This window comes from Apostichopus japonicus, chromosome 10 (genome assembly GCF_037975245.1).
Source record: "Apostichopus japonicus isolate 1M-3 chromosome 10, ASM3797524v1, whole genome shotgun sequence".
Classification (NCBI taxonomy): domain Eukaryota; kingdom Metazoa; phylum Echinodermata; class Holothuroidea; order Aspidochirotida; family Stichopodidae; genus Apostichopus; species Apostichopus japonicus.
In genome coordinates, this window is record NC_092570.1 from 3,053,446 (window position 1) to 3,341,803 (window position 288,358).

Here is a 288,358-nt window from a genome sequence, read left to right on the forward strand (position 1 = left end):
GGGTTATCTCCAACAGTGGATTGAACTACATCTGTGGATTCAGTCAATTTCAGATTGAAACTAATTTGCCAACAGAACATTGTTACAGTGGTGTTCCTAAAATACAGTATTTGCACGATATATGTCAGAGGGCCGTAACTTTGGGACCATTCTGATTATTACATAGCTAAAGTTGTCTGTGACTTTAAGTTTGTATCACGGAACAATCTTTTGGGGGGGGGGGGGGTGTTTCAGGCAAAATCTGAATCAGTGACCTGCAGATGTTTCCAAACATTTGGTGATTTGGGCATGGAATGACCCACCCATTAGGCAAAGAAAGAGAAGCCTTGTTTTTTATTGTCTAGGTCAGAAAGTCATTGTTGTGTAGTCATAGGTAAAGTGATTTGCTTTCTGTGTGAGTGCTATAATTGTATTAGTTCAGTTGTGTTTTGTTTATGCTTTAAAGTTTATCATTATATCAGGGAGTTTGCATTAAGCTTGTCATTAAATTAAAAAAAATAGAATATGTCCATGTGTAGAAAACTTTAAAAAGAAAATTGGAGAAAAAATTTGAAGAACATCAGTCAAAATAAAATCATGATGGAAAATATGCCTCAAGAGTTTCTTTTCTTTGTAAGAAACTGTCTTTGTTTATCAAGGTACTCCCTTGAAATTCACATATCTTATAACCAGTGGATAGTGCACCTCAGATTAGCCAATAGGTAATCTTTAAAATGAACATTTTTAAACATTGTAATTCTATTTCTCAGACTTCTAGATTCTGTACAAAAACTTGATACGATTACTCTCACTCGTGTGACCTACAAATTTTTACAGAAATAAGTTGCCTCACTTCTCGAAGGAAGTGAAAATATGTAGAACAGAACGACTTGTCCAGTTTGCTCAAAAATATTCAAGAATTTCAAACAACAGTCACTGATATTCAACCTTAAATAAGCATCCAATGGAGAATTCTCAAACTAAATTTGAGATCTGTTTGATTTGGATTACCTTACAAATCACCCCTCAAAGAGTTTGGGACAAGTGGAACCTCTGTGCCTTCTGTACCACAATATTCCATCAATATTCCAGAATTAGAAGAGGTTTTTCTCTTTTTTTACAAAAAGTCACCATAATTACAAGTTTTTTAAGAAGGCACATTTGATTTACTTTTGCAACAGAAAGGGCATTTTAATTTCTATAAAACAAGTAGGAGCAAGGGTTCTTGTTTACCAAACAAGGGGTACCTTGTATTTCTGAGAAGGGGTCCACTTGAGGTCTTTCACAAAACAGGGTTGGGCGGGGGATGGGAGGGATGAAGAGTGGGTGTTCACCCTAGCTGTGCCAGCCATGGGTTTCCATTTTGAAAGGGACCTGTGATACTTCAACTGATGTAACACATGTCAATGTTACAGTCTCAATGTAACAGGGTTAAGCATGGACAAAGTTATCAGGTTTTTGTACCCAAGCTCTACCTTGGGTAGAACTTTTTGTCTAGAGTTCATTACACAGTGAATATTGAATTGCTTTAAGGACAGTGATATTGTATAAATATTATGGACACTGCATAAAAAAGGATGACTTGTAAACCTCAGAGAAATAACATTGAAGACTACAAATGACGATCTGAGAGGTATGTTTTTTTTCTTTTTGTCTACCATTTATTAGGGGGTACATGATTCACCCCTTCCATCCTGCTGATTAAAACACTCGATGTTTTTATATTAATGACGAAACACCCCACACAAGTTTCGGTATTTAACCATACCATATCTTGTCTAGCTGTTTTCAAATGCAAAACGTATATACAGACCAAAGAAAGTTAAACCTTGATAGTTTTTAATTTACACGTCACAAACTTTGGAGACCACGACGATGAAGACACACACACGCGTGGGAGCAAGATGGACAATTGTAAAGAATAGACTGTGCATTATGTGTGTGTGTGTCTTCTGTCATGGCCAACTAATAAACATGATTCAATATTAATATGCATGCATGCAAAGTTATTAAGCTGATAAAAAGTCAAAAAATTAAATAGCATTTACATGACAAAAGAACGGCTTCAGAGATACCACTCTTTAACGTTTATTGCAAACAATTGACGGGAAAGACGACGAAACACGGAGTGGCCGGCTCATTCTGTCCATGAGACCTCTGCTAATCCTCTACCTCATAGATCTCACTGAAAACGTCAAACTCGGGGAGTGTCTCCCCGGGCCCCACCCTCCCCCCCAACGCTTCTCCCCTCTGCCTTTTTTTTTTATAAATGGATACAATTTGAAATCTTGTTGTATTTGTAGCTTTGAACATAACTGATGCTAAAGCATGTTTGCACTTTGAACTGTAATTACACGACATTATTTCCAAAACAACAGTTGATTTTTTTTTTTGCAAGTATGTTTTTCTTTTTGTAACAACTGTACATAAAAAAAAAGAGCACACCAATGTTTGTTTAAGATGAAGAAAAAGAGAGGAGGGTAAAAATACTGATAATAGTAAATACTAAAATGCCCTTTTTTTGTAGTCACAGAGAGTTTACCCAAGAATCAAAAAGTTTTGGAATGGATTTTACAGAAGTCAATTTTTCAACCTATCAAATTGCTAACCAAATTTTTTATGTGGTGAAAGCTTGCATGATAGTGCAAATAGTGGCCTATTTTATTGACAAAATTAGCCTGTCAAAGATTTGAGTGGAGCTGGGGTGAGGGCATCTGGGGGGGTGGGGGGATGAGGGAAGCAGACTGGTCAAATTACCCTCAGCTGGCAGACTTAATTTGCAATCAACATAAATGCAGACAGTTTACCTCTGTAACAGTCCATGTCCTGCTCTAGCCAGTGTAGGAAATTTATCGAGTTACTCAAACCAACATTTACAGATTACCAGTATTGCCCCCCAACCTAATATGCCAGAATGTCTATTAATGGTCACCCAAATGCTCAAATTATTTTACAGTAGTCACCCACACTGAGACATTCAATTGTCTTTCTTCTTCTTTTCTTTGGAGCATCACAACAGCTGGTAAAGTACTTTTTAGCAATTTCTAGCATTTTTTTAAGCATTTCCTAGCTAATTTAGCATTTTCTAGATTCCTAAATTTTGGGTCCAATACTGAATGCCCTTTTATCCTTCCTTTAATCAATACTGCATTGTAGTAGCTTGAAATGCCCCTGCCTTCCCCCCCCCCCAAAAAAAAAAGAAAAAAAAAAAGGATAAGAATAACAAAGGCTCATGAAAATACCACTCCAATTTACAACTGTACAGATGAAACTGCAAATTTCTAATTTACAGCCATGCTTCAATGGCATACTTATGGGGGAGGGGGAGGGGGTGGGGAAGACAAAAGATTCAAACTTTTTCATTTTAGTCTGTAATAAAATGGGAAAATTAGAGGGTTAAAATTTTGCATATGATATCAGTATGCATAATAATACTCTAACAATATTGACTCAAAATATTGGCAATAATAAAACTTTACAAATATAAACAAATATGAAAAGAAAGAAACTTGTGAAAAAGGATCCCTTTAAATCACCTTCCTATATGTACCATGTATGACAAGCTTGAAGCACAATGAAATGGATTCATAACTGAGCTCGTCATTTCGACAGCCTCTATATACCACTCAGGGGAACCCTTCACCTCGAGGTCACCTTCAACGAGAAGTTACCAGTCATGAATATGCATATTACATAATAGAGCTGAAACATGATGAACACCCCCCCTACTGAGAGACTGTAGCCAGAAAGGAATATTTCAACTGCTAGTGGCACTTGGTAATCCAGAACAAGATTAGTTGGGAAGGGTGGGTGAGGGAAGGGGTTGGTGGGGGTAGAAGTGGAGGTGAAGTTTATCATAATCATCTCTTTGATGCCGCCTTTAAATGAGTAGTGGTTCAACCAAATATCAAAATGTTATTGCATCCACCCTTTCACCCACCCCCTCCTTTACCCCTTTTGAAAACTTCTCATTATGGTGTCTTTGCTTTAATAATGACATGATTTCCATCACCATTACAAACAAGGTATTCTATGATAATAGGTCAACCACTTGAGACTTTTAATGTCTGTATTTTAGACTTGATCCTTAACGTTTGATCTTTGTATGGTCGTGGTATCTGAGGCTACAATAATATTCTAATTTGAGCGTTACCTAATTTGAAATCTGCTACTAAGTGGTGTCTACACAAACTATATGTCCTTGGGCTCTAAGTGTAAACGTTAATATGTTACTTGAGCATTTTTACATTCATCCAAAAAACTCTGAAAATTAACATCAGATAATTCATCAGAACCACACAACGAATGAACTGTAGACCACCTACCAGAATTTTATTAATTCCGTTTATCTTTTTGCTTTTAATACGTAGTAAATGGTTCTCAATGAGCACTCATCTTCGCCCACTTTGGTTTTTATAGGTTGGTTATATAATGATATATAGCTAAACATTCATGTTACCTCATAAATATTCATAGAATCACAAAACTCTCACACGATGTCACAGAAACTCTACACTGTCGCTGGTGCGCACGACAGAACAGATGAGTACGACCTCCTTTATATATTATCAGCCGTTCATATTCGAGCGTAGTCAACCTGGGACACTGTGTGGAAGCTCGCATTTTTATAGACACCTAAAAGTTAGGTGCGCAGTAAATATTTAACTTTGTACAACCTAAGAAACCAAAAAAACATAAAAAAAAGGTTAACATCTGATTTGGCATAAGTTTTCATCCGTACATCCTTATATCGTCCATACTGCACTGTGATTGGTCAAGGCTCTGTATGACCTTTGAACCCTGTTGGAAGGTGGTAGTCTCTGCTGAGCCTCTACCAGTTTCCAAGGCCAGCCTTCAAGGTTAAGAAGTACACCTGAGAGTTAGATGGTCTGATCGAAGCAAAGAAGACCTGTTTGATGAAAGACAAATGCAAAAACGAAAACATGGTTATGGCAAATCATGACAGAATAATTCCGCTGTACAATATGCACCTATGAACCTATACATATATTTGAATGTCCTACAATTTTTTTTCCTGGATTAGAGGGGAGGGGGAAGGAGGGGAGAATGAGGGAGCACAGAAAGTTTAAATTGTCAATAGCCAGTCTGTTCAGCCATTCTAATCTCTTGCTGAGATTGAACTGTGTAACATTATGTCTGGTATCATTTTCATTTAAATACAATTTAATAGTACTTTTTTCCCATAAATGGGATGGGTGGCAGTTTTTTTGTTTTCGTTTAAAGTTATCAAGGTAATTCTCTCTGTAGTGTCTCTCTAGGGGATAAGTCAGATGGGTGGGTGGCTGGGTCTCTATGGGATAAGTCAGATGGGCAGGTCTCTAGGGGATAAGTCAGATGGGTGGGTGCATTTCTAGGGGATAAGTCAGATGGGTGGGTGGGTCTCTTTAGATCTGAAAAATACACACCTTGTCATTTCTTTCACAGAGGAATCGCAGCTGCTGACTGTGTTTGTGCATAAACACACCGTCCAGATGTCCCGTCTCTGCTGACCTGATTTCGATGGCCTTGTTTCCCCATCCCATGATTTGTCCGGTACTGATGTAGGCTGTTAGAGAGAGGAGATGTCATTAACAAAAAATGTAAAGAAATTGGTGTCATCTATCACAATCTAAGTGAATTAATTAGGCATTAGATCAGCGAGTGAACAGCTGAGAGCGAAGGATAGCTGACTAGCAAGACCTAGGACACTTTTGAAATGGATGGTTTGGTAATTTTACCATCAAGTTATTGGCACAAAACTTACTTGATATACTAAGAAAGTGTCAAAACCAAGTTTATGAAAATCTCTTTTGTTCACAAGTTAGTACATATACAGGGGACTGTTTCTTTACTGTGGAGTTGACCAAAGACTTTTACAGAGATATCGCAATACACCAAAGCAAGAAAGAGGCCCACAATCTGTCATTTCCATTTACAAGCATCTTTCACCTCAGGGATTGGGGTTGTGGGGTAGGGGGCGGGGGGAGACACTGTTACACTTACCAACAGAAGTTGGAAGTTCACCCCACTGCAAGATAACATCTTTGAATGTGTCACCATCTGTATTAATGAAGACACCTTCATCTATATCGGGAAGAAAAACATAATATAAAATAAAAAGTCCTTTTACAGCAGTTGGCCCACATTTTGCTACAGAAGGAAAACCTTTGTAAACTCAGTGATGTTGCCATTTTGATTTTTACCATACTCACTACAATGACTGATATATGCCATCTCACCCAATTGGCCAATATACAGTCTTGTAGATCAAGGTCAAATACTGACAATGGGTTTGAAATATCTCAGAACTTTCAAAATGTTAAATAAAACATTCCCGTCCTTAATAATGTTCACACTGCTACATTTGCTTTATCGTTCTATCAATAATCATAACCCTCTTGCTTTCACAGGTTATTTTAGGTACAATAAAGATATACATAATCTTACCACTAGGCAGGCTGGTAGCATGCACAAATCCTCAAGCTAAATTCATACCTTGTCATTTCCTTCACAGTTTATGCAGAGCTTACCTTATCGAGCTAATACTTATTAGAATTCTTTGCCTAATAAAATGAAACTTCATGCTTCACCATATTCATTAAAAAAGAATATTAGTACTTATTATGCAAATAGCTATTGAATATTCACTTATACATAATACTGTGTTACCTCGAGTTTGCTATATATTTCACACCATTTGATCTTGTGTTTTAATCCATTGATGTTAAATGTTCTTTCTTTTTGTCCCTTTGGTGAGTGGATCTACTTGCTAAGCCTATTAACATTTTTTTAGACCACATCCTTTCTCTTTGCACATTTAAAATTATATTTATTGTATAAAAAGCATACATATCCAACCTGCATTGTATGTATATTGAGAAAAAACAAAACCAATGATATGAAATAACCATCTCATCTGACATTGATACAACAATTTTAATAAAAACTTTGTAATTGTTCATGTTTTTTTTTGAGGGGGGGGAGTGGGGGGGGTGAGAGATGTATGCCTATGTCTATGAAACATGTACCAGTTTTAATACTTTCTGTAGTGTCCGTGGAGGTAATATTTCTACTGGTTCATTTGTGTTATATATGTATGTAGAATTGTAAATTCTCTTCATCTTTCATAAAAGGCATTTTTATGATCCATATTCAAAGTCTACTTACTGTTATAACATAAAAGAAGATGCTTCCCACTCAGGTCTGGTAAGATGACAATGCAATGAGGCTGGAAGGACCCAATCACCTCCTGTGGAAGGAGAGAGAATAGAAAAATATTAGGCAACACCGTGTTAAAATCCAAGGACACGTCCTGTTTCTTCCTACATTTTTTGAGTTGCAATTAACATATATTCATCACCACTTTGTCACAACAGAGGGAGAATAGATTAGAAGGGACTGTGTTGGTTTAGGAAATCAAAGGGAGGAGTATATGCAAGGAGAGAGAATACATTAGGAGGCATTTGGGTGTGGGAAAGGGGAAGGGGAGAGGGGGGGGAGTGAGGGTTGACGATAGAAGTTTACAACTCTGGAAATGGGCGATGACAGATGATGGAGGTCGTGATTATTTAGCTTATAATGCTCAGTAACGTAAGACTTACGGGAGAAGGCCTATAGATATCTTTGACGGTGGCAGAGTCCAGATCGATAACGTGGAATCCTCCCGCGGATCCGTAGATCACCTTCAGTTTCTGCTTGTCTTCGATGGTTAGATCGACGATCAAGGGTCGGTGGTTCAGGCTGGTGAACGACTGTGTGCGGTAAACGTGAAACGAGACGACGCTCACAATAAAGGGCAGTACGCTTATCACAAAATCCTTGTTGTCAAGGTGACGTAATATAAAATACAAAGCTGCATGCTGGGTTGCAGTAATACTGGAATGATGAGCATGGATGGAGCATTATTTAACAAATCTTCACCACCCTCTCATTTATGATAAAGGTATGAGCTTAAATATACCACTTATACAATGACTCAAAAACCAGTATAGCTCCAACACAAGGTAACTTCTTTTATGGCTTTAGCAACTTTTAGCACCGCATATTTCGACACCAATACATTTGTAGCGAAAACGAGGTAATACCTATTTCACCTACCCCTCCCTTTCCTTTCCTTCCAGTTAAAACCACTCTTCAGTACAAAAGCAATAAATCCTCCTCCTGTCCCTCTTCTTCATCCTATCACCCCACCCCCAATACACCCCACATATCTCACCACCTGTTCCTTCAATCTCCCTTTCTTTATTTTTAAGTCCCATCACTCACCTTGAAAGCCATAAACTTGTGGTAAGGCTTGGGAGCCCACGCGTAGATTTCGATGCTGTCCTTCAGCGCAATCACCAAGAACTTGATTTTATCGTATTTTACAATCTTGTAGTGGATGCAGCCCTCTAGATCACCGACCGACACGAACCCCGCCTTCCCCTTGGCTAGCAGGGTCTACCGAAACGACATTAGGATATGAAAGGTAAATTGCAAAACTATACAGGGAATACAGAAAAAAAAATTAAGTCTGAGGAATTAAAAAGAAATTTCAGAAGTAGATGTGAGAAATTATACCTACCGACCATTCCGTAGTGTTCGTCAATCTCACAACACTATGAATATACATGCCACTGAAGAGGCCTGTTGCATATCATTACCATAATTGTATAAATGAAACATAGATATGCAATGAATTGATGTAGATTCAACCTAGCCGAAAGTTTCGCTTGAGAAGCTTGTGCAAAGTCCAGTAAAAACATTCTTGAAGTACTTTTACTTCAACTAACATATGCTGATAAAAAAGTTTTACCAGTAAATTTAAAGTATAACGTCTTAAAATTTAATCGATTAATATCTTTGAAAACTGAGAAAGTCATTTACTCACCCCATTGTCTTCATTTTTGACAAATTTCTGTTTCAGCCAAGACAAATAGTATGTCCTTAGTTTGTTCTTCTTTCCTGAGGGTAAAGAATAAAAATTAAAGAGTTATTTATTGAAATTACAATTTTATTCATCACGGTGACCCCATATAATTCCACAGTTTAAACTAGAATGCAAAATGCATTGAGGTTTCGATGACTTCAATGCACTAGACTTCTGCTTGTTAGAATAACCAGAACTAGCTGTTACAATAACACTATGGCATGATAAACACAGGTCAGTCTACTGTACATGGCTATACACACCTCCATCAAAAACAATAGGGGTCCTGTACTTAATGTTATGAATCCACACACCAAGTATTACAAAACAAACCAAACCTTGATCTCTAATAACTTCGCACATTAAGGTTGCAGAGGAGTCAACTTATGGACAATTTAGATTGGAATATGCCCACGAAACTTCAAAGAATCAACTTGAAAGAAGCTAATACAGGTCACTGGAGGTCAACCTGAGGTCAAAGGTCACCCAAATGCAGGTCGACTATTGGATTACAATAGCGTAACTCCCAACCTTGATGGACATTTGGTTCTCAACTTATTGCAAAAATACTAGTTTTTGACCCCTAATTGACCTAAAAAATCATAATAATATGGTGTCATACCTGCTATGCACACAAGTATGTTCTGGCTCTCCTGAACATCCATTTGTTGGAATCTCTTCCTCGAGATAAGGGGGTACACCTTGCCCTCACCGGACCTGTCTAGGAGCACCATACCGTTATCAGTCCCGATCAATAAATTGACACCTGAAACAAACAATGAAGAGAGAGGTCATCATTTATCCATGAGAGAAAGAGGGGCAGTGGGGGGGGGGGGGGAGAAGAGGGAACGGAGTGAAATGAATGCCAAGGACATAAATTCTATATCAACTCCACTACATTAAACTTAAAAACTAATATCTTAGGTTTGGTAAATTTTTGACAGCACTGTCATTGACCAAATCATTTTGAAGAGTAACTCAACTAAAGCCGGTGTCAGATAACGATACAAACCTATTAGTTATTTTAATAAATTATATCCACTGAGATATGAAAAGAAACTAATATACACAACAAATAAAAGGAAAATTAACATTAAAATACTTCATGTAGTCCTGGCAACGACATATATGCAGTTAAGACTTGCTCGAGTCTTCAAGTTTATTTTTGCCACAAGAAATGTTAAAGCCCAGATAATCCTTTAGAATGGAGGGACAATAACAACACCTTTTCGGGAGTTTATGATCAATTGCAAAATAAACCTCCACAAAAGTATATTACAGTTTTAAAGTGACGTGAATATTGCCAAGAAGAGAGAGTGAGAGAGAGAGAGAGGTGAACACAAAGCTTCTGCAACTTCTAATTTTGTTTACCACCGTACATTCATAATGGATTCATCCTGTAGTCAAAAATAAACCAACCAATGAGATGACAGATTAATCGCTACATCGACTTAGACACAAATTATTTCGACAAGTTGATGGTTGGTTTTGGCACACACTAACTCTTAGGTTGGAGAAGTGCTTTATAAATGAGTAACAGACAACTCAGCAACAGACAACTCAACAAGTTCAGCCTTAGGCAGAGAAATTCATCTTTCCTATTTATATAACAGGATACACATGAGATGGATATGGAACGTCAAATAGACGGTTTATCTTCCATCATTTATAAATTTCTTAAAAGAGATGGTGCATTTGACACAGATAACGTTTTACTTTTTTAAATTTTGGCACAGCCAGGGTGAAATAAAGATTTTAGTGGACCATGGACCACCTTCTATGAAAGACAGCCCTGGATCACATGCTCTCTGGTGGAACAAGAGGCCCCTTTAATGTTATCCATCTGATATTTTCTTATCCATCAAGTTCCCATCTGTTGTACCATACAGCAACAAGGGTGCTTGTCTGATTTTGCTTGTTGTGTGGTTAATTTGCTGATTGCTATTAAGCATACTTTCTGAGGGATTCAGGTAGGGGTGGGGGGGGGGCGGGAGGGGGTTATTTGGAAGTTACCCGAGTCCTACATATCGGCACCCTTGGTCACAGTGTAATCAAATGTTTTAGAAATAACTAAATTGTCGCATTTACATTAACAATAAAATTAATCATAATAATACCAACTGACAACAAATGACATTGTGTGTAAAAATATGTGAAAGGGTACTTTTGGGAAATAAACTTCCAATGGACTGAAAATAACCCTTATTGTCCGGCAAATGACCACACGAAACATCGGGGATTGACCAAGGAGAGAGGAAGCTATCACGACCAGCAAGAAACAAATAACTCACCCCACAGGGAAGCACAAAGTATTTCCGAGTTGAATTTCTTCCTGTACTTTCGAATCTCTGGCAAGTCTGTGATGCTGTCCGGCGTCCTAGGCTTGACGTTGACTGAGATGTTGGAACCCCTTCTGACCTGGGCCAACGGGTCGTTACTGGCAGGCTGGTTGGCCCCGAATCCGTAGACGGAGAACGAGGCCTGTTTACGCATCTGAATCTTCTGCTGGTTGGTGATGGCCAGTTGATACTCCTCGGACAGGGCTTTATCCTGGACCCCGGACCGGCCGCTGGAGCTCTGCTGTTGCGGTAACAAGTCCGGCAGCACGTCACGGGAACCGGAACTGCCGCTACCTCTACGGTCCACATCCTTGGACTGAAATCAGGAAACGAGTAAAAATTAACTCCAGGGCCTCGGAGCAAGGTTTTTGAAAAGGATCTGACATTTTAAAAATTGATTTTATTTTGAACTCTGGTAAATTGGGATGTTATGATGTGAAAAGCAGGCTTAGAATATGTGGAATTTTAATTACCCTTATGGTAGACAAATTATCTGTTGGCACCTCTTGGTTTGTGTTTTCATGGGGGGTTTTTTGTTGCTGTATTTTTGAACACCACCCTTCATAATAATTTTGCAGTCCACAACGGAAGCCTACTAATTTATTTTCAACCTGAGAATGTAAAGTTACTCCTGTTACAAGTCCCAAAGTGTGCAATTGAGAAACACCTGAAACTGTTGACACATTTGGCATGGTTGCACCGTTGGCATGATAACACCAGAAGTCTGCATATATTACACATCAAGATTGGCAAAACTCTTGACCAACCAACAGTAAAATAAATTAAATAAATAAAAATTACAGCTGAATATTGTTAGCACATGTTCCCTAGTTGAAGCTACATAACATTACATGCCAACATGGAAGGGATCTTTAAATTTAGCTAACTGCAATCATGTCACCAAAAATTGACAAAGGTTTTCTGTCAAAATATTGAACTCTCTCAGCCATCCCCTAATATGTTGCTTTGAAGTTTGTGCTGTTACTCTCCACCCCTCGACTACAGAGCTGTTTGTTTTCGGACCTGTCTCTCACCGTCAAGAAACATTTTTTGACGTTGAAGGTTATTCAAAGTCAAATCAATCCACCTACCCTTCTATCAGGCACGGGACTCCTCCTCAGCTCGTCCATCGACGAGGACAGATTCGGCCTTCTGGCTGGGACTGGCGACTGTCTGGGTGAGTTACGTGGCGACTGGCGGACTTGAGGTGGTGTTCTGGAGGAGGGAGGTCGATGGTACGGTGGGGGTGGGCCATCTCTTCCTGATCCTCGCGATGGGGCAACATCAACCTGTTGGGGATGGAATTATCTTTTATCGTTTGCTTCCGACAAGACAATATATGACTCTCTCAACTATGTAATCAGAATGTAAATCTTTTTTACCGGCATCGATCTCTTTTACTTCAAATCCTATACCTTTTTTTCTTTTTCCCTTTGGGGGGAAGGGGGATGGGGATGGGGTGACCAGTTTAGCGATCTTCTAAAAATGAAAAAACAAAGAGTTAGGAGGAGGAACCTTAGCTTGATCCATCATTGAAGTTTTACTTTATCGCCAGTAATCAGTTTATTTTGGTAAAAATTGTGGCATACAGGAAATAGCAATACACCTACTTGCTATCAAAAGACAAATAAAAAAAGAAAGAAAAAAGGGCACATATAGAAGAACAGCTCAGATGACAAAATGAAACTGTTTGCTTTCAGACTTTAACAAACTCTAGTCTAATTTGCATATAGGATTAGGAATGCTCTTTGTTATAATCAGCTATTAGCTACTGAAGCTGCTAATAGCCTGACCATTGTTTGGGGAAAACAGTGCTTAATAAGAGTTTCTGTTGAACAATGGAACCCTGTTTTATTCTTGAGTGGGTCATTTGGGGGAGGTAACCAGTTCCTTGAGAAAGAAGCTATCTGCTTACCTGGTTCTTAGCCTGGCTGCTGGATGGCTTACTCACAAAGCTGGTTGACCCTTCACTATTCAACTTGTCTTGACTGCCTCTAGAATCTGATGAACGAAGAAAAGATGATACCCTCAAAGAATGGTTCCTTCGAGTAACTTATGAACAGCAAAGTGGGTGCTAAAAGGAAGCTATGTGATTGATTTTGATATATCAATTGATACATATATGTTTGTTGTGCTATATACACATGTAACCCTATCTTTTGTCCTTTTAGTAACTCTTACAATTAACAAACATTAATCTGTAAAGGATACCATCCCCCTTGTCCCCCTTATCTTTGTCAACTACAGACCAACCCCCCTTTCCTCCTAACAAATAAATATTTCAATGACAAGTTTTCTTACTTTCCCTACACAAAGAACTTACCACAGTATTAAATCCTTAACGATGGCATTTTAATAATTCGAACATTGTCTGTTTCATAATTCATTTATTCAGTATTAACACTGTAATCACCAATTCTTTTTTTTAGTTTCAATCTATAAAATCTTGGTCCAAACTTACCTTCATGAACAATAAATGTTTCTAAGGTGTCAAACGCTGACGGCGGAGTGGGCCTGTAAATAAAAAAAGGAAAGCAAAACAAAAACAATCAATTTCTCTCAGTTTCATTTTAACGAAGATGAACGAACCAAAGCTCGTCTGACGTCTACATCATCTTTTGATGGACTGCGTCGAGGATCGTCACGTCCCCTCGCAGCGAAAGAGTCTACTATTTTCATTAATCTGTGTTTTGATTTGAACTTAATCTGTATACGAGACAAGTTTCCTCGTACAATGTCATCAATCACGAGAAGGAGGAGTATATACTGAAATTAAATCCAAGGATGGTGTGATTTCCCTTCACTGGAAAACCATTCACCATCAACTTACGGAACATATTTGGGCTGCTGGATCATGGGACAATGTCAAACGATGCATGCCACATGAATGTTCCATAAAGAAGGAATTTTCTGAAAGCAGAGTACAGCCTACCAGCCTAAGCTAAGACAAGACTGAATTAGTATAGCTTGTTGCTATTTTTCTATTTTACTAAACATTAAACAATTGCTTTCTACCAATGCATTTCCCTTCAAAGGGTCATATCCAATGCGGTCTGTTACCTGTGTACATGCTTTCCAATAGGTAGTCCTAACAACACTGTGTACATACGTAAAATCACAAAGTGTCTTGGTGTATTAGCACTCTGTTAATTGGTCAATAAATGCCAACCAACCAAATTCAAAAATTCATCTTCGAAATCAAAATACAGTTCTTCTTTAGCTCAGACCCAAATACAATACATGCAGTCACCTTTTACTGATCTACTAAAATGCTTAATTTAACCTTATAACTGTAGAAACAACAATAATAAGCAAATACAAATAATTAAGTTTGAAAGGAAGGTATTTTTTAATGAGAAGTTCCTTCAAATTTTGAGGAGAAACTGGCTTTACCTGATTCTCAGGATTGTATTGTAATGTAATATCCTATAGTGGTTTTCCATTTAGAATTTTTGGCGAATGCTTAACTGTCAATATGTCTTCCTCTAACCGTTTTGGCTGCTTCAACATTTATCCGCAACAAACATTTCAGAGCAAAACCACAAATTCTCCCGATAACGAAAACTCCTAATAGAAAGGGACAAGATCAACTTTCAAAAGTCAATGGATGCCAAAATTTTGGCCCAAACAAAAAGACTTCGGGGAAATGAAGCGGTGGTTGTAATTTGTCACCCGAAAACGAGTCCCACTGAGAGCGACTTCTCTAGAAATCCTGTCGACACAAATCGTTTCCATCGCAGCGACGGTTTGGAAACTTTGTTTACAGATTTCTGAGGCGGCATTTATTCCTGATATGCATATAAGCATATATAAAACTTAATGAGGGCACAGCTGTTGCCAAACTGCCATTTCAGGTACAAACAAGAGATACCAGCAACTAATATTCCAGCTGTCATAAAAACCCCTGAATTTGGCATAAATGACTAACACTGTAGTAAGGTTTATACATGCAGCCTACTGCTGTTTGGGGGTGATGCCAACATGTTTTTTAAGGCTTGCAAAAAAATTCAGAGGATATTGTAAAGAAGTTTTGTCTTTGAAAAAATATATTACATAAGGAGAAAATATCAGGACAATGCATACTAGAATATTTTATCAATAATCTAAATAAATTAAGCAATTCAGAAGAAATTACTTAATTAAGTATGTTTAGAAGTAATTACTTCTGAATTCAGAGTTTAAATAATTATCATCCATCGCAATATATTCCAACTTTGTCTGATACTGACATTACACTCCATGTGTGTATGTTATTTTGTATGCTATATATATGTATTGTTCCTGTTACACTCCATGTGTGTATGTTATTTTGTATGCTATATATATATGTATTGTTCCTGTTACACTCCATGTGTGTATGTTATTTTGTATGCTTATATATATTGATACTGTTACAGTCCATGTGTGTATGTTATTTTGTATGCTATATATATCTATACTGTTACACTCCATATTGTGTATGTTATTTTGTATGCTGTATATTGATACTGTTACACTCCATATTGTGTATGTTATTTTGTATGCTATATCAATACTGTTACACTCCATGTGTATATGTTATTTTGTATGTAATATATATTGATAGTTTTTTTTTAAGTTGAAAGTCTATTGTTGATGTTGATGATGTTGGTAACATGTTGATAATAATATATAAGATATTGTGTTTTGTGTTTGTGGCATTGCTGAAGCCAGAACGGTGCCATCTGCACCCTGCTCCCAAATCCCCTTGTCCCTCCCTCCCTCCCTTGAAAGATGCAACTTACAATGGTTGTGGCATTGCTGAAGCCAGAACGGTGCCCTCTGCACCCTGCTCCCAAACCCCCTTGTCCCTCCCTCCCTCCCTTGAAAGATGCAACTTACAATGGTTGTGGCATTGCTGATGCCAGAACAGTGCCATCTGCACCCTGCTCCCCATCCTCATCACTGTCGTCCTCATCACGGCTGGCTTGGCTGTTTCGTCCTCCTATTGCATTAAGTTGAGCTGCTAGTGCAACCAGATCCTTGATTTGGTTGGGTAAAAATAAAAATAAGGAAGAGTAAGTCATACCAGTCCAGGTACAATAATATGGAGGGAGATAAAAAAGAACGCCAATTACATATATGAAAACAGATTCACTGCGGTACTGTACATCAAAAACTATTCAAATCAGGTATTTGGATAAACTGTGCCAGCAATTCTTGAATAAATCCATGGGGAAGTTTGGGGGAGGGGAACAGGGGGGGTCTCAAGATGAAGGTAAAAGAAATTCATGTGCTCTTCATGGATCTACTCTCATCTACAACCCGGTAATATAAGCAAATAAGATACACAGGGCGATCTTCTAGAGAAAGGTAAATAAAAAAATCATGCATTCTTTTCCTTGCAATGCCTATCCTTACCGCGTCATCTTTTAAAATAAGTTTTTTTTTCTTACAAACGCTTCACAAAGTAAACAACAGACAGTGACTGACTCAGCAAAGTTTATGTATTTTAATTGTTTGTTCTTTACCATAGGATCTTTAGCTGGTCCCTGGAAGCTCGCTGGCCTGGTCCCCCTGTTGGCCCTGTGTTGGGCTGAAGGGCTGTGGCTCAACTGTGCGACCTGTGGTCTTGATGCTAGAAATCAAACAAACAGAGGGAAACATGAATGAATCTAGCTTACGTGATTACAGTTAAATTCTGCGTAATTAATAATGAAATCAAATTTTTCAAACAAAAGCGCTTTGACACAAATGAACCTATACAGTAGTTCAGTTTATCAAATTCAGGTTTGTAAAGTACAAAATATGTAAAAAAAAATTGAAATACAATTGTCAACATGTTTTTGAGAGCGAAATTTTCTCACCACCAGCTGAAAATGTTCTGCACTGATGTGGAGATTAGTCAGAATAATATATTATATATTGAAACATATTGACATCATATTGTAAAATATGTAATACTGTATTAAATCTAATGTGTCATTTTCAAGGTGTTTCATCCCATTTCATGGACTTGATATATTTTGCAAATATTCGCTAAGGCAAAATATGCAAAACCAATCAATATAAACTGGAAACTTCTGCTATTAATATAATCGGCATAAATTTGTCAATATTTTATGCAAAATATTGAGGGTCATTGTGCCAAAATCGGTATCGATTATTAATGGAAAGCTCTTCTGCTGGTTTGCCTGCTGAAGTACTCTGAGATGTCAAATTAGACTTCCAGGCATAAAAAGAAGAAGCATAAAATTGTGTTTATCGTGAAATATCTTTAATAATAGGACATGATCATGTACTTTTAAAACTTTGACTTCTTCAATCCACATCATTTGAGTTATGTCAGCACAAGAAAAATATGACAGTTGTGTCTTTTTGATTCCTTTTTAAAACTACCTTTTACAAAAGCATTCTTGTTTGATGTTAATGACAATGTAACTTGACCATTAAAAGTTATCTTTGTTAAAAGTGTCCAGAACCTATTGGTAGTATTCAATGTGTTTTGTTTTATTTACATTAGCAGGATATATCACCAGATTAAATGGTTATTAAGTAACATTGTCATCATTAATGTGGATATACTCATTAATTTGTTATAATTTAAGGCTTTTGATATATACAGTATAAAATTATAACATACATTTGTACATAATTAAATAAAAATATTAAAACCTGACATTTCCCGTATAACAAAAATTTGAACTGGGAAGCTGCAGATGTCCTTAGATGAATTGCACCATATGATCACTTTATGACTATTGTTTGCTTAACACCAACCCAACTGCATCCTTGCCAACTCCCACCCTATACCCCCCGCCATTTTTTTTTTAAATGTCCATGGGAATCCTAGATGATGCTTTGTTCAACTAAGGCACCTCTTCATTAGAACTCTTTCACTGTGAAATAATCACCAAGATCTTTATTCTTCCATTCTCCTCCTCCTTACCACTCTACCCTACCCATCTGGAGAAATTCTGGATACCTTCAAATTCTAGCAGTGACTTCAAAGTTTGTTACAAAGTTTCAAAAAACAACTATTTCCACTGGACACAACTTAACTGCAACTAGTAGGTACCATCTTTCATTCAGACAAAATACTATTCCCACACTTCCCCCTCTCCCCCCCTCCCAACCCTCCAAGAGCACAGTCCGTAAATGGCCCAAAAAATATAGCTCCATGGAGGTAGAAATACAATTTGAAGAAAAATTGATCTGCAGTTGTATACCAGAATTCTACCCAAGTTTGCTGAACTTCTACACGATTCATAGAATGCATACAAAATAGGTCATAAAGTACACAATATCTCCATGGAAACAAAGATCCTTTATGGGCCTGACAGTTGCTCAAATATTATGAAAATAACATTTTTTTTCACCTAAAGTTTGTAACTGCTAACCAAAGACATACTGTACGTGTGCACAAGTTTAGAGTCATATCTAAGTTCACTTTTTGAACCGAGCTGAAAACATCCAATATATATTTCTCCCCTTTCTTTGGAAAATGGGTGAATCCATCATATTAATATTCAGTCATGCAGGAACTGTAAAACTGATTCCATTAACACGGTAAGTAAAGCACACAATAACAGCCGATATATAAAATGACTCAATTGAACTGTTGCCATGGTGACATAATTTCAGTGCAAATTTCGTTTTTATTAGTTTCAAAAGACAAATATAATTAGTAATTTGAATATTCAGACAGAGGCAAAATCAGTATATATGCATATTGGTCTTTTCTTCTGCCAAGTACCTCTGAACATCTGCAAGCAGTGTGCAATCTACAGGTTTCTCTTCTGTTGGAATATACTAACAAGTAAGTTTGAAAAGCTCTGTGGCAACAAATTGCCACCTACATCTGGCAAAACAGGTTTCCGTAATTCTGTTTCGGAATTCCAAATTTGACATCATTCCCGATACAGTTTATGAGAGAAGCTGGCACCAAGTTTATAGATATATTCAATGGGTGAAGCGATTATGTGATCTCTGACTGTGTGCTGTAGATAGCCATGCTTGATTTACATATCATACATGCATAAGAGTCATAATTCGAAACGTATGTAACCGTGGAGAAATTCCTCGCCAACACCTGTGTAATTTTCCTTTTTAGGTACCCATGTAACATTTGTGACAACTCTACTTTTCATAGCAAACTTTTTAAATCTTATCTACAGAGGAAGTAAACTTATCTTCATAGGGTAAGGTTAGGTCAAGAAAAAAAAATTGGGCTGTTACTCTCTGATATTCTTGGTCTAAGAATGCTCTGTTCCAAACTGTCGGCCATTTTGTTTTTGCATTACACTATCCTTTGCACTACAGTTAGATAAGTTTGATCTAGAATGCTACTAACTTCCCCCCTTCTTCCTTCAAAACATCCTCCCCTTCCCCATCTCCCTATAAATTATCACAGGGTAACAATTTGTAGTCAAAGAACGTCAACATGCTTCCCACTAATTCGTGCCAAAAAAAAACCTAAAATATCCACACAACCCCTGAAAGTTTGGAAATAACCAAAAACCATTATGAAAATAATTAAAAGATTTAAATACAAGTAAAGCAACCAGATATTGTTGTCCCAAAACAAAAACAGATGAAGGATACATGGTGAAGTATTCAAAGAATAAAAAAACCAATGCTCTGATTGATAGAATAATTGGTAAAAAATAGGGGTCTTATGATAAAAAAATATACCATAAAAGTGTGTACTTTGCTACACCCCCAAAGAGAAAACACCCCCCTCCAAAGAAGGGGGGAGAAAAGAGGCTAATGTATTTCTATGAAATACCTGACATGAGTTATAGTTTACTGATCTCAAAATGCTATTCTGATCATATGTAAAATATCAATCACCATTTTATTTCTGAGATATTAAAGCACAATTCTTTAAATTTGTATGGTTCAATTTGTATAATATGCTTTTATTACTCCATCACTGCATATGCATCTCGTCAAAAAATTAAGTCTCATTCTTGCTTTAAGAATGAAGAGGAGACTGGCTTCAGCGAGAAATTCAACGTTTTTTGGCCCTAAATCCCTTAGACCTAGAGGTAACGAGACATATATTTAGATCTAGCCCATACATAATTAAAAAAAATTCCTGCCGAGAAAAAATATATGATGTAAAGTATTATAATTAGTCGAATGAGAGGCGATGTTAACCACAGCAACAAAAAAAGAAGATTGAGATAAAAAAAGAAGAAGTTATTTCATAGTCGCATGTTTTGATTCGACGTCAGTTTTCATGCAATGGTTACTGAGTGAGAGAGAGGGAGCTGTCCAGGTCATGCACGGTACCTTTAAGACTTACCCATATTTTGCCTTAGTAAAGGCATCGGTTTTGGTGCCTCCATTGACACCACTAATAAAGGTGTTGCTGGTGGTGTGTGATCCTCTGTGAGGTAACAAACGTTAAACAATAGATACCTCCTTCAATTACATTAATTGTTCAGGTAGATTTTTTTTTCATTCAAAATGGCTACATATGTCAAGCGTTCCTTCTATCCTCTTCTAACTAAACACGATTGTACACTGCATGGTGGTTTATCCATTATTTTTGTCGCCAAAATGAACGTAGATGAATAGTGATAAAAGCAGGACAAATGTTTTGCAGTCCCCCGATTATCCGAGACGGCCAGATTTCTGTTTAGACGACGTAAATAAGCTTTTCAGGGTCGTCCAGTGGACGACTATCTGTTTATATCACAATAACGTTACTTTGTAACTCAATACCCTCCAATGGATAAAATGATAAATTGGTAACTTTGGAGATACAGAAACAAATTTAAAAAAACAAAAAGGAAAGAATGAAAGCAAGAGGTATGCCTATTATTCACCCAAAAGTGAGTTTTACTGGCCAAAAGCTGGTGTCCTATTCACAACACTGAACATCTCCTACAGTGTGCATGTTGATCATTCTTTGTTAATTCATCTCACCTTTTGGGCATAACCAAATTTGCTGTTCGGACAACCAGAAAACATCCTTAAAAATTTGCCTTTGTAAAAGCATAGTTGGTTTAGACTTAGGAAGAAAAAAACTAACAGCACAGAGATTTTTAAACTACAAGGTCAGTAGTAAAATATTTCATCAAAATTAAAATGGACATTAGCATATCAAAAGAAAAATACACACAAGAAAAGACAAAGAAAAACTATTTTCACAATCATGAGAAGAAAAAAAAACTAGCACTAGACAGGACAGCCAATATTTGCTGGAAACAAGTTTAAAAGCAATATGCAAACAATTGAAAAGATTTGAACTTTTATTCGAGTTTATATTTTGAAGCATATTTTCAGGTCAATAACAAAAGACAAGCAAATAACTGTACACCATCAGTACTCATGCAGCGATAACACAAAGCCTTGTGTTTGTTACCAAATATCAATAAATTGTTTTGGGAGGCTTTTGCTTCAGTAGTGTCACATCTTAAATTAACTTGCAAGTGTGAGTTTAAGCTGCAGAAACTGACATTATTAAAAGTTCATTCTCATCACATCTTTTACAACATTTCAACTGTAAATACAGCCCACATTTAATATACTCAATCAAAATAACAAAATATTTGACAATCCCATGATTAAACTTCTATTCAGTTGGTGTTTTTGTGCTTCACTTGTTGTTGTTAAATGCAATCCTCACAGTGCTCATAAAAACCTAAAATACTGTTTGTTTTTTCTCTTTGTTTAGCAGCAACACTGCCTCCCCTTTTGCCATTGAACCTCTATGACCCTCACTCCAGGACCCTCTCTAACCTCACAGAAATAGCAAACAAATTCAAGACAGAAAACCATAGCAAACATAACCTTTGGGGATAGCAACTCAAAATTCTTCAAATTGGTAGATTCATGAGGGATTGAAAGTGAGATGTATCCCAAAAGCTAGAGTTGCAAGTGTTCAGCAATTGAGGGGAGACAGGTAAGTGAGGAAAAAAACAGGTAAGTGCAGAAAAACATCTTGTCCACTGGCAGAAAAATGCAGCACAGAAGACTATTCCACCCTTCTACATACAGTATTCAGCCTCTCACAGTTTGCAAGCAACTCTTGGGTGACGTGTGATGAAAACAGGGCAAAACAATGGCAAATAACGACATTTTTTCCATCTACAGTATTGATTGAGGTTTCCAAACCATGTTCAACATATTTTGATAAGCAATCAATGAACTAAAGGGGTTTCGTTATATTACATCGACAAATTCCAATTTCAACTTTTGTAAGTAATTCACTTTAATTTGGACACTTTAATGTTGTTTACCTCGAAATAGATTACTTGATTCAAAATGCACATTTCAAATTGACCAGAAATTAATTGGTATCAAAAAAGCTCAGTATGACAACTGTCCAACCTAGGTAAAAACACACATAAAAACTTAAAAATATTCCATAAAGAGCAAAAACCTTTCCTCTCATGCAGTTACATATTTAAATCATGGACAGAAAACAGACAGTTTGGAAAGTTTTAAAATCAATTTTGGAGAAAAAAAAGTTAGTGGCTAGAACAGGTTTTGAGCCACCGTCCTCAGGAATAACACCCCTTTTGTACTCTATCAAAACGGATATCCAATCTTTCTATGATTGGTGGAATTATTTCATTAAATTCCCATTTCTAGGGGTGTCACACGGTCGGAAGCCACACTTATCTTACATACAATTAAATGTTAACTTTATTGAAAAAAAATCACACCTCAGTTATGACACATCCAGCTGATATTAAAATTCCCCATTTTGGAAAGAGAATAATTTTTGTATATGAATTATTTAATGACATTTTAATAAATGCCAAAACAGTCATTTGATCCAAAATACAGGATATTACCAAACTTTAACTTTTCAGTTTCATAACAACTATTTGTCACAGATTTACTTTCAACCAAAATTTGAGAGGGAGCCATTTCTGAAGTGAAAACTTCCAAAATATTACAAGGAAATAATATGTTAGTGGAATCGGATATAACAGGAAAACTGATAACACTACAATGCAGCTATTAGCCTGTGAAACCCCCAAAAAAAACATTTCCTGTTTGTATATTAACTAAACATTGTGGGGTCAAATTTTGGGGGTTACAGGGTTTATGTAATCCTTGAATGAAATATTCATGCATAACAAATATTGCTAACCAGTCTCAAAGTTTTCAGTTGGTTAAACACTACTAAAATGGTTCCAACTTCTTAGTTTTTTTTTTCAATCTTAAATGCTCTCACTCTCTCCTACATTTCACAACTTTCTCCCCTTGCCCTTCCCCTCCCCAACCCCCCTCCCCAAACATTTTAGTTTTTGCTAAAAATTCCTTCCTCCTGTTGAGGATTTCAAACTTATATACCCTATATCTGCTTAATGTGTGGTGATTGAATTCACTTAATAATGCTTGGTTATTGCATGGAAATTGGAAATGTGAGTAAATTTTCTTGCATCGCTAAAAGAACTAAATAAAAAGAAGGCTAAAATAAGAAAACTAAACAGGTTATAAAAAACAGAAAGTGAACTACAGAGATTTAGCTCCTAATCTATCGTGCAAATTGCATCCATATTTACGTTCCATATCTCATTCCATATTAGTGAATATGCTGAAAATTCCATGCAAGACTAAAATTGTCTAAGTGGCTCTCCAGATGAGACCATCTATCTATTAGTGATCCTATTTCAGTAATGTCTCATGTACTCTCTTTAAGAACGACTCCTACATAGGAGGGACGTAGAGGGGGGGAGGGGAATGGGAGACTAGTTGGGGGGAGGGGAATGGGAGACTAGGGTGACAAACAGGCAAGCCAGGTGCAAAATGGGAAGTTATAGTCAGTTTTAACTAACTTTTCAGAATATGAATATGAATGAATTATAAATTATAAATGGGTTTCTCCCCTCCCCCCCCCCCCCGGATAACAGAGGCTAAGTGGGATGATTTTAAAATGAATCTATTGAAAGGTAAGAGGAGTGTTATTGAGGAATGCGACTGAAATGGACCGGGGTGGGGCAGGGGTGTGGGCATAGAAGTTCATTCTGATATATATCCATTCATGTTTATTATACAAACTTTTATTTAGTATAGTGGATGCTTACTGAATGAGGGATGGGGATAGATTTAAAACAAAATATAGAGGTGGAAGAAGGGGGAGGGGAATAAGGAGGGTGAATGGGCATATTGGATGGGGACTAAATTACTGCAAAAAACCGGTGTGGTATTTTAATTATTTGAAACTGGTTAGCTGCTTGTCATTACAATTCACTCATCATGCTGACGTAAACATTTACCTCAAGACATGCACAACTGAAAAGTGAAGGAGGATGATCGCTTACAGTATTATGCGAACTCCAGATAAATACTAGACAATAATTTAGAATTCATTTCTCTTTTTTGCAAACATTAACCTAAAGCTGAAACAGTGGACTTAGCATAAAGTTCCATAAAGTGAAGCTTACCTATCGCTTGACTGAGCCTTCCTTGGTTCTTCTGTTGTTCAGCAGCAGAACGTCTTGATTCTCTCGGAATTGGACTTATCTCGGCCTGCTCTGGCCTCGGGTCATCCAGCCCTCTTCTCCGCCCCTCCTCCGCCTGTAGCCTCTGGAAATTCTTACGTAGAGTAGACTCGGTTGGCCCGGGGAGTATTGAGCTGAAATGTGAAAGAAAGAAACATTAGATCGAAACTTTGAAAATCACAGGAAAACAGGAAACATCATACCTGGAAAAATTACATCTATTTTGAACAAGGAATCAAAACGTAGAGAAGACAACCCACCTGTGGATGAAAATATCCAGACCAAATTTTGACCACTGGAAAGAGGGTTCAGTTAAATTACTGATATGTAAGACAAAGGAACCCATTGTACTCTGGTTCAAAGTTTACAATATTCATCTTTTAGAAATATGGCTTAGAAATACCAGACGAGAGACTGTCTTTGTTTTCCTCTCTGTTTTTTTTCCACCTCATGGTATCAGATAATAACAGCTTTTCTTGATAGCCTTGATGAGAGGCGAGGGAGAGTATCTTACCTTGGTTCTCCCTCATCTTCCACCGCTTCATCCTCATCACTTTCATTGCTGTGATACTCATAGTCTGTGGTAGAGTCATCGACTGCAAAAGAAAAGAGAAACAAAATTGATAACAATAAATCAAAAAAAATATTAAAATAAAATTGTAATAAATGGCCGAGATTATCTACCTATCATTTAAGAGCCATTGCTAGCTTATTAATGAAATGACCTTAATTCTAATGTCTCATTTTCCATCCAGAGACCCCAATGGATAGTGACAGAATGTGGCAGATGACCCATCATGGTTGAGACAGAGATCAAGAAAATTTGGGTTTCCTTGCCAGGGAAGGCACTCTTAGTCTTGTACAGATTGTCTTGATAGCTTATGTAATTCACAGAAATGTTCATGGGTCCCTGTTCGGCCTTTACAGGCCACTGTTACACTGGTGGACACCCATAGACCCGTTTAGCCCTCACAGACACCCAGAGTTAAACGCAGACCCTGAAAAGGTCCATGGGGCCTGTTCGAGAAAGATGGACATATCTGAATGGCCTCAATGAATGAAATGACCCAGCACGTAAACTATGCGTGCCTCGAATGTGGCATTCACTTATTATCCTGGCAGAACGATGACATGATACGCTGCGTTCACTTAGTATGGGACTGGTCTTTCGGGTCACATCACAATGGGTTTAACATTTTTGATATATTTCTATGTACATGACAGGTGATAGTTTTCCATGTAGCTGACTGTATTATGCAAACATTCTAACCCAGTAGTCCCTAAACTTGTAGGTCCACGATCCACAGACCTTCTAGGAGGACTGTGTCATGGCCCACCAACCCCCCCCCCCTTCCTGTCCTCAGAATCGAGGCTTAGAATGCATGACACCTAGCAACAACAAAATTGCAGGTGTCAAATTTTCAGATATCTGGAAAATTCTTGCGACCCACCGAACAAATTTCGCGACCCACTTTTGAGGTTGCGTCCTATGGTTTGTGGATTGTCGCTCTAAACAGAAGCAATAAAACCATTTTCCTTTTGAGACTGCATAATAATTTGTCTCATCTGCCTGTGGGATGATCTGGCATAGGTAAGAAAGAACGCACAAATAAACAAAACTCACCTCTTTTCTTCTTGGTTCTGTCTATATGGTCCTTGAGTTGGATTCGTACCTGCCTCTCGTTCGGGATATCTTTGATGTAAGGGTGCTTCAAGAGTTGCTGTGTGTTTGACCTACTATAGTAGTCCTTTACCAGGCACTTGTCTATAAAATTTGTGAATTTTTTGTTCCTTTAAGAAGAAAGGAAAGAAGAAAGGGTAACATGAATATCAACTCTCTCATCCATTCTCAGGTGGTTCGATATTGAACGTAAAAATATTATTGAAGATCAATATAAAAAATTACATTGCAGAGATTTGGCATTACACAACACAGGTTCTTGGAATTTCATCCCGTTTCTTTCTGATTTTAATGCAGATATCATCTCTCATATATTCCATTTCCTTTGCCAGATATATATTCTAAATAACAGCTCCCTCACTTTTAAATGAATAAAATTCCAGACTTTCTCAAGATAAAATAATAGTTATACCATTTACTGTGAAGCTTACACACTTAAATGAGGGACCTAATGTTAAGAAATTCTAGCTACCTTCAACAGGCAATAGCAAATAGTCTTGCAAAATGTATGCTAACTGCAAACGCTAATCTGTGGTGAGCTTTGATCGACAAATATACATCACAGGTGAATATCTGTCCAAAACTGACACTCAGGACATAAGATGTTCCTTTTACCGAATAAGAACTTTTTATAGGCGAGAAAATATATCTATCAGAAGTGCTCCAATGAAGATTTTTTCAGACTTTTCCAGACTTAATTATCAAATTGCAAAGACTTTCAAGACCCAGTAGAGAGTCTTTTTTGTTCAATTTACTCTACTTTTTGCAGACTTTTCCAGTATCAATTATTTTCCAATTTTCCATATCTTGTGGGAACCATGTCTCTTCAAAGCATAGTGGTGTCTGAGCTGCTAAAATTTATATTCCCAATAAAACACACAAAGAAAGAATTGTCCTTACTAATGTCTTATATTTCAAACAAATGATATAATATTCATCCATAGCCAAGAATTTCAACCTTTATGAAAGATTTCTTTGATAATTTTTCTGTCAGTTGACTGTTATGATCTGCCTATATAAGGTACAAAAGTCATTTAACATTCGACAAATCCCTCACGGATGTTTTTTCATCAAGAATTACTTTTTTGTGAATTGTAGAACCATTGCTTTATAGCTAGCTCATTATTAGTACTGTTTGATTGCCCAAGACGATTGAATCTCTCTCCAGGAAGGCCCAAAAGAATCCTTTGAAAATTAGATATCTTTTCTACATAGATACATGTGGACAAAATCTACACAACATTTTGATCTTATAAACATTTGTTCATTAAACCATCCTGGAAGTACTCTTGTTGAATTTCCTTTCCAATAACAATCGAGAGACATTCAGCTCGTATTTGTTTGGAATTTGTTTGATTGTCCGAGACGACTGAATATCTCGCCATGAAACCGAAAGTGCGGTTTGCCTGCACGAATTGCCTTTCCTATGACAATCAAGAGAAATTCAAGTTGTAATTAGTTAGTTAATTAACAAGTTTAAATCATTCCTCTTGACGGCGGGGTAGTATCCACACGGTTTCCATAGATCGCAGAAGTACTTACATGTACATATAGTTTGAAAATGATAACACAGGCACAACCATTAATAAACTTTGCATATCATCAAGCTAAACGTACTTATTTCCTTCTCAGCCGAGGGGGGGAGGGGGGTTCCAGTGATATTCATATTATGAAAAGTTAGTTTAAGCTGTCAATGAGAAATTATCTCACAAAAGGAGTCACAAATTAATGGGTGTTTGACGGTTTCAACCACTTGCAAACTGTTCCCACTGCTTTTATCCAAATCGAACCAACTTTTCAAGTAATAATTGTTGCATGCGTCTTACCACTTCTTGGACTTCAGCCTTGGGGGTGGGTTCCTTGGAATTAAGAACAGTGCCCTCATTGGATGCATATCACACAAAGCTGAGGGGTAAGAAAATATTTCAATCAAAGATATTTTCATTCTGATTTCATTTATCTGTATGAGTGATGATAACCAGAAATGCAAATTAAAAGTAAAGGTCAAAACAATGAACCTTTTGTTTTTGTGTGTGTGTGTGTCTGCATTTGTTTTGTATTCTGACCGAGGACTTGAACAAAAGAATTCCAGGTCCTCGGTTGTGATTTCTAAAGAATCACCACGTCCTCGGAAGAATTCTATTGTATGGGGTATTGTTAAGGTTAGGGTACGTGGATTTGAACAATGGAAAATACAATGGGGTCCACTGTTGGAATGTAATACAAACATGTGTGCGTGTGTCTGTGTGTGTATATGTTGTTGCAACTTCTCACTTGCCAATACCAGCCATTGTAAACCTGTATGCAATTTGTCCAAATACTTTTTAAAGATCAAGTTTATTACCACCACAGTTGTAGCAAGCTATAAACTTACTCATCTTTCAAAAATCCGAAACTTACTGGTTTAGATATAAATTTACAAGTGACAAGCTTACCTGTCTCCCCACAACCTTAGCACTCTCAATCTACCGTGGTTATCACTAACTGGTAACCTTTTTAATGCTGTGCGCTCTCTATGTCCGGACCTCTTCGGTCAATGCCCTTCCATCTTAAATATATATTTCTTGGAGATTGTTGTAAACCCTCAAATTATTTCATAATCATCAAGGTTAATTTTAATCTTCTTTTGGATTTATCTTTGAAATATTGGAACATTTGCTCAGCTGTCAATATTTAGAATTTCATCAAACGCAATTTTTTTTTCCGGTAGACGTATTCCCTCTCTGTCTCCCTTCAATATGTCAAGCCTTATTGGGCTGTGCCAGCCGAGAATAATCTGTTCGCTGAGGGTGATTTCTTTGAAAAACAAAATTGCTGGAATCTTTAGGTCACATCCACATCCTTATAATATTATGTATCCATGCAAACATATCAGATTTCAATATCTGGTGATATTTTGTATCTGGGGACAGCAGAATGAACAATTTCATCATGGCAATTGAGCTGTAAAAGGAATACTGTTGTAAAATCTGGCAATCTTACCAAAAAGAGCCAAATTAATGGAATGGTACATCTTAGAGACAACAGTCATATGACGTGTAATACTAACGTGGTTGACCCTCGGCCATTTCGAGAGCTGTGATCCCTAGAGACCAGAGATCGCTGCGGTTATCGTAAGTGGCGTCGGGATTCTCGTCGCAGGCTATAACCTCCGGAGCCATCCAATATGGCGTCCCGATGAATGTGTTCCTACGACCGACAGTCTTGTCTAGTTGTGCACTGACTCCAAAATCAACTGTTTCGTGAGAAAATAAGCAGGAATATTCATGATAACCCTCTCCGTTAAAGGCATTGAAGACTGGCCCCAAACCACGTGCGGCCATCTGAAAAAGTTAACTTTCTGTTGCTTGCAAGTGACGTTTTGTTCGTGTCGCTACAAAATGCAGACAGTAATGTAACATGATACCTTGTTATCTTTAGCTGGACCTGAGATGTCCACCCCTGTATCGTTTGTATACTGTGCTGTGGGTATTGACCGCAGCTGTATGTACTGACTGTACACTAGTGTCTAATTACCGATGTTAGCAAGCTGTGTGTGTATTTTCTGGGATCGATGGTAGTGTTTAACACTTCCGTAACACCTCATTCGAAACTAGGTAAAATTACCGGCATTAGACGTTTCTTTTTGCGAGAGTCTTCACACCCTTTAAATAGTGTCTAGCCTTCCGGTTTCCAATCATATATGGATATATAAGGTCCCCCAACTGTCGTTACCAAATTGATTGAGTTAAAAATGTTTCTGGTGAGTGATAATCCCCAACATCTCAAAAATTTTTGTCAACACCATGCATATCACACAAAGCTGAGGGGCAAAGCAAATATTTCGAACAAAGATATTTCTAATCTGATTTCATAAACACTATAAACGTTTTTAATCTTACTTCAAATTACGACATATAATTTTTTTTTTTTTATGGAAAATGGTACTAAAATCCTGTAACAACCGATCGATTGCAATATCCGAATATTTACCGACAAGATCACCTGATATATCAGATCAATTGTTATATCTGGATATTGCAATATTATCAATATCCGGATATCATTCAGATAGTAACAGTATGATCACTTAGACACCAACAGTGTATTTTAAAATATTCAATTGAGACTTTTGAACCCACTGAGAAACAATCTGAATTAATCTGTTGTTACCAAAACTTCTACTACGATCAGCTGAGATCGGTTAGATCTTTAACTATTAGTATTGATGCAAATACCTCAACTTTATCAATCTGTGTGACAACAATCACTTACCTAGTTTCACTTCTGCATCTTCGGTCATTAAAACATTCTGCCCTTTTATGTCTCGATGGATAACATGGTTGGCATGCAAATGACTTAAGCCCTGCAGATAGGTCAAAGAAAAACAAAAACAAAAAAAAAAAAACAATTTACATTGTCCAGGTGCAACAAATTTTTGGCTTCTTGTTTGCATCACATTAATGTAGCATGGTAGAATACTCCATTTTTGTGTGTTCCCTAACTCCAGTAGCAGAGTTCAAAAACAAATTTTTGTTGTACAATCGCTTCACAAATTTGGTAAGGAAATTAATTCGCCAAGATGTACATCAACAACTTTCTGCTCGAGGCATGGAAGTTGATAAAATCTCTCCCCTACCTTTCTTTTTCGTTCTCTTTATACTTGCCTCGAAGAGAGAGAAATTCCTTCGTCGAGGAAATTGCTCATAACCTCACCGCCCAACGGTTAATCGATGAACACCTAGAGAGGTAGTGGTAGTTATTTTACTCTCTTTACCGTTGTAGAGAGAATAAAAGAGGGAGGGACTAATAGTGTAGCCATCAGGGGTTTCAAGGACCAAGTTAGTAAACAAATTTAGGCACACTATGCTGTAAAGCTCCCAGGTCCTTCCTTTTAGTCATTATAAGTACTGTTACTCAATGTATTTTCTTTCTTTCAGAGAAACTGCTTTTGTCTAACATAAACCATTGCTGCTATGAACAAGCTTACTGTTTTACTTTCCCTTTTATTTACATTTTATCTTTGGCTATGAAGATCTTGCAAACAGAACAAGACACACAGAGTTATGGTTGACATAGTTTCGGTTGGGGCAAAAAAGATTGTTCTCTGCAGACTGATGTTAGCATTTGCTATTCAATTTTTGACAGGAAATTTGAAATGTTCAGTTTGAATATTTTGATGACTTGGTAAGCATGATTTTTTTAACCATTTTAAAATGGTTAAAAAAAATAAATAACAATAATATTTATATTATTAATTGGAGTATGTGCAGTGCCTCTTTCATCTTTCAAAATTACAGTTGCCTCTGGACCATCTTCTTGAAACTTGAAAATGAAACGTAGGAGGAACGTAACAACTGACTTCCTAAAGGTAACAAACTTATACTCAACTCCTGAGGATTAAACTTGACAGGGGGTGGGGAGGGTCAAGTATTGTTCCAACGCTATCGGTGTAAAAGCAATTTTATTGCCATTTGAACGCCAATTGTCAAACTTTTCCAGTTTCCAGTATCTCCAGAGAGAATCAGCTTAATATCTACAATTTAGCAAATTCTATCACCTGCTTTTGTTTGTTTGTTTATGGTGTGTTTGTTCCTACAAAATCCTACCTACAGTTAATAAAGAGGAGATACATGAGTGAAATGTTTAAAAAATTTTAATCGATAAATTCCCCCTCCACTTGAATAATAATAATAACCTTCTAATAAACTATCTAGAGTAAATATTTTTTGCTTCTGCTTTTTTTTCTTTTCCCTCCAAAGGCCACTGGGGTTGTCTCCCATCCTAGCCAAAATTTAATTTCTTTTTGTTCATTTCAAAATTTGCTGATAGTTTCCCAGTCAACTGCTTTCTCTTCCAAATTTATTTATATCCTTACAGGCCAATCTTTAAATGAGCTTCAAGAAAAAGCATTTGGAATGTCCCTCCCCAACCCACAAATTTAATTCTGACCTTTGACCTTAGCCTGTGACACATAACAATGGCTGTGTATGTTTCTCACTACTACATTGCACCTTAAGATTGGCAGGAAATTACTGTCTCGCTCATTTTGCATAGTCGACGAAAAATGGAAAAATATTCTCAGAGTGCAAAGTACAATCTTAATGAAACTTTGTCCTCTAGTTAGAGGAGAATTGCAAAGTACTGCAAGGCCACCAACAACCCACTCACAATAACCTTTGACCTTAGCCTGTGCCACATAGCAACTGGCTGTGTATTGCTTCTCACTACTTTATTGCACTTTAAAGATTGGCAGGATATGACCGTCTCGCTGGCATTGCATAGTCTACGAAAAAGTGGTCAAGTTATTTGCAGAGTGCACAGAATAATCTTGATGAAACTATATGTCTATTTTCTAGAGAAAAATTGCAAAGTAATGCAAGGCCACCAATCACTGAGTTGTCACGCCATCCAAAATAACCGATTTCTTTTAATCCAGAGGACTATTTGAATCATAATAATGATTTGATGTGCAATTCCTGTTTACATCCTTTGCAGCCTGGAGTTTGTTGATAGGGGAAGCTCTGAATACCTGGCATAAACAACTCAGAAAATTACAACAAAAGCCCCCCCCCCCTACCTCTCCCAAAATATTGCCTGAAAGAGAGAAATGATTTCAGTTTGTAAGCTCAGGTTGTACATCATCAACTTTCTAGGACAGTGAAATGTGGACGGTATTTTATGAGCGAATTTATCGTTCTTGAATGAGGAGTTTGCGTAGATGATAAATAACGATGATAAATAAGAATGAACGGGTTGAAGCAATTAACAGGCTACCTGCCCTTGATACCGTTCCCGGTATCACCCCGTACCCCATCGCTCGAAATGTGCAGGGTTAACCTAAACGACGATGCATAAATTTTGCCTCTCTCTTACCCTTAGTATCTCTCGGCAGATGTATGCAATCCATTCTTCCTTCAGGCTGTTTCCTTTGGTAGCTTTCACCAGATCCGTAACCGACCCCGCTCCGCAGAACTCCATAACGAGCTATAATCATAATAAACCCAAATAGAAACGTTGCGTATTTTGAGACTATAGATATCTTTCTGTTGAGCTTTCTATGGAAACTGATCACTCTTTTTTCCTTTTTTTTCATAAATTCCAGACTTTATTGTTTTACCTTCCTCTTTACATTTTAGTTATCAATAATATACAGCTGTGTTTGTAATATTCCATTATCTTTTGGGAAAAGGTAACCACCATCAATATAAACAGATCGCTTTCACATAATTTACCAACAAAAGAATTAAATGAACAGACTTCGCATCTTGATTCTTCCAGAATAATTTTCAAAAGTCATGGATTAGATCAAAACTAATTATCGTTAATAATTTTACACAGATGCTTCTCTCTTCTCCTTTTTATATTTTGGTACGTGTGAGTCTGGTGATTTGACAGAAATTATTCTTTACTTGAATTAAAAAAGAACAGAATCATTACCCATAACTGGTCATCGTGTCCTTTTAATGCCTTCTTGATAAATGCCCCGTAGTAGGTGGCAATATTTCTGTGATGTGAATACTGAAAGAAAATCAAGTAACCAGAACAATTTACTTTCACATATCAATATATGTAAAGACTCAATACATATAAATTATATTAAACACGATTCCACCCCCCTCCAACCCCCCTCCCCCCCTCCCTGAAAGCTATGCCATCTGTCTTTTTTTATGAGTATCATTCCAAAGCTAGTAGTAAAGAGGAAATTTATGAAGTGAATTGTCCGAAATTAACAATTTAAACATTTCTATCAATACTCTACAGCTAAACACTAATTTTGAACTGACACAGTTTTTGAGACAATTCTGTTTGGTTTCCATGGTAATGTGTTCCTGTGATGACCCAAGATATTACCAGCAGCAGCAGTCCACAAAAACCATAAATAACAAATCAACATTCAATGTAAATCAAGGTTTTTGACATTGTACAAATATATGCATGTACTACTGTAGTTGGCATGATGCCAATTTGCAACACCCTCCTTATTAAGTCTCTCTCTTGCTCAACAATTTTTGCCTCCACTTAGAAGAGGTCTTCATGTCAATATTAGGCCCAGGGAGAATTAATCCTCTCTGTCGAGCTCGAGCATAAACAGGGAAAAAAATGTGTATGATGAAAAATAAAATAAAAAAAAGCTAAAAAAAAAAAAATTGCTAAAAACAAGGACAGTTAGGATTACGAAGGAAGATGACAGGATATGGAAACAATTTCTTCTGAAAGGGCAAAGATGAGGATTGTCAAACAGCTTTGGTGTTGATTTAGGTCATTATTTCTAGAATATCTGACCACAAATATCTCTGTTTTAATAATGAATGCAATACCACTAGCTTGACTAGGGAGATTTTTGATCAAGAAATAATGACAATATTAATTGATAATTTTGGGAAAAAATTCCTACTGGCATATTTCTATGTGATTATCATAAACCTACAATACAAAACTCAGTGACTGGAAGACGATATTTCGAGAATTGAAGAAAAATTCCTAATTGCTATCAATTTAATATCAATTTAACATCAATTTTGATATAAAAAAAATGATATTAAAGATAAACGGTCAAAATTTTGAATTTTGTCACGTAAATTTGGAGAAAAAAAAGACCGGGACAGAAATATACTGTACTGTACTTCTGCCCGTCTCCCTACAGTCTCCACCTGTTCCTCCCCACCCCCTCCCCGTCTGTACAACTGTGGACGCACCTTACCCTTCCCTTTGCTGTGGAAAGTGCAGGGTACCACGATATTTTAAAGCAAAACACAAATCCAACGCATAATACTCTTAGAACTGCTTTAAGAATACCATCATTACATCATGTAACTTTAATAGCACATGTTGCAATTACTGTACTCGGTTGGATTAATGTCAATCTGAACATCGGGAACACAGACTTTGAGCTTTCATATTTACCAACCACACCTATGTTTTTAATTTAAGGGAAACTCTCTTTCCTGCTTAAGTTTTGGTTTCCAGGAAATTTTAGGGTCAAGAACCTGGCTATGTAATGAAGTTACCAGCAACAAAAGCAAATCTGATTCGGGTGTAGAGAGTTGTAATAAAAAAAATATAAAAAACTTAGACAAAGACAGCTGCCAAACGACACTGATTTATGAAAATACTGGCCTGCTAGTGGCAAGACAAGATTATCTCAAAGTTAATGAATTACAAAACCTTGACTCTCATTTAATCTGGTTCAAACTACTTTTACATACAGGCAGATGAATAAGGGATAAGGGGGAGGGGGGGGGGGGGGAGAGGAAGACAAATTTATTTAGTTACAACACACTGCATGTACAAGATGTACAGTAGTAATTCTTACTCCTTAATTATTTTTTTTTTAAACATATTTTCTTTGGTGGGGGGAGGGGAGGATTTAGAAGGAGGGATCATTTTCTTAGTGTGATTAAGCATTGCATTATGAAGATAAAGATTTTTGATGAATGGCTAATGTTCACTAAACATTATGTTCTTCCATCAGTTTAGTAACATGTACAACACATAAAGAGTAATTATTATTCCTTTCATGTTTTTTATTTCGTCTTTTGGGGGGGTAGGGGGGATTTTTTTCAGCCATTACATCAGAGCACAGCTACAGTACTATCACTAAAAATAGGTTGTTTCTCCTTCATCAATTTAATGTTGTTCTTTAATTAACAGAAGAGAAATTATGGTATGAAGATTTTTTATCATAGTAATTTAAAGATGTTTTAAGGTTTCCACAAAAGACAGAAAGAGGAGGGGATGGGTGGAGGATATTGAAGAAAAATTAATACAGTTTATCCCATCAGGGTAAACATTATTGCCAGTTCAAATTTTGATCTATCTTGCAAATAAGAGCTTATAGGCGGGAATCCTCCCATCCCTCATCCAACCCCACCCCCCCTCGCCCCCTTATCCCAACCATCCAAATCAACAGGAAGTAATTTCAAAATCCAAAAATTGTAATCTTGAGCACGTCATCATACAATTTTTGCTTCTAGCTAGAAAAACACAATGTGCCCAAAATACCATATATCAGTTAGAAAATATTAGAGCTGATGATATCCTTAAGCTAATATGGATTTATGGATATCTCAATATGTCAACTTTTTACATTCCTCATAGCTTTCTTAGCGGTGTACGGTTCCTGTTCGACTCTGCCAAAGATCAATTAATCTAGCGAAAACAGCCTGGCTTATTGCTAACCTTTCCCACTGCTATCCCTAATAAAGAGAGAACCACGTAACATTCTATCACATCATAGAACAACCGAACGTGCGGGAGAATATGTCACGCTTTTATAGAAATATCAAGTCTTCTTCGTCGTGACGTCAGACTCTTTAGATTCTGTGTTGTCTGATAATCAGTTCAACCTTTGAGGCATGCTACTTTGATTTCCAAACGAAATGTTTTTGAGATTACAATACCATATTGAGTTATTTATTTCAATCAATCTTTTCCACAGGTAAAATGTATAAAAGTGTGTCAAAAAGGATGAAAATCACCACAGGAAAAAAAATGACAATAATAATAAATGTACTGTAGGCTTAGAAGAGCTTTTGTTAACGGCCCAAAGTGACAATGTATACGTGTAGGAAAGGTCAATTTAAATGACAAATATGCTAGATATTCAAATATGGTCACCTTTGGTCAAAACTCTCAAACAGGTTTTATTACAACCTTCGATGAAATTTTCTTCACTGGGACCTTTCAGTCATCTTGTGTGTTCCTTAAAAATGTCTGAGAACAATTTGGAGAGTAAAGACCTCCAGGAAAGTGTTTTTTGAACACTTCTAGCAATTATATTGTGCTATAATTTGGGGCCTATACTGACTACCTTTAAACGACTTGCACTTTACGCTAATATAGTTGGAGGACAATGTTTGACCCAGGTTGGAATTTCTCTTTCTCTATTGGCCATGTCTGTGATCTCTTACAAGTCCACAGATCATAAAAATATATAATAATTTGGATCATAAATGTGCAACTATATTTTAAACATCTGTATATAATATTAATCAACTTATGCACATCCGTCTTACCTAAGGAAAAATATCCTTAACTTTCCACAACCATTGCTGCAAGTACAATATTAAAGTTTATTCTGTGACAATGATTTATCCGGACAGTGATTCTGGGAAAACAGATTGATAAGAATCAGCTCCTTAAAAAAACAAAGCCTTCTATCTGTCTGTGAATATTTTTCTTCTTTGTTTTTGTACTCAAAACAGCCGCCTCGAGTACCACGGTTACAGGCAAGCATGTAAGTCTTTGATTTGTAAGATTGTACAGGTGTATTATTGTCTCAATTAACTCAAACAAAAACATTGCACTACACACCCGTCATTAAATAAACAACTTTCTTGCCCTACGAGCAATTTGCGAATGATGATAATACAGTATGTCTTCACAGTTAGTAGAATGATAATGCTTCAATTTAGCAATAATTTGGAAAACTTGCACAATCCCTTTGTTATCTAAATGATATCACTGTGTGTATAATACTGGCAGTAATTTGACACATGTAGTAATAACATTTGGCTTGCTGTACCTGGGAAAGTCAGAGAATAAATTATTTTGCAGGTGACTAGATTGAACATGAAAAGGGCACCCACATTTTTCCTGTTATTTTTGTTATGTTTTGGTTTCACTACGGTCAATGTCTTACCGCAAACAATTAGTCATGTACGTAGATCCTGTTGAACTGATAAAACGTTTGTGTTGCTAAATCTTTGATACACTCAATACAAAAGTTACTCAGGGAACCGTAAAGAAGTACTAGGAACCATTCAATATTGAATGTGGGTTGAAACAAAAGTATGGGTAACAGAATCGGATGGAAATGGGTACAATACGTTTGTAGACTTTCTACGACAGCTAGGATACCATTTTAGGGGGTCATGTGGGAGGGGGGAGGGTGGGACTGTGGGGGAACATATTCAGAAAAAGCATCAAATATGCTTAAATTTCTATGAACTTCCTAGACTTTGAGGAGCCTAACAGAGCCTAGTCTTTAGGCTTTCTTTATCCCTTCACCCAATTCTGACCAACAATTGATCTTGCCATGTAGACAGGTCTTTTGTTTCTTTCTACTTCTATGGTTAAAACAACTCTTCTGGGGGGTGTGGGGGGAGTGGTGTACCTGACGGGATGATGATCTAATAATGACAAGTTTAAGGGTTCCGTAACTTGTCTGTTTTATAATAAACAGGATATAAACATGAAAACTATTGTCACACAAAGGTACAATAGAAATCCACCCATCCCCTACCATACCTCCCAATCAATACACATCTCCACACCTAGACCATTTCCTTCCCTTCCGATTATCTTTATGCCCTCTTCATTTATTTGAAACAGGTGTCAGACTTTCAGTGCTGTCTAGTTTCAAATTTGACACAAAGAGTTATTATGTAGTTGAGTCCCACATGCCCCCACAATACACATGAACTGTGAATAAAAAACTAGAACCAGAAAAAAAAACACTGGTATTCTACACGCTGCCTTTGGGAATTACAAAGACTTAGGGGACAGAATTATGTCACTTCAGTATTTCATTTCCTTGAATAAAAAAGCTAGTCTGAGTTAGGCCAACTCCCTGCATATATATATATCACAAGAATCTACACCACCATCAGTACCAGCCAGTTACAATGAACTCTGCACTACTGATTCATGTGGTTTTAACCTTTTGAAATTGCAGGTTCTTTTACAGCCACTTCTACCTGCCAGCAGGTTACAGCTTTTATCTGAGTCATGTGTTAAGGGTAAATACTACCTAAAGTAAAACAATCCTTGGGTGTGCCTGACAGGAAGATATAAAGTCAGTATTGAGAGGTTAAGTAGTTCAGTTTGTTTGTCTAACAATAAGAGACATATAAACACATGAGAAAAGAATGTTGTTTATTTATTTTTTATTCCACCACCCCTTACTGTTTGAAGTCATAAATTGTTTTATATTCACAAAACAAATCAACAAACCCTTGGAAGATTTTCTTCAAATAACAATAAAATATTCACTACAACGTCTACAAAGATTATAAATCTGATCCATAATTAATGTTATGTTGCTAAACCATCTAAGATATCTTGCATGATGCCACATACTGTATGCAACCTCCTACGTACTGTATGATTCAATTTCAAGTTTCCCGAAAGCATGCTGGCCAGAGGGACATGGCCTTCCCCCCTCTCTGTATCCAACGGTAGTTTTTACAAGGCATTCTGCATCTCCACAGATGCAATTTCAACACCACTGAACATTGGTCTGATTCCTGGCATCCCCCTTCTTCTCCTTCTCCCCCCCCCCCACTTATCTCAATCTTATGTCAAAATTTCTAAGTTTGAGAAGTTTGATCAAGTTATAGTTGACTATCATCCCTGCTAATTATGCCTGGCTTGAATTTAGCTCTGTTTGGGTCAGCAGTCTCAATACAATGCGACCATGGCACCACAATCATACCGCAATAAAACCCTCCAAGACTCAAAATAAAAGTACAGCAACCTATTGAAAAGGGGGCATGTAAACATCCAGGCTGAAAAACCAACTCCCAAACTCTTTCATTTATGGTCTGACTCAAAGCCACCTACTGGATTCCATGAAAATTGGTACCTCAAATGTCGTCAAGATGATTCAAGAATCGACAAGATATTGGCACCCAACTTTGTCGAAAACACGATCTCTCGATGTTGCCAAACCCTTTTCAGAGGCAGCTTCTCTATAATTAAAGGTTGCTAGAAATACTAGTCGAATTGTTTCCAGACACAGACAGTGAGGCTCAGATTACAGTAGACGATTCCTCTGTCATGACAAAAACATGGACTGAATGCTCGCTCTGTGATGGCAGAGTGCGAACCCATCTGTGAGAGTACGGAGGACAACACCACTCACACCCCATTCCAGAGAATGTGACCCTCATGGGGGAATGGGGGATGGGGGGAGGTCTAAAGGGCTGTTTCTTGAACTAAAGCTTAACAATGAATATATGTCCATGACCACAATGACTTTTTATTTGGGAGAAAGTGAGAGAGTGGGGGGGGAGGGTAATATATTTCTACTTTTTCCTTATGTTCTGATTTTTTTAAATTTGAAAACAGCCTTCAAAGGAGAACATATATACTAAGATCATCATTCTCACATATTACTTACAGTTTATTTTAAAAATCTCACCTTTTTCAAGACATTAATTTCTAGTTTTATTTCTTCTTCTTCTTCCTGGAAAGAAAAATGTTGTGACAAGAATGAGAAAAAATAGCAATAATCTCATAATTACATACACAAATGCATACAGACACACAACTGATGAAGACAACTTACATTACAAACAATGCATCAAGTGTACTCAGTTGGCATCTCCTTAACCTGCCTGCATAATTCAGTACAATGATACCATCACATGGATATACTGGAAATTCACATTTTTGTAGCAGATTTGTTTATTAAATTGTAAATTTTTTATTTTTCTTCTGACTCTTATAAAATACTAGCCTTCCTTAACTTCCTTTGTACAACATCTGCTATATATACATATATCTTTGCACTTTGTGTAGCATTTTGTCAATTTTTGCAAAGCATTTTGCATATGGATACTGGCTGAAGTACTTCACGACGTGCCTGGTGTCCCAATTGAAAAGTCATTAATGATGCAATCCAAGAAATGACAAAATTAACTTTAATCCTTTTGTTTTGGAATCAAAGATTGAATATGAATCTTTCTAAATAACTTTAATTTACATACTGAAAATACCACACCATTGATAAATTGCACCATTTCCTTCTTCCTTAAGCCGACAGTAACTACCGACGATGGAATGATCGGCCTTCGAGTCATCACTACCAAACCTGCATTTTTATCATTTTTAAACAGCTGTGAATTTTAACCCCTCTCCGACTAAGAATAATTACACCAATTAGAACATATTGAGAAACTGTTGCATGTAACGGAATGTTCAAAAATGAGTCATGGAAGCCAGGTTTTTGGCTACCGCCTATCACTCACTACCTTTGGAATGGCTAATTTGCCCGAGGCCTTACACGATTTCTTTCGGTGTATGTGAACCGATCCCTGGACAAAATGGGGAGGCTATTTTTACAGGCCGGCTTAAAACATGGACCTGCTGTCCGGATTAGAGTTGAGGCAGGGTTGTAGAATCATTGTTGTGATTTTGAAAACTGGAATTTAAAAGGGATCGAATATCTGGATCCTGTAAAGATTGTTTGCCTCAGGTTGTTTGCATTGCAATATATGTCTTTACAAAGGGGGGGGGGGGGGAGGGCTTTATGTGTGGTAAAAATACTAGTACTATATCTTACTATATATTACATTATTCCCTCTGTGAGATGTGTGTACTATGGAGCTTAAAAAAATTTACATTTTAAGGAAGTATTTATTAATTTTATTAAAATTGCAAAATACGGAACAGTTAAATACAATAAAACTCAGGGAATCTATTTTACCGACAATAATGGTCAAAAGATTTCACAAAAATGATTTCCAAGAAGGGGGATCTAATCTACATCCTCAATAGAATATAAGAAAACAACTCTGTGAAGGATTCCTTAGCACTTTTTCAACAGAAAGAGATCAAATATTTCAGCAAAAATGTCTCATTTATTATTTAAGCTACTTTGGATTTATATCGCTAGGTGATACAGACTATCCCAAAACTTGGTGAAAGCTGGTCTACATGGAGAAGATATCTCCACTCACCCACTGCCCCCCCCCCCCCCTCCTCCCATCCACTTTGAATATTTGTTCGTGCTTAGAACTTAGTAAAATGTAGTTATATTTTGCAATTTTTATGTTCAAAAATTTTTTTGGGCCACAAATATCTGCAATATCTTTTTTTCTCCAAATTTTTCTGGCAACCTTCAAACAGTTCTTGGTGATCCTGTAAAGGTCGCTACCCCCCCCCCCTGTATGTATACATGTTGCAATTTGCAAGAATGCGTTCATGAAATGGATGCTGTTATGACACTCTACACTTTATTCCAGTTGCTCTGATGTTTACCGGTTTACACTCTTTTTGTGCTTTTTTGCACATTAAAAAAATTGCAGTTAAACTTTTGAAAGTTCTCAAAAGTCATTTCATACATGTCTTGGTGCCAAACAATGCACAAGATTCGGGAGGAAGAGGGCAGTGGAGGGTCATAGAGGGCGCAGTTTATACGCAACGGGTACAGTAGATAGGAGTGTGTATGGGAGACAGGTAAGGGAGGAATAAAGTAAATACTACTGATGCTATTAAAAGTTAAATTACCTCTGTAACATCCATGACTTTGATGGCAGCGAGTTGACCTGTCTTGACATGGCGACCCTGCAAGAATATGGAGAAAAATGCACTTTTACCACATCAATCAACTGTTCCATATACAATGATCATATGCAGAAGACAAGGGAGAAAAAAATACACTACTGAAAAAATGCTATTTTGCAAGATATATATGTCTTTCTTATACTTATAGTCTGCTGAATCAGCAGCTATATACTGTGATAATTACAGCATAATTACCACATTAAATTGTTTAATCCATGTATGTATTCATATGACGACGAGAGGTGTGTATACAAACTTATAGGAAACACTTCTTTCACATGTTTGTTGGCAATACAAATTCCTTTCTGTATACACACATATCTACAGGTGTAGTACTGAATTTATCATGAAAGCACTCAGCAAACCTTCAGTCAAATACACCTGCCTACCTTCCCCCCCCCCCCACCCTCCCCTCTGATGCCCTCCCCTTCATTAATCTGTTCATTATCTTAAGTCAAATTTGGTTGCTAAGAAATGGAAAACTAACAATGAAAGTTAACAGATTCCATCAGTACCAGCCTAACAGAAAACTAACATTGAAAGTTAACACATGTCATCAGTACCAAGCCTAACACAAAACTAACATTGAAAGTTAACACATTCCATCAGTACCAGCCTAACACAAAACTAACATTGGAAGTTAACACATTCCATCAGTACCAAGCCTAACAAAAAACTAACATCGGAAGTTAACACATTCCATCAATACCAGCCTAACAGAAAACTAACATTGGAAGTTAACACATTCCATCAGTACCAGCCTAACACAAAACTAACATTGGAAGTTAACACATTCCATCAATACCAGCCTAACAGAAAACTAACCATGAAAGTTAACACATTCCATCAGTACCAGCCTAACACAAAACTAACCATGAAAGTTAACACATTCCATCAATACCAGCCTAACACAAAACTAACATTGGAAGTTAACACATTCCATCAGTACCAGCCTAACAGAAAACTAACCATATATATTCATAATGTACACAGATGGTATAAATGTGTTCTAAAACATTTCATGTGTGTTTCAAATTGCCATGTAATTTAACTTTCTTTAATGCTGTTAGTTCCCACACTGCAATCCATGAATGCTGTATATAAATATATTCACGGCTAACTCGCAGTCAAATTTGAACTGACGACCAGCCATACAAATAGCAGCAAAATAAGGCCATGCAATATAATCAGTAATTTCCCTAGTTTCATATATGATTCAGTGTCCAGACTTGAGGATTAACTTATTTCCCTAGGGAAGTCAGAGAACTGATTTCACATAGAAGAATCACATCCATTCATTATTGCTTCTATTTTTTACTGTTTTATTATTTACACACAAGGCTAGGAGCTGGTCGCAAGAACAAAGGACTTCATAAGTCAGCATAAATTAGCCACTTGGTGATAGCTAATATTTATTACACATGAACAGTGTATGTAGAGAAAGAGAATCAAACTCAAACTTGTGAAATGCGCTTTTTGAGTTGGCCAGCTGACCTGAAAGCTCTTGAGTTTCAGCTGATTTTTTGCAGCTTTTCTGCTGATTACATTCACAAATTTTGTGAAAGGCATTATTACCGTCATCCCACGGTGTTGTTAAAAGTATGGATCCCAATCCCATGAAAACTAATTTAGCGTTTCACTACGAGGCTGAATCGTAAAACATAAATAAACATTTATGCTACTTCAGGAAATTTAGGTTTCCAAGAAACTTGTAAATCAAGCAGGTCTCTCATAATTTGACATCTTATTAAACTGAGAATTTTATACATTTGTGGTTTTTTCAATTTGCTTGTTGACCCGTGATTTACCTTTTTATTGCAAAATTGCGATATTTTTTATTTTTTTTATTATAACAGCATACAGCAGCAATGCAACATAGGAATACTTGTGTATTCTGAGTTGTGTATGATTTAATAAAAAAAATCAATAAAAAGATCGTACATCTTACTGAATTAAAGAAAATAGTAATAATTTGATATTGATTTTTCTTTAAATTATAGTCAATTAATGAAATTTTAGCTAAGAAAATTCATGATTTAAGATATTTACAGTATGCACCGCACTAATAACGTCAACAGTGTCTACAGGTATCAATTCTGAAATGTATATTTTAAACTTCTTGTCAAACAAAAAAGGTGAATAGAACTTAGATGAACTTGAATAAGAAACCTTCTGTAATAGAATCATGTGTAAAAGTAAGTTGGCCTGACGTTTCGATCCTAGCAGGATCTTCTTCAAAGGCTAAATGACAAGTAACAGTAACAGAAGGGACAAAAACACGCACTAAATACAGACAGGTTAATGAGCATGGTGAACACAAAGAGATAGATGTAAGGGGATTAGTAGACAAGGGATGGAGAGAAGAAAGAAAGAAACCAACAGGGGAAGAGGAGAGGTAGGAGATAAACAGTGGAGGGACAATAGAATCATGATAGAAGACCTATCTAAATTAAATGACAAGGTAGATGTAGGTGTGTGTACGCACAGTAAAGAAGACAGGTGAGTGAGGAGAGAAGTAAATGTTGCCATGTCCTTATTTTCCAGCTACACTGAACTCTACAGAGTATCACTTAGTGGCCTCAGTTAGCATTAATTAGCTGGTATTTACTGTACACAGCACTGTATGTATATGATACACTGGGTAAAAGTACTTTTGCTTACAAATGAGTAACATACTGTATATACAGGCCTATACAAAACTTACAGTACCTTAGTATGTTGTACCAGATATTTTCTGCCTCAAACAAATTCAGCCCCCTCCCCCATCTCCTCCCATGGGGGAACCAATAGTATTGACAGTGGTGAATTTTTATTTTTCGACAGGAGCTGGTGACATCACAGGCAGCAATTTCATCGTAATTAACTGAAGGTTAATTTGATCTGACTCTTTCAAACCACCCCCCCCCCCTTCCCCCGATCCACCGGCTCCAAATCTCAAACCTGTGTCACCTAGGGTCCCTGAATCAAAAAGGTCTAAAATATGTTACAATTTATATTTAAAAGATACATACATGTACATTATCAACACAATCTGCAGGTTTCAATGTAACTACAGTATTAACGTACACTACCACACTATAGTATGTAATTTACGTATAAATACCAATAGGAAGTACTACTACATCACTGACACACAACCACATATACAGTGTATATATGTATCCTTTTCAGAATAGTACATTATGTATCCTTGACAGAATAATACAACCTGTTCTTTAACCATTTGCAACTTTCAGCAACTCTTACTGGCTTTATAACAAACTGAAAACAAGCATTCCTTCACATCCCAAAGCAAAGTGGAAGAAGTTCCCTAAGTTGTATGCTACAGTATATCTTGCCACCCTCTCAGGAGAGAGGTTAACCACCTCTATTTCCCTTGTGTTTCTAATTTGAAAAATAAATATGTTAACCTTAGCCCTGTTATAGTTTAAAGTTTCAAGCTCTAGTATACTACTGTGTTGTCTGAAATCATGTACTGCTTCAAGGTCAAGTATGTGTGTACAGCATAATTTTGCAAGACAGCTGGTTTTGTATATATTTTTTACTCAATTCGGTACAAGTAGCAATTTCCGTCGGTCCCATTTAATGTTAGAAAACACACTCTATCTACCCAACCAGCACCAGTTCCAAATGATATTATCCCTCCAATCTCCCTCCCTCCTCCAATCTCCCTCTCCCCTCCAATCCCCCTCACCCCTCCAATCCCCCTCACCCCTCCAATCTCCCTCACCCCTCCAATCCCCCTCCCCCTCCTACCCCTCACCAATCTTCATCATTGCCTGATTCACTACCACGAGTCTAAAACTATAGCTGGTTTGGAAAACTATATCCCAGACTTCCTTGTACAGGATATCCGTATAGTAGACTATTATTACAGTATACATGTTTGATGCTTGCTAATTATCACAGAGAATTTTACAGTGCTTTTATTCTCAAGTGCTGCATTCATGTCACAACTACATCATAATCATCACGGTGAGCTGCACATTATTGAAAGTAAGTGTGTCATGTCAACAATCTTTGTGTACTTTTACTTGTGACTTGAAAGTAATACTCAACGACATCAACGTCCATGCTTGTATTTTTTCCATACATGTTGTCTTAAAGCAGCCTTTTCAAGTTGACTTTTGAAAACTTAAATCTCTTTAATATTTGTTCATGGATACTAAAATCACAATTAAAAGTGAAGTTTGAACAGCAGCTTTAAAAATAGTCAAGGGTCTTTTGTTTTGTTTTGAAAGAAGAGGTAAAATTTACACATTTCCCAGATTTTTTTTTTACATACACGTTACTCACACTTACATGAAATTGTGAGGACTGAATCTAATCCTTCAATCACTCACTCATTAATATTCTTGTTACTCAAAACTTGATTTAGGGTGTCTTAGCTTGATCAAAAATGGGATAATTTTTGCACAGTAAGACTCTGCACGTTTGGTAACACTATCTTTGAAATGCAAAAAGGGGCATTACTTAATTAAGTATTGTATTTTTCTCTATACAAATTTATGCACTGTTTAGATGTAATGTAAATTTTACAGTATCTGAATGAACAGTATATAGAACTAGCTGTGTACGGTAAGATGTATCACCCTGTCAGGGCACTCCTTCCATGGTAAGAGCATAAAGTTGCTCGCCCAATATAATACTTTCATAAACTTATTCAGTTCACTCTTGATTTCCGTATCAATTCCATCCTTCCTCAATCTTCTTTCCAATATGCTACATCCCGCCCACTGGTCTCAGAGCTAATGGGTTTCTCTCATCCATTTTGTCAATAATTGCTAATGCTACCAACCAAAGATATATGTATGTATGTGTGTGTATATATATATATATATATATATATATATATATATATACATATATATATATATACTGTATATATATATATATATATATATATATATATATGCACTAACAGAAATATATTCCAATACCTAACTCATGTGTTATGAAACTACAGAGTTCTGTGTATGGTAAGATGTAACACCTTGTCACTGCACACTTACATGGTAAGAGCATAACATTGCTCACTGACTTCATAGACATGAACTACCAAGTCCACTCATAATATCCACATCAATTTACATCCATCCAGGGTCTGTTCTCCTTTCTAATGCGCTATACCACCCACTGGTCTTCCTGCTAAAGAGTTTCTCATCTATTTCGTCCAGACATACGAGTCAAGACTTGCCACTACATAACAATACTGGATATGTTTTTACACATCACCATGTATGTACAGACAGAGCACTGCAATACTAACTTGCCTACAGTCATACAGTCTGAATAAGATAGATCTGTGTAATTGAACAATGGTTGTAACTCTACCTGTCTGGGTACGACATACTGACTGTAAATATTAGCAGATAATCCTGACATCCCTGTCTGTTGTAGATGACTCATAACACTAGAGAGGGGTCAACGATAATTACCGACAACCTCAACTGCAGCACTGACAGGCTGCTTGATTAAATATTAACTAAAAGGTATCAAACCCTTACCACGATGATTTAGTGACAGAATATTTAGCTATTAATCTCCTAATCGACTCTGATACGACTTCTTAATTAACTTCCAATTCGTACCAAACTACTGCCTCCAAAACCCCATTGTCGTTGCTTCCTTTGTTCTCGACTTGTTGTATTAATTATTCAAATCCTGTCTCTACAGGGTCAGGTAAATCATGTTATTGTAACTCATTATTGACTCATTAAGGTGCATTTAGCTTTTAAGAAGTGCTAAGCCTGATTTTTAATGTGAATCTCCTCAATTAACCGTCAAACCTACAAACTTGTCTCAAACAATAAAATAACACTCTAAGAGAGATATTACCTTTTGTTCAGCCGATCAGTCCTCGTGAAGGATATTGCTTTCTTTTTCTTTGGCTCCTCTTTGTTCTCAACTTCAGGTATCATTAAATTCTGTCGCAAGGACAGCGAGGTCTTTCTAAACTTTACTGTATGTTTTTGTAAAGCCCTTGACTCACAGTATACAGTATTAGATACAGTTTTTAACAAATTAATTACTCGTAAAGCGTGAGACTCGTGGTAAAAAAAGCTGAGTAATTTGACAAACCTTGTTGAGCCTAACGACCTAACCGAACCTAACGGCCTAACCTAACACCAAGTATGGCAATTAAATTCTTCTCAAATTCCAGCTGTATGATAAAATAACATTATACTCTCTAATGTCATGAAACCATTACACAGTAACATATGCCTCATGACACCCAGCATGGTTTTGTATATACACAGAAACATAACATTACTCCAGTACATTTAACCAGCCGATTCAATTCACATGCTAGTATACCATTCTATTACAAGTACTTACATATTAAAAAAAAAAAAGCAACAATACAATTATCATCATTATATATCATTGTATCATGTTATGATTGTAATCCTATACATGAAACAATATCATTGTAGATGTTTTATCTTATATTATTATGATATAATATTACTATATGACACCATGTGAAAATGGTAATACTATATGCAACAACATTTTTGTGGATGTTGTATATCATATTATTACGACACAATATTATTGAATGACACCATGTGAAATGGTAATACTATGCAACAATATAATTGAGGATGTTTTATATTACATTACATTGATACTTGAATCAGGTAATTTAACACAGATCATGTGTATCTGGTTAGTATGTACAGTAGACGGCTTTGAAAATCATTCCATCTGTACTGGCATCTATACAAGTACACACAAGCAATAACTCTCTTTGGGCTATCTAGTGAATGAGTAACAATGGGTGTAATAATGTATACCTTAGGACAATATCTACATACACAAATCAGTGAAAAAGTCGTGAATTTAAAGGCTTTCAGAAACCCACACTTCCTCTCCCTTTCCTCCCAGACACATCCCATTCCCATCTCATACCCAAACCACCCCCCTACCCACCCACGGAATCATGGGACCAAAAACAATTGGTCAGCTATGATCCAACCTTGACATTTTTTTAATAGTTTCTTCAAAGGCATGGAAGTATTTCTAGTTGACTGAGTGCTTCCATGTTCAAAATATCTTACAGTACCTCAGTACTGTAGTTATATCTACATTTTACCTTTTTCTCAACATCTGGGAATAATCTGAAAGGACAGAATCTCCAGGCCTGAGAAAAGAGTTTTGGAATTTATATTTTACCCTTTCTGCTTGAATTCATGGGGCAAAGCACAAAGCTGTTAACCATTTTAATGATTTTATTATACTGTACAGTCTTGTTCAGCACAAAAACATCGTTTTTACACTGTATATTAAATGCTGCATGCACAGGTATGTATACTACACTGTGTGTGAGTGTGAGAATATATGGCAAACTGTACATACTGTAGATTTATGTATACCAATAAAGGAAAAGGTTTGCACTGTACATATAAAAAAATGTATAAAAAAACCAATGACAATTTATCCAAGATTACAAAAATTCTACATATTTTCAACAATTTTCATACATGTTAGGTTAGAGAGAAGAAGAAAAAGACCTGCACCACACCTTTATGTTAATACTGAAGTTGGGGCAGAAATATTCACTTCATAACTCGGGTAATTAAGAACCATAACTCAAAGAGACAAAATTGATTTGAATACCAAAGTTTAACCAATGGAAACAATTAAAATCAAATGCTACAGTAGTTCCTAATGTAGGCAAAGCTCAAGATTTGAGATAAGTTCGACCAAAAGCTATTTTTTTTTTTTTTTTTTTTTTTTTATGGAAGATGAAAACCAAAGTTTGAAAATACTCTTTTTTATAATCAGCATCCAGGGCTAAATTTCCTATCCTTTACCAACATCTCTTTTCTGTCTCTTCCCCATTTTGTACAAATTTCAAGATACCTCATCATCTAAAACAGGGGAGGGGGAACAAAGCCATTAAAATGGTCCTATGCAGTTTTGCCTCCGTATTTCTGTCACTGGCAATGTGTGCACGTGCCTACAAAATAATACAGTATAAGAGCTGTGATTGTTCTCCATAGTACCACACGCAGTGACGGCTTCAAACTTCTAAGCAGTGAAAAATTTCCCACAGTTGAGTACTAGTACCGGTAGTTTATCACTTGTTATGTGAATGAAAAACAAAATTTATAGTAAATTATCCTTCTCAAATGAAGCATCAAATCCTCTGATGGCTCACAATCAATCTCGAAACTTCAAAAAGAAATAAATGACACAATGGTGGCTAGACCGCATCAAAGAAAAGAGCAAAAATCACAGGAACCTGTTGTGTGATATTTATTCTGTATTAAAGTTGGTAAACATATTATTCATAAGTCTCATAATAAGCTCTTGCTGGACATTGCATGACAAAAGTTATCGGGTTAAGTGCACTACGATAAATTTGGATCTGACTGTGTAAAACGGAATATTGCCTCTCTCACTAAGAGACCAAATTTTGAAAGACTGTTTGACCATGAGCAAGATCATTTTCTGAGCAAGTTTTATTTTGAAATCAAATTCTTAGGTAAAAAATGTAGACAATTTATATGCACGTATTTACACATGTGTATGCATGTACTATACATGAACATAATAAAGTACACGTACTGTTTTATGTACATGTATAGTACATGCATGGGTTGTGTACTGCAGGTGAGTTACCCTTTCAAACTAGGCCGTTGAACTTCTGCTACGTACTTCTCAAATTTACATCATAGCCAGGATTTGTATTAATACAGTAAAAAATGTAGACAATTTATATGCACGTATTTACACATGTGTATGCATGTACTATACATGAACATAATAAAGTACACGTACTGTTTTATGTACATGTATAGTACATGCATGGGTTGTGTACTGCACGTGAGTTACCCTTTCAAACTAGGCCGTTGAACTTCTGCTACGTACTTCTCAAATTTACATCATAGCCAGGATTTGTATTAATACAGTAAATTACAACTCAGAAGACATTAAAATCTTATATGCTGGTATGTTCGACGATCACACATACCATCCCCTGCTTCACTTACACCATTCTTTCTGAAACTGAATCAGGATGTGATGACATTAATTTATGAAGATTTATCAAAACTGCAGAGAAGGTATGATTCACATATAGTTTTAAAAATATGACTCAATGTAAGTAAATATTCTTTCTTGTACAACTGTATGTGTGGTAGCCATTATTCATCACTATCATAGGTCAAACATGTAACAAAGTTACGATATTTTTCAAAATCTGGCCGGAATCCCAGTCGGACTTTTTGTGGCCAAATCATGCAGATTTGGTGTCCCGTGGAATTTGTAGTACTTTCTTACAAATTTGGGTGCATCCCAGGTTCCCTACAATAGCTACAGTAACATGTATGATGTACAGTAATTGACATGCCAGGTTTTTTTTTTCACGTGTCTTAGCCAATAAACATCAGACACAGTATCGTATGTACATCAGTGCTATACAGCTGTTTGCACTGCAAACTGAAAATCTTGTTTCTACTAAATCTTGCCTTGATTCAAATCTTGCCTCGATGTCTTAAGAGTTCTACACAGCCAGTAAGAATATATACACCACTGTATGCGCCGACTGGTAAACTAGCTAAACTAAGTGTACTGTAATTAGCTAAGCTCGACCTACAGTTCAAACTCATTGAAGGTACAATCTTATTAGTGCTTGTAGTGGCTCAGAGAGAAAAGGTAGAGACTTGCATTAAATGAGGTGTCACAAGAACGAGGAAATAAGTCGAGATGGACTAATTGGCCACACAGGAAGGATGTTCTGCCAGGGCAGCCTAAAAACATTGACAATGACAGAGTTCAGAACTTAATATTCAACAAAAGACCTGGGTTTTTTTCTCTCACGTGTACAATGTAGTTACAGTAGTTACATATATACTTGGAGGGTAGAAGTAGGAACTTTTCTAGAACTGTGCAAAGTTTCAGGGAGCTCCATGGTCATGTGGTTTCACCATCTCTTTTGGTTTCTATTCCCTTCGATGGCACTGCCGATAGAAAGGAGCTTAACCAATCCGAAAAACACACTAGACTATATATGATGATAAATAATAGTTTAAATACTCCACAGTTGTTCAAAATGATCGTTGAATTTCGATGAAAGCTTTTATTCCCTGGTGACAAGCCTCAAATCCTTCAACAATGGGGAAAGTCTTTGCTAAATGATAAATACTGTCTCCTCAACCACACTCTTCAACCTTCACCCCTCGTTTCCCTCTCTTCCCTGTCCCTTCCCTGTTCCTCCTCTTCCCTGTTCCTCCCCTCCCCTTTATAGTCAGAGCAGTTTTTACAACAAACCATTTGGATTTTGGAAGGATAGCTTTACTTGCAGCCAAATACAATTTGAATACAGGCAAAAAAAGACATGAAAGGGAAATTCTTACCCCCTTCCACACCATCAAAATTCCAAATTATCTGATGTAAAACAAAAAGGTTTGATCATGGACCTAGAGTTACAAAGCCATCGACCCACAGCTGCCTTTGCCCATGCTAATGGTTAACTTATGAAGGTTTCTACTCAAACCCATATCCAGGGATTAACTGTACATAACAAACACATCACCATGTTAGAATTATTGTTGACCACTGGAAAGCTTAGAGCGCAGAGATGAACAGGCGGGGAAACCTCCTAACTCTCCAAACCTGTGATATTTGACACTGTAACTCACTGTATATAATACCAGTACTACTACCCCTTACCACACGGTGCAGCTTTTATTCATTTTAATACCTCACTCAGCCATGACAAGTACGGTTCCCAACACGTTTGGACACAAATGGTAAAAAAAAACAACAGATCCCAAACAAAAGCGAATTTAAGGATCTAAAGTCATTGGTCTGTTGTCACAGATGACTCACACTATTCACTATAATAACTATGCAGGTATACAGTATATATGCAAGGTTGTGTACACGATACAAGTGAGTAATAAACGTTAAAAACACCAAAAAAAATGAATGGATGAAAACAGTTCTTCACTTACTCCAGACCCCTTGGGGCCATTATTGACATTTTCTCGGAACAGATCTATTGATGTACAATACCACTACCTAGATTCCGGTGTTTTACTCCTTTTGTTATGGACCAAACAGGTCACACAACTACCTTGTAAGAAGGAACACTTATTTCCTGTGGCAACAAAATTCCAGTTTTATAATTATATGGTATTTACGGGATTGTTCTCTTCTTGTGATGCGGCAAATTTCATCCGGTTTTATGAAATAGATCCTATTCTAGAGCTTTTACTCAAAATTAATAACGAAGCTTCAGGAAATTTCCCCCTCTTATATCTGTCGCAAGAATGGAATTTGGGTGTCCATTACATATCCACCCTGACTGACTATTACTGTTCCTACAAGCATGCTCTGAAACTGTTGGAATATATTGACAAATAGTGGAGACCAACTTTGCAACCAAAATATCCAACTTTTTATTTAATCTTCAATGAAATCTTAATCATAAATATCATGAATTTAAAACCAGACTTCTGATTTTATTGGCAATTTTTCCAACCCTTTTTGGTTAATTTAAAATTATCACAGCAATTATTTATCAAACCAAGACATCCTCGCTAGATTTGCTCACCAGATATATGAAAGTGCATGATCAAGTGATACATGAATTTAGTTCTATTCTCAATATTTAACCCCCACCCCGCCCCCCCCCAAGACAATTCTTCTTTCAGTATTCATCAAAACAGCAAATTCAACATTTCAAAATCATAGACATTTAATTTGTTAATAATCAAATGATATAGATATAAAGATCTCAAGTTGGTTCGGATTTCAACATTTTTACAAAGTATTATTAATCATTAAATCTGAGAGAAAAATTGGAACACTTTCATAACTTGACAAAGTTGACATAAGTTGTAGAGGGGCTTGACTTCAGTATGGAAAGGCATCCACAAATGACCTATTAAAAGTTAATATCAGCTTTGTGACAAATTTAACTTTACTCTAGAATTTGAAAATTGAAAGCAAAATTCATTGCAAAAAAAAGGTTGTTGGGTGTCTATTTATGATTTTTTTTCACAGTATATGTATACCTCTAATATTGGAAAGGCACAAGATTTCATGATTCCATTAAAACGTACCAAGGTCAATGTTGAACAGTGTTCAACGATACATAGTCTGAGCTGATAATACGCTCATCTTAGTCCCCAACTGAAACCATCGGTGAACAAATCTGATTACACCAATTTAAATACAAGTCAGACTTCGAGTCCTGACACACCTCTTTGCCTTCCACACAATTTTTTTCAAAAATTTCCGCGTCGTGAGTTGAAAAGTATTACTCTGGCTCAACTGCGATTATATGAAATCTGGATGCATGTGGAAATGCACGTATGTGTGTGTGATTGGGTTTGGGAGGAGGTGCACCTGTTTTCACATGTCTTAGGTCTTACAGACTTAACAAATTTTCCATTCATCTAAATTCAATGCATCCCTTCTGTACTGAGTTGCTGAACAAGCAAACCTACATCCATCACTGTATAGTACATGCACACACCAACAGTACAAAAATGCTCCTGTGTACTATCACAAAACTATTTCAAGTTCCAACATGTTTTACTTGAGTGACAGAGTACCAGTGAAATATGATGGTATGGTTCCATTAACCAGTCAAGTTAAGATTGTAGAATGACAAAAATCAAAGTCTGTAGTTAATATTTAACTTTCTTAATTGTTTCCGTTGGTGTTTTCAAAAAGTAATCTTCACTCTAAGTTACCAACTTTTGGGAATCTACACATCTTTTTTCAAATAATAAATAGGCTCTCGATAGAATGTTAGGCTGGGTGAATAATACCAGCCTACATGTTGGTTACATTGTGTGAAACTATGTGTTACAATTAACACGATCCATTACTGCGTGACACGTGACAAGCCTCATCCCGTCCGGCTATGAATTTACTAAAATGTGCAATACTTAGCAGCGTTCATGAATATTCACCTTGATGCTAAAAATAGAGTGAAGGAGTAAACAGACCAGAGTCACTGGCCAATTATTGTCACATACCTTGTAGACTTGACCGTAGGTGCCATTGCCAACGACCTCCATGAGGTCAAATATACCTGCTGGATCCTGTTCGTGAAGAGAGGAGAAAAACAGACAGAAAAACTGTTAACAACATTGAACTGTTTGTCTACTTCAATTACAAAACAAAAAAGAAAATTAGCCTTTGTAGGTGAATGTAATTTATAAGCAGATAGAGCGTCTGATGTTTTGATTCAAGATGGTGAGAACACCATCGGCTCGAGCAGACCGAAACAATACCCTGTTTTTTGTTTTAATCTGCCTCTGAAGAAAATCCTGCTAGGATCTGAACATTGTTTGAAACTTCTGAACTTTGATACAGAAGTTCTATAGATCATGTGTTACCAAATCATTTCAATGTAAACAGTATCCTGTGTACATACTGTACATTAATAGCCAGTTCAACTTGTAAATTGCTGAAAATCCTAAGGAGTTTCAGCATTTTCCAATTTGATACTTGGCATTTACCAGACTAGTTACCAGCAACACAGAGAGGCAGGGGGGCACGAATGGAGGGGTCATTTGGGTGTTTGTACTTTAGCAGAGGCACAGCAATTGTGTATATATATTGCTTTAAAGCTGAGAAATCAAAACTCTGGTCATTTCAATACTTCTAACATGTATCAAAATCTGCAAGGCTAGTAGTTGTTACTAGACAACAGGAAATTTGCCTACTGTGCTTTACAGGAAGACATAATTCTCTTTCAGCAGGCGATCTGTAATGCAATGTAGTGGTGGATCCATTTCACTAATATTTGAAATGGAGACATCTAGCATGACCCACCATATAATGTTGAATATATGTTGGAAAAAAATCATCATAAATTGGAAATATTTCAAGGTTTTTATGTTAACTTAACAGCCTCAGTGACAATTCAAGACTATGACATTTGAGATGTGGGGGAGGGGTGGGGGGGGGAAGGGGGAAATAAGAATCATTAGGTTTGTATGATTCGAAATTTTTATACTTGAAGCAGGTTGGTTATTCTGCCAAAGTTTGTGCATGGATGTACAGTAGGTTTCAGACATTTGTATGTCATAATGCAGCCATTTTATACTCCCCAATATACAGTACGAGTATACACGTACTGTATATTATACACATATCATACATGTGTAACCTCTTTATTATTTCATATAGAGAGACCATGCACAACAGCAAACAACCGTGTCAGGAAACCTCCAGGATCTTTCTGTTTTTGTCCTAATCCGGATGTACTGTTTGCAAAGTACACAGGACTACTTACAGAAGAACTGTACTGAAACAGTCGTTGTAAAAACTACTGGAACTTTCATGGAATTCTGGACTCATACGTGCTTGTCATGATAAACCACCTAAAGCTGATAAGCTGAGCAAACTGAAACCAGTTGCCCATGTGCAGGACTTATTAAATATAATACATCGTGTCATGCAGGTGAATGCCAAAGAACCTGCACGGTTCTACTGCTTAGCAGCCTTCAGATCAGTAGGTGGAATTTCAATCATTTTAATTCTGATGAGTTGTTTCCCAAACAAAAACAAATGTCAGGTCAAGGACCTTGAACTACAAGAGGCCTTACAGACTTTACTAGATCTATGGTTTTAATTATTTCAACCTACTAAATTTACAGAGCTGATGTGTATTGATATTTGACACTCTTACTGTGTTATGTATACACACATACAGACATGTGCAAACACTGTAAATTCCATGAATCAGGAATAACCTGTGTTTATCTACAGGTGCCGCCAAGTTCTCGCCAACATTGTCCACAAATATGATTTTAACACTGCTTGAAGTTTTCAAAGTATTCTCCTCTAGCTTTTTGAACAGGGTGAGAAATTAGACTAATGAGGAACTCAAAAGAAGCTCAAGTGAGCTTATTAGCAAGAGCCCTCCCTTAGCTAAGTGGGAGCAACAAACAAAGAAGATAAAATCAATAAGAATATCAAAAACAGAACAAGAGAGAAAGAAGAAAGAGAAAAGAAAACAGCCTGCAAATTATACATAGATATGTTAATTAAGGAAGATTAAAGAGTTAGGACAAGTGCTGAATATGAATAGGAAGAGAGTTGTGATTTTTGGCCCAGCATATAGGATACTGTTAAGGGAAGTGCTAAGAGGAGGCATCGCATACAGCAGGTTGTGCATACTGTACATACAGGGTTGTGCTAAGATGAGTCATATAGCATACTGTACAGGGATCCATGTGTTAAAGGGTGTGAAGACTCGCGCACAAAAAGAAACGTCTAATGCCGGTAATCTGACCTAGTTTCGAATGAGGTGTAACAGAAGTGTTAAACACCACCATGGATCCCAGAAAATACACACACAGCTTGCTACCGTTGGTAATTAGACACTAGTGTACAGTCAATACATGCAGCAACGGTCAATACCCACAACACAGTGTACATAGCAGCGATGGACATCTCAGCAGGGAGTTGTTATGGAACTCCCTGACCTCAGTTCCAGATAAAAGATAACAAGGTATCACATTTCATTACTGTCTGCATTTTGTATAGACAAGAAGAAAACTTCACTTGCAAGCAACAGAAAGTTAACTTTTTTCAGAGTCTTCAATGCCTTTAAAAGGAGGCATATATACTGTAGGTTGTGCTAAGAGGAGTCATATAGCATACTGTACAGGGATGTGCTCACACCGAGCAGTGGTAAACGGCTACATCCGGCAGTTGTGAATGTCGCCAAGCACAAATTGCATTTTAAACATTTCCGCCCCAGCACTTTTTGATGATTAATTTAACCTATTTCACCATTGCCAAAATATGAGTGAATACTTGGCACAGAAGTTAGCATCAGAATGCGTAAAAGATAGCAACATTTGCCATCAAAGCATACTTGGTTTGTTAACAAATTTCAAAATGGGAGGGGCCACCACCTCTGAGACCCTCCCCCAGGAGGTGGATCACACTACTGCACAAATCCGCCCAGCACTCAAATATTCCTGAGCACATCTCTGACTGTATGTTGCGCTAAGAGGAGGTATGCATTCCTATAGGAGTGTATCTAGCAATTAACTGTTGGGGGAACTAGTACAATAAAAGTGTGTCTTTTGTCAAACTGAAAAACATGATTTGAAGGTTTAGCATGAACAACCACTTACTGATTTCTTGCATATTTGTTGAGTAATACTGATATTGACAAGTAATAATGACAGTTAGGACTTTTTCACATTAATGATCCATTAACAATAAAAACCTTGTTGCAAATTTATGAAATATAAGGCTGCATTTCAACTTTCAATAAAGTATGAAAACTAAGTTAGAATTATCTCTACAAATGCATTAAAAAAAAAAAAAAAAATTCTACTCAGTTTAGAAAAGCTTTTGGGTTTAGATCTTTCAAACATAACATTATCATATAAAATTTCTTATTTCTTTGTTTTTCCTATTAACACGGAACAACCATGACAACAACTGAAGCTACAGTACAGTACTCCTTTGTGGACTATGGACATGTGCAGTATACTTAAAACCTATATACCTGTCTAGTCATACTGTATATCTATAATGATCATCATAGTGTACACAGACACCATAGCAGTACTGTATAGTCAAGGCTTCATAATTGACGCACCCCCGTTATTGACGCACCTTCAGTTATTACTTGCTACGATACAGCAGGCCACCTAAACTTTTTGCAGTCAAGCAGAATTACATATTTCATGAGTTTGAATCCATTTTAGCTATTTGCTGACTAAAGTTTGGTATTTTTTAAGCTTTTAACACCATCTCCCCAGTTTTGCACGTTTTTTGGGCATTTGGAAATCTTACATCCTAAAAATAACCAACATTACCTCAATATGATAACACTACTCTCTAGGACCTAACCTGTCTGAGCTTAGAGGCTCAGAGCATAGCAAACAGCATCTAAAGTCCATGGATGTATACTAAGGCCTAAACTACAGTTAGCCTATCGACGAATGTGTTAATTTAGGGGTATGAAAGAACTTGACACGGCAGACATTTTGTCGTCAAATTCTGCTCAATTGTACGGTGCATAAGCACAGAACCTTAAATATTTTGATTTCATAACATTTCTGAGGAACTACACATATGAAAAACACATACGGTTGAGTGATTTGGATTTTTCCTTGATAGACATCGTTGATCAAATCCTTAAGTGCGTCGATTATGAGCCCACCATGCTACTGTAACATCCACACACAGTAAAAGTCATACAGCACAATACTGTACATTGTAAACTGAAATAACCTCAAGTATTGTAATGTCACATAGGCACATTGTCCAACTCTCCAGTAAGTGAGAACTTTATTCTCTTCTTTTATCCTGCCACAGATTTTTGTTTTGGATATTGCTTTTACATGTGTGTGTATATTTTGCTGGGAATGGGGGGGGGGGCAGGGATTGGGATGTTTACTTTGCTCAGGATTATTATTCAAAGCCTGATATACAAAGAGAGGTTACATTTAATCAACCATATCACTTTAAGGACAAGATTTAATTAAGATCTGGGGTTTTCTATTAAGGGTGCAAAATAAATGAGTGACTAAGTCTCACATTACCTAAGACCAAAGTATTATTTTAAGTTTACAAAAATTTCATGCAAACATCCCCTGATACAACATCCCAGAAGTAGTGATACTGTATTGCATTTAGTTGACCAAATTTAATTACTTTATGGACTTAGAAATGCATAGAGTAATAAACATATATTTTGTGAAATAATAACACATTCGCTAACCATGCCAGTCTAAAAGCTGGGCTAGCTATGTTAACCTAATTTGGTGATGTGCAAGTCTAGTTTGGCAATGAATTGCTACTTTACAGTATGGTAGGCCTATATACTACTACTAGTCTAAACAATATCAATAATAAACGTTATCCGTACTTTTGAGTTGCTGTACTCAAATTGATACGTATAAATGAGTGGCCGAACTGCATTAAGTCACAAGTGATAACAATGGTCATGGTGGAATTCTGTTCTATACAGTACAGCGACCTACCAATGTTTAACACTAACAATAGTACAGTACTAGTCTAGTAGTATGGTATGCCTAGCCTAGGCACTGCCTGTTAATGTTATTTGTTAGTGTCAAGTTAGGCGAGGGAACGTCCGAGCCTAACTCGGCTAATATTTGTTAATAAAACAATTGTGATCTAGAATATATACAAGTTGCGTAAAGGAAAGTGACACGACGAGATATTTCACAGATTTCTTGAAATATATTACCCGCAAAGTGGACAGGTCAATATCATCTAAACTACGCATCGAGGCCATTGTGGTACTTTCTTTTGATCGCCTGCAGGCTGTAGTGAGCGAAAGCGATCCACCCAAAAAAAATTGGACAACTGCTAATCTGTTCCACTAGGATCTTTGCATCAATGTAGCATCGAATGGATATTCCTACAAATACACTCGGCAGATTAACCGAGTGTGGTGACTAACTGCTTGATTTCCAACGAATTTTGCGGCTTCTCAATGATTCATCTTTACCCTTCCAGGTTTACCGTGTATACTCCACAGTACCAATTGCCTTGTACGCAAACTATGTACAGTACAGTATGTGTGGATTGCACGGTATTCATGTTCAGTACTCACTTCCTGCTTTGGGGGAAATTTGATGGCGCTGTTTAATAAAAATCATCACGACCATACATGAACTAGGAAGGACTATGAGAGTTTTTGAACAACTTCAATTGCTTTGTCTTTCAATGTGTTACCCTGCTGTCAAATTTCCAAGAAAAAACGCATAAAAATTTGGCTCATTTTTTGGGGTGGATCTAGTAAATGGTAGGTTTTCATTTGAGACCACGAACACTTGACTCCTCTCCCACAAAGAAATGTTTTGGAAGAGCCTACAATACATGAAATAACAAGTTCTTTCCTTTAAGAGATTCTCATAGCACAAGGAAGAAACTGGTAATTCAGCAATAAAATAGAAGATTTAACCCAATATCATCCAAACTAGAAAGAATTGGGGAGTTATTTGTCCCAGCTTAGTGTCAGCACTGTGGCTTTGAGACAAGCAAAGGAAACTAGCATCTTTTGCACTTATAAATATCAAGACAGAGAAATTAAGTATAACAATGAGATGTTGGATAAATAGTTCAATGTATTTCCACATACCTGTACAAAATATTTACAAATTCACAAAACAATATCATTTCATTTTCTGTGACAAAAAATAAAATTAAGTCACATTTGTAACTGAATGATTCAGAATAATTCACAAAATGGAAATTAAAGATGTATATTCACAGACACATCATAAGAGAATGGGTTAGAGAAATTATCCATTTCAAATAAGGAAGCAGTGGGGTAGGGGGGTGTGGGGGAGGGGGGGGAGAAAAACCCTTTCAACAAAATGATCTAATGAAATTTGGAAGGGAGAACATGGGGGAAGTAGGACCAGAATTGTTAGCAAAACAATGAAATTGTATACAGATTGAGCATCTGTTGGATAACCAATAGCACATAGTGGTATACCACTGATTTTGAAGGCATTTGATTTGTCTCAAGTGTACAGTATCTAACTTAATTGTGAGAAGGGTTGGAGTGGAAAGGTGTGGGATGGGGGTGGGTATGGCCATATCATCATTTATGAATGATTGAGTAAACAAGTAACGTGTAAAAGATGCTAGACATTTCAGTGATGTACTGGCATGAAACCTGAAGATATTTAACATGCAGTTTATCTCTTATTAGATCACCAGCAAACTTCTTAATCAGTCTTACACTCTTCTCTAATCCAATAATAATAATCAGAATTTGCATTTTTGCTGTTCCACCACTCTAGTTTTCAAAAGTTAAATATGATGGCTGACATTGTTATGGTTAATACTATACACTTTGGTTAGATTGAAACCAAGTAAAGTTGATTTGTATAATTAATTCACTTATTTCATTGTATGGATGTTGTCTTGTTTTCCTTAGCCTCATAGGAAGCACAAGTTGAACTTCCCAGTTGTCACAATAATGCCACTAAACTTAAATGAAGAACATTTCACTCCCCTTCTGGTCATACTTCCTGCATATATTAAATGAAACATTAAATTTACAAGAAAAAAACCCATTTTAACCAAACATCCATCTGAATTTTTGGAAACTTGAATAAAAAATCTCTTGGACAAAAGACATCAGCCAAAGAGAACATACCCCTTTTTACCTCAGGTTAAATTATTTCAATTTTAACATGTGCTGTTAGAATTTGGTCATTTCAGGAAGAAAGGGCAAATAACTGGAAAAACAATATTCATCTCACTCACAGCACCGAATAATAATATGTACTACATTTTATCATCAGAAATGCAAGAAAAAGCCTAGAAATTCAAATACTGATCACTCATAACCAACATTCAAAATTAATTTTCCTGCATGCCACCTTCAGTTCCCTAATGTGAACAATTTCTCATGTCATATAGTTAGAGAGTATATAATCACTTGTTTGGCAAACTCGAGACAATTTCAGGAAGCTTAATATTTGGAGGTAATTGTGATGACATTTGAAAGCAATTTTTTTGTGTTCTGATGGGTATTTTTTTAACAAATTTATGAATATCTACTTTGCTAATTATGAATGAAATTGCTTATTCTCCTCCAAAGCAACAGAAATGTTTTATTTTGTCAAATGATAACAGAAAAACCAGCTAAGTTTTGATAAAACAATGTATCGTCAGATACTTCTAGTTAGAGTAGAGTTAACTTCTATGGTGGCATGAAATTAAATGTTTATTCAAGATACTAGCAAAACTTTTGTTTGGTTCAAACACTACATCCAATCAGTTCACAAGAATGGATGAAAGTATGGATGAAAGTATGGATGAAAGCCATGCAAAAAACCATAAATGTCTGAGTCTCATCATGTAGTGCCATTGCAGCATCTCAAAGTTCACAAAAGTAAATAATTAAGACTTAATCCCCCATAAATTGTGAAGGGTCAAATGTGCGATCTTCTATCATCTCTCAGATGGGGAAGAATTTCCACGAAGGTGGCAGTAAGAGAGGAAACAATGTTTCAACGTAGGTGACCAATTTAATTTGTTTCTAGCATAACTGGCAGTAATAGATGTAACTCTACTTCCACACCCCTCTCCTCCCCCTTGTCTCTCTCCTTCCCTTCTCCTGCACCCCCCTTGTCTCTCTCCTTCCCTTCTCCTGCACCTCAATTTAAAATGCCTTATAAACAGTCACCAAGAAATGCCTTCTTCTAGGATCATTAGCCTAAGAAATTTAATTACTATGGAAGACTTTATGAATATTCATGAGTTAATGAAAATTGTCCAGGCAGTTGGGACAATTTCCTAATGCTAATACCTCTCTTAACTGTACACCAATATCATGCCCTCAAAGCACTGGTATTGACAGTACAAACAGTTCCTAACCTTGATCTTATAGAAACATGATATTCATACTGCTCGTACTGACAATACAAGTGCTCTGAAAGGGGGACATGACACAACAGTATAGAAAAATTGTCCCAACTGGGTGAAATTGTCCTTATTTATGACAGTTTAGGCATACAGTTTGGAGGTATAGTTTGAATGAAAATTGCATTTCCATGGACAAAACTATGCATATACCTTCGCATACATCCTTCACAAACAAGAACATTCCCTCCGGAAATCAGCGAGCGAAGATGTAGATTTTCAAGTGCAAACGCTTGGACTAAATAACCTCACAGTGATTATGCAAAACATCTTTTAAGTTGCCATGATTAGTGTATGCAGCGGGGTGGAAATCAACCAAATGATTTAGAATCTGACTTAAGTAATGTCTGACAGTAGATTCTGAAGTGACTGGTGACATATTTAACTTTTAAAACCTCTTTTGTGACTAAAACCATACCATGACTACATTCCGAAGAAATTAAGTGAGTCATTCAACCACTCTCATCCTCTTCTTGACCACCCACCCACCCTTCCTCCTTCTCTTCAGCTCTTTGGAATAAATTGCTGGTGATGAGAAATATAATGTTGTATACTGGGTAAATCAATGTACTACTATGTGGTTATACAGTTAACAGTGCTTTAGGTCAGTTATAACAACATCAATCACATATTTTTCTTTCGTCAAAAATCCCTATACCATCTACCAAATCACGGTGACAACTTATAGCCGGTAGGTAGATTAAAAGTCGGTCAGTTCTTAACATGAACAAGATGAAAACCTTAACCATGGGGGGGGGGGTGTCAGGGCATCGGATGCCAAATAGTTTTACACCTCTGGAGGCTTTATGTATAGGTAGTTAATGTTAGGCACTGATAACAACCAGAAGCTAATCTTTGTACACAGGGACAAGATTAGGCAACCAGTATACCACATAGTGGATTGTAAAAACACTTAAAATATTACTCCATTGCAACATTCATTCCATGAGAGAAGATGAAAAGCTTGTGATGGGGGGGGTTACAATTTCAAATTTTCAAAACAGATTGTCGTTTCGAAACAGATCGATGTTTTGACCGTATTTCAGTCAGTTTTTTACAATCAGTTGCTCTTGCAAACCCTGCTTTTACAACAAGCACCTTCACCTGGTGTGAAGTAGTAGTGTAGGTTATGATGTCAGATACTTTTACAAAAAGCCATTAATGTGCAGTTTCCTGAACTATGAGGTATCCTGAAAAAATGTTATCATGTGATTCAAAAACCCTGATGTTTTCCTGAGAATAAGATGTGTTTTAGTTTTCCACAGGAATGTGAGAGTAAGCATGACTCAGCAATTCTCTGTACCACCCATCTGTCAGGGGACTAGATGTTCCCAAGTTCACAACTAAGTCCAATACACATTTCAATATAAGTTATGCTAATAGGCATTTGTCTGGGACTGCTTTGCTTGTAGGAGAGAGAGAGGACAGGAATTTTATCGGCCATAGATTTCGCATCTAACACAGATGACAAGTCATGTGACTATGATGAGGAGTGCTTGCCTAACTATGGTGAAGGTGGAAAAACGGTGTGGGGGGGGGGGAGAAGGGATGTTTTACTATGCCTTTATACTACTTTTACTATCCCTTATATTTGTACACTTACTGAAGCTGCAACCTTTGTGAATACAAAAATAATTTTCATTCCACCTCACCACCCTCCCCCCCACTTCCGCCTCCTTGTCCCTCCCCTCAAAGATTGCATTTGTATCTGCTTTAGATACAAGAGACCAGATTCGTCACCTGCTATTGGTTAGATTCTGGGGAGAAATGGGATGTAAAAACACCATCCGTAGAAGATTGGGAGATCATTCTCTTGTGACATCAACACCTCTGCCATTCTCTGCCAAGGCTAGTGCCTTCTACCGACACATCTCTGTAGCTACTTTCTTCAGAACTTTGTCAACACTTTGTTAAGCCAGACCACATTGCAGGTCGATCTCCACCGCTTTGAAATGTTTTACGCCATGTCTGCCAAAAGGCCAGCCGGCCATTCTATTCCGTGGCATGCACTCTTTCCTCGACAGTTGGTGCCCTCCGTGTTTAGCTAAAGGGGCCAAAACATGTACCTCCTGGAGACCCCATGGTCACCCTTCCCCCTCTTCATGGACTGGTATTCTTTTTCTTGGCATGTCTTTTGTTGGCATGCTTCTTTAAGATTGTCGATACTTTGGGCTTGTGCTCCAATAACTTCATCACGATGGTTCTCGCCTCTCCCAGATTGTCTATGACGTATTTACTTCTTTGCAAGGAACCCTGTCAGCAAAAAAATATCACAAGTAAACAGATGTTCAAAGTGAAAGAATGAGCAAAGATTAAAAGGAAACTTGAGGTCATCGCAAAGTCAGGAAATGCTGATTCCCTGTGAAAACCTCTGAACCTCTGATTAGGTTGTCACTCATTCACTGCAGGATACTCTTGTATTACCTCCTGTATGATCTCAAAAACAGGACACAATTTTGAAACCCACTGCAGAAATTTCCTGGAAAACTTGCTTACTATTAGGGCTGTGAGTTTTCGTTTAAAGACCTAAACGTTTAAACGGCCGATTTTTCGTTCGTTTAAATGTTTAAACGTTCGCGAAAATCGTGAGAAAACACCGAGCACGAGTAGCGTGCGAGCATAAAGGCGTGGGGTCCAGGGGACCGCCCTTGGGCCCTGTTGGGGCGAAGAGCCCGGAAAAGGAAAAGGAAATTTTTGCGTGTCTGGCGAAAAAAAAATCGCAGTTGAGGATGCAAAATACTGACAACTTTTTTAATTTAAATTGTCACGAAGCTGATGAAAAATTTTAAATGACAAGTTAGAGTAGCTATATTATGTTATAAAATGAAAAGAGATTTAATCTATGTTACAATCTTTAAAAAGTTTAACTTACAGAACCTCCGATATTATGAAACAAAAAAGGTTCGGCAAAGCCCCGTTTCTAGACTGCCTAACAATGAATAGCGCGCACTAAACGTACATCAGTTTACAACTGCAGTACGGTTTAACCGAACTTAAATACTACGGTAGGATACTGTACATGTGCTCAGAATTTTCCCAGATACTTTGCCAAACAACTGTGCGCTCATCCCCTGTCTAACACCTGTTTGTTAACATTTTTGGCACGTTTCCAAGAAACGTTTAATGGAGTATTCCCCATGATACACGAGGCACAGACTGCACAGTTCATACACGCAGCACAAGATATCAAGCTATGGCCATCTTTATGAAAGTAAACCTTGTAATAAAATATGTTTTAGGCCACACGGCATCATTAACTAATGCTAAACATTATTTCCATGTTCTTGTAGAAAACGTCAAGTTCGCAAAATACAATTAGTTGTGTTTTTGTAGTTACGTGAGATCCGTAACAAACGAGGTGGTTAGGCTATTTGCTATACACTTAACTATGGTAGGACATTTTTTTTCCGTATTTTGGAAATTCTAGAAAATACTTTCTTTTCCCCCCGCTTAACACCAGATGTCGTCTTACGGTTTATTCATAAATGGGTGTACTAGAGCCTTGTTTACATGACATTACTTGCATTTAGCACGATATGCCAGTTTCGCGTGAATTTTTCGAAAGTGTTTTGCTGGATCTTTCGTAAAATTTGAAAGGACCGAACTTACTTTTCGTACACAATTGGTAATTTCTCTACTGATTTTCAGAGTATTTTTTTACGATCTCCAATCGATACATTTCCTTTGATCATGTATTTGAACAACTATTACCAAGTCGAGTTTTAGACCCGGTATTGTCTGGTCGGAGAGTTCAACGTGATGGATAGGGATTGTAATCATTTCGATCGAACATGCATTGACTGGATTATCTGCGCCGCCGCTGTCGGCTCGATATAAAGTGCACTTGTGCCGCGAATCAGGAAGTTTTCACAAAAGGATAACAGCGTTCAAGTTTAAGCCATTCATATCGCCGGATACATGGGGGGGAGGGACAAAAGTAGGATTATGTTCGCGGTTTATGATTCGGCTGATCGTAAGTTGTGTTGTTATTTTGCGTAGTAGACAAAATAAACACGGGAATTGATACGCGATTTTTGCCAATAATTTAATTTTCAGTTGATATCATAGTTTCGTTTAAACGTTCATCAGGTTTTATTAAACGTTTAAACGATGTTTCGTTCGTTTACACGTTTAAACGTGTAAACGGCACAGCACTACTTACTATCGCATAAAATTTCCCGTTTACCGAAACTGTTTTCATGACATCATTTGATATTGCATTTACTTACATGACAATGTTGTTCTATCATAAAAAATTATGGACGAAATAAGTTGGCAACATTTTTTTTTTCTTTGCTATAATGTACTCAAAAAATACTCTTCAACATATTAGTGTCTGACACATATCTGCTAAAAGCCAAATTGAATCACTAACACTGGCTGCTAAGTAACAACTTTTACAGTTAAAATATCTGATATTATAACTATCATTTCTTGGATAAAAAGTAGATCGTTCAAATATAGCAGTACCTGAATAAACTGCTTTAAGTACGTGATTAGGTCTTAGTTATTGTTTCAATGCAATCACAAATTTCTTTGAGCAGATGAGTGAGAGAAGGAACCAATGACATGGCGAATTGTAATTGCCTGCTGAACACATCACGAAAGTAATCATCCAAATTTGCTTAAGAACAATCACCTTGTGAAAAACAATTTGACTGTCCACGTTCAAACTAACCCTCCCTGCTCCTCTGCCCGACTCCACCCTCTGCCCCACCCCACCAATCCCCTCCTCTGCCCCACCCCACCCTTAGTGGGTGAGCCATGCCACAAAATATCACAGGTATGTTTAACTTCCTTTGAGAGGTAAAATCTAAGCTGATTTCAGGAATTGAACTAAAGACATTGTATTTCAATGATGATAATAATTTTCACCTGCACAAGCTCATAAACTGTAGCTGTTTCAGTATCGTCCTCCATCTTCTGTAATGATCCCAGACCTCTCTTCATGTCTTCTATTTCATCGTGAATCTCTTGTTCTAGAGCCGTCTACAGAGGGAAATAGATCAGTTTAGTATGTAACTCAATGTATGGGGTGATAATGGTAACAGGTCAAAGGTCATGTAAGATAAATGTCTACACTATTAGCACATACATTGTCATTGTAGGGAAAACTATATGCGGTTGTTAATCTAACTAACTTAATGACATCAGAATGGAGTAATGTCAAATGTCATGTAAGATGAATGTCCACGCAGCCAGCACTGTAAAGCAAAGGGACTTTATTAAATAAGCTGTTTCATCAAATAAGGTGATGAGATTATAACAGTCAAAGATCAAGTAATGTGAACGTCCACACTCTATGCAGAGGGAATAACCAGTAAGCAGTTTCATTCAACTGAGGCAATGAGAAGATACTCTTATGAATTCAAATGTCATTTGAGAATAAATGTTCACATTGCAGACAATATTCAATGTTTTCTTCATTAACTCAACTCGTAATGTGATAAATGCAATTGAAGTTGATGGTCAACATTTCACAGTGGCAAGCTGAGTGAAATATAGCCAGCTGTGCGAAGTCAAAGGTCATTTGAGAAAGAGACTCCAACCAGATAGTATTGCTATTAGCTTAAGACATGGATGACTTTTTAACTCACAAGGTCCTCAAATTGTCCAGAAATATGTTTGATCTTCCAGCCTTCTGTCTTTTTGATGATTCCTCGTTGATTAGCAATCTCATGAATGGATACCTTTTTCTCGTCTGTAAACAGAAAGCAGTGGAAAATCCCAATATGAGAAGAATATAATTTAGAAGAATGATTGAAATGTAGCAACCCTGCATCATTCAAGTTTCTTAATATGAATCTTTCTTGATCAAAAACGAAAGGTCAAAAGGATGTTTAGTCAGTCGGTTAGTCCTGAAATCTAATAGCTTCATTGTTTATATAATCTACTTCCAAATAGTTTATGACCTTGAATACCAATACTTCCAAGCTACCAAATTTTTCCAATTGCTATGGAATACTTGATGAAAGTTCTTTCCAGTGACCACTGTACTTTTATAGTAGTATTACCTTTTAATATATATATATATTCCCACTAAACAGGATCAAACTATGGAACATCAAATTCTACCCTTCTCAGCAGAACTCAGAAATACAAAAAACTCTGTGTTCATTTGATATAGAAAGGGCTGCCCATGTGACTAGTTGCATGTGTGCAACTTTACGCCTTTAAAGCCTTCCAATTAATTGACGTCTTTAAAGTATATTTTGCGAACACAAAACACTTTCTTACAAGAAAGTTACAGCACTTATACGGCACCACAATATCATACTTGCATTTTAGGCCTATGCAGCCTGATCTTTCACTGCTGTGAACTAAGGCTAGCACACTAGGTGGTCCTGGCTATTTATAGATTAGTTGGAAAGTCTGTAGAAACTATATCAGTCAACCGTTATTGTTAAATGGTGTGATGTCCATTGTGTAATTATGGACCAATCACGTGTTGCTTGATTCTTTCAAGTATGAAAAAGTTCTGTTAATTTTTGATAGACCGTTCCATTAATTTTGAGTGGGTGAGAGGGTGGTCAAGTTATGAGTTAAAGAGTACAAAGGCTTTGCTGCATTTCAAGTGTGCAAGTATGCAATGCCGAGAGCATCCTTGGGCTATACAGTAGAGTGTGCATGTGTACAAGTTAATGAACGCAGTGGAACAAAACTTTCTCAGGCTGGAATAGTAACAAAGTTTACACTTGAACACATCAAGAAGAGAATATCACCAAATGATGAAATTAAGGAAGAATGCACATGAAATTTTTCCTCTCTTTCGTTAAGTCAAATAAAATTGTCACTGAAAATGGTGAGCGATGTTAGTGACTTTACAAATATCCTGATCTGGTAGTGACGGATTCGACCGGGTAGTATTTTTTTGGTCGGTCCCTCGGGTTTCCGTTCCCACCACTAATTCAGATGACGCAAACACCCATTGGGGCTTGCAACTCATTCCATTTGACAATCCATTTTTAACAGTGAAACTGAATTTGACTAAACACAGCTTTTCATCACTTACCCTTTGGTTTAACATCTGTGTATCTTTCAAAGTGGTTGAGGGCAGGCTTCCAACTACAAGTACTTTTATAGGCATCCATTAACCTGGGACATGTCCTCTTAACATAATGAACAACTTTCATATGCTCAGCTGTGAAAATGGAACGAGAGACAATGGAAATGTTGTAATTACATCATAACATAGCACAGAGGATTTAATCTCAAGCCCCTTATCTGGGCAGCACCCATCAGAGGTAGGTAGTAGCTATTGATAGGGAATACCATGAGAATACAGAATTAGCACTCAGTTTGGGTGATTGCAGAAACTGTAGTTAAGAAACAGTAAGTAATTTATGTACAGTAATAGCCACTTAAGTATAGTAACAGTACACTAACAGTCACTTAAGTACAGTAACTGTATGCTAACAGTTACTAAGGTACAGTTACACTTAACCAACACAGACTTAAGTATAGTAACAGTACACTAACAGTCATGTAAGTACAGTAACAGTCACTTAAGTACAGTTACAGTAAACCGACACTGACTTAAGTATAGTAACAGTACACTAACAGTCACTTAAGTACAGTAACAGTGCAGTAACAGTCACTTAAGTACAGTTACAGTAAACCAACACTGACTTAAGTATAGTAACAGTACACTAACAGTCACTTAAGTACAGTAACAGTGCAGTAACAGTCACTTAAGTACAGTTACACTTAACCAACACAGACTTAAGTATAGTAACAGTACACAAACAGTCACATAAGTACAGTAACAGTGCAGTAACAGTCACTTAAGTACAGTAACAGTGCAGTAACAGTCACTTAAGTACAGTTACAGTAAACCAACACTGACTTAAGTATAGTAACAGTACACTAACAGTCACTTAAGTACAGTAACAGTGCAGTAACAGTCACTTAAGTACAGTTACAGTAAACCAACACTGACTTAAGTATAGTAACAGTACACTAACAGTCACTTAAGTACAGTAACAGTACAGTAACATTCACTTAAGCACAGTTACAGTAAACCAACACTGACTTAAGTATAGTAACAGTACACTAACAGTCACTTTAGTACAGAAACAGTACAGTAACAGTCACTTAAGTATACTAACAGTACACTAACAGTCACTTAAGTACAATAAACCAACAGTGACTTAAGTACAATAACAGTAAAAGCCTACAACCACATCAACCCAATTAGCTACTCCTTTACCAACATTTCTGACCGTTTCGAAATTGCCATCGCAACTTGTGTTTTATTAAATGAATTTCTCTTAATATAACAATTAATTGTGATTGCTCCTAATACCTAAAAACAATGACAACAACGGCTGCCAGATGCCGTTTCAGGAACAAATGTCAACTTCCAGCCATGTTTCTGACTCTTTAAAAAGTGCTCCCCTTCCTTCACCCAACCCCTAGACCACCCTTGCACCTACTTTTTGACCACTCTGACGTCGCTCCGCTGGCAGCATTTAGTTGTTTTCCTGGTCTGTGCCTACCTTTCATAGCTCTCCGATATTTCTTGACACTTTTATAAGAGACTCTCGGTTTGGTTTCTACTTCTTCGTCTGTGGATGGATCTTGCATAATATCCGGGTGCTCTGTGGCTGCCCTGTAACATTACGGATACAGACTTGGAAGATGAATTTAGATATGTACCCTGGCTTACAAAAGCATCAAATACTCGAGCTATACTGACATATCAGCACACAGCGTCAAAGGCATACACTTATCAAGCATGCCTTGAAAAGACTTGATCAAGTCCAAACATGTCATCATTGTGCCATTTTGTGCATCAATTAATTGTTGTATGTTTTCCTTATTTACATATGGTTAATTCTGTGATAGAGATGGGACTTTCCTAATGCTAAATCTTAATAAAACTGAACATCTTACCATGGCTTAATGATTATACTGGTTGCAGTGTCAACACTGTAAAATTTCAACCTTGAAAATTAGAAAAGCAAAACAAAAAGAAAGTAAAAGGTTTTGGATTCTAAGGGTAGTATGACATCACATATTTACAAAACCTCAACCTACAGAACAAAACTTTTAAAGATATGACAGATCGCAAAAGATGGTATTTGTTCGTAACAAAGATCTGTCCCATAGCCCAAAGATGAGTTGGGTCTGTGCCATCTTTAAGTATAAAGCATTACAGGTACAGTCTCAGCAGATGAAACTGTTTAAAGTCATAATGGCATAAACCATAACTATTTTAAAGGCACACTTTCATCCTTTCAACAGGTCAGAGGGCTAATCATCAAAAGGAAGCCAAAAATATGATGCTTAAATGAATATTACATGAACTAAGAGCAACCTCAGAACTTCCTGATGTTAGTTTCAAGTGAAATGATTATATGTAGCATACTTTATTTAAAGTACCAGGGATAACACAAAGAACAGTAATCTTAGAGTACAGTGGTCATGGGGAGACATGTAAGCCAGAATCGACGTATCGTTACATCTTGAAGGAGAGGAGGGTGAACGTACTTGAGATCCTGTTTCCGTTGTTTCTTCCTCGGTGAGGGTGTGCCCTCTTCTACCAGCTGCGACGGTATCGGTAAAGCGTCGTTACTGTTGGAATTCTGTGTACCTTCGTTTGACGGTCCATCCGGGTCCGGTTTGATCTTGACCGACCCGACAGACGAAGGGGCCGTGTCGGTACTGGTTTCAGATGCATTACTCTCTGCTGACTGTTGGCTGTTTGGTAATGAGTCACTGCAAGAAACAACACAGAGGAAACGTAAGAGGAAAGGTAAAATGGTATCTCAAAGGGTAACTCTATGACAGAGGCAGCCAAACTTAATGCATCACCAATGGAACTTGTTTTCCTCTTCTTTTTTTTATCACTTGCCATTCTACATATTCTCTGCCTTATTTCTTTGCAGTATGTATTCATTATGTGTCAATATAGTCATCTCCACATTAAGGCATTTTGTTTTTCTTCTTTGTGACTTTTCACACTTATCCTTCTTGGCCTTATATGCCTTATACGGGCTCAAGGAACAATTGTGACTTTCTACTTTGAACGTGTCTTACCCTCATTAGCCGTACCTTAAGAACGAATAATAAGAACAAATATTTTTTTATTTTGAAAGAGATGGGGGGGGGGGTGGGGTGGGGTGATTGAATTGTTTATGGTCAACTGGTATGGGACTTTGGGGTGGGGTGATTGAAATGTTTATGGTCAACTGGTATGTGACTGGAATAGTAATTCTAGGGCAATAGTTTCAATTCAATTTTCACCCAAAAAAATCTTTGCTCTTTCCATTTGTTTCCAAGTTTCCATTTGTTTACTAAATTACTCATTCATTCCAAATATCAAAGTGGTCAAACTGTTCTCTGAGAAAAAATATAAAATAAATCACTATGACAACTGTCAGGTTAGGCACATTCTCTATGATATGTTCACAGTGATACCTCAGTGATAACATTTAATAAGTCAGTACATTTTGCCACCACAGAAAACCAGAGGATTTATAACACAATACAGAAAGGAAATTTATACCTGGGAGATGAAAAAAAAAACCTCTCAAGGTTATCCGTCGTTAAAAGTGAGAGGTAGATGGCACAGGGAAGGTTACATCAATGATTATAAGTAAATATGAAAGAATGTTTTGTTAGCACCTCACTGTGATCTATACAGGTTGTGGGATACGAGCATTAAGATAATTTTACATCGTATTGCACCTTAGCGTGCAGAAAGACAGCACTAAAATGCATCGGGGTAAATTTCCGAAGTAAACTAGAAGTGACTAGCTGCATGTTTGAGAAAAGTCAAGGAGACTAGTAGTAACAACCAGGCTGGAAGGAAGATAGCATGCTAACTCAACTTTGTGCTCAAGCCCAACCAAATGAAACAAAAGTAAGTGCCTATATGTCCAAGGAAACATTCTGACAAGTGGGAGAAATATGTGTGGGGGGAGGGAGGGGGAGGGGGGACAGGTGTAGCATGAGTGGAAGTGCATCATTCTTGCAATAAATTAACTAAATAAACATTTAAACAATTCTACTCTTTAGAATGATTTTCCACAACATTTTTTCGTTCATGGGAAACAAGTACTAATTTCTTTTCCCTTTGCAGATATTGGCAAGAGAGGCATCATTTATGAAACCATCATGACAGCTTGTCCTATTGGGACTGGTTTCTTGCAAACAATTAATTTTAAAACAATTACACACATTAGAAGTTAGTTACAAAGCTCTTTATGGTTCACGTTACAATGAAATATAACAACGGGATGAACAAAAAAAATTATGCACACAGAAACAAATTATAAAGATGGATCAGTGGTAGATGAAGGTGACATGGGGAGGGAGGTGGGGGTAAGGAGGTGGGGGGGCAAATCAATACCCAAAACTGAAAGACAGTAACAGTTAACACTTGAGTTTGCGATATACAGCTAGGGTGAGTTTATAGATGGTACTAGTGGTAAGTGGTGTTAAAATGAAAAAATTGTTGAAACCCTGACTCTCATAATCGGCTGTGGCTGAAAACACCAAAAGTAATGACAAAGATAAATACAGTGTTAAAATTGGTGGCAAAATTGAATTTTAAGGGCGTGGATGTGCCGACCCCAGTACCAACCTTTCAAGTTTGTTGAAATTAAGACCTCTTTTGAAGCTGAGGAGAAGACAGATGTAAATTAACCATGTATTTTGCAAAACACCAATTTTGTTTTTGCAAACTTCAAAGTTTTGGATTACGTCAGGATGAATCAAGTGCACTTGAAACAAACTGAACGCAGACCTCCTGTTACTTCAAAGGTATGAGGACAAAAACCCTTGTAAATTTGTCATCGCTAACAATTATTCAATGTTAAAGTAGATGGCACTTTCATGTTACACGGGAAGCTAAATTTCTCTTAGCTTTTGCATCAGATGGCTAGGCCGATCAACATTGTCTGCACTTGGGGAGTTACTTTCTCAATCGGAAAAGCAGTAGACAAGTTTTAGATTGCTACCGGGTGAAACCATATTATACTTTAGAAAGCTAGAAATCAAACCAAAGATTTAGCTAATAGGACTTATCACTTCCATTGGAACGATTACCTTCCCCTCAAAACAATAGCATATGTTGAATGATAATTCTGATGCCTGCTGTTTAAACTAGTTCCAGAAATCTGACTTCCTTTCCTTTCTATATATAATGGTACATTATATACTGTGTTATTTTTTAATAATATTGGCTAGGTAGAGAGTTTGCAGTTGTCGTGGTAACGAATGGTCACTTATTTAAATCACAGACTGTTTCTTTTTTGCACCAATTTGAGATGTTAGTGAATCACAATTATTCAGCCTCATCTTTGATCTTTGACACTCGACTCAAGTAATAATAGTGAAACAAACAGCAATCAGCTAAAAACTGCAACAGAACCAAAAAAAAACAGCAAACTTTAAAAAAGTAAGACACTAGCAATGATAACGCAGAGAATGAGGGCATGACCGTAAACGGTTTTCACGATTTTCTCGGCGGACTTACTTTGGTTTAGGAGAGGCATTTGGTGTTAGCTGTTGCCTCATAACGTCCACTTTTGAGGCCGGGCTGTCTGGTCGACCCAGATGGGAGCTATTAAGAGTAGAGATTGGATGTCTCCTGAAAGCAGAACTACAAAATGGAAGAGAGATCAAACATTAAAAAAAATGTAAAAGCAAGAAGGTTTAATGGGTTATACTGCTAGTTGCAAATACAAATGTTTAGAGAGAAGAAAATATATACAAACAGGCTATGATTAGAGTGGAGTGTTACCATATTTAAGATTCAGAAGCATTGTAACAGCACAATGATTTGTGCAAATAGCACCATACATGAAACAGAGTTCCTGCACCATAAGGAAAATAAAATTCCCAAGACTTTTCTACAACCTTTTTGTGACCATTTCAGGACCAACTTAGTACAAAACCCAAGGTCCAGTTCAACAAAGAAATTGTCGCTCCATGCAGCGCCCAAAGTAGAGACGAAACAATGAAACAAAGCAATAACATATTTCATTCTTTAATGAAGAACAGACACCAAAGTCATTGATTGTTTTACTTCTTTGACCTTGACTTAACTAAAAACTGGCACAGAAAACTAGCTGTATGAGAGTGCCAAAATTTCGATGAAAATGTTAAAATTAAGTAAAAGACAGGATCATTAACTAAAGAGAGGATCGTAGGAGTAAGCTACAGCTTCCTACATACACAGAGTTCTACCATACTACTGTAACAAAATATCCAATGACTTTTCCAGGCCACAAGAACCCTGATGAAATAACAAAAGGACATGATTTGTGTGAATTGAAGTAAGAGGGTGAACTGAGCGTTACCTTTCAGATGCACGTTTCCTGAGAATACTGGGTCTTGGTGATGCACCACTATTTGGTACAGCTGTTGGAGAGTCACTGGTAGGGTTGGGCCCCACCTGATTCAAGGATCCGGTAACATGGGTCCCATCACCTGTGTGACCTACGGATAAAAAGTTGGTTTCAAATTGATCGGTTTTACTGCAAATATCGGGTGGTGGTTTTTTTCATACATATGTCATTTGTGATGCATCCATGAATAATTCCATTTTGTGCTTTCCTCTAGAGAACAACACTTTCCCATGGAATTACTGTGCACCTCCCTTGCTGCATTCTGGCGTTTTGATTCATTTGTTTCGGTGTCATGTAGTTTAGAATCACAGATAAAACCTGCAGTTCAGAGTGGAGAATTTTATAGTGCCATTAAATGTTACATCGGTCAATCCATGCCAAATCAACAGAGGCCTCCACGTTGACCCTCTCCGAATCGCCTGAAATTTATATGGTGTCTTGCCACATGTCTCAAGGGATGGAACTGGTTAAAAACCTGGGTTGCTAGGATACAGCCATGCCTAGCAACCAAATCCAGGTTTTTTTTTTGAGTAAGGACAGTTGGACAAGGATCCTATGAAATTAAAACTCAAACATGCATTTGTTTGTGAATATAGAACACACTCAAAGTAGGGCCATAAATCTCATTTTCTGCCATTTTAATCATTGTTACGAAAAATTGAGACCGTACATTTTCCTCAAGATTAGCTAAATTAGAAGACTGTTCACATGTCTTCCACGATATCTGCAATATCAGACATAAAATACTTTACATACAATTTCAGGCAATTCTAAGAAGGTCGTCATGGAATCGACCCAAATATCTGTTGATTTGGCATGGATTGACCAACATACATATTTGGCTTACCCAGTGCTGTTTAATTGTTTTTTCTTGGCCATTGCATTGAAAATTCTACGTTGTCTTTAATTTATTAACAAATAATAGCGCTATAATATGTCAAAAAGCAACATACTCTTGCTTATATTCCTTTTGAATCGTCTTCACTGTTGTTAAAACATAAATAAACAATTTAAACAATTTTTTTTTGGAATAAAAAAAAATTTAAAAAATGAAATCTATTGGATTGGAGAATATTTTCTTTCTTAACAATGTTAATGCATGACACTCATGAAAAGAGAGAAGAAAATGACCTAATTTACCATCGGCAGCGGTCTGGACGCCAGTCGCCAAGCCCATCGTCATTGGATCAATCATCATGGCAAGAGGGTAACGAATGGACGTTGCATTAGGATGGCCGGCTACCGTTGATAACGGTGCCGATGTAGTCACGTAAGGATACCTCGGATGGCCATCTGTTTTATGTCAAAAAGAAGAAGAAAAAAAAGTGATTTATATGAAAAGTTGGAATTGTCTGCGACAGAGGTAAACTTCATGTGAGTCTACCGTTGATTTAATTCCCTGTAATAGTGAGAGAACTGTTGTGACATCATTCCTACCTAAAAGGAGAGACACTTTTGTTTTGCTCTCAAGGTTTCGGATGGATCTAAACCAGATCTTATAAGACAATACAGTTTGATAAGGCAAGTCAAGCAAAAAAAAAGAAACAAAAATTCCCCTGGCATACTGAACTTAACCCACTTGAGTACTGAAATAATTATATATATATATTATTATTTATATTTGAATGACTTTTATTTAGTAGCATACCAGACTGCACAAGATTGAAAAATTATTGAGCTAAATGAGCCAAACAAGACCATTGTTTTTGGTTTTGCACATTTTCTTAGGCAATGATTATGACTGACTAGTCTCCATGACAACACAATACTGACTGAAGATCACTGACCTTGGGCACCCCTCATCCCGGAGTTTTGAAGCGGTCCATATTGATAAGGCTGCAGCATCGGATACCCTGGCAAGTGAGAAGAAGAGAAGAAGAACTACGTAGAATTTTCACAACTGACTCGGGCCACCATAAACTTTTTCATATATAAATAATTACAACCTATGCCCTTCAGCCACTATTTAACAATTTTAAAATTATGTGGAGCTTCCATGTGGCCCAACAGTTGGAAGGAGTTATGTGGAGAGTTTTTTTCACTCTGCAAAATGTGAACACAAATTAAAGAAAGGAATAAAGAAAAGAACAACAAAATCAAAATCAAAACACATGAACACAAACAACCAACCAGCTCTAAAATGCTGGAAAAAAAGTTCAAACACATGGGAGCATACCGAAAAGTTCCTGTGCAAAGTTGTATCTGTTATGGGCATGATGAAACGGTTGCTGCGTGGAGATGACCGTGTGAGGCGGAGGTCCGTGCTGCCGGTTGTTGTGACCAGGCCCCGTGGACAAGTTTTGCAAGGTGGGTGGGAGGATGGGAGCTCTGTTGACAGACTGCTGCATCGGCTGAAAGGAATTTGTTGGGGCTGAGGTGGTGTCCGTACCGGTGGAGACTGGAAGCCGTACCCCGCTGGTGATCACTCGGGCGTTACCCCCGTGCTGCAGCTGCTGAGGTGGAGGTTGTGTCTGCTGTTGACGTGGATACACCTTGGCTGTAAAAGAATAGCCACATGGGGTATAACTGTATAATAGGGCGTAGACAGGGGGTCTGCATATGGGGGGCCACATGGGGTATAACACTATAACTGTATACACAGGGCGTAGACAGGGGGGTCTGCTTATGTTGTACGATGAAACAGGGCTTTGGACTTCCCCATTAATCAGAATTTGTGAAAGTCCATCTACAACAAACATTACAAAGTTTATTTGCTTTGAATTCTTGTAAATGTCATTTGTCAGCATAAAAGATTGTTCTCTCATACCTAATACAAGGATATAAATAGAATAAACAGAAACTGAAACAAAGGTACCACAGATATATCGTTTTTAACAGATTTGTCAGGATATGATATCAATTTGGAAATTTCCATTTTTTTTAACAGTTCCATTGTATATATAAGTGAGTCATGGCAAAAACTTGTAGCTCCATTTGTAGCTCCAAAGTTCTTGCATCCAAATAATAAGAAAACATATAAGCAACACAAGAAATATTGTCAAAAAGCTAGGTTTTTTTTTTTTTGGTCTTGAGGGTAAGGGATTTCTTCAGATTGCAGGAAGACACAACAGAGAGTTTTCCCTTTTAACCTTTAGTTGTCTAATGTCTGTTGAATCAAGGAATGCCAGACCATTTTTAAGTTCAATGAAAGTTCAGACGTTCAAATCAAGGACAGACGTATTCCTTAGACTGCTTCTTCATCAATATGTAGGAAATCAACCATACTCTGAGAATCTACTCAAGCAGTGCCAGGGAGTGATCAAACATTTTCTGATAACAAGGATGATCATTTGAATTTGCAAAATGTACACAGGGTCAGAAGGAAACCCTACAAAACCAAACTACTAAGTTGATCTACAGTGTAGGTCATGAACCTAACAAATAAGGGCAAGCCAGCCATGGGGGGGGGGGGGGGCATCAAAAGTTGAAACCCAGTTGACAGGGAGAAGACCATCCTTTTACAACTTTGTTAAATGCTATTTGACTTGATTTGCTGGCACTTATTCAATGATTTACCACACTAATCTAGCAGCTCAAGGTATGTGGGACTTCAAATCGATGCTCGGGTTCACCTCGGCCTCTGGATATTTAAAAGGTTCTGTGGATGGCCACCCTCGTACGTACTAGAACCATCGTTCTTTAAATTCCCCCCCCCCCCCCCGAAAAAATTTTAAATCCACAGAACTCACCGACTGGTATTGTGGCAGAGGATATGATGTTAGTAGTCACTGGAATAGCATTTGGTGTTTGCTGACGAACTGAGACAGGAGGTGTGTTGGCAGACACTAGGATGGCTGAAGACAAAAGATCATGAAATAGCATTATTATTATTCCATGCAGACTTACCGTATTAATACAATCAGCAGTAAGCAATCAATAGAAAGTGCAGAACCAGACTGCCCTGATGAAAGACACACAATATCCTGGAATGTTCTCTCATTATTCAGAAGGTTTTCTTCTGTAGTAACCTTGACAATAAATAAATAAATTTCATATCACTTTCTGAAGGTGGTCTAAGATGACCTGCATTCTGGGTTAAGACCATCAAGTGAGAACCAATTTATTTATGGTAAGTAACAGTAAACATTGCCGCTACGGGCTGATCTGGCTCGTTTACAAAGCTTCAGAACCTCTTCCACACGGTAGCTCTCCAAATGACAATTCACATCTACGAAAAGTACTGTAAGGAACCAACAATTACACTCCGGAATCTACAAGTAAGTAAGTTAATGCCCACCTGCTGCTGATGAAGGCACCCCAGAGGGTGCAACACTGCTGACGGTGTGTGCACGGATGTGAGGTTTGGCCGTGGGCACCACCATGCTTGGAGACACGGTCATCCTGGTCTTCTGAGGTGAAGGCTGAAGCAGAGAATGTCTCGTAGATGACAAACCTATGACTCCACCACCTCCTCCCTGCGGTTGCTGCTGCGGTTGCTGCTGCGGTTGCTGTTGTTGCCAAGAAGGCTGCTCTCCCGGTCTTAAAACTTCATGCCGGATGTCGGCTTTTAGCGACATTTTCTTTTCGGGTCTGTACACTCTTTGGACATCCCCTTCTCGATCTCCTTTGGTAGTCAACTCCACTTTCTTACTATCCTTTATTCCTCCCGACCTCTCCTTGCTTTCGATGCTCCGAACGTCTTTGGCATTCTGAGTGGGATCGGTGAGTTCCATTTTTATGGGTTCTGTCTTGGTTTTCGATCCCTGATCGCTATGTGCCGTCTTACTATCCTTGACGTCCCGTCTCGTGTCGACCCTGCCGTCCTTTTTGTCTGGTCTTCCGACCACTTGATCTACCCGGTAAGCTTCGCTCTTGACCTTGTCTTGCTGGTCGGAACAAATCACCATACGGACCTCTACTTTCAAGGGAGGGCCGCCGTCTTGCTTTTGGTTCGAACTTTGACCCTCCTTCAATTGTTGGTGATTAGCGATCATCCCTGAGGGTATCCCAGCTGGACCATCCTGCCTGAGTCCAGCTGGAGGGGGAACTCCTGGTGAATGATATGGATTCTGATGAGTCCCATCAGTCTTAACTTGTAATGTTATTGGTTGAACATGAGGTGATGCTGTCATTGGAAGCTTTGAGTCTGTCGAGATGACGGCTTGTCCGCGAGTTTTTGAAGACGAATTCCCTGATGCACCCAGAGGGGTACTCGTCTGGTAGGGTCCTCTCTTTTGGCCTTTCCTGGATCCACCCAAATTTCTGTTGGTTTTAAGAGAAAAGAAGGGTTTGTTTCTCGAAATCCCAGCAGCAGTATGAGTGTGTGTGAAGTTGGAAGAAAGTTTCGCTTACTTTGCATAATGCAATCCCAGTTCATCAAGCATGCTCTCAAAGATTAAGAAATTTACTCAAAGATGGAAAATTTACAAAAAAATAAATCCATGACAACCCCAAACAACCATGTTCCCTGACTATGCATGTTGCAAATAGCACAACATTAATCATAGCAAACAAGTTTTGTTTGCCAAGTTTACCAAATATTAAGCCAGCACTGCTTGCTAAACAAAAACCTGGAAAGCCAACAAAGGTTCACTAAAGACAATTGAGCATTCCTTTACAATTTAAATTTGTTATTATTGTATGCAATTAACAACAAGGGAGAAGAGGAAAATTTCCTCAATGTTTTAATAAAGAACCGAAGGTGGTGTATCTACCTGTTATGGTCAGTATTTGCAGAGGTTTGAGACGGGGCCGGCCCCTGGAGCCTTAATGGTCCCGTCATGACTGCTGAAGGTGCTAAAAGCTTGGCCTGAATCTGGGATGGCCCTGTTGGCTGTTGGTTGATAAAAAAGTAAAAACCATTAGTACTTTATCGCATCTTGGAAAATAGAGAAACTTGCCAAAAGTTCCAAGTAGAGTTTTCCAAGGTCATGATAGGTTAAAAAATAAGTGTATTTTCAAACCATTCCTGAAAATGTCTACTTTTTAATTTAATGGAAGATCTGTTTTTACAGAAAATCTGTATTATCAAACAAAACAAAAAAAGATATTCATACTTGTATCTATCTCTAACAATTACGCTGGCCCAAACAACATATGCAACATTAATGATTTGACTCCTTAAAGTCTTGTAGGGTTTGTGGGTGGTTTGGGGTGGGGTGGGGTAAGGGAGGTGGTGACAATGGGATGGCAGTGAAGACAAGAGGCAGAACTATAGCATTTTGCTTGCTATACTGCCAGTGAGTTTAAATCCTGCATAGATATCAGTTCTCATATGTAATTCACCAGCTAGAGAGCTGCTACTTAAGTTTGAAATCTTTTAACATTTACCAGTACTTGTTGTTGATACATGTATACTGGACTGAGGACTGTTTCCTTTCCTGGTAGTGCAGCAAGTCCAGACAGGCTTGACCTCATAATGGTAGTAGCAGCTGCAGGAAGACCAGGCTTCACTGTTGTGATATGACTCCCTAAAAAAAAAAACAGGTGCAAAAACAGCAACAAATATAAATAAGTTATTCAAAGAAATTTTTGATACTTGAGGGAGTCTGTCAGTGGTGAAGTGATTCTTATGGCTTATTTAGTTTAAATGATAGTAACATAAAAAAAATCAAGGGAGTAGGGTCTAATAATGAAAAAAGAAGTTCATTTATCTCATCGTTGCTGATAGTTGCTGGCTGTTGATGACCTTTGAACTTTAGGTACCAATACAATGAGTTTCTTACAACAAGGCAGACCCCGACAAGTAAGAAGACCACACATGCTAAGTGTATCGCTCACTTAGATTAATGCTTTTTGTCGTCTGTTCATACTGTAGTTAGGTTCTTAGAAACACCACTGCATACTTAGCATAACAAAGCATGAGCTTCATCCAATGGTACGTCATTGTGCTAATATTGGTTGTTCTCACACCCTCCCACAAATGTAAATTCATATCATGAAATGGAAATTGTAACTATAATAGCTCCAACCTAATTGTGTAGCTTTTCAACTTGCGATACACTATTTACAAACTTCACATAGCACAATCCTTGTCCATGCTACGACAAGGAAACAAACCGACCTCACACTGTCTTTGAAAAAAGATTAACAAAACAGAAGTGAATACAAGGATACAACAAGAGGAAGAAATCATTTACACATGCAGGCATTCAAGTTCTCTACAATACATGGGCTGGCATAGGACAAGGTCATTGTATAGCTAAATATCCACAGCACCAATGGCCATTAACATGGTGTGCTAGTGCAAAGACATCCTTGGTGGTATGTACGGCACTTACAGGAACTTAGGCTACTCAATCATGGTATGGTTTGAGATAATTAATATGTGGTGGTGGCTAAATGCTACTTATACTATTCCTAACCATATCTCATTCTGAATGCACGATATATTTTCGAAGCAAATCTGATCCCTTGTTAAGCACGGAAAGCAAATCATACCTCTCGTCGTCACCTGAGCAGGAGCTATACCGGCTATCTTAGTAGTACTTGGTAATAACTGCGGTTGTAAAAGACCACCTAGTCCAATATGATGGGGCATGGATGCACCAGAATTACCTGATGGGGGTGGAGGAGGAGCAGCAGCTGCTAAAGATTCTGGTGGTTGCTTAGCAGCTACTGTTGCAGGCATGGCTGAGTGCTTTGCAGTTTTAGGATTTGACATCACACTGGATGCATTCTGCAAGTTTGGCTGTACCCCAGAAGAAGCAAGAACAAAAGGAAGAGATGTTGGTTACAAATGAAATCCTCCTATGTAAAGCCTCCTCATGGTATGATTAATGTTAATTCAGTATCCTGAAACTACAATGTGAGAGAGATGACTGTGGCAAAGTGTATATACTTATCATGCACAGTTTAGAGGGCTGGGGCAGCGTCCCAGTTTAATCGGTTTCATATTTTCTTGTTTAGTTTTAATTTTTTTGCTTAATAATTTGCTGAATTTGAATAGTTTCTGAATTATTTACTTGACTACTTTTGCTCCATTTTCTAGTTTTCCCCTTTGTATTCCTGCCTTCCTGGTCAGGCTTGTTCCCCAACCCCCTGTTGCCCCACGCCCTTCTAGAGCAAGGGTTCTTCATTAATATTCATCGAGGGCCATGAGAACATTGTTTGGAGCAAAAGGCCATGCTGATGGAACCAGTACACTTGGAGTAATCATTGTCCAGGATAGGCCGTTAGGATACTCAAGCTGTTTGACTCAACAGTCTGCGAAGAGTTCAAGATTGTGGGCCAACTTTTGTTTCCTTCACAGGCCAGACAGAAGACTAAACATTTGCTTAGAAAACAATGTTATATGTACAGTAAGAACTCCAACAATACCTGAATCTTGATATCTGCAACCTTGGGAATCATCTCCACGGTGACTTTTGGGCCAACCGTTTTGGCTGTGTCTCCAGAGTCACCTGTTTGGTGGACCACAGAGGTTTCCATATGTGGTGCAGGTGCTTTCTTGTCTGAGCAAACACTGATAGTCTGGGCTGATAAGTTGATGGCTGGGGTCGAACCCTGCGGCAGTGAAGAACTGCTCATTGTTAAATTCTGCAGGAGAAGAATTTGCACGTGTACAAGTGAGTTATTTATTTGCTGGGGGGGGGGGGGAATGATGTGATGTAGCAGATTTGTTAAATGAAAGTTGAAAAGGTACAGCTGAAATAGAGCTAATGTAAGCACAGGCACAAAAACAAAAGCTCTAGTTATTTAGTTGTTTTTTTTAACCTCCTGAGCCCACTGGTATCATTTGATAAGTCAAAGTTCTTTTCATCAACAAATGCAGAATTCATGATCCATCATTCCTTGCACAAAAATCGGGAAGGCTAATTTCTCAGACTGGTATGAACAACCTAGTGTGCTACGATACTGCAAATTAACATCACTAGTGGGTGATGACAAAGACGTGCATTTTGGGAAGAAATAAATCAGTTTTATTCATCGCAACATGTCATCATTTTAACAGTTTTGCTAAGACATTAGTGGCTCCATTTGATGACAATTTGTATCGGACTTACAGCCTTAGTGTTGAAAAGTAGTTGGTCACACAGAATAATAAATCATACAACAGAAGTAACAGGAAGGATAGACAACAAAAAAATATGCTAGCACACAGTTTCATGCATATCAACTTGGTGGGGTATACGAGCGTTCATTTAGTATTTAAGAGGTTAGGACTCGTGTTATAGAATACACACATATTTTATTTACTAATTTACTGAAGGGCTTACACAAATGGGACTTATAAAGAGTGGTTACTCTTTTTGAGTTACAAGTGCAAACGATAATAACTTATGTTAGCCAATTTGAATTTGTTTTTCTCAAATGACCGTATGACCTTCACAGAACATATTCCACTTTGAGTTAATTGTCTTAACAGTACAAAGCCACGGCAACACAGAGTTTCAAACCATCACACAATTGCATAGATTCATTTTGCCTTTGGCAAAGAATCAAATCTGTGTGGCATATTATTTAAACCTTCACTTATTTTTATGTCATTGTTCCTATAAATTCTTGATACTATTCACATTCTTTTATAAGCTGTAGAGCGTATTTTGAATATTTCACCTAATCGAATCTTTGGGCCTATGTGTCATAGCCCAGCAGTTGATCTAGGTAGACTGGGCCACAACACATAAACAAAGGAAGTAGTAATACTGTAATTTCGCTTGTTCCCTCAATTCGCAAACTGTGTTATACATATGTAGCTGCATTGATAGAGTAGTTTCTGTGTTTGTTAGTAAAATTGTAACCACTTTTTCAGTCAGAATTTTGATCGACAGAGCCTTACAAAAACAGCAAAAATTCCCACTATAAACCTAAGAAACATCTATTTTGTATTTGGAGACATTTTCATGGACTATTTCACTCATTAAGTGGAATTAGACAGTACACTTCAAAGCATGCGTGTGGTTAGGGAAACTTTTCTTTGCTTCGTGCAGTTAAAATCCTGACCTATGGCAAGTATACTTCTTTCTATTTCTGGCAGAATCTGGTCAAACCATCCAGGAAATCACATGTCCAATGCATAGAACTAAACAACTGCGCAAAATCAGTGAGATAGTCATCACTCACTGCTTGCCTTAAAATTAAAAGAACATTAGTGCCCTTACTATTGTGAATTCACTACAGGCTAGATACCAACATACCTTAAGATAAATGCATATGACTTTGAATGTAGGTTTAGCTAACTGCTGTGTCTGCCTATCCAGCTGGATACCAAAATAGGGGGCTGTGTCATTCCGCCATCGGTACATTCCGCCATAGAAAATGTGCTCTTTCCGCCATGTTACCCTGATGGCAGTAAAGCACTTAGGCATGGCGGAAAGAGCACATTTATAGTGGGTGCACTGTAGGCCTATATGCACTGTATATTGCTTCGCTTCACACTACCATAGGCCCACAAAATTGGTCATTTAAATCCACCATGTAGGTTTTGAGCCTTACCACCAGCGGAAAGGATCGAAACCTATGGCGGAAGGGTATGATGGTATGAACCTATGGCGAAATGGCACTGGAACCAACGATACAAACACTTCTATCATTTCTCTTCAGAACTTGAATTTTCGGGAAATGCATACTTGTTAAGGCTAAGCAATGTAGTACTACTGGTAGTAGTAGAGTAGACCCATCAATGCTTGGAAATCCAATATTTGGCAATAGCATATATAGTATATACTGGCTAATTACAGCAATAAATCTCTCATAAAAAGATTCCAAAAAGTGGGCAATTCTTCAACAGTCCTATGTGAAATTAGGCCTTGAAGCATATGCTAAGTTCAGTTTCCTGTACTAGCCTTCATAATCTCTTACTAGTCTCTTAGTCTTAGTAACAAGCCTAGGCCTAGCCTAATTCTCCATATGATTCACTTGCAACAAATTTCCCATGATCAATGTTTAGTCGCAAAATTTGTACGTTTAACTTATTGCACATAAGGCTTAAGCAATATCATAACTAAGGTTGTTTATATTCAGCAACAAAAGGCCTTACTTAATTGCACTTTGAACACAATTTCTACAACGACAGTTTTACCTAGCCTTCGACTAGCCGACGTTGTATTGATAAGCCTAGGCTAAGTTAGGCAATGCCAATACGGCTAGTGTACTAGCCTATATTGCAAATTGCCACACTAAATTGAAGTTTAGGCAAAGCTGACTTTTTATCCAATATCTCGTAAATAAAAATCTGAAAAGCATACAAAATTACGTCAACGTTGAGCGATTTTATAAGTCTCCTTCGCTACAACTACCCGTTGAATACTGACCGAGTTTTATCGCTTTTCTTGCAAATCCTGTCCTGGTCAGTATCTAAACTGTACATCAGGCAGAAGTGAATGAAAACGTTACAGTAGATTCAATGCGTTGTATGTGTACGGTATCTAGCTTGCTGGGCACAAATCCTGGACCCGAGCCCGCTTCATCTTCGTTTCTAGTGTACTGTCTATTACTCCACAATCTGCGCGAAGCTTCCGATTTCAAAGGTGTGTGTATACATGTCATGGACGATACTAACAAAATTTCTGATTGGCTCATGCATTGCCGACGAACCCTGACGTCATGCAAACGCCAGCCCACATAGGTCATCAACATAAATTAGGAAAACTGGACCTCTAACCTCCAGGATTGTTATTTTTACTAAAGAGCCCATATTTCAATATTCATTTTAAAGGTATAAATGATTGTATATAATTCAATAAAATGCAACTACTAAAATTATTTTTGCCCATACTTCAGATAGAGGAACAAGTAGCACGATATCAAACAACGTAAATTGCACATTGGAATTTAAATTCACCCCATAAATAATTCTTCTGTACGGCCCCGGCTATTGTAGTACAGAAGTTCATCAGATCGTACCAACACTAACAGCTAAAGTACGTATAGAAGTAGCAATCAGTCAATTATGTCTTCGTCTTTGAAAGAGAGACTGAAGGAGCTCGAAACCATCGAGGGCGATATAGCCCAAGTGGTACACCAAGCAGGTAAAGATTCACGACGGAATTAATTTTGTATCCAACAAAAGTTTAACTACTCTCAGGCCATAGTTGAACTTATTTAGACCATTTACTAAATAAGCTACAGTAAGTGGTGATTATTCACACCATGTGAAGGTGTCTGGCGATTTGGTACACTGTTAGTACGTTTCGCAGAACTGCTCCGTACCACACTAAAGTTAGGGCATCATATTGTTAAATATTTTCCAAAATTGCCCTTGAAATTTTGAGTTATTTCCTTCAAACATTCAATCTGCAGCTGGAACGCACGTACTTCATCAGGAATGTACATACTATATATTATAGACACAAGAAGCAGAGGACAGAATTCATTTTTCCTTAGCAACACAAATCACCATGCAGTTTTTGCACCTGACAAACGCATAAAATGATAGGACTGACGACCATAAGCAATTTATACAGCCCTAACAGCAGTAATATGTTTGAATATTAGCCAGGTCCATACATTTCTGACACAATTATTGACCTGTTAGTGTTACTGTTAGCCTATAGTGGCATTCGTACAAACTCTTATCATTTCAAACGTACAAAGGCATAAATAATATGTTAGTAGCACCTGGGAGCATATCACATGACCCCTCTGTGGTTGGTTCATTTTCATAACGTGAAGCAAGAGTTCCAGATCATATGTAATTTAATCGTTATAGTTATGTCATGCCAGTTCGGTTAGTGTAACTCAACATTTGTGCAATGGGTCAGGCTGGTGCTTACATACCAGAAAAGTTTATCCAGCCGGGACAAAGCATAATAAACTTCTTTTCAATGTCACATGAAAGTAGGTCACCTGGAAATATTTTATAATCATGTCTCCATGATATTCTGTCTAGAAAATATCTTTGGGATAGTGCATTCACCATATGCACAGTAAGGTGCTTTTTAATTGCTACTCTCCCCCACTGTCTATGACACTTTCCCTGAGCTTGGTTTCTCCCCCTTTCAAAACTACAAGCAGACCTGTTGGCAGTGCCTCTCCCTTCCCTCCCCCTCCCACCTGAGCTGCCATCATGCTTTAAACTTTACAAGTTACAGGACAGGAATACTGTACCCTTCCTTTAATAGTGTGTGCCAGAATTCCTGGCTACAGAATGTGTTGCTACACCAATACAGTAGCTCTGAGAATAAGGAAAATTGTCATCACTATTTGTCTGTCTTCTGGCAAATATGAAAATGTGTTAATTGCCGCCGGGCAACTGGATGAATAAGCACTAACGTACAGTTAAGCTTGCACGGTTTCGTGAAAACTTACAACCGGTTTTTCTCTAGCAAAAAACCGAATCTGGCTCAAAAACCGGTTTTTTCCCCCTCCCGAATTGCATTGAAAACATCCAAATCTCGATCGCTAAGATGTGTATTTTTGAAGCTTTACCAACAGCGTGTTCAAGTATGTTCGTTCGCAGTAAATTGTTAAAAAAATAAGAAGAATAAATTCAAGAAATGTTACTGCCTTCATGACTCGCATTTTATAACCCACGTTAACTAAACTGAAGTAAATATGTCGAAAAGAAATGTGTTAGTAAAAATTTTTCTTAAAGTTTTAACATCACGTACACCGTACACGTATCGTTTGTCTTGTGTTTACTGTACTTCACGAAGTGCAAATTCGTGTTCAGAAAAAAAATATCACGTTCATGTTAAATGTTATATTATATGTTATATTTTCGGAGATGAGGGCCGAGCGTAAACCCCATTATGACCAATTGGAGATCGTAAACAAAAATGCCTTACAATATGATTGGTCCAATGAAGGTACCAAATTGCACGAGGCTCTAGCCATGTTCGCGGGTGGTATCTTGGCGGTAAAATAAATTTCTCTTCAAGGAGTGAAGAGAATTTACCGTCTACACTTTCAAGTACAAGTTGAAAAATATCCCTGGCAAAAGCGGGGATTAGGTCGGCAAAGAATATAAATTGTTAACGTTTAAGTTGGAAACATGTGTTCTTCAACGCAAACGAAAAACCAACTAAGAGACGCCTTGTCTGATAACTGATAAGAAGAAATGTTTAAAGGAAACTTACAAAGAAAATAAAATCTATTAGCGTACAAAGGAGAATTGTCCCAACAGCAACATCTGTAATTTCCAGTCATGTATGCAACAGTTTTACTCCTTTAATATTCCTTGACTCAAGCCTGACGCCAGGTGTGTCTTGTGAATAATGGACTGTGATTGTTCTAATGTTACTTGTTGCATCTTAGTTGTTAAACTCAGAGCCCCCCTGTGATTGTTCATTGTTCTAATGTTACTTGTTGCATCTCAGTTGTTAAACTCCCAGAGCCCCCCCCCCCCCGTGATTGTTCTAAAGTTACTTGTTGCATCTTAGTTGTTAAACTCAGAGACCCCCCGTGATTGTTCTAATGTTACTTGTTGCATCTTAGTTGTTAAACTCCCAGAGCCCCCACCCCCTCCTGCGACTGTACATGTCGTATGGTATTGTGGATTGCGCAATGTACCTTTCAAGTTTTAACGTTCATTTTTTGAACACGAACTGTGATCAATGTGTTTGAAAAGATTTTCTCCATATCCTCTACTATTAAATTGAAGTTGAATAATAAGAACAAAACAAAGAGGACAAACACGTCGGATATAATTTATTTTGAACTGCATCTCGTCATTTGAGTGTGTACTTCTCACAACTACTAACGTTGGCCACCAAGGTCAGTTCAATACTACAAGGTACCTAACTGATGCACGCATATAAGGGCTGCATAGCCTAATGTTAGGCCTAGCTATCCACCCTCAAGCACTGGTTATGGCGTGTGCCGATCGTAGCTGACAATGTCGTCTTTCAGAAAAGCTTTCTCTTGTTGCAATTTACTTTCATATTGCAAAAAGAACAGTAAATAGGAGAAACCAAAGTCAACAAACTTTCCAGTATTTGCAATTCACATTTCGGTTTTTTCGGTTTTTCGGTTTTCTTAAAATAAAAAATAGTACCGAAATTCGGTTGGAAAAAACCGGTTTCGGTACTAAAACCGGTTTACCGTGCAAGCCTACGTACAGTACACCTTCTCCATCTGACTGCTAGGCCAATGAAAATACTATAATGTTATTCCCCTGGCAGGCAGACAAGTAAGTGATAGTGCCCACGTTATTCGTCCAGCTGTTGGGCAGATAACATGGCAAATCATCTTGTTCACTCGGCATCTGGACAAAAAATGGAAGACTGGCATATATGCCTAGGCTTATTCTAAGTGCAGTGATTAGTTACAGAGCTTACAAAGAGTCAATACTCAAATAACTCAATGTTTGTTTGATATCATGACTTGATGGTCTTCAAGTTCCCATTATGTACAAAGTGTTTTGTTGGATAGAACATCATAAATTACATTGTGAGATTCTTCATAGAAATAGCTTATTTCATGAGGCAAGTTTAGAAAACTTGTCAGTCTGCAATCTTGTATGTTGGGTAAAATTCAGTTTAAACATGATGAAAATGACAACCAAAACGATGTATGTTACTGGAGAAAGCTTCTTTAATTTTGTTTTTCCAGCTAGCTTGTAAAACGTGGACATAGCCTTATGTCAGGGTTTTGTATGGGACTTCCTACACATATGATCAGTTAGAGGGTACAGAGTTTAACTCTTCCCCTGGTGTAAAGTGAATGTGAATGATTCAAGTAGTACATTGCTAGCTGAAGGTGTCTTTCGAGAGATGTTCATCATCATTGAATTGCTGTTTCGTTTGTCACTTTTGTTTTCTAGGTCGGGCGCTTACTGAACTTGCCAAGGAGAAACCCAATGACAGGAACATGAACTCCAGTGTTAAGTCTTTCATTAAAACTCTGGAGAGTGTGGAAAACAATTTGATGAAACAAATTAATTATTTGTCTCAGGTTGCAAGTGGCCAACCTCATGAAGGTTCTAGCTACTCTGCACAGAAAGATGCTCAGATGGCTATCCATAGGTTAGAAAATGCCAAAGTGAAACTACTGGAATTGAAAACCATCTGTGATCCATGAAGGGAAAGAAACAGACTTTCCAGCCAAAGAGGATTGCCTTTCGTCACAAGTAATGGAGCAGACGTCACCGAATTGGGCCATGATATGCTAACCAGATCTATCTGTCGGTGTATAAATAGGGTCAGGTGTGTCCGCTACCACGTAGAGGTACTGCAGGCAGTCAGAAACCAAGCCTGGTTTACCGCAGAGATCTCGGTAAATGATCCGCAAAAAAAAGGCTAATCACCATTTTATGCAGTACACAACCTGAAAAGAAGGAACGATTGCTCTAACATTGGTATTTGCAATCGCCAAAGTGCTCTTTCCATTGTAAATCCTTTCAAGACTTTGTGAAACATTGAAACAAGTACAACCCCTCACCATTCCCTCCTCTCCACCCATCCCCCAAGAAAAAGACTTGTCCTAGTTATTGGTACTGTTTCAGTTAGTTAATGGTAGTGCACTATTGCTCTTAGTGCTTCATTGGTAAATTTATGTAAAAAATGCCAATTCCTCCAGCGTAATTAGTCATTACAAGGTGTTTCTAACCAAGGAAGTGGTTGAAAGTTTCTTGTAATATTTGTATAAATTTCCAAATATTGATCAGCTGTATCTGGTTGCTGCTTTATAAATAGCAGCAGCTTGTAGACTTTCTTAAGCCCACAGCCCAAGGAGCTTCCATGAAGAGGTGACCAAGTCAAAGTACCATCTATAGTACTTTAGTTTACAGAAACAGCAAATTAATTGTCTAAGTTAAACCATATTCCAATAGTAGATTTCTGGTTGAAGTTTGAAGTTGAAAAGTATTACCAGAGACTGGATGGCATCAAGATGATTATCAAGTAAATTAAATCTTAACACATGTATTCCAATTTAGGTCAAAGCCAAGGTTTGCCTTCAGTTTACTTCAGAATATTTTTTTTGTTTGCCTAAAATTTTAACTGAATATTTCTCACTAAGTTGTCACACAAAAACAATTGTCACACAAAAAAGGCATGTTTCCACACCTTTCCATTTGTGTGCCAAGAACCTTATAACTTCTGTTATAGATCCATATCTGAGCTAAAATTGTTTTTTTTTCTTTGTCAAAGTGTGTTTTGCTTTTGGGCGAAATAGATATAACTGTAGCTTTTTTTAACAACTAGTATTTTAGCCACTTTATCTATCGACAACTGGGTTTCCCATTCAATTTTCAGGAGAGAAACATTGGTTGGAGCATTGAATACTCAGAGAGAACCAAACATTCACTTTACCTAAGTTTGATCAATGCAAATGATAGATGGTACGGTGCTCAAGTACAAGGTGTTAAGGGTCTGAATAGCCTATTAGAGCAAGATTGTGGGCCACATTTGTTGTCTTATGGGGGAGGGAGGGGCCTGGCCCAGATTCAAATATTTTGCTAGACAAAATTGGCTATAACGAAAAGCTCTGCTGTATAGGGCATTACTGTATGTGTTACATAAGTACTTCTGCATATTTTCTACTATTATCCTACTTTTTGTAAAAGTGAATAAATGAAGTGAAAATTTATCTAATATCTTCTGTCAACTTTGTGAAGAGTCCAGTTCAAGCATGCTTATAGGACAGATGCATTGATAAAAGATAAAAAGAGAGACAGAATATTAATGTTTATTCTCATATTTTGCAAGGAACCATTGTATATTTCTCACTGATTCTAAATGGTAGTATCTTCTCAGAAACTTTTTACAAGACAAAAATTAACAAAAGAAAACATGCGAAAACATAGCTTCAAACATGCCCAAGATGTGATGATAAGAAGAAGTGCTGTGTTATGTAGTACTCATTGCAAAATAAAATATAATAATAAAGTTTACAACATAGAATATCTCTGATGACAAAATTAAATTTTAATATAAAATTCCCTGTTTTCTCATTCTGTAAGCACCGGCAGTGACTTGATACATGGTCACTACAAATATTAACTGCAGAGCGTATTGTTTATTTTTAATTTTTTTTACACTCACTTCTATTTCTATATTTAACTTTCAATAAACTCAATTCATCACCATCAATCTTGTTTTAACAAAAAATCATAAGAAATTCACAAATACAACAAATTGCTTATATAAATTTGGGAAAATGTTCTAATATAATCAGTCTTGTTTCCATAGAGATTGCCAAACAAGTATTCCATAGAACAGACAAATGAAGCAGATAGATGGACAGACATTAATATCACAAGGGGGGCTTAATTGATTAAACATAATAAATGTAGGTCACAGGTGGGGGGTGGTTGCCGGTTTGGAGGGTGTAAGCTACTAGGGAAAAGGGGTGGTTACTAATATTGCCGAAGCCCATGAAAGCTCAAGTTTCAATGATCAATTTACTTATTTTGACTTATTATTCCACTATGAACTAATTCACTATATTTGTATTTCAGAGCAGAAATGGGAGTGGGAGGGGGGGGGGGGGTGAACATTGCAGTGGGTTAGATACAAGACACCAATTTCAACATTTTTCAAACAATTTCAAATATACATTTGCCATTCACTAATACTGCAAAGAGAAAAACTTACAAATGAGATTAAATTTAAAAATTATAAGTTACAAACTTGAGACTGACCAGCAGTTCTAAAGTGTATATCATAGTAATTAAACAATATTTTCTCTAAAAATGAAAATCTTCAATAGAAAAATCAGTTACACTTCTACAAAAGAAAATGGTCAAATATGAGAGAAAAATATGTGGGGAAAAAAAGTACTATACATGAGATAGTAGCAATTGTACTTGTCTTATGAACATGCAGCTGCATTTACAAATAAGAGGTATACCATAATTCTTCTTAGAGATGGAAACCCTGAAAAATTAGCACTTGGGCCTGTACAAGCTCAAACCTTTTGGTAATTTTAGGATTTTACCATCTCTATAAACTTTTGAAAGATCTCTTGATCCAATTCCTGTCATGCGAGCATTCTGCAGTGAATTCAATTATATTAAACACACTTTACACTTTCAAGGACTTGGTTAAAACTATCAAACTTAATCAAGGCCACATATTACATAAAATGTGGGAGGAAAGAGGGGAGGGGGGGATAATAAAAGTACAAAAGAGATCACAAATAAACATGATTAATAAATTTCCAACATTTACAATAGACCCATCAAATGGGATTATGTCACTTTGATATGAGAAAAATAAGTCTTGTAAGGGAAGTTTTCCGTATAGTATAAATGTTGAATTAGAAAAAGTTTTGAATTAGGAAAGTTTTTACGAAAGAATAGAAAATGTATACATGCAACAAACACAGGATCGACAATATCTATAAATGATTCACAAGGTATCTCTCAGTGGACCTAAAAATTGCTTGGACAAGAAGTTTCTTATTTTTGTCTTTGTGTCTTGTCATTCCTAATTTGGTTTACAAATATAGTACTCATTTCAGAAAGTAGTACTTCTTCTTCTTTTTTTAATTAACACTGCCCTCGATTGGTATAATTACTATCATCAAACTACGACATAATATTTTCATGGATTGTATTTCCAAAAACTTAAGACTTTCATCCAATTTTCTCAGAGATCTAACAATCATTTCCTCTCATTTCAAGATCCTGTGCAATGTACAAAGCTGCTTTTATTCAAATAAAGATATTTCTCACAGAACAAAAATTCTGAAAGTACACAAGTAACAATTTCATCAGAAAAAAATATCTTGGAATGCATGCTACAATCTTTACTGATTCTAATGGAGTTTTATAACTTTCTTTTTTTCAGTAGAAAGCTGCAATCTTCTCAACTCAAATTCTGATTATATTACTATATGCCCTGCACTGCTAACATACCTTTGAAGACAAAACCAAAATATATTATACAAGCTTGTGAAACTGTTTTCTGACCAGACCCATATCTAGGAATTCTGAGTTGGAGGGGCAGGAACAATTTAAGAAGCACAGAGCCCCACCCCTTAGCCGCCTCTGCATCAACCTGGATACTGGCCTTATTCTGCTTTCGCAAAACAGAGATGTATGTTGGAAAGAAAGCATTTCACAATCTGGTTCTTGAAGCCACAATTTAAAGTCCTTTTCTGAGCACATTCATGGGTTCCAAAAAACTTATTGCCTGCTTTCAGGTTACTATTTCACAGAAATCGACCGGAAATAAATCAAGATGAAAGCTGTCATGGTTCATGGTCCAATCAAAGTCCAATCAATGAAGGGCACCATTTCTGAGTACTGAAATATTATGAGTGAACAAACAAATGTCTTCAAATGAAACAAACCTCACCGACTTATTTAAATTTAATTCAGAAAGAAATAAGGCCTTAAATCTTTGAGACTAGTACAATGTAGAACACATTCTTCCTTTCATATTTAACTATTTAAACTATGAATTCCAGTACATCTCTAGAACTGCTTTAAAAAGAATCTGTTTAAGATCGATTTTCTTTCTTAGAAACACTTATAAAGACAAACTTAAAAAGTCAAGAATAAATGCACAATCTGTTTCCTTCCTTTCTTGCCTTTTGGGTAAGTGTGTGAAAAACTTGTATCACAAAATGGTCCAGGTCGCCATGACAACCAAGGTCACAGTCAACATCATGCCATGTGCTCCAAAAACACTGCAACGATGCTTCTGACTTTTGGCTCAGTGGTTGAAGAGGCTCAAAGACTAAAGTCACTGCTATATCTCGGATAGATGTCTGCTCTGAAAATGATATTCTAATTACCAAAAATGTCCAAAATGTAGCAACATCAAGGAATAACCAATGCAAACATTCCTGGCTATGTACAAAACTCTCCTTTCCTAACTCCCCTCCCCCCCCACCCTCCCCAGCAGCTGGTAGGAAGATTTATTCACAAAGTCACCTCTGATTTGTATTCTCAGAAAAGTAATGACTACTGTACATATTTGTGGTGGTACATATACTGGACGGTCTCCTCTTCACGGTAACATTGTCAACCACTCATGAAGAGAAGGCCTACCTTACCTATGTAGTTGCACAGGGAATCAAATTCAGTGCTCAAATTCTGTATAGTGCCTTTGATGGCTCTGGCTGTGCCCTTACAAAACACTATGATACCTAGTATAATATGTACAGATCTTTGCACTTGGATAGCAATTTGCCCCACTTTGGATAGCAATTTACCCCACTTTGCATAGCAATTTACCCCACTTTGCATAGCATTTTGATATGCCATGCTGGATAGATCATTCCCCAATTTACACAGGGCATGAAGCTCACACACTGCAGAAACAGACAGTGAATGAGATCATCTTTGGCGTCTGATGTAGAGACGAGATGCTACCGACAATCAACGGCACGGATATTGTCCACTCGAACTGGTATTTTACACGGGATGTAAAATTCCGAGCTAACGCTCCAAAGTCAGTCCGCCATGTTTCTGATACTGAGTAGAATTTTCTGTCGATGAGACGCGTTCTGTACGTTAGCTTCGCACAGATCCTTGTCGGTGATGTCGTCGATGTATGCGATGCTGTCCCAACCGTTTTCTACAAGGCCATGGATGTACTGAGGTAAACCAAGGTCCATCAGCCACTGGGAAATGGTCGATGGCTTGCGAATGGTGTCATAAATCTGCGAGAACATAAATTACACAGTTTTAAAAGTGTCGACTAAGACAACGAAATAAAGAAGGAAAAATACCGCATCTTATCGAGCTACTTGCAGCTGACACAAATTATCACCTCTGGACTTCTCCAACAAGCCAGATATTGGTGCTATTACAAGTTATCACTTCAATATGAATTATCTACTTGAAAATAACTACAATGAAGACCTCTTCAGTTTTTTAAATGTCAGCAAAACTGTCAACACTTTGTATGAAGGTACATTTACTTCCTCAATTGCTCCTTGGAATCAAAGTTTGCTGAAAAACCAAATTATAACTCAAATAGGAAATACCTGGAAATACAATGACAAAAGATAATCCATAGTTCTTCATCCTAATTTTTCATTTCCCACTTGCCAGGACTTAAAAAATCTTTTAAAACTAGTCGTCACAGCCAAAATCACTGTTGTCAAATATTTAGCAGATTAAAAACAGAGGGTAAAATTAAAAGTCGATGACTAGCACTGTTAGCAAGTTTGATACAATATACTACTTTAAACATGACAAATATTTCTTCACTGCTTTTATAAATCGATCATATCGAAGGAATATTTAGCACGATAATCTTTTACAAATAATCTGCCAAGTTTTAAAATAAACCTTTCGATAAACTTACATCGGGATCATCCTCAAAGCTGTTTGTGTTTGTGCTTGGGCTGGTGATTGTCTTTGACATCTTCTCGGGCAGAGGAGGAATTATGTCATCATCGTCATGATTTGCTTCACTTGGGGTCCAAAGCGTGGGGGATTCCCCACTACCATTTTTGTTACCCTTTGGAGGAAATTTTGAGGGGGAAGGGAAAGGGGCACGCTTGGACATTGGACTGAGTTGAACATCCTTGTCATTAACCTCGTACACTGTAGACTGGGCAGAGGGTAGTTCCAATACAGCTGGACTAGTAGCTCTGGGAGGGGGTAAGGGAGGGGGAATGTTTGGAATAGTTTTGGTAACTGGGGAAGAATCCTTGGATTGTGGAGTGGTGGCACTATTTGAATGAGCGTTGCTTGTGTGCACCGGCAGGGCTATACTAGGGGGGTCATCTGATTTCATGGATGACCTTCTTTGGGGTGGCAAAGGGGTACTAACTTCTTTACTCCACGGCAGAACTCGCGCCATACCTACAAAGAGATGTAAAAAGAAAAAGAAAAATGGATCAGAAAAATGAAAATGATGATATGATTTGGATCTCAGAGTCTTATAGTTTTTAATGTGTTCTTGACCCTTCCTAACCAGCTCTCCACCCTTCCTATCCCCCTTACTAAAAACTATTACTACCAAGGCACTAAATGCAACATGCATCAAAATATGTAAGAAAGAAAAAAGAGGGGGGTGGGGAGAGGGTGGCCTCAAGGATATCCATAGGCAACAAACTACAGGTATGAATGTAGGTAATCTTGTTGCAGAATGTACCATCAATTAGCAACCTATACAAAACAAATTGTTGGGTCAGTTACATCAACATGCAAATTACATTCATGTGAAAGACACTGATGTTAGGATCGACTGCTTTAGGCAGAAAATTGATTGGTGATTTAAAGATTGGTAAAGTGTGGATTAATTCAATACACATGTGGATTAAGAAAAATCTAACTATCAGTAATTCAGGTAAGATTACAGTTAAAAACCACATTTAATGTATCAAACATAAACCATCAGAGGTGCATCATTTAAATGGCTGGACATCATTGTCTAGTACACCAACCAGTTTACTCACTGACAAATCATCAGAAAACTAATAATAATACAAGATTTTTTGTTTTTATGTGATCTTAAAGATGATGTTTACAATTACCTTACGATAAGTCGAAAGGAAAAAAATACTGTTTCATTTAAATATTGTGTGTGCTTTTATTTCATATGACATCACAAGGAAACATCTTGGTGTAGTGAAATAAAGTTGGAAACATAAAACGATGGATTTATAATATAGAGTATTGAACTAGGGAGGTAAATGTAAGGTATCTTTGATTGCTTTCAAAGGAGTACTCCAGACATTTCAAATTTCAAACAGGTAACAGGTGAATATCTCCCAAGTAGGATAGGCTACATGAAAAAATGTCTCAGCAAAACTCAATTGTCCTTGCATTGTCTTTATGGCTACTGCTTGATTAATTAAATTTGAAATAAAAAAAAAGATACCATTCGTAGAATCAGCAGCTTCCTCTGTTTTTCCTTTTTCTTTTTCTAATTACTGAACCTGTCACCTGATTTCCAGCATAAAGACATTGAAATAAATTGATGCCCGGTTATCAAGACAACTTTGTTTGACTAGAATCCACCAGTTAAAACTACTATTTATTATCCAGTCTCTCCATCTAAAGTTAAATGTCTTGTGTAGGTTTTGAGCACATGACATGATGGTGGCCGAGATGGGGGGGGGGGGGATTGGGGAGGACTCAGCTAGTCCATATGGGTGAGGGAGAGGAGGTAGCATGTTCCCCTATACCTGACTATGGGTCTGAAGGGGAAGGGGGTGGATTATAAGGGAAGGAACTAAGAGGGAATGGGAAGTTATGAAAGCATCTTTATCAAATCCTAGTTTATGGGATGCATCAACCAATATACCAATGTTTCCAATATTTACAATAAGTTTTAAAGCTATTAAAGCTTTTTAACTAATCCCTGCAGCTAATATCATTGCCTATCCTTTCTATACCAAGATACCCAAGCAACTGTGTGAATTGCAAATCTCTCTCCTCCACAGAGAGAGATTTTTCTCTTCCTAATATCATCTTTTTGAACTTCATGTCAACTGCTCAGCATTTAATTGCTCTTCTTCAATAATGATGATAAGGTTTTAGGTGAATTTTGTGAACAAAGTTTGCCTTTTTTTCTTCTTTTCTTTTCTTTTCATTAATTTTCTATGCATGTTTTCAGTCTTTGTGGACAAGTTTAAATAAAGCAAATTTTGCAGCTCAGATTTTGTGTTTCTTTTTGTAGAACTATGGCAGTCTTTATAAAGGTATTTTACTGTTTTCCTTGCAATCAAATTGAAAAAAGGGATGCAAAGTGATGAAAATGTTAAACAGTGTATGACATTGCATCATGCCTCATGCTGTGCAAAACACATGCTTTACATACTTCAATTATGTAATTCTTACATTACAACGGTTGATTCTGTCTCTGCTCTCCCCTATACCTATACCCCCCACTCCACCCCCCACCCCCCCCCAACTCCATTCACCTCAACTACCCTGCCCTTCCGTCATACTTAAACACATTAAGCTTTTCTCTACAAAGCAACTCTATGAAGAACACTGCACAAAATCAAAGTTCAGAAACTAGAAAGGTTTAAAATGGTCAAGAGAATCTCTCCTCCATTTTGTTCTTGATTTTTTACACTCAATTTGTCATTATTCTGGATATATATTCCAGCATGAAGCGATGATATTGAACTTTCAAGACCCAATCTCAGCTACAACTTTGCCCAGTAGGTTAACAATGGCATGTGCTCTGTTTACTTCAGGAAGAGGTCGTAAGTGATGCTTGGACTACAGTTCTCCTCTGATCTGAGAGAATATTATAACTCCTCCACCATCTCCAAGCTCTGCCACAGAACATGCCATGGTAACCACTGTTACTATGGTAACTATTTTGCATAATGATCATATTAACTTCAAGTAGAACCCATAAAGCTTGGATTTCTTGATTCTCTTCTGACCTTGAGAGATCATCCTGTAATTCCCCAACAGTTTTCCAAGCTGCTAACTACTATTTTCCAACACATAAACAATCCCTCTCAACAATGTCAAAGCACTTGAAAATATTTCTAATACACTCTTATTCCAGGAGTAGTTAGCGACTGGGCAATACAGACAGGTAGAGATAGATGCATCGATACTGAATGACTGGCCACTGACAAATAAAATATCTCTAGGTAAAATAAACATATATTACTTGACTAAGTCTCACAAGTACTTTCCTGTTACCTTCAAAGATAACATTAATGTTTTCAGAGTCTCATATCTACATTTTTCAATCCTGAGCATTTTTGATAAAAAATTGCTATAAAACAATTATTTTGTGTGATCATGAAAATATAACAATGTCGAGCTAGAAAGGAAAGATTGAAAATATTTCCCTTAATTCTTCTAACAGGAAATGTAATAAGAAAAATGAATTGCAATTAAATTTTCCATCGCAAAATTATCACATTTGGGTAGGCATAGGTAATAATTTAGTATTCAAATTTTATAGGTAATAATTTAGTATTCAAAGTTTGTCCAGCAGTTTCAAATGCTCCGAATCTGGTCTCCTATAAAACACTTTGGTTCCTGACTACCAAAAGTGGTACACATGTTTGCACTATGTTACCAATTAGCCCATTTTGCACAGTAATCTGCTATGTGATACTGTGTTAAGAAGTCCCTGATTCACTCTTCTTTAAAGAATACCTGTCGACCTACAAAGGTGATAGCAAGATGCACTTCTTCAGTAGACTCATAAACATTTCCGACATGCATGCAGTAAATTATGCAAAACCACCCCGAGTTCTTGCCCAAAACTAGATTTCAGGCAAATTATTATTAAAGTCACAGAACAGATTGTGAAAGTCGCAACTGCACTGTTTGTAGATTGAATGTGGCTTTATAAAAGAAAATGTGAGGGAATAGGTCAACAATTGTTGCAGATATAAAAGTTACAATAACTAATTACCAATCAGGGTGTTGGGGGAGGGCCTGCAAGGGGGGGGGGAGTGAAGAAGACAGATTTGAAGGTAATATCGTGCAAATTTAAAAACTAACATTGCTCTCAGCACTTTTTAATCATTGTGGCAATATCAAAATAATGGCATGCTGAAACTGAAGTAATTCTCTACGAAGGGTTAAAATTAAAATAGTTGCAAAATAGTATCCCTAATTCATCTTTAATATTGGTGGGGGGGGGCGGGCGTGGGGGGTTAAGGGGTACATCTTCCCAGGGCTATATTCAATGGCAGGAACCCTTAGAGTAGTTTTGGCTGACAAGGATGACACAGTTCATATTCTGCCCCCTCTCATACGCCACAATTTTGGTGGCCCCTTCGTGGACTAATTTAGTGTTCACATACTGTGTGATAGTTTTTGGAGGCTCTAAATTTGGTCTTTTGTAAAATACTATAAGTTCCTGAGTACCAACACGGTTACACATCTTTGCACTATTTTGTATAACAATTTGCCAATGCGATACCGGATGAAAATGACTTCCCGGCCACTAATCAATTTCAATAGTCGCATGCCTGGTCAGTGCGGAAACTCAACAGTATAGAGGTTATAAAATTCCATTTCAAACCTAATGTTCACGTAAGACTTCCTTTTTTTACAACAAAACATTATATGTTCCTATGATCCCCATATTGCACTTGCACTTGATATAGAACCCACTTCATTGATTGAAAGATTGCACGACTTGTTCTAAGGATGACCAAAGTATTATAGGCCCCTACCCAACTTTTCGACCCACAAAAGGACAATAATGCTGATGGCTTGTATGTATCTAACTTGTCTGTACAAACACGACTCCCCCCAACCCCCTCCAACCCATGTTTCCTCAAATATATAGTTTAAGTTATTGCTTCCTGTTATATATTAAGAGTGAAGTGAAATGTGCAAATAAAAAAAAGTTTGTGTGCAAATTACTGAGATACACTCTGGCTGTTGACCACAAAAGACCATCTCCGGTGTACTCTCTAGCTGTCTTTCTTGGGACCTCCTAGGTCACTATACACCTTTTCCAAAATATAAAACTACCCACAAAATATCCATACATACAGTAATGTATCAACACTGAGGTACTCGGCCATATTGAATAACTTTGCTAAAACTATATTTGGAGTTAATGTCTTCCATAATTTTCCATACCATATTAAACCCATTACTACATAGCATAGCAAAAAAAAAGGTTTCTACAACCTCCAGAGTTTTCTGTTTCTGCTACTACGAAAGAAACTATCAAATGGCAAGCTTCATTTCTCACGAATTTGGGGTTGAATTTTTGGTTAAAAATTTTAACGAATATGACTCCAAGTCAAAGAACTGGTTCAGTTAATAACAACAGAGCTGCCTCTCCCTCCATGTCAACCAAATTCTTCAAATATTCCAAGGCTTAATCTTATTTGAAAACTTTGTTTGATACTTGATGATCAGCTAATCAAAGAGAACAACTTTCTTTTTCTTGTTTTGTAAGGGGTTTTTTTTAACTTTTTTTTTTCAATTTTGTAGATATTTTTGATTCTGTCACCTGATTGGTCTGAAATGACCAACTCTGGGTTGAAATAGATTTCCAGCAGGTGTCATCCCACCACAAAACTTGTTTCTACAATAAACTTACAAAGGAAAGAAAAACTAAGAGGTGTGTTAAAAGGAGGGTCATTAAAAACTAAAAGTGGTGCTTCTTGATGCAGAACATGCAGTGGGTATGATCTCTCAATATCCAAAATACTTACGTTTCATATAACGTTCATAACCTGGAATGAAATCTCAAAAGGTACATGTCATGTTATAAAAATGTTTTAAAAATTCCCTGGTTCTACAGTTTTGTTTGTATGACCATGATTGTTGTATTTTAGTTTTTATCTTCTCAATGACCAGCCTGAAGAAAGTTTTGTTGTTAATTTCATATCAAACTCAAGTTACAATAATTCCCATATGATTAAAAAAAAAAAAAAATTAATTCTATGATGAGATAAATACTTTTCAATTACACGATCGCAATATCATAATTATATTCCATAATTTTCACCATGGTGTTTATTTGTGTAAGAGTATACATATATCTTGAGAAGTCCATTTTAAGGATAAACTTTAACCAATACAGTACTGAAAAATGTCTATTTTCCTCATCCCCCCCCCCACCTTTTATTGTACAGAAAAGCAGAGGCAACCTAGAGATGCCTCCACAAAAATGTGTTCTGCATCTCTCCACTTACTTTGTTTTAGTTATTTTTAATTGCGCAATGATATACGTTATGAGGACAGAATATAAGACCTGTCATTTTTTTTTATCAAACTAAAAAAGTTCACTACAGAGACTAGAGGTATAAGAATGTATCAAACGACGAAAGCCTTCTGTTTCGGACATTTCCAATGCACTCTGCTATATGACTGAATCTTACTTCTCGATTGTTATACCTTACAGGAAATATAAATGTCCTGAAGGATTTTTAGGATACTAATATTTGGAAGGACCTTCAATTAGGACTGGAAAACAATTGGTCTATTGAGTATCTCAATTTTGATCTTTGGAAGATATTGTCAAGAGTCATGCATCAACACCAAAAACAGCAAGAAAACAAGACTCGCATATATAGTGCAAATAACAACTGCATTTTTACCAAAGTTAACGAAGTTGTTCCTCGCAATAACCATAAGTAATAATGATATATGACAATGTTATAACATTGAGGTTACGGACATGTATTGTGGTGGTTGAATCCCTCTTGAAAGCAAACTTTCAACAATATGAAAATAGTGTGATTTGTCAAAAAATAAATTCTTGAACGACATCAAGTGATTTGTGTACAAAAGTTTTGATCATAACATTATCATACACAACCAAAGGACCAAGTGCAAATTCAACATAAGAAACAAACAAAGATTTTCTCCTTTATCCTAAAAGGATGCACTATCAAGTAATGCAGCCTAGCTTTCCTATTACCAACTTATTACTACATTGATGAAATACGTTAGCCTAACTTTTATGCCCACCTTAACCTAACACAATGAACCATATCAAACCATGATTAACTAGGTCATTTTAACTTACAGATGCCAACCACTGAATGAACTAGGCCAGCATTACTTTATTTTCTACAAATCGGAATACTTTGTAATCTATCCTAAAAGTGATAAAACTAATGACAACAAAGGTCCACATGAGCTAGAACTACAAAGTAAGTTGGACTAAAATTATAATAAGTTTCTCTTCCTTTTGGCCTACTTTTCTTGGATCCTCTGATCTGCTGTTGACAACATGACAAGAGCATTCTAAATTAAGATGATTACTGCCTAGTGGGTGTGTGCTGTCAAAAGTTATTTGGATGTTGGTTGCTAGGCTCTATCATTGTGTAAAATAAAAACAAAAATGCACCCAGTAAAATCAATACATATTCTGCCAGCACATCAAAGAGTGTGTTACCTACAAGGCAAAACAGAGGTGACTAAAAAAGCACATATCAACACCGTAAAGACAAAACTTAACCATTTATGACATTTACCCTGCATGCACCAAAACAAAAAATTAAACAAATTTATGCAAAAAACACATAAATGTGAAAAATATGTTAAGATACCAATTTCCGTTTTTCAATTTGGGAACTAGAAATAAAGCCTACAATTCTATGAAAAATACTTTAAATACAATTAAGATTAAGATTAATGTTTGAACAGCACATGCAACCAGGATCTAGGTATCATCCTTAAAATTTTGAAATATGAAATTGTGTATTTAACGTTAATCATCGCCATGCACCAATCCAAGAATTAGACCAATATCTGGCAAAGGTTATAATCCCTTTCATCTTTTCTATCCACATTCCCAGGTTTTCCTTCCTAATCCCCTTTCCTACCATTCCACTGTCATTACTAACTACCTTCCATTGTTACACCCCTCAAGAGTTTATCTCTTAATCCTCTCATCACTATTTCCTTTCATCTTACCCCTCTCCTTTGTTGTGTCCATTTTGGCTCTATTCATTGCCTCATTTGTCAAATTTACCTGTCTGTTTGTCAATATGTATCTCTTAATGTTTTTTCGATCTGTTTTCATTTCAGTTAGATCCTCTTAAGAAGATCTTGCTAGGATTGAAACATCAGGCCCTCTAACTAATAGAAAAAAATATATTCATATTTTACATTTTCATGTGGGTATCAAAATAGAGTCAAATTTGGCATAATTCAGGTTACACGGGAAGACAATTCTCATTTGCATATGTAGATAAAACCCTGTATTAAACATATCCACATCATAATGTGATGGATAAGTTAAAGACTACAGCTAGAGTTTGTTTCCATCTTTGATATAAATATTTCCTACCACACGATAAACACTGCATTAGATTGAGAAGAATAGTCCAGAGGGAAGGGATGGGCATTAAATGGCAAAACAGCTACAACTTTCTTGTAGACTTAGTAATAAATGATTCACCAACCGTGATCTTTGTGGATTTGTAACGCACACCCTAATTCTAACACGCTAAGACCGATCATGAGTTTTAAAAGTCTTTGGAAGATATCTTTAATAACAGCACTGACCACAATGAGGAGACGCACATTAATTCAGACACTGTCTCTAAAGGTAAGAGCACCAAAAATGACAATAAATTGTTGATCACTGCACGAAAAAATATCCACAAATTCACTGCCTTTAACTATTAACACTAGCTGCTGTACCAGGTAAAAAAAACTTATTGTCCTAAATGTGTAGTGTTTTGTAATGCTTTTCGCTTTCTTTGCTATAAAAGCTGGAGTATAAGACAGCGAAGAGGCAATTATTTACCAAAAGTATGTAGGATGTTTTTGAATCATCGATCTACTGCTAAGTATCCTTGGTAACTGAGTATACATGATTCTAGCACTTTATGAAATGCCACTTTCTCTGTTTACTTTAGAAATAATGATAGAATTCAATTTAAGTGACACTTAAATCCATGATATATAGAGACCTTTGAAGGTGATCTGAAATATAGCGCATCGCGCAAATCCATAGTCACGCCATCGACAGAAATTGAAGTACAGATTAAAATGTAAATACATTGTAACATTACATACAGCTGATCCCCTTTATTTTATTAAATCCATAACTTGATAATCTGATTGTATTTTAAGAACCTAATCCATTTAGTCAAACACATGGTAAGGTATCATCAGTACCAGTTCACCTACTATTGACCTTAATGCAAATCCATTGCAATATAAACAGAAGTGACCGAGGCAAATATTGTGTATTGTGATCCTTATGAATTACAAAGCACACCGTGCCGAAAGACCGCGGCTGAGGGGGCTGCAGCATGACTGCAGCCAGGCTGCATAGGTCATAGGTCATAACCTCTACGCTCTGGCATTTCACACTATAGGCACTGCTGGTCTGCAGATCGGGAGATAAACTCTATCCTCTGACATTGATTCAAGTCTTGAATAACAGGGGCTACCTGCTACTACTGCAGGTTTTCATTTTGACCTTTTGACCTTTTGATGCCTCAGTGAAATCCCATGCAAGAAAATCCAGAGGCCAAGTAAACACAAAAGTCCCAAGAAGTGTTATTATTTGTTGGTTGCTGTGCTGAATGGGTTTCAAGTTACCTCATATATACTTAAACCGTAGAATGTCTGGCTGTCCTGGACCTGTAATAATCATGCAGTTAAACAACTTGACATTTCATACCAATAATTATCTCTCTCCATATTTCTTTTCAGATTCAGACAACTTTTCGTTTGCCAATTTGTAACAGCAAACGCCTGTTTACTCTGGGTGTGCGTTTTGTAGACAGACATTGTTTTGCACAAGATAAAGTTTGCAAAATATGTGGCTCTAGTGTCATCGAATGGGTTCCCGGTTTAACCGGGTGTGAGGACTTTATACAATTTGTATAAATTCCAGACATTAAAGGAATCTGATTGTTCAAAAGCATAGTACTAAGTGACACAGGGACTGTCTGTTACATGATTGGTTTACTTGGGCCATTGATTTACAGGCACAAAATTGGAAAGGAAATTCTAAACACACACACACAAATATCGATACTCTTAACAAAACTACTTTTGGCAATTTTAAGAGACATGAATATAGCAAAATCATGCTTTTTCTATCTTTCTGTTTGTTCTAATTATCAAGGAAAAACTCTACATAATAAACAACTAGTGTAATTTGGACAGTATGAAGACAAATGGTTCTACAAAGAGGGAGAAAGAGTAATAACAACAACAAAGAAACAACAACAAAACAAATCCCAAAATTAATCATGCAAACCTCTTGCAAGTGTCTTGACCCTTGTGCCAGTCGGAGAGCCAGCGGTTGCTGAGGGAGGGGACAAAACCGCAGAGGCCGAATCGGAATCATAGTACTGTATCCTGTTGGGATCGTCGAATGAAATCAGTTCTAAAAATGGGAGAGAAAAAGAGACACTCGCAGTATTAGAAGCTGTAGAGTACGAACTTACCTAATACTCCTCTAACACCTAACACCTGACACCTAACACCTGTTACATCCTCATAATACCATGGAGTAGTGTAGTAGTACGTATAATGTTGTTTAGCCTTGGCAGATTCCTGTACTATACTGACTTACTGGACTGGTCACTGGACACTTCTGAACGTACCTTAGTCCCAGTTTGTATGGTAAATACTGTGTGCTCTGCCTAGATCATTTCAGGTCAGTCAGAGGTTATATAAATTTATGTAAGTAGTAACACAAGTTAGTTGTAGAATGAACAGAGTTGCACAAGCCCTCAGTGTATTATGCACAGTTTCTCTGTCCCTCTCTCGTCAGCCCGCTCGGTTCCTACAAGGCCAATTACAACCAAGCAGCAAACTTAAATGTTTTACTTCTTTTATTCTTGCAAACATCAACTGTGTCAACTTGTTAAGCATTTTGTACTCATGTGTTTGTCACATCTACATGTGTTTTTTTTCAATTCCTTTTCTATATACAAAGAGAACCATGTTTAAAATCTGTTATTGCGTAATCTTGTCATCTCTTCCTCTTACCATAAGTTCGAATCTTCTTAGCACTGCCATATAAACTCTCATCTTTAGCCTTTATGTGCATTTGACCTCTGTCGAAGAAAAAATAAATAAAACATTCTTTATTTCTTTAAAATGTTGTGGGACAACATGATTATCTCTTTCAAGGAAAAAATATGTCTTCGGTAACTGTACATATAGTGATGAACCATTGTGGTTTGCATATTTATGGATTCAAGCCTTGGTTGGGTCTAAAGTATGAAGGGTTTCTTTTTTACCCTGGGACAATTTCTCTTCAGTTTTTTTGTTCATGTTTTTCTCAAATAGACTACCAAATTGTCAAGACATCTGATAGTAAAACAACTTATGTCGGTGACATAAACAACAAAAAAGAGGAAGAGTTGTTCTTGTTGCCATAACTACCACCAGCTTTATTTTAAAATGGAAGGATTCAGACTTAACTCTAGAAACCTACTGACTTTAGTGAATTGAAAAGTTTGATAGTTTTACCTTTTAGATTCACAACAAGAATAAGGTCTTACTGGAATCACTGGTCTAACTGGTATAATTAGCTAGACTGTACACTGTAAATCTTCCCGCAAAATTCTGGTTTGAAAATTAGTCCATTTTACATTTAAAAAATTTGTTGAAGAATATTTTCCCGCCGATGCTCACCTCAGATAACCCGTTTTGTGGCCGTGATGAGTAAGGATGGTAGAGAATCGAACGTAATGGGAAGTAAACTTGTCCTTTAATTCTACGACACATTCGCCTGCAGAAAAAAAAAAAACATTCTCAAAAGTCAAAAACCTGTTAGTTTCATCTGGTGTTGATTTCATGACTTGAATACTTTTTCTTTTTTTTAATGAGTTTTTACCTTTCATTACCAAGAATCACAATTGGGGATGATGGCAGGTGGGGGGGGGGAGAGGGCAGGGGGGTTTGAGGGATCCACAAAGCTAACTAATAAATATTTGATAACAATGGCTAGCAACTGATTGTTATACTTAAGGACACGAATAGATTAACGGAAAGTTTAATATAAAAAAATCATGTTAACAAAATTTCTGAAAATTATGTTGTTGTTCTTACATGTGTCAATAAAAGAGCTGTTACCAGAGAAAAGAAAACCATAACATTACTGAGGAACTGACATCATCATCATCAATTAAGTCTTAAAAAAGCATTCCAGCTATTTAGCATATTTTTTGGGGGGTTGGATATCTTGAAACATGACTAGCTACAGAAACATTGCAAGTATACTCATTCCTTTTTTCTTCTTTCTCCTTGGAGTTTGTGATATATCGAGACTTGAGATTCTGCCTAAAAGTCATCCTGTGAATATCAAATATTCCAAAAGAGAAAAAATATTCCAGAAAAAAGATACCATAAGATTCGTCGCTGTCTTCACTCTTCAGTGATAAGAGAAGATGCTGGTCTTCCAGGTAGCTACTGTCCGGGAAAATAGGTACCAGCTGTAAAACGAAAGAAGATATTGAAACACGACTCAGAATTTCACTTCCAATGTTTTATTAGTTTTTCATCATTTAATCTTCTCTTTGTCCCTTTACAGTTTATCTTCTCTTACCCCTGTTGATTTTTTTCTTCTCTCCATCCTTTGTCTACATTAATCTCTTTTCTGTTCACCCTGCTCATTAACCTGTCTGTATTCTGTGCTTGTATTTGTCCCTTGTAGTTTCTGATACTTGTCCTTCAGCCTCTGAAGAAGATCCTGCTAGGATCCAAACGTCAGGCCCACTTCCTTTTTATAATTTTTCATCTTCTCTAAACATTGCATAAAGCAAGATTCACAAGATCTCCAATGAAGTGGCAATTTTATGCATCTGTTGTACTAATTGGGAAAAGAGTCTCGGTAATAATTAGTCTGTATGTTAGTTTGTCGTTTTGTCTTCTCACTTGTATGTGTCACTCTCTGCACTTGCTTAGCCACCAAAATTAAGTTTACTCTCCCAACCACCATTTTTCAATCGTACATATTTTACCTCATTGCACCCCCTCGGTCACTCTCTGCATTCAATCACCTTTTAAAAGAAAAGGTTTCCTGTATCCCAATCAAGCTCTATTTCTGGTGTTTCTCGCTGTATCATGTTGAATGATCTGGCATAACTTATGGGACATTACCTCATCTTCAATCTCATCGTAGTGGTCTCAGTCGTGGGAAAACCAAATGCTTCGTTCTTTCAGGCATTACACAAAATGACAGCTAGCTACGTATGATTATGCTTTTCCTTGATTCCCCTTTTACAAACAATCATTCTGTAGTATACCAAAAAAAAAAGATCTAGTAAATATTTTACCTCTGGCAGATTCTCTGATTTCCAAACTGGTCTCACCTCCTTCATGGTAAGCTGTTCGCAAACTCCATTTGTCTTCGAGACTACTTTAGCTGCATAGCAAGAGAAATAAGAAGGCTATTAAAGATTATTCAATTCTTATATTCAAGAACTCACCTTACTTGGCGTCGGCCACTCCCCTGCCCTGCCCACCCGAAACCCGAAAGAAGGCCGATTTAGAAATGAAATAGACATCAAGAATGGTAACGGCAAAAGTTAATTTCTAGCAAATCTCTCCGCCCCCGTCTCTACCTTCCACACACCCTACAGTAAAACTAAGCCAGGACTTTCAATAAACTCTTAATAAATACTGTGGTTGACACTTGGTTTCAAAATACTGGTAGTTTGCAGAAATTTAAGTCTTCTTCATTCTCTATTACAGGCAGCGTTGATAAAGTGGAGTCCTCCAATGTATCAAATTGAAAACTAATTCAGATGCTCAGTCTTTGTAGCAGTTCCTACCTCCAGTATGTTGATTGATTCTACACCAGAGAACGTTGATTAACTTTTTCCAGAAAAGTGAGTGATTTTAAACCAGGCGAGTTTGATTAATTTTCTACATGGACCAGAGGTACACACCCATTGGAGCAAGAGGCAAGATGGAATCAAAATCTCATTACAACACGATTCACAAACGAAGCGGTTAGGCCGATCGGGTGCTTGAGTATAAGGCCTTCTGGGTCGGCATAAACAATTAGAGCACAACTATTTGCCCATTTTTTTTTGTGGGCCGAATTGACATCTTCCACAAGCTTCCAGGAGCCTGCAGTCCACCTACTGTGGACCCCTGTTCTAAATTACTGATGGGACTGCTTGCATTTCCAAACGGACGTCTTCATTATTTAGTACGGTGTAGGTTTTTTCTTGCTTCTGATGAGGTATTTCTTAAGGTGGATAGGGGTCCTTTAGTAGGATGCCATCTTACATGCTTACTTACATAATGAAATTACTATTTTATGTAGTTTATATACATACAATGTTCTCAATAGCTTCATAAGTGTGAAAAACAAAGCAGAAAAGGAAAAAATAAAACAAGTGGGTAGACAAAAGAAGAAATAAGGAAACAAATAAACCATTGGAGGTATACTCACCTTCCAAGCAAGACGAATGGAATTCTATCACAAAATTTCTGCCACACATTGAAGTCATTATTGTGGCCTCGACTTCCAAGAAAGATATTTTGATATTCTGGTTATCCTGTGATGCTGTGAGGAGTGGATGAGACAAGAATAGATTTACATCCTCAGATGTGTTGCTGGGTTTCCCCTGCCTTGGTTAGGCTTCAAGAATCATTGAAAGGATGGTAAGATGCAATTAGGCAAGTAAGGCTCATTCTTTTTTTCAATACTTATAAATCATCTATTTAAGGAAGATAAGGTAGTCTGGAGAGGGATTCTCCTTCCTTAGCAACTATCTAAAATTGGCTCAAAACTGAAAATTCAAATCATGGAATATCTACATTTACAGTGCATTGGGTTGCAATATATTGAATACATGATGTGCTTTGTCAGTGTCCTTAAAAGTGACACTGCACCCTGTTGCCTAGTGTAAGGCTTATTTTAGGTAGTTCGGGAACGGTAAGCCCGGCCTTACACTGATACCATAGAACCGAGCGTGAAACGTGAAATAATATAATAACGGAAAAGCGGGTACTGCATAATATATGTCTTCTTTTATTGATTCAGAATAAAACTGTAACTTGTAACTTTAGATAATTAAAATGTAAAGAGCCCGAAGTCTACAGACGTAAATATAAATTACGGAGCCTACTGTTCTACGTCTGTAGACTTCGGGAGATAAACTTCAACTCCTCGATATATCTTTATGAAACACTTAAACCCCTGATTCCAAAATAACAAATTAAGACGCGTTGCACAGGGCACACGCTCTGCCCTTGAACCCGATTGGTGTAAACTTTTAACTCGCCCCTTACCAAACTCTTGATTGGTTGAGTGCCAACCTGATATGCAGACGAGCATATGCAAATGGGCACTCAACCAATTTGAACCAGTTTGGCTGTCTTCCAACCCCGAATCATTTAAACAAAAGATACGCTTCTAATAGCGCGTGATTTATACCCCGCCACACCACAGCGCAAACCACCAATGCGCGAGCCATGGGTGACGTCATAATGACAATAACTAGAATACGCTTCACAATAACAATAACTAGAATACGCTTCACACAGGATTTACCCATAATAGGAAATGTCCTCATTTCCAAATTAAAACTCAAACAAGTAAGCAATATGTTAACACCAACTAGAATTCAAAACAAATATATTTAATAAGAAATAGAATAACCAACATCTAGGTCTTTTCTTTTGAAATTAAAAGAGGAAAAAAAAAAATATATATATATATATATAGGAAGACCAATATTTGGGTCCTTCCTTTAGAAGTTTTAAGAGTATAAAGGGGATATTCTATAGCCCACAACCACACAGCTAACAAACACTACATATATATAAATATACAATGCTTAAAATGCAATAATAATGTGCACCACTCTTTATGTTTTAAATATTGGTAAGTAAATAGAACACCGACATAAAACCATATCCCAATTCTTCCACCACCATGCTCAACCAACACAGATGAACCTGATGTTACCAGACAACTCTACCACAACCATTATAAGGTAAGTATATACCACACTTCAGATCAACTGTCAAATAAGATAAGATATAAACAAAAAAATAATATGATGCGCCGGTTCAATGGCGACCCAATAAACATATAAAACCACAAACAAAATCCAATGACTGGGGACAAGGCGCGTTCTAGCCTCCCTTAAACATCAAAGGACTGAGAAGAGAACAAAAGTCTAAACTAATTGCTGATGGGTGATCAAGCCATGTACAATATCTTCGTTTCTGCCGGAAATAACCATCATGCTCCTTAATTGAGGTTCATGGCTAATCGCGGTCAACAAATGTTACATCTACCTCATACATAAATTTAAAAAAATATTATCAATTTGTGGAACAACCCTAATTACTCTCCTGTCGTTGTTTTGAGATGCGACAATTGGCAGGAGCATAGTAAACCCAACTTAAAATGAATTATGAACAAAATACAATTTACAAACATGCATGCAATTTATAAGACAGCTTCTCAAAAACAAGATACACATTAATTCATAATGAACCAGGGCAAAACTAACTGTCACACCAGATACTATCTAAACATTCCAATACAAGGGATGGAAGAATGGAGAAAGGTAATACTCAATGACTTATTATCTTAAATTCAAATTCATAACTTTAAATTCAAAAGTTACCTCATAAATTCCTGTCAGAGAAAAGACAATTACCCTTTCTAATATAAAAGGCGTAAGTCTTAAAAAGAAGGAAAGAAGAAAAAAAAAACATAACTACTTATCCTTATGAAAAGAATGATAATAATTATGGCTTAAACGATCTCAGCAGACCTAACGATCCAACTCATAATCACTAAGATAGTTAGGCAGCTTTACTTCTCTACCTAAACGTGTAAGTCTTTTATTATCTAAACGTTTTCCACCTTGCAACTCAGGAGAAATTCCAGGCATATCTAGATTACTCTCAAAGTGAAATGGTAAATTTCTATAAAATTCATCCAAGGACAAATTTGGCAAATAATTCCCTTGAACCACACTAGGTGGATTTGGCTGAACAAGCTTTTCATTTACATCCTCTAAACTATAGGGAGAAACATAAGGCTTAAGTCGGTTATAATGTATGACTTTAGATGGAATGGAAGATTTACTCAAATCTTGTAATTGATAAGTTACACCATTGTTCATAACTCTAATTACTCTATGAGGACCTTTCAATCGAGTGGCTAACTTATCACGTTGCTTAGCTGGATCGTTTACCCACACTAAATCTCCAACAACATAAGGTAGAAATCGAGTCTTCAACTCTACATACTCAGCCTGTTTTTCTTGAGCTTTTACCAATTCTTGGCCAACAATCTTACTAGCTTCTTTCATACGTTTAGTGATGTCATCAACAAAATCAACATAGCTACCATGACAACTGTAACCAACTGGAGTGTCACCAAACATAACCTCGAGGGGCATACAAGCTTCTCTGCCATTCACCAGAAAGAATGGTGAGTAACCAATGCTAGAATGGACACTAGTATTATAGGAAAAAGCGATATGATTGAGCATCTTATCCCATTGGTTACCAGTTGAGAATAATCTCTTACTCAATTCACTCTTAAGTGTTCGATTGAATCTTTCTACCTGACCATCTGATTGTGGGTGATAAGGACTAGTACGAGTTTTCACTATTCCCATTAGTTTACACAATATATGCACCAACTTGGATTCAAATTGTTTACCTTGGTCAGTGTGTAATACCTCTGATATCCCATGTTCGCAGAAATACTTATCAAATAAACACTGTGCAACAGTCTCTGCTGTTTGATCTGGCAAGGCATACATATTAATGTATTTAGTGAAGTAATCAGTTACAACCAACACATATCTATTGCCATTCGTAGTTAGGGGTAACTCAGTTATATCAGCAGCAACTCTCTCAAATGGTTTGTTAACTATCATGGGCTCTAAAGGAGCACGAAAAGGTGAAAATCTTCACTGCCTGTACCCAGAAAAGGTGGGGGAAGTTCAACCCTAATGTTATCATAATGGGGTGGTGCCATCATTTCGGTAGTATCACCCAACAGTGGGGACCTTATAGTGTTACGAGAACTGGGGCCTCTACGTCTAGGCATTAAGTTTTTGGCGAAGAACAATGAAATTCAGTTTCACCAGTTTAAAATAAATACAATACCCTAAAAAAAATATATATATATAAACCAGTTGGGGGTGCCTGTAAACAGTCTATACTCAACAATATGTGTACCAGAATGGATAATCTGTGACCACACTAGGCTATTTGGCCTAAACCGCTGCCACCAAATATGTAAGGCTTATGTTAGGTAGTTCGGGAACGGTAAGCCCGGCCTTACACTGATACCGTAGAACCGAGCGTGAAACGTGAAATAATCAGGAAAAGCGGGGTACTGCATAATATATGTCTTCTTTTATTGATTCAGGATAAAACTGTAACTTGTAACTTTAGATAATTAAAATGTAAAGAGCCCGAAGTCTACAGACGTAAATATAAATTACGGAGCCTACTGTTCTACGTCTGTAGACTTCGGGAGATAAACTTCAACTCCTCGATATATCTTTATGAAACACTTAAACCCCTGATTCCAAAATAACAAATTAAGACGCGTTGCACAGGGCACACGCTCTGCCCTTGAACCCGATTGGTGTAAACTTTTAACTCGCCCCTTACCAAACTCTTGATTGGTTGAGTGCCAACCTGATATGCAGACGAGCATATGCAAATGGGCACTCAACCAATTTGAACCAGTTTGGCTGTCTTCCAACCCCGAATCATTTAAAACAAAAGATACGCTTCTAATAGCGCGTGATTTATACCCCGCCACACCAGAGCGCAAACCACCAATGCGCGAGCCATGGGTGACATCATAATAATAATAACTAGAATACGCTTCACAATAACAATAACTAGAATACGCTTCACACTAGCAACATAAGACCATATCAATACCCTCCAAAAATGCATGTGTTTCTAGGAGTTTATGCATGCTAATGAAATAGATGCTGTATCATCCTATCTTATCCAAGAACGAAAATAACAGATAGAAAGAGGTTGTAGAATATCCAATAAAAGTGATCAATACAGTAATCTCTCAGATTATTAATATAAAAAAAATGATAAACAACGGAATGCAAACTATCCCAAAAGTCAGCCAATGAACATTTGCATATTTTTTTTTCTTCATTCTCTCCTATAATGACAACAATCAGAAAAATATAATCGACAGTGGTTCGTTTTTGTTTCTTCAGAGGGAGCAAATCTTTGCTTGCAAGACATACAGGGAGACTCCCTACAGAATGTCGGTGGCAATTATGCACAGTGAATACTTTTTCCAAAAGAGACAACGTTAATATTGACCAATCGTTGAGAATCTGTACTTCTTATTCGCTGAAACTACTAAGAGAAATCTTTCTATTATATTTATTAATGTCACATTAAAGGCAAATGTCACATTACAGTATACATGTCACCTAGATCCAAAGGAGACGATTAAAAATTAAGAATAAAAACTCTCTCAAACTTACGCTCTGCAATGGTAGATGGCGGCAGAATGCCAACTAGGAATGTTGCAAACACAGGAGAATGGTCACTGGTCACAATGTCTTTAGAACAACCTTGATGGGGAAAGTATATAGATTATTAATACCAGTATCAAGCACCATCAAAGGTCACCCAGTATGAACTGTGATACAATATCAACAAAATAAATCCAAATTATAGCTGCAAAGTTTTCTGGAAATCAAATGTTATTTGACTTGATTTCTTTGTTTTGAAAACTTTCTGCATCTAGATTACCTCCAAATTCTCATCGCAATTTGTATCGTGAAGATATGAATTTTTACAATATAGTGACATCTTGTGGAAGCATCTGGCAACAACACAGTGGATAATGTCGTCATGGCAACCGTTAAATTTTTCGAACAAACCTATCTCCTTACCATATGTTATGTTTTCATTGTACGTCCCAGGATAGGATCTCCATAGAACTCTATCACACCAGGATGGTTCATTGATACGGATCTGTATAGGCAAAATAAAGTCAACTTTAGCCTGTTGTATGGATGGACAAAGGTGTTAGGTTCTCAGCGATTACTTCAGAATTGACTAAATTTGTTACGTTTCCATCTCTCCCAATAAAAAATCGATGCACCTTATCAGCCTATTAATCCACCATATTGTAGCCACGTGTAGGACAGAGGTAGCAGACTTATACCTTCTTAACAACTGGTTCTCTCTAACCAAAGCGACGAAAGGTAGCTAAGAAAGGGAACAAGATGTGATACAAACAAAGCAAGAGGGCAACCAGGGGGCAACAGAGGGCCAAGAAGGGGCAACATGATACTGAATGAATAAAAAAAACAACCTTGGTCTTCTTGATCTTCTTGTAAGCATAGACGCTCCTCAGACCGAGCTCGTATCTGTACGTTGGTGGGAAAGTGATTTCACTTTCCTCTGCAAGGAATAAAAGCAAACAAGTTCTAGCCCCAATTTAGTCTGGAAAACCTGCTGGGGTGGTCTAACAGGAGGGGGTGTTGGATTTTATAAAGCCCCTAGATGTACTATGGTGCAATATCTATAGGTTATTTTCCAGTGCTAGTTGTGTATTTGAAAAAATAATGATACTACCTGCATAAAAATGTTACCAGATTTATTATGCAACATAAAATGTAACACTAGGATTTAAACAAGAATCGTCACAATGGGTCAATCTTTTTTATAGCCTGTGTAATGACATTATGAATAAGTATAAAAGTATCACATAGTTTTCAGTATAGCTGTACTGTAGCATAACCAACTAAAGTACCGACCAAAAATGGATAAAAAAGCCAACTCAATGGCTGGGAAAAAGTGAGTGGTGCTAGTGTCCCACTTGCCCATACCCCCCCACACCGTAATCCTGCCAATGTCTATCCGAACTTTGTAAAGAGGTTAACTGAAGTACAGGCTAGTTGGTATCAGTTTTGCTGAAGGCAGGTTGGGTGGGAGAGGGCAGGGCAGGGCAGGGCAGGGCAGGGCAGGGCAGGGCAGGGCAGGGCAGGGCAGGGCAGGGCAGGGCAGGGAAGGGAAGGGAAGGGAAGGGAAGGGAAGGGAAGGGAAGGGAAGGGAAGGGAAGGGAAGGGAAGGGAAGGGAAGGGAAGGGAAGGGAAGGGAAGGGAAGGGAAGGGAAGGGAAGGGAAGGGAAGGGAAGGGAAGGGAAGGGAAGGGAAGGGAAGGGAAGGGAAGGGAAGGGAAGGGAAGGGAAGGGAAGGGAAGGGAAGGGAAGGGAAGGGAAGGGAAGGGAAGGGAAGGGAAGGGAACAACTTATATGAATTCCCTGCACTCCCCAAAAGAGAACTTCCTGATTATGCTTATTGCCAAAGAAAGTTATAGCACACAAGCTCAGCCATCCCATCTCCCGACTTCACATGTGTAAGTCAACAAACATAATTCTTACTGAATCCAACGAAAACTTCATCTTTATTCTGCTGTTCCATTAGCTGGTCATATTTCAGTAAAGTAGCATAGTCCTTCTTGTTAATGTGTTGTAAGATGTCCTGTAATAATAATAATAATAATAACAATAACAACAACTTAACAGCAACAATAACAATAATAGCAAAAGGAAAAAAAAACGTTTTTGTACTAACTGATAATTTGTGAGCAGCTATTTTTAAGTTACGAGGCAAATTTCAGAATAACTATTCAGTCTGATCTTACGATTCAAGGACAGAGATTTGGTAGATGAAGACAGATTACATTGTACTTGGCGGACCTTCTAGCTTATCTGAAGATATTTGTTCGGTTTGGTCTATACTTTGAAAAATCTTGACAGTAAACCATGACTTCTGTTACCAGCAGTACTATCTTAGTCAGCCACTAGGCAATTTCAACTCCCACAAAATACATTAACTTGAGATCTGGAAACAATGTCGGTCCATGCACACTTCTCAGTCAAGGTTTTTACTAACAACCCTACAAACCATTGCTGTTCTGTTGAGGTCCACATGTGTGACAAATTCCAGTCTGTTTTTCTTTTCCATTAATTTAAAGAAATTAAATAAATAATACCTGAAATCAATGAATCAAATCCTGTTCAAGCTAAAGAAAAATTCCTTGCACTTTGCAAGTTTGATTTCTAATTCTGTCAGTTTTCCATTTTTCATTTTACTTTTCCTTTTTAAACTGATATTTTTCACTTTGTATTTAAAGGCAATCAATGCCTTGCCAACTGCATAAAACTGCCACCTGAAACTCAACACACTCTTTTAAGAGCTGATACTGTCCTCACAATACAAGTATTAAAGTACCTGCACATTCCATTCGACACGATAATTCAAATCTCCCAGAAAGTATAAATGATGAAACTGATTGGTCAGATCAAATACGCTGAGACCTTTAGAACCAAGATTGAGACCTTTCAGTATGTCATGATAATTCTGGTTCCTCCTGCAAAATTACAAAAGCAAGAAACAAAGATTTGTAACATTATTTAAACATGCAAACAGAACCAAGAACATTTCAATGCAAGGCCATTAGTGCCTTCTACTTGTCAATGTTACCTAGGCAACTTAGTCCTATTTTAGCTGGAAAGCAAATTAGAAATTAAACAAAATAACTTACCTAAGCATCTTTTCAGTCCCTGAGGTAAGATGAGAGTTTATGAAACAGAAACAGGTATTACTGAAGTAGAAGGAGACACCGACCGCTCCCTTGTTACCTGTTGAGGGATGAATAATGTAGTTTGGATCGCTCAATGTCTTTGCATGTAAGACATATTTTAATCCTAATAAGTGAGCTACACATTATGTTGTCTTGCTCTAATGTTTTTAACAGGTGCCTATGAACATTAGGTTGAACAGTTTGGGACATTTGAGAATATTTTGGGACAATAATGGTTCATCTTACTTAAATGAATGACAGTTACAAACACAGTGAAACAAAACAGTAAGGTATAAACATTTCCCTCCTTCGGCAAGGAATTTGAGAATTAGTTCAATAAATTCATATGTAGAAACATGCCCAAACTGCTGAATAAACCAGTCCCTTATAGAACCATTACTGACGATTATCAAAATATGTGATCTCATAGTTATCTTCCACATCCACAACGGAACACAGCAATTAAAAAACATGTCCAGTGTCGTAGTAGTTTTTATTATTTTTACAAGCCAATGATACAGGCCCTGCCACATTCCAACCTCCATGACGCACCCCCCCCCCAACCCCACCTATTCATTGGAGTTTTCAAGTATTTCTCGTTCTTACCCTTATTCCTTTTTTAATGTCCTTTTCAGCAGTTAGCTATCTTCTTACATGCCCTGCCACATTCCAACCTCCATGACGCACCCCCCCCCCCCAACCCCACCTATTCATTGGAGTTTTCAAGTATTTCTCGTTCTTATCCTTATTCGTTTTTTAATGTCCTTTTCAGCAGTTAGCTATTTTCTTGGCGAAGACTCGGCAAAAGTCATTTTGTAATACATCCGTATAACGAGACCCCTACAAGCTTTTGGCCACATTAACTTACCCAGAGCATTAGCGATGCCGGTCTTAACAGAGGATGTCCGCACATTACTGATCCTGTGCTGATGGTCTGGTTTGACTAAAACCGTTAACCTGATTCCCCATAAAGAACTCAGGGTTACCTGAAGGAGAAGTCAAATCAGTTCTTGATTACGAGTCCAGGAAAGTCATAATTATTCGTTAATATCTAGTAGAACCCACTAAACACAGTAGCACCCTGTAGATGCGCAAACACTTGCAAGGGCACCATGCAAATCCATCAGTCATATCCTGAAAATTGTGTCACTCGATACCTAATCAGGGATGTGCCCACGCTGGGCGGCACTGGGAGGCCCCGTCCAGCACTAAATATTACCGCCCACCACTGTCTTAAAAATCGTGAATCCCGCCCAGCACTATTTTCATCTAAAATCCTGACATTCCTAACAATATATTCAACATAAATTGAAGAAAAAATTAAAAAATGTGAATTGTTAGCAAAACTAGTGCTTGTGTGTGCTTAAAAAGCTACACAAGTGCCAGCATTTGGCACCTGAGCACCTTCAAAAATAGAAAATTTCTCAAATGGGAGGGGCACACGCCCTCCCCTTTAGATCCCTCCCGCAGGACGGCTATCAGTATACCCGGCACTCAGGAAATCCTGGGCACATCCCTGCCTAATGTAGAGATTGGGCAAGCCTTCAGTGGTAAGGACAAACTTTCAGCATGTATTCATGGCTCAAGCATTCCTAGATATGGCAGCCACTAAAACTATTGTGACGGTTTTCTATTAATTACTTGACAGTCTGTACAAATCAGATGAAAATCTCTACACATGGTTTTGCTTCCATCATGTTTTTAAATTTCTGTCATAAAAATACTTTAATAACAAGAGAAATGCAACAAAACAGCAGTACCAATAAAGTGAAAATAGTTTGTATAAAAATATGTCACATTTTCCCTTTACTGACTGTGCCTTTGATAGGAGAAAAAAAAAAGGTTGACTAAGTAATTCTCACCTCTTTTTAAAGTTGGAATTTCATATGTGTTTTTGAGAAAGATTTCTTTTCAGGTCATTAGTTGCTGCAAGCAGCAAGATTATTTGAATGGATGAGTTTGATAAATAAGATGGGGGTAAGTTATTTATAGGATTATCACTTGACATTGTAACAGAATAACAACTGTACTGAACAAAGTGCAATAGAATAAACTTCAAACAACAAAGGATTTCTTAATATAAAACCCATCTACTTTGATGAGATTCGAAGAGGGATCCAACTCACGACGTGATACTCCTTGGTCGAACCTGGCGTGATCTGCTTAATCGCGTTCTTGACTCTGGTCAGCCAGTCCCTTTCGCTGAGTGAACTTTCCTGTGTACCGATCACGTAAACATCGAACCCCAAAAATGGAATGTTTTTGTCTCTTTGTTTGCCATCTCCTTGACACAACAGCCACGACAGAAAGTTTGAGGGAGGGGCAGCATCTCCTGTTGCAAGAAAAGTATAAAAATAAAATTAAAAAAGTAAACAAGGCTGACATGAATTTCTAGAAATGGCTTGAATGATGTCTTACGTTAATGCGGTACTTTTACAAAGTACAACCAATTTTGAGAGAAGAAATACTATTGATACACCGTATTATCATAGTTAGGTATAAATTGAACTGAAGGGTATTTTCAAAGGCAAAATGAAAAAGGGGGCTTTTTCTTTGCATATTTCCTTCAAAACAAGCAACTTACTATAACAGTTAGGCTTAACGTGATTGTTAGGGTATATCCTAACTTCCTAAGGAAACTGCATGTCCATGACAAAGGTATGCATATCCTCTGGATATATCCTTCACAGAAAAGAACATTTGCTATGGATATTTGTAAGAGGTGGATGTCCATATTAAAATCACATAAAATATGGTCAAGGAAAATGCATGATCTTAATACACAAAAAATTCTTCTATATTTTTAAAGGTAAGCTGTATTGACCAAAAATATGCTAGATTTTCAAAACATGGTCACCTTTGGTCAAAATTCTTATACAGTTTTCATTACCACCTTGGAGGAAATTTACCTCACTGGTACCTTTCAGTCATCTTTTGTGTTCATTTAGAATGTATGACAACAATTTGGAGGGTAAACACCTCCAGGAAAGTACTTTTTGAAACTTCCAGCAAATTATAGCGTGCTATAATTTGGGGCCTATACAGACTACCTTTAAGTATGAAAATGTAGTCTTGGTCAAGCATACCCATTTTTGTAAAGGTTTCTTCAGTAGCTATGAAACGAGATACTGCTTATGATATTGCTTATATAATACTAAGTATAATACTACTAACAAGTAATTATTTTTGTTAATAACAGGCAAAACAAACTAACTTCGGAATAAATTTTCACTATTGCAACAAACAAGACTTCAATTAATGACAGTTTGAATTGAATTTTATTCCTCACCCATATTCCAACTACCAATGAAGACGGAAATTTGGTCGACTTCTTTGCTGTTTGTGTGACAAAGTTTCATCGACTGAACCAACTGACAGAAATATTCCCTTTGCTGGATAATGCAGCAAAATAAGGAGAGAAAAAATAACAAATGAACAGATTAAGTGAGAAATCAAGTTGTCGACATTAAAATGATACGGTAACAACAAATAATACTTATAAACATTTTTAGCTATTTTTCGCGCAATAAAAAAATATTGAACAATGTGACCTATGAAGCAGACCTCTCATTGTTCCTTCTTTTGTATAAAATCACGTTTCCAAGGGGGAGACAGAAATGTTCACAAGCATTATAACTGCATTTTGAGCCTAGACAGCCACTAGAATGCAACCTTTCTGTGTTGAGTTGTTGCTGTTTACTTATAATTGTTTTTCAAGTTCATTGAGTCCTAAGAATGATTTAGTTCATTGGTATTATTGAAAATGACAGAATCTGGGATACAAATATTTTATTCACGAACAAACTTTATTGTAAATGAATCTTTCTTTTCTTCTTTTTTTTCAATAGAAGCGACTTGAGTTGTATTCTTCTCCTTAACTTGTTACCAAAACAATTCCTGAGCAAATGCACTTTTTTTAAGCTCACAACACAGTGTTGAGTCCTATGTGGAGTTTGCTCTAAAGAATTATTCAAATATGCAATATTGCGAGGTACAGTCGTGTCTGAAGAGAAATAGAGCTTTCAGGTACCCGTTACAAACAAAACTTTCACCTTGTTGTCCTAAGTCAAAGTTCTATGTGTGACCTACACTGCATGCAAAGCTTAACCCGTAGAAAATAATCGTACATATTTTTATGTCTAACTTGTATAACGACCTAACAATGTTAGGTCAGACATATCACAGCATATGCTTTGAATATTGACAACATCTGGAATCATGCATCGAATGCAGCCAAATCCAATGATCGACTCACTCGTTTACATGGCTCACCTTTGCATGTTCGAATGAATATTCTTTCTTCTTCCCGTTGTTGAAAGCTATCATCAGTCTTGTTTTATTATCTCGCGATTTAACGAGTTGTGCAACTGAAACAAGCAAGACAGAGAACAGTCAGCCAATCACAAGAGACCATTCACATCAGATGACATTTTCAAAATCCTGGATGCATTAGTTTACAATGCTTATATTTGTAAGGATGCATTTTGAACAGTGGTAACTTGTACAATAGTAACTAAGAATGCCATGATTTCGAATATGAATATTCATTGTATGATTTGCATAGTAATTAAAGTTGTGATGGGTAGTCCTAAACAATGAGAAAATTTTTCACAGCAGTCATTTCAAGCCTAGTGTTAGCATTGATGTCCTAGGACCAGCATAACAGTACTGGTATTGTCCAACTTAACACTATGTTAGGATGGCCGGGATGCTATAGAACAATGCAACTGTTCAGTCTCTATTCACTGAATTTACAAAAGATCGAATCAGTGATTGAAACATAAATTATAACAACTAGAAACTAAGGGTTGATATTGGTTCAAAAACCTGGAAATTATGACAAGATCTCTTGCAAGCTTACTTGTGTCCTGCTTGTAGGTTACGATTTCATCTTTCAAATCCTTGGAGGATTTTACTATCGTGAGGAATCCCTGAGTTACGTTGACTGTCAGTTTCATCTTGTTGCTCTTTAGGGCCTCCACCATGTTGCGACCTTCTTGCCTCACCTTACGAGAAAGAACAAAAATCAGAGAGTGCCCAGAGAAGGTTCAATGATTCAGGCCAATCAAGATGAGCCAAGTAGTCTAGCAATTGGAGTGTCTGTCTGACATTCCTTAGGTTCAAAACCCATCAGGAGTAAAGGGTCCTGCTATTTCAAAATCGTTACCGTGAATCCAAGTTGAGCGAAACCATTCATGGATATGTTATTTCATTTGTTTCAGAGCAACTTGTTTGTCAAAATAACTGAGAAGCGGTGACGCTGAAGAGAGGGTACCTCAAATTTTCCTCTGTAGATGAGATAATGGTCAGAGGCTTGTGAGATACTTTTCACAGACCACAAACCATAAGTGGTGGACAAACTGACTCACCTATGTCTGCATGAACATTCCCTGATTTCACATCCTTTAGAAAAGGTTTGATGTAGGCTGTTTTTCATCAACATTATCTCCACTTTGAGAGGGTTGCCCATTGAGCCAAGGTATGGCTGCCTAACTAACCCTTGGGTTTATTAAATTAACTTCAAGCAGATGCAGATTAAATCCAGCACGAGAACAATAACTGCACTACAAATTTGTGTTGTTCACAAAGTTGTGATTACTCTGTTGTCCAAGCAACGTTCAATCTTTGACATGGGTACTGCCTCTGGCTGATCAACAACTGGCCATGATCGAGGTCATGCTTCATGTCATTTAGAAATGCAACAAGCGTCAATGCTACATGACGATAGTTAGGATACAGTTTGGTGTTTGAGCCTAACCTTTCTTAATGGCCAGATGCTCCACTTAAAGAAAATGACAGTCAACTCACCTCGAAATGTTGCGCTGGATAAACAGGAAGGGAAGGTGAAGTTGACGACTTAGGACTGTTAACTGGGTCTGTCAGTAACTCTGTTGGCTGGTATGATGTAGAGTTAAATGAATCGCCTTTACGATCCTCAAGCAATCCAGATGTGGTCGAAGGTTCCAGGGGTGAGGTCGGATCGGATATGGATAGAGTCTGGAAGCAGGAGTACGCCTGGAAGGAATGGAAATCGAAGGAGATTTGTACATTGGCTGAATTGAGGTGCATCAAGACATGGATATTATTTGCATTACCATCGTGTCATATTGCAACAATTCTTAACACAGACTTTTCGGTTTCTTTCGGTAATTTTACCAAAACTACTTGGTTTGGATATTTACAAGCCACAAAGTTCCCTGTCTCTGAGCTACATGGGAGCTTTACCATCTACTTAACGTACTCAAATGGTAACATTTTTATCTCTGTGCACCCCAATCCTACACCTGCTTTTACCAATTTGACCTACACAGTGTTTACTCAAAAGAGGATTGCAAGTTGATCAAACTATGAAAAACATACAGGTACCCTCCTCCTCCATTCAGTCATTGAATGACCTCTTAAATTATCGAATGGATTCAATTCTTTTGACCTTTGGAACTTTTGTCTGTATAATCATGATATTTACGCCAGCATTAATGAAGCAAATTGTTCAATATGGAGCACAGGTAGTCATAGTTGAAGTCTTTACAAAACAATCATTTTGGGCAATTTTATAAGCTTATCTCCTGGGTCAACAATTTACGTGGGTCAACAAACTAAAGCCCAGCATATGCACAAGGTTGCCAACGGTGATGTTATGAAGATAATCACAATTAACACCACATAAACCTACTAAACAATATATAACAATTAAGAAAGCCATTATCTTGTTTTACATTCGGGTTGACATTACACATTCCAAAGGAAATGAACACTTTTTTAAGTGACGTTCTGCTTTAACAGTGTCATCTTCATTGTTAGTATTCATGTAGTTGCATGTGTCGCCAACACAACTGTTTCAAATGTAGGGGCTTTTCTCAATAACTAAACACATAGAAAGGTTATTAGCCAAAGCCAGGAAATACCTCCCAATGGATAAACAGTGTAATTGTTTATGTAGTGAGAACACATTAGAATTTTACTTAAGTATAATGATACGACCCCTTAGACAATTCAAGGTTTATTCTATTTTGGAGTGGCATCATAAATCTGTTCTAATGAAATCCTCTCAAAGCCCTGACATCTATCAAAACTTTTCCAACAAAACTCAACGTACAACGATAGTACAGCGTATTGACCCTTGAACCACCTCAACTTGTGTAGCCATTAAATATTCATGAATGAAAAGTGACCCTCAACGTTAGGTTTGGATAAATTTAATCCATCGTTGATGATGACCATTGAGGCACTTCAAACATTTCACACACACATGGACTGAAGTTCAAAAGTCTACCCCATTGTTACAACGAAACTTACTGTTTTCTCCACCGATCTAACTTCGTTTTGACAATTTGCCATTGTCTTCAGTAGATCGGTTAATTTGATATCTTCTTCCGCCTGGATGGAAGCAAAAAATGGGATGTGCATGGGTAAATGCACTGCATTACAACAACACTTACAGGACAACTTCAAGGCAGAATTTTTTTTTGAGGAAAATGAACAATCTCAGTGCTAGTACTGTTTTCAATCACTTTTCAGACATTCAGCTGTAAAAGATTTCTCTGGACTGCTCCTGTAAGGCTAAGAGGATCATGTCGACTCCTCCAGTGCAGACTTAACATTAATTAACCAATTGTTTTATGAGTTAATTAATAACTCACCCGAACCATGGTCTCTCAACTTCATATAAACAAGGGAGCACACTTTTGGATGACTTTCAACACCATTAGTCCTTGACAAAGGTTTAACGCAGAGTAAACAGAGCTCAGATCTGTTATTTAAACTCTCTTCGTTGTATCTTTCTTAATAATGATTCTGTTTTCTATCCTATAACAGTAGGATATATGATGACACTCTAAACACATGTATGCAGCTACTGAAGAGTGATTGCATTCACGGATGGGTAATATGATGATCAGATCTGAGCTCTGACAATTTCATATCCTGGTTTATTAGGTCACCAAACAGGAAGAAGAACTCAGCAGTTATACATGTCAACCGATTTCAAAATGGAGGTCAGAATATAAAGTCCAACCAGTCGTCTCATTTACTGACATCTGTCAAAGTTTTGCTCAAACTGCTGTTCGAAAAGAAAATATAAAAAATTTTTAAAAAACTTACCCTTGGAAATTTATACTTCTGTGTTGGGTTCTTCTTTAGGTCAAAGAGACTGTGAAGAACTTTCATTTTGACCAGAAAAATCTCCGCTTCTCTGAAACATTACGAAAATGAAAATAAATTCTGGGATCTTCTAACAGTGCTGCAGATACTGCTCTGGGTAGTAATGCATCGGATCTATCTTGTTTACAAACCTCCAAAGATTTTGTATAGCGCTGTAACATATCTCAATCTAACTGCTTGTTGTGAAATATGTTATAAAAGATCTTGTGAATGTAAATCCAGAATGTTCCATTTCGCAGACTTGGATACAAATATAATGATGCTCAACGCTATATTTAGCGGAGGTGACTGTTGCCAAACGAATGGTGGGCAACATTTTTTCGCTAGAATGTGCTAGTTATGAGTGGTTAATAGCCAAATGTTAGCTCGAAAATGTCACACAACGTGTGAATTCGGGAAAGTGCAGGTACTTTGCCCGAAAGTGTCCGTCAGAGATTCCTCAAAAAAATTCTCAGTGATTTCACAGACTGCAGCTTGTCAAATTTCGCAGGAATGGATTAGGACTGATATGACAGCGCCCTCTATTGCTGTAGGGCGTGGCTGGGAGATCCCCATTAATCCATCACACAAAGATCACACAGATCACATATACAGATCACACAAAGATCACATAAACAGATCACATAAACAGATCACATAAATAGATCACACAAAGATCACATAAATAGATCACACAAAGATCACATATACAGATCACACCAAAGATCACATAAATAGATCACACAAAGATCACATAAATAGATCACATAAATAGATCACACAAAGATCACATAAACAGATCACATAAAATAGATCACATAAATAGATCACACAAAGATCACATAAATAGATCACAACATATAGATCACACAAAGATCACATATATAGATCACACAAAGATCACATATACAGATCACACCAAAGATCTCATAAATAGATCACACAAAGATCACATACATAGATCACATAAATAGATCACACAAAGATCACATAAATAGATCACAACATATAGATCACACAAAGACCACATATATAGATCACACAAAGATCACATGCAGATCACACAAAGATCCAGATAACACAAAGATCACATAAACAGATAACACAAAGATCACACAGATCACACAAAGATCACAAATACAGATCACACAAAGATCACATATACAGATCACACCAAAGATCACATAAATAGATCACACAAAGATCACATAAATAGATCACATAAATAGATCACACAAAGATCACATAAATAGATCACAACATATAGATCACACAAAGACCACATATATAGATCACACAAAGATCACATATACAGATCACACAAAGATCACATATACAGATCACACCAAAGATCACATAAATAGATCACACAAAGATCACATATATAGATCACACAAAGATCACATATACAGATCACACAAAGATCACATATACAGATCACACCAAAGATCACATAAATAGATCACACAAAGATCACATATATAGATCACACAAAGATCACATGCAGATCACACAAAGATCACATATACAGATAACACACAGATCACACAAAGATCACAAATACAGATCACACAAAGATCACATAAACAGATCACATAAAGATCACATAAACAGATCACATAACAATCACATAAACAGATCACATAAAGATCACATAAACAGATCACATAAAGATCACATATACAGATCACATAAAGATCACATAAACAGATCACATAAAGATCACATAAACAGATCACATAAAGATCACATAAACAGATCACATAAAGATCACATATACAGATCACACAAAGATCACAAAAACAGATCACACAAAGATCACATAAACAGATCACATAAAGATCACATATACAGATCACACAAAGATCACAAAAACAGGTCACACAAAGATCACATATAGATTCCACAAAGATCACATAAACAGATCACACAAAGATCACATACAAGATATATACAGATCATAACACAGCTGGTACATACATATCAGTGCATAGTGTGTGTCTTTGTGTCTGTGTGTATTTCACGGATAGCCAAACCAAAGAAGGACAGCAGAACAAAAGTGCTTCACTATACGGCATACTTTAAGACACTATTCAATCTGTTTTACAAGACTAGTCAAGCTGAGAGCAACCCGCCGCATATGGGTGATTTGCAACACAGTTCATGGCCATCATGAGCCACAAAACTGGAGACTGTAATTTGACAGTTTGCAACCTAATCAAAACAAGACTCAACGATGCATAGATCTAACAACAATCGAATGTGTACTAATATCTAGCATAATGTGCATGTGAGATTCTGGGCAGGGTTTTTCTTGACATTATCTGTGAAGGCTTGTACAAGAGTTAGTTAAACATTTCGTGGGTGAGATCTACAGTAGTGGCACACAAAATATCTGCTACAATTAAATTCCCTAATTGTGAAAGAAAACTGTCAAAATCTCAATTATCGATACCAAAATATCACAGATATATGACACTTACTTTTTGAGAGGCCTGCCGAGGTGTTCCATCATCGTCTTTAGCTGTGGCATATCTTTCATACTGGAAGCATTGAAATCACTCTCCATTAATGCTGTCACATAGTTGTTCAGAAATCCTACAAATTCTCGATCCAACGAACTTATGTCCATTTGGTTCAATCGAGCTAACAGCAGCCGACTCGATTGCTCCTGAGTGGAATAGGAATTGCTCTCGAGAGAGGCTGTTCTGTCATCTTCATCATCGTCATCTGTGACAGAGAAGAACGACGAAAAACTAACGATAAAAATAACACACAATAAAAAACCTATCAGTTTATCAGACAGCATTGTGAATCTGGTATAGTCATATGTAGAGTGTGAATAAATACATTGAAAAATGTCTGTGTGATTTCTCGCCAAAAAAATGAGACCCAACTAAGCCATGGACAGAGGATACTCCATTTGTGATCGTACAGCTTCACAATTAACACGAGAAGAAAATTTCTCCTGGGTTGATGAAATTTGTTTATCGACTTTGCGAGTTGAAACTTTCCCCTTTAACTGATCTTGTGCCAAAGGAACAGATGCTAGCCCAAGAGAGCGTTGGTGGTAGACTGAGGTGAAAGGGGAAAGTGTGGGACAGATTTAAATCTTTGTAACATCAACTAAGAGTAATTTTAACTGTTTAACCCTGCATGCAATTTGGAAGGGACTATCGTCCCCTTGCCTGCTCCAACTGTACTCCATTCACACAACCCTGTTGTTATCCACATGTAACTACTGACTGACCGTGGAAGTTAGTGTATTTATGTGTGGAGCATGGTGGTCAAATTGAAAGACAAAGGACTTGCAATCAATACCTTGCAGGTTAGATCCTGGCTGGATCATTTCATTGTTGTCAGTGGACAAGACAATTTATTTTTTTGAATTGCCTCTCTTCACCAAGGTGTATAAATGTGGACCTACCAGGTAACTTGTAAATATAGTTGCTTGCACCAGTTTTGTGGCTGTACTCTATGGGAATTCCCCCCCAGGGGTAACATAATTGTGGCACAGTGCAGTGCCCTGGGAGCGGCTATATGAATTGGGTACACTTGGGTGTGTGGGTGTGAGCAAATCACCAATTACCACCAAGTTTGACTCCTGTCCACGGCAGCGAACGAGCTGTTTCAGTCAAAAACGAATGCAGCCAGGGTAAATGTTGCAAAGGCACATAAGAAAGCCTTGCTTGACAAAGAGAGACTGTAAAACTGTCACTATTTATTTTTGGATGACCCTCTAATGATCTCATCTTTTCTTTCTCTTCTTACCTGAAGAAACAGATGATATGCTCAAACCAAATCAAAATTAACCACGAACAAAATGGAATGGTATCAAGAAGAGAGTAATGGATAGAAAACGATACCAAATCCGAGCTCAAAATGGACGCTTTAAGCACTCCGGGTGGTAGATGAGAAGAGAAGGCATTGACTGGAGAGGTCTGGACATAGAGTGTTAAAAGGTTACCAGTTCATTCTAGGCAACAAGAGTGCTGAGGTTGCAAGGAGACAGGTAAGCCAGGAGGGAAGTATGTTAAAAGGAAGCTGACACATACCTGTATCCACATAGTCTTCCTTAGCAACCGGTACTGGATTTCTTAGAGGGCAGTACAGCCCTTGAGTAGAGACACTAGTAATGAGCTCGGAAACATTGCTGTATGTGTCCCCTCGTATATTATTTGCATACTGAGAACGAAAGGTAGGGAAATATTTTTGTCAGCATGTTGAAAATGCATTGACTTTTTTCGTTCTATGAATTACATAAATTCAGTTTTCAGTGTATAATAACACTTTCACTGGATATGAACCACATTTGAATATTAATCTTCAGTGCCTTCCACATACTATTCAGAACTTGCAAGTTTTAGGGGAGTCTTTTGAAGACTTGCTTGACAGGTATTGTTAATTTCATAACCAAATATCACTTTTCTGAGCATCACGAAACATTCTAAAATGTGACGACAGGATCATTTTTTCCCTTTCAGATCAAATAATAAGGTAGCTGCCTCTTTAAAGTCAACATGACCAGTGCATGAGCAAGTGTCTGATTTGGATAGAAACATTAAACATTTGTGGCAACAACAAGAAAAAAACAATGCTTATGAATGAAACCCAGATGCATTAAGTACTGTTTATAACATTGATGATCATTGGATCACTAAAGGATAATTATTCCACAAGTTTTCCTCTAAACATTTTTCGTAGTCTCCTCAATTAATCAATTTTCTTTCCCCTATATGTACTAATCTTTGTGATCTAATTACCTATTTCATATTAGTATCTGTCGATCTTGTTTTTCCCACTTTTATGGTTAATCGTAACTCTTTATAATGTTTTGTTGTTATTATTGATTGATTGATTATTTGATTGATGGATAGATAGATTGATGGATTAATGTGTTACTTACTTTCATCTGAAACTTTCCGGCAGCGGTCGGCAGAATTCGATATTGATATATCTGGCCATCGCACCTGAGAAGGAATACAAGAAAGCAAACATTACAAAACTATCCTTATACGTTGAAAAATAACTTGGAAAACTTCAGTCTTTGAGAGAACCGGAAATCAATGACATCTCGTTCTACTCTGTGACGAAAAAGGGTTATTTCTAGTAGTTGACGGTAGTTGGTTGAATTTTGGGTCTACAGGTATGGCCACTTTGTACTTCCCAAATTAGCGAAAATATGGGTGGTTTTTATGGGCAGACAAATAAATAGACATATGTATGCAGACACAGAAGCAAATCATTTTATTGGATAGGGTTTCGGTGCCATCCTTTGGAAGGTAATTATCGATGGTTGAATTCTGAATTGATGTTATAAATACAATATTTTATAATGTTTGCAGTTATGCCTACCAGACACAAAGAACATATGCCCCTCTAATATTCTCACTATCCCTGACAAGGTAGCTTCCATTCAACCGATGCTCTTGCAGCAACCGTTCTGTTTGTAACCTGCTGATGTTACCATGGTACCACTGAAATGACGATATACCTGCCATGGTGCAGCAGGAACTCTTTCAGCCCTCTAACAGAAAAGGAAAGAAAAAATGCCTTTAAAGAATGTACTCAAACAGGTATTTTATTTAAAAGATGAGATCTATTTTATATGGTACAAAGTGGGTCGTTGGTGGTCAGAAAAGGATGGGGGAAGATTAGATTATTTGGATGATGTAGCACTGCATGCAGATACTATAGTTACCATGAGGTGCTTGTAGAGAGATTCTCTCTACATGATGTGAATGTGGTAAGGTACCTCCGCTACCTCATAATTGAAAGACATGTATTTGGTATCACAATATAAAGTGTGTACCATGTACATGTAAAGCAGTACATTAAAGCAGTACATGCACTGCTTTAATTTTACCTATCTAACATATCATATGAACAGTGTTCCTTAACCTTAACCTTAAATCTCTCTTCCAGAAGGCACACAAGTCCCGGACATCAATCCTCCACTGGGTCCGGTTTGCAGCTGCTTGGCATGCAGAGTTCCATGTACTCCAGCCTGCGCAGTTCCGCTCCGCCTCCACCATTCTTCGCCATGTGGTTTTCGGACGGCCTCTTTTTCTTCTTCCTTCAGGTGTCCATCCGAGGGCCACAGCACAGTCGTCGTTTTGGTCTTTTCTCACCACATGGCCGATCCATTTCCATCTCCGTCTCCTCACCTCCTCGCTGATCTTCTCTGCCCCTGCCATCTCTAGAACTGTCTTACTTGAGACGTGCTGTTGCCATCTGATCTTGTAAATCCTCCTTAGACATTTGGTCTGGAAGATGTCAAGTTTCTTTTCCTCTCCTTTTGTCAGTTTCCAAGTCTCGCATCCATAAAGTAGGATTGACAAGACAAGGCTCATGAAATGGGAGGCTTTTGTTTTTCTGCTGATGTCGCTGGCCTGGCAGATGTTTGATAGCCGCTTCATCTGTGCGCTGGCCAAGGCTATTCTCTTCTTAACATCTGCTGTGCCTCCACCGTCCTTTGAAACACTTGCACCAAGATAGGTAAAGCTCTCTACCTCTTGAACAGTGTTCTCTACTATTTAATATTATCAATATGCATTGTGATATGCGTTTCTTTTCTGTATGGTTTATCAGTCTAGGGGTAAAATTATACTCTAAATCAATCTCTTTCCTACAAGCTTACTGTTACAGGTCTCAGATTCTGAGGTCAGATGAGCTCTGTTTTGACTTTGAGGCAATTTGCTATCTAAGCAACTCAAAGGGACATTCCAATTTGTATCATTTTTACACACAAATAAATCAATGTTCTGAGTGTCTCCAAGATGAAACTCTGTTCCTATGTCAGGTTATGTTTGTTCTTTAAATTACAACACTTTTTACTGACATGAATAGCAGATGACCACCTTTTTGGCAATTCGTGCCTTAGTTACACATTGTTAATAAAGATCTATTCAGGTGGCATAGATTTGTACCAAACATACACTTGGATGTGCACACTAAACCAGAATTCAAGCAATAACATGACTTTGTTTACTTCTTTGCCAGTTGCAGTTTAAACTAGTAGAAGTATTAAATAAATATGCTCACTTACAGGCCAAGATCAACAGACAATAGATTTATACTTGGTTAAAATTACAGTACCTTTGATTGTACAGCGTTAATACCAGGTATAGCCCAGGAATGTACTGTAGGATATAGCACCTGCCTGAGTAAGAACCATTTTTACAGAGGTAATATTTGTAGTATGTTCAAACATATCAGTCTCATTCTCTGCTAGGCCTACGCAATAATATTAATATTACTGCAAACAGTATTATATATACAAGAGATCTTAATCAGTGCGAAAGCTGTTGTAAATGTTAATATGTGCTGAGTGCTACCGTAGCGTAAGTACTGATACAGACTAAGCCTTGGAGCAAGTTCGCTGTTACTTCCGCGTTCTGACAAATCATGTCTTCCGTTGTCAACTTTAAAATAAAGAAATTAACATTGAAATAAATAATAGCGTATACACTAACATTCTATTACGTTACCTCAGCTGTTGGTTTACAATGATGAAGACTTGATTTTTACGTAAGAATCTGTGAACATTTACACTTCTTCATTACTGATGTATGGGTCTCTTCTGTTGTTATTTCCTTGAGCATAGGTGCACTACGATGTTATGTTTACCTTTCAGGGCATGTGAGAGCAACCGTCCCGTTTGCATATGATTTTGTACGCGAAGTGTATACAGAGATAATGCTGGTCAAAGTTTTCTTGTACGCAAAGTGTAACAGATTGTGAATTTTATTACGAAAAAGAATTTATTCAATTCAGCACAGATCAAAGTTCAATACACATTTAAGTATGTTAACATATAAACATGTTTATCAGTTCACTAACAGGGAAATGAACGCCCTCTAATTATCACTAAATTATCTTCGAGTTTATAATGAGAGGAGGGTAAAGAAGCCAATATAACGGTATTTGAAACCACATCCATGTCAAAATCGTAGATATAACATCGACTGAAATGAAAAATTCTCTTTTATTGAGTTTCCGGAGAATTATGAGGCAGGCCGGCGAGTAGTTTCAGCAGGTTATTTCAGTAGGTTCAGTTATTCTCCGCACACGCTACTTTCCGCTGATTACTTTCCACTGGAAACAACTTATTTTCCACTTACATGTACACCATATTTTTCTTCAAGTTAAGGACACCAAATCCAGCCTAGGATGACGAAAATAACATGAGGAACAATGGCGTAGCCAAGAATTTTTTTCAGTGGGGGCGCTGGGGGCTTGACCATCTCCTGGGAGGGCGTCTTGTTACTATCTAAGTGGAGCGCCACTATGCATGGGTTGGCGCGCAGCATACCGAAAAATTTTAGCTAAAAAGGCCTCCTAGATCTTCGGAAATGACACTTCCAATGCCTTGTAAGCAGGGGCGTCCAACCGATATGAGACATGAGGGGAATTAATCGATTCGAGTATTCCGGCCGCAAGTACTATCTAAGCGGAGCGCCACCATAGGTTGGCGCGCAGCGTACCAAGAAAATTTCAGATTTCAATACCTGCCAGATCGCTGGACTGAGATGGCACTTGCCAGGCTGGATAGCAGCCATCTAGTTGCGTGATTTCGGGAGAAAATTACAAATTCGTCACTCAGGAAATCTGCAATAAAGTTCATGCAGCCTTATTTTTTGGTGGATTATTTCTGTTATTAGTAATTCCAATTGACATCAACATTAGAACCCAGTGCAAGTTGACAAATGATGCGGCAAACTGGAAACCCCAGCCCCATTTTGCCCTAGGTTTCAGGATAGAATATCGGCCTCATTTGTTCGAACCCATGACAACTAACAATCTGTGAATAAATTTACTTCGAAATGGGCAAATTATATTGCACCAAGTCGGTCAAGGAATGACCCCAGGGCCTCAGATATGATGTCCCAAAATGTCCCCAGTCATACTATAGGCGAAGGAAGCTATCCGCCGCGACTGCATGTGAGTTTCTCGACTTGCCGTCCTGGTAGTCATACCACAAAATTGTGAGTTTGACACCGGCATTGACATCTTTCGACAAATCTGCAAATTGCGCGTGGAATATGAGGAAAGATTGACTGGGCTTTCAGCCAAGTAACATACTGAATGACCGAACTATATGTCAAACTGACATCAACGATTGCGTCTGAAACATTATTAGGGTGATAGACTGATTCTCAGCAATAGTCTTGTCTCCTTTCTCGAAAATTTGTGTTTTTAGCGGTTTAAGAGCATCAGGGTACGTCCCAGAAGTGAAAACCCGGCCTATGCGCTATGTCACGTCAGGTTTTTCAGCAACTATAGCCTACTGCAGTTCCGCGGTCGAAGGGTCGTTCATGAGTGGTCATAATGGAGATTCGAGACCATTCAGACCAGTGATATATTTTTCGCACATGTTATATATTTTTTTCGACACCCAAAATCCCAGTGGGGGGCGACAAGCTTTCATGGGGGGGCTGTCGCCCCACGCCCCCCTTGGCTACGCGAGGAAGTATCAAAGAAAGTCGATAAGGATGGTTTGACCATGGAGGTAAAACAGATTTTACCTCCATGGTTAGACGGAGTTCATGTCAGGTCTGCTGTATGGACCCCAACCATAGCACGCTAGCATGGAAAAGTTTCTTGACATTACGCAATCGACCCTGCCTTGGTCGTAAAATGACCTCCGTTTACCAAGCAGTCTGCAACGCCTGCCACATATTTTTTCTTGTATGATCAGGGTCATTGTTTGAATGCTGGAAATAATGGTTTAAGAAAATGTTCTAAAAGGCGGTATCTTTCTTATTTTTGCTGAAAATGGCTGTATAAGTAAGGACTGTATTAACACCCGAACATGCATGCATTCAGTGCACCAACTTTCCTACCATCACCATTTAACATGCGATTAGGTCCAGTTAAAAGCCGGATATTCCGGTGACTGAAGTCACATCCTCACAGCAATTGTGTTAATGTATAAATGTTTCAAATTTGATTACATTTTGTTGATGCATCTCATCAATCCGGTGGAGTGATTGATGTCATCACAATTCAGCTGAAAATGTTAATGATGCCCTCGATCGGTATGTGTGATTATTTAACATTTGATACATGATCAAATTGAATTAATATGTCTATTCGATTTTAAAGCCTTAGTCGGGATGCAGTGGCGGAGCGTCCATACAGTCAGGGGGGGCGGATGTCCCCCCTGACGGACTCAAATGGACTGCTGGCGCCCTTTCAGCTCTTTACCACTTTTTACTTATTCGTGATTATTGACTTTTTTATTGCTCTCTCATCTACTTATTGACATTTGTCACATTTTGTTGGTGTAATTTGGCGATGACACCTATTAATTCTTCGTTATATCTGCAAATTAGCCAGGCCCAGAACGGGTCATTTCTGGCGATCTAGGGAGTATCTTTACTCAAAAATTTCTGTACGCTACGCGCCAAACAGTGGTGGCGCTCCGCTTAGATAGTGTCAAGAGCCGTATATAGCTCTGATAGTGTCGACGGCGCCCCTACAGACCATTCTCGCCCCTCCTGACCAATGCCCCTAGCTCCGCCACTGTCGGGATGTACATTTCTTTTATGTGGTCTCACGAAGCTGGCTTTTTCGTCCTCAAGTTTCAACACGGGCGGCAAAGGAGCCGAGGAAGGTACTCGAAAGAACAAGTGGTGGCATGTTCCTCTATAGTGTTGTGGAAAACCTCAAAATGCCCTTTTCAAAAATGAGAAGAGTTAAATTTTTGCTAAGCAGTTCCCTTTTTTCCATTCAGTTTGCAATTAAAAGTGTTCGATCCTTTGTTGAAAATTACATGTTAGTGTATAGTTGAAAAGCGCTATGTTGTTGAAACAGTTAGAGACGTCATTTTTAAAAAGTATCCTTTTGTTGTAAGACATGTATTCAAATACTGAAAATTTGGCGGGTACGAAAATGGATCCATGCATCTTGTGGGAAGTTTTGAGGTAAGGCTTTTTACATGATTCCCTATCCCCAATCAAATCAAATTCACATGTCCCGCTGCCCATCGAAGTGTCATGCAGGGCCGAAGCCTGAGTAAAATCTCAAGGTGGCATGCAGTTGAGGAACATCGAGAAACATCGTGTACGGTCCAAATGTTACATAGTGATGCTTATGATGTGCGTATGAACCAGGACCTTCTTTTAAGACATAATAGGGAGGTATGCCAAAATGGACCAACATGACACTACTTAATATATTATATATATCATTAAGACTACTGTAACTGAAATAGCGCATACTGTCCAGACGTTCGTTATCGTAGGCCTACTTTCATTTAGGACGTGGATATCTCAGGGGATCCCCTCCCCTCCCCCTCCCCCTCCCCCACGCAGGCTACAGTCCTGGCATGTCACCGTCTCCTAAAACATATTTTCGTCTGACCTAAACCAGTGTCTAGGAGTAATTACGGATGTCAGTTAATTGGTGGTGGTAGGATGTGCCAAGACACTTTTTCATTTAATCCGTCCCACTATCAGTTTCTTCTGTTGTATGTCAAAGCCTGCATCGCGGTCACACGATCTACAATTTGCCACGTCCCTCAGTTTTCTAATAGACCTACGATAACACTAATGTAATTAAATTAAGCAAAAGAATCATTCAAGATACGTTATTGGCATCATTGAACGTCATTGTGACATCTTTGCTACGTTATCAGTGGATATAAATAGAGACATTTTGGACATATGGCAACTTTTTCTATCATTACAATGGATTGTTATCAAACACCTTCAGTGAAATGTTTGTCTTGGTGTGTATGCTAACTTTCTTACTGCGTAGATCTCTGTTAAAAATTTGTTGAAAACTTCGAACATGCTTTTTTTCGTGAAACTGACTTTCCATTGCTAACTACTCAGACTTGCGAACGCGGAAATACGTTTCGATTACATATTAGCTATAGCAGGAAGGAGAGCGATCTCAGCTAGTCAAGCACTATTCTTTCGGATACGTACTGTAACGCAGTAAGAACGAAGGACTTGTTTTGACATACTCCCCGGGTAACATTTCCTGAAAGTTCCATACTGATTAGGTCGCAAGAAATCTTCAACGTAAAGTGTTTTTCATAGCTCGCCGGTAACAGATACTCATGTGAAGTGTAAGTTACACCTAAGTAAAGTTTCATTTTCACACAGTTACCAAGTTAAGGGACAAGCTAGCACTTTGAATCTAGACCTAAGCCTAGGCTACTAGCACTGTACTGTCTATTCTTCCCCATGGCACACTGTACCAAAAGTAGTGATATCGTACCATATTACTGTCCTGTTGTGCTTGTAAAGGACTAAGATTTTCATGAGAAGGTTAGGCCATTCGGTGCTACATAATTTGGTTATGAGTAACATGAACTTTAAATCTAACGGTATACAGAAACATGAGCTAGGTAAGTAGCCTACCTAGACTAGAGCTAAATAAACCTGCCACAAAAGTAGGAAAAGCTTTATTTACCACCCCCCTCCAAAAATAAAAATATTATAAAGTAACAGAAACATTCTGGGTTTCACACATAACCATGGCAGTAATATATAGGCTATGCAAAAATAGTTGTTGTGCAAACGTTGGGAGAACATGTTGGCCAAAAGCATTTTATAGTTAATACAATTATCTCCAGGGAAACGAGGTGAATTCGATCCACATGCATGCAGGTAGCAACATATACGATCGATTTCTGATTGTAGGTCAAACTAATTAATGTAACACAAAGGGGAAGAGGAATGTCAATCAATCTGCCAGATTAGTGTTGGACTCCTCTTTTATATAATTTTTAATGAATTCGAAGCTATGTCTGTAGTTGTCATCAAGGCTTTACAATTGACATATATACTGTATAATTGGTGTCATAATAAGTTAGAATGTTAACCTAGGCTTGCCACCTTAATGGTTAACATTGTGTGCCTGGCGCATTGTCAATATGTACATAAAATCACTAGGAAAACTGTACAGAGGGGTCAACAGAAAAAAAAGTGGCGTATTAAATTTACCATAAATTTGTATCCCAAATTGTGTGTTATCCCTATATATATATTCACTTCACTTTTTGATTTTACAGTTCTTAAGTATACATGCTAAGAATGTGGACTTTGTTAAATTAACGAATCAGTTGAAATTGTCAGGCTTAGCTCCGTCCAGCTGTGCACAATTAAGCACAGTATACTTCCAAAGTTTTGAGGGTGTACCCTATAAGCTTGTGCACTCGGGAATCCGGTTAAGTACCGAAATCGGTTTTGCCCACCGAATTTTGGTGGTATATTTTATTTTAAGAAAAAAAAAAAACGTGAAAAATTGAATTGGAAATACAGGAAAAAACAAAGATAAAGCTTCCATCCATCATTTGTTCACTAAGCTTCTTCCTAATTATGGTTCTTTTTGCAATATAAAAGTTAATTGCAACATGAAAGGTTTGCTGCTAGACCATGCAATTTGGTACCTTCAAACACCTTGCCAGCCACTTTATTGGAGACCAATCATATTGTAAAGCAATTTTTTTTCCCGATCTCCAAATTGCTCATAATCGGGTTTACGCTCCGCCCAAGTCTCGGAAATTCCCAGCCTACTTGTGAATGGCAGCACCTGAACTCCCTAGCTGAGAAACTAAAATCGGTTCATCCCGCATCCGTTTTTGTACACCTGTGAATCTGTAAACTAAATTTTCCCCCAGCTACACTGTATTCCTACCTCTCTCTGGAATAAAAAATTTCGGCTTAATAGCGTGGATTGAGGGTTGAGCAATTGATTGTATTCTTTCGGGAGGGACTATTACAATAACATCTACGTATCAGGAAGATTCTCCATCTGGCGCAAAACGTATTTTGTGTTAACATACGAATGCTATTTTATCGTCATTAGCAGGTTAAACAGTAACAACTAACCCCTTCCGTAGATGATTGTAAGTACATATTTACTCGTGCTGTCATTATACGAGTAGCATACTTGCTGACGAGATCATAGGGTGATCAGGATGACCATTCATGTGTTTGTTTTTTCTGAACACAGTAAACACAAACGGTAATGTTTACACTTACGAAAACATTATATCACTAACACATCATTTCTTTTCGGCATTTTTACTTCAGTAAAGTTAACGTTGATAAGAAAACGAGAGTCATGAAGACAGTAATATTTCTTGAATTTATTCTCTTTACTTTTACCCTATATTACAATCAAACTAGACTTGAACCGCTGTTGTTATTTTAACATAAAAAATGCGCATCTTTAGCGATCGTAACACCGCTGAGATTTCAATGCAATTCGGGAGAGGGAAAGTACTGGTTTTTCAGCCAGATTGGGTTTTGTTTTATAGAAGAAAAAAAGTTTTTACTTTTCACAAAACCGTGGAAGCTAGTGTACCCATTCTTTCTGTAAGAAATTTTACTCTAGACAGATGTAGGTTTCCCATGAAATAAAACAGTTTAGCTGTTGTTGTGCATCTACTTGTTTAGTTTTTAAAGCAAACAACACCAAACTGGGTCTAAATGTCAAAGTTTATATATATCATGGTCGGTCATGTTTATGATATTTAGGTTACACAAATACACAGTTTTGAAACTTATAGAGCTCTATTACTTGTGAAACAGAATAAAGTAATTGTTCATATCTTGTACAGTACAGTACGTATAGCAGGTTTTATTTTGATGGTTTTTACTTGTCATGAAATACTGAAAATTGGTGTGCGTCATTGAAGGAAGAAAACGAAGAGAGTTTCATTTGTGTACAAATTGTGTAGTAAATTGCCCATGCGATACTGTGCCAAAAATACCCTATTCCCTGTAGGAAGTGACATCTACTGTACTGTACATGTAGTACCAAGAAAGGATTGTCATGTTATAAGCACTATCTTGATAGAAACCAAGAGGGTTTTATACTGTAAATGACTTACGGTAGTTCAACTTCCATTTTGTGTAATTAATTAACAATAGGTACTGTAAATTAGGATGCAAGAAATTTATTCCGACAGAATTTTGTAAAGTGTTTCTATGGACAACTTTTTTTAGGAAACTTGAATTAAAGTTCTAACTATGCATTCATGTTTTAAGGTACTGTTACAGTGCGGTCTCCAAAATTTGGGGAAGATTGCAAGGTCATGGCAGGGGAAATATAACTTACTTTTCAAGAATCAATATTTGTTTAGTTCAAAGCTAACAGGAAGTAAATACTGCATGGTACTGTGTGTTGTTGTTACAATTTGAGTAGATCTAATTGTTGGCAAATTTTTATAGTTGATATAATGAAAATAAAGAAGAAGTTGGAATTATGGTTTAATTTTCAGTTTCCAAAAATATGACAATGTTCTCCAATTCTTGTAGCTTCCAAATGTAAATAATCTTACCTTAAAAGTCTTCTTTTGTGAGAAGACTAAGGGAAGGGAAAAAACTCAAGAATATATTCTTGAAGTTAGTATTAATGTCGTCAACAATGGGGCCATCTTGTTTTGGTGGAAGACAATGCAACTCTGCATAAACTTTCATACATACATACACACATACATACATACACACACATGCTCGTTAACATGTCTGAAGTTATATATTTTGTTCTATTTCTCATTCTTCTTTGATTTTAGAGGTCTATAGAGGGTAAAAAGAACAATCAGCCGGTAACTGCAAGACGATTTACAGTATGATGGACAACTAGTACAAGTTTTTTGTCAACGGATGTAGACCTCATAATGCCTGTTACTATGAATGACCAAAGTGGGATGCGCGGGGCATTCAATAATGGCATGAACTTTGCAGAACTTCCTAACGACGACCTCTACTCTAGCGTCTACGCATTCGACGATGACGAAAGAAAGAAGCCACGCCTCCGGGAGTCTCTGAAATCTAGCTCCTTAGAAGCTTATCTCTGTAGCGATGTTATTCAAGGCAAGGACGAGGAGAAGGAGCTACTCTGGTACCATGGTAGGATTACCAGAGATGTTGCCTTACATTTCTTACAAGAGAACGGTTCTACAGAGGGACTATTCCTGGTCCGAGAGAGCACCTCTCGGAATGGGGATTACGTCATCTCCCTAATCCACAATGGATGTCCTGCACACTTCCAAATACAGTGTCTGGGAGACTTTTATTTCCGCATCGAGAACGGCCCTTTGTTTCAAGGCTTGGACCAGTTGGTGAACTATTACCAGACTTCTGCTGATGGCCTTCCAACTCAACTCAAGGCCTTCTGTGCCGGGGATCTCCCGCCTTCGACGGCTAGGAGGGCAGGACGGACCACTCCTCTACACAGGTCAGACTTAAATGCAACAAGTTTCTAAATTCAAACGGTTAAATTGTGGTCCTCTTGTTTAAGAAAACGGAGGACAGATTTATTATTTCAGCACACACGTGATACGCAGTATCTACGTATTGTGGCAGTCCTTCTAGTAAATGGCGACTCAGAGAGACTGACTTGATATGAAAGCTATGCTACATCACTTCCTGTTCATTGCGACATCTTTTTACAGTGTGTTGAGGGATTTTATCTATTACAATTAACAATATTTGACACACTTCACTGTAATAATTCTCTGGTTTTGGAATGAGATGTTCACTTGCCAGCTCCAACTGGGTTTTAATAGAGCTTTGGTATATACTGTATTTTGCACTGTCACTGTGACCCTAAGTAGGAACTAGGAAGTATGGTAAAGAAGGAATCAAATCGCCAGTCATAACACGGGTTGTGAATTTTACTAATTGTAATCTTATTTCATCCTATTTCATGCCTTATACATTTCCCTCATTTTCATATCTTCTGTTCTCTATCTTCCTGTCCCTTTCACCCCCCCTCCTTCCCCTGACCATTTTGCTATTAGTATGGCCTGCTGTTTCTTAGTATGCCTTCTATGCCCCCCTCCCACCATCCCATCTGACATTGTTCCTACTTTCTTGTTCATATATCACATCCTGCTCCCACCACCCCCACCCCCCCCCCCCATTCTCTCATTCCTTGCACCAGCACCACCTCCCTTCTTAACCCCTTTGCTCATTCTTCCTTTCTTAAGGGTCACATAATGTCAACATTAAAAACAAATCTCAAAACCTTGTAAGCATGACAACTCCAAAATTAATGCTACAATTAGTCTGTGAATTTTTCAATGCTATGATTTTCTTTTGGTGAACAGAGTTTGGTCAATTTCAGTTCATTTGTTTTTGTGGCAATTTTGCAAGCGGCTCTATATTACTTCAACAAAACATACAGTCTTCCAGGAAATGAAAGCTGCTTCAAAGAGTTAATAGTCTTGTGTTAGGTGAGCCTTTGATACGGTCAAGTGGCTCTTATCAGTTTTCACCCTCTGATCAGCTTCAAGGGGTCAACAGGTTATATCTCAAATTGTCTCAAGATTGGCCATATTCTCTGTGATCTATACTGCTATCACTTTGGCTGTGGAAGTAGAATTGTGATCATATTGCACAGTGTATAAACAATGTCATATAACTCTCATTAATAAACATTATTAAAGGGATGGTGATTAGTGGCAGAGTTGACTTGCTAGCTCAAAATTGGTAAAATAAAAAAATCTTTCCTTTTTCTTAATGTTTTTTTCCTTTTTTCCTTTTGCCTACAGAGCTGCGATGGAAGGTGACAAGGACATACTCTCCAAAATTTTAGAACATGACGAAAGCTTACGTGGTCACATAGATTCCAGAAATGCTATGGGACAGACCGCTCTACACGAAGCATCGGCCAGAGGGTTTCTATCAATTATAAACCTTCTGCTGGACAATGACGCTAATATCAATTGTAAAAACAGCTCAGGGGTCAGTCCCCTCTACGTAAGTAACATTTCATTCATTCTACATCAGTGTCGTCACAGGTCACCTCCGTGGTTGCACGGTTTATGAAATATCTCGACTTTCATTCTGGAAGGTACGCTGGTCAATTTTAAAGCTTCAGTCATTTTTATTTAATTTCTGCAGTTTCAGAATTTTATGTAAAATTATGTGCAAGTCAAGTCATGTTCAAGTTACAGTATGTAATGGATATTATCGAGCATTTGCACAGCAAACATGGCAAGGAAGATCTCATTGCCGAGTGGAAATGACCAGCTAGGCTTTTGATGTACTGTGCAAAGTAGAGAATTAATTTAGTATTCATCAGCGTAAATATGGCTTTTGTTTTATTTAACTTTCAACAGCAGTGTTATGGTTTGATGTAATATCTATATCTAAAAGAACCAGATGACTGTAAAAATCTTTCTAGGGTGTTTCTGACCAACAACAGTTTTAATATTCCAAAAATGGTAGGTGGAGGTAGGGGTGAGAAAATTAGAAAATGGTACAATTCCCTCTCCTTCACCCATCTCTCTGCAACTGGCTTGGAAGATTTCTTCATACCCAAGGTTACTCTAGTTTCTATTGAGTGAGGATTGTATTGCAGCGCAGGTGAACAATTTTTTATTTTTGGCAGCTTGATGTCCACTTATTGACATTATCTTTCACCTCAAACCCACCTGTAGGTTTCCTGCTCCACAAAGCACCCAGAATCTTGCCAACTGCTAATGAAGAAGAACGCAGATCCGACGCAACGACATCCGAGAACGGGATGGGTTCCACTCCACGAGGCAGTCACCAGAGGTTACATTCAATGTGCCAAGCACCTCATCATGGCCGGTGCTCCTTGCCACCCTCGTAATTCGAGCAACGAAACTCCCATGGAGCTGGCCAGAAGATACAATCAACCCAGCTTGGTGTCATTACTGAGTAAGACCTGCCATAAATTTTGATCGTCTATTTGAAGCAAACGGTAGCATTTCATTTTTGAAGCAGATGGGTTGCATTACTTTTGGAGTGTAACTAGGAGTGTTGAGAGCCTGGAGGCAGGCCCTTGGGTCAGTTAGGTCACTTGTTGTTATTGTTTTATTTCACCTTCTAAAGGTATATTATCGAAAATGAGAGGTGGTTATTCTTCATCCCATATTCCCCAGTGCTCCCTAATCGACACAGGGCTGTGCCACCCTGACCGTCCTTTAGTCAGGCCATAGTATAACAGGCTTTAATGCATTCCAATACGCAGGAACAGAAAATTGGTTTTTGACTGTTTTCCTTCATGATTATCTCACCGCAGATGTGGAAGATTGAGATGGAAGTGACAGTAGTTACTGTCGAAAAAAGAAAAAAGGAAGAAGAAAAAGATTATTCAGCTCTTACTTTAGATTTTTATTCATTCATTGCAAAGAGACCTAATCCAGACATACTTTGCCGATAAGAATCCAGGCTGGAGTTTCATTTCTTGTATGTTATTCAACATCAAGGCTGTAATTAGTATGTTTGGTAGAGTTGTGGAACACTTGCACATGCAGTTTTGCTTGTTCTTTTTTTTCCCTTTTTAACTGATAAATTTTAATAGAGAATGATTAAACGCCTTGTGAGCTGGTGCAACTTGATTGGGATTTCCTTCTATGAGATATATGTACAGTTACTGCCTAAACTTGAACATCTGTAAAATTTACATTACAGCTTTCTCAAATATGTCAAATGTATCGCATATATATGTATCTCAGACTAAATTATTGCTTTCATTTATGTACAATTTTTGACAAGTAACCTGTATCCCTCAGTCAGAGTAGACAACATACTTCTCTGACTCACTTCCCACACAGAAAGTAAAAGTTGCTGCAGAATTAGCCAATTGCATAATTGTGCAGGTAGAATTGTCTCTTGTACAAGAGCCATTAAACTAGTTTTAATTAACTGATGGTTCAACTATTTCCTTGTTTAATGGCTGGTAAATGGACTCTTTGAGTCCCTTAATGATCGCGTTCAGTGAATCAAATGGCTTAGATGGTCTGTCTAAAAACATCTGCAGTAACTATGGCAACATAGGTGCAATTTACCAGACTAGAGATCAGTCTTACAAAGTCTGCTTCCTTTTTGGTACTTTATGCAGACCAGCAAATATCATACAGTATTGCAGCGTAGTTGGCATGTGTGTGTGTAAACTGTATGTGTGGGTGTGTATTTTTGTGTGTGATGTAACCACTTAATATCTATCAAGAAGTGGAATATTGACAGAGTAAGTATAACTTACCCTTATTGGGTACAATGTCCCTGTTGTTCTTTTGTGTGGGTCAGACGTCTGTATTGGTCAAAGTGTGAACATTTTGAAAGATATTTCAATATATTCATAAACTTGCACGTGTTTATACAGTAAAATGGCTTTACGACGACGTGTAACAGGTGTACAGTTGTTTTTGGTTGTGGCAAAGGTCATCTGAGGTCAACAGATATCAAGACATGAAAGTCCTGTAAACACAATGTCGAAGAAGAAGGTGACAAATTTCATGAACTTTGGCATCTACTGTAGCTCTGCCCATCACGAGAGCACATTTCAGTTGATTCTGATAAAGTTTTCAATTGCTATTTGGCACCCGGTTATAAAGTTCATTAGCTTGACTAGTCACGTTTCGGTAAAAACCAAATGAATCACAACATGTGAGAATAATAAGAGTTTTCCGGTTTGCTTTTATTATCACTACAATGATTAGTGAGTCAGCTATGATGTTGTGACCTCATCCTTAATGTGTCAGGTACTGTACCGTGCTCGTTTTTGCTCTGGAATATGATGCCTAAAATCAATTTTTGCTATCGTCATGGCAACCGAGGTAGTTTTAACCAAATGGGGTAGTAATCACTGCTATGATCCATCTAGAAGCTATACATTGAAACCTGTTGTTTGTGGGATTTTCCAGCAGTCATTTAACATGCGAGTAACAGAAAAGTTGACTTCGCTCCTCAAACTTAATATCTAATGCATCGCTGGGCGTTAGCAAAACTTTCACTTTCTCTCTCCTCACTATCCTCAAAGACTTTAAAAAGCAGCACAGGCCTGCTCCATCTCTCATTTTGTCAGAATTTGCCAACCTTTAGTGAAAATGGGGATGCTGAAGAATAAAAAATATTACCACAGTATGAAGGGAGCCAAAAAAAAAGACTGTTACTTCATCGTTGTCACGGTACGACGATACCCGTAAATGTATTTGCCTTATATTCAATAGTAATCCATCATGGCATCTCGTTGACCAACACCTGCGAATGATGCTTTTAAAAGTTTCCAAATCTTCTTGATCGAAACAGAAAACTTTCTGCCGCCAGCTCCACAAATTCCTGTATCAGGTTATTACCACGGACCTTTAGATAGAAGCCAAGCCTTGGAACGCATCCAAGCTCACGGACTAGCCGACGGTGTGTTCTTGGTCCGTACCAGTCCCCACAAACCGAGGGTCTATGTCTTGTCCATGGCTGCCTCTGCAAGTGTCTACAATTTTGAAATCCAGACAAAGGTATGAAAATTGGATAATACTTGTGAGAAATTGTGAGATTTTGGGGCTTGGGGCCTTACAATTTCATTGTGATAGTTTTTTTTCAAGCAAATATCTTTATCATAAAGGAAACAGGAATCATCATTTCACTGTTAGCATCATGTCACATTTACGATATCAATTCCATCGCATCCATTTTCATTTGGCTTCTTTGTGCATAGAAAAAAATCAGACTAAATATATACCTGTAAATAGTTATTGAAGAACTTGGACAGACTTATTCAAATGTCTACTCGTGAGTTTTGGTGCAACAATTATCTCTCTGAGATAACTTTCTTTGTGACCAGAGATCTCCAGATGATCGTGGATTTGAGTTTAGTTATTCAACTGTACATCCCACCCACAATACTCCCACAGCCGAAATATGTCTAAAATTACACAAGCACAATAAAAGGGTCAGAAATTCTACTGTTGAGAATTTTTCTCCTGCCTATGAACTGTTCTACAAAGAAAGTGCAAAAAGATAAGATTTAAAAAAAAAAATCCAATTAATTTCTGTGCTTCCACTAAATCTTGCCGCAGAGTGAAAACCTTTACATCGACGATGGGCCCTACTTCACTGCATTAGAGATGTTGATTGAACATTACATGAAATATGAAGACGGTCTCCCCACAAAATTAACGCAACCAATCAGGAAGCCATCATCTGAGCATGACAACAACGCCGGACCGAACAGTCGACCCTCGCATCGGAATCCACCTTCAGATGGAGTACGAGCCCCGTCGTGTGTAAAGCCCCCTCCTTTGAGAAGTCCGCCTCCCACCACCGGAAGGAAAGCTATGCAGCCCCAATCTGCTGTGCCAGCTGCACAGAAATATCCTCCCCCACCTCCCAGAGTTCAGAGTGTGGAGGACCAAGAGAGACCTTCATCTCCCACAACGGTAGGTTAAACTACTCTTTTTCTTCTTCTTCTTCTTCTTCTTTTATCTCTCTCTCTCTCTCTTTTGGCTTATTTATTTATTTTTTAATGGCTGTCAAAATTGAAATGAAACTATATTGTCCAGTTAGTTTTCATACTCCTTGTTGCTTGCTCTAGTCTAAACTGAAGAGGAAAACTACAACTTGGCTCATATATACTTTACTTTAACAATATCCTATGATCAGTGTTGTAGCAAATAGTTCCTTGAGTTCATATTGTATGTGTATTGTGTGTGCCTGTGTGTATATAAATCTGGTACTGCCATAAAAGAAATGCCAGAAAAATCTTAGTGTGGCCCCTCTCTCCCTCCCTCCCCTCCCACTTTAAACCACCTCCATCAAGTCTAGATGGACACTGCCCTCCCTGACTCTGCTTTAACATTTACATTAAAAAAAAGCATCTTAACCATGATGCAAGACATGATTGTAGCTGTAGAGTTTACTGACTGAAATGGAAGTCTAACACTAACAGAGACTTAGTTTATATGTACCTCTTCATTTACATGTACTGCACAGTTGGCAAACATTCGGCGGGTTCTAAATTATCAATCCATTTATGACGGATTTGTGTACGAAAAAACAGTGAAAAACTCTTACTTAATAGAATGCTGCATGATAATCCTGAACGTTCAGCCACTCCTTGATAATAGGTGACTCATTTCGTAGCCGCCGTGTCACATGTTAATTGATCGTGGTGAAGCTTTTGAATGGTTTAATAATTGCTTATAACTAAAACAACAAAAGTTCCTCACTGTCAAATAGAAGCTATATATTCAGAAAGTACTGTTAATTAATTCTGATTTTTGAAAAACATTACAATAAGGAGAGAGTGAAATTGAAATCTATCCTTTTTTTTCTTTGTTTTCAATGTCAAGCCTCTGGTGGATATTGTCATGAACTCTATTGTTTGAAGGTGAACTGATCCTTAGTCATATCATACAAGAACAGTGCTTTTACAATCACAGAGTACATGTTCATGCATTGATGTATTATTTTCACTTTTCATTTAATTATCACCTGTACAATCAAAAGGATTATACAGGGCTCTTTTCCTGGAAGTGGGGGCTCGTGCTGGGAACATGTTTGATCATTCCGGAAATTTATACAGTTAAAAGTATACTGCTAGATTTTACTCCCGTAGGGATTGCGATAAAGCATTTTATTGTGAGTCATGATGGTACTTTATTTTGTAATATCGATCTGGCACTGTCTTACAACAAAGTATCGCCGTAACTTTTACGTAACTGTGAGACTTTGACCTGCCCATGCCTCCAGAAAATAAGATGTGATAGCTAGAGTGCTGAAGTTTTGAGGAGATGGGTAAGCCCGTCACTGATGAATCTCCAAAGTTGTGGGATTTCAGAATGATCAGATCTTAAACATTGACTGTGTCAGATTTATTTAACTCTCATCATTTAGTAAACAAAGTAGAGGAGATTTAAAATAAGACTTTAGGAAACAACAAGTCAAATACAGATTGATATAGAACAGGGGTGGGCAACCTTTTTGAATGAATGGGCCAGATGTAAGGAATGAAAAATTGACGGGGCCGCACCTAACCAACGACCTGCTGTTGATTTCAAACCTTTGATTCCGAGAACTTTCAAGTAATAGGTCTGTGTACTTAATCTGTATTCACAAAAACATAATGTCAATGCAGTACATTTGATAATTAATGGGGATAATAGGCCTACATGACAGCATCATTAGTGCCGATAAATTCTAAGCAGCTAGCTCGTTTTTTGTGATGATGTAAAATAGATTGATTTTTTTATTTTTCTTGAGACATCTCACAGGCCGCAAAAAAATCACTGGTGGGTCGCATGTGGCCGGCGGGCTGTAGGTTGTCCACCCCAGATATAGAGTGTATTGTAGATTCTAACAAGCAATGGGAAAACATGACCGAGGAGACATGTTGGGATATTTATCATACATAACTTGTGGATGAGAAGTACCTGGAGAAAGTAGGAAGATATACAAATTCATGGCAGGAGACTTTCAAAACTATTTAACATAACAAATACCTGCTTTTTCCAAAGTACTTTGTAACATTAATTTATGTATAGAAATACCTGTTTCCCATACACCATCTTTTTGTGAGTATCACATGACCTTTTTTATTGATTTTATTGATTTATTTTTAAGTTCTCCTCAGGGGCGTCGGAGGGAGGTATATTTTTCAATAATTTTCAATAATGATGACGGCCAGTAGGCTAAATGTGACTACTCTGGCAGGTCTTGTTTTCAAGCTCGGAAAGTGCTATTTCCTGCAACCTGGGAGGCATTTTTGCAAAATTTTCTCCGTGGCGCGTAGCGTAGTTTTACCTACCAAACGTCCCCCCGATAATTGTGATAGATGGCCACACTCTGATCTGCCGTACCAATCCCAAATAGCTTCCGAAGCCTCTGCTCCTAAATGTTGAAAATTTGATCCAAATTTTAGTAGTAGTTTTCTTTTCTTCATTTTCAGACTCAGGGTCCGAGGGCCTTCTCAAGGATACTGTCCTCCATCCGTGGAAACGAGAAGAAGGAGATGGATCGTCAACGGCGAGAACTTCAGAAAGCGATACAGAATGTCCCAGGAGGAGGATGCACGGAGGATCTACAGGTGATCGACGCCAAACAGATCAGCAAAGGTCAGTCTTTGAGCCTGGTGAGATCAGGCACAAATATTGAAGTGTCCTCGATCATTAACAAATACCGCCATCTATCCAGTCGCCTCTCTGTACCACTTTCACTATTCAAGAAATGACCATTTTTAAACAATAATATCATAAAAAGTGGCTGGAGTACTTAGTCTAACACACAGGTCATTAGGTCAGTTCTTCAGCTGCAACACAAAACCCTTTGAGCAGCCGAGGTCATTGTCAAGTTAGTAATTGAAGAAGCATTCCACAGATTTTAGCATATTGTGTATCTGAATATCTTCAAAAATAGGAATGGCTATAGCAACATTATCAACACTCACATTTTTGTTTGACACATCAAGAGTATAATTGTGCCTAAAGTTTGATAATCCAAGGATCAGTTTTCTTGGAGGGATATATTTCTGATGCCAGACCTTGCTACAGTATATGGAAGATTACAATGTTCCACACTCCTAGTTGAAAACCATCACTTAAATCTCCTCACTTACCTGGTCATTTTAGAGAAACTCTTTTTTTTGGCCAATTAAAGTCTTTCATTTGATAGGAAAAAGGATCCCAGTGGGTAGTGTGTGATATCCTCATTGAACATGTTCTTCAAAAGCTTTGTTTCTTATCCTGTTTTTCTTGTTATAACATCTTGTTAGTTTTCCTCTTGACAAGTGATACATATTTATGAAATATTTGCATATTAAATATAAAGTCTAACTTAGTGAGTTGTAACCAACTCAAGATTTCACTTGGTCAGTTGCTTTAAGTGGGTCAAAAGTGCTCTACATCATGCATGTTTATATATACCTCATTTGCATAAGTTGCAATGTTGTATTAGCTAAAATGTGTTACATTGGGGATTATGTTTGCTAAGTCTGCTGTAATCATCTGAAAATTTCACCTGGTCAAACCAATTAGGTTATTAGTATTTTTTTTTTAATTATTAATTAATTAATTGATTCATTCATTAATTGATTGATTTATTTATGTATTGATTTATTTATTCATTCATTGTGTGTTGATAAAAGACACTATATGGTTGATCATTCTCTTCATGAAAATAGTCATGTGATTAGAAAACAGAGGCAGGGGTGTGGGTGGGGGGTGTGGATAATGCTGGCTTTTGCTCTTATTTTGGACCTGGCTACTTGGAACCTTTCCAAATGTCTCAGGAATTGCAACACCACAGTTTGCCTAAACCTTCACCTGTCCAAGATATATCACCAATGGCGGAGCTAGGGGTATTGGTCAGGGGGGTCGAGAATGGTCTGTAGAGGCGCTTTCGACACTATCTAAGCGGAGCGCCACAGCAGGTTGGCGCGGAGCGTACAGAAATTTTGTAAGGAAAGATACTTCCTAGATCCCCGGAAATTACCCTTTCCAGGCCTTGCTAATTTGCAGATAAACGAAGAATAAATAGGTGTCATTGCCAACAAAATGTGACAAATGTCAATAGGTATTTGAGAGCGCAATAAAAAAGTCAATAATAGCAAATAAGTAAAAGTGGTAAAAAGCTGAAAAGGGCGCCAGCAGTCCATTTGAGTCCGTCAGGGGGGGCATCCGCCCCCCCTCCCTGACTATGGACGCTCTGCCACTGGGTAACATCACTGATATCTACTCATAACATTAGTACCATCCCTCCACAATGTGTAGGGTGAACTGGTAACTATTTTAGCAATGTACACCCTTAAGCGACAGGTCTCTTCGGGTCAATGAACCTTCTTCACCTTCTACCGCCCAAAGTGTCTTTCCGCCACAGTTGAATTCAGTAAGAACAGACAGTTAGCCGTAAACAAAACATTTCCCATGTCCGGTCTTGTGTTTAATTTCTTGGAATTTATTGAACAAAGCAACTCAACTTCCTTTTGATGTGATTTCCTTGTAGAATTCGGAGATATCCTGTACCGTGCTTGGTGACATCAAGAGCTCTTGTTTATTAGTCATCATTTCCTAGCTACATTTTATGCATTTTCTTTTCATACCAAAAAAAAAAAGCAATTTTATTTGTCATTTCCTGGGTCTATATTTTATCAGTTACTCATAAGAAAACAAATTGTACAACAGAAGTTTGGGGTAAAGTTTGATATACAGTAATCTTGTTTTGAAGTATTTCTTTCGGCCTCATTTTGTCAAACTTTACGTTTCAGTTTATCTAGCATTACTGTTAGATAGAAGTCATTTCCTGACCTGTCTCATACTTACATTAATCCCTACGATAATATTGAAATATCTCTCTCGATTTCATTCAGTCTAGCATTATGGTTTCCATTTTGACAGAATTTATTTCATGATGTTAGGGTTCTTGTTTCTTAATACATCCTTGACAGTTTCCAGCAAAGTATCAGACTGTTTATGCAATTATAAATGTATTCTGTACCTCTCTCCTTTCTCTGCTTTTCTTCTATTCCCTCCCTCCATCATTTGTGCTCCCTCCTCTTCCCCTACCTAATGTTCTCTTCTCTCCCTTGTTTTCCCTCCCTCCTCTTCTCTCCCTCCTCTTCTCAACCTATTGTTATCTCCATTGTTTTCCCTCCCTCTTCTCTCCCTCCTCTCCCCCTACCTATTGTTCTCTCCCTTGTTTTCCGTCCCTCCTCTTCTCAACCTATTGTTATCTTCATTGTTTTCCCTCCTCTTCTCTCCCTCCTCTTCTCAACCTATTGTCTTCATTGTTTCCCTCCTCTTCCCTCTCTCCTCTTCTCAACCTATTGTTCTCTTCCTTGTTTCCCTCCCTCCTCTTCCATCTCTCCTCTTTTCAACCTATTGTTATCTCCATTGTTTTCCCTCCTCTTCTCTCCCTCCTCTTCTCAACCTATTGTTATCTTCATTGTTTTCCCTCCTCTTCCCTCTCTCCTCTTCTCAACGTATTGTTCTCTTCCTTGTTTCCCTCCCTCCTCTTCCATCTCTCTTCTTTTCAACCTATTGTTATCTCCATTGTTTTCCCTCCTCTTCTCTCCCTCCTCTTCTCAACCTATTGTTATCTTCATTGTTTTCCCTCCTCTTCCCTCTCTCCTCTTCTCAACCTATTGTTCTCTTCCTTGTTTCCCTCCCTCCTCTTCCATCTCTCCTCTTCTCAATCTATTGTTCTCTCCATTGTTTTCCCTCCTCTTCCCTCCCTCCTCTTCTCAATCTATTGTTCTCTCCATTGTTTTCCCTCCCTCCCTCCTCTTCTCTTCCTCCTCTTCTCAACCTATTGTTCTCTCTGTTGTTTTCCCTCTCTCCTCTTCCATCTCTCCTCTTCCCCTACCTAATGTTCTCTCCCTTGTTTTCCCTCCCTCCGCTTCTCTCCCTCCTCTTCTCAACCTATTGTTCTTTTCCTTGTTTTCCTCCCTCCCTCTTTCCTCCCTCCCTCCTTTTCTCAACCTATTGTTCTCTCCTCTTCTCTCCCTCCTCTTCTGAACCTATTGTTCTCTCCCTTGTTTTCTCTCCATCCTCTTCCATCCCTCCTCTTCCCAACCTATTCTAAAGGCTGATTATCATTAAGATTAGAGAGAGGGAAATTTCAAACATTCATGTTAATCTTGTTTTGAAACTCATTTCAGGTAAAGAACTTGGCCAGGGTGAATTCGGGACTGTCTTGGAAGGTACATGGAGGGACTCCAGAGGTCACAAACATTCTGTAGCACTGAAAACTCTGCTCACGGACCACATGCATACCTCGCAACAAAATGAGTTTTTGAGGGAAGCCAAAGTGATGTGTAGCCTTAACCACAAGTGCATTGTACGTCTTCTAGGGGTCTGTGTAGGACCCCCCATGATGTTGGTAAGTGTAAACTTTGTGTATTAAAAATATTCATCAATTTTTGCATATGTGTGTGTGTGTTTATTACATCAGAAAAGTTTCATGCCAGGGTGACAAATTGATTTTATTCACGATATCTGCGATACAACTGATATATTTATGATAAATGTTCATTATTTTTTGAATATTGGCCTCTATTTCATAGTATACTGTATTGTACATGTACTGACAACTTTCCTAAAAGTGTGATGTTTTTGATGTTTTTTTGATGTTTCTTATGTTGAATGGTACTGATCTCTTGTTTCTGGGTTTATCTGCCTTTTTGCGCTGAAATGTATCACACAACGCTGGCAGTATGTTTGTGTCCACTGAAGTGTCCAAAATCAGATTTTCTGCTTTGCTGGAACAGATCCCATTACATTGTTAAATAGCTCTTCCGAGAGAATTGTCGACCTTCTCAGAAGTGAAAGTTCACCGTTATACCAAACAGTCTATATCAATTCCAAACGTTGTATGTAACAGCTTTCACTTTCTTTGTCAACGTTAACTTCACTGCTGCCTAGTTTTTCCTGCTTCTAGGGGAATCTTAATTATTGAAACAAGCTCTTGAGTATATATAGAAACTAAGAGTATCCGCTTCAGTATTGATTGGACGATAGTCAGCATTTTTAATAACCCTATAGCATCACAACAAATTTGCTATCCTTCTGATCTAAGCTATCTTCATCAATGTCAATTCATATTCTCTTTGTCCCTCCACTGTTTATCTCCTACCTCTCCTCTTCCCCTGTTGGTTTCTTTCTTTCTTCTCTCCATCCCTTGTCTACTAATCCCCTTACAGATCTATCTCTTTGTGTTCACCATGCTCATTAACCTGTCTGTATTCTGTGCGTGTTTTTGTCCCTTCTGTTACAGTTACTTGTCATTTAGCCTTTGAAGAAGATCCTGCTAGGATCGAAATGTCAGGCCAACTTACTTTTACACATTCTCTTACACAGGCTCTCTAGTGGATAAGCAGTTTGCTAACAGTTTTATTTTATTTCTATTTCAATATATATTGGTTAGTCCCATTCTCAAATTTAATGTTTAATGAGAGAAGAGCACACTCTCCGCAGAAACCGTACAACCGAGTTGCTGATTTTTCTTCCAGTCTACATCCATTGAGTATACCTACCTAGTGAATCTTTATTCACAATATAAAAATAATATATAAATATAATGGAATTTTGTTCTATGGCTATCATGTAAATTGAAGGCAAGCAGATAATAAAATAACTCTATTTTCTGTTCCTCATGTTTTGATTTTTGTTTGTTTCTTTCTTTCTTGAAGGTCCAAGAATTGGTCGGAATGGGGTCCCTATTAGAACACCTGCTGAATCATCCATCTGAGATCCCAGAAGGGGATCTGAGATTATGGGCTGCTCAAATCACTTCCGGAATGATGTACTTGGAGGAGAAGAAATTTGTACATCGAGACTTAGCAGCCAGAAATATTCTGCTGGAATCAAACGAACAGGTAAACTCACCGAAAGATGAATTGTTTTATATTTTCAGTTTTTTAGTTTTTTCTGGAGAAATGTTTATACGTAGTCTTAATATCCTGAGAGATTGCCTAACCTTTTTCGTCCTGTTTATGTCTACTGGTTTTCCGACCCTGGGATATTGCAAAAAAATTAACTGAAATTCTATCCATGTAGACAAGATATGGCTTCCACATGTACAGAAATGATTTTCACGATCTTGTATGAAGTACAAAAAGCATTCCAAAATAGGTATCAAGATAGGTTCATAGTTTTCGTAAAATTTTGTTGAAATTTGCGAGATTCTTACATCTGGTCGGGTAACTTTTTTTTTAGGGTAGTGAGAAAGAAAAAAAAATTCACAAAACATGAATGTCTCACATATTCACTAAGTTTTGGTCAATTTGGGGTTTAAAAACACAATGCACATTGGTCTAGCTTATTTGCTAGCATGAAGAATGGTCACTAAAGAATTAGACCAAACAAGAAAAGTATAAGAGAACAAGAAGTGAAATCCTTCTAGTTTAACATTGCCTCAAATGTATCTTTTACTGAAGTGCATCATCTTTGAAATGTAAGAGGATTTTAAGGGTATGTGGAGGGAGGGAAGTACCATATGAAGAGGCTTGATCCCCTGACACCTCCCTCCCCTCCTACCCACCCACAACCTCTTTAGTTGAATAGGTAAATAGATAAGTGCAATTTGGAGAACACTCTTTCTGTCATAGATTTTAACTGTTGATGATTAAGAGGCATAGTGCCACCTCGTTCCCAGGGTAACTTCACCCCCTTGTTTCATTTATGATTTGACCTATCCCCTTACAGGCAAAAATTAGTGACTTTGGGTTGTCAAGAGCAACTGGAGCTAACAACGATTACTATCGAGCAACAACAGGGGGCAGGTGGCCGGTCAAATGGTGAGTTATTATCTTTTGATAGTTTAGATGAGTAGAAAATAGATCTTAGGAGAAAGATGATGCTTAAGAAATATAAGCAAGTATAGCGAGTTCATGCCAGCCGATGATGTAACAATCTTCTAGGTATGTCGTAGATATGTTTTATAGCCTCACTGATAACGTAATAGTAGTAGTCAATTTGGTTAATGCAATGGACTTTGTGATCAAAGGTTTGCCCTGTCTTAGGACAAGACACTTAATCTCAACTAACTCTCTTGATACAAGTGTGTAAATGGTTCAAATTGTCAATATAATCGATTGCGTTGGAGTTTTAAGGCTTCCAGCCTATGGGATATACCCCAGGAGAGATGGGGCTGCACCGTAAGGCCTGTGAGAGGGGCAGCTTTTTTGTGTCCACTTAGGTCTGTGGATTTGGACGTTACCGGTTACCAAGGATTACCAGGGAATCATTTTGTGTAGCATTTTTTGAAGGCTCTGTATCATTTTCTCTCATTGCATACTATAGTTCCTATGTAGAAACCCTCTAAAAATCTTTACACTTGTACAGCAACTTGACCCATCTTGTATAGTATCTTGTAGTGCATATACTGGAAAAATTGTTCAATGTTTACTGTAGTAAAGTTGTTTTAGGAGGAATTGAATGGCTGTCACACAAGACCCTAATCTTAAAATGTCCGTAACTCTTAACAATGCGGATCTCTTCCACATTTTAATTCTTTCATTTATGTACAAGGTATGCACCGGAGTCCATCTACTACGGAACCTTCTCGCACAGTTCAGATGTCTGGAGTTTTGGCGTAACGCTGTGGGAAATGTTCACTTACGGTGATCAGCCTTACGGAGAATTAACTGGTGCTGAGGTAAACCCGAAACCCCACCCCCCACCCCCCCCAAAGAAAACTTCTTGTCTTTGTATTCAAATTTTTGGTGTAGATTAATTCAGATACGTGTTCGTAGCCAGAATGCGAATAACATGTATTCTAGCTGACATCTTGGGATAGCCTGGAAGCTACGGGACGTCAAGTGTTAAAGGGATATTTTCGGTCGCCAAAGTTTATCGTTACAAAACCTGCTGGAATTTTTTTAAATAGATCTGATTCACAACCAGGTTCATAGCATTTTTTATCATAAAGAATTTTTTTTTAATTTTGTGAAATTTGATGAATGCATCTGGCAACAGGAGACTTTGTGATGTGAACAAAACATGTCTTTGTCTTGTTTTTTGGGAAGTTCAAATCATTTATCCATTGAGGAAAAAAAGGTTCCTTACAAAACATGTTGCATTTTGATAAAATTCTAGAACATATAGAGAACATTGACAAATAAAAAAATGTATGTGAATTTGCATTTAAATGAAGTTTTGGTGATCGTATTCCCCAAAGACGGTCTGGTTGCCAAACTTGCTGGATTTCACATCTGGATGAAGTCTATGTCTGTGGGAAAGATGTTTGTGTGACATATCACATTAGCTTAAAACGGACAGACGGATACGTTTCAGGCTACAGGTGTTGTCTCACCTGTGTCTAGATTTCCAGGAAATGTTGGCTTTTAGTAAAGTAAAAGTGATGATAAACTTTTAAAGGAGTAGTAGTGGTAGAAAAACAAACATTTTCCCAAAGCCATGATTTGAAAATAGGTTGTCATACCAATTTTTTCTTAAATACGACTAACTGTTGGAAAAGTGCCAAAAATATTTGTGTGCTCTAGAACACGATTCGAAGCTGTGACCTCTGGGTTATCAGTGACCTCTGGGTTATCAGTGACCTCTGGGTTACCAGTGACCTCTGGGTTGACCTCTGGGTAACTTGTTTTGAATCTCACTCCCAGCCATAATTTTCTTTACTCTTTTTCCACAGTTTTCAAACTCCGAGTCAGTTTTTCTGTTTTTCGTTTACTTGTGAATTAATGACTAATAATTAGCAGTTGCCTTAGCATGCCAACATTTGAAAGACCTCTCGCCCAGGTCGAAATTCAAAACGATTAAACACAGCAATCGACGGAAGTCTTTAATAGATTTTTGTAACTTGTCATGATTCAACAGGTCATCAAGAGAATCGAAGCCGGGAAAAGATTAGAGAAGCCAAAAGCCGCTAAAGAAACAGATTACGAGATGATGATGGAATGTTGGTCATACAAAGCGGAAGATAGGCCAACATTCTACCAACTTAATCTCAGCCTTAGTAAAGAGGAATTGTACCAAGGCTTCTATCATGCTGGATTTGGGCAAGCTCCCAGCAAAAGGAAGAAATGAAAACAGTATTTTCACAAGGATGGGCTGAAAAGTCAGAAAGAAGACAGAAGAGTCTGGAAACAAATTCCTTTCAGGTTGCCCGGTTCGTTTCCTTTCATTTTGTAAGATTCTGTATCGAAAATGGGGCATGAAATTTGAGTTGAAAATGTATGATGCATTATGTTATGCAGGTAAAGCTCTCCTGCAAAAAAAACTTGATGATCCCTCTACAGATCATTGTCACACGGGTCATCAACTTTGGCCTACGATCGCATAGCTCCTCACAGAGGTAAAAAATCAGGTGTTTACAACAAGTTTGGGTGAGGGAATGGGGTGTAGGGGGGGTGGGGGTGGGATGGTTCTTCCACCAAATTACCTCCTGCGGAATGTAAGAGTAATGGCAATGTCATGCCCTCCAATTTGGAAAGTTTTACCAACACAGGCCTTTTTGCAGTAGAGAAGTTTTTTTTTTCTTTTTGTCTCTTTGATTCTTAAATTTACTTTAAGGAGGAAATGTTACGTCTCGAGAGATTACGACACTTTGGTTTGTCACTTATTTTGAGAGATTTCTGTCATTCGAAATGTTGTTGATCCATACAGACTAAAGTTTCTATGACTTTATGATCATTGGGGAGTCTGTAGTGAAACGCTTTAAGGCTGTACTTTTGCTCCATTGCAAACAGAAAATGTAATTTTGCTCACTCGTCATGATTTCTTAAAACCGCTTTTTTTCAAGTAAAAGTAACTGAAATAAAACGATTGCTATCGAACCTAACCTTTCTATGTGTCAACTAAATTTAAGTTGGATTGAAATTAACACTGTCTTCGTCAATGTTGAAACAGACCGTTAATCTGTCAGTCAACTATTTTTGGAAAGGGGAATAATCTAGCTTTTGTGGCTTCACTGCACTATTCTCCTATGTATCTCGTAGTTGTTAAAAGTTTCTCAAAACCTCGTTTTAGAGGAAACGATTTTTGGATGCCTCGTTTAAGCACAGGTACTAGTAAGTTGTCCTGAATGGTTTTACTCTGTTGTCGTGAAGTCAATTATCTGAAAACGGAAAGCTATTATTATGCAAATATTTTGATGCTCAATAAAAAATTCAAATATGGTTCACCTGAATTGGACCAATAAATAAAATTGGAATTAAGGCATAGATTGTAGATAAGAAATTTCCATATTTTTTGTTGTAACATTGAAATGTAGAGAAATATCTTATAGTTTATTCTAGTGTAGTGCGTTCATATTTATAGCATTCCCTCATAATTATTTTTAAAACTTGTTATATTTTTCTATAAAAAAAACTTTGAAGAAAAAAAAGGCAGAAAAATAAAAGTTGTTAACCATGTTTTAATAATTGAATAACATGAGTGCCAAAAGGAATAGAAGCTGCTGTATATAGCCACTTCGGAAGTTTAAAGTTTTTTATGCTAAGTACAATTGTATACTGTCCCCGAATAACATGCTTTAAAACACTTGTACTGACAGTGTAAACAGTTCCTTACCCTAATGTGATAGAAACAGGAAATTCATGCTGCTCTTTGTTGTCATGGCAATTGCTTTGAAACTTCTCACGAACACGACAATAGATAAAATATGTTTCCAACTTGGTGTTTACTGCTTTACTGTTCCTGAGTAATATGGCATTCATACATATGCATGCTTTCATGCATATACATGTTTCTTTATCATGCATATGCATGATAAAGATACATGAATACTACAATATTCCAGAATAAGATGGCATGAACCATGCATATGCATGCTTTCATGCATATACATGTATATATATATATATATATATATATATATACATGTATATATATATATATATATATATATATATATATATATATATATATATATATATATATATATATATATATATATATATATATATATATATATATTATGTTTTATGGTTTGTTTTTGGAGTCCCGAAAAATGTGGAGTAGATCAGGGGTGACAGAATTAATATAAAGTGTTTTTTGTTTTGTTTTTTAATTTCATCGAAAAGACTACGAAAAAATGTTGAATTGTATCAAGAAGTGTTACAAAAAGGTGACCATTCTTTTCTACTTTCTTTGGCATATTTGAAAACTATTCCAATTCACATGAAATGTGCTTCCAAACTGACATTCCCAATACATAAAGAGAAGAAATTTCCCAAATAAATTCTATTCTTTTTTTGTTGCTTCTCTTTTCTTTTCAAATTCCTGTCAATTATTGTATGGCAACAACCATGTGTGAATGTGTGTTATTTCTGTGTACATTATTCATACAGGTATAGTGTGGAGCATGTGTTTTCCCATGAATTTGTTTTTGGGATAGTGTAGCGTCATAAGAAACTTTCTGTTAGTAGTTCTGTTCCATCATTTGATGTTATCTTGGATAGATACATTTAATTTTCAAAAATGCTCTTTCAAAGATGTTTGCATTGATTACAAAGATAATAGTTAATCAATATTGTTAAGAAGGAAAAAAACAGTAATTTTCAAATTCGGACAAAATAAAGAAATTTGACATGAAAATCATTCATGAAAGTTGATAGAATTTGGAATAATAGGAATAATAGGAATAATAACAAAAAGAAGAAATAATACAGAAGAAATAGTTTGCTAGATGTAAGCTTTGTACTTTAATATTTATAATTTAACTAAATGGAATACATCTTTGTATTAAAAGTTTTCTTAATACTCAGAGGAATCTTCTTTTTTCATCACAGAATAAAAAAACAAAGGAAAGGAAAAGGTTTTTTGACCTTAAAACCCCCCAGGAAAAGAAAAAAAAACAATCATTTTATTTTTAAATGTAAATTGCAAAAGAAGGAAAATATCAGTTGCATATTTATATTTATCCTTTATGAAAACTTTGAACCGTGTAAATAAATTATTGAAAATTATAAAAGTTTTTTCTTTTTTGTAAAGTTTGATAATGTCATAAGCTGCTGCTCACATACATTCTTTGCTAAGCTATCTCATGCATATTTAATTAATTTTCACTTTCTCTGTTTATATATTAATATTCTTATAATTTTTCTTCGTCTTATCAAAATGTTATGGGGAGACTCTTAGAAATATTTCCTTACTATCAATATTATGTCAAAGATCTCTGTTGTTTAATTTTGACATCATACTTTTGTTGTTCTTTTCCAAAAGGAGAAAATACCAGAGTAATATCTTGATCAAGCGAGCAAGCTTATATAGCTAATATCAAATGTGGTTGCTCTCAGTTAACCAACCCTGCTCCAACCGTACGTTGTCATATTTTTGCATGATTGCGATCCTATACGCTTTCAGATGTGGTTCACAACTGGTAACGTAAAGAAGGGCATCTCTTTGGTCTGGATCGTACCATGCATATATCAGGAACTTCTTTGTTTTGTCCTAACCGAAGCTCTTTCTGTGCTGCTTCTCGGAAGTTTTATAATTCAGCAATCGTGTTTGGCAATTGCAGGGAATTGTTTTGCTTTGACATAATGCACTACGAAACAGCTGTTTTAGTTTGGTGCCTGTTTATAAATTGTCGCCATGCTTTTGTTCCAGGAGGAGAAAAAGGCCATTGCTTCTATTTGTGAAATGCAAGGATCCATCCTCAACCGCTCTGATTCAGCTTGACTGATTTTGTAACTCATGGCATGTTCAGATCACCAAAGCTTCCCCATTCCTCACCACCCCCCCCACGCCTCCCCACCCTCGAACCTCTTGGATGCTTAAAACCATACGCTTATACTTCGACATTACCATACTATATTGCCTAAATTTTGTTTCTCATTTTATAGCAAGCAATATTGCACAGATACAGATTATTTAATAGATTATGCAAGTAATTAACCTCAGATATTTTATACAAATACGTCTTAAGTTCATTTCAATTATCATTGTATGATGTGGTTCTATATTGATTTGCATTGTTTTCCTATGAGTTTGCAACTCTAACTTTTGATTATTTAATGCATTAGCTGTTAGATTTTGCATAGAGATGTTTTGAATATAAACGCACTGATATTTGCATTGTTATCCATTTTTTCTTTACATCTCCTGTCATCGTTAAAAAGTAGTTTATTGATTCCTCACCAATCACATACACCTACCCCCCCCCCTACCCCTACACACACATACACTTTGTTCCGTTATGCACAATCTTTGAAGGTACGTAACATACATAGATGTTCCTTCCCATAAGATATAAATGTATATCTCACTTAATCCCTAGTCCTCGACATCCTACTTGAATTTCATCTTTTGGTTTTCAAAACCTTAAATTATATTCTAGTCTTTGATGTTGATTAGAAATTGGCATATCATCCACAAAGTATTAACCTTTCCCTTCCCTTCTCCCACCCCTTCCCCCTCCCCTCCCGCTCTAACCCTACCATCCTATCCTCTTCATCGTATTTGTAGAACTGTCCTACATCAATTTGGCATTTCACCATGGATTTGTTTTTTCTTAAAGCATTCTAGCATAGCGCCCTTATATATAACGATGCTACGCGCCCCACTGTCACTAACATTGGTCTGTGGCCGAACCCGACCCATTTCACTGTTATTTAACGGATAAACGGATGTGAGCGTCTGAAGAGTACTACCGTATATCATAGTAAAGTGACATTTGAGCTACATCAATGTTTCCCCTCTATTCCTTGTTTTAACTAATGTTAATGTTAGATATGCAATTATTTCCACTGTTCGGGTCCCGGATGTTACTTTAACTGCTACCAATTCTTCATCCTGTCCCTTGTATGTTCATACAAATCGCATTATTCAGCAGTACCGTAGGTCAAGTTACTATTATACTTCATTTAAACTGATGAGTCTCGAATTTTCAAAGTAGAACGAAAGTTATATCATATCATATATCAGATATATACTGTATTGTACTATACTAGATAATATTATCCTAAACAATATATGCGTGTGTTTGTTTTCGAATTGTCCGAAAATATTTAAGTTACATAAAAGTACAAAGGAAAAGAAATACTGAAAGTTCCTTCCATTAAGCAATGGTCACATTATGAGGAATTGAGTTCCATAGAATATAGGCCGTGTTCTCACGACCCAATGACTAGTGTTCAAGTCGTAGGCTACATTATTATAATGACACATGACCGTCCTGTTGCATATTAAAGGTATATAATGAATTTCAAAGGAGACTAGGCTGATGAACCATATAATGGTGGATTTTTTCCCCCGTTCACTTCACCTCTTGGGGGTGGTGGGGGATGGGGCGACGCAGATTGGTTTGATTGGGGTAACATGTTTTAAATATAATCAAATGTGTCATTAGGGAAATGAATAATTTCACAAAATCCAGTTAAGAGTCATAACTAGAAAGTGACCTACATGAATGTGTTTCGATGAATGTGTCACTTTAAGCATATTACTGTCAAATTACATAAGAGCGGCGGTATCACGGATGCACATGATTTAGGGAACGGTCTTCATTAATTAAAAGGAAATTAGTCGTCTAAAAACTACAAGAAACAATATCATATAGACGCTTTAGCGCACGATATAGTGTGTCCGTTAAAGTATTAATTGCACATTAATATAAATGATGGCTTCTCATTTGATAAACATCCTTGACATTGACATAATGCATTAACAGTGAAAAAAACTTCCAGCCTCCACAGGGATTCGAACCCGGGCCTCCCGCTCTGTACGCGGACACCCTAACCACTATATATGCTATGGACGCTGATTGTATGTCGAGAGGTTCGAACCGGTAAGGAAGGTCGTAATTAAACTGTAGGCGTTTGCCACCTGTATCGAACAATACTAGTTCTGTTTTGGTGACATATTTTGCCTTACTCTAGAGATCAAACATGATGCTAACCCACTCGAAAATCATTTGTGATTCCTAAAGCCGGATCTCGAAAGAGATAATTTGAACAGACTTTATGTTAATGAAATGGAGGTAAACGACAAAGGCAAATGAATATATATAAACGTCAGGCCCACTTACTTTTACACAATTAATTATTTAATGAAATTCGTTGCAATATGTATTTTGTAAAGGGATTATTATAAATAGCGACCATACTGGAGTCCTAACAACGAGTCCAGTGTAACGAATTAATTAAATTGTCAATGTTGCCCTTATAAGTGTTGTTTTCATACTGTGTATCCCAATGGTCTAATTTAGAGTTTAAATTACGAGACTGCCAAAACAAGAAAGGAAATGAAGAAGAAGAATAGGCAACTGAACTTGATGTATCACATTTGTGTATTTTATCATCTCATAATTACAATGTGCTCTTTTAATTATCTCCTGAAAAAATATAGCCCGATCACAACTTGCTTTTAAAGCAACAATTATTAAACCAAACAAAAATACGACATACTAGTCTACATGTCTACATAGTTAGCCTATATGTACCTTGTAATTATATATATATATATATATATATATATATATATATATATATATATATATATATATATATATATATATATATATATATATACATATATATATATATATATATATATATATATATACATATATATATATATATATATATATATATATATATATATATATATACATATATATATATATATATATACATATATATATATATATATATATATATATATATATATACATATATATATATATATATATATATATATATATATATATATATCAGTTAATGTTACTTTTCTATAACACTCTTAGTTGACTCGGAACGAGGCCCTTTAAGCACATTGGATCGTACATCAAATTTGTCGCTACCCATGTATAGTTTAACCCATAGACCTAGAAAACATGTCAGCTCTTATAGAAGCAACACATAACAGAAGCGCGGACGACTTTTCTGTCTGCAAAGAAAATATTTGCAATGAATTACAGATTCATCAACGACAAGTGATGTTGAATATCAGTCTTTCATATTTTATTTCTTCTTCTTTCTATCAAGTTAGGAGATTGCGTTTAAAACATTATAAAACAAAGGAATAACATTAATTAACAAGGCTGGATCAAAATGCTGACGTCATCATTAAAGTTGTTCCTTAAACTGAACTTGGAGCATTCAATTAATTTTCTTTATTTTAAATGTGAGTATACCGGAATAGCTAAAAAACTATATGTGTTAGAAAGCCAAGTGACGAACATTCAGCGCTCACACTTAAACATACATTTTACTATACCATCCTTTACTCACAGGCAGAGGCCGTAATTGTCTAACTGAGCACTCCTCTATACTAATGTGAATACTAATTTTGACAGCGAAGTTAATACGCTAAAAGTAGAAATACTGAATACCAATTGGCTAATAAATCAGCTTATGTGTGACGTCCTTGAGCAAACTGCTTATAACAACTTTCAATCGAAATTTGGACTTCTATTCTCCGACCTCATAAAAAAATGGCACCGGATTTGGAGTACTAAAAAAATCAGTAAAAATTGGGGGCTTGATGACGTACCTGAAACCTGTGTCTGCATTTCAAGACACGGAATTCGGTTAAACGGTGTTTTTCGTTTTAGTGACAAAACCTGCAGTCACATTGATACTTGTATTAGAGTTTACATTCGTGTTTCCCTTTCTTTTCTCCCTTTTTTCTGCTTGAAAACACAACAACAATATATTACAAACATTATCAAGACTTCCTGAAGTTTCAAAGGTTTTTTTTTTCCTTCTTTCTTTCTTACGTTTTAACTGTCTGTGTTCTTTGATTGCTAAATCTGCTCCACGTTTGCTTTGACGTAATAAATGTAACTAAACATTATGCGAACATCTATCTTCTCTTCATTAAAAAAAATGTTTTCTCACTCCAGACTCTTTTTTCCCTAACATGCACGACTAATAGCCTACATTTTCTCTTAAATTAGTTCATTTGGAGATCTTCGAGATGGGGTCATACTAAAATTATCTGTTCATGGGTGACGAATACGTTGGTTCATATTAAATCTTGATCTGCAGGTCATGATATGAAAGATAACCTAGTAGTGACTTCGGATTATCAAGAGCAATTGGAGCTAACAACGATTACTATCGAGCAACGACAGGGGGCAGGTGGCCGGTCAAATGGTGAGTTTTATCTTTAGGAGAAGAGGATGCTTAAGAAATGTAAGCATGTGTAGCTGGTTCATGAGACAGCCGATGTACCAATTTTCTAGGTATGTCGTAGGTATGAAAGATAACCTTATTTTGATATCATAAAATCGTTTTCCAAAGAAGAAACTTTTAGCACTTGCTTTGGATTATTTACACCTGTTAATTCACTTATTATATATCTGTACAGAGGTTAAATTCAATTTATCCTAATCCTATATATACTGGAACACATTTAATTCTAAGCCATTTATTGACCTTCATAGACATACTATAGAATCTCAAGAAAGTTTTACATACCACAATGAAAAAAATATGAATTTCTCCTCTCTTTGATATTTCTATGTTATAGTCGTGTATCATTATAGATGTGAGGTTCAATGTAAATTCCCTGCCAACGTTTTGTATTGAAGATTCGCGCAACTGGTTCCTGTACTAATATATATCTTACCGTTAGGTGTCGCACCACAATTAATTGTTCCATTCACTTACACACTGAATTCGACAATATCCAGAACCGCCCAAGCATAGATTTAAGTTTCAACTGACATATCCTACCCACCACATGATACTAAGATCTTGGCTTATCATGGCACTTGCAAACATCCATATCATAACCGTTTAGATTTTGAGCTAGAAGAGGAGCAAGTTTAGCATATTGAAGCCCCACCCTTCCATCTGCTCTCTCGGATTACTATCAACATTTAACCAACGATATTTCTAAAATGGTTTATATCACTTTCATTCCTCCCTATTTTTGCACCACCTGTACTATAAATTATGCTCTATCACATCAAGGAAGAAAAAACAATGATGGTTACTAATAATATGCTAAAACAAGCATTATACATTAGGTAAATTTAGCTCTTTTTTTTCCCGACAATGTTTAACCTTTCGAGCCAATGACCACTACTCCAATTGTGGTGTGCTTACCTGTATCAAGTTATCGTCTATTCCTCGTTAGTTAAAAAACGCAATTTAGTCCTACATATTAGGGCACTATTTTGTTCAACCCCCTTCCCCTTTTCCCACTTACTCACACACACCTACGCGAATTGGAAAAAATATGACTCGTTGAATATGTTGAGTAAGAACTTACGGAGCATCCTCATATTTAGTCACCTCAGACTTAAGTCATCTTCGTCGGTCTCATCTGGATTTTTCTTTCAATATATTCTTTTCTTTTGGAAGAATTCTATCATTGGAATGTAGATCATATTTTCAATGTCCTTTGTCACCGTAAGCTGAAACAGCAAATGTCCTTAAATATTCTCTTTTCAATTGCTCAGCCCTCGCTTGCTCGCTCGCCCGACCACCCCGCCACCCCACACCGAGGATCCCCTCCCAAAACTTCCCGATGTAATATAGTAGAATGAGGACTACATGATTTAAACTTCAACGTTTTTTAATTAAGCTGCTATTTTCGAACCGTTTTGACCTCAGTGAGATAAAGCCGTGCAATAATCGTATTACTTGTTTGTTAATGATATATGGATACCACGAACCTTTAGTTTATAAATTTTTATTCCAGATTTTTTGTTCTTAAATATTGCATCATCTAGTAGCATCCTTAAAGGTGGTGGCAGTACAAATTTTCAAGAAACGTCAGTTGGCATGACATGGTATGTACCAGTAAAGATAAAACGAACTCTGAGAAAAGTTTGTTCATATTTATATATATTGTTGTACTATGGTTTGCCGTTCTATTGTATAGTCTGACCAGTGGAATGTTTTCAAAGTAACAAACACCAACATTCTCATGTGTTCTTTCAATTTTGAAAACACGTCCCTGAGGAAACTTACTATAAACTCGACCCATTAACCTCCTCTATACACACGTGATTCACCAAATGACCGCACGGTTTTAACCAATACCAATCTAACATTTCTATATCAAACTAATGGGCTTAACATTTACCTCAATGTTGCCGTTCTACAGAACTAAATTTAAAATTAAAAAACAAAAATCAAGGAAAACAGGATTGTTAAAAAAACACAGTGAATATATGAAACGGCTGAAAACATCATAGTGACAGTGGTATTTACGAAAAAAGAATATATATATATATATATATATATATATATATATATATATATATATATATATATATATATATATATATATATAGACTTGCGTTTTTAGTTCAATTCAAAGACTTACGTTTAATATATACTATTTCAGGGATACCAGCTGCACGTAAAGATTGCTGTGAATTTTGTCCGTGTGCTGACAGTGAGTCATTTGGACTCGTCTCAAACAAGTCAGGTGACTCAGGGAGGGTAAAAGTCAGTTTTCTGATGGCTAACTAAATGACACACTAATGAGTCACTCCTTCTTCCGTGCATTTACATATTAACACATTTTATAGTTTGTCATATTGACTGGCACAAATAAAGAGTCAGATGACTCAAACTGCAAGTCTTCTGACTTCTGACACAAAAAAATAATTTAATACATTGTATTCACACATTATGACATTTCAGTAAGTCATTTTAACTAGCACGTGATATGAAGAGTCACATGACTCAGGGCGCAAGTGAATCTTCTGACTCACTAAAATGACACAATCATAAGTCAATACAAATTGTCCGTGCGGTGTATTTGGCACCTTTCGAAGCCAGAATGACTTAGAAAATTTCTCGGTGCTGAAAATCTGTCATGTGAGCAGCACGCACTCATATATATAGTTTGTTTTTTGTTGGCGATGTGCCGTACATGCTATTAATTGGGTGCTATAAACGTTGTAGACGACTTAACGTAGCTACGCAAGGATGATATATATTAAGCCAAATTTGACACACCCCACAAAACGGAGCATTTTTACTATCACATGCCATGAATTCACAATCACTGTGACTTATGTTTTCATACGTTTGATCACGGTAAACTTGAATTGTAAACTTACAGCAACAGTTATTAAAATGGAACCGCAAAGCAACGATCTTGCAGGAAAGAAAAACTCAACAACAAACAAGAAAACGAAAGATAGAATTTGATCCTTCGAATACATAAAATTATCTTCTATCTCTGTTTCGTCTTCTCTTTGTACATTGCAGTTTTTGTAGAAATTCCACAGCCCTTTGGAAATAGGAATTATAGACTCGGATGTCACATGTGACGACATGAAAAATATTTCGCATATTATATATGGCTATTCTTAATAGATATTTTGGTTATTTCTCAAAAAAAAACAAAAAAAAAATTGAGAAACAGCATTTTATGCTCGAGAATTGAAAGCCCTTGAAAGTTGTTTACTTAATGTTTTCAATGAAAAATCTTTTATATCGTTTCTTCAATGGTTGATCAGATTGCGGTACTTTGTGGTCTTTTTTGATAACCTCCGAAACTAGAGTCGTCTTTTCTCTCATCACCGATTTCGTAACCTCCTTCTCAGCCGCTTTTATCACCGTTTCCTCGTGCCTCGTTTTTTTCTTCGTAAAGTCACGGTTAAACTGTTTCGGAGTTTCAGAGGTTATCACATTCTCTTGCATTTTCAGCAAATCCAAATATATACTCCGTTCGTCATTTCCTGCACGGGACGCCGAATCTGCGTTGATGTGAGCCATAGAAGGCGGTACTTCAAAATGGCCGCGGTGCGAAGCATGTTCGAGTCTTGTGTGAGGCTGTGACCTGTTAAGTGATTTGCTGTTAAGTTGTGCGTAAATCTCGTGCGATAAAAACCCTTGATATATTGGTAACATCCACATGGCCTTTGGCGCACAGAAGCAGTTTGGTTCACACGGCGCGAACATCGGCGGGTCCTTTTGGCTTAGCCGGTTCTGTAGGCTTTCGTGATGGGACGGAGGTGCCGGTGGGTGGTGACCTATAAGAGGTGCCACGTGCTTCTGTGCTGCAGTCGAGAGATTTTGAAGAACTGCTAACTCACTGGATGGAAAAGACGAATTTCTTCTAACATCGATTTGCTTTCTGGTCATCATCTGTAACTTTAAGATACTCTCATAGTCTTCGAGGCTCGTTCGAGCTGGAAATGCACCACGGGCCATTGGTTCGTCGACCGCGATTGGAAATTTACCCCAATGGTGACCAGATCCCGGTAGTGTGTTCATGCCATACCGGTGACACGGTAGCGAGGGGAGCCCCAAGAAATTGGGGCAGCCATTGTCATCTATTCCCGTTGGTTCCGATTGCACATGCCGGCCTTCTACTGTCAAATGTTTCTGATATCCATTCGATATCCGGTACGATAACCGACACCGTCTTTTTCTTAACAGCGGTGTGTGTACTTTGAAATGTCGCTCCAAGTTACTCTTGTGACTCGTTGCGTAATTGCAATGTTCGCACTTAAATTCCCGGATACCGTTATGCACGTAAGAATGACGTTTAAGTAGCGCTTTCCTGCTAAATGTTCTGTTGCATATTTTACAAAGATATCCCTGCTTATGTACTGTCTTCACGTGTTGTCTGAAATCTCCTTTGGTGCGATAGAACTGACCGCAGCATTCTAGATGGTCCGCCAAGTCCGCATGCATGGTGTAGTAATGGCGCATAAGGTTACTGCGCTGTTTGGCTTTGTATTGACACTTGTCACATGAATACATGCCTTTGTCATCTTCAACTGGGCTATCGGAACGCAGGATACCATTATCAGTTCTCTCGCTGAGGACAGATCCCATCATTGGACTCTCTGAATCTTGATACATCTGATCTTGTGGATCCATTATGTTATCTGCTAACTTCTTCATTGATTTAATATCCAGTTTAGTAACGTTATCTGTATAGAAACGAAGAAACAAACGATGAGTTGAAGTTAGCTATCGATCAAGACAATGACAAAGCATGGGTGTTATAAAACATAGTATAGCCAATACATCACAAACTGGTGAACACGATCACCTACAGATCACGGTGGGAGAGATGTGGGGGGGGGGGGATCCCAGAATGTTTACAAACTGGATATTCCAGACATGTATACCAATATTCCCATCAGATATTTGGTTTGGTACCATTCATAACTTTCGACCACTGAACCAGCTTGGACGCTTTGTTGCAAAACACTACATATGACAAGAGTTAAGATCAATCTATACCGCTTGATGAAAACAGACATTGATATATTACGGCTGGACTCAAATGTGTTTTGTTTTATAAATGTGCGCGTGTTTCCTTCACTCTCTAAACACCAATTTGATAGTACTCGTAACCTGGAAGAAACCATTGCTACGTGTCGGTGTGTGATTTCATATTTGAGCCTGCAGTCGATGTTTTCCTGTTTTGAAGTAGTTTTGGTGTATACTTCCCCTTTTCTGTATAGGAATTAAGTTGCTCAATGATGTCCTATTTCTTGCCAATATGAAGATATTATTGTTAGGTAAATGCACTGTACAGCGTATATGGCTACATGTTTAAAAAAAAATGAAGGATAACAGCTTAACAACAACAAAACAAACATATTTCGTAAAAAGGAGGACCTCTTCTTAAAGTAGCATGAAAACGTATTTAGTTATACGCTGTAGTTTACAAGACACAACACTTGAACTCGAATTCTTGTTTTCGACAAGTGTTCTTGAGTCCTTTTTCTACAAGTGTATCTAGCTAACATAAAACAGACGAGCGCCAACGATCCATACCGTCCCATGACGGCGGCTGTTACATTTTCTAACTGCGGGAAAATGTTCTCTCTGAAGCGCTTTCTCGTCACCGTCACTAATTCTGAAAGAAGTTTAACTTAATATCTATATATTTTGCGATAGGCGATACCTTTTCTTAATCCAACATGGGAGTTGTTATACGTCAATTCTAGTGATAACTTTCCTCCGCTATATTAAACGTTCATGCATTTTTTTTGTCGTCGCGATAGATAACGGTGTCCGACTCTACGGGCTTCGTATAACTTCAAGGGACACAAATTAGTGTGACGAAAAATATGACTCGCGTGATCACATATAAATACTTCATATAGAGTAGAAGATATAGAACTAAACGTCACGCGCGATGGTTTCAAAATGACCTTGGTATTGAAGAAAAGTATGCATTTCCGAAAAATAAAAAAAAGTTTGCCATTTATCAGGAAGTTGTTTTCTCCTTTTCATTCATCATCTATTCTTTTTCACAATGATGAACACGAAGAAAGCTCAATTACAACCGATACGAGTGACTGATGTGTGATATTACACTATTAGTCTTACATGGATCATTTATTAAGATAGAAACGTGTTATCCGAAATGGGTGGTATGGTAGGGCCCACCACTGTGGTGGTATATATATTATGTAGTAGTATTATAGGCCTAAACATGCATTGTCATGAAGTATTATTACTAATCCCATGCACAAGAGATTCCTCTTGTTTAGGTTACATCATATATATTGGGCACACTGTACTTGTAAGCGTCTTTTTGTCCAAAATATGACTATATGAAATACCGCTATAGAAATACACTGCAACCTACTGCGAGTAGCACCTACAATATATATTTCCCAGTAAACCATGTATACACATAACTTCATCGACAGTACCGTACCTATTGTTATGAGCACGAATTCGACGGAGACTGGTGCATTACTTTCGCGCGGGTTGCAACCCTTGGGCAAAGCACATATTAGTATACTCTCCCAGAAGTGTTGGCAACCTACTTCACTTGAAGTGGTGTTAAATACCGGTCACAGTAGCCAGTGGGAATCTTTATACCACCTGAAGATCGCTATTATGGATGTCTGTGTATGGTTTTCAGTCCTGTTTCAAGGGCTTCAAACAGACTATAGTTCCTGTGTGCGTGTGCGTGCGCGTGTCTCTGTGTCGTATACTGTATTTTTAGGTATTCCGTACGTAACACCCTTAAAAACCAATGTATATATAAATATATATATATTACATATATATATATATAAATATATATATATATATATATATATATATATATATATATATAATATATATATATCTATATATATATCTAGATATCTTGAAGAAGGAAGGACCCATAGTTGCACACAGCGGAAGTGAAACTAACAAACTGATTGGCGTTATGGCTGGAAGAGCAAACAGTCCTCCCTCCCCCACCCACTCCACCCACCCCGCCCCCACCCACCCACCTCTCTCTCTATTTCCCATATCTGTTCACGGACCCCGTCATTTTGTGAATGTATAAGGACACAACAAGTATAAAGGGTTATAGGTCTTAGAACACTGACATTACTTCAATGGTTTATGTCGCTTTGCGGTATCTTGCAGCCAATAGTTGAAGGACAAATAATTGCAGACATTGCGAAGTGAATGCTAACGAACTGATTGGCGTTGTGGCTGAAAGAGCATAGAGTCCTCCCTCCTACGCCCACCCCACCAACCCCCCTCCCCCCCCCCCCCCTCTCGCTCTCCATTTCCCATATCTGTTCACGGTCCCCGTCATTTTGTGAATGTTTAAGGACACAACAGGGAGCTGTTAGTATAGTCCGCTGGTCATACACTCACCTTCCCCTTTCAATTAAGCTATAATAACCCCCAATTTGGCATCCATACCGTTACATAAACATAAATTTTACTAAATATATCCGAGTTCTAGAAAGCGATACCATTACCATATGACCTCTTCTCTATCTATCTGTCATGAATCTATCCTTTTTTCTTTCCTTTTCTCTCTCTTTCTCTGTCCATTTCCCTCGTGTTTTCTACTTTCTAGACTGGCGAGGTCACAACAGTCCTAGTTTTTGTCTTCTCGCACAAATGAACAGCGATAACTGCTCAATTATGGAATGTATGTATGTATGTATGTACATATATATAAATACACACACTGAACTTTTAACTGCTGACTCAAGAAGTCATGAAATGAACGGTATTTACGCGGTAGCAGTGACGAAGAATTTCATTTTAGCTTTCTGCAAACAGTTACTTCATCAATTCCATCAAAATCTTGACATTTCTGATGCAAGCTGATGAGTTAGATGCTCGGGGGAGAAGATAACACGGCCTCCTTCTTCTTCTGCTTTTTTCCCCTTGGTGGACGCGGTTAAGTCGGTATATTTAAAGAGATGTGGTATGGATATATGTATATATATATATATATATATATATATATATATATATATATATATATATATATATATATATATATATATATATATATATATATATATATATATAAAGAAAGCGCGATGATAAAATCTTAATACCATGACACCAGTGCATCTAAAATTAAGACCATATCGCCCAAGTTTACGTGGTTACTGCTTTACTCATTAATCTTTTATACATTCAGGTTAAAGATATGACCTGCTTCTTGTTGCTAAGGTTATCAACAAATTATCATAATAGAATATAAGAGGAAATAGACCTAAGCTATTTTAAGGCATGTTAGTCTCTACCACTCACTAATGGATGTATGTATATAAGGTTATGTTGAAACTATAGTGGGTGAGATAGTGGATACAGAGTATAACATGCATGGAACGCTAAATCGCTATTTCGTCCTATCGTTTGTTACAAGCTTTCTCTCTCTGTGAAAACTGTGACTAACGGTTAGCTTATGCATGGTAGGACAATGTATAAACCTGTATACAATGAGCATACGCAAAATAGGGGCCGTTTCGTTTTGGAAAAATGGAATCAATTGATCCGCAGAGAAGAAAATAACTTAGGTTGCTTATGGGGGCGAAATTCCTGGTTTCTCCAAAATCGGGCATATATATATATATATATATATATATATATATATATATATATATATATATATATATATATATATATATATATATATATATTTATATATATATATATATATATATTTATATATATATATCTGTCGTTGCACTTGTTGTTGTCTTTAAAACTTTTAATGACTTCAAAGGTTGTTATATCGTAAAGCTATGACGGTGTTAGTGAACTTTTAATATCAATACCAGCAAGTTTTCATATCTCCAAATTAAACGTAACATTTTAATTGAGATACAACATACTGGTATAACTGTAGGTCTCTATGACCATGCAGTTCAACTTATTGTACAAACATATTTTATTTCCATTTTCATTTGTTGCTTCATTCTATAGTTGTGCAAACAATTAAGATACAGTTTAGAGTAAATGGTTTTGATTTAAACCAGGAATTATGATAATTAAAACATTTGAAGAAAACGAGTGTTTGTTGTTGAAAGAAATTTGCGAGGCTTTTAAAACAAACTTGAATATCACATCAGAGGGTTACATATTATTACTGCAAACAAAGCGAAAAATCTAATTACCATTATTATTTAATATCTTAATAGCTTTAAAGATATTGTTTTGACAAAAAATTGTTTGATTTAAACTATAGATGATAATTATATATTATTTTGAAAAATTCTTGGTTGTTATTAAAAAAAATCTCCTGTGAAATTTAAAGATAACCTTTAATAACATAGAAAATCCATTAGGACTCGTTAGTAGTATATTAACATTTTCAAGATATTGTATTAAGTAATTATTTGTTTAAATAAGATATTATATGATAATATTTATTTGCAACAACAACCAAAATCCAAGAGTTATTTACTGTTTATTTTTATTGAAGCAATATGGGTTTAAAAAATCTGTTATATGACATAAGAGGAGGGGGGGGGGGGGAATAGTTGCTCTCTAAATATTTCAAGATATTGTTTTGAGTAATATTGGTTTGATTTAAAATAACATATTATGACATTTACATATTTCATAATGGAATAAACAATGTTTTTTTGTTTAACTATCATATTGAATATATATTTAGGCATTACTAGAGAATCAAAGTTAAATTATTTATACAGTAAATATGATATCTAAGGCAGTTTGTTTTGTGTGTTTGATATTGATTTTAGCAAGTTTTCAGTTGTCATCAAAGACGAAAAGTTCTAGCATACCAGTACCTGCTGGCAAGTTTTTCTATTAAAATAAATGTTGATGAAATCTGTCGAAACATTTGAAAACGTTTGATTGTTTTAAATATTATTGATGCGTGTAATTAATACAAATATTAGAACGTGTCTTCACTATTAATTATAAAGGGAAAGATAATTTTATATGCGTGTCCATACACACCTTTTACTAGAAGTAAAATGAAATATATGCTGATATCACAATTGTATGTAAGTATATGACAAAACCGGGCAGTAACAACGCGAGAGTGTTTGTCATGCAGCTTTATTTACATATATTAACTACGGAGGACCTACAGAAAAAAAAAACAAGTGGCGTTAACCATTTACTTGGGGCCCGTGGACCAAGGATTAGACGAGGGCCCTAAAGCAAGCTAAGCGAGCAATTGCGAGACAGCATTAGGGCAATGAGATTCGGTTTCCACAACTTCCCATGGCATGTCATTCTTTTTGTTTTGGCTCGAGGACCATAATACCTCGAGGCCCGCCGTGGATTCTCTCTCATCCGATCTCCCTGGGGTTGGCACTATACAGGGTACAAGGGGGAGGAGGGTAGGTGAGAGTGTAAGGTGATTAATAAGACACCTCTAAACTATGCTCACTTTCCAATGACGCATGTCTTGACCGAGCCCCAATTGCATCAACTTATGTTTTCCCTTAGTTTTCTATTTTCCCTTCCTTCCTTCCTTCCCTTCCTTCCCTTCTTACCCCCTCCCCTACCCCCCCCCCACCCGCTTTAGTTTATATGACTCGCATGAAATTTTAACTCAGTAAGTTGTTTTACATTTTAACTTGATTTAATTACTCCAATAAATACCGCCACTTTAATTCAACCACTTGCACAACACTCTCGTGTAATGCACGATGGTATTTTATTTTTTCATCGAGCAACGTCACAAGTCAAAGGTCAAGTTCGAGATTTTACAACCAGTTTAATATTTGCCCGAGGGAGGCTTCCGTTACCGTACAAGAGTTCAGAATGTGACCTTAAAAATTCCCAAGAAACGGCGATGCTTTGCCAAAAAGGCGTTAATTTGGTACGTCGACACAGACGGTGAGACGCGAAATGGTCGCTTTTGTCATGAAAGAGCTTATGAAATCAAACTAAATCAATTTTGTAACATGATTTCGACTTATTACAGTTTTTTTTATATTCATATATCAAGTTTGTGAGTTTTAGGGGTAAACAAGTATGAACTTTTAAAGGTATACAGATGAATTTAATGTTATAATTATTATTATTACTTTAATTATATATATATATATATATATTTTTTTTTTATAGTAGACCTAATGTATTTCACCGATGGCGCATTGTTAATGAGACTTTCACTCTCAATATGCAATATTTATTGATCTGTTTATATAATGGAGAAAAATATTAGAATTTCTTCTACAGGTCGAAAGCTCTCTTACTTTCAAACTTTGCAAATATGTTTTTTCATGATATATTCGTAGGTTTTTCCTCCTCCCCTCTCCCCTCCCCTCCCCTCCCCTCCCCTCTCCCCTCCCCTCCCCTCCCTCTCTCTCTCTGTTTACTTTTCAGTTGCAAGGGAATAACAAATCAATGCTAAACAGACAAGAGTAAGAGTTGAAACGATTATTGTAAATGAAAGCATTTCTGCATTAATATTAACTATATCCAACGAAATCCTCTACCCGTCCTGCCACAACCCCCTCCCTTCTCCCACCCCACCCACCCTTCCCTAATACACATACCCACCAAATATACTCCTAAACGGTTTCAGATTAAATCAGATAAAATTGAATAATTATGGTGCGCCACACATTTGTCAACGTTGCTTTCTTCCTTTTTTTTGGGGGGGGGGGGGGTTTATACCCTTTCCACTAAACTTGTCAACCCCCCTCCCCCCGGCCCACCCTCCCGTGTCAAATATTATACTGTTGTAATTCATTGTCTTACACACAACTGATTCTATGTCAGTTCGACTTGTGCGCTTTGACGCCTGAACGCAGGCTGTTCAAATTCAAGGTTGTCATTATCCTCTTCCCTGTAGTAAACCATTTGCATTGTATATTGCAATACGTTTAATTAATCTGCCTCTCCGTGTATGCGCTTATTATAGACCTTAAGAAAACAATTCAGGTTTTTGTCTTATACATTCGCCTATCCTGCAGATTGAATAATTAGTTCAAATGGATACATCACCTCTGATAGTGTGACCTTATTTCTTTCTCATCCATCAATCCTTGTTTTTTTTTTTTAATTAATTTCAAACAAAATATGACAGAGCTGTTCTATTAACATTTTAAAATATATTTAGCAGATAAACAATATAGGAAACCATAAAAATATACAACTAATTTGTGGAGACTTTTACACATATAATAGCTTCCTCGATTAACTGTGCGACGACTGTGTCACGTTGTGCCATGCAATATTACCTATAGCTGTTACCTATAGCATGTCATTCCCCTTACATTTTGGGCACGTACAAGATCGACCCAACCTACATATTTAGACATGAACTTCAGTAAGAAACGGCCTCTAGTCTATACGAGGTTTAATGACATCTCCAGGCTTCATATAATGTTGCTTCACGGACGGTTTGGATTTGAGTTTGAGGTCAATTTAGGATCCGTAATCTTAACGTTTTCAAATTCACGTTCTCGAGATATCTGTCTTTCTCCCTTTTTTTTTGTTGTCTTTCTGTCTTTCTTTCTGACGCATACAAATGGCCGTGTAAACCAAGGTCCCTGATGTAGCATATATATATATTGGAGAATGTAGGTTGCGCGCTTTGGGGCGAAAAATGAAGAACGTCCGAGGAACTTGAAAAGGAGAAAAAGAAGAAGAAAAAAAAACTTGACTGAATAAGGAACAAAAGGAGAGAATAAGGGAGTAAAAGAGGAGAGAGGGAGAGAGAGAGAGATACAGAGGAAGCAAAAGAAGAAGAAGAAAGAAATAGACAGAGACAAGATAAAAAGACAGACGTGTCCTTATTCTAGTTTAAGAGAAAGCAGAATTTCAAGATTGGACACTGAACCGATTAGTATCGATTAAAGTAAGGATTTTACTTGTCATTCAAGTGGTCTGTCAGTGTAACGTTATACTTGCACGGAGCGATTGAAGCATCTGCATTTTCGTTTTAGGGGAAACGATTGGCCGAAAATGTATCAATATATATATAGACACACCTAAATAAGACATGGATAATAGATGCAGGACAAGGTTGTGAAAGGAGCTCTTAAATCAACCTTGACATAGATATTAGTTTGGTATAATTATAAACATTTATATGTATGTATTTATAAGGCTATAGGCCTTTATATATATATATATATATATATATATATATATATATATATATATATATATAAATGAAAATCGTTATATATATATATATATATATATATATATATATATGTTTTACTTCAGTATGCATATTTTAGTGTAAAACTATCTGATGGCCTAGGCATTTGTTCATCTAAACTTCCTTTTTACAGCTATCGTGTGTACAAAGTGTTCATATTTAGACCTCTGTTGACCTTGTTGGCCGCCGCAAAGAGCAATGTAGTTCTTGTATAAATGCCATTCACGATTTCCTTTATGAGTTTGAAGTCTGTTGGTCTTTGACGTGCCCAGAACAATGGGTTCTTGTACTTATGGAAGCTATCACTCCCCAACAGCTCTTTTCAGTAAATTACGTTGGACGACAGACCAGATACTATATGTATTGTGACTGTCGATCATGTTAATTAGTTAGAACTATTATATGCCCCGAGGCAGGAACACTATGGCAATGGCAGACGCAAAAACAAGTATAGACAACGAACTATTTCCGCAAACAGTAAACACATTAAGATTCGATTCATTCATATATATATATATATTCATATATACATTAAATGTATATATTTAATTATATATATATATATATATATTCTATATTTATATATATATATATATATATTATATTTATATATATATATATATATATATATATATATATATATATATAATTAAATTATTTTATATAATTTTATTTAATTAAATAATGTAATATACAATTATATATATATATATATATATATTATATATCATTGAATTATTTTATTACGTGTGTGCGTATACGAACATGAAAACCCATGTCCGTTACAGTAAAAAAACATTGTAATAAGAAAAAAGGAAATACATAAGACCATTAAATACTGTGATATCTGTTAAATAGAGTAAACTTAAGTTGCTGTATGGGGAAGTTTTCATGACAGCTAACCTCTATTACAGAGACCATTTATGATGGTAGGGTATATGTGTGTCTCCTTTATGCATGCTTACAAAGATATTCCAATTTTAGAATAATGCTTATAATGCCATTCTTTAAAAAATCATTGTCACCATCAATTGAATACATTACTATGAATAAGTCCAGAACATTTGAATTGCTACAAAATAACCTGAATATCCATTCATGTATTATTATTATTTTATTTTTTGCATTAAAAGGCATGAACTAAGCCGAGAAAATCTAGTAAAACGTTATATAACTTTGCATCAGGAGAGAGAGATGGATAAACTTTGACCCCAAAAATAGCGTACGTGCCCTCGAGATTCTTCTATGGGCCTATTTAAAATTCTCTAATATTTGACTACACAAATTCGCCTTGAAATTTACATATTTTCATACTTTCTTGAATACACAGGTTAATGATATTGGTTCCAATCTGTTTACATAAACGCGTAATATTTGTTCTAATGGTTTGGATTAAAAAGAATCGTTTGGATTAAAAATATTGTTTTTGCTTTTGTTTTTTTGGTAAGCTTACGATGTTTCCAGTCATTCAAATCAGTTACCAATGAGAAACAATAGGATATGTTTAATATTTTAATAGAAGACATCCTACAGATGTAATATTATATGATGAGTTGGTTTGTGTCTCCATGTCATTCTAACCAACACATGCCTAATAGAGATAACCCCAATACAGATTAAGACAATATAAAGTTGAGTAATTCATTCAATATTTGACTTTTAAAGAGAAACAGAGAAATTTAATCATAAACTCCGCGTAAAATTATCATTCAATTTCTATACATGTTAAAATTCGAGATAGATTTTTTTCATATGCCGGAAGTGTGATGTCCAAAAAGTTTTATTTTCCATTATTTTTCACACTATCGTTTTAACATTGCGTTTGAGTTTAGTTTAGTAGAAGAAAAGGACCAGGAAGGACACTCAATTAAAGTCCCTATCAAGGACCCTATAAATATCATTCAATTTCAATTATCATTTCAATTTCATTTTGAGTATAGTGTTCCAACTAAAGGGGTTTTAAAATCTCTTTTTATGTAATGAGTATATTCATATTCTAATATAGTCACCATAGACAACAATTGAAATTAAATGTTGAATAAACATGAGACTTTTGTTCTTGTAGTGTTGTAACATAATGACGTCACACTTGTTTGCCTAAAGTTTGCGTTCGATAAGGAAAAAAATCGTATAAACTTTAACTGAAAATATTTGCAATTCCACATGAAGGAATTGAATGAAAATATCAACGAGGTGTTGAAGTTTTTATTCTACTTTGATACAGGTAAAAAAAAAATTATCTTTTGACTATTCTTTGTTAGAAATTACAAGTGGTTAGAAACGAGGTAAACCCCACAGAATTACTCAAAAGTAGTGGTTAGGCTTATTAGGACAACCCTCCGTTTAGGCTTGCAAGGGGTGCATATTTCCCAGATCCGCTACTCGGGTGTCGGCTTCAACGACCCTAGCTAGGTCCACAGCCCTTTTGACATTTTCTTTTCCTTCCTATACCTCCAAATTTTCTTTTTTTCAATTTTTAAGATACTAAACTGAAACTTCTGGAAAGAAATCCAAAGATATATAAATGTTCATGTTCTAAAAATGCCGACTACTACGCAGTTCGGAATTGCAGCCAATTTTATGTCCGTCACAGAAGTAGATGGAAATATAAACATTAAAAGTTTTAAGATGTCTACGAGAAATTACAAGTAACATGTGAGGTTACTATAAAACATGACGTAAATACTGAAATAAAAGTACGTTGTGTCGAGATGCTCGCTTTTTGACAGATGCTACCGTTATAGAGAGAGAGGTGGAGAGAGAAAAAAGTGTAATTCTTAACTTAACCGTTTATTTGAAAACTTATGTCGAGTCGAGACCTCTGTTTCGTTTTTCTTTTTAATTTATAAAAGTTTCCTCGCCATTTTAACCTTCACAGAAATAATTTACAGCAATAAATATAGAAAAGGAACAGATGAAAAAGATCACAACAGCAGCGAAGATCTTAAACACCTGACTTTACAAGAATAAAGACGTCAGAGTTTGACGAGGTTAGAAAGTAAGGGGGAAAGACTACTGGAAATAATGTGTCGATAATTTAGCTGAAACAGGAGCTTCATTATATACACATTCTCATTTACTGGAAAGGCGGGGAAGACAAAAAAAAAAAAGAACCGACAAAAGTAGGATAGGGTTAACGTATTCGGGTACTGTTTAGTGTATATATCTATCTGATATTTGCATTTCTTAAACAAAACGTGACGTCATCTTTGGAAGGAGAATGAGACGAGGTCACGTGTTTGACTTCAACAATTTCTCTTTCTTTTCTTAATTTTTTTTGCTTCATTGTTTTCTGAATTAGGAAACTGATGTTGTCGTTGACAAAAAAAAAAAAAAAAAAAAAAAAAGGCTACGGAGGGTTATCAAAAAGTCGATTATTCTACCAAGGAAACATGACGTTAGTTTTGGAAGGAGAATGAGACGAGGGTCTTGTGTCGGCTTCAACCATTTTGTCTCCCTATTCCTGCTTTTAAAAAGCATTATATATATATATATATATATTGATATATATTGATATATATATAAACACATATATATATATATATATATATATATATATATATATATATATATATATATATAAATATATAAATGTAAATCCTGATATATTGAACATCCTGCCGATCATCCTGCCGATATATATATATATATATATATATATATATACACACACACATATATATATATATATATATATATATACATATATATATATATATATATATGTATATATATATATATATATATATATATATATATATATATATATATATATATATATACATTGACATATATATATATATATATATACATTGACATATATATATATATATATACACATATATATATATGTAAATCCTGATATATTGATGGTCCTGCCGATACATAGAGTTCTTATTTAAAATACTTCACAGGTCTGGTATATGATCTGATGTGTGTTGGTTCTAAACATTTAGGTTTATGGAGTAAAAAGAGACTAAAAGCAAGGTTTGTATGCATAGTCGCTTTGTGAAATACGTTTAACATCATATCCATAAATACAGCGCTATAAAAGTCTTAGTAATATAAGAGGGTTTGCCCTAACTGCATTTTCTTTTGCGGTCTACTAAAAAACATTGTAAAATTAATGGCTTTGGCTTGAACATATGTGATCATGTGAATGTACCATCACTTTGTCTGGTTTCCGTGAAAACCTGGAATTGCACTTTATTTTCACCGAGGTGTGCGGTTTGAAAAAGTTGTACTGTTATTCTTCAAATTGTTAACCAAACACTTCCAGTTGAAGAAACAATTCGTCAGTTAATCAATTTATTTAAGGATTCTGATCATACTAGTGATTCAAATTTGACTCGAACGAAAAATACTGTTCAATTTGTTATTGAATTCCTCTATACATTATTCAACATCGAATCCGTCTTTCAAACGTCTAGTCATCCGAACAGTTTGTCAAATCCTTCAAACAGTATCAATTAATTCAAAAAGTGTCAAGCTTTTAAGCAGTATCGGATCATTCAATCAGTATCAAAACATACAAACAGTATCAATTCATTCAAACAGTTTCAAAGCATTCAAGCAGTATCGAATCATTTAAACAGTATCCAGACATACAAACAGAATCAACTCATTCAAATAGTTCCAAACATGCAAACGGTATCAATTCATTCAAACAGTTTCAAAGTATTAAGCAGTATCCAATCATTCAAACAGTATGAAACATACACACACTACCAATTCCTTCAAACTGCTTTAAAGCATTCAAGCAGCATCGGATCCTTCAAACTGTATCAAACCACTGAATCATATATGATATCATTAATGCAGTATCAAATCATCACCCCAAAATTCAATCAATTTCCTCAGTGACAGGTCAAATCATTTAAAAACTGCATGAAACAAACCAAGCTATTGGTCAAATATTATGCTATTTCAGACGATATTTCAGTTATCCACACAGCTAGAGTCACACAACAGTAGAAAGTCAGTGATGTATCAAATATATCAATTAAGTCTACTGGTTTAGAGTTTGTCAGATAAGTTACCAGGAATATTTGGCTTGATGCCAAGCAGTGGAAATACTCAATCACGTGGTGTGATGCAACGAAGACATTAAAAATGAGAATAATACTTCATATGTGGGAGTAATTGATTACGTCATTTTTAAAACCTGTTTCAAGTCAGTCGATAACAGCGAAATGTAGACTTCAAATATTATATTTCATACTGATTAAATCTTGCCAACAAGTCTCCAGTCAGTCAACAATTAACAACACAATCAAGTCATCATTCTAACCATATCTATATATCCAATCCTATACCGCATCAAGTCATTTCAACAGTAACAAGTTTCTTCAAACAGTATCAAGTTAATCCAACAATAGCAAGTCATGTCAGCAGTATCAAGTTTTCAAAAGAGTCTCGAATGAACCACGGAGAAGCATTGCCAGTCAACTTTTATTAGAGACATCAAGGCAGTGAAGAAGACATTATGAAATAATATGCAAAATGTCTTTTGGAAATTTGTAATTATTCCTATACTGTTTTCTTTTTTTAATTTAAATATTTAAATATATATATATATATATATATATATATATATATATATATATACAGTATATATATACAATATATATATATGAATATATGTGAATGAGAATGAAAGACTGGCCCTGTAAATGATATGTAAACCACCCCCCCCCCCCCTTTCCCAGTTACTCAACAGCATTCTGTGATGATAATCCCTGTTCCGGATAAAAGACACTTCATTCCCATCAGGTATCTTACAAAAATGTGACCTTTTTTGCTGTTTTTTTAATCCTGTATATATATACACACACACATTCACAAGAATTTTTTGAGGAGCCGGCACATTTTATGCAAAAATTGTGTCCTTCGGCCTCTTGGCTGAATTTGATATTAACAGAGCACTCGTCGTATACAAGGTTTTTCCAACATGAAAGATCTCTTAGAAAGTAAAATTCAGATTTGAAATATATATTTAATAACTTTAAATTGTCTTTATTTGGAACAAGAGATTTTCTTATCCTCTGAGAAAAGTGATGTAAAAATGAAAGAAATATAGAAACGAATGATGCATAAATTAACATCACCCTAAGACAATATGAATATTTTGTAGATCTCAAAATAAAATATATCATGATGAAGGAGAAAAAAGAACATGTATTTTATGTAATTCGAGAGATAATATGGTTAGTGTGTTCACCTATACTTGAATCATATTCTTCGAGAAAAGATGAAAACTTCGTGGATGTGTTTGTGCTTTTTTATAACATTCCATGGAATACATTTGAAATTTCCAATGCCTCCACTTGACTTGAATTCTCAACTTTTTATGAATGTAAAATTTTTCTCAAAATCTTTAAGTCTGCCTCTACTTTGGGATTGGGTCTTCCGTATACGTTTTCTTTTGGCGAATTTGAAAGAAAGTAAACGTTTTTCTCCGAAAAATCTTTGACTTTCTATCAATTATAATTAGAAACATGTTTACATATATTTTCTCTATATTGTGCCATTACTTAATAACTTATGTTCAGAGAATGTTAGCTGCTTAAGAATTCCCACAATACGTATTTGCCCCCCAAAAACAAAAACAAAACTATTATTTATCGCCGTAGGTACCGCGTGGACCATCGTAATATTCCTCTGTTTTGACTTGAAAAAAAAATATGTACCATTGTTCTCAGAGACCATATAAGAATGGTCGCTACCTCGTGAAGGCACTACAATATAAATGGCCCAGTGTATACCTTATATCACAATAAGTTACCGAGATTTTACCAGAATACCCTGGTTTAGGGGGGGGGGGGTTAGAGCCAGGAACACAAGTGGCAAACCCCATCCCCCCCCCACCACCTCCTTCCAGTATTTTAAAAAAAACTTACCCTTTCTATAAATTAGTATAAAATATAAATATTTCTCACACGCACTGTCACGTGATAACGACATTGTTGATTGAAGAAAGAGATTAAGGGGATTATGTTTGGATAGGGATCCTATTTTCTTTGTGTTATCTTCTCATACATTTAATCCTATAAATACATCTTCTTCTTCTTTTCTAGAAAAGATGAATTTGGCTTGTATTAAAATTAGCGGTGTAGCTATTATAATAATGATAACAACAATTATAATAATAATAATAATGAAACTTTGAACAATAATAAAGAAAACAACTTAAGAAATTAAACGTCTTTTCGCTTTTCTTCAAATTATGCGCAGTTTAATTTGGTGATATTACCCGTTTTATTTGCTTTGGGGGGGGGGGGGGGGCTACAGTTTCTTCGTGTTCACGTGAAACTAAATATCATATCCTGCACGATTAATAATATTGAATAGAAGTGACACAAGACTAATAACGCGAAGATTTAAGGAAGCTTTTCTTTCAAAACTAAATTCGATTATATTTCTGTGTTTATTATTCGACAATTTTTGTTTGATTTATTTCATATGTATATTATATATTCTTTCATATTATGTTTCTATTCATAGCAGTAGATTAAAGATGAGAATGTATTCCATATTGTTGAAAAAGGGACGCTAAGGTGTGGAGGGGGAGTAGGTGGGGGGGGGCAGGAGTGGCGGCCAATCAACACTCTTGCCATCCGGTTCAAGAACTGCTAAGGGCATAGCTCAATTTGACAAATACGTGACCTTGTAACTTCTTTTCTGTCGCAAAAAAAAATAATATGCAGTGGAAGGTGGTCAGTTTGTTGTGTGTCCTTCCCCACCCACCCCATCCCCACCCCCACCCTCTGAAATCCTAACGTAAGCAATTGACAAAGACATGTATCTTTCTGCTAACACAATTCCTTAATTCCTTACTTCTTTATTTGTAAGTTTTTTTTTTATATAAATATATAGAACCAATTTCATAGATCTTAAATAATAAATAAGTTATTAAAATATTCCAAATGGTTGACGTCTATGATCTATTCAGGCTTGAATACACACCATGAACAGAGATGAACACAACAATAAACAATAGATGAAGAACAAAATGAAGGAGAAGAAGAAGAAGAAGGAAAACTGTGGCAACTTGTGTCTGAATAGAATGCGTTGTCATTCGTTTACCCTCAACTGTTAAGCTACATATTTTATATTTTAATATTTTTTATTCGATCCGGAAATACATATATGAGAGAGAGAGGGGTAGGGTTGGGGTGGGGGTGGAGAGAATGGTTACAATTATGCGGCACTCAAGTCTATGAACGTACTAAAAATTGCACAACCCGTTAAAATCCGAGTATAACTAAAACCACTGTAGTCAAGAAGGGTAGGGTACAGGAGAGATGGAATAGGGGAGGGGGTAGGGAGTAACCACGTATGTTTGAATATCACACTGATTGATGAGAATGTTACACTGGTATACATTCCAACTCACACGGCAGCTTTAAAGTTTTAAATCACCGGGGAAAATAATCTCCCAACCAACCATTCAAGTAATACAATTCCGGACCCTTGGGTCAAAATAGCTTCCTCTTGATCATCATTTATCTCTTTATTTTGAGCTTAAAATAAGGGGAAAACAGTTATTGTAATAGACTGGTTGAAAGACACACTGTCTGCAGTCAAATTAAAACTAAAGACTTATTACTTCCTTTCATATGAAAATGAAAGGGCTTATGTTGTTTTCTTGCTATTTATTTATTTAAGATTCCGCGCCCCTCAGAGCTTCCAACGCCCCCCCCCCCCACCACCACCACGCCCTGTTCCTATAAATAATAACCAGAGAATAATTCATCTGGAACCGCATTACAACGTGCCACAGAGTGTTTTACTTTAAATTGCTACAGATTTGCAAGAATTTATGGCAAACTGAGAGAAAACTAGAGTAAAATCTAGCAAATGTTAGTATTTTCTGACTATTCTCAAGTTCTGAATCGACTTTCAAACTTTCAAAATTCAGGGAAAAGGTGATTTATAAATGGAATTTAATGATTTCTTATTTTATAAGAAGCCAACAATTTGTTGACGTTTAATAAAAACATGGGAACCTGTTACTAATAAAATTAAACTTGAAAACCTGTTAAGCCGAAGGTATTTTGAAGGGGAAAAATATATAAATTACATTAATTTAGCTTTTTGTTTTACTCTTAAAATTGTTTAATAGTAGTCTGGGTTAGAAATGCCCGTAAAGAAAAGAGAATAAATTTTTACATCTTATTTTATAGCTTTACTTTACAGAGAAAAAAAAACAGTTGAACATTTTGATTTTGAATTTTGACAAGGGAAGGCAATGCTCTTGAGAGAGTACAGAAGGTTACCTGTCACAGTAATTATATCCTGCTATATGAATTCGTTTAAATTCATGAATTGTCTTAAATTCTTAAGTTTTGAATAAAACCAATACTTAATATTTTCAGTACAAAGGGACTGAAACGAACGTAATTAGGACCGTTCTGGAATTTGACAAACTTAATTGCAGTGTTAATTATAAAATGATATTAATTTAACTACAAGAAAAGAGAGTGAAACTTCATTCTTTAAGATGGCTTATAGTATGGATCAATGTTGTGATGAGTGAGTGATAACGCTTTCTGGGAATGAAATCCTATCAATTTGGCTTCCAATTGAGCACATAAACAAATGGAATCGAAGGAGAGGAGAAAGAGGGAGGGGTAAGGAGGGGTAGGGTGAATGAGACCGGTGTAGAACATAATATAGAATTTTTTAGCGAAATCTACTCTATTTATACACATTCAATTTTTCTTTTTCTGTGTTTTTTTTTGTGTGTATAGGAATTAATTTTAATGCAACAAAGACACGCGAATATCAATCTTCCTGTCTATGTGGAGAAGTTTCTAAAAAGATTTAAAAAGTTCAAAAACGTGAAACACATGTGCAAGACGAACACGCACACTTATAGAAACACACACAATCGTCATCACATGTAAGCCTAACTGCATGCGCAATACATGTTAAATTGTTCATATTTTTTAGTCAATTTAACCTTTTGAAATTATTATTAAAATGATTATTTAACAGCTGATCTTTTGAAACCATGAACAAAAATAAATATTCATATTGAGAGTCATCATTTTTTTTTTTTTAAATAGGAGAATGGTAAAAAGACTCATATATTTTTTTGGCCTCCAAGATGACAAGTTCATTTATATAGCCTACTTATGGGAATAACCACGAGATGATATTATTGCTAGAGATCTTCTCAATAAGCAGAAGACACAAAAAAAAAAAAAAAAACACGGGAAGGAGGAGTTCTTGATGAATCTACACATTGTTAAAATTAGTGATTTTATATATTAATATTGTTGAACGTTAGTCACAGATATGCACAATATTGACTGTATTAACGAGATGAAACATGAGCTGTTATTGTGAAAGAAAGGGAAAATCATAAAAGGAGAAAAGACCCTTTATTTAAAAATCTGTAACCAGATGCTTTCTTTACAGCGGTGTAAACTGTAGTTTGAATATCAAGGTAAACTGTCACGTTATCATTCCATTATAAAACAGCGCCATGACTTTAAGATTAAATTAGTTTGATTCATTTAAAGCAATCTTTCGTAATTGGTGGTGATTGAATAAGTATTTCGGTCTGTCTTTCAACGTGATTAGTAGACAGTTTGTCAGAAATGAAACAAATTGTAAAAAAAAAAAATTAAAAAAATTAAAAAAACCTCTCTAAAGTGGCATTTTTAAAATAATCAGTCAAAATTCATATTTTGCAATTAATACACTCATTTTTTGTTGTTGCTACCATTGCTACAAAGCTATACAGAGACGAGACTATTGAGGGGGGGGGGGGGGAACGCGCAAAATGTTGCTTTAAAGAGATTTGACAACTCTTACAAAGCAAGACAAATAAACTCTCATATATGTTTGTGTACTGAAGAGACGAATCGCAGAACTGTACCAACGATTTGACAAGAATATAAAATGTTATCATTTGGTCAACTGCTTTCGAATATTAGCAAATTTATAGTTTGCTTTTTTTCAACAAGGTTTGAGATTTCGCAGCATATATTTGAGAGAGAGAGAGAGTTAATTATAAAGATCTTGAACACTATTGTAACTGCCTTTTTGGGAGATTTTACCATGCAGCTCTAGATTATCTTATTTTTAATTTTTTTTATTTTTGGAGGTAGAAAATTTTGATTCATATTTAATATAGTGGTTTATATCAAAGCTACCACGTGCAAACATTAGATAAACGATAATATAATTTTGTATATTGAAAGATTTTTAAGAGACATGACAAGGTACTTCGTGTTTAAAGGTTGATAAGTTTACAGTATATGTATACAGTATGGAAAGGTGTCTTCCCTTTGATTTCATTCAAATAATATTAAATTGTAGATATATATAGTAGATATCTATATACATATATAGATATATATTAGATCACTCTTAAACTAGATCCATTGCACTGCCAAATCTCAATACGATGTCTATAAACGAAAGCAAAAACCCCATGCACTACCCCCCCCCCTCCCCCTAAATATTGTGGCGGGCGAGACGGTTTATCTTCATTTCATTTCTAACTTTAGTAATGTAAAATGATAATTCCTTAATGATAAACAAAGTTTTTCTGACTTTCATAAGCCAGAGAATTGTTTCAATTGCTCGCTGACTTCATACCAAGTCATAGAGCAGATTGAAAAAGAAAAACATGATACCAGCAGACAAACTACTTAAAATGAGCTGCATAAACTTTCTAAAATGGAATATATATAAATATATATATTTATATATATATGTATAAGGTGAGAATAAATAACGGTTGCAAGCTGCATAGACAAAAACTGTGGTTCGCATGGTGAGTTGTGGTTTTCAATTTATGATATCAAAACATTACCTAAATATTATACCGTGCATGATGGGTAAAAATAAAAAGAATAATTTTTACGGATGGTCTGTTTTATTGCTTGAATTTGAGACGAAAAATAAATTGGCTCCCAATAGCGAATTTGATTTGTGAAAGGTAGGAATACTCTTCTACAAAATTTCTATTTCTTTCCTTAAAGATATAATATCATGTTCCATTTAATTATTTTTTTTATTTTTTTTATTTGATAGTATTTATATCAAACAGAGTCAAAGCAAAATAGATATCATGCTAAATTGTGGTATTTGGATATTTTGTTTAACTCAAAGGGAAAATATTGTTTATTAATAATTAAATACATTTAACAGATATTTTACAAAACTTGATTTTTAATGTGTATAAATGATTGATTTCAATATTGAAAGTTGTCAAATTAATATGCTATTGTTTTGCTTTTATCTTCGCTTCGATCGAATATTAGATTGTCATAACAGGTTAACCGTTCGTGTGTATAATGTAAAGACATGCTGGCCAAACAACACAATACATAGGACCTACATAATAATTATTTGGCATTTGTGAAGACGAAAAATGAAGAATAATGTAATAATGATAACAATAACAATAAATGATCATCATTGTTAACAAAACAAATAAAGAAGGGGGGGGGGGGGGCTATACATGACTACGGTTAGGTATTAAAAATATAATTCAAATTTGAAAAAAAGAGATTTATATCTTACCGTGCATAACCTATGTAGATAAGTTCCAAATAACAAGTGTGTATGTCTCTGTCTTGCTATAGCTGGTATGATAAATGGTTCATAATTCTTGATTTGAGTTTGGTATATAATAGATATTTCCCGCCAACGCTCAAATGCTTAAGTTCGATGTCTGGTTACTAAATGAATACACGAGTAAAAACACAATGCTATAAATATATATATCTCTCGCTGTATATATATATTATGTCTAGATATATTTGCACTAGTACCAGAAACACGTGACAAGGTTTGCTAGCGTTTAAAACGTATTGTAGTACAGTTACGCATGACTGCGCCAGTTACCTACAATATCATTCGCCACAACGTAACTTCAGCGACCCGCCAAAAAAACCCAACAAAACAACTTGGTTCGCTTACAAATAACTGTTTCCCTTTGTTATTTGCAAACATTAAAGAATCATCTGAAAGCTGCTTATAAGCGTCAGTCTTGTCCTAAATAACGAAACATATTCATTCGCTAGTGTTCTTCAGGATTATAATTTAATTTGATAAAATACCGTAATAAGGTCCGACTAACTTCATACGCGATTTCCTACTATCTAGTACAGAGTCATGTCGGTTAAATTACCTATGATAATGATTATTTTTTATTCTTTAAAAAGGATCCACTATGCCTAAATGGTGCGACGCTCTTCCTTTGGGAATTATCAACTAACAACGAAATAGTATCATAGTTAACGCCAACGATCTATAGAGCACTTCGTGTCATTCGTAACGGCCTTCCCAGTGACAAACAGGCCGTCTGCTCTCGGTTAAAAAACGATGCTTCGATCCTCCTTACCGTAATCAACACCGAGCAATATGTTTTCAACGGAGGAATCCAATATTTGCAGCTAAGAAACAGGAAGCAAAATAGACAAGCAAAGCGGCTACCACCATCCTTCATTGTCCACGAATCTAGCGAAAGTCGGTTCCAATAATGGCCTGTTCTTTCCCTGGAAGAATATTCGTTGAATGGAACACAACCACTTCCTCCAGGGCTCGTTTGAGGAAATAATCTTTAAAAAAAAAATTCACTGTGTTTTTTTCTCTTCTTCTTCTTCTCTTCACATCGCGGTTCACACATCAATGTAGGTCAGGGTTACGGCTAGTCGAAACATGAACTGCGCCCTCGTTACTACGTGGGTCATCGCGTCCCAGTTCATGTGTATAGCTTGTGTTTTCGTCTGCAGCGCCTCGATCGCTGTTCGTGAACTGCACCTACTAAAACGGCGGATGCTTAAAGGAATATATAAGGTGATGAATAGAATAGGTCGCGTGCGGTATCAAAAAGAGGGAACACTTTATAGATGTTCGTTTGGGACTATGAAAAACTCTAAAGAAGCGTTAAATGTGTTAATAAGTTTCACAAAAGTGTGAAAACTACGGAAATATATTTCCTAGAAGAAGCAGAAAAACTACTATGACATTTGCAAAGCAAATAAGCAGACATCCACTTCATAGGAAGCAAAAAAAAGTGTTGCACTTCAAAAAAAAAAAAAAAAATTGGGGGGGGGGGGGGACATTGCCAAGTTGGTGATAAATATTTATTATGATTTGTACATATATCAAGAAAATAATTTAACTATTCTTTTTGTGTTATAAGTTAAAACAAATGCCTATTTAACGACATAGAACATTTTGTTAGCATTTATTGTTTACAAATATTAATCAAGTAATACAAGTACAAAGCCGCTGATATGCTTAATTATATTTGTAGGACTTACACGCAGCAGGCCCGGATTACTCAATAGGCACAGTAGGTACTGTGGCTGGGGCCTACGAAGAAAACGGAGGCTTACGAAGTAAATGGGGGAAGGGGCCTACGAAGAAAACGGGGGCCTACGAAGAAAATGGGGCATGCGAAGAAAATGGAGGCCTGCGAAGAAAATACAATATAGGCCTACTTCCATTCCCCATCCCACATATAACTTATGTTCCGTCGCCTCTGCTTAATTAAATTTTAATTGGTTAACGGTACAATTGAATGTACACATACAATGGAGCCTAACTTATAAAAATTGTTCACTCTAAGTCAGACAAGAAGTCAGCCAGCATTTTCTTTGGCTTTGTAAAAGTCGTGAAGCTGAGGGCATGTTAATAGAAAAAGAAAAATATAGTTTCAAGAGAAACCAATTAAAAGCGCTCTGTGGCCATGGAAATCGTCCATATTAATTATAACGGCATATGACTCAAATTTTAAAGTTTTATATTGTTCATGTGTATGTGCACTTGTTCTGCACTCTGACTGAGATCTTGAACAAATGAATTGTCCTCAGATGTCATTTGGAGCGAGTAAAGTCGGCTGCGGATCGGCGATGGGGGGGGGGGGGGGACGTGCCTATCAGATTTGTGAAAATCCTCAGAGGTGCTCATTTTCTTAAGTTAGAATTGCCCCATATTGTTGGTTAGCTGAAATACATTCAAATACTGGAATTTTAGGTACATAATGCACATGGATAGAGTTTTTTTTTTCTGTAGTGAAGTTTTAAGATGAATTTTGGGTTTTCCCAAAAAAAATCAAAGTCACGTGTCCCACAACCCCAAGAATTTCGTACCGCCCTTGCCCTTACCCTTCACCCTTGCCCTTCGCCCTCCCACAAATGAATTATTTCCCATCGCCTCTGGTTAAACGTTAAATGTTAATTGGTTTACGGTACAGTTGAAAGTACATTTAATGGAGCCTAACTTATTAACTTATAAAAATTGTTCCAGCTAAGCATAGATACGAAGTCAGCCAACCTTTTTTGACTTTGTCAAGGTCGTGCAGCTGAAGGTATGTAAATAACTGTGGGGGAAAACATAGTTACAACAGAAACCAATTAAAAACGTTCCGTCTGGTTTGTTAATTGTCCAATAAAATAGTCCATATTAATTATAATGGTATATATTTTACATTTAAATGTGATATTGTCTGTATGTGTATATGTGCACTAAGTCTGCACTCTGAGGACTTGAACAAATGTTTTCCAAGTCCTCAGATGTCATTTCAGAGAATTATATTGTTAAGGGGTATCATTATAAGATTTGAAAAATGGAAACAACCATAGGGTCCTCAGTCTGATGTATCACACACCTGGTTGTGTGTGCGTGCTAATTGTGCGGGGGATGTACCGGTAGTTGTGTGAAGATTTTTAACACTAAAATGTTTCATATAAATAAAACTCTCTGGTGGTCACCTTTTTTACATTTTACAGAATATTTAATGCTGTAATCTCGTGTATGAGTGATGAAACTTGTCCATTGAAGCTCGATTTATTAAATTATTTCACTGTCTGTTTGTAAACTCTGCCAATTATTCCTGCAGATTTTCGGAAGGTTCAAATAACGTACCGTATTAAAAAATTTCCCACAAATATATATTAGATAATTATTCCATAGCTCAGAGAGTCAGAAATGCTCTGTAGATGATGCATACGTTAAAAGAAGCTAAACAACTTTAGTTGTTGGTGATCCATCGCGGGAGTGGGGGCGTGGGGGAGGGGTGGGTGGGGGGGGGGGGGAGGGGCACAGGAAAGGGAAATGGGAGTGGATATAGAAAGCTAAGGGTAGGACGGACAGGGCAAGGAAAGAGAGCACACATTTTAAGAGTAATATCATGGATTAAGGCATTGTTTTTTTCACTGAAAAATATTAAGTTAAACAGTTATGAAGATGCTTGAATAATTTTTTGGGAACCAAAGAAAATGTCTTCCTTGGAGAACACAAAGAATTGTCAAGAATTCTGCTCTGTATACATTCAACAAAAATGGGGTGAAAAACAACGTGGCAGTCCCAGAACACGTTGCTGTAAAAGTTCGTCATGAATTTGTGCCAAAAAATAACACATATATAGGAATTGTTATGTTTTCATAGTAGATAGCCTAAAGTGTCGATTGGTACGTATTATTCTGTTTAAAAAACTAAACTCGAAATAGTGCATCTTTGAATCTCTTATTGAATACCATGGCTTGGTAAAAAAATATATTTCACCAATTTTTAATACTAAACGTATTATTCCATTTCGATAAAGCAGTACATGCATGGGACTTGGGAGGGTTAGGGTTAGTGAATATTGTGTTGATTGATATGGAGTAGGCCAACTTCAAAATGCTCTCAGTTTTGAGAGGACAAGGGTATATTATTTTGAAAAACAAGTGAAAATACGGTGAAATATGTTTTTTCGTACTGAAGTCTACAAAGAGAGTGAGAGAGAGTAGGCTAAAATTTAAGCCTTTATCGGTTTTCATATAATAATAAAAAAAGACGCCAATTATAGAATGATATACTTGTGACGTAATATAACTGAAAAAAAAGGGAAACTGCTGACTACTAATTATGCAAATGCGATATAGAGTACGTCAGCAGGTAATCATTCATGTAATCGAGTACAGGCGCTTTCAGATATCGGAAAGGGAGACCGGGAAAATTTCTAGATGTATAGGTGAGATATAAACAGATAAATGCAGAAAGGAACGTTTATATTTCTGATAATTTGAAGATGATGATGATGATGATGAGAGGGAGGGAGAGAGAGAAAATAGGGATGGAAAATGACTTTTGGAGGCAATATCAAAGAAAATAAGAAGACGGAAGTACGTCAGAATGCTATAATATTTACACAAATGGGGCTTAAAGAGTCAATAAAGTTCAACATAAGGTCCAACATTAAATATCGATAGATTATAGTTACAATTTACGATCATATAAAATGTAAATGATGATTATTTTGAAAACATTTATATCTTCAAGCCATTTCTTATTCATTTATTTAACATTACTTGCAAGGATATTTTGGAGTAGGCATAGAATAGCTACTAGTACAATACTAGGTCTCCTACAATTATAGAAATCAATTTAAAAAAAAAAAAAAAAAAATTCACTCTTAAGCGTACAGGAGTAGAATCAATGTGGCCGAGTGGTCATGACTTATAGATCTGTGACACGAATGTCCGAGGTTCGAGTCCCAAACGGACGGAGACGGTTACGGTGATGATTGATCTGTAAAATATATATATAAATATAATAAATATATATATATATATATATATATATAGTTTCCAGTTGCTTTATGATTAATAAATGCTGTCTGAAACATACATAAATCTTGGAATGTGTGAGACACGTCAATTGCCATATATATGTACATACATTTCTTTTTTTCAATTACCCTTTCTTTTTAGTCTCATCTCGACATGAATTACAAATATCCATCTCAATTTCACTGCATGAGAGGCCGTAACAGAGACGTATCCTCTTCTCCAGAAAAACCGTCTGAACCAGACCCAATTATCGCCAATAACAAACCATGTATATAGTATATACACGGTCTCCATATATAAATACTCAATCGTAGGTAGGTATATACACGGACGGTACCGTGATAACATCGCGGCGGACGATGAACCATCATCATTCACCAGGTTGCTTCATATGCTCGTAAGAAACATGGACTTAATTATCACGGCATATGAAGTACTTTTCCTGTACATAGACATTAACCAAGCGATGGATGTTCGAGGTCACCGTATAATATATTCATATTTGAAAGCATCGTGAAATGTTAAAACACTCACGAAATCCTTGGTGAACTTTCCGAATTGAACTCCGTTCGCACGGCGTGCTTATAAAATAAAAATATTGCATGCAAGAAGGAATATATATAATAAAATATAAATAACACTAAAAAAAAAAAATCACTTCGACTTTTCCCCGGCATCTGCCATAAATTAACCAATAAGCGTCCAATTTATGTCCAAACTTCGTCACAATGATGTAATATAGAGCATGTTACTTTAATGGGGATTCTAACCAGCCATATTTAAACCAAAATGTGATACCCCGAGCTCTTGTACGGTATTGACGATTAAACACGTTAAAGTCGACCGCTGCTATATTTAAAGACCTGACATGGTTATTGTCCGGACATTGAGGGGTCATTATCCGCTTACCAATCACGATCAACATCGACGAGTTGAAGTGAACTGGAAAATAAGTGTTTCCGACGGAATCAAAATTGTTATTACAACACAGATCTCAAATCTGTTTTCGGAGGGAATTAACGCAATAGACATTAAAATGACATTTTCCCTCTTTCAGACGCGGGTGATGTTAGTTTCAGGTTAGACTATATAATACAGTAGCAAATAATATAGAACGGTGTATGTACAAGTGACCGTTAACTATGGATAATGTGTTCGGTTTACATGAAACATATAGATATTTCTGGTTTATTCATTGAACATACTATTACCATCTTCTATTTCTCATCAGACGGACTCATTCAAGTAAAACACCACACATTACCGTGTAAACATTACAACGTTCCAACCCCATACCCTGCCCTGTGCTACCCTGCCATCCACCCCCTCCTTTCCCCTTTGTTAATGACTCTAAAACATGGTTTCCCTAACTTTATCCCCCCACGAAACCCCTGTGGATGTCAGAGTTGTCCACGAACCCCCAACTTTTCGAGACACGATCTGAGTCATTATTATACTATAATACGCATAACAGTGCTTCGTAAAAGAACAAGTTTATAGTGTAATATTGTAATTAAAAAAAAACAAGCGATGAAGAAATATTTATTTGGAAACTTCAAGATCAGATCACGAAATTTATCAAACGTCTCACGAACCCCCTGGGATGGACTCACGCAACCGCCTGGGGGTTCATGTACCCCAGTTAGGGAACCCCTGCTCTAGAATGTCACCAGAAGCGTAACTAGGCCGGTGCGTCAGGTGCGAAATCCCCCGGGCCCGGGGCCGGAGGGGTGCCCGGTGCCAAGGACCGAAAAATATGATCACCGGTCGACTTAAGATAAGTTTCAATATCAGACGATGTTTATTCATTTTCTTATGTCTTAAAAACTAACTGATTAAAATACAGTTCTTAATGTTCTCTCCCGAAAAATGTGACCCGATTGAGAGAATGTGTGGACTACATGCGTCTCTATTGCTACACCGCGGCTATGGTGCTCTTTGCTATATTCCAATGAATTGGCATGCGGTAACATGCTCCCGCCCCGATTTCAGTATATGCAAATTGAAGGAGTATTAAGCAAGAAGTAACATCACGTTAACAGTGTTGACACTTAAACTAATATCATCATTAGGGTCATGTTAAGACGTTCAATATTGTTTGGAGACAAAATTTGCAAAAACCTGGCATGTTCATTTCAGGAAATAAACATTGTAATAAATTACAGAAAAGCATTTAAAGAAAAATTGAAGAAAATCTGGCTTGATGGTGTCATGTGTAGACTTGACCAAGTCTTCAGGCTGGTGTGTGACAAAAAAAATTATGACATTAATTCTGTGATATCTCTCAAATGGAATGGAAAGATTTCTAGATGTTTGGAGATGCTGTTCGTGACAGCCATCTCGATCCAATATACGGAGTTAAATAACTGTGATTGGGTATGTATCACCTTCAAGGGCCCGCATATCACATTATTGCATGGAATAAGTGACCAATTTTGAAATCCATTGATGGGCCGGATTTAGTCCGTGTGCTTTTAGCTTAGAGTCTTAACAACGAAACTATCATTGAAAGTTATTATGAATGTAAAATTGGTGATATGGTAATTAAGAACCAATTTTATTTGGATCTACCTACATTTAAATCGATAAAAAATTGATAAAAATTGATAAAAAGAATAGGCTAACATACAGTTACCTTCAAGCCGGTCTATGTCGTCATTAACGTATCATTTAAAATCACGCCATCTTGATGACTGCAATGCCTTTTAACGCCGACTTGCCGCCATGGTGACGACGGGAGGTAGAAATACTCAAAACTGTTTCCTGGTGTAGTAGGATATTGTGAAGGCCTTGCACTCCCTTAGGTATCGAGGGATCAACTATGATAATCCAGTACTGGATCAACTATGAAATGACTTGCCTTCGTACGTTCGGGATCAGGTGTCTTTCTCTACTTTCAAGAAATCCCTTAAGACACATCTTTTTAGCGAAGCATTTGGTAAAAGTCTCTTGCCTGTCTCTGTGGTTGTCTTTTGTCTTGCCTAGTTGTTATTTGTATCTTGTCTTCGTATTGCTTACTTCTTTTTGTATATACTTGTGTTTAGCTATATGTTTTGTAAAAGCGCCATAGAATATCTTTTTAGTCCTAGCGCTATAGAAATATTGTATTAATAATAATATGATCCAGTATGATCCAGTAGTGGCAATCAGGCTGCGGGGGAATGGTTAATTAAACTCAGTGGTACGTGTTAGTGAGGGCTTCCTGCAGTGGTGGGGAATTTGATTTAAAGAAGATACCTGCTTCATTTTTTTTTTTTTTTTTGATAGACAAAAACATTCAAGGATGACTTTAGTCAGAACAGTAGACCTGATAAAGTCGGGGAAAAAGAAAGAAACATTGAATGTTAAGAATGGTTCTTTTTTTCTCTTTTCAAGATTTTTATCCTAAAATATGCTACATCTCAGGAATATATCCCTTCCAGCCTACAATGATGACGTCATCTCCTCATTGACAGACTTAATTCATTGTTTCTGTTAAACCTATAATTACTCGAGTAAACTATGGTTTTTTTTAAATTTTTATTATAAACAACAAATGCATCGTAAATTACAATTGATGCATAGTAAAATGCAATGTAATGCATTGTAAACCTATACTTGCCAGAGTATTAAACTAAGAGGTCCAGCCAATTTTACTTTAATAGCCTCAGACCTGTAACAGGGTAATTGGTCAAATATTAAAAGTGTGATATATAGAAGGGCATTTTAACGGTCTGCAATTTATCAAATTTACAGCCATCCTTTAATTAATGCATCAAAAAGGGGGGGGGGGGGGAAAGGAAAAAAAAAACTGTTTGATTTTTCTTTTTACAGACGAACCGAAACGCAAACTTGATTCTTTCATAAGGAGAGGGGTGGGGGAGGGGGAGTAAGGATTGGTTGGAAGCAAGAGACAATCAGAAGCATTAGATTATTAATTAATGCATATTCTGGAAGCATACCTCGTAATCTATAATGGAACATGAATCACGAAAATGAGGTTTGTTTGTATACATGTTGATTCGATACAACCCCCCCCCCATCCCCGCCCACCCTCATGTACACTCTTTCATTAGCGGCCCCAGTTGGTTAAATTTGTGTGGTTATAGCTATAAGCTCTCCAATAACATCTTTCATTGCTCCCGGAAGTCTTTTTTTTTTCCATGAACATTTCTGTCCCTTCCTCTTTGATCTCCTCCCCACCAGCAAAATATTGTTTCAATGTGCAACCGACACCCCCTCCCCCTCACCCCTCCCCCTCTTCACTACACAAACTCCCTATAAATTCACAGCGTATATACGTAAATTTTAAACATTACGTTTAAGTAGTACAAATGAATAAGATCAATGCGAGGTGAAATACAGACGAATAATTAGAAACTTCATGTAAATTCTACACGTGAAAAAAAAAATCGATAAATATTGGAATAGAAGAAGAATAAAAACAATACAGCATTCATATCAATGAAAGTAAATATTTCAAAGTGAAATTTTAAATTTCACATATAACCTGGCCTTCTTTTCGTTAAGTAGTGCAGTGGGTGACAATGCATATAGAAAGAACAATGCCACGACTGAGAATAATATATATTTATCATAATGATAATATTATATTTATAAGTCGATATGACGCCGTTATGAAAAGAGAGAAAGTATTTGATATTATCTTAGATGAGTAGGCCTTATGGAAATTGTATAAACAATGAGCATTATATATAAAACCCACATTGATTTAAAATACATCAGAGAGCAGGATATTTTTTTTTATCAATTTCATCATTATTTACATGAAAATTAAAACAAATATCAAGAAGTGACTTACAACGATCGTTACTTGCAATAGCATGCTGCGAAGATTACAAGGATGTTCAAAACTCGTAGCCAGAAAGGAGTTTAATAATTTCGTTTTCAGGTAGGTTCGTTCCATCTGCGAATTATGGATCCCAGTAGGGAGGGGTTTACAAATGTATGCAAAGATGAACCGTATATAATACAAAGTTGAAGGGCATATATTTTATTGTATTAATGATGTAATGATGAGGGTGAGTGTGGAGACCCAGAAAACGAGTGTAGATATATGTATTATATTATATATATATATATATATATATATATATAAATGAAAATCGTAATGAGTTGGAAAATCAAGAACAGTGAAAAAACTTTCAGCCTCCACCGGGATTCGAACCACGGGCCTCCCGCTCTGTACGCGGACACCCTAACCACTAGGCTATGGACGCTGATTGTATGTCCAGAGGTTCGAAACCGGTAAGGAAGAATATATATATATAAATATATATATATAAATATATATATATATATATAAATATATATAATATATATATAAATATAAACACGGAAAAACGACTTGGTCAAGTCTTTGCCAGTCATTATAACAGCAAGCTAATAAAGAGTTGGTTGCCATGGCGTATGCGCCTACGTATAATGCTAAGCGTATATCATATGAGGTTTCGGACCAAATTTGAAAAGTATACACATGCACGTTATAGTTCAGTTGCATATTTGTGACATGGTTCTTTTCCCCTTTACGGAAATTGATTCTATGCTAACATATGGTAAACCGACACAGGCTTACATCTTTTCCTTCAAATTTGAAAATTTAGCTCTTAAGCAACAGCTTGAGAAATAACGAGACCTACATATAAGCAGGGCCTGACTGTTCATGATATGATATCATTAAAATTCATTTTATTTCATATAGTAGCTGTTTGATTGTTACATGAACAATGGCCAGGGATTTATGTCTATAATAAAGATGGATTTATATACAAATATATACATATAGCTGATATATTCATAAAATGTGTGAGCTTTTCACGATCCGAAACTACACCTGCAAGCCACGGGTTGTCTCTCTTTCTCCACCCATCACTCTCTCCGCCTCACTCTCTCTCTCTCTGGACAAATATATTACCTTGGAAGAAAGAAGGAAAAGAAACGAAAAGAAAAAATTATAATAATAAAATAAGACAAGAATAACAGAAGAGGAGAAGAAGAAGAAGAACGAGCGAAAAGGAGACAAGCTGCACAAGTCTATACGAAAACCCTCCGGGCAGTTAATGCCTACAGTCGATGTAAATGGCGTGAAAACGTGAATTGTATATGTAATTCAAACAGAGCTGCCATACGCAGACGGGAAGTCCGATCCAGAAGTACCCGTCTATTTCTCAAAGGGATCGACCATTTGCACCAGTTATTATTGCGTCCGGGACATGCATATATGGGCAAGGTTTATCAATGGCGTATAAAATAATCCATCTTTTATTATTAAAAAAAAAGTAAAAAAATAGCCCTCTTGTCAAACGTCCCCTTTGTTTCTTTATTATTCTATTTTTGTTTTGTTTTGAGTCTTACCTCCAGAAACCAATGACCTTAGTGTAAATGACCCCGATCTTATACACTTGGTGTTCTATACGGGTAGGAATAAAATATGGAACGTAAAATACGGTCGCGTCTTCGGCGGAATTTTCTTGTTTATAGGCTGGGTTCTATTTTTATTGAGGTTAAAGACAAAAATGAACAAGGAACGATTATAAATTCCCACTTTAAATATAGTGTAAACACATTTGAGACTAAACACATGAAACATGTGACGTACAGACCGAAACGTTTAGGAAACAGCATCCGTATTAAAATACACAAATTCGCTATAACGATTGTCCCGAAATCCGATCAAAAACTTTTCAAATGCCGATCATAGTTGATTTTTTTTTTGCGTTTTCGTTTCTTTTGAAGTATCTGCTACTTTATGATCTTTGTTTACTTCATGAGAAAAACTTGAAAAAAATTGCTGATGCTTTTCTATCTGACAAATTGACCTTTAAGTACAAAAATGTCAATATTAATCGTTGTTTTCGTATGAACATTTTGACATAATTTATGAAATTTTGAAATAAATTGAACGCCGAAAGATTCAAAACCAAATTTAACTTCATGCGTTTATCTCTCTCTCACTCGCTCACTTTTCTTTTTTTTTCTTTTGAATAAAGCTGATGAAATTTATTCTTGATATTCTGAGGATTGATGATGATGATGATGATGATGATGATGATGATGATGATGATGATGATGATGATGATGATGATGATGATGATGATAATAATAGAGAAATTTAAGATTTTATCATGTATAGCATGTGACTGCATACACGTACTACACTATGCATAATGCATCTGTAACATTAATGTAAATTTGTTACAATAATAATCACACTAATATTTTATATGCAATATGACTAGTGTATATTCAATATGACTATATTTTATACGCGATTCATTTCCAATTTGATGCAAGGTCGAGCTAAGTTTTTAACTTTGGTTTTCCACGCGATTAAATTTATGGCTTGCAATTCATTTCCAAACCAATATCTTGTCTAGTCACGGACGACTTCATCCTTTATTTGCGGGTACTAACTACGGTTATTCCGGTATCGTATCGATCTTGAATAATAATATAATGTAAATGTCGTGATATGAATGAAATCAAACGTAAAACATACGACATCATAAACGTACTGCACTCTCTTTATTCACGCACTATACAATTAGTTTTCAATATAGTACATTTAATAACTTTACATTAATTACGTTCTACGGTAAGCACAACTCCACAAAGCGTTCTTTTATATTTTATATTTATATAGGCCTATATATATATATATATACCTATATATATATATATATGAAAATCGTAATGAGTTGGAAAATCAAGAACAGTGAAAAAACTTTCAGCCTCCACCGGGATTCGAACCCGGACCTCCCGCTCTGTACGCGGACACCCGAACCAACTAGGCTATGGACGCTGATTGTATGTCCAGAGGTTTGAAACCGGTAAGGAAGGTCGTAATTCCACTGTAGGCGTTCGTCACCTGTATCGAACAATATTGGTTCTGTTTTGGTGACATGTGTTGCCTTACTCTAGAGATCAAACATGATACTAACCAACTCGAAATCATTTGTGATTCCTAAAGCCGGATATATATATATATATATATATATAGGCTCTATATATAGGCTCTCTCTCTATATATATATATATAAATATATATATAAGCATATATATATATAAGTATATATATATATATATATATATATATATATATATATATATATATATATATATATATATATATATATATATATATATATATATATATATATATATATATATATATATATATATATATATATATACAACAACCCGATCCTCCCTACTGCTCAGTCGGCCCTATGGCGACCTTTCATTTAGACTTTCAGCTTATCATTATTGTCATTATTATTATTATTTGCCATTGATCCCTTTACCTCGCAAGGATGATCAACAATGGTAATATCGAGCTGTCTAATCGTTAATTTGCTATATGTACAAGTATTATTAATATTTAGATGAAATGAAATCACAAACGGTGTTGCGAAAAAAAAACTCAATTCATTTTAATTAATAAGTCACAGTAGGCTAAGTTTCACTTGAAATGCTTGCACGAGCGGTTTACAAAAGCTAAAAAAAAAAATCCATTCTATCATATATAAAAGCATTGAAGCTCACCATATGGCTTTCAAATAAAGGGATTTTCTTTTATTTTCGTCTGTTACTTATAGTATTCCTCTCGTTCGATCAGCGTTAGAAAAAGAGAACAGCAATTGATTTCTCAAGTACTATCCCCTCCCACCCACCCCCCTCTCTCTTTCTCTCTTCCGCCATCTTTATATATATTAAGTTATTATATGTTATCTTTTCCCTCCCTCTCCTGCACTCTCCTCTTCGCAGGCTCTATATTTGCTTAAAATTCTCGTTACATGTGAGCATTCGACTGCGACAGGCAATTAATAGTCATTGAACAACAGCAATATGTGCTTGAGATTGGGTTCTAATCGCGCCTTCACTTCACAGCAAGTCGTCGCCAAGTTCAAACTTTAATAGCGGGGAAAAAGAAAAAAGAAAAAGAAAAAAAAAACTAACAACCTAAAGAAGAAAAAATAAGAAACGAAAACTAGGACGTCTGTATCGTTAAGGTCAACCGTGCGTTCAATTTGGTCGTTGTACATCAATACGGTATTCCACAGGTGATTAAATGTTGGCCTGCCTGCCGTTGGGGAGAAAACAAACTGTTGTGATTACACACAAAAGGATCTATCAACAGATTAAATAGAGTTGTTCATATAACAACCATTTAGCACTCGTATACGTACACAGTTTAAGGTGAGCGCGTCTGTAATCATAGTAATAATAATAATAGCTTCTCGAAGTCTCGCCTGTGTGACTTTGTACGTCCGTTACCTTGTATAGATGTAAACGGTTATTACAGTTCGTCTGATGAAGTTCGACCGTGACAGTTAGAGAAGGTCACGTGATCTTATATGACACTATAGAGATTACCATGGAGGAGAGAGTCCGTAAATCTTCTGTAGGCGCCTCTCTCTCTCTCTCTCCCTCAGTTCGATATGTAGGACTCTGTTGAGGAGTTCACCCGTGTAAACCAAAAACAGTCAAACATCACACCAAGTGATGTCGCTAATCGCTTTCGGGCAAAGCTGAATATTTTTTTATATAGTTTGTATTTGATTTTTTATTTGTATTTCTTTTTTATCCTCTATATTTTATGAGATTCAGAATGCTCGGCGACCCCGTCAAACGCCCGTAGGTACCCCAGGATAATCCCGGTCAATTTTGTCGTCTAAATGGCGTCTATGAGATACTTAAATAGGGCGTTATAGTTGTCCTTGATTCAGGAAATAGAAGGGAAAACTATTGCATCATTCTACAGGGACCGTGTATCAAATACGAGGCTGATATGTCTCATTTACTTCGTTTTGACATCATGTAGGATTAATTAAGTCGGTTTAGTTTTTTTTTCCTTCAATTTTTGTAAACTGCCTTATGTTACTTTGTTACGTAAATGTTTCTTTTTTTTACTTCGTTAAAACATTGTCGTAAATAAGCCTATGCTTTGAAGTAAGCAAATGTGTGTGTGTCTGTGTGGGTGGTGGGGGGGGGGGAACTGGCATCACCACCATCATCACCATCATCAACATCATCATCAGCAACATCATCATCATCTTCATCACCATCATCATCATCATCATCATCATCATCATCATTATCATCATCATCATCATCATCATCATCATCATCATCATCATCATCATCATCATCATCATCATCATCATCATCATCATCATCATCATCATCATCATCATCATCATCATCATCATCATCATCATCATCATCATCATCATCATCATCATCATCATCATCATCATCATCATCATCATCATCATCATCATCATCGTCATCATCGTCATCATCGTCATCATCGTCATCATCGTCATCATCGTCATCATCGTCATCATCGTCATCATCGTCATCATCGTCATCATCGTCATCATCATCACCATCATGCGTGTGGGGTGACGTAACATTATAAACTGATATTTATATGTTGATATGTACTGACAGGTAAACTTTTATTCATGATCAAACCAACTGAATATACGGATTATCTTTAACAGATGTCTGGTTCACCGAAACGAGATGGCAAAAGATACCGTCTGTTTATGACATTTACTAGAACAATAAATTCAACATCAGAGTGACGAAAGCCAAACAAATTTTTTGCATCGACATGTTTCGGTTGACCAGACCACGTGACGAACGATTGCCTGAGTACCTCATCACGTGTCTGTGGTATGAAGGCCTTGGCTTAAATAATTGTCTTTGCCTTTGATTTGTGAAGTTAAAAAGGAAAAGGGAAATGTGTCTAGACGTGCAAAATAGTTTACATGTGCGTGCACTTCTGAGCGGGCGTAGAAGAGTATATAAACATACATACTGCATCAACGAGGGCGACAGCGAGGAGAAATATACGGTAACAGCAACAGCAGCAGGAACTATGTAATAGCAACAACAGCAGCAGCAACATTATAGCAATTGCGACAGCAACAGCCAAAAAAAAAGCAGCACCAACGACAAAAACAATGACAACAACAACAGCAGATACAACTACATAGCAATCGCGACAGCGACAGCACAACAACAACAAAAGTAGTGACAACGAAATAGCAATATCGACAACAGCAACTTTAACAACAATATCGACAACAACAACAAAAACAACATAAATGTTTGTCATCATTTCTTTAAGTTATACCTTTATTGGTGATAATGAGAGGTAGTCTTAGTTGTCTTATGCCACAATTGTTAATATCTCACCTTATAACTAGGAATAGTTAAATAGTAAAACTATATAAATATCACCATATTACTTTGGTTAATAATTAGTGGTTGTGATAGAGGTATAGTCAATGGTAGATGAAGCAATAGTGGAGGTAGACGTTGTGTTTACCTTGCTGTATCTCGATAACTTGATGAACAATATCAATGCGGGATGAATTCACGATAACGTAACATCTTCTGAAGATACTAAAAGTGAGGGAGCTGTTTGTCATTTTCAAATATTTTACTTCTTAAAAGTGAACACCTATAAAAACAGAGATGGCAACGCGCTCTGCATCGTAACTTAAATGGATCAGATTTCAGTAGATTTTGTTCAAATAATTTGAGAAAACTTTGATAGCGTCTACGTCATAATGACGTCATGGTTATTAGGCACCTCACGCCAAATTGTCTAGAATCTCCTTTTTTTTGTATATTACCTACGACAGTCAGTACCTCATGCAAGCTTCATGGTTCTTAATATTGTCGAGTATCACATTAACATAATGGTACGACCGAAAATACAGCTTAGCCTCTTCCGTAAAAGTATGGAAAACTTGCAATAATTTCCTCATTTAGTTATTGGTTTCTGTCCCCTTACAAATCAAGTGGTGATCACTATGAAAATATGGGGGCTTATTTTATTTCCATGACAGGAAATGGGCGGGCTTCATGGATATGCAAACAGCAGATTTATAACTGTAGTGATCTATTACTATAAGTCGCATCTTGTGGACAGAAACACCAGTTGATGAAACAGAACAGATTGTCCTGCTTTGTAACATATCGACATGCAATGTTGATAATATGACTGCAATATAGTCTGTTCGTTTATGACAGCAATTGCGAACCGAATATCTCTTTCGCCAAATTTGACTGCAGGGTTGCGTTTTAACTTACATAACTTCATCGTAACGTTCGCCTGTGTGTGAACGCTCATTCATTCATACTTAGTAAAGATTCCTAAATCCTATTGGTCAATTCAGGTCAGTTGACCGTGGTTAATCCTGTGAGTAACGCACGGTAAAATTACGGGGAATCACTTTAATAAATCTTTGGTTATATGTAACCAAAAATGTTTTGTTTTATGATTTTTCCCCCACACAAATGGTAGTGTATGAATGAACGGGGTTAATCAACGGTCTAGCGTGCGTTACTCACATGATTAGTGCACTCCGGGTGTTAATGCTATCGCTGGATGCACTCGGGCTCCGCCCTCGTGCATCGCTTGCACTATCCCCCGATCGTGCATTAATCCTGTGAGTAACGCACGCTAGACCGTTGATTAACGCCTTAAAGTTGAATAGAAAACATTTTGTTGGCAACATCTCCTGCACCTTACCCTCCCGCCTTCATCCCTTCTCGAAAATTTCCAAATACAGTTTGTACATATACAACTACAAGGCCTGATTTTTCTATCGTAAAACTATCCTCTAGCCGCAAAGTCCTGTGTTATGATTTTATGAGGGAATCTCAAACATGGGTTTCGAGACCTCGTGCCCAATTATGTCACTATCAAGTTTTCATTTTTCCTTAGGCAAGAACACCTTCTTCTTCATGATATAATTCTCTGGGCCTGTAATTTACCCTGGACCCCGGAATATTGTAGTACAGGCTGATGTCCCTGACCCTCCTGAAGCCCCTGCCAACCCCCTGCCCTCCCCCACTCTGCAAAGTTGTTGTGATCATAATCTTTTAGCATGCGCATTTTATTGTGTTTTATATAGGAGAGTATATATATAGGAGAGTATATATATAGGAGAGTATATATATATATTTATATATATATATATAGACGCCAACCTACTCTATATATATATATATATATATATATATATATATTTATGTGTATATATATTTATACACACATATATATTATACACACATATATATTTATACACACATATATACTTATACACATATATATATATATATATATATATTTATACACATATATATATATATTTATACACACATATATATATTTATACACACATATATTGTGCGGATGATAACTTTCCCGTCGTATACGGATACCGTCGATACAGTCAATCTGATATTCCACGCGTGATCTTTGATGTAGGTCTGTATGTTAACGAGTAACAAACATACATCATTCAGACATTTAAGTGCCTTGGTGAGACACATCCAACATTTTGTTAGAATAATGGACTATTACCTATTCTAATTGTTGAAGGAATGGTCTCGAAAATGTCTGAAAAGTCACGTTTCATATCTCTTCCATTGTTTAATGAAACTGATATTTTACATCACTGTGTGCTAAGTTCAGTATATAATACAATGTCCGTCATATTATTACATCTACCAACGATATACCAATCAAAATCAAACGTAATATTTCGCTTGACATTTTTCCTTGCTTGTTTTTAGCTCTTGAATTTTTCAACTGTTTTATTCGTGTTTGGTTGAAGTTTTATATGGACAGATATGGGATATGATTTTTGTTTTATACTTCGAAACTATTTCTGAAGAATCATAAACTTTATTTTTGGCTTATTATATCTGTCTTTATATTATATCTCTTCTCAGCTCGTCACAATTTTTATCTTAAAATGTTGGATTTCATTCCACGGACAACGTTTGTCACACTGACCTATTATCCAAGGTATATTTGTATGTTGGTATGTTTTATAACATGTTGGTATCTTTTATTGGTATCTTTTATTACCCTATAAAGCATGAAACATGAATAAAGTTCGAAAATATTCCACTGTTTGGAGACAATGGTCATCATAATCTGCTCCTTGAACACTCTTCCCGCGCCTTTAGCACCCTTCCCGCGCCTTATTATTATTATTTTTTATCCTATTTCCCTCGAAACCTGACTATTCTCTTTGCAAGCGCATCGAGAATCAAACCCAAAGTTTTCAAAGTTAAATAGTTTGTTTATTAACACGAAACGACTTGTTGTTAAAAAAAATACAGTTAGAAATGAGGGCGAACATATTTGTTATGTCCGTGGGTATTAATATTTTTTAACATGTCTTCCTATACTACTACTACTACTAATAAATATATTATGAAATGAATGGATTAATAAACAAATACACAAAGGTAGCCGTGTGAATATACAATCTTTAAGTAGGAAACGGGAGTAACCCCGCCGTAAAAAAAAAAAAAAAAAAAAAAAAAAAAAAAAAACTTGTGAAATTTACCTAAGACGAGATTAAGTTATAGTATAATGTCGTTTTCCATTATTTTATATATAAATTACAGAACCTCATGGGAAGATATTTCCAATAGAATCAATGCTATTTTTGTTTGATAGAATCTTATAATAGAATCACACATGAAGGTTCGTGGACCAATTAAAGTATTAGAGTTTTATAAACAATAAAAACAGGAACACACAATTCGACTGAGATTTTCACCTGTCAAAGGGAAACCTGTTTGTGAAATATATGAATAGGCTTTGACAGTTTCCATTGTTATTATCGATACATGGCTGTTATCCAAAGTTATCCAGCTGGTTTCCACCAGCAAGAATCTTGGCTTATATAAATATTATATATATGCACTTCGGTCAGGGACTTTTACAGAATATTATATAAAAATAATTGATAATATTGACCAATTTTGTAGCGACAAAAAAATTCCATACCTATATATATATATCTTATATATATATATACATAGATATATATATATATAGATATATATTGATATATATATATAGATATATTTTTATACATATAGATATATGTATATATAAATATATATATATATAGATATAAATACAGATATAGATATATATATATATAGATACAGATATATATATATATATATATATATATATATATATATATATATATATATATATATATATATATATTGGTATGGAATTTTTTGTCTCTCCAAAATTGATCAATATTATCAATTATTCTTATATAATATTCTGTAAAAGTCCCTGATCGAAGTGCAACCAAGAAACAGACAGAAATGTCGGTTATATTCAAACAAAAAATTGCTCATTATTTGTGAGTGAGATCCGCTCGGTTTGTCTATCGTTACATATCTTACATTACGTTTCCTTATTAGATATTTAAAAAACAAATTCTAGTTGTTTTCCTTGTATCATATTGTCACACATCATCATGAACATATCGACATGTTGTGAATCACTAGTATACGAACAGCATTACCCTTTTATCCCACCCCCACCTCCCTCCGGCCCACCTTACAGCAACTCCACACCACCCTTCGACAGTATTCCTATAAGATTACGTCACTAAATAAATGAGATACCTATTTTACTAATTCTTTTCTGACTTGAATGATTAAGAACCAGACGGCATTTCAACTTGTCTGATTCATATACATGCGTACTTTCCTATCTGATCATGCGTTGCCATGGTGACGTTAAATGACTTACCTTGTTTTCCGCAGCTTATTTTAAAGAGAAATCTGAACAATTTCTTTTTATCAAATTAAATATTAAAGAATCTAACTTTGTCTTACGAAATATTGACTTCCAATAAAAAAAAATATATATTAAGTTTTTTAATGCCAACAGCTACAAGATTATCGTGAACTGAATTTCATTTAATTGAATATTATTTGGTTTGATGTCAATTTGAAGGCTCCGTAGATAAATTTACCCGACTCTGAAAAGTACATCCCACTGCTATGGTGGTGCTTCAGTGTAGTATCTTCATATATGCGGAAAACGATGTGCTACGAAGAATTTCAAAAACTAACACGTTTACCCTCTGGAAGGCGCATCTGTTTCCATGTGTATATACGTATATATGAGAAGCGAAGTCAACTGACTTGTTATTTCGCAGAGAAGTTTTCGTGAGAAGTTTTCTCTTGCGGGTAAAAAAAAAAGAAGCTGGCGAAACGGAAAGTAGTACCAAGCGAAGTTCACTACTGGTCACCAAAGAACATTTCATAGCACATGAACCGGTCTAGATATTGTTGGCATGTGTTGAAAACAGTGCGACCTTTAACAATATATCATTTGAAACTGCAAAGTAAAAAAAACCTAACTCACGCTTTCACGTAGATACCGATATCTTTACTAATTTGAACTTTATTGATCATACCAGTTTTTAATTTTTCTTTCGAACGTATAAGTTATCATCTGAAAAAGATATGCTGGTGCCTGTATATTTGGCTAACATTGTCGTCTTTAGAAAAAGCCATGTGAAAATAACATAATTTTGTTTTCTATAGGCCCTATATACATACGCATGTATGTACATTTTGTCCTGAAAACAAAATCCAACGGTAACCTTGAATACCTTTTTACTAAGAATATTAATTAATTGCATTAATTAATTACAAAATTGTGTGAAGTGTCTTCCACTTAAAGTATTACAGATCATATAATAAGTACAAATTATATTTTTGATCACTTCTTGAAATTTATCCGAATAATTTTGCTTCTAATTGCTCCTAAATTTATGGAAAATTGAAGGTTAAGTACTTCTGGATAAGAGAGTGTCGCTTAATATGGAAAGTGGTACAAGTATTGGGTTCAGGATATGACATTGTAAGAAAAACCAGAAGGAGATGAAGAAGAAGAAGAAGAAAGTATAATTTTTCCCCCCTTTTTTAACCTGGAGATTCTAGTGATACGTCACACAGTTGTATTGACTGATCGATAAGACGCAATGTGTAGGCCCTTTATCCTTCCACGTAACGGAAGGTTAAAGTGAGTGATCGGTTTACGCTTTTATCAGACATAATTATCTTTGAATATCAGCACGTAAGCATATGGCTAAAGACTGATCACATTCCTAGAACATATACCAGGCCTGAAGTCTATAGAGTTATGATTGCCTAACTATAACTATAACCTTATATATAAAACTATATATAACTATATATAACCCTCTTTAACAATATATATATATATATAACCTTCGCCTGATGAGTCCCAAAAAGGACGAAACCGGTCGTGAAGTGGAATTTTTTCTGGTGTGTTGTTCTTTATTTATTTACTATATATAACTATATATAATTATTTATATAACTATATATATAACTATATATATATATAACTATAAATAACTATTTATATGACTATATATATTTCAAAATATATATTACTATATATAACTATATATATAACTATATATATATAGATTTATACATTACTATATACATATAACTATATATAACAATTTATATAACTTTAGACATATATAACTATATATATATAACTAGATCAGGTGTAAAAATTGTGACCACCACATGGTTACAGCTCTGATGTAGGAGATGGATTGGGGCCGGTGCATCTTGACGTTTTAATGTTTGGTTGTCATGCTTAGATTCTTTCCCTATAGTAAGTTTGATATTTTGTGAAAAAGTATCTCGTGTATCGTCTGACGGACTTTCTTCTGATAGGTCAATATCATATGCATTCCCTAACAAGCCTACTGCACGCGAGCGAGTAATCAATATGATCATATTTATCGTAGTTCTGTTTTAAGGAGACTGTGGCTGATAATCAGGGTCAGTTTGACAATGGTATCGTAAAAGATTCAATTTCTTTCCTGATGGGGTTTTTGTTCTCTGAGGTAGTTGTACGTCTTATACAGACACCTTTACAAGGGGTCCGGTAATTTTGGATCGAAATGTTTCATGAGATGTAAAAAAAAAAAAAAAATAAAGTAAAAAATAAATAAGAAACATGAAAGTAAAGAACGAACGTACATTGCGCTATATCAATCTATCTATCTATCTATCTATCTATCTATCTATCTATCTATCTATCTGTCTGTCTGTCTGTCTGTCTGTCTGTCTGTCTGTCTGTCTGTCTGTCTGTCTGTCTGTCTGTCTGTCTGTCTGTCTGTCTGTCTGTCTGTCCGTCCGTCCGTCCGTCCGTCCGTCCGTCCGTCCGTCCGTCCGTCCGTCCCTCCCTCCGTCCGTCCCTCCCTCCGTCCGTCCGTCCGTCCGTCCGTCCGTCCGTCCGTCCGTCCGTCCGTCCGTCCGTCCGTCCGTCCGTCCCTCCCTCCCTCCATCCATCCATCCATCCATCCATCCATCCATCCATCCATCCATCCATCCATCCATCCATCCATCCATCCATCCATCCATCCATCCATCCATCCATCCATCCATCCATCCATCCATCTACACGTGCATCCATTCGCCCGTCCTTCCATCTATCTCGGCTTTTTGGCTAAAATCATGTGATATAAACAATTCCTATTAGATCGCCCACGAACCTTTAACCTGATCATGTGTGTGTTACCTTACTTGGCCTAACTTCGTCATGGTCATACGGTTACAGGCTCGATGCTTGAGAGTAGATCAAGTTGTTTGGTTTCTGTAGTATACCCAGGCTCTATCTGAGGGTGACCTTTATTTTAAAAGGTTCACATCTTACAGAATATTTACCCCACGGTATTATGGGACAGCATGGGTCGAATTGGGGTAAAAAGAATGAATAAAGACAAAACGAGGAAGGAAAAAAAAGAGATTATATTGTGTTTAAAAAAAAATATAAGCCTACCCTTTTTCAGAGCTCGTGGGGTGAGTGAGTCTTGGAAATATATACAGTTTTTGTTTCAGTGTAAAATCGTTAGCCTCACAAACAAGCAGCAGTAATATATACAAAAGGGGAAGACAATTAAAAGGTAATAAAGCCGAAAGAAAAAATTCCATCGGCCAAACGTATATGTTTATATCTCGTGAAGTAGGTCGGGTTAACGGCTGCGAAGTCTGGTCGTGTCATAAATCTGTCTACGTATCGATCAGGGGAGCAGCTATTTTCATAAAACGCCAAGGAATACGTTAATTATAACCAAATATTAAACATTCGAAGACCTGTTATAAATAAGCTTATCGCTTCTTAACATTGTGAGTCGTTAATGATTTAATAGTGTCGCTGTGGGATTTTAAAGGGTTTCGACTAAAGACTTTTAATTTTGAGAGAGAAAAAATGAGGAGATACAGAGGCAGAGAGATAGAGTAACAGCGACATGAAGAAGAAGTGTAGAACATAAAAAAAAGACACCAAAAAAAAAACAGGAAAAAAAAAAACAGGGAGCAGTAAATACATAAATAAGGAATTATATAAGAGTGCAAACGGCGTGGGAGAGAGAGAAAGAAAACATTAGATTAATAAACAATATATTAAACAATACATGTAGTCTCCCATAAGCTCCAACCCGCAACATTTAAGAATGACACAAGGGGATTCGGGAAAGTAGGTGGGTTCATATCATCTCTCTATGGTTGTAACCGAGGAATGCCGATTTGCCATGTTATAATGTTACAGAGTCGATGGGTTTTTTTTTCAGACGGAGATTGACAAACAACAGAAGGGAAGAGAATGTCAATTTAAAGATGAAAAAGGATCAACAATATTGGTGCCGATTATAAAAATAATAATAATAACAACAACAGCAACTGATCAACAGTATACTTTGGCAAGCCCCTCCCGTATCGAACGCAATAAAGGACTTTACACACATAGACCCCCTGTTATCAAACCGCAATACAAGCTATTTGTCACAAATAGTTTGTCCTATTGGCCCCTCACGTTCCTCCAACGGGACACAAGGGTACCCGATATAGTACGCCATTAAAGGTACTGTGCCCCGTTGAGATCTACACAACTTTTTTTTTTTTTACTGGTGATGATAATGAATGATATCAGTTATTCCTAACACCTCGCAAAAGCGTGATGCGAAGCGTTAGGGGAATATAATCCCATTTTTACAGAAACCTGTTATTTTTTTACGGTACCTTGTGGGGAACCATGATGGCCAGGAAAGCGAATACGAGCGATGCGATTGGAGCTTTGATGACGATCAGACGGGACTATCGATTGCAGTTGGGAGCATCATAATCACAATTTTATTTACCCGGCAAAACTAACGCCACGGAAGCTTACTTTGTTTCAGTTGATATTCAACATAATGTTTTAGCGTTTTTTTGTTGTTGTTTGTGCTGCTTTTTACGGTGAATGTTCCTTAGAAAATTCGTGGAATGAGTTCGTCTTTAAGTTATATCACAGAGCGAGACATGAAAACTAAGGGAGCGTTGGGTGACCACGTTATGATTAATCCAGATAATCGATTAACCCCTCACCGCGGCTAATCATGAACTGTCCATGATAACAGTCCTGAAATTAAAAAAGCCCTGAAAAGTCCTAAAAAGTCCTGAAATTAAAAAGTATTCACCCAATGCCGTCTCAAATTGACCGTAAACGACCTTTGACCTCCTTAAAACATTTTGGGCAAGTAGCAATATACTGCGTGGCAAGTTATCATTTGCATAGTAGTAAACTGTCCATGATAGCATTCCGGAAATACAGTATCGTAAACTTTCCCATATTGACCTCCAATGACTACAAACGACCTTTGCTCTCCACTAAAACAATAAGGTAACTAAACAATACGGAGAAAGTCATTCATTGAAAGAAAAGAAAAGGGTTCATGATTGCTTTCCTGAGATATCATAGTCAAGAATTGCCGGCCAACATAGACCTCTAATGACCGCAGACGACCTTTGACATCTACCAAACACAATAAGAGGCCTAAAAAAAAAAATCAAAAATACCCACCGACAAAGATAAATAAAACGTGAGAGGGGGAAATAATGATACTAACAAATATTGATTCTGCATTTGTCTTTTAATTTTAATACATAACATGTACATACTTTTACAAGCATCCGAGGAAAGCTTACAACCAAAAACATATTAGTATATAAAGCTTCGAATGAGGGAGCGTTTTATTTAAATGAAACAAAATCCCACATAAGAACAAACGCTATCATTATCTCTGAAAAAAAAATGAATGAAAGAAGGAAAGAGAAACTTAAAAAAATTATATGAAACATTTTGATGAGTTTGACTGATCAAAATAAATTCCAGTATACTTGTTATTCACTAGTCACCGAAACTTTTTTGAGGGAAACCAAAAAATAATATAGCTTAGACACTTAAGTACAAGCATGTTACATCAATTTTTCTGTTATGTATAATGGTAGGCTATTTATACCACAATCAGAAGAAAGATAATTCTACAAAAAACAAACAATGTATTTTTTTTCGTTATCATTGTTCATATTGTTCATTTTAGTTGTCTATACTTACTTTCAAATACCTTATGCTCACGGTGACAATTTTTATTTTATTATTATTATTTTTTTTCAACAGCAAGCACAATGTGAAATATTTCATCATCGTCATCATCCTCCTCCTCAAAAAAACCAAAATAATTCTCAAGAGTTTAGTCACTACTTAGTAGGATGCGCGCATGTTGGACTCTTTGCAACAATTGCTTTGAAGGTCCAGACACCGAAACCGCAAGATTCTATCCATTTTACAAGCAAAAAAAAAAAAACGCTATTCACATCGAACGTGGATAGTTCCACTTTAAAATTTACATAGTATATTATGAATATTCATAAACATTACTTCTGAATAAACAAAACGAAAAAACAAATCCTGTCTTGTCATTTTCACTAAGACAGGGGCCCAAAAAGTTGTCATAAAAGCGATTATTTACTCCAACTTTAAGCAGAGTAAAAATGGAACTTTCACGCATAAATCCTGATACCATGAAGCACCGTTAGCAAAGATTTCCATCTTCTCGGATGCCTTCAACATAACGAAGGCAAGATACATATGTTAACATTTATTTATTTATTTTTTTTTTGAAGAATACCGTGCCGTTCGCATCTATATAATTACTGATTGCCTTTGTTTTAATTTACTTTATAGGCAAATGCACATTCTTTCATACTATTTCCACCTCTTAAAATATGTAGACGTTGTGCATACGGGAGGTGTTCACTATACTGATTAAAGAATGTATCACAGATGTAATTTTTACATTAATTCATGTTCTGTTTCAACGTCAAAAAACATGTCAATTGTAGATGATTCTGTCAATGTTCCGACCAAAACTGAACGAGGGATACATTAACACACTATAGTACACACCCAGGGTACTTAATTATCGTTATTGTATTGTGGAAAGAACCACACAAAAAACAACACACATAATAATAATCATAATAATAATTATAATAATAATATAGTTTAGCGATGATAGTGTACGCTAAAAGTCGGCCTCGCCATCACCTTAAAGTACACTGGGTAAACATGTTACGTAATCTTAAAATATTTCATCTGGAATTATAAATCTGATCGATTTTTCCCAAAATTGACAAATTGTCAACCCTTCTTGAACGTTACTAAAAAACAAAAAAAGTTTCATCCTTCGGGTGTTAAGAAAAATGCGGCGTCAGAATATTCCAACATATCAAATTACAAACAATATAAAAATGATGAAAAATAATCCGTTTCTTTTTATCTGTTCCTCACAATTCTTACAAATACACCTCTACCATATCTTTTCATAAAAGAACGTACTAATAATAATAACAATATGTAATGTTCTCAACTCCAAAAAGGAATAATTAATTAATTAATTAAAGGTTACATCTCTATCTCCACATCATATTTAAATGATTCCATACTTAATTAATAACCATGAAGGAACATGACAGGCCCTCCAGGCATTGGCTGCATCCCTTCGAAAAGAGAATTTTAAAAAGTGACGTCACATACATACTCTTTTCTTAAATTTTATAAGGAACCTTTCTTATGTTTTGTTTGTTTGCTTTTTGTGTGCGTCTTTAGAAAAACTAAAGCACATTTGAGATGGTAACATGTAAAGAGATAAAGGTAAAATGGTTCTAAAAATGGCCAAGGAAGAAGAAAAAAGCTCTTGCACGGCCGTGGATGATACCGGTAGGCCTACATTGTCTATGGCTTTATTTAGCCGTAGGCTTGTAGTATTGGAAATATAACAGAGTTCACATGTTCATATATCCACTCTATACGTCTATGAAACCATTTAACCTGTTTTGCTTCAGCACAACAATATATGAGGTTAAGACCCATCACGACCCCTCCTTCCCCCACCTACACCTACCCCCCCCCATTCACATTGACATTAAGGGAAGCATTTGTGTTGGTATTCTATTACAATTAACACATTGCAAAGAATATTTTTTTTAGGGGGGAGGTGGGAGGATGCATGAAATAAAATTCTAAAATAAAAGCGATTCTCTAACGTCCACCCGGCTACAATTTGAACGACACGAATACAATTTATGTCAAACTATAAAATGCTGTTTTGGGTGGGTGGGTGGGAAGGGGGGGGCAACCTGCACACTATCGTTGCGCACATACCCACTGGCAATACTACATGGTTGCATATTGATATACATACCATAGACGTATATCAAACTACCAACACATTACTTACCAACAAGTATAGTGATAGAGAGTTGGGTTGCGATTCTTTTATCAAACATATTTTTCAAAGCATAATTACAATTAACCGAGCTTCCAGGTAGAACAGTTTGAGAGATGGTTCTTGGGTTGACGAGATGCCTAGAATCTTTCCTGTTTAAGATCAACCCCCCAAATAATTATGATCTATTCCAATTATACATGAACTTGCTAACGTTACCATCGAACATTTCGCACCACAGATGTAAACACAAATTGTTTTGACCCGTCTGGAGGTAGTACATAGCATTTTCAAACCCTACGACTGCTAAGTAGTTAAACATGTAACACCGGAAGATATCGGATAATATTGAACGCGTGCTACATCATGGGGGTTATACAACATAAATGTACTTTAACAACTTGGTGCTCACAAAATGAACAAAGACCGGGGAGGGATGGGGGGGGGTGGGGGATGGTGGTTATGAGTGGGACGGAGGAGCGCGCTTTCGATAATTTCGTGTCTCAGTCACTCTTTTCACAATATAGCATTAATCACATATGAAATGCAACTCAGACTTCCCGTCCCCCTCCCCCTCCCCTCCTCCCCTGTCAAAAATGTAGAGAACCCAAAAGACTACTTTTGTAAGGCTGCACGAACAATCAAGAAAGACAGATGCGACAAGAACATGGGACCTACGGGCCGCCGGCATGTTCCACAAGAGCTCACCGTAGCAGCATATACGTTAAAATATAGCTATAGTTAAAACAAACACTTGGGTGAAACTCAATTCGTGGTCAAGTACAAATATATGCGAAATGACACACAAACACAATTAGCCGCGTTATATATATTACATGAACTGAAACGTATACTGCTGTTATGTGACATGCTATTGGAACTCGTCATGATTTGCGCCGAGGGAGAGGTGGAAGGGGGAGGGGGAGGGGCCCAAATGGAAAATCACTTCAGATAGAGAGGTACTGTAAAGTTGTTGCTGTTACATTGTCAAAGATGCACACTTGAGATAGATTTAATATGTTTATGCTTACAGTCGTGTCATCACTGGAGGATGGGTTTGAGATGGGGTTGGGATGGGGTGGGTGGATGGCGGTGGTGGGTGAACATGCTACCGAGGTGATACTAAATACATAGTGTATACAGACTAACACAGACATTTTTTATAATGAATGCATGTGGGGGATGGGTTGGGGAGGGGAGGGGTTGATACTTAAGGGAAGCTCTTAGCAACACAACACCGACACTATTCTCTAGAGTCACATTTACTTGTTGTTATTTGTTGTTTTCGGAGAAATATACAACCAGTTGAAATTATACGATTAATGTTTTTCTTGTACTCTTAAATCAGTCTATAAATATTCATTAATCATCACGAATCAATTTGTATTCAAGTTAAAAATGTCAAATTAAGAAGCTTTAAGTAGGTCGTAAATAGTCTGTGCCTTACGAAACAGTCGCTGATGCCTCGACTGTGAGGGAACGGAAAGTAGGTCGGGGCAAGCTTGCATTGCAATTTCTTGGATGTTAAAACATGATGTAACACATTAAGTTATGGTTGCATGTTTCTAAACTCTGTTCAAATAGTTTGAGAGGAGAGGAGTGGGGTTACAAAAGCAACATTAAATTGAAACCGACTAAAATAACTAAACGAGTGTCAACGAATATTAAACATTTTAAGAAGAAGACACAAGAGATAATCGAGCCAGCTGCTCTCCACAAACTACCAGTTCTTTTTTTTATGGGGGGGGGGGTGGGGTGGGAGTAAACTCTAACTACACACGCGCGTCACAACCGTTACACACACATACACTATAATACATAGATATATATATATATATATATGTGTGTATATATATGTGCATATATATACATATAGAAAAATGTATATTTCTGTACGGAAGAACATAGCCATAAACAAAATGTGGTTTTCTAAGGAAGGCAGTTTTTTCCATTACAAAGAAGTAGAACTCGTTGGCTGTTGGTTCAACGACACTCCCTCGTGTGGCCTTGGGGAAAACATACTCTGTGAGCAGGAGTTCAAACAACCGTCCTACTTATGTCTCCTTCTATACTACTGCCATGTAAATATCTTAAGGCAGGCCACTGCTACGGATGCTTCTACCCACCATTAACTGTGATAACATGTAAAACAGCGTGTCCCCGAGGTGTATGTTAGTCTATGGCTGTATATCATTTTCATTTCAAAAATGATTTCTCGACAATCTTGGCCTTATCTCAGACAATTCTCCGACCTATCTTGCTGACTGTCAAATGTTTCCGGGATCTTTTTTTGCCTCATTTTTTATATTTTATCAATCTGTTCCCCTTTTTGTTTTTGCGGACAAATTCCAAATTCTGTTCATTCCGTTATATAGCAGGATTTTCAAGAAGACGGAAGGACAGGGTGGCGTAAAGGCGCCGCGGGTGTGTGAAATGGTGAGTGTGTGTGTGTGGGGGGGGGGGGGTATAGCGTCACAATCATGTGACAATATTTGTCAAAGCTTACTGATGTATTTCTAGCCATCACTTATCATGTCCAAGGAATGAAACATAACCGACAGTGAAAAACACTAGTAAAACCATTTTCAGTTTAAAAAAAAGTGCCAGACGGGTGCACCTCGATTAAAGTTTGGCCTACCAAAACCATTTTTCAAGGAAACTGACGTAAGTCCTGGAGATAACATAGCGGGCATGATATTTAATTAAGAACTCAAAGTATGTTACGAACTACATTTCACAGCGAGTATTTTCGTGCCCTCGTCAAAAAGCTGTCGAAGCTCTGCGGCAGAATATCAAGAAAGGAAAAAAAAAGTTCGAGCTGACCTTGGAAAACAGATGGTGTGACAAAGCTAACAGACCCCGTCGGGATGAAAATAAAATGAAAAACGACTTGACAGCAAGTTTGAAGTTCTCTGTAGGAATAGGGCCTCCATCGAGGGAGGAGGAACATGCAGGAATGTATTGAGAAAAATCTTAGCGTGTTATCAATTGTTACCTCATAGAAGCCTGACCTACTTATCGGTTCAGCAACAACGATGTTAACATTTGAAGATATCCTTCCTCCTCATTGGAAGGGGTGAAAATATTTTTTAAAAAAAACACGAAAAAAACAAAAGTACTTTCGCCTTAAACCTGCGTGGTAAGTTGATCGAGTCCTGGGTTCCAATGCGTGCTCAATTTGACACACTTGATTACTTGTCATATTTCTAACTTCCCAAACATGAACAAATAATTTGATTGTTATCACAGTCATGATCGTGAGATGTGGGGTCGCGAGGGTGTCACTGACTAAAATGAATTCCAGGTTCCAACAAATGGATTACCAAACAACGTTTGTAAGAAGATACGTGCGGAGAGATGATTAGCTTTTCTACCCAAAAGCTGTTGTTTTTTTGGGCTTCACAATGTATATGTTGGGATCAAATAACAACGTTTTTACAACACTGATTCTGCAGGCTTACGAAACTCGCAGGGACTCTGTAGGTGATAGAGCAAATGATTGACGGGGTTGTTGTGGGGGCGGGGGGTAGGGGGGTGGTATTGTCTATATATGACTATTAATCCCTATACATGTTTTAATACGGACGTACAGAAAATGTGGCGAAATTTATTATTTTAGACAACATACTGCAAATTTGTAGCATACACTGACTTTTAGATGTATCCACTCTCCACGTCTGAACGACAACTCAATAAAACGACCTTTTTGTTCACTGGTATGAGGGTGGGGGGGGGGCAGGGGGAGTCCCGGCTTTGTAAGTAATAACACGTCACTTATTACAAGTATACATAACGCTCGTTACAATGGCAACCCCCAATTTAGGGGAAACTAGTGTTTTTTTTCAATGAAAGGTCACTCACTGATCTTCAAATAGTAACCAAGATGTGGGTATCATAATCCACCCCTCCCTCCCCCTCCCCTCAGACAAAATGCAGACTTATCGGAAAGACTATCGTACCTCAAAAGTCCTACGGCTTCCAATGAAACGTTGAGCATTGTTCTTCTTGATCTGTTTATTATTATCATTACTGAAACGGGTGAAGGGAGGGGGATCAGGATATCATTGTCAACAAACGTACAAGCTAATCCCGTATCGTCGAAGCTTCTTTCTCAAGTAGAATCTGATCCCTTCAGTTAATCTATGCCTGATTTCATTCCTTTCCCATTTTTACGAAGTTTTATACCCAAATTTAGCTGAAAATATTTTACATGAAGTACATATAGTTAAATCTTTCACCAAGGTTTCATCTCGGTGGCCTTCTTAGCAATAATCTACTGCATTTAGCAGACTGACCGGTTATAAACTAGGAAGGGGACAAAAAGAGAAATTCAATCGAAAAGGGGGAACAGACAGGACTGTCATAAACATGATTGCGACTCCCAAATGCAACGGGAGTGACGCGGCCAATCGACGATGAAGGAATTTCACGTGTAAACACTACTGTGTTTTTTGTTGTTGGTAAGGCTGGACTTGATCAAGGTTCACCCCGAAACATCACACCACACACGGCGCACTCTATAATGAATGTTTCGGTTGACTTTATATAAATCACCTCGGTTTTTTTATCAAGAAAACATTCTCATGAGACCGGGTAGGTGATGTTCAAGGGCGACCCTCTCAAAACTTGTAAACAAGGCCAGTTCAAGACTCTTTTTATCTTCTGGAATACGAATTTACCATGCGGAAGGGCTCGTCACAGTCAAATACTGTCACCATGGCAACTACGCAGTCAATATATATGACGAACGAATAGGAGGGAAAAAATTGCAGAGGCTGTCGCACTATAACATTACACCTCTTCCCCTTTGTTAAGTGACAAAGCTCACAGGATAACAATTACTGCCAACAAAATTTGATTTTGAGTTCTGAGGGGTAAGCGGATTATCTTTTACCAGGGAGCGAATTAGGAATACACACGAAATATACAAGACATTGTATCGCATTCTCTATTCCATGAAAAGTCCCTCATAGTACTCTCCCCATTACATCACTCCCCCCCCATTTAACCCCACCCCAACTTCGCTGCCCAACCAACCTATACGCTGATGTTGCATACCTAACTGAGCCATCTCACAAACTTCAAAAAAGCATTCTGAAGGAAACCCACATTTTGATTTTTCTGGAGGATGACACTCCCTTCCCCCTACACGGGGAGGGGGTTAAGGTGAATGAACCCATCATATAAAATCCTAAATCAACTCTCTCTCCTACATCCTTATCCCTCCTCAAATTATCAAGGTTAGGCTTTTTCCCCGTCTGGGAAAACGATCATACAAGCAGTCGACCAATTAAAACTAATATACAATTAATTACAAACGGTTTATGAGCCACAGAATTGCTGAAGGTACAACGAACGAAACGGATGAGTAGCATCACACACACTACAGCAGAGCTGAAGAGTGCAGTGGAAAATAATTTCAAGTTCAATAAGTTCAATAATTTTCGGACGGTTGCTTCCGAATGCTACTGTTTGCAACGACGTCACTCGGGCTTTTAGCGCTCAATGCACTTTTGTCGCGAACATAAGTCTTTAGCACGCACAACCAGGTAGTAGGAAGTATAGATAACGGACGAAGGCGAGGAGGCCAACGTACTTCCACGGGACGTGATTCTGATCATTTTTTTAAATTTTTGAACTACAGACGATTGCTGCGTATCATAATGTTATCTACTCGTCTGATCGTGTGGGAGCTAAAACCGGGATGCGTTCTCACAATAGTGATGGTTGCTTAGTAGAGACACTCCACGCCCGTTTAAACAATGAAAACAATACGAGGTGTGTAGTTAAGTGGGTGGAATCATTAACAAGGAAAGTGGGGAGATGTTTTGTTTGCCTTTACCCTTTTATGGGAAGGTTTTGATTTTGGTCTTTTCTGTTCCCCTTTCCTTCAGCCATCGTTTCACTCCAGCCCTTGCGTAACAATAATTGATAACCCTGGTTTAAGATTATAACAGAAATCAAAACCAGTGAGGGTAACTGCCACTGGTGTGGAAACCATGAACAATGGCCCCATCACTACGGTAACCAAGGGTAGAGTCACGTGCACGGGACTGCCTTGTCAATCCTCACCATGGCAACCCAACCCATTGTTGTAGTAAAATGTTATATCCAAGACATTGTATTATCTTCTCAGCAAACAGCACATGCTGTCTCCCCAGCCCCCTCCAACCCCCCCCCACCCACATTGACTGCTGAGAGATATAGCAACAAAACTTGAGTCCCCTTCAGTTAAACTTTGTGATGACACAACAAGTGGGAGAAAGAATATCGTCGTCCTCAATTCAACTTCACAACTTAATAGTTACCCCCAAAAGTGCAGTTGCTGAAGGTTGTGGGGGGGGGGAAGAGGGGGAATTTTTGGTCGTGGTATTTCTAAATTACTGTCGTTACTGTCGTTATGTTGGTAAATATCTGTCACTCAACCGGAACGAATTAAGTTTTGAATAAAACTTTTGTTTTGAACAAAATTATAGTCCAAAGGTCTTGATGGCACTTCAGTCAACACTTATCTTCCATGCCATTCACTGAGACCAGCTTACTAATCTGTCTTCCAGAGACTGGTTTACCCCCAAGACCTTGTCGATTGTCAGTAGCTCCCCAACCCCCCCCCCCCCCCCTGGACAATAGGAGACAAAAGATGGTACATGCAACTGACGAGTAGGGGAAGGGGGGTATGGGAAAATATGTGTGTGCATGGGTTGCAATCTGTTCCAAAAAAGAAATTTGGCTTCTGGTAAACTGAATGGCTTTCTGATAAGTCAATGTGGTAAAAATTATAAATTTATTATCATATCTACTACGGACATAAACCGACATACTTTTGAAGGTACCTAACATCCTGTTAAAATCTGACGATATCATCTTGTTTGAGAGGACCCAAAAATACAATGCTCTGCTATTCCTACTGAACCAAGATGAACAATATCTGGATTAGCTGGTGTCACTGTTCAACTTTCCAACGTTGATACATAATTGATAATTAAAATTGGTCTGACTCACTCACTGACTGTCGGAATTTAATATTTGTATTCTTTTCATTCCTGTCTTTGTCTTCTTTTTCTTATTAAAGTGTAGAGGGAGAAAAAAAAAAGTTGTTGACGATTTAGACACAGTCTGACTCACGAGAGACTTCCCCCGAATGCAGACAGCAATATTATTATCTGTTTGAGGGATTAGAAGGGAACACGAAGTTTAGTGACATCAGTGCATAGTTATGATGAAACAAATATAATCCTGCCAAAAACAACAAAAACAGTAATGACTAAGGTCTGAAGGAAGACTAAACCAAAACCTATTCAAAATCTCATGCAGACAAGCAAATTTGAAGAGGGGGGAGGGGTGGGGTGGGAATGGGGGCATTATGCATCTTTCAGTGAACTTTTGACAGTAACTGTGCTCCTAATCAAAGGAGACATCCCTTATGCAAAACAAATTTTTATGCACATTTTGTAAGGTTATGCCACAAAAAAAAGGGTTATGATTTTTAAAATGATTCCAACAGCATTGCTCCCCCCCCCCCCCAAATTGAATCAATTTGATACACCACCAATGGAGATAACACGTGCCCGAGAGTTCTACCAAGTAACCCACATACACTCGAGAGGTTGCCCTTTGGAATACAAACGGAGGACTAGTAGGTGGGCAGAAGGCGACACATTAACCTGTTTTGGGGGTACAGATATTTGCTTGCAAGGTCCCACCCCCTAGGGTTTAGATGTCTGTACCCCTGTTGCTTCCACAGATGAGTGACTCTGCAATTCCGGTCGACTTCCTATAAACCCGCCCTACATTTCTCTTCTATCCCCTGTGCTCTCCGGAAAGATTCGGTTCGCTGGTCTCCGCTGTACCACAGAGCACGCCTGAACCACTTACAATCACAATTAAATTTGGGTGAAATCTTTGACATCTGATAACTTAATCGTTGACTTATGTAAGATATTTTGCTGGTGACAAATTTTCTCAGGCAATTTGGTTTTCTCTAGGTATTAGGTATTCTCTACATACATGTGTACATACCTCAGTTTTTCTCTCAGACTTTTTCAAGTCTGACCACATTAACCAGACAAGTACATTGTTCCATTGTCATCCCCCCCTCTTTTTTTCTATTGTTTTTTCTTCTTTTACTCGATTATTTACAGCACGTCCTCTCCTTGTAGGGGGGTGATCGAAACGGACGGTATCGCGCTGCTCACAGAGCCGGGATAATTAAACGTGACGATTACAAAAAATACTCTCCAGCACTTTTTGAAGATGATCCTGGTTACCAAAATCACACTGTTGTCCTAACCATGAATTGCAGTAAGTAAGTATGAACTGTACACATCGGGCACACAGTGGAGATTTTAAAAAATTGTGACCAATTTTTCGTCGCTTACATGATTGGTTGTGAGCATTGCAAAGAATTTCCTCTGCAAAGTTCACCTCGATAATTTAATCAAAATCATTCGAAACTTGTGTATTACAAGCCTAGCAGCAGTGCATGGGGATTAATGGCCTAGTGGGTATGGGTAATCATACCAAGTTCCTGGAATTGGCAAAAATAAAAAATCTGAACATTGTTTAATCTTGCCATTTCACTGCCAGGGTCACTTAAATGCATGTAGATTTTCTTAAAAATTCCACAAAACGATATATTTTAATCTAAGGAGGCCCTTAAAAATTGAACTAAATTAAAAAATTCATGAATGGCAGAGGAAATGGTCAAAGACATTTTTGCTTTTGACTGTTCGCTACAGCAAGTAAAAGAAGTTTGCAATTTTAAAGGGTGGACTTCAACGTCAATCATTGAGACAGTATTTCGTTTTGCATGTTTGACTACATGAGACTGACATATGGTCACGGCCTAAATCTGCATTTCCAGCATGGACAGTCACACTGGTTTTCACAGGGGTCATGTCATGACACAGGGGTCAAAAGGTACTGAGCCTTCTGCCTACCTTCAATGAAATACAGTATTTTGGGCAAAAAGTGATTCCGTCAAACTTTTCGAGACTATTGGGATCAATTTTGGCAACAGTGAGAACCCGTTCAGGACGCCCTGCTCAACCTCATATCTTAAACAAAAGTATGTGTAAAAATGTAAGTAATTGAATACACATCATAACCCCCCCCCCACCCCACCCAGAGAAATAACCATGGAGGTAACCATAGTGGAGTCTAAGAGGAAAGATTCCTATGCAGCAACAGAAAGCCTGTTATACATACAAAGTAACAATACTGACTATTGTTAATTGTTATCTGCCAACCTAGAACCATCTCTGTCACTTTCTGTAACAATACTGACTATTGTTATCTGCCAACCAAGAACCATCTCTGTCACTTACTGTAACAATACTGACTATTGTTATCTGCCAACCAAGAACCATCTCTGTCACTGTTCTGTAACAATACTGTCTATTGTTATCTGCCAACCTAGAACCATCTCTGTCACTTTCTGTAACAATACTGACTATTGTTATCTGCCAACCAAGAACCATCTCTGTCACTGTTCTGTAACAATTCTAACTATTGTTACCTGCAAACTAAGAACCATCTCTTATCACCTTCTCCTAAAGAGGAAACATTGTCAAGTGGCAAAAATCCTCAACTGTTAAATTAAAACAAACAATAACAAACCAACAAAACAAACAAACACAACAATGGGTAAACAACTACTCAACTCAGAACCAAAACCACCACATTTTCTGTCTCCCTCGACTAGAGGTGCCTTCCACTACCTAGGAACACCTCTGAGTGACCCCAACCTGGGTAGACACTTAACAGTCAACCTTCTCACAAACTCAATCGCATAATAACAGTTTAAATTTCCACCCTTTATAACAGAGAGCAAAAAAAGAAGAAGAAGAAGAAGAAGGAAAAAAAACAGAACCTCTCCGACAAAAAGGATGTATACCAAAATTTCTTGGCTAAGTTGGTGCTTTCTAAATCTCCATCCGCCTGTTGATAAGGTTTTTTCCCTCCCCTCTTTTTCTTTAAATTCTCTAGTGTCTCCCTGTTTCCTTCGTTCACAGGGGGCAAGGACGATTGGGTGACTTTCTCAGCTGTCAATAACAACCTGCAGGCGACCTGCGTAAAAATAAACGGACAGAGAAGGAACATTTACAGTCTTCCAGTTGAAAACAGAAACATGAACAAATTTGAACAAACCTAGTTGTGAACTGTGTATAAGGATAGTGAAATGGATCCTGTCACAGCCTGTTGTTTCTCAACGAGAGAGAGAAATAAAATCACATTTTTGAATGATTTTCTTATCACAAACGTCGAGGTCTACCCTTCGATGTGCCATCCCCATAGGCCTACTTTTGGCAAAAATTTGGGGCTGAATTTTAACCTCTGGATTACGCTATGTGCTCGCTAGAATGTGAGCGGATTACGGCTCTCGCCGATAGAAATATAATTGCATCGAGTAATAGACATTTCAGTCAAAAATTGCAAGTTATAATAAGACTGTTTTCCAAATAGGTCCCCATACGTCTCTCTTTTTATTTTTTTTTCCGGGGAAACCAGGATCCCCATGGATTTCAGTGATCACTGAGTGTTGAATAAGACAACTGTTTCCCGTGAAAAGAATAACCTTACCGCCGGACAGACTCAATGAACAAACTGAATATACATTCAATGACTGCTGTGTGTAACAGCAGCAACTACAATTTCAATACTGAAAAAGCAAAAATCATGTAGCTTAAATTGTGTTAATTCAAGGAAAGAAAAAAGTGGCCAAGTGAGAATTGGATTTTTTCAGCCAGTAGATGTTTTTTTTTCTAAGGTATTGGTCTTGTTTTTTAAAACAAAGTGCTAAAACTGTGGAATTCTAACCTGTACCCTACCCTCTGGTTTTTAAGTTTTTAAAGTAATTGATCAACAGCCAGAAATATTTCAAGTCCTTTTTTTGCCCCTCCTGAAAAACAGCCAAATCCACAAGTAATTTAGCTGTCGTGAAGCCTGAATTTCAAGGCATGGTCCCACAGACACTTTTTCAATTGTTAGCATTATTCAAAAGTTATGTAAGAAGCAAAAATAAGAAATTTTTTCAAGTTTCCAACTTTGTCTTCAAAATCTTGAAAACTTAACTAGTCGAGCTTTAGGCACTACATTTGTTATGGGATTTTAGCGTCGAATAGCTGAAACAACTCAAAAGGCTGCTTTTAGACAACAAAAAGATAAAAATATATATGAACAACGATAATAAAAAGAAAAGGCAGTGTTGATGGACTCAACCATGGAAAAAAAGCTGCTTGTAGTTACAATAATAACTTTATCCATTTCAACTACTTTTGAATACATATTGCCAATCACTTGCGGACACAATTGACTAATTTCAGACAAAAGGGTTCTGCAATCTTATCCTTTCCTCAATCTTGGGCCAAAGTTGACAAAATTTAGTTAATAGTACAATATCTTACTAGATTCCTAATCAGTGAGACCAATGTATTATAACAGTAACTGTTTGAAAATTGAAACTTTGATCCAGCAAAAGGTTTTGTTTGCATATTAAACCACAAACACTTTTCAGGTCAATGCTTACAAAATTAGATAATCTGCTTGTTGAAAACACAACTGAAACAAAGTAGTAATAAATCGGTTCAAATTGTTACAGGAAAATCCTGGTGCTGTGACAAGAACTTTCTTATTGTAGCAACGACAGAATTGAAAGATCAATTCTTGTTGTAAGCTTTTCATCTTCTACAATTTTTGAAAATAAATCAAACAGCTTTTTTAATATTATGTTAGACTGAAAACTTGATAGAATAAAAGTTCTTCAGAGTGAAGGCAATCACTGGTTGTACAGAGTAATTAAAGTAAGGCCAGTAGCGGATGGGGCTGCGGGTTGGGGGAAGAGGGGTGGTGGGAGGTGGTGTGGAGGAGGTGGACGGGTGGTGGTGCCGAGGAGGCAGGGAAGTAGAAAAATTACCATCCGCCTTGAGAGACATCTTCCTCCATTTCAGTTTAGTTACCATTCTGTGGGCAAAAATGTATTGTCTCGTTTTGCATCTGATAACCCTTATGCCCGATTTCATAACTCCTGGGGTGACTTTTGGGTGGATTACAACAACAGTAATTTTCAGGTACCAGATCTTTCTTTCTTCAACAGTCGTGTTTGATTCCCCCAGACTGTAAGCAATTCTAGCAGAGAAGCGTTTTGGGCTGTCGCATATTTGCAGCTGACAGGTTCGCCATATTTCTCATAAATAAAATAGTAGGTATTTCGACAGATTAATATAAGTACAAAAAATCTTCAAGTTTCTAAAATTTCTTGAAATAGAATCTTTTCACCGAGTGAGTTCACGAAAAAGTTTAAAAATGGAAATAACAACGTGGAAAAAGGAAAGAAAAAAAAAAGGAACTGAAAAAATCCGTGAGATTTTATCTGATTTAAGATGCCATGCTTGTAACCTACAGAGTACAATACAACTGTTTGTCTCATATTCTTGGAACGTTCGTTTCGGTGCGGCGGGGGGGGGATAACAAAAATGATAAGAACTCCCCGACAATGTGTTTGCATTTATTATTTGATTATACCGCATGTGTTTTATACTAAAATAATTTTCCCAGGCTTTTATACATACATCTGTTTGCTCCTTTTTTTTAAAGATAGTTCTTAAAAATCCCTCAACTTTCCCATGGGAATTTAAATAAAACTTCAAGTAGACTGAATATAAGCCATTGAGCAAACACAGGCTGGGCAAATATACTTTTTACAAAGGGAACAGGTTGCCTAAACGAAAAACAGTTTTAAAAAAAGATACCAAATCCTTTTTATCCTTTTTGGCAAACTATCAGCAAAAAAAAAAAAAAAAAACAGGCTCAAATGTGTCAAAAGCAAATTAACCAAAGTTTTTACCCCGAATATTGGCTAAGACAGACATACAATAAACTATTAATCAAACAGATGGATTGCATCGACTGCATCAATGAGCTGAACGGGCCTATTCACCGTCAAAACAACGGATTTGAAAGCATTGAAAGCAATTTTGAACAAAACAGTCTTGTAAGTGCCTTTTAAACCGTGAGAAAATTTCCAGTTTAGTAACAGAGTCAACAGTTTTGTTGTCTGGCAACAAAAGGCCAAAAATCAGTACAGTGAGCATAAAGAGAAAATTGATCGGGTCTATAGATACACTCTTATCTTTGAAGTAATAAAAAATTGCTTTGTATTATATCAACTTGGTTCATTAAATAAGGTACCTTTGAGGGCGTAAATACAATGCCAAGCTAACCCTTTGATGGACTTTTTCTACTTCTTCCCACCAGATCGCTTTGTGGTAACAAAGGGAAGACACCCAGGTGCACGAACAGTCATTTAAAAAGCCTCCTTTTTTCAACTGCATTCTATTCCAGAGTTGTATAACATCTAGTTAAGATTGAAATGCTGATAAGGAAGAGTGCGTGTAACCTTTTGTCCCCCGGTAACCAAAAAAAAACTTGGCACCGATGAAATGAGGAACAAAAACGCAAGTTTTGTCCCCCCCCTACCTTCCCCCACCCCCTTTTTGCTGGTTTGGCCTATCACTGCAGACCTAAGATACAGTCTTCCAGCAAGCTTACAAATTCTGAGAGAGTAGTACAAGTGATAGTGGTTGTCATTTACAAAATATCCAATGATTTCTTGGACGTTTTAACATCTTTCAACTTTTTTTATTTTCCACTACTACCACACTCAAAACAGCCCACCATTCAGGCAAGAAACTATGATGGAATTGTCACCTACTGTATGGACTGGTTATGATCTGAGAAAAGGGTCTATTGTAGGCTGGAGAACTTTATCGATAGGTCAGACTTATAAATGGACAAGATTGTCTGTGGAAATTGTCTGGTATAGAATCTAGTCTTGAAAAAAGACTTAAAGGTTTAACTTGTAAAGGACAGTATTTGTCTAAGTTCCTGTCTGTCAAGATATACCTAAACACCAGAAGGTGTGAGTACTGTGCTTGTCCTTGGGGAGCATCAGTCAGGCAAACATTTTTTAAATTATTTTGAATATTCTTATCAGAGGAACTATTAAGTTGATTATGTTTTTAGTCCAGTCCAAATTTTTCACCTGTTTCCTTAAGGTTTCCTTCAAGGTAACTTTCTTTCTCAACTCCTATTTTGTATGTTCTAGAGAAGGTTAAACCTTCAACAAGATGTCCATGCTTCCTACAATAATACAGTCGCTTTGCTTCTGCATACAGAAGAAAAAACAAAAAAAACTTTGTCCAATAAGCTGGTAGGCCTGCAGTTCGTAAATTTTGTTGACATTAATTTTGGTGGATCTGTCAAAAGCATCCTGAGTTCCTGACCTGCAAATCTGTTTTCATTCAGTTTTCCTTCCATCATTTCCATGACAACAGGGAAGAAATGGAAATGCTTAAGAGCGACTGAGAAGTGATCATGCGTGCCATTTTCCTCAATCGGCTCCAAGGTTGGTAAGACACACTACACACGGTCAAACCAAACTAAACCCTATCTTCCTAAGAATGGGGGGGGGGGGAGGGGGGTGGATGGCCTTCTCATATAGAGCTACCATGACGACTGTCCTGAGGTCAAAGTTCAACATAAACAACTGCTGACTATTTTGTTAGCTTTACCTGGGGCTGGCGATTCCTAAAATATCATGTTTTTATTAATTTTCTGGATATTCCTACCCCATGATTACATCAAAGTTGCCACTGCAAAAAGCTGTCAAAAGGTCTGTGCTAGCAGAGGGATGACAGCGCTCCTATCTGCAGGAAGATTAAAAGAGGAACAGCGCTGGCTACGACCTAACCCTGACTTCCCATCACCTTACCTTCATTCGCCCTCAGCCGGTTCCGATACACTCTCAGCTTCCTCGGGTGCCTGGGGGGTCGGTGCTGCAGGTTCTGTTGTCTGCTCCTGGGGAATGCTAAGGGTGTTGTTGATGGTGTTTGGGGGGTTGCCCGGTTGCGGTGTTGTCGAACTGCTGGGCTGCTGATTGTTCAGAGGTTGAGGTTGCTGTTGGCTATTCTGTAATGCAGAAAGAAAAAGGAAAAAGTGTCAGAGTTTAAAATGATGCATAACATTCAAACAGATGAACAGATGATAAAAAAAAACAAGAAAAAAATAGAATCAAACCATTTCAATATTTTACAGTTTAGTAACTTAAACAAAAGTGCATTGAAAAGTTACCTTTCATCAGAACTACGCCTCCATAACACCCCGCCCCCCCTCCCCCTTGTCGATGCCGTATGAAGCTATCTATGATTAACGAAAGGTTATTATGTCTCCCCACTCCCCTACAAAAACCTGTCATCCAATCTACAAACTTCCATATGCTCTGTTTGTGTCATTTAAGAAAAAAAATGTATTAGGAATTTGTGTGTGTGGGAAGTGTCACCACGGTGTAAATTTGGTTGGAGACTGGGGGGGGGGAAGAAAAAAAGAAGCATGCTTAGCAAATTTCTGTTCTTTATATTCAAAGTGACAGCCAGAATTGAAAGGGACAATTCAGCAAGGTAATACAATAATTCCATGAAACGATGCAGAACAATTTCAAGTTTGAAAGGAGTTGTAGATCACAAAAGGCCTTTGTTACCAGTCACAAGATCAAGGTCGCCGTGTGCATCCAACCCTAACGAGTTGGGTTGCAACAAAAGGACAAAAGGTTTTGTGGCAATTATCTTCTCAGCACAACGACCTGTAATTATTGCTTTTTTAGGTACGAACATAAAGCGTGATGGACTGATTGGGATCTTTTCGTGGACTCACAGTTATTCAAAAGTTTTGATCAAAATCACTTCGTGACTTTCTGCAGGTGTATCTTTTTACAAAAAGATACGGGTAGGTGGGAGGTATACAACGTTTTCAATGGACCCCAAAATAGCTGCATAAAAGATCATAGATTGGACTCGGGGGATGAACAATTAGTGATACACTGAATGCAACAATTGCTACTTTGATAACAAGGTACCAACTTAAACCCACTCAAATAAAAAAAAATTGCCCAATTGAATGAATACTTTAGATATTTGCTTTCACACAAAACACTCTTTAAAAGGAGGACCTTCAACTTACCATCAATGACAGAAAATACCAAAATATACCATGACATGATATTCAAATACCCAAAAGTGAATTCGACAATTTAATTGAGAGGCACTATTCTATAATTATTTATGCCTATGATATACATTTTTTTCTCTTTTTTTTCTGTTCTCATGGTATACATGTCAGTGATCAAAGTTGACAAAGCAAGAATGCTCCTTTAATGCTAAATTGAAGACAAGGCAAGTGAAGCCAATAAATTTAAGCAGTTTTATCAGAGTACAAAAGGGGAAGCCTATAAATTTAAGCAGTTTTATCATCACAAGTATTACAAAAGTTTCTAGCAGTTTATATACATGTTTGAGGAAATACTGGGGGTTCACAAGTCTCTTCCAAGATGGTCAAAACAAAGGTTTTCCGCATTTCCCCCACCATCCCCCTCCCAACCCCTCTCCCTCCCAAATGTAAGAAACACGTTTCTTTCATTGATTTTCCTTTCCAATCATGCTTTCTTGTTTTCCACAGGCAGGTTTATCTGGTATCCTAAAATAATATTCTTCCAAATGACTTTAATGGGTTTCTTTTTATAACAGCACATTCTGTCTTTTGATTTTGCTTTTTAGTGCAACTTTTTCTCATTCTTAAACTTAAGGACTGCTGGATCAGACATGTCTCCAAGTTTATGCACTTCTGAATTAAAGACTTCCTATTAATCATGGTACAAGTTATAAAGTTTGTAATACTTGAATGGAGATGACACCGTTTAAATCTACCCTACTTTCAACGGTCGGGTCTTCTTCGGTATTCACAATCACCGATTAATAGCCCCTCCCCCCACACCCTAACGATACATTAAGTGGGTCAGCTTGTATTCATATTTATGCAAAATTAGTTAGCGATTTAATTTCCGGATCGTTATCTCACGGTAGGCTCTCCTTATCATCGTCACCTAGTTTTAATTTCTAGATCGACATCAATCACAGTCGATTTGAGTGGAAGCTTCCTGTTCCCGAACATACTAGGAGAGAAATGATGTCATATTCTAGACACGACCGATGCTTCCACGACAAACCGACATATAACATGAACAATTTCACAATGGGGGCATTTGGGAGATTACGGATGTGGCGTCAGTTCTTTTACCTGTGCTGTGATTTCTGGCTGCGAGTTATAAGTCATGGCAGAGTCCGAACCTTCCTGCTCATCCATTACTTCAACTTCTTCTTGTTCCTGTAAATAGATGAACGAAAGGAAGACAATCAGATACTGCCTTGAAATGATTTAAGAATACATTGTTTTATAACTTGAAAGCCACGACAAGGAGGAAGGCATGGGTTGGTAAAGGTGGGGGGAAGAGGAGGAGGGAGAAGGATGGCATTGTATTTCCTGATTGATGACAGGCAGGAACCCATCATACTGATGCCAGACTGTCAAAGTGCCCTTCCAGTTTAACCTGCACAATTTTTTACACTTGAGGTAGAAATGAGTATGATGTTTAATAGGTATTCGTTTTAACTCCTGTGTTAACGAGCTTGTTCATTCCATGACACAGAAAGGTATTTTCTCATGATCATAATGATAATAATGTTGTTTTATTTGTTTGTTGTTTTGTTTGTTTATTTGTTTTGTTTATTTTCTTTGTTTTGTACAGATCTATGCATATTCAGACACCTCCACTTTTGAACTCACTATATGCTTTCCATGAAATCAACTGACCATACCTTTACGACCACGTGAGTGAAGTTTAGTATCCAAGGTGATATCATTATACCATCTTTATGACCGCTGTACAGATAGGTAAACAACTTCAGCGCAAGGCAATGTAGAGCCTGTAAATAGCATTTTCAAAGTTTCCTTTTTCATGATATTGTGTCTTTAGCATTAATTCTCTTTTTTTGTTGTTGCTGTGTGTGTCTGACTCCTCCCCCCACGCCTGCCCACCACTCACACCCAAGTCATTACAGGAGAGATTCCCGAACACAATTCTGTGTCCACATTCCGAGTTTTGTGTCCACATTCTGTGTCCACATTCAGAGTTGGAAATTTGCATATATACCCATTGCACACTTTAGAGTAATATTCCAGTGGCTGAAGTTGATTGCCTATCAAAAATGCTGGTCCAAACCATATCCTTGTCGCATTTTCTTTGACAAATTTGGTGATATTTTGTGAAGACATCTAACAAAAGTATGACGTGAAAGATATCACTCAGATGAAAAACTTTTTTTTCCCTTTTTTATACTATTTTACTCATTTATATATTTATAGAGACGGTGTATTTGATGCAAATTCTATATACAGAAAATATCAATACAGAAATGACTTCACAAAAGACCACACAATGTTCGGATGAGAGGCTCATTCTACCTAAATACTGCTAGTACACTGAACTACATGAACCTCAAAAAAAAAAAAAAAAAAAAAAAAAAAAAAAATTGAAATGAAAAATATGGTAGTTTTGTAACTATATGCATGTCTTCAACCTTTCCCCAGACAATAAAGAAGATATGACCTCTTGTTCATCAGCTTCTGACCAACCTTTCCATTGCATCAAGTCTCATAACCAGAAGCTGAGAAAACAGAAGGCCACGTATCTAGTTTTTTATTCTTCTTTCATAGACAGCAAGTTTAGAATGTGTAAAATACAAAAACCACTCCCGAGCAAACGGTATTCCAATAAGAGGCTTTCTTTTGTTCACTGTAATTACACTTTACTTTCATAACTAATATTTAACTTTCAACTTTAATAGCCAATAATTCACATCTTTGATCGGCAAATAACCAAATGGAGATGTTTTTGCCTGTGAAGAATATATATTGCAAAACGAAATGTGTTCTTTTTGTTAAAGGAAATGCAATTTCATTCAGAAATTCCCTTAAATTTATGCCTGACTGTTGTAACAAGGTGACATTGCATAATTTTAACTAATTACTTATGAATATTTTTCAACAATGAAAAAGAATATGATGTAAAACAAAGCGAAGGGGAAAAAACCCAAACAGAATACAAACAAAATAGGTCCAAAATGAATGAAATTCCAAGAACGTTTAAGTGAGCTTTGCTATGTGAAATAAATAAGCAATGTTTCCAAAGTCCATGCTATGGGTATTTTACCGAGAGAGGGAGCGAATACCGGAAAATCCAGCTCCGATGCACATTACTCGAAACATGTATGAGTGAAAAGCTGAATATCTTAAGCTAGCTATTAGGCATTGATTCTGGCAACTTAATTGTTGACAGGGTTTGGGGTACTAAAAATTCATCAACTTAAACAGTTTAATAGGTAATGACTTCTTGCTTGCTGCACATCAGTATCACTACCTGTAGATCAATGCTCCGTACAGACACATGCCAAATTGTCTACCTGCCTGTTCAAAGGTTTGACCAAAATCAAGTTTTCACCAAAGCCCTGTTCTTTATTGTTTTTGTTGTCATGCTTTTCACATGATTCCATGTCAAACATCTGTACCACTAATGAGAAAGTCACTGAAATAACAGTACAGGCAAAGAGAGTGATGATGCGGTGAATCTTTTCAAGTGTACGATCACTCAACTACTAGCTTTTTGCTGGTTCAAAACCCCCCACCAAGGGACCAGATTCCTTTGACCTAGTACTTAAATATCGAGCTTCTGTGCATTGCAATTAAGTCTGGTCTTCCATGGATTTTGGTATTTTCATTTTATGAATTGTGAAATGCTAATCTCAGACTTTACTGAACGTTACTAATTTATTGCCGTTTTCTGCATTTGATTTATAACACATTTTTTTCACTTTTTTTATTTAACCTTTCTAATTTCTCTTTGTCATAGACAGAACCTGGATTTTTTTAATTCAACATCTCAGCACAAGTCACTTTTCTCATAAGAGTCCTAAAAATCTTATCTTCATGTAGGAAAAAAAAAAATGCACTTTTGGAAAAAAACAACTTACTAGTTTCCTGGCTTACTGACCAGGGTGAACAATCTGGAAGATTTTGTGGTGAAAATTTCTTATTTGGGGAGGTTGACAGAAAAACTGTTATGTGGGTCAGTTCACAGTTACTTCAGGTTGATGTACTTAAACATTCAAACATGCTACGAGAGACAAGTATGTCAGGTGAAAACCACTCGGTGGTAAGAAATACTTATCACAGAGGGCAACAGCTGTACAACAAAACTCATTACATATTCAGAATACTTTGGGGTTAGTCGTGCAATCAATGCGGCAAATGCACGAAATCATAGCAAGTCTTTAAGTGCTGCTTATAACCGCCTACCCCATTTGTTGCTTAACTACAAAATAAAAAAGTTTTGGGGTGGATATTTTGCATATTTTTTAGCAAAATGTTTTACCAGTCTCACCTACACTATACAATTTGGTAACATCTTTGACTTGAAACTAAATATTCTTTGAACTCGTTTGAAGTTGAAAGACACTAAAACAGCGTGTAAGATTCGGGGAATAATTTGGAGGTAAAATTTTGTATACAATTATCAGTTTTCAGGGTTCTGAATTTTGTCTGTTATTAGAATAATATGGTTTCTGTGTAGTGTTCCAAAAAAAATCTCTGCGCTTTAATAGCATTTCCCTTGTTTTTGAAAAGCATTTTGCTGCGCAATACCGGATAAATTATGCTTGAGATCATTACCCATAATGCAACTTTATGCTAAATGATTAATTTTGTTGGAAACCTTTGATATAACAAAATAGAAGGGTTCTCTTAAGACGCGAGAAAACTTGACAAGCCTCCTTGAGGGTTAGATAGCACAGTAAGCACATAGAAGCAAATATATTTTTCAGTTACAAAGATCTAAACTTTCTTATGTATTAATATAGTATCACTGATCAAGCTAGACAGGAATCTGGAGACAGTGTTTTTAACATCAACATCAAGAAAGAAAAAAGGTTTCCAAAACAGGATCCCACAGTGGGCTAAATGGTACCAGGAAACAAAACCATTCATTCACTTACCAAAGCTACTCATTCATTCTTTCATATTCATTCATTCATTCATTCATTCATTTCATTAATTCACTCCATCAATCATACATGCATCCATTCATATCTTCAACCATTCATTCATATTCATTCATTCCTTTATTAATTCACTCCTTCATTCATGCATCCATCCATTCACATATAGGCTAATTAAACAAGCTAGTTGGAAGTAACAGCTACTTGAAATGTCTACGTAAGTCTATGATACCTGTGAGTTGCAAAGAGTATTATTAATAGTTAAAAGATGTGTTCATACCTAACATTAATATCTAAACACAGCATTTGTTTAAACTTTATAACCTAGCAAATTTGTTTCTCATAAAGTAGTTTCAGGGCAAGTTCAGTTAAACCGTACATTGTTATTGGCCCAATAAACTACAATCATAAACAGCGTCGTATTCAAATAGTTAATGGTAGGTTTCAGTACCATCTGGATTCTGGTGTCAAAGATATATTTGACCTAAGAAGCATCCGGGGAACGCTTAGGAATGAAGAAATGAGCAACTTTGGAGGATTCAGAAGGCACTCAGATCTGGAAGAAAATAGAAGAGCCCTCAAAAACGGTTCCTAATGAAGCAGCTATTTAACTGAGAATGGTAACCTAATCGGGATAATCATCCATTAAACGGTCTGGATGAAAGGTCGTAAAGACGTCCACAAAGTACTCAGACTTTATAGTCGCTCCGTCCTGTGACGAAGGAATCATCTCGGCAGTGGTTGCCACTTCCTCCTCTCTACCAGACGACTGGAAAAACCGATGGTGTCAGAAGATATCTCTCCCGAACGAGAATGATCTGACCCGCTACGATACTAGGTCAAGTTATATGAAGAGAGCGACGAAACTCAGGCTTACAGAAAGCTTCACATTTCGAGTCACTACGTGTAGTAGAAGAAGACTGTCCCCAGAGAAAGGCTCGTATGTCCCTATCATGAGAATTATGTCATTATTATGTTTTGTGTATCCCTCGCGGAAATCTTTCTTTCTGAAGCGTGCGTCAGCGCAGAGAGCCCGAGGACACGCCGATGTCAGACGTACAAAAGCCAAAAAGAAAGAAGAAATAAGATAGAAAAAGGAAGAAGAAATAAGATAGAAAAAAGAAAGAAGGAAAAGAGAAAGAACAGAAGAAGAAGAAGAAGAAGAATTTAACCTCAACCATAACAGCACACTTAACTTAATTAAACCAACAGCCTAGAGTATCCTTGGGTAGAATGTTTAGAAGGGTAGACGAGGGGTCAACAACGTGTGAACTGTCGCAATAAGGAGTAGGAAACGGGTCACACAGATGACGAGGTCATAAATCTGTTGGTACATTTCTCTGAGTCTTTTTATTTCTTATGAAAAGTCGTTAAGTCTGCATGACCGACTGTCAATGGTTCATTTTCGTTTGTAGCTCAGAGTCATTAATTCTTCTATGGGTCTGCGATAACGACTGTTTATTCCTGTCGACTTTTATGAATGAGGGTCGCTCAGTGACGGACACCTAACCTTCGTCAACAGTCATTACCACCCGGAGATAAATATTGAGGTACGTGACAAAACGGGCGTAAAAGAAGACAAAAGACCAACACAAACAATGTAAATCGGCCTTGAAAATGATGAACAGTCGGAAAAATAACAAAAACCGACTAGACAAGAAATGGCAGTTAAGTTTATACCCTGCAGGGACACACACAATAGATTATCACTTGTGAGACATATTTCACATATTTGTGTGCACCCCTACAGCAGACAGGTTATTACAAACTACTTGGCTTGCTAATGGCCCAAAGTAAATGTGAACTTAGCATGTATTAAATTTCCTTCTTTTGCAATTGCTTTTGTCATTTATGGTTTTGTTATGGTTTGTTTTTGTTCTTTGTATATATATATATAGTTTTTGTCCATATGCATTATTTTAACTGTGTTAACCCAGAGGGACCTACTAAATAAGCCTATAAAGGTTATATATATATATATATATATATATTAGTGCTTGCACAGGTATCTGGTTACCCTGGTACCCACCTGACGAGCCACTACCCGGTTCCTAATTTATGACCTGAATCCTACACAAAGTGTGATTTGTTTTTGCAAACAGATGGTTAGGCAAGATTTTCCCATTGACTTAGTGTGGTGTTAGGCTACCATGTGGTCGAAGATAACGGCAATCATGCAACAATGGATATCTTATAACTGCGTCACAAGTCCAGCTAATAAAACAGATGGTTAGGCTAGATTACCCCATTGACTTAGTGTGGTGTTAGGCTACCATGTGGAAGAAATTGACAGAATTCTCACAATTATTATTTATTCATTCATTTATTTCAGAGGGAAAGACCGACAAGGAATTTTACGAGATGTTACTAATGGATTATAGACGGGATAACTTAAAAATAATAATTGCAAGTGGCTTTTTACTAAAAGTTTATTCCAAATGCGATCATATTGTGGAAATTGCGCAATCCCGTGGCTAATGCGAACCCTGGGCCTGCATGATAGATAGTCGTAGTGAAAACTGTTTAAGAGCTAACTTGGACATTTATATGGTCTGATCCAATAGACGTGGAGAGCAAACATAAGCAGCGGCGGCAGTGCAATGTTAGTAGTGATGTTAATTATATGAAAGTTATTAACATATTAATGAGAGAAACAAAAGCAAATAGAAATTATTGAGGAAGGTTTTATACCTTATCTTACACCTACGTATTTGAACATGAAAACATTGTCAGTGGAGAATATAATTCATATATTATAGCATCAGATATGTAATTTCTTGAAAATTGCTAAACACGAGGATAAACAATTTTTTCCGGGTACCCGGATACCCAACGATAACGGCTCTTGGGTAACCGGTTCCCGATTTTTGGACCTGTGTAATATAGTTTTTGTCAACATGTATTAGATTAACTGTGTTATACAGGGAGTGACCTAAAAGTCTAGCCTACAAAGGTATTTACAGTAGGTCAATTACTTTTGCAATGTCATCAGATACTAATCAATTATATATACTTGTTCCATTTATGTATGTTGTGTTAAAAACAAGTAAATGAAAATGAATAAAGGATGAAATCAAGATATTCTCTTCTGTTGCGTGGAATCTGTTTAGATTTAGATTGATGTCATTCTTACATTTAAGTCCAGGGATGTAAGTGCAGCCAAAAAAAAAAACCGGAAAAATATTCGGAGACCCCAGGTGAATGCCGTCCTAACACATCCTACTCCTAGCTCTGACTACTTACACACTATCGTTACTGTACGTTAGGCTAGCTAAGAAGTATTAGCGCTAACACATCCTACCCCTAGCTCTTACTACTTACACACTATCGTTATGTTAGGCTAGCTCAAAGTTACGAATACGTCGCAGCGAACTACGGAATAAAAAACAGTCTCACATTCGAATGCGATTACAAATATCGACTTTCATATGCGTATCCCGTAGATTTCCGCCGCTCACAAATATCACAAGCGTTAATTCCAAAACTTATGTCGAGCACCAGCAGTTACGAAGATATTAATTAGCAGTCCAATCAACATGAATTAGGCAAGGTTTTTCAACGACAGAAATGAGCTATAGCGATTTGAAGTTCGCACGTACGCAACGATATTCACATGGCACAATGTTGTCCAGTGCAATGCGATGATGCGAAACTGGAAATGGTATTTTGAGTGATCGATGAGTGAAAATTGAAGTTAGCTTGCTACAACGGGCCAGGCATTTTTGCCGCGTTGTGTCTTTGATATTCGAACAATTTTGTGGAACTTTATTGGAATTTAAAAAAAAAACGGATTTCCGTAAAAATCTGGAAGACTTATTGGAATTAAAAAAAAAACGGATTTCCGTAAAAATCCGGAAGACTTACATCCCTGAGATTGATGTCATTCTTACATTTAAGTCCCTTTTAACATTTTCCCTTCATGACCATGCTGCTCAAAGCGGTAGTAAAAGGATACGGCAAAGTTTTAACTGATAAATTAATGTTGGATTTAAAAATCATCTACCCACTCAGAGAAATATTAAACATACAATCCAAAACACAAGCTCTTTGTACAAAAGAGTACAGTTGTATGTTTTCAGTAGCATTAGCTTTCATGTAATGGTCAAGTGTGTTATTACCAAACTGGGACGTTTCTTATGCCTTCAGCTGCTATGAGACTTAACAGAGTTACTAAAAACAAGTGCAAATTGAGAATGAAAATTGAGATGTTAAACGCATAGAGACTTGTACAGCTCCGCATGTCCATATAATGGGGCAAAAACCTAATTATTCATCAAATACAATCCAGGGGATTACTGAATTTGTGGCAAAAAGTAATTATGTAATGGTTTCAGCTAAAGACAAAACATTCAAGGTGCCCTAAAGAGTTGCTAAAACTTGATGTGGTTTTAGTTTAGTAGGTTGAATCTGACCAGTATCAGAAGACATCTTCATTTCTGTCCACCATTTATCATATTTATTATATTCTAAGATGATGTGCGTTGTATGCTATGATATTTCACAATGTGTTTCAATCCTGTACTATGGCTATGATATTCCACAATGTTTACATCCTATACTGTGCTATATTTCACAATAAGGTTCACTGCTATAAGTAAGCTATGACTAAGCTATATACTATGCATATGATATTTCACAATGTTTCAATCCTATACTATGCTATATTTCACAATATGCTTCACTGTTATAGTAAGCTATGATGAATGTGTTGCGATGCCACATTTCCCAATGTTTCTATAAAATACTGTGCTATGATATTTCACAAAGTTTTAACACCCATACTATGGTATGGTAAAGGGGTATAATAAAGGAAAGGGTGGGAAAAAGAGAGGGGGAAGGGTCGGAATAAGGAATGGTTAGTAAAAGAATGGAGAAAGAATTGCAAACTAAAATGTTGACAGTTACCTCATCTGGATAAAGTTCGCAAGCTTTGGCCAAAGTCATGCGAGCACTGTTAGACCGTTCCAGGAAGTATCCGTTGGACGTCTCATTCGACTGTGCTGGTGGAGACCAATTATTGTAGGTGTACTGGGTGTTACTCGAGTAGGATCTCTATAAAACAGAAAAAGTAAAAAGACAACTTTACAGAATTGCTTTGATAAACTGCATTTTTGTAGACAAGAATCTGTTGGAAAGTCAAAAGCACTGATCCACTTTCTGAGGTAAAATCATCAATTGATCATTCAACATTCTCCACGTTTCAGAGGGAATATATATATACGTACAAGGAGAAAAAAACAAACAAAAAAACAAAAACAACAACATTTATTGTGCAACATTTGCCTCATAAGATTCTTTTGTCTGAATAGTTTTGTAGAATGAATGGGAAAGGTACCACCAATGGGACACTTGTATGATACTATAGGGGAATAAACCCAATGCAATTGCAAGCTGGAACGACTACTGCCACAGGGTAACCAATTTTTCTGTGGACACAAATGGCCAAATAGTGTGTCAAAAAATATGCCAAATACGACTTGCTATTTTACGACAACTGACCCTATACCTCCCTATGGGTAGGAATTATCGAGTGGGTTCGTAATTTTTGTTGGTAAGGGGGGGGGGGGTCGGGGGTCTCTTAGATGTACATTAGGGAGAAAAAAAACTCCAAAATGCTATTTGGCCAGATGTTTCATTTTCTTTCGGCCAATGAAATTTGAAAGAAAAATGGCAATGCAATACTGCAATACAGATACACAGCTATGTAACAACTGTGCTTTGTGCAGGTAAACATAGTAACTAACCCGCTAATAATTTTCTTTTTGAGTGGTTACCTGGTACACTTTTTGAGACTTATCAACTAAAAGTGGCTGATCTGAAAACTGTCCGTAAGGAGCAACTCAAAAAACCAACAGATAAATCTCAAGACATTTGTTCAAACATACCGTTAATTTTACGGTGACTTAAAACGTCAAAATGTTGTTCGTTCTAAGCTTTCGGGTATATTTTGTCGTAGCATTATCAAAAATTTCTAAAACAATCGATAGAAAGCCCTGCTTGCATTGTAGCTGCTATTTATTTCATTTTTTTTGTGTCAGAATATTCTTAAAACTGAAAGTCTTTTTTCTATACTTCCTCTGTATCCTTTCAAATTTGCATAATGAAAAAAACTGAAAAACAAAACAAACAAACAATAATTAAACTTATTTAAATTAAAGCTTAAGTCCAAACCTGACATAGTTTCTCTTTATAATACTAATCTCTGCCTTTGTGATGATAGTAGTTCGAATACCTTCAATACCAAAAGGCAAAGCATGATATTTACGATTACAATTTATTTTAGAAACCTTACAGATTTTGTACCATCATTCCTCATGTAAATTTTGGGGCATCAAAACCATCATTTTTGGCCAACTTCAGTCGCTATTTGTGAACCTAACCCAACTAGACCAGAGAAGGATTTCCTCCATTTTACATGCACAACTGAGTCAAAGGTATGTTATTATATATATTTTCTATTTATTTACAAGAATATAAACTCTGCATTATGCATAGTTTGTTCATAAACTCACACTGTAAGTAAGCACAACAGGATACCACATGAACCAGAAATAAAAAAAAGAAGACCTTTGCAACAATACACAAACAAGATGATACATCAGTTTTAACTGACATATATTTCTTAGCAACTATCAATAAGCAATCTGTCAAACAAATGCCCTCCTATCAACACTAAGGAACAAGACTATTGTTTGTTCAAAACATTTACTGAAAAAAGGAAAAAAAGTGTGTGGGATTTGGTGAATAAGGAACTTGCTGAATGCCTGATAGGTGACTCAAATTTACAATTTTTTTTCTCCCTCTCCCCCTCATTTTTATATTAACCTAACAACATATTTTTAGGCCCATGTTATGTCTGAAGCATATACAATTTATGAAAAAAGTTTCATAATATATTTCATAATTCTACCCTACCTATCTCAAAGAACAAATTTCCATTTTAACTTCAATATTTATTGTGTAAAAGTAGGAGGGTGTGACGTTTCGATCCTAGCAGGTTTTTTTTCAGAGGTTGAATGACAGCCTCTGACTGACAGCTAGGATTGAAACGTCAGGCTACCTTACTTTTACACATTCTATTACACAGGCTCTTTTGTGGATAAACAGTTTGCTAACAGTTTTTGTTTTATTTCAATATTTATTAATCAATAAATGAAAATTGCATCGTTTTTTAATATCTACACATATTATTCACTTTGTTTAACAAGTTTTTTTTGGGGGGGGGGAGGGTGGGGGGAAGGGGGGTCTTAGAGAAGTACACAGTTTCTCAGACTTCTTGATAATTAACACAAACAAAAGAGGCAATCACACAAACCAATGTGTGTCAAGCATTCTCCAGAGAGAATTTTCACACAATTCTGTGTACAAATCAAATGTTGGGTAGTGAGCTTTATATATACAGTACACACAATATAAACTTGTATACAAAACATTTTCAGATTTTCTGTTCTAGTTTTTGATTACAGAAATTCTTGGCATAATAAAGGAAAATAGATTTTCGCAGGCAATCAGGTTAACAGACCAATGCACGAAATATTGGTGGGGGGGGGTGGGGGGTGCTGTTAGATGACCCTGTACAGAAATCTGCAAAATAGTGAGCACATGTTACTGGGTCACTGGCTCACACTAAGATATGATACCATATCGTTCTTAGAATGTTTTGCCTTAGGCAAAAAAAGAGGTCATGAGCCAAATTTCGATCATAAGTTTGGTATAAGACTAGAGATAGATACACTCTTTAACTAGTGGTCAAAATAATGTGAAAATAACTGTGGGTACGCTCACTTTGGACGAGGTGTTGTAAAGAACATTAATATCTTAATATATCATACCCAAGACAAATAGGTTCACTAAATAACAGGAACCCTCCCCTCCCCACCATTTTGTTGATTGCTCTCTCTTTCCACTCTGACACACAGCTCAATGTTTTAAATTATTCGTCTGTCCGACTCCCACTATCTAACTTGTACCCGCTTTTCTGGTTTAGTCTGCAAGAATTGAAATTGAGGCCCTGTATATGTCTTGTACACTCTTACGCTGTGGGTAAATGCTTCCTGATAGTCCATATGTGATAACTATTGAGACCTACAGCTGGTCACCGTGAGCTAAACTTACATCCATTATAGAGGGCGACACGACGGCTTACTTGGCTCACAATAACATCCTGTTTTTCAATTTTCCACTGTAAAATGACTATATTTATCAGACATACATAACTTCAAAAAATTCTTGAAAGATATTTTTCAGATATTAATGTGGGTTTGTTTTATTACTCTCTTTCAGATAAAACCATCTGCTTTTTAGAATTCGACTGGTACAAACTTGTTGGGAGCTCAAAGCCTACTGGTACCCCTGAAAATCGAGTGAGATGTTTTATTGAGACATTCATTCCAGATGAGGTAGAAAGAAAAGATACTTTTTTATGGACAGGAAATGTTTTATTATTATACGGCAGTTGGGGCTGGGACGTATGGTTTTTAACTTCTAGTACCCCCTCTTTTTAACCTAATCAAGTAATACACAGACGCTTGTAAACCTAAAACTCAATTTCATAGAATGACCTCTCGTGAAAAGGGTTTGAGAGTAGTCTTCGTCTGGACATGTAGGAGGACAACAGATGGTATCCGGCAGACCATCTGCTAAATTTGAGTTACATCAAAACAAAAAGTCAGCCGGAAAAATATTATACAATATATATAACTTCCTACCGGTGGTTCAAGCCAAAAATCTGAAATAGGCAGTCCAATCCACGTTGAGGGGTGTTGAATTTGGGGGACGGAGAGGGGCACAAAGGTGTCAATGGGATGTCGAGGGGGGTCTGAGTGTGTCTCCATTCAAAAGAAAGGGGTCTAAGGGTGTCAAATTGGGGCCATAACATTTTTTACTGAGAGTGCTCATATGCAAACTGATGGCATATTTTGGTAGCTTTCAACAACATGGAATTCCCAGTAAGAATCTTCTGAGAATCTACACAAGTTATATTTCGGTGATACTTATTCGTTCTAAGGGGGGGGGGGGGTGGGGGCTGATTGACTCTTAGTTATATAAAAACAGATATAGCTACAATCCACAAGTTACACAATCTGTGAGATAGACAGACAGACAGCAAAACATATGTCCACAGAGTCGTTTCCACTTTCAAGACACCATATGCTTTTTGGAGGGAAAATAAATATCTCAGTTTTGGTTGGACTAGTTTTTTTTTTTTGAACCAGTGACTTCAGGGTAAGTTAACTTGTGCTTTAAACATGAGTAACTGGTCCATAACCTAAGATATGCCAGCTGAGACCGACTTAGTATAAATTTTTACCAGTAAGTGCTTCACGATGGACAATAGAATGTGTGACTGGGGGCAATCCAACTCTTGTGTAAACTTGGTAAGACCTCATAGCGGCAAGGATAGGTGCCACAATAAAAAATTCTGCATTTTTTTTTCTGAGTCAACATATAACAAAATAACACTTTGATAGGAATTTTGGTTCCAACGTAGGGAGCAGTAGCAGCCTCTCTGGGATCAGTAGCAGCCTCTCTGGGATCAGTAGCAGCCTCTCTGGGGCATTGACTTGCTTTCCCTGAAACCCATCCTTATAACAACCCCCCCAAAAAAACAATTAAAATATCAATCAAACAAAAATGTTTACAAGTTCATTGCAAGTTTCTTTTGTTTTTGTAATGAATTTGATAAAATTGGGTCATATTTTGCGCATGTATCTGACAACAACAGAACGAATGATATCATCGTGGTTTTGTTTTTCTTTCTAATTTTTAAATCATTCCTCCAAAAAAGAAAGGGAAAAACATACTTCCACACGAAAGTTACATTTTGATGAAAGTAACGTCTGAAAAACGGAGACCATCGACAGTTAAGAATTACGTTTCGAACATATCGTATTTCAAGGTTAAAGTCAACGAAAAGATCTAAAAGTGATGAGATCACAGTCCACCAATTGTAATCCATTTCCTGGAGTATGCGAAGGATTAGCCAATCAAAATAAGGTGAGAATTCAGTCGACCATATCTCTAGCTGGGTACAATATATTGAGGTGGGATTCAAAGCAGAGTAGAACCTAATACCTCTTTACTCAACGGTTACATTGCCTGCCTGCTGAATATCCCTTATAGCAGTCGAAGGGGGGGGGTGAGGGGGAGGGGGACTTACCCTTTCTAGTTCATCACTGAGCCACTCTACGGCCTGATGCCATTTGCGCTTCAGATCGGTGTGGTTGTTAAGGAGTCCCTGGGCTATCTGACAATTGCTGAATAGGACCACCATACACTTAATGCACTGGTAAGCTCTCTTCTGGTGGTGGTTCTTGGACCTCTGGATCGTGTCAAACAATCCATCCCTATCTTCCGGGATACCTACAAGTGTGAGGAGGATAAGTTTTCCTTGTTTAGCATTTAAGCGAGCAACAAAGTTTCGGTCACTTTCTCATTAAATTGATGAATCAGTGGAAAAAAAAACAATCAGAATGTTTTCTATTACGAGAAAGGCTTGGTCAAGTGTGAACCGTTTGGACGGGCAACAAAATTTGAAAATATTTTCCCCTTAAACTGAGATACAGAATAAGATCCATTCATTTGACTCTTCATCAATTTTCTTGGGTGTAAATACATTATTTTCAAAAAACATTTTACGTGTTTAGCTTCCTTAGCAACCATTATCTATGTACATGCTGTTACTAAGAAACTTCACAGGTGTATATTTTAAGGTCTACCTAAAACAAAAGCGAAGAAAAAAAGACCGTCTTAAGTTTTGGATTTGCCCTAAAGCATTCAATGGGTTTACTAAACATAGGTACTTTAAGCAAATAGGACATTCAGTCTGATTAAAATCAGAAAAGAAATCCGAAAAAAATAATTTTCACTGAAAAAATGTATACTATACATATTAGTCAGTTTATCTTCAATGTCAAATTAGTGTTTAACAAAATATTCAGTGATCTATTACAGAAAGCTTGCTGCCTTTCAACTTAATGCCAAAGTTGTTTGTCCAACATAGCACTCCCTGCTACTAGCTTTGATAAATCTGTTTTATTGAAAGCATTGCCGTGTTTCAACCTACATGCCAAAATTGTTTGCCTAACATAGCACTCACCCCTGAGAGCATTGATAATCCTGTGCTGTTGCCAAGAATCTTCCATCATTAGGATCTGCCTCAATAGGTCTAGGTAAGGTCTCAGTTCGTAGGTGTAGGCAAACGCTATCTGCCAGAGAAGCTCTCCCAAGACCAGTAGAGAAAACTGAGGATGTTCCCAGCAGCAAAACTGTCAAGAAATGCAAAAGAAGGAGGACAAATAAATAAGATTGATTTCGAAGAGGTTTGAAAATTTATGTCTCTAATAGCATCGTACAGTTACCAGGGATATCCAAAAACACTGCTGTGTGTGAAGTTTGGCTTATTGACGCATTGCTTATCACACTTATATAGCGTAGTCTATGAAGAAATAGGAAACAGTGAATTGTGGTCCCTATTAATCACAAAGTAATTTTAAGCAAATAATCCAAAGTCCAAACTAAACATGCCCCCCCCTCTCATATCCCCCAGAGAAACCCCTACTTAATCAGCTATGTTTTGCCACTATATGAAAAGATACACCACAAATATTAACAAAGTAAATACTATGTTACCCTTAGGTAGATACAGCAAGCCATACAAACTCATCATCAGACACATTAAACCCTAACACTATCTGCCAGATATGATACACCGATTAACGGAATAAACGCTACGATAGAAACTAGGGAGGAGAAACACTACGATAAAACTATGGAGGAGAGAGTATTTGCAAACATTGGAGAGTACAGCACAGGAATTCACCCTCGTCAAAAACGAGGCCCACATTTAATATTCACTCTGAGACCAGGAAAGTCATTTGCGGGAGATTGGCCTTCTAGCTTTCGGCGATCGATTAACAAAAAACAATCAACCCCATCAAAACAAAAATTTCGCAGACGTATGTACGAACCCTGCTAGATTTGAGAGAGATCTTTTACGTCAGTATTTAGACTTTGGTAAGTTTTGTGATATATTAACAGCGCAAATTCAAAGGATAGGATGTAAAGGTGTACGAAGCGATTATTTCAACGACTCTACCAATATCGATAGCTCATCGAGACGTTCATTTTACGAGTTTCTTTCTTTAATTATAACCTCCGGTCCATGCGGCAAACTTCACGCTGTACATGGCCCTCGACACATCGCGGCTACGGACGGCCTTTCGACAGCTGTGGAGACAAACATAAGTTTTTCTCTCGTGTGAAATCACCCGACAATAATAAGCAAACCCCTATCCTTGAAAATCGGAGGGAAGATCCATCAGCAATCATATTAATGACATAACCCGAGGGTATGGCCTCACCCTAAGCAATTTGGTGGTCTCTTCAGAACTATTGCAATCTTCGATGAGTTTCTTGACGTATCCACCTCTGGAGTATAGAAGCTCTTCGACTCGAGGTTGAACGGCCATCAATGGCTGAGTACAGGAGCTGTCACGGAACGGATTAGGTGAAGGCTCAGCATTCTGTAACGATGAAAAATAAAAGATAAAAAGTTAAAAAGATAAAAAGGAAAAAAAGGACAAGCAAAAAACACAAAAAAACAAACAAAAATCCAAATCACAGGAATAGAATGACCAGACCAAGGCACTGGATCTGGCCAGACAGAGCTGGCTAGACCGGCTGCCCTTGGCAGGCTACGGTATAGTTGGTGGTAGTTTTTTTTTTGTGAGTTGAGCGTCGATGGCGAAGGAAAATGCATAATTAATTTGTCCAGAAGGTAAGGAGTTTCCCGATGTAAGTTTATGACCAACTCAGACTCCCGAGATTCTGTCTTAGAATGATAATTCTCACCGAGGGCATACAACCTTTCGCACGAAAGACCGAGGATGAGAAAGTTATGTAGATTCTTATTTGTAAGGGGAAGCGATAGCACAAACAAGGAGAGGAAGTGACGTACTGGTACAGAGGATTGCATCTTGGAGGAGACGTCGCAGCAGCGGACTAGCTGGGATACGACTGAAAACAGCTTGCCCAGTTCGGCGTACTGGTACTTGATCGGTGGACCGGGCCCCTCGTCCAACGACACAGCCATGAAGGTGGCGGGAACATCCAACTTCAACAGCTGCATTTTCTGTGTGAGAGATCAAGGACAAAAAAAAAACCCGATGACAAAATTAGTAAAACAAATGACATAAAAGAGCAGATGGATCTGTGTCTGTAATAAAATTGGCTGCTTAAACACGAGCATCCGCGATCAGAGGAACCGACACTATTTTAGGAGTCCTAAAAGAGGAATGAGGACAGTGTTTGTTTTTGGAACACAATTTGGGATTGACATTTCATCATCTGCATAGAATGAAGTTAAGCATCTATCGTGGTCGGTCGCCGTGGGAATTGAAACTGTACCCAGGCATCGGGGGAGAACTTAGGAAATGAGAAACTTCGTTCGTAGAGCTCTGTCTGCGGTAGAAACAAAACTCCTCAATTTGGAAGACTGTTATAAAGGAGACAAAATGATAACAGAGATCGCTCACTCGTTATTGATTTAGGGTATCCACGTGTGTGGCTTTCTTTCTTAACATTTACGAAGCTTAGGATAAGCATGTTAACCAGACATTCAAAAAGAGTAATTACACCACCAACCAAGTTTACCCATACTCTAAAGTTTGCCATAAAAAGAAATCCTTCAAGAAAAATACTTTAGCAAGAAAAACAAAAAGGCAGAAATTGGTCAATAGACAGGCACTTGTTCGATTGAACCGTTTTTTTTTCTGTAAATAGTTTCACTCTTGAGATCAACTCAATAAACTGCCCCAGTTTTGCTGCTGGTGGGAGTCTCCCTCGGAAAACCCGACCCCAATTTTCTTATCTCTTTCCATTTCTCTTCTGGTCAAAAACGTAGATTGGTCTTACCTCTGCTGCTCCTAGATTTGCATACATTTGAAATAACTGGAAATACTGGGTCAGATGTCTGCCATGCTCCGATACTTCCTTCTTCAGGAGATGCAGTACCTCCATCAGTAGATGTTCACTCAGCGATGCCACTGGTTATGAAACACGACAAAAAAAAAAGGGAGCATTTGTAGAGTGGAGGCGATAGTAAACGGAGCTCTCTAAAAGGGAGTGAAGATTTCGCGCACAAAGAAACGTCTTATGCGGGTAATCTGACCTAGTTTCGAATGAGGTGTAACAGAAGTGTTAGACACCACAATCGATCCCAGCAAATACACACACAGCTTGCAACCGTCGGTAATTAGACACTAGTGTACAGTCAATACAAGCAGCTACGGTCAATACCCACAACACAGTGTACATAGCAGCGATGGACATCTCAGGTCTAGATAAAAGATAACAAGGTATCACGTTTCATTACTGTCTGCATTTTGTAGCGACAAGAAGAAAACTTCACTTGCAAGCAACAGAAAGTTAACTTTTTTCAGAGGGCGGCACACGGTTTGGGGCGAGTCTTCAATGCCTTTAAAGCAGTGCTCAGGACTGATTAATTGAAACCTCATTACCATGCTTTAAAACTCATATATTCCAATGGTTAACACAACAAAAAACAAATAAACACAAAACAATGTTGCAAACTACATGTAATTGTCAGGTGCTGATTGCAGTACATTCTCATCCATTAGATGGGTGGGAATGCCGGTCCCTGCCGAGTAATACCACAAGTACTTAGATATCCAAATATCAAGTATTATGAGGTACCGACTTAGTAGTATTACAAGTACCACTATGAACCCCCTGAAAAATCCAAAACTCAAGTACATTGCCGTTTCCCCCTTCTTTCCTCCCCCCCTCACTGAGTTATACCACATGAACCTTAATGAGATACCCACCGAGATATCCAGGCCTATACTAGGGCTCTTTCAAAATATGAAAACAAAAAACAGTGCTGATATAGACAAAAAAAAGCCCATGTGGTGAAAACTTGTCCATATCAAAGCAATCTTACATGAATTGCCAATTAACCTTTCTTTGGCTAGAATGCCCCGAGGAAGTCTCACTTTGAATAATTACAATGGCGTATGAAAATAAAAATAAAGCACAATCAAATAATTGCATTTAGCATACAAAACTAAATGAAAAAAAAAAAAAAACAGGTAAAAAAAAATCTCCCTTTATCACCCAAACTTTCACACAGCGAATGAGTTAAAGCAGTCTATTCTGTAACAAGATTGAATTATTTCTTTTTTAAACTCTGCGACTAAGCATTTCCAGATTTTCTTTCGTCAAGCTCTCATTTCAACATGACAAAACTTCCATAATTTGGAGAAACTGCATTTTGGCATACAGTTCAGCGATATAAATTTTATTAATTTTTTAACAATTTATCGGTCGCCAAACAAAAGGCGGTTGCCTTAGCTGAATTAGTCGAGATAATGATAATGATATATCAAAAAAATGATCCAAAAAAAAATATATCACAAAAACCGGTAACACTGTTGCTTTAAAATCTGTCACAATTAACGTTGTCGAACTGCAAATTACCTGAGTTGCTCCCCACAGGTTGAGCAGATGATGGGAAGGGGGAAGACATATTTAAATTATTGAAAAACAAAAAAAAGGCTGCTCTCACTTCAGGAAATCAAAACTTCTGGTGATGTGACCTGAATCAGGCTTTTCAAATATCTGTCTGGAAAATCAGACGTTGGGGTACAATTTCTGACGGGGCATTCTTTTTCTGAGGGGCATTCTGGTGACTTTATATCATCCTGAGGCAGTGAAAAGGGTCCACAAGAGACCAAGTTTAACATATCATAAATAACTTTATTTGTTCAGGGTTTTTCAAATCTGCATTTCTTTACCTTGGGCTGTAGATTTAATATGAGGACTCTCTCTCTTAATAAAATGCATGATTAAATAGGCCCAAAGAAGAAGACAGAAAAGAAAATGCCCATCAAGTTTGTGTTCTTTCAAAAGCTAAGCTAGAACGAGAGTGAGAAGGAACTTGTAATTTCAGTAACACTGCTTATTCTTTGTAATTAACACTGTTATTTTAATAACAATGTACCACAAGGAGGAGGGGAGCAGGGGTGGGGGTGGTTAGTGATAGTGCAAATGGGAGGCCAAAGAGATTTATGATTATTTTGCATTTTAAATACGTGCGTCAAAACAAAGCGGATCTCTCAAAAAGTCCAAAAAAAGCATCCGAGCTTTTTCGTGAATGTAGAAAAATTTGATCTTACCATGTCCATTCATCTGGAATGTGCCATCATTCTGCGAGAAGTGAGCCAGTATAACGATCACCTTCGCAAACGAATTCCGTACCTGCGGAAATTTAAGTAAGAACAAAATATAAGGATCAACCACATCTAGTCCTGGCAACGGTGTTACCAATGGCAACTGTGGTACCATGGCAACGGTGGTACCATGGCAATGGTCTTTTGCTGCTGTTCATATCCTTCATTTAACAAACAAGAAAAGGGTCTTGCCATGTCCCTCAAAACAATGACCTTACCAATCACAAAAATGCTCCAATGTATTTCTTGTTTGAGTGTCCTCCCTGGTGTCCTCCCTGACTACTCAATCCAAAGTTTCAAAAGTTTTAGTGAAATAGAAAAAGCATCATTAGCTCTAATCCAATGAGATTTTACGACCTCCCCCAAACTGCGAGCCGATCAACGGCATACATGCCCTGCACTCCTGTTTCAAAACCAAGGCCGGCCATTGAGGACATGCCACATCACATTTTGTCCTGTTCTTTAAAGTAGGAAATTAAAATTTTGGTCTGTTCTAGGAAATTTAAATTTTTGTTCTGTTCAACAAAGTTTACCAAATAATCCAAAAAATAAAGATTGCAATAAAATCAAACTAAGTAGTCTTATTATCAAAGAGCTGCTTGAAATGTCTTGCCCCACTAGCCTCATATTACCCCCCTCCTCCTCCACCTCCTTTATGCAGCTTAAATGCCCAAATGACATTACGCACAGGTGACGACCTCTTGTTTTTTAGCAACTGAGATGGCTGTTGACACGCTCTACGCATGAATCGATGAATGCCCACGAAAGTGACTTTCAAATTTGGCCTCAAAGAACTTAAAGGCCATGATAAATGCCATGAGGTACTGAGTTTGGAAAGTTTTTTTTATTGTCATCAATATTTCACCAGTTGATACTTAGATAATTATGGTAAGTGGTGGAGTAATTAGAAACGCTCTTTTTTTTTCTGATTCTCGTTAATATTATTTGGAATTTGTCTTTTTTTTAAATCCCTTTTAAAAGGGGACCAAATTTTTATCACAATCTCACCTCGGAACTGGGACACTCTAGCAGATACTCTGAAAACCGATTCCTGTGAGCGAAGAGAACGTTCGTTGAAAACCATCTCCTGACCGTCTTGCTGCTACAGAGAAGTCCGTAGAGGGTGTCGTACCACTCCGCCGCGGGCCCTCTGTGAACGGAGGAGTCGAGAGAAAAGACACATCATTCAACTGTGGACGTTTCGTTTACAAAATATTACACAACCTGTGTGCATCTTCCTTGCTAGATCATCTCAGATTACTGGTGCGACGGTCTGTATGAATGGTTTGACATCATTCTTGTGACCAAATTAATTGAACGTTCACTGAGTAGTGCACCGTTACCGGTCACTGCCAATTTTTAAAACCCTAATTTTCTTGTATTAACTGTCAAATTAACAGGGATATAAAAAACAAATACAATTTTTTGAAAGAAATCATCGGTTCTAACTGGGAATCGAACCAGTCATCTCACGATCATAACTTCTGTGCTTTCAGAGAATGAGCTATCCAGCCTTCAGAAATTAGACACAGGATTGATCTAGTGTGAGAGTGTTGCAGGTATAGAAGTGGTTATTTCTTCACGATTGTTGTTGCTATGTCAATTCAACCAACTGTAACACAGAAGCAGTGACTCCCGATTCAAGCTACGCTACCTACTTGTTTCATTAATGACACAAACGTGTATCTTATCTAAAGAAAACCACATCGATGAAAGATTTATCTGTTTTTTTTTTTAAGTCTTGAAAGAGCACAGAATATTGATACTGGCCAGACCAGAGATTGAACCATGTGACCCGACGAAGCCAAGTGATGCCCTGCCATGACCTACAATATTTATCCCTAAGTTGGCGTAGGTCTCTATTGATCACTTATACTTGTTAAGAAAAAGTCGCCCAGGAAAGAATCTGGGCACGAAAACCAAACTACCGAACAACTGATCCGCTCTCAACCCCAGTCCTATTGCATCGGGACTGTGACTGTGTGATCATAGTCGGGTGTGCATCACCATTCCCCTCGAAAGGGAACAGATACTACACATGATCTTAGCCAAAAGGCCGAGAAGTGATCACTTATTGATCATTGATTGATCACTTATTGTCAGTGATGGATCATGCAACAATTCATTCCATCATTTGACAACCCAGAGTTGGCAGATACAGGGGCTCCCAGAGAAACGTAAATTTTTAAAGTATTTAAGCATATCAAATATAATAAAGCAACTTGACGGTGAGGTTATACAGGAATTTAAAAAAGAAAAACAATTAAAAAAGAGTGTGAACAGAATTTGAACCCAGTTCTTTGAATTCCAGAGGTCACCTTTTGAAATTCTTTTCTAGCAAATACTTCTTACACACTGAAACAATTTAAATCTGAAATTTGAAAGTGTCCTTTAAAAAGAAACACACCTCACACATTTATTAAGGTGAAGAGTATCTTCACAATAAGTTTTAAAAAAAACACTGGATTTTTGTTAAATATTGTACTTAAATAAACAGCATTTGAAACTACTAGCAACAGAGCTACTTAGGCTGAGAGAAAAGAATCTTTTAATGAGGCACACAATTCATGATTTACTTAACAGCAAAATCAAAAACAGTTAGAATGAAGGATGCAACTTAGTAGGATTGCACGACGATACTTAAAATTGGCCTCTATCAAGTGTTTTAGGTGATGCAGCTCAACTTTCAAGGTTCCTGAATGCAAGCAGTGCGAACAAAAAAAGAAGCACATCCTCAAAAAGAGAATGGTATTTTAGCCGTAACATCTACCCATATTTTGTCGTCTATAACATTCTGTTTTGGTGACATATCCTGATTTGATATGCTACACATTCATCGTTTCAAGGTGTTCTCCTTTCTCAGGATAAAGGTTTAAAATCAGCTTCAGGGGCAACTTTTATGGCACATGGATGGCGAAATACATTAATTTGAAATAAAATGTCTTAAATAAATAAAGTGAAATTTAGGGAAAACTGGTACAATTTGTCTTTATTTTTGCGCATTTTATGCATCAAAAGGTGGGCAGGAGGAGAGGGGGAAGAGTGTCACATTTGTCTACTGAAGAGATTCCTAGCACACTTCCACAACATGCTTGTGTGTAACTAGGCCCAACCTGTGTAAATGATTCTCATACAGGAACTCTTTGCTGCCTTGAACAGCTACCAACATAACTTTCCAGTGAAGCCCACATAAGTGAGATCAGTCATTTGTACTAGTTTGACAACCTCCTACCTATGGGGCACAACCCAGAAGTGGGTTGCCAATTTTTTTTTTTCAGGTGGTGACAGGATTTTGCCAGACATCAGAAACTCAATGTACAGTTTTCGGAGCTTACGAACATCCGTGACTGAACTAGCTTTTATTACATTCTGAGCATTGGTTCCACCGAGGGGTGGGGGCATGGCTCAGTCCTTATGGAAGGTCCTGGGTGGTAGGCCAAAATTTTTGTGGACTGTGTACTAGTTACTTGCCATTTGAGAAGGTGATGATGCTTAAGTTGAACTTAATTCAGTTCAACATATTCTCGTTCTAGATTGGACCTTTTCTTCCTGATGCTTGTGGACAATTCCCCACAATTCAGACTGCACACACACACAGGACTTCATCATCAGTTACAGTAAATTACGTACCTAAGGGTCTTCTTGGTGTGAAAGCCAACACTGAAAAGGAACCAAGATGCCAGCTGGATACTCTGCATGGCTAACTCTTCAACGTCTTGGCTCTAAACAAAGGAGTAAAGACACTGGTTAGAGCAATAGTTTAATATTCAATAATTGAGAGGAGAGATTTGAGGCACGGGAGAGGACGTCAGCACTTTGCTGAGATGGTGGGGGATACAGAGACTATCGTTACAGCCCACTGATCAACTCAACAGTTGGACGTCAGCACTTGGGTTGAAATGATGGGTTAAAGAGACTCGGGTAACAGCCCACTCATTTACTCACCAGTCACCAGGAGCATAAGGGCAGGGGAGAGGGGGGGACGGACAACAAAACTTTGTTGAGATGGTGGGTTAAAGAGAGTAGGGTGACAACCCACGTTACTATGATTTACAGCCCACTAGCTTACTCACCAGTTGAACATCAGCACTTTGTTGAGATGGTGGGTTAAATAGGCTACGGTTACAGCCCACTAGCTTACTCACCAGTTGAACATCAGCCCTTTATTGAGATGGTGGTTTAAATAGGCTACGGTTACAGCCCACAAGCTTACTCACCAGTTGAACATCAGCACTTTGTTGAGATGGTGGGTTAAATAGGCTACGGTTACAGCCCACTAGTCTACTCACCAGTTGAACATCAGCCCTTTATTGAGATGGTGGTTTAAATAGGCTACGGTTACAGCCCACAAGCTTACTCACCAGTTGAACATCAGCACTTTGTTGAGATGGTGGGTTAAATAGGCTACGGTTACAGCCCACTAGTTTACGCATGAACAGAAAGTATTCTTGACTGTACTGCATACGGCTGTGCATGAACTGGATGTTCTTCTTACGAACGCTTCTCTGTATAGCAGGGGGCATCTTCAGGGATGACGACTTGGGTGCTGCGAGACAAAAAACAGATCAATATATGAAGTTACCAAAATCAGGAATGGGGGGGGGGCAGAGGGAGGTGCTGGGTTAACCCACTGTACATAATCAATACCCTGATTTCTAATGTTATCCTGATGATTTCGTTTCAGCTCTCCGGGTAACAGGAGTTGACTGCTCAACATGACCAATACCTTCGCCTCTGCTGAGCTCATTTCATGCATATAAACAGCCCAAACTTCAGGAAAGGACAGATTACAACATAGTTGTGGTTTGCTGTTGTGATACATATCTGTGTCAGAATATCGGCGGACTATGAATCCTGATTCTGAGAATGTTTAAAGGTTAAAAGTTTTAAAAGTGTTTAAAAAAGTTTTATAAAAGGTACAACAGCGACAACGCATGGTAAAAACATGAGATACTTTTTGAATAATCTTTTCTTCAAACTTTTTTTTAACAAACTTTTCCTTAAAGAGACACCATTTCATTTTCACAATGTCATTGGTGGAAGAGTCTTTTCAGATGGGAGAGGGACCACCCACTTTCTATTTTGAGCTCTCCATATAGCATCCTCCATTCTTCCCTCTGATCCAAGTGTTCTAATTAGAGAGCCATTAATTTGCACAAAAAAAAAAAAGGCATTTTCTTTAAGCCTTCAAAACATGTTCTACTCACTGATGGTTAAATTTTCCATGTCTTTGTGTATCTCCTTCCTGTCGATGTCCGTTCTCTCGTAGAACAACAGGTAAGCATTCCACCATCTCTTCTGCCTCTTGTACGACATCCTAAAGTTGCAACAACAACAAAAATCAGTCATGTGACAGCTCTTATGTAGTTCATTTTCCCCTTTTTTTTCTTCCTTTTTTTCTCAATTTTTCTCTGGATATGAGTTTTTTTCTTCTATGTGTACATGTGTCAAAGTTAAGTCTTGTTTTAAAGATATATGGATGTTAGTTCTTCAATTGGGACAGGGGGCTGGGGCCTTTTTAAATCGCTTTCTTTTTTGTTATTTGAAGAAATTTGAACCTTTACTTACCTACAGCCCCAATCCCCCACGATGCAAAACGTGCAAAATGCTATTTTCCTAAAACATAGGAGGGCGAAATGCATGGCAAATTTTACGTTGACACGCGACAAGTATTTCCAAATCCTATTTAAAGCAGCCTATTGAAAGCTGAACCGGTAAGACAACTCACTCGATCTCTTTAAACGATCATACCTCTTTAACATGTGATCAAATACTTCCCCCATGTACTCTCCACCGAAGCACTGGTTCTTCAATTCCTGAAAGAAACATCAAATGAAAGTAACTCAAGTCAATTTGTGACCAGTACAAAAATGAAAATCATAATCATAAATAATAATAATGATAATAATACAATAAAATTATTCCAAACTTATCCACCTGCATTAGTGAAAAAGCTATTAAAATTGCCGACTGTACTTTTATTTATTTATTTTTTGTTATTTCAAATTATTCTTTATGTATCTCAAATAATTGCTGTCCTGATGGAGGGTGAATATCTATGACCGAGAAACTCACCTCATCATCGTCCATTCGACAATCCATCACCTCACCATCGTCAAACTTATACCACTTAGCCTCAACATCATTGACACTTTGCCTGCAACAAAGTAAAGGAGAGATAACGACATCTTAATGAAGTTGCAGAATGAATACCGATATAGCTTTCGTATATGAGATCGCTCAAAAAAATAAATAAAAAGAATCTCGAAAATAAACAAACATTCATCAAAAAGTGAAATATCTCCTGTAAGGCAAAAGAAACTGCAACTTTTCCAAAGTTTGTTAAAAAAAGATCAAAGTTGTATATGCTGAACCAAAACAACATAAAGTCTGGAAGCTAACTTAGCATCTTTCAAACATTTCCTGAACACCCTACATGGGCCAACATCATTAATTACCATATAATATAAATAAATATAAACTTATTGGTAAGTATAAACTTTCATACATAATATATACATGAAATTTCACCAACATCCATATATATTTGATCTCTACAAGACATGGTAAACAAATTCTAAGAGACCGTTCTGGACAAGCCAAATTGACCTTTGATATGGGAAATAGTTTTTACACAACATCAATCTGCAACTCCTAACTTCTAAAAAAGTTTTACACAATTTACTGCTAGGTAGATCACCAAAAAAAACCCAAACAGCTTAAGGAATAAATATTTCATCAAACAATGCATTTATTACAAGAGCCATTGTTGCTACAAATAAATAACAGTTAAATAGGGGAGAAGGAGGGGGGATTCAAAGAGCATATTACCTCTGTAATATATATGAGTAATAATGTCCTCCACTGGCCTGACCACTATGAACCACCACTCCTATCAACCTGTACTTGGTACATCTGTTGGGATCTTCCAGATCTTCTTCAAGGTCGCTAGTTTCCCTCTCGTCTGCTTGTATTTCTTCTCCTGGAAAAGGAATTGTGTTGTGGTCAGCTGCAACCATTTTATATTTTTGGAAAGATACCAAAATATATGAAGAAAAAAAAAGACAGAAAGGAGTGTTAGCTCAGTGCGGGTTAACGCCGGTGCCTTCCAATCATAAGGTCCCGAGTTCGAGTCACTCCAAGATTAATGTATGTCGTCCAGTAATAGAGTTGTTGACAATTGACAATTCATAATCATGGATGTTAAATATGAATCTAAGAGACCGACTTCGGTCAGCTTGCGACTTTGATAAGCCAATGATGGCTTCTTCGTGAGTTCCTGCATGCAGGAGGATCTAAAATACACATATACATACACACATACAGAAAGGTGGGTTGGGGGGAATGGGGATGAATATCATCTAGTCTTTGATTTAATTACAGAGGATAACATCATGCTTAGTATTTTATAAAACCATCCTTCATCAATTGTATGTTTATTCATGACCATATTTTAATGGATTGCTAATTTTTCACTCAAGCAGGTGCAGTGTTTCACTTCTTCTTCTTTCAGGTTGAAATAAAAATTTAATTAAATTTGACGTAGTCGAAGCCTGTATACTTAATTCCTTCCTCTGTTTGTTTGTAAATCGACAGATGGAGAGTAGACGAACAACTGTCAACAATAATCAAAAACATAGTGCCGTAGTTACAAGGGGGAAAGAATATTAAGATTCCATCAATTGAAGTTTAACAGCTACAACCCTTCCAAAATTCATAATCCAACTTCAACTTCCAGTGAAACAAGAACCTCTTCCACATTCTCAAATTTCAATGCCTATTAAGCACCCATTTGATAAATAAATCCCCCCCAACCCCACCCCCCCAACCTTCTCCAGACCAAGATACACAAATCAGGTTATCATCTTCCAGTGATTTGCTTTTGTATGTTGCTACTCACCTTCTAGCTTTGCTAGACCTTCGACTGTATACGGTTCCAGATCAAACTCTCTTGGAAACTCAAAATAATCATTAAATTTCATTGCACATTCCCTGGAGGGTAAAAGTAGAAAAAATAAATGAATATGAAACTCGGAGATCATTCGAGGTCGGATATCCTTACGAAAGTACATTCCAACTCCCGCATGGGTTTAACCTGTTAACGTAAATACCGAGGTGTGAGGAAAAACAAATGTACCATACGGTGGAGGAAAAACGAAACACATTACTTCCATATCGGTGTCCGCAGCTTGTTCTGTAGCCGACAATAACAGATTTAAAACTTTATTCATTTTGATTTAGGGTACATTATGCAATAAATTGTGAAGTCACACTTAGACAACGTGTCAAACAATCATTTGTCAAACAGTCGTTTTATTCTAGTTGATCACTGTAATCACTCCTGATGAAGTAACTCGATCATATGTTACCAAGAGGGCCTGGGGGAGGGAGGGGGATGAGGGAGGGGGATGTCCCAACACAGAACAACTATTTCAGAAGGTTTTACGACCATATCAATTTGAGAAGGAAACAAGCACATTTATTTGGACCGTAGGACCCGATGTTTTGACATCACAGAATTTGCACAATGAACATCTCAAAATAAACTCTTCAAGCCCAACATTTTATAACCTCAACGAGGAGAACAACAAGCTATTAAGATGGACAGTTGGTAGAAATATTTATTGGATTCACAAGATCTGTAATATGACTTTCTTAAATCTTTTCTAACTTTCTTTAGTACCAGTATCCCTGTCGAGAGAGTGGTTCGACTTACCGTTCCCAGTCATAGTCAAATCTCTTCAGCTGTATCGCAAGGATCTTTGGACATTTTTTAACACACATCCTTTTAACTGTATCCACCTGGGAGATAAACACAAATTAATGTTATTAGTGAAATAAATCATGAAAACCTTTTACCAACTTCCATCACGGTGGCTTATGGTTTGTCATAAAAACAGTCAAAGCAGTTCCCAAAATTTTGGAACAGCTGCTAATTGAGTAATCAGCTTGATGAAAATAACAACCAGACTTGTAGTAAATCCATCATTACATGATAGAATTCTATATAATTGTCTGTGTTTGTACTCCACCCTAACAGATTTGTACTTGTAGTCATACCTATGTGAATCTACATAGATTTGTACTCATACTGATAGTCATACCAATGGGAATTTACATAGATTTGTACTAATACTGGTAGTCACACCAATGGGAAATTACATAGATTTGTACTCATACTTGCAGTCACATCATTGGGAATTGACATAGATTTGTACTAATACTTGTAGTTATACCAATGGGAATTTACATAGATTTGTACTCATACTTGTAGTCACATCATTGGGAATTGACATAGATTTGTACTAATACTTGTAGTTATACCAATGGGAATTTACATAGAATTGCAAACACATTCATCACAACATTAACCTTTTTGTTGCACTTTTCACAGAGGTATGCATTGTCTCCTTCTAAGAGATCCCCTTTGACGAACTGCTCCAAGGAATCAAAGAGATTGGTGTTGTTTCTGATGTCCACATTCATAGAAGTGAACATGGTTTCCCGTGAATACCTGAAGAATTAAGAGAGCGAAGTAAAATAAGGATAAGCATGATTTCCACAAATGGGCAAGACATTTTAGAAGCATTAATTAAAAGTGAAATGCTTCATTTATCTAGCAATAAAGTAGAAAGGGGTCCTCCATAGGCGGCCGGCCGGCCCACCATCTTGCATTATCGAGGCTGTAAGGCCATGAGACCTTTGGTTTGAGCACCATTCCCTGCACATGATTCTATCTACATTGGTAGTGAGACTCTTGGTCCTCTCTGGCACTTTGCTTCACCAAATGGTTTTCCTCTGCCATTAGTTTAAAATTAATTGAGAACCCTAGCAACAGAAGGGGTTCAATAACATGGTGTGACGCTGGGGTACAATCCTTGGGCATACCTGCGACATTCTTCATGTTAAAATCTCTCCGTGAAATGTGAATTTGATACTAGGAATTAAACCAAGCAGTTAAAGCAAGGAACCAGGAGTCTGAGATACTGATTCTGAAAAAAAAAAATTTTGATCCAAATTTCAATCTCTCTGGACCAGCAGTTGTGACCCAAAGTTGATGTTACAACAGAAAGTTTCCGTTGAGTTTGTACTATATTTCCTTGTCTATGTTATTATTATTTATTTTGTTTATAATTGAGGAATGCCAGAAATATTTCATGTGTTTCATTCTGGTTAGCTGTGGTTTTGTTATAAGACCCCATAACTTCCTGCTGGTGCTATTTAATGCAATATTCGATGGGAACCCTGTCGCTATTCCTCCAAGCCGATAGACAAGCACGGTGAGATGCTGTGTTGTTATGAACAGATAGCGAGAGGGGAAGCCGGCAAAATCTTAGCAACATATACTTGAGAACAATACTTGGAAAACTAAAGTGTTTGAGTCCGAATAGAGTTTTTTAGACTCACAAAGGTTTGAGGATTCAAATGAATGATTGCTAGAGGATAGACAATAGATTACAGGTATATAATAACCGTTAATGTACTGTGAGACTCTCGCATTCCTCGACCATTTCCGTCAAATTTCTAGTTGAAATCTATCAGGTCCACCGTACTCACCTATGTGGGCAACCCTTACAGATCTTCTGGTCTGCGTACGAGCCACCTAGACATTTGAGAAAGACTGCACTAGCACCGACTGCCTTGAGAGCCTCATCTAGGCTGTCCACCACACTGTTAAAGAACTCCAGGGCATCGTGTTGCTCTCGTAGGTTGACTGGCTCACCCATCAGTCTAAACGGAAGAAGAAGACGAAGAGTGACTGTTAAAGATTAAATATGGGACAGGCAAAACCGGAAGGGGATCCCTGCATCCAAAACGAGCAGAAGGAACATTTATCGGGCCAGCTGTTACCGACCTACGACCCGCAGTTCAGAAGCATGATGTCTGATGTAGGTGCCAGAAGTCTATTTGATTCTCATCAATATTCAATGACATACCTGATACTGTTACATGAGTTAATAGTTCTAATGTTAACAAAATGAGAAGGATGACTTGTCATTCTTCTTTATGGGGTGTATTTAGGAGATATACCAAAAAAGAAATTCATATAATGTGTGGCCCAACAAAAACATAATAGTATAGTTACATACTGTTATCTCTCCACGAAAAACTTCTCCAATTTTGAATAATTTTTGTGTTTTTATTTTTTTGGCCATGTCACCTCCTTAATATCATGACTGTACTTTCTTCTCTTATCTTTTCTTTCAAGATTTCTATCACCAGAAGCAAAAAAAAAAAAATTACATAAATAAATAGAAAGAAAATCCATAACATACTCTTATTTTATATTTGATATGATTCTCAACATATAATATATAAAAGCTATAAGGAATCTTGCAAATTCTCGTTCAATTTAATGACTCAACGACCAATCTAAAGGGTAATGATGCAAGGCTCAAAATCACAAATGCATTCTTCAAGGCCATCGGTCACCGTACTCGGCTGGATAATATTGAAACCCATTGTTTGCGGTCAGTGTTTTGAGACGAGGGGGGGCTATGGCCTTCTGGGTTATACTTACTTAAAGTGTTTCCAGAAACCCCTTGGTACGTAATATTGCAATTTACTCTCGGCCAAATGCGCAAAGATCGCTTGAATGTTCTTGAGGACTCCTAGATTGTACTCCTTGGCCTGCTCTTGCTTGCTTAGTGTGGTCGGCTTCTCCTCGTTGTACCCGCTGCCTGACACCTCCGAATCACCAAAGTCTATATTGGTCTGTGGAGGAGGGAAAAAAAATTCATGTTTCACTTCTAGAAAAAACAAAAGGAATTTTATTTGGAATGCTTTAAACAAAGGTTCAATTAGAAGAAATACATAAACACCTGACAAATCCTAACAAAAGACCCAAAAGTGATAATTTTTTTTTCATATAGCAACAGAGGGCATATAAAAAGGGGCAGGTCACTTCATAGTTTGTTATAATTTCCCCCGTTCTTTACCCCAATTTATAGTCTGTTACATGGACATGACAGAAAATCTGTAACAAATATATGCTTAGCTATAAAAATGTAGATTTAATCAGATAACAGTAGAAACAAAGACATAAGATGGCAGCTGTGCATAATTTAGATTTGTGTGGTTGTATCAACCACTTCACCTCCCTCCTCATCTCACTCCCCCACCTGGCCCCTTCCTCCCCCATTCTGCCCCATCCTTCTCCTACCTGCCCCCTCCCCCCCAAATAAGCAGACCAAAAAAAAAACACAATAGTAAGATTGTGCAGACTACCACTGCTTTGTAAATAAAACCGATCTGTTTCTTGAAATTCATCCTCTTACCTCATTGTCCTGTTTCTCATCTCCATCAAAGTCGTCCTCGTGTTCAATGGCTGGACTCTCAGCTGCCAGGACAATCTTCTTGATGTCAGGTACCATGTAAAGCTACAAGAGAGATTATCACAAAACTTGAACATCTTCAACCTCTGTGCTAACTGAAAGTTTACAATCGTCTTTCTAATATAAACTGTGTAGCCCTCTTATTGGTGGTAAAACTCATTCATCATTTCCATGTCTTGGGGGGGGGGGGGGGGTCAGATGTCAAATAGCTATACATGCCAAGTCATGGAGGAATATTTTCTTCTACACTTCCCACCTCCCCTACCCCAAGTGCTGGTACATTATTTCCTACAATGTTCTCCTTCGTTCCTGTTTCATTCACCAACACGATTCTAAAATTTCAAACACCAACATATGCGAAAGAAAAAATACCCTCAAAACAACATTATTGCATGTGAGTGACACATCGCCCCTCATAAAGTATATTGAGGGACCTGCAATGTCAAATACTAATAGGGTAACCTACCTGCTGTAAAACTGAATTCATGTAACATGTCGCTCCCGCATTCTTCAAACCGACAAAGCCCTTGTGTGGTCTGGGACCGATTGGTGGGAGATACTCCCATTCTACTAGAGGTGCCTCATGACCTGGAATAGTAAAAAAAATGAAGACAAAGTTGGTCAATGACTATGTTTGGTTTCTTATATCTTGCTGTAAATTCAGCTATTCACAAGTTCCTTGATTTACAAACATGCTTACCGAAATTTGAAAAAATCAAGTGGATTTGAAGAGAGAGCCAATACATTAACAAGAGAAATTATTTATATGACTATAATATGTATACACATCATATTTAATTTCTTGGTTTTTTTTGGGGGTCTGGCGGTCGCTTGACACATCTTCCTAGAGAACTTTCTCCTGTGTCAACACCTCTTTCGATAATTAGGAGACGCAAGCAATTTTGCCTCGTAATTGAGCAGTTCCAACTAAAAATGGGTACATCAACAGTGAAAGTAGCACACAATTCAACACAAAATCACCTGACCTTTCCCTTGGTATCAAACTTCCAAAATAATTCTCAAACAATAAACAGTGGAGTAACTTCATTTCTAGGGGATCTTGTTTTCTTAAAAGCAATTTCCATGGGTCAAGTTATTTCAAGCGGAAATGAAGAGAAACTTCTCCAATGGAAGGGTATATCTTTTAATAAAATGATATGATCACTTTCGACTCGAAAATACAGAAATAAATGATGCTTATGACGTATGATTTCGGCTTTTTACGGCAACATATGATGCCGCAATGATGCAATCCGTACTCTATTTTAAGAATGCCAGTCGAGTAATACCTACCTGAATAGTACATTTCTCTCAAAGTATCGACGACGAGTTTCATGTTTGCCACGCAATTCACGCAGAGGGCGACGAGTAGTTCGAAAGCAGCATTCACCGAGGCGGAACTGGCGCAGACTGGGACCACTGGGTCCAGAGGTGTCTCCGCTTTGTTTTTCCTGGTCTGAACCACCACCTTAGAGGCGGGGAAGAGAAAATCCTCCATCAACTCCTGTCAGGAGAAAGAGAGAGAATGGGGTGAAATAAATCAATGGAATTATTATAGGAGAAAACACTTGTATCATACAATAACAGATACCACAGGAATTGTTACAAAATCAACAAGATTAAACAGGGTTCTGTGTACATAGAAGGACCTCGCACAGACCATCAGATCCCTCCCCTCCCCCCACCCCACTCCCCCCACCTCTTCTCACCAATATTCAGAATGAGTTATATTTTAATGGTATGAACCAGTAGTTATCATTCCTGTAATACACTTCATTCATCCTGCTGGGAACTTTTTTAAACTGACAAAGTTCCAAACAAACTAACCAATCACCATCTACAAGTGTTTTACAATCTCTGATTGTTGCAGGTAATATGGAACAGTGAACAATTGTATCTTTATCAACTCTATTGTACATGGATTTTGGTTGTAAGGTTTGTGTTACATCCAAATGAAATAATACAAGGCCAAAGGGCTCTCAAATTCTGCGCTACTTAATTTTTGACGTCATTTACTGTTTCTCCTACCGCACTAGTGCACACAGTTAATCGTTTGATTTAGACTTTTTAAAACAAAAATGCATGTTGCGTACTGATACACTGAATGAAAGCAAGATTGAAACTAAACCTAATGTCACTACGCCAAAGAAGTAAAAATAAATCATTATTCTTACAGATAGATATAGATCTCAGTGCAATTGATCATCAACTTTAGGTAGCAAATTCTATTTAGAATTGACTGAAACAAATTTGTCCAAATTATTGACTACTCCTCCTGATCACTACTGACTATCAACCTTTGTTTCAGTTTCTCACAAAAGCTAATCAAAGAAGAAAGAACGCATATTTTGGGATGGAAAAAGGGTCCTTTTTTCTTAACAAAGTTAGGAAAAAATGGAAGACAAGAATATCACTGACCTTGATGAGTTGGCATCCATCTTTTTTGGCTCCGATCTGAAACTTCTTCTCGGAGGACATAAATGACAGGAGTTCCTTGGTAATTCCTAGATGACCGTCCAAAAGAGATTCTTGGCTGAATGATTCCCCGGTCCTCAAAACCTCATCCTGTGAATACAAAAGAAGATAATTAATATTAAAAATTTTGCTTCAGACCAGCAGTGAGACAATTATGGGCTGGTATACCAAACAAAAGACACAGACAAATAGACAAATTAATAGAACAATGGACAGAAATCAAACGCTGATTGTAAAATTCTCAAGAATGAAAGGAAAAAAATTGAAACATTATTTCATGTCAGCAATCTTAAGATGGAAAATAAACTTGTCTCCTCTTACATAAAAAGAAAAAAAAAACTGAAATATCTGTCGACTTACCCTGACTTTCTTGAGCCAGTCTATTTCGTTGTTGAGTAAGATTTCAGCATTGGGTATGGGGTTGTTGGACTGGTAAGCGTAATTGAGCAGGCGGCATAAGAGACCAAAATATTCTCCACAGGATTCAAAGTTTTCCTTCACTTTATTCTGAAAATGGAATCGTGATATGGATGATGATTCGTCAAGGCCTGATCACTACGGTCGTCGTGTGAATGTAATATGAGGGTAACGAGGCACAAATTGTTAAGGCTATTTCTGTGGACAACTAGGCAATGTTTTATGCTTAGTCGAAACAAAAACCTGGTTACCCCCAAAATAAAACAAAATAACAATGACCAATATGTACCTTATAGGAGAGACATGGGGGTGGGGGGGGGTGAGGAAGGTGATCAACTATTGTTGGAGACTAACCTGTAGTACACTGAAGCTGAGAGTGATGAGTACATGGAGTGCCGTCGTTCCCGTTGTGCACTTGGTAGCCATGACCAGAAATTGTTCCATTGCAGCCAGCCTCACATGCCTGGGGAGGGGGGTGAAGGAGACAAAACTTAACATTATTATAACTTTTTTCGTGGAAATTTTTCTCATTCGAGATTTAAATCACATTACCCTATCAAGAAATTTTAGACCAAACATGTTTTCTTCATAGTGTTTTTGCTATTTCTTTTTCTTAAGATATAAAAATTGTGTAGATTCGACCTAGTTTGACAAGTTTTTGCAGTTTTTTTTAGATGTCTCTTTTATCTCAAAGGAATCTTCTCTTGAATAAATGACATCCTTATTCAAAAAAATTAACTCAAGAAAAACAGGATTGTGGGGCTCTCTTATCAGCTGTGTCGCTTAATATCTGAAGAGGTTACCTCATGGGGGCGAGGAGAAGAAGATCGACAATGCACATCTTCCAGTGTTTCTCTTGGTTCAAGGCATCAAGGGCAGTAGGACAAAGGGCCAAGCAGATCGACAAGACTTCTAGAGCCTCACGACAGAGATTGGCGTCGTCTAGATCAGCTTCAGAGCCTTCCGTCTGAAAGCAAACAAAAATGAGAACTGAATTTTATCAAATTAATTTTTTAATCAAGTTTCTTTTAAGCATTCCGAAGAATAATTTCACAGTCTATTGAACAAGAGGCAAATCCTTATAGACTTTTATTTGTTTTAAAGTCCAGCCAGCATAAATGATTGATTGCCTAAAAAATTTTTAATCTAGTTTTTAACGGTAAATATCTGTATACGAGGGAACTGGTTTGAATAACTGGTGTGAATATAGTACAAAAAACATCTTACATTATCTAAAACAAAGAAAAGAAGGGCAATGAAATTATGGCTACATAAGGCCAGCATTAATTCACTCCCCCCTCAGCCCTGCCCTTTCTTCTCCCCATGCCCCTTCCCCTTTCCTTCCCCCATGCCCTTCCCCTTCCCCCCGATCGTAGTTTTCATACACTATGGTATGCTTTAGACAATGGTCAGTACATTTTAAGATAATGACCATACACAATAAGTGACTATAAGGTGAGACAGTGATGAAAACTGACCTTCTCCTTTTCATAGGTTTTGTGAATTTCTTCATTCGTAGCGTGAAGAAGGTTGAGATGGCCGCCACCCGCCGACCAGGCGATCTTCTGGATGAACTTGATGACGCTCATGTCTGGAGAACCTAGTTTCATCTGCGAGGTCAAAGAGAGGAGAGAGACAGGACGAAACATTGTAAATCTGTGATAATGCTCATTCAACAAAAATTTGAGTTCTACACTCCTTCTTTGTAAGGTGAAACAGGGTAAATACAAGTCATTTGGATTAATTCACTGTTTAAAGATCATCCAATCATCCTGCCAACAGTTACAAGAAAAACATTTGGAAACTTTTTTATCTATGAAAAAACAAAGCAAAATTATATTAAGGAATTGTCTGAAATTTTTTAGGGGAGTAAATAAAAATTGACAAATGCTTAAAAAATGTTTTTTTCTCGCTTTTTTTCATATATTTTCATTTTTGGGGCATTTTTCCCTCTTTTTTTGTGTACGTACATCTTCTGACACACTTCTGCCTAATTTGATTGCCACGTTCCTCAGCATGCACTCTGTGGTAGGGTTTGGTATATGCTGTAGGGCCTGTTGAAGAATAACTGCCTGGGTGTGGGCTGCCTGTGATATGGATGGACCAGTGTTCGGGTCACTCTGGTAGGCCTCCTGGGCCGCTGCCAGCTTGGCGTACCCTGCTGTCGTAAACATCAGTTTACCAGTCTTCAAGACCAGGTGTAGAGCCCACCTATGACAAAGAAGTAAGAAAATAATTTTTCATAAAGTTTAAAACCTTCTGAACTAGGTAATTTAATTACCTAGCAACTTAACTCATTACAAAATTGTTCTTTGCTCTTAAAAGCTGCATTTCAGATCACACATTTATCCCTCCTCTGCTTACCCCTTTTCCTCCCTCCCCCCCCCACCAACTTCTCTCCACCACCCCCATCAACTGAAAAGACAGTAATAACCCTGTTATACAAATTGCTTAATAAAACACAGGAATTTTCTGGCAGGTTAATTAAGGCAGGTTAGTTAACAGTATTGCTAATTACTAAGGACAATAGATGTCAAAGAAAACACCAGATTCAATTATGTTTCAGATTTTATTCATTTAATGCTGTTTACATTCTCAGAGTACCTTAAAATAATTGACAAAATACGACTAAAAGTCGCTCCCAATTTGCAATCTTATTTCATTCACAAGTAGAGATCCTAACAGTCATAAATAAAAGGATCCCTGCTAATCCACTAGAGCATTTCTAAGATTTGGTAACGATTCCTACAAAGATACTAACCTCCTTGTGTCTAGATCTCCATTTTGTAGAAAGTTGTTCTTTGTGAGCATGTTGATGACACAGTCGATTCCTCCACTCTTCAAAAAATTGAACTGACCACAAAAGAAAGGGGGGGGGGGGATGGGGAGAAGAAAAAATATAAATATTCATCACAATCTTTTCAAAAAAAATCATTGACTCTTGTTGTTCTTGATTTTATTAAACGGTTTCTAATTACAAAAGTAAATGAACCACAGAAAACTGACTTCTTCACAACCAGAGGTTTTGAAACTCTATCTGTTATCTTTCACTTACTTGAAATTTGAATGCTTCAGGACCCGTTGGTGCTTTGGCAGGCATCAGCATCGCGTACACAACCTGGAGGAGAATACCAAGACGTGAACAATAAAATACAAAAGAATAAATATGGATAAATAAAATATCAACATATATTAGTCAACTTCCAAGGAGAGAGCAAAAAGTTGTAATTCAATGTCTTTGGGTTTTTTTTGGGGCATCATAATGGAATATATTTCCTTATCTAACACTTCAGAGCCCTTTACCAAATTCTGATATCTTTTCTTGCTCTATAGAATCTTGAGGTGCCCTAAAGTACCAGGCACATGTATGGATTGGAAAGTGGATAGTGAATGGACTTTCAAACAAAAATGTGAACTCTAACTTAAAGTTTAAGTCACAAGGGTTTGGGGAGAGGGGGGGGGGGCAGGGTAAATTTCTTGTTAATTCTACATTGCAGGTACAAATAGAAAACCCCTTGCCCATTTCTTTACCTAACGTAAGCACCAAATTTTAGCGAATAAAATTTGTGCTGCTCTTGAAAGCCTGTACAGTAAGGGATGCATGTTTCAATGCCAGAGAGAGCTTGATAGTTAGCCAGTAGATTTTTTTAAGATTTTAATTTTTTTTGCAATTGTCTAAACTTGTGAAATTCTAAGACATGGTCGCTTTGTGAATTGCTTCTACGAACTTAATAAGAAATAATATTTCACCTTTCCTTAAACTTTTGTAACCAGCATCGCTCGTAATATTCCAACCAGAAGTTGATATGCAAAATATCCTAAGTATTTGCATTCATTTTGAAAAGAAATTTTCCCAAGGATAGTCAACATATACTATATCAATTAAAAATGGAATCAGCTTACAAACTATATTAGCATCAGGAACTCTACCTGGGCCAGAAAAAAAAAAAAAAAACAATCTGGTTTCAACTTCCTTCAGTATTTGCGAGGAAAATATGTTGTAGGACAGACTGCCCTTGTATTTCCAAACCATCTTTGAAGAATAGAAATGTGGGACAAACACGTCATCTTACCTCTAAGAAATACAAAACTTGCGATGGAGAAGTTCCAAAGAATACAGATTCAAGGGATTGAGTGTTGTTTTCTGCGGCGCTAGCGCAGACCTCTTGTAACTGTTCAACGATCCTTGCATCTGTTAAATCGAACAAACAGGGAAAAAGGGATATTAGCTTGGTCTCTTCTTTTCCTCGGACGGTGTACGAGCTACACACAAGGACATCTATGGTAAGAAATGATTGATTCGTTGTTGGAGCTAAATTTTCATCGTAACCGTAAACGAGGATAAAGACAGCAGTTGTGACTGGTCTGTTCTCGTCCTGGGACATTGTATAAGCTACACATAAAGACATCAATGGTAAGAAATGATTGGTTCAATGTTGGAACTAAATTATCATCGTTACCGTAAACTAGGACAAAGACAGCAGTTGTGACTGGTCTGTTCTCGTCCTGGGACATTGTATAAGCTACACATAAAGACATCAATCGTAAGAAATGATTGGTTCAATGATGGAACTAAATTATCATCGTTACCGTAAACTAGGACAAAGACAGCAGTTGTGACTGCAATTTTGGACTACAGGGGGTGGAGAAGAATGACATGTGGTGTACCCTGACTACAATCACTCACCTCCTGGTATGATCTTCAAAAGCGCTCTTGCCTCTCCTCTCAGAGACGGGATCCCTAAGACACAGCCAATGTCAGCCAAGTTGAATAGGAATTCTACATACTTAAGTTTTGTCGACATCAGCTGAGGAAAGAGACAAAAACAGAAGTTAAGAATGCTGATGGTTCATTTTAACTTTTGAGTAATCACCACCAGATAATGCTTTAGATGAGACAATTGTGTCAATTGATTGGCATCTGGTGTCCTCAACTAAGGTGTGAGATTGCCAGAGTGGGAGGGAGGTGGAGGGGGTGTGGGGAGTCAGTTGTGTTCACATTGGTGTCTGTGGCATCACCACGCCCGTGTTAGAAGCTTTGCTGCAAAAATTTGGCTTTACAAGCCCCGGTAATTCTTTCATTATGTGGATGACCACTGACCAACACCTAATTTGAAATGTGTGTTCTAGTTGTCTTACTCTCCACATCTTGATTATACTTGAAAAATATTTTTCTATCGCCATCATTTTCAGAAACATGACTTGTATTTACGTCTTTGGTTTCCATTTAACAGACTTGGATATAGATCGCTTTATTTGACGCAACACAACATCAGAGGAGATGAACTCACCACTCCGGGCAGACACTTCTCTGCCTCAATGTTTGGACCGTCACAGGGGTGTTGGGGGGATCCTCCGGAGGAATCTGATGAGCTGTCAGGGGACGAGGGCATGTTGGAACCGATTGGACACAACTTGGCCGTGATGAGCTACACCGGACGAGAGAAGGAACATAATAACATAGAAAGCAGAGCATCGCATTAATAGGGTGAAGAAATTTATGTTTTTAAAATTTCTCTTGGACATGGGATAAACACTTTGTCATGGGATTGGGCATAAAACTACCACGTTTTCCTTTCCTCGTGGCTTCCCTCTAACCCTCTTCCAACCCCTCCCCCCATATCCCAGTAGTTGGCATTTATTTGGAGGATCGCGTTATGAAAATAGGGTTTAAAGTCTCTACTATGCAATATCACATAAAAATTTAGGTGAAGTCACAATAGGCACTGCAAGTGATGACAACTCTGGCATCGCCCCTGATTGCTAATAAACACATTTCTATTTAAATTGCATGTGTGAGGGGAGGATGACCAAAGCTAACATTCCTTTTAACTATTCAGAACTAGCTTCTATAAGGTAACCTTAACCCCCACCCCCGAACTTGAAAAATTAACATTTTGGAAACAAATTATATATATATAAATATATCAACTTTTCAAAAAAAAAACTAACCGTTCTGTCTCTAAGAGCCATACTACCAATCAACTTCCTGTCGTCTGTCGGGTCTAAGAATTCTCCGTTGATATAGAGGTCTAGTCTGGTAGTTGCTGGACTGGCTTTGACTCTGTTGAAAAGACAATAATGTTATACTTGAGGGCCACATTTCCACAGTCAGGGATGCAGACAAGTGTCAAGCAGCCTGGGAGTGCAAATCTTCTACTATCTTGGGACTTTTTAGAATTTTACAGTACATAGACCACACCCAGCTGCTGCATATTTCATAAACGGCCCACCCCACTTACCTCAGAAGTATCTGTCGTCTGACAGAGGCGAGAGATTCGTTGGTATGAGACCAGATATCTAAATCTTCCCCTTGGCGGTTTTGGTTGGAGAAACGGATCTGCAGTGTCACATGTTTACCTCTGTGAGCTCTGCCAAGATGAAGAAAGGAAGAATGGGATAAAAAGAATCCTCAAAATTGTTTTACATTGTTCTCAAAACTCCCATTAAGGTTAAACCTAAACTTTTTCACTTCTTTTTTTAAAATGGGAGAAGACCTATGGAAGAAAATATCAACTCATAGTGTCTAAACTCATCAGAACAGATTCAACAGATCACTTTCCAGTAGTGTTTATAACCCACCAAAATATACCACAGAAGACCATCCTTTTGTCAATTGGGTCAATCCATGCCAAATCAACAGATTTTTGGGTCGATTCCACGTCGACCCTCTCAGAATCGCCTGAAATTGATATGGTGTCTTGACATATGTCTCAAAGGATGAAATTGGGCCAAAAAAAAATTTAAAAAATTTTTGTTGCTAGGATACGGCCCCGCCTAGCAACCAAATCCAGATTGCATTTTAAGAGCACTTAATTTGTGTCAAGTTTGGAGGCATTTTTTGCATAAATGTAAAGTATTTTATGTCTGATATTGCAGATATTGTGGAAGACATGTGGCCAGTCCTCGAATTTAGCTAATTTTGAGGAAAATTTACGGTCTCAATTTTTCGTAACAAGTAATTAAAATGGCAGAAAATGAGATAGGGGTCTTTTCTGGCCCTACTTTGAGTGTGCTATATATTCACAAGCAAGGGCATGTTTGAGTTTTAATTTCCATAGCATCCTTGTCCAGTGGTAGTTGTACGGGAAAAGTGCAAAAAAAAAGTCAAGCGGGTCGTACGTTTTACGAACAGCGCCCTCAAACTTAAGATATCTCACTTCTGGCCCTAATTGGGGGTCCATTTTGGGCCTGTGGGTATTTTTTTTTTTTTTTTAATAGCATTTTTCAGGAGCGTATTGACCCTATTTTTAAAAACTCAAGTCAAAAAGTTGTGTATTTTGTGTTATCTACTCAAATTTACGACTCGAAAATTGCGAAAATCACTTCGTTCATATGTATGAAAATGCTTGCACAAGCCGATTTGAGTAATTCAAATGACAACAACTTCTTAGCATTAGCATACAGGTGCTTAACAATTAGGAGGGTGGTCCACTAGCATAAGGACTACAAATAAACTGCATTTTCAGGGTCATATGCCCAATGATGCCTGTGAACAGCGCCCTCAAACATCACATTTTACCAATATTTTGGGCTATTTTGGGCATTTCAAGGTCAAATTTGGTCACAATTAAAAGTTTTTTTTTTGGTTTTTAATACAAAACTAGTAAGATATGTATAGTTATGATGCAAAGAATGAGCTAAAACATCTTTTATATTAGTTATTAATGCTCTGATGAGCAGCTTAAAATGGCATGTGAGTTACATCAGCTCTACAGAAACATGCTTGCGAGGGCAAACAGTGGTAACATTGTATCTTCATTCAAGGAGATGTTAAACAACATTAGAAACTATTGAAATGTATTTATTAAAAGTGTTCTGTCTAATACTCTTTGACTCCCTCTCACCCCCATCCCCCCAGCACCCTCCCCATAGTGCACTATGCAGATTTGTATACACACAGTATGTGACTGACTTTTACTGCATAGAGACTGCATATACATGCATTCAAGGTATACTGAATTACTTGGTATGGTAATCTGCTTCAAATTGTCTCTATGCATGTAACCCACCCCCTCCCACCCACATCCTCAACCCAACCCTATATCAGAATAGAAAATTGTGAACCAGTGCGTACAGTGTGCACTATATATGTGTGTACATGTTCAGTACAGTATTTACACCAAGCAAATAAATACACACTGTCCACAATCATGTACAGTACACAATGTGTACTGGTCATTCCATTCAATACTGTGCATATCAATGTCATTTTAAATATTTGAAATGTAGTGTATGCTTTTGCTAATTCAATAAATTAAAAGACTTTTAATAATTTATAAGGAATGTTTAACCAGTACATAAATGTGCAGTGTGTATACTGTACATGATTTTGGACAGTGTTTATTTAAAAGTGCTTGGTGAAAAATAACACTGTACTGAACATGTACACACATATATAGTGCACACTGCATAGTGCATATTTCAATGTCTTTTTAAATATTTGCAATGAAGTGTATGCATTTGCTAATTCACTAAATTAAAAGACTTTTAATAATTTATAAGGAATGTTTAACCAGTACATACATGTACAGTGTGCATACTGTACATGATTTTGGACAGTGTGTATTTAAATAGTACTTGGTGTAAAATAACACTGTACAGAACATGTACACACATGTGTAGTGCACACTGTACGCACTGGTTCACATTCATTTTCTATTCTGATATAGGGTTGGGTAGAGGATGTGGGTGGGAGGGGTGGGTTACATGCATACAGACAATTTGAAGCAGAAGATTACCATACCAAATAATTCAGTATATATGCATGTTTATGCAGTCTCTATGCAGTAAAAGTCAGTCACATACTGTATGTATACAAATCTGCATAGTGCACTATGGGGAGGGTGTTGGGGGGGGGGGGGGGGGTGAGAGGGAGTCAAAGAGTATTAGACAGAACACGTTTAATAAATACATTTCAATAATTTCTAATATTGTTTAACATCTCTTTGAATGAAGATACAATGTTACCACTGTTTGCCCTCGCAAGCATGTTTCTGTAGAGCTGATGTAACTCTCATATACGCCACTTGAAGCTGCTCATCAGAGCATTAATAACTAATATAAAAGATATTTTAGCTCATTCTGTGCATCATAACTATACATATCTTACTAATTTTGTATTAAAAACCGAAAATAAAACTTTTAATTGTGACCAAATTTGACCTTGAAATGCCCAAAATAGCCCAAAATATTGGTAAAATGTGATGTTTGAGGGCGCTGTTCACAGGCATCATTGGGCATATGACCCTGAAAATGCAGTTTATTTGTAGTCCTTATGCTAGTGGACCACCCTCCTAATTGTTAAGCACCTGTATGCTAATGCTAAGAAGTTGTTGTCATTTGAATTACTCAAATCGGCTTGTGCAAGCATTTTCATACATATGAACGAAGTGATTTTCGCAATTTTCGAGTCGTAAATTTGAGTAGATAACACAAAATACACAACTTTTTGACTTGAGTTTTTAAAAATAGGGTCAATACGCTCCTGAAAAATGCTATTTAAAAAAAAAAAAAAAAAATACCCACAGGCCCAAAATTGACCCCCAATTAGGGCCAGAAGTGAGATTTCTTAAGTTTGAGGGCGCTGTTCGTAAAACGTACGACCCGCTTGACTTTTTTTTTGCACTTTTCCCGTACAACTACCACTGGACAAGGATCCTATGGAAATTAAAACTCAAACATGCCTCTGCTTGTGAATATAGAGCACACTCAAAGTAGGGCCAGAAAAGACCCCTATCTCATTTTCTGCCATTTTAATTACTTGTTACGAAAAATTGAGACCGTAAATTTTCCTCAAAATTAGCTAAATTCGAGGACTGGCCACATGTCTTCCACAATATCTGCAATATTAGACATAAAATACTTAACATTTATGCAAAAAATGCCTCCAAACTTGACACAAATTAAGGGCTCTTAAAATGCAATCTGGATTTGGTTGCTAGGCGGGGCCGTATCCTAGCAACGAAAATTGTTTAAATTTTTTTTTGGCCCAATTTCATCCTTTGAGACATATGGCAAGACACCATATCAATTTCAGGCGATTCTGAGAGGGTCGACGTGGAGGCCACTGTTGATTTGGCATGGATTGACCCAATTTTTAATTATTTTTCTAAAATTTTGACAAACATTCCGAACGGAAAAAAAAGAGGTAAAATGCTTTT

At 37.0% G+C, this 288,358-nt stretch overlaps 9 protein-coding genes, 1 long non-coding RNA gene and 1 pseudogene across 26 annotated transcripts in view; 4 read left to right on the forward strand and 7 right to left on the reverse strand.

Annotated features, from left to right (window-relative positions):
- The window catches only part of LOC139974885 (thioredoxin reductase-like selenoprotein T1b), a 4,872-nt gene extending 4,283 nt beyond the window's left edge, over positions 1–589 (forward strand). The window contains exon 5 of the mRNA XM_071982400.1: positions 1–589. This exon is cut by the window's left edge and continues 921 nt beyond it. The gene's annotated coding sequence lies outside the window, so the exon portion shown is untranslated.
- Positions 590–4,809: 4,220 nt separating this feature from the next.
- Positions 4,810–61,140, reverse strand: LOC139974884 (serine/threonine-protein kinase mig-15-like). 2 transcript variants are annotated; one of them, XM_071982397.1, is made up of 27 exons: positions 60,821–61,140; positions 55,611–55,676; positions 42,550–42,606; positions 40,460–40,504; positions 33,754–33,834; positions 33,190–33,300; positions 30,589–30,679; positions 29,384–29,569; positions 28,161–28,239; positions 26,278–26,444; positions 25,168–25,249; positions 24,597–24,787; positions 20,495–20,578; positions 16,716–16,822; positions 16,087–16,226; positions 13,688–13,740; positions 13,142–13,227; positions 12,318–12,515; positions 11,179–11,542; positions 9,510–9,653; positions 8,849–8,922; positions 8,245–8,418; positions 7,581–7,730; positions 7,147–7,228; positions 5,983–6,063; positions 5,406–5,545; positions 4,810–4,888 (listed from the first exon to the last, which is right to left on the reverse strand). In XM_071982397.1, the coding sequence occupies exons 1-27, from the start codon at positions 60,866–60,868 to the stop codon at positions 4,811–4,813; spliced, it is 3,159 nt and encodes a 1,052-aa protein (XP_071838498.1). In that variant the 5' UTR covers positions 60,869–61,140; the 3' UTR covers position 4,810. The 2 variants fall into 2 exon arrangements, with proteins under 2 accessions (XP_071838498.1, XP_071838499.1); XM_071982398.1 differs by lacking the exon at positions 20,495–20,578.
- A 545-nt stretch (positions 61,141–61,685) lies between these two features.
- On the reverse strand, positions 61,686–88,757 carry LOC139974881 (uncharacterized). Of its 9 annotated transcripts, none has more exons than XM_071982393.1 (20): positions 88,571–88,757; positions 85,635–85,853; positions 84,873–85,005; positions 83,646–83,785; positions 83,030–83,148; positions 81,613–82,577; positions 81,065–81,169; positions 79,552–79,872; positions 79,163–79,228; positions 78,516–78,668; positions 77,328–77,466; positions 76,502–76,627; positions 75,608–75,643; positions 73,510–73,737; positions 72,913–72,963; positions 72,453–72,628; positions 71,030–71,158; positions 69,615–69,718; positions 68,893–69,006; positions 61,686–66,270 (listed from the first exon to the last, which is right to left on the reverse strand). In XM_071982393.1, exons 2-20 carry the CDS (start codon positions 85,842–85,844, stop codon positions 66,118–66,120), a joined length of 3,468 nt encoding a protein of 1,155 aa, XP_071838494.1. In that variant the 5' UTR covers positions 85,845–85,853; positions 88,571–88,757; the 3' UTR covers positions 61,686–66,117. The 9 variants fall into 9 exon arrangements, with proteins under 9 accessions (XP_071838494.1, XP_071838488.1, XP_071838492.1 ...); XM_071982387.1 differs by having other exon boundaries at positions 83,652–83,785; positions 84,756–85,005; XM_071982391.1 differs by having other exon boundaries at positions 72,516–72,628; positions 84,756–85,005.
- A 314-nt stretch (positions 88,758–89,071) lies between these two features.
- On the forward strand, positions 89,072–94,787 carry LOC139974886 (mediator of RNA polymerase II transcription subunit 11-like). The gene is made up of 2 exons (XM_071982401.1): positions 89,072–89,287; positions 93,022–94,787. Exons 1-2 carry the CDS (start codon positions 89,209–89,211, stop codon positions 93,276–93,278), a joined length of 336 nt encoding a protein of 111 aa, XP_071838502.1. The 5' UTR covers positions 89,072–89,208; the 3' UTR covers positions 93,279–94,787.
- A 1,832-nt stretch (positions 94,788–96,619) lies between these two features.
- On the reverse strand, positions 96,620–137,986 carry LOC139974882 (phosphatidylinositol 3,4,5-trisphosphate 5-phosphatase 2-like). Of its 3 annotated transcripts, none has more exons than XM_071982395.1 (27): positions 137,739–137,982; positions 135,619–135,790; positions 135,170–135,233; positions 134,319–134,448; positions 132,747–132,993; positions 130,225–130,315; positions 129,421–129,501; positions 127,933–128,139; positions 126,986–127,130; positions 126,397–126,491; positions 125,414–125,516; positions 124,251–124,456; positions 122,993–123,110; positions 122,086–122,182; positions 121,773–121,911; positions 120,920–121,019; positions 119,849–119,937; positions 119,424–119,505; positions 119,010–119,099; positions 113,951–114,064; positions 112,824–112,912; positions 111,893–111,980; positions 111,181–111,277; positions 110,530–110,597; positions 109,793–109,921; positions 99,464–99,966; positions 96,620–98,813 (listed from the first exon to the last, which is right to left on the reverse strand). In XM_071982395.1, the coding sequence occupies exons 2-27, from the start codon at positions 135,762–135,764 to the stop codon at positions 98,604–98,606; spliced, it is 3,528 nt and encodes a 1,175-aa protein (XP_071838496.1). In that variant the 5' UTR covers positions 135,765–135,790; positions 137,739–137,982; the 3' UTR covers positions 96,620–98,603. The 3 variants fall into 3 exon arrangements, with proteins under 3 accessions (XP_071838496.1, XP_071838495.1, XP_071838497.1); XM_071982394.1 differs by having other exon boundaries at positions 137,754–137,981; XM_071982396.1 differs by lacking the exons at positions 96,620–98,813; positions 99,464–99,966 and adding an exon at positions 105,275–109,167 and having other exon boundaries at positions 137,754–137,986.
- LOC139974887 (uncharacterized) lies at positions 114,071–118,956 on the forward strand. The gene is made up of 2 exons (XR_011795583.1): positions 114,071–114,422; positions 117,791–118,956. It is a non-coding gene; the product is annotated as an uncharacterized lncRNA (long non-coding RNA).
- Positions 136,134–136,682, reverse strand: LOC139975430 (uncharacterized). Its single transcript, XM_071983417.1, has one exon. The coding sequence runs from the start codon at positions 136,680–136,682 to the stop codon at positions 136,134–136,136; it is 549 nt and encodes a 182-aa protein (XP_071839518.1).
- Positions 137,987–141,861: 3,875 nt separating the features above from the next.
- On the forward strand, positions 141,862–167,506 carry LOC139974759 (tyrosine-protein kinase HTK16-like). The gene is made up of 12 exons (XM_071982155.1): positions 141,862–142,342; positions 145,802–146,466; positions 147,785–147,992; positions 148,676–148,919; positions 151,293–151,498; positions 152,060–152,419; positions 154,927–155,092; positions 158,632–158,852; positions 160,162–160,347; positions 161,177–161,268; positions 162,002–162,128; positions 163,310–167,506. The coding sequence occupies exons 2-12, from the start codon at positions 145,907–145,909 to the stop codon at positions 163,517–163,519; spliced, it is 2,580 nt and encodes an 859-aa protein (XP_071838256.1). The 5' UTR covers positions 141,862–142,342; positions 145,802–145,906; the 3' UTR covers positions 163,520–167,506.
- A 3,317-nt stretch (positions 167,507–170,823) lies between these two features.
- On the reverse strand, positions 170,824–198,387 carry LOC139974760 (uncharacterized). Its single transcript, XM_071982156.1, has 2 exons — positions 197,279–198,387; positions 170,824–176,291 (listed from the first exon to the last, which is right to left on the reverse strand). The coding sequence occupies exons 1-2, from the start codon at positions 197,283–197,285 to the stop codon at positions 174,811–174,813; spliced, it is 1,488 nt and encodes a 495-aa protein (XP_071838257.1). The 5' UTR covers positions 197,286–198,387; the 3' UTR covers positions 170,824–174,810.
- Positions 198,388–223,127: 24,740 nt separating this feature from the next.
- LOC139975258 (ubiquitin carboxyl-terminal hydrolase 9X-like) overlaps positions 223,128–288,358 on the reverse strand; it is a 93,236-nt gene continuing 28,005 nt past the window's right edge. For 4 of the 6 annotated variants that reach the window (XM_071983015.1, XM_071983013.1, XM_071983014.1 and 1 more), the window contains exons 24-61: positions 284,438–284,566; positions 284,148–284,259; positions 283,487–283,624; positions 282,883–283,003; positions 282,269–282,387; positions 281,251–281,313; positions 280,957–281,048; positions 280,166–280,406; positions 279,674–279,805; positions 278,999–279,162; positions 278,550–278,658; positions 278,139–278,285; positions 277,722–277,868; positions 276,597–276,807; positions 275,770–275,891; positions 275,247–275,348; positions 274,490–274,683; positions 273,526–273,699; positions 272,341–272,482; positions 271,685–271,770; positions 270,869–270,960; positions 269,800–269,977; positions 269,044–269,125; positions 268,720–268,784; positions 268,176–268,285; positions 267,330–267,514; positions 266,599–266,690; positions 263,977–264,118; positions 262,915–262,996; positions 260,633–260,763; positions 259,677–259,850; positions 259,081–259,242; positions 257,817–257,985; positions 256,878–257,080; positions 251,624–251,770; positions 242,907–242,993; positions 240,550–240,746; positions 223,128–235,847 (exon numbers count right to left, since the gene is read on the reverse strand). In XM_071983015.1, coding sequence (XP_071839116.1) covers positions 240,552–240,746; positions 242,907–242,993; positions 251,624–251,770; positions 256,878–257,080; positions 257,817–257,985; positions 259,081–259,242; positions 259,677–259,850; positions 260,633–260,763; positions 262,915–262,996; positions 263,977–264,118; positions 266,599–266,690; positions 267,330–267,514; positions 268,176–268,285; positions 268,720–268,784; positions 269,044–269,125; positions 269,800–269,977; positions 270,869–270,960; positions 271,685–271,770; positions 272,341–272,482; positions 273,526–273,699; positions 274,490–274,683; positions 275,247–275,348; positions 275,770–275,891; positions 276,597–276,807; positions 277,722–277,868; positions 278,139–278,285; positions 278,550–278,658; positions 278,999–279,162; positions 279,674–279,805; positions 280,166–280,406; positions 280,957–281,048; positions 281,251–281,313; positions 282,269–282,387; positions 282,883–283,003; positions 283,487–283,624; positions 284,148–284,259; positions 284,438–284,566 — 5,041 coding nt within the window. In that variant the 3' untranslated portion in view covers positions 223,128–235,847; positions 240,550–240,551. The remainder of the gene's footprint in view (positions 235,848–240,549; positions 240,747–242,906; positions 242,994–251,623; positions 251,771–256,877; positions 257,081–257,816; positions 257,986–259,080; positions 259,243–259,676; positions 259,851–260,632; positions 260,764–262,914; positions 262,997–263,976; positions 264,119–266,598; positions 266,691–267,329; positions 267,515–268,175; positions 268,286–268,719; positions 268,785–269,043; positions 269,126–269,799; positions 269,978–270,868; positions 270,961–271,684; positions 271,771–272,340; positions 272,483–273,525; positions 273,700–274,489; positions 274,684–275,246; positions 275,349–275,769; positions 275,892–276,596; positions 276,808–277,721; positions 277,869–278,138; positions 278,286–278,549; positions 278,659–278,998; positions 279,163–279,673; positions 279,806–280,165; positions 280,407–280,956; positions 281,049–281,250; positions 281,314–282,268; positions 282,388–282,882; positions 283,004–283,486; positions 283,625–284,147; positions 284,260–284,437; positions 284,567–288,358) is intronic. The other 2 variants (XM_071983019.1, XM_071983018.1) reach the window with 1 other exon arrangement.
- Positions 264,960–265,036, reverse strand: LOC139975477 (U2 spliceosomal RNA; annotated as a pseudogene).

What these genes read in the sequence shown, in the direction of transcription:
- LOC139974884 (XM_071982397.1), bottom strand. Translation starts at nt 60,868, where the DNA reads ATGGCCTCGATGCGTAGTTTAGATGATATTGACCTGTCCACTTTGCGG. An exon ending in AAGTCATGGATGTTACAGAG is followed by an intron (nt 40,505 to 42,549) that starts GTAATTTAACTT and finishes TTTTCTTTCCAG; the next exon opens with GAAGAAGAAGAAGAAATAAA. An exon ending in GAAGATGAGGGAGAACCAAG is followed by an intron (nt 24,788 to 25,167) that starts GTAAGATACTCT and finishes TTCACATTTCAG; the next exon opens with CTCAATACTCCCCGGGCCAA.
- LOC139974881 (XM_071982383.1), bottom strand. Translation starts at nt 85,844, where the DNA reads ATGAGCAGTTCTTCACTGCCGCAGGGTTCGACCCCAGCCATCAACTTA. An exon ending in TTGCAGATATCAAGATTCAG is followed by an intron (nt 85,006 to 85,634) that starts GTATTGTTGGAG and finishes TCTGGGGTACAG; the next exon opens with CCAAACTTGCAGAATGCATC. An exon ending in TGCTCAGGTGACGACGAGAG is followed by an intron (nt 83,786 to 84,755) that starts GTATGATTTGCT and finishes TTTTTTTTTTAG; the next exon opens with GGAGTCATATCACAACAGTG.
- LOC139974886 (XM_071982401.1), top strand. Translation starts at nt 89,209, where the DNA reads ATGTCTTCGTCTTTGAAAGAGAGACTGAAGGAGCTCGAAACCATCGAG. An exon ending in CCAAGTGGTACACCAAGCAG is followed by an intron (nt 89,288 to 93,021) that starts GTAAAGATTCAC and finishes TTTGTTTTCTAG; the next exon opens with GTCGGGCGCTTACTGAACTT.
- LOC139974759 (XM_071982155.1), top strand. Translation starts at nt 145,907, where the DNA reads ATGCCTGTTACTATGAATGACCAAAGTGGGATGCGCGGGGCATTCAAT. An exon ending in TAGGACCCCCCATGATGTTG is followed by an intron (nt 158,853 to 160,161) that starts GTAAGTGTAAAC and finishes TCTTTCTTGAAG; the next exon opens with GTCCAAGAATTGGTCGGAAT. An exon ending in GAGAATTAACTGGTGCTGAG is followed by an intron (nt 162,129 to 163,309) that starts GTAAACCCGAAA and finishes ATGATTCAACAG; the next exon opens with GTCATCAAGAGAATCGAAGC.
- LOC139975430 (XM_071983417.1), bottom strand. Translation starts at nt 136,682, where the DNA reads ATGAAGCGGCTATCAAACATCTGCCAGGCCAGCGACATCAGCAGAAAA.
- LOC139974882 (XM_071982395.1), bottom strand. Translation starts at nt 135,764, where the DNA reads ATGGCAGGTATATCGTCATTTCAGTGGTACCATGGTAACATCAGCAGG. An exon ending in GTGTCGAATGGAATGTGCAG is followed by an intron (nt 121,020 to 121,772) that starts GTACTTTAATAC and finishes TTATTATTACAG; the next exon opens with GACATCTTACAACACATTAA. An exon ending in TAAGAAGATTCGAACTTATG is followed by an intron (nt 109,922 to 110,529) that starts GTAAGAGGAAGA and finishes TCCCATTTTTAG; the next exon opens with AACTGATTTCATTCGACGAT.